The following is a 288,358-nucleotide window of genomic DNA, read 5'->3' as shown; positions in this document are numbered from 1 at the left end:
AAGTTTGGAGCCCTCCTGTATATAAACCTCGGTTGATTCGGTAGTACCTCACCTAAGTGTCTATCCCTACACAGAATGTGCCAGTGTTTTTTAAAAATATTCTCGATCTCTCTATACTGGCAGTGAAACCCTGAAATGAATCCGAATTGATGTCGAGTATCCTCTGACTTAGATGAGGGCTTTTTTAGGCAATGTTCCCTGGATATTGAAGCCACCTCCTGGGTGATCTTACTCAGTTCCACCACTTCATATCCCTTTTGTACAAATTTATTTTTAAGGACCTCTGCCTGCTCATAGTAGTCATCTAATTTTGTACAATTACGACGAACACGTAACAGCTGTCCTTTAGGGATGTTTTTTATCCATGCCGGGTGGTGGCCACTTCTTATTGATAAAAAACTATTCCGATCGGTTGGCTTGAAAAACACTTTCGTTCTTAATGCATCTCCCTCTCTTATAATCGTAACATCAAGAAAATTGACCGAGGTACTGCTAATTTGATGTTCCAATTTGATGTTATTAGAATTATTGTTAAGTTCTTGTATAAATTCAATCGCTGATTGCTCTGTACCTTCCCAAATAAATAAGAGATCATCAATGAATCTTCGGTAAAATAATAACTGAGGCCTTCTCTGGCTAAATACCTTTCTGTCTTCCCACTCAGCCATGAACAGGTTGGCGAGGCTGGGAGCAAATTTAGCTCCCATAGCCACGCCAACCTGTTGGGAATAAAACTCACCGTCACACCAAAAATAATTATGGGACATGCAAAAATCGAATACATGTCCCAAAAATCTTTTCTGTACAGCAGGAATGTCATCTCTTTTACTCAATGCCCAATTAAGGGCCAAAGAAGCATCCTCATGTTGGATAATGGTATAGAGGGAGGCTACATCAGCCGTCACCATATATACCATTGATGAAGTATCCAATTTAACGTCATTTAATAAAGTCAATAGATCTCCTGTGTCCTTTAGATATGCCTTGGTGGCCTTGACACTCGGTTGGAGAAACTTATCTAAAAATTCCCCCAATCTGGCTGTTACAGACCCGATCCCATTCACAATCGGCCTCGGTGGCGGGCATTGAATGTACTTGTGTACCTTAGGTAAGGTGTAGATCACTGGGATTCTACAAGAACTGGGGATCAGATATCTTTTCTCTCTAGAATTTATTGCATCTAATCTGTATCCCCAATGCACTAGAGCTGACAGTTGAGTTTTGTATGTTTCCGTGGGATCAGATGATAATTTCTTATAAGTGGATCTATCACCCACCAACTTCAACAACTGATCCAGATAGAACGTTTTATCCAGTAGAACCACTCCCCCCCCCCTTATCAGCGGGTCGTATTATTAGATCTTTCTTTTTCTCTAAAGAAATGATCCCTTCCCTGATGTAATGGGGGTTGACACCCTTACGTGAGGGAAGTTTATCAATGTCATTTAATACCAAGCTTTTAAATACTTCTATGAAATGATTCCCTGGATTCTGGGGGTTAAAAATAGACTTATTTTTTAATCCTGAATCTATCCTATTCAATGGCACCTTGGCTTTAACTGAGGCTTCCACCGGATGACTTAGGAAATGTTTCTTAATATTCATAGTTCTAATGAATTTGTGTGTGTCTATATAGACATCGAACTTATTCATTTCCTTTTTTGGGGCACATTTTAAGCCCAGATTCAAAATGTTGAGCTCTTTGTGGTTAAGCTCAACACTGCTAAGGTTATATATCCCTATGTTTCTACATCCCTCTGTCTTTTTCTTGGGTTTCCTGGATCTTCCCGCCCTACATCCCCTTCTTCTTCTCTGGGGGGCATGTTGTAGTCGTGGGGGGGGTGCTTGTCTCCCTCCCCCTCTCTGGTAAGGGCCCCTGGGATTTCTCCTCGGTGTTCTCCCTCTCCTCCCTCGTTGCCCTAAAAAAGGACTATAACCTGAACGTTCTTCCCTTTCTAATGGGGAGAACCTATTGTAAAGAGGGACATTACTGTAACCATCATGATAGTGTTGTGGTGGGGGATAGTGTTGCCACTGTCCATATCCCTGCGGGGTATGTCCCCTATATCCTCTAGGGGATGAATACTCATTATGCTGTCCCCGTGGGTATCCCACTCTCCCTCGTGAAGGTGGTCTAGGGGATTGGTGATATCCCCCTCCTCCCCTCCCTCCTGAAGGGGGCCTCAGGGACTGGTGATAGTCCCTTCTGTACTGGCCATCCTCCACACTACGCCCCCTCTCACTCGATCTGGGGTTCATAGCAGCATAACCTCCTTTACCTTTATTCCCCATCTTTTTCTTATTCTCACCTTTTAATGGGGGATTACTGTTACCCCCTGCCGCACTGATGTTGGCAGCTGGGTCTCCAGTATTGGTATCTAATGATGCTTGCCATGCATAGATTTTATTAGTTTTAAAATCATTTGCATCTCGGTTAAATTTTTTTACCTTCTTTTTTTGCGTCTCTCGATCAATTTTCTCTAATTTTTTCTTTATATTATTATTAAACTCATTCATTTGATTCGTGTCTTTAATGGGTTCTAATTTTTCTTGTAAATTTCTGATTTTTTCATTCAACATACTCAATTTAATTTGTTTCCTTTTCAGGACTAGTCCCTGTAATTCCCTACCTGCTTTATTAAAGAATCAAGCCATTCATTCATGAATGACTGATCATTAAGACCATCTTGGGGAGGCACCTCCCATCTTAAACTTCTAAAAATGAGGTTCTCTCTACGATAGTGTTCAAATGTGAACACATTCCACCATGTTTTTACTTGTTTTTCCAACAAACCATCAAGTGTTTTAAGCAGTACTGAAAAATCTTCCTCATTCTCGATCATTGGTTGATCGTTTGAAAAAAACGATTCGGGGTTGAGTTGTCTATTCTTTAAAAAATTGAATGCATCCATGGCTGCGGGTGGTGAAAAAACACAAGCAATGATAACTGGGTATCCTAGATAAAACGCCCTTCCAACAAAAGACACCGCCACCGCGCCAATGACTCTAAATACCTAATCCAAAAAATTGGTGCTGACCAGTGTTAAGTGGTGAGCTCGACATAAACGTGAAAGTATAAATATTAAAAGTGATGAAAAAAGCTGCCCCTTAAAAAATGTATAACATGCGTGCCAACAGACAGAAAGGTATTTAGCCAGAGAAGGCCTCAGTTATTATTTTACCGAAGATTCATTGATGATCTCTTATTTATTTGGGAAGGTACAGAGCAATCAGCGATTGAATTTATACAAGAACTTAACAATAATTCTAATAACATCAAATTGGAACATCAAATTAGCAGTACCTCGGTCAATTTTCTTGATGTTACGATTATAAGAGAGGGAGATGCATTAAGAACGAAAGTGTTTTTCAAGCCAACCGATCGGAATAGTTTTTATCAATAAGAAGTGGCCACCACCCGGCATGGATAAAAAACATCCCTAAAGAACAGATGTTACGTGTTCGTCGTAATTGTACAAAATTAGATGACTACTATGAGCAGGCAGAGGTCCTTAAAAATAAATTTGTACAAAAGGGATATGAAGTGGAGGAACTGAGTAAGATCACCCAGGAGGTGGCTTCAATATCCAGGGAACATTGCCTAAAAAAGCCCTCATCTAAGTCAGAGGATACTCGACATCAATTCGGATTCATTTCAGGGTTTCACTGCCAGTATAGAGAGATCGAGAATATTTTTAAAAACACTGGCACATTCTGTGTAGGGATAGACACTTAGGTGAGGTACTACCGAATCAACCAAGGTTTATATACAGGAGGGCTCCAAACTTCGGGGACCATCTAGTGAAGAAAATATTAGACCCACCAAGGTGGAATGTGTTCGGTTTTGATTTCAAAGGTTTTTACTGTTGCAGGAGGTGCATTTGTTGCCGGACAACAAGAGGGAATCACAGAGGAGGTTACAAGTGTAACCAATAGGGAGGGAGAATCCTTTGAAATCAAGGAATTTAGCACATGTAACTCCACGCATGTTGTGTATTTAATGTGGTGTCCGTGCGGCCTATTATATGTGAGTGAGAACCAAGAGACTCTTGAGGATCAGGATCTCAGAGCATATGGCCAACATAAAAAATGGGGATAGATTCCATAGTGTCTCCCTGCATTTTAAAGAAAAACATCAAAAGGACCCCTCCCTATTACAGTTTTGTGGGATAGATGTAGTTCACCCCTCTTGGAGGGGGTCTAATAGAGTTAGGGACCTATCCCGAAGGGAAACTAGATGGATCTATCTTTGAAGTGCCTGGCCCCTAAGGGGTTAAATATAGAACTAGATTTAAATTGTTTTATCAATGATTTTTAATATGAGGCTATCTCGGTTTTAGATTTGTGTCCTTTTTAGTGTTCTGTTGAGGGTTTTAACATATGAGGTACCTTTGTTATAACCATTCAAGATGATAACCCCATTTGGGTGAGAGTGAGGGGAAGTTGGTGAATCTATATTTTCATCAGTCCCCGGCCCTGTTCACTCCATCTATATGGCTATCTAGAATGGATATATATGCACAGGTGTAATTAGAATGTGCTTTAAAGAGATGGGGAGTGAGGTAATCATTACTAAGATAGACAAAACCCCCCCATACACTGCACAGTAAATCAATCCGTAAGGACATGTTTTGGCGGGATGATTTATGTGTGAGACAGTCTTTATGAATTATGTATAGATTGTCAACAACACAGAGTGTTTAAGTTTTATAATAAATTAATTTTTACAATGGATTAATTTTTAATATACAACATATACTTTTAATTTTTTTGGAATTTTAAATTTATACCCGAAGGGAAAGATTTATTAAAATAAGAGAGGTTCTCACCATGAATATATTTATGTAAATTATACAGTCTGCAATATGGACACTGGTCACTAGGTGGATGCTTGCTGTTTGAACATCAGCCAGCATGCAAGAAGGCTGGATGTGATGATGTGTGCAGTAACCATTATTGACCAGTGGGGGAGTCTGTATAAGATGCCTTTTCCAGCTCATCATAACGGATCCAATATTTAATACAACTATTGACAGTTATAGATAAAGTGATTAAATTAATGTGATTTATGCATAATGTCTCTGTATGTGCTCGATCCCGCTTGTCAGTTGGTTTAATGTGATATCCCATGTAGAATCAGCAGAACGGGGACGCGAGGTGTGCGCATGCGCAATGCGCGGCCGAATGGGCGTCAATTAAGAGCAAATATAAGGGATGAATGACAGCATACACAGCCAATCCCATGACTAAGTCTACCTATGACGAAACATGTCGGGGGCGTGGCTGTGAGACGTGACACACAGCGCGGTTAGCTACACAGGAGGCAGGAAGTTTGAGTGCACGGAGGAGCGGAGGACAGCCGAAGGGAGGGGTGAGATTGCAGCCCAGTGAAAGCACACCTCGGGTCCGCCGTGACCAACAGTTGTTTTGTTGTATTATCCACACTTGCTTGAAGATAGATGTGATCCACACTTGATTTCTGCTGTTTTATCTTTGGTATAATGTGAGTGCATCAGTTGAAGATTGCAGTGGTTTTAGTAAATGTTGTTTACTGGTTCACACTATTGGAGCACTTTATATTTTTTTCATGTGGGTCTATTTAACAACTATCCTCCTGGACACCAATTGATCCATTTACCCCTGAGTGTGATATAACAAGCGTGTATTGCCTTGCATGAAAGTGCTGGCATTTCAAATCGGTGAGTGCATTTCTGGAGGGTGTGATTCACTGAACACAGGGGTGAGGTGGAAGACACACGAAGACACCTGAGTGTATGCATCTGATATTACACTAGAGGTCGTCACAAGCAGTTCCTTCTGGATGGATTTATTTTATATGGACTGTTATGTGATGTTTTGATATGTCACAGCATGGAGTATAGTGATTGCACTTAGTGTTTCACCTGTATGTCACACATATTTATTTATTTTATATGCTACTCCGAGATTGATAGCACTACTTGTTCATCACGAGTTATATAAACATAATAAGAGGGTTTCACCACTATTGTGCTAACACAGTTTTTGGTCACACATTATATTTTTAGCGCCCCATATTTATCCTATGTGCCTTTAGGTGATATTTGGGCAATTGTTGGCATTTAGGATTAAATATTTGGTACGCATGTTATACATTTTTTAAGGGGCAGCTTTTTTCATCACTTTTAATATTTATACTTTCATGTTTATGTCGAGCTCACCACTTAACACTGGTCAGCACCAATTTTTTGGATTAGGTATTTAGAGTCATTGGCGCGGTGGGGGTGTCTTTTGTTGGAAGGGCGTTTTATCTAGGATACCCAGTTATCAATGATAGTTACGTGCCTTGTCTCTAGCTATAAGGGAGTGGGAATCTAGGATCCTGAGCAAGTCACGTCGCACATTGGATAGGTCTATATAAACAGCAGGATCTAAGGCACGTTTGTGGGTAAGTTCCAGGGTAGCTATAGTAGAGAGGAGTCGGGCAATGTCAGCAGTTCTAGCTTTCTTCAGTTGGGAACTGTGCTGTATAAAAGCCCTGTGGAGCATGCACTTTAGAGCCTCCCATTTAACCAATGGGCTAGTATCGTCAGACCTGTGGTCCAGGACAAAGTCATTGATTGTTTGTTTGATCTGCTAAACATGGCGTGTCTTTTTCACTGAGACGCCACGAGAACTTCTTGTGGGTCTTAGGGGGATGTGTTAATTGTAGGTAGACATGGGGCGTGGTCAGACCACAGAATGTTGCCTAGGGTCGCTGTAATGGGAAGATCTAGTAGGGATTGGGAGATAAAGCAGTAATCAATATGGCTATATGAATTGTGGGCCACTGAATAACAGCTATAGTCTCTCTCAAAGGGGTGTTGTACACGCCAGACATCCACCAGTTGTGTGGAGTGTAAAAGTGATTTGATGCGTGTGTGAGTGAAGTGAGGGATGGAAGACTTACCTGAGGAGGTGTCCACGGCTAGGGATAAAGCTACGTTGATATCGCCTCCTAAGAGGAAGCAAGGTACACCGAAGAAAAGTAATTTGTTTAAAACACGAGTCAGAAAATTACCTTGGTCCTGGTTAGGTCCATACATGTTGGCTACTGTAAAAATAGAAGAGTTAGATTTTAGTTTAAGGAAGATAAATCTACCAGTGGGATCAATAAGGGAGTCTAGGATCTCCGGGTTGAAAGTTTTGTGAAAAGCTATGGATACCCCTTTCGATTTGGCTTGTGGGTTCGTACTGTGGTACCATCTGTGATAGTAGCGATAATTGAGGAGAGGAATATCCGTGCCTTGAAAATGCGTCTCCTGGAGAAGCAAAATTTTGGCTTGCGCTCTATGGAAATGATATAACATCTGGCTTCTTTTCTCTGGGGTATTAAAACCTCTGCAGTTAAAAGATGATAAGGCAATATTGCCATGGCTCGTCATGGCTGTAGTAAGAAGAGAAGGTAAAAAAACAAAAATAAAAGAGTAGTTGCCCAAAAATACTCATATCACAGGAGGCCATAATAGATTCGCTCAATAGAAAGAGGTAGAAGGAAATTTGTAAGGAGAGATAAGTAAGAAGATGAGAAAGAGTAGGGAGAGAGGAAGAACAATCAGGGGAAAATGAAAGGCACTTGATCACAGAATAGAGGTAGGAATATCCCTCAAGGGTAAAACTGTATACTAAGTGTATAGTGCATAATCACGCACTACAGGTCCTAAGGGGGGGTAACCGTGCAAAGCACTAGGAGCTTTTCCCGGTCCCAGGGGCCCACATGGGGGGAATAGTGGAAATCAACACAACAGGAAACAAATTATAAACCATATGTTTAAGGTCCTAGACTATTGTGTAATGAAACATATATTCCTCCCAGTCATGTTAGTATGGAAGTCCTGAGGCCTCCAGAGGTTTCATAGGGGGACAAAGCTGTGGGAGAGCAGGGGTAGAGGGTAAAGGGGATGAATATAAACATGGGTTTGGATACGTTCAGAACGTGGGTTCTCACAGCAGCTGAAAACAAATGTTAGCAAACACAGAGTTAGAATTATTCACAGGAAACTTGGAACAGTGGAGAATCAGACCCAAAAGGGTCACAGGTGCAGGGTGTCAACCCTGGGTGAAGGCAGGAAACAGTCCCGGTCTCAAAACAGAGAAAAAGGAAGGGAAAAAAAACCTCTTCTGAAAGAGTTTAGTGCAATATAATGAGCCGAGTCAGGACGAGTCAACCATCTGGAGGTAGTTGGGAAGAGGACCTGGGACATTTGTTCTTTCCTTGCTTCGGCCATTGTGGAAGAAATGGTAGACCCGGAGTAGTAGGTGATACGGGCCAGTCCGGCAGGGAGACCTGAGGAAGTTCCAAGGCACTTAAGAAAGCCGTTAAGTCCCTCAGAGTGTGGAAAAGGGCAGTCTTGCCTTCATGATAGACTCGGAGCAAGAACAGGAATTGCCATTGGTATTTAATGTACCTCTCTTGCAGGAGGGACGTTAGCGGCTTTAAGGAACACCTCATAGCCAGGGTTTGGCGAGAGTCAACAAGATAGAATCCTGTGTGCTGGCAGCCCTCATGATCTCTTCTTTAATTTTGTAGAAGTGTACCCTGCACTGCGTGTCACAAATGAAGGATGGGTCGGGGTTCCTCGGGCCCGAGGTTCTGTGGACCTTGTCCAATTCAATCCGTGTATTCCTGTTTTCAATATCGTCCTGCTGATACATTAGCTGCTGTAGTATAATGCCCTGTACACACGATAGGATTTTCCGACAACAAAATCTATGTTTTTTTTCCAACGGATGTTGGCTAAAACTTGTCTTGCATAAACACGGTCACACAAAGTTGGTCGGAAATTCCAAACGTCAAGAACGCGGTGATGTACTACACGTATGACGAGCCGAGAAAAATGAAGTTCAATAGCCAGTCCTGCTCCTCTGCTTGATTCCGAGCATGCGTGGAACTTTGTGCGTCGGAACTGTGTACATACGATCGGAATTTCCAACAACGGATTTTGTTGTCGGAAAATTTGAGAACCAGCTCTCAAATTTTGTGACCGAAATTCCGATGGAAAATGTCCGATGGAGCCTACACACGGTCGGAATTTCCGACAACAAGCTCCTATCAAACATTTTTAGTCGGAAAATCCTATCGTGTGTACGGGGCATAACAGTGTGAGAATTCAATGTCTCCTCATGGGACTGTAAGGCAGTACAAAGACCGTCAGCAGTGTATTCAATATCCTCTATACGTACCCCTAGATCTTTTTTAAACGCACAGTGATCTCTTGCCTGTATGTCTTCTCTATGCGTTTGACATAGTGTTCAAAGTCAGTTTTTGTAAGCAGGGAGCGCATATAAGAGTGAAGGGATCTCATCTGGGATTCCATGTCCCATCCATCCCCTGAGCACATTGAGGCTTGGGAGAGGCTCTGAGAGCGGTGTGAGGGTGGTCAGAGTCAGTAGGGGAGGTAGAGCGGCCCCTTGAGATCCCCCTGAGGAAGACACATGATTATCCCTGTGTCGTCACATGTAGGGGAGGGGCCAGGACAGTGGAGGAGCTCGGATACATGCTTGTTTGTACAAGTTGCATACAAGTTTGGAAGTCGTTTGGAGAGGAATCCTATGCTTAATGCTTTTATAGTTTGGTGCGCTGGAAGCACCTAAAATGTGTGAGTACCCTGATGTTATGTTTTTTAAATTATTTTTTAAACTAGCGATAATGCACTATCCAGCCTCTTTCTTGTTTTAAATTGAGGACAACTTCTCTGGATTTTCCTGTGGGATTCTGCTGAGCCAGTTTCACTTAGAGCCCAGGAGTGGATCAACTGTTTATGAGGACCAAACCTAAGTGTGCGGTCACACTGTTGGAGGTGAGCGCATTCACATGGGAGGGCACTTGTGTGAAGTCAACCTCTTCTGCCCAGGATTATCATCACTAAAGTCACCTTTTGGACAGTAACACATATAATACCCCAATTTACACTTTTGTCTGGATTGTGTGGATTGATGAAAATTGGGAGAAAAAAGCCCTTTTTTTTTTTTTTTGGATACTTGATACTAATTATTAATACTAATTTTTTTTCACTGTGAGCTTGCTTGTTACACAAAGAATATATTTTTTCATGTTCATAGTTACATTTTTTAGCAATATTGATTTTCATTGTTTATGGCACTATCTATGCATTTGTAAAGTTCAATGTCACACAGCGCTGCATTTTTTTTGTTTTTTTGTATATATGTTTTCACAAATTATGGGAATGTGATCAATGCTTAGCAGCTGTGAATTTGCACTTTTGTTTCAAAGGAATTGTTATACCACACCTGATGCTAGGTTGTAAACTCAGGTTACTTTATACCTGATGTTGATTGCAGTCTCAGGTTGCTCTAGAGTAGCTCGCAAGATTTATATATTTTTATATTAGGGCTGTTACTGATTAAAATTTTCGTGTTCGATTAATCGATTTTTTTTAATCGATTAATCGACTAATTTCGATTAATTATAACATACAGATCCAACTGCTTTTAGCTGATTTAGCACCGTTGTTATGGCAACGGCCGAAGCCAGACATAGCGGGGCATTGCTAGGATGTCAGACGTCATAAACTCAGCCTCACCGTGCCCATAATCTCAGCCTTACCATGCCCATAATCGCAGCCTCACTGTGCCCATAATCGCAGCCTTACCATGCCCATAATGCAGTCTCACCATGCCCATAATCTCAGACTTACCGTACCCATAATCGCAGCCTCACCGTTCCCATAATGTAGTATCACCGTGCCCATAATCGCAGCCTCACCGTGCCCATAATCGCAGCCTCACCGTGCCCATAATGCTGTCTCACCGTGCCCATAATCACAGCCTCGCTGTGCCTATAATCGCAGCCTCACCATGCCCATAATGCTGTCTCACCGTGCCCATAATCGCAGCCTTGCCATGCCTATAATGGCAGCCTCACCGTGCCCCTAATGCAGTCTCACCATGCCCATAATGCAGTCTCACCATGCCCATAATTGCAGCCACACTGTAGTCAGTGCCTGTGCCTGGATTACACAGTCTGCGGGCATCTCCCGCTGTGTGTCTCGGAGCTGAGTGTGAAAACTTTGGCCGCGCTGTGAGAAAAGTCCTGCCCTCCTCCTAGATCAGCTCGTGTGATAGACAGAACACTGCATCTATCACACGAGCTGAACTAGGAGGAGAGCGGGACTTTTCTCACAACGCAGCCAAAGTTCAGCTCAGCTCGGAGACACACAGCGGGAGATGCCCACAGACTGTGTATGACATATAGTGGAGGAGGAGGGAGCGGAGTGCTGCGCTGCAGCCACAGCTTGGCCCAAAGCGGCCCCAGGGCAGGCAGCCTACCGATCAAAAAAATTTTGATCGATCAAAAAAATTAACGATTAATCGAGGAATTAATCGTTAATTTCCGCAGTCCTATTTTATATGGCTCACCTGCATGTCTGCTGCTGATGCGGAGCGATCCAGGGAGGAGAACGACGGCACCATCTTGGATTTGGCCTGGTTCCTGGAGGCAGTCGAGGATCTGGTGAAAAAGTGGCCTAGATCACCGCTGGCGTGACACCTGTGGGACTTCTTGGTCCTTGGGCTTTCCTTTACCCATCAGTGCAGTATGGAAGCTGTGCGGGAGGAATTAGGAGGAATAGAGCCCCGAGGGAGCCATTAGGAATGGGAGCTGCCACGATGCACGTTCTACAGCTCCACGCGATAAGCCACGCCCCTCTGCTCTAGCAGATCTAGATGGACTTGACTAACAAATTAAAGCTGAACTCCGGGTAACACTTTTTAAGAAGTTATAGAAACAGTTTATTTTTTTCCTTTAGGGATAAAGGTGTTACATAAATAGATAAAAGTTGACCATTGAAAGCTCCCCTGTCAGTGTTAAATGCCTTGTCTGAACCCTTGGTCTGTTAATGGAAGTTGAAAAATAACAGAATTGGCAGGATCAACTAGTCAAAATAAATAAAACTAATGCAGCAACCACATTTAGAGATTGGTAAACTGAAATACGGTATATTACATTATTACATTTTTGTTTTTTGGGTTGGATATGCTCTAAGCCATGTGATGTGAAACTATGGATATATATAATGACACAACACTTCAGAACATACAGATCTGTCATAATTTTTTGAATAACAAGCTGTGTTATTATGAACGTCATGTTGTCAGCATTTGGCTCCAGTGACTAATAGCTAAATGTGGGATTTACGACTTGTCATTTGACGCTCACAGATGACCAAGATGTATTTTTCTCTGTTTCTCGTGCTTCATAACGTGATGTCTATCCAGGTGCTTGGCAGAACTATTCAGTTTTATAACCAACAATTACTAGTTACTAATGGTTAGGGAGAAACCCCTGAGTGACTGGGGAAAATACAACAAGCTACTAATGTGAATGTAGTATGATGGTTTGCCGGTCAAAGTGGACATCATATGTAAGTAATAAAACATTACATAATAATTCCCTGTCCATTGCGATAATACTTACAGATGTTGGACTGTTGCCAGATCTTACTGAATGGTGTCTTTATGGACTCATCAACAGACCCCTCACCACCACCATTATATCTCAATCGCTAATCATTTTGGCTTCACACATGTGCATGTTCTCTTGCCCTGGGGGCACCTAAGCATTTTCTAACTAGATGGAAAAATGGTGTGCAGCCTAATGTAAGAATAAACATGCTAAAATGTGTGATTGTTTGTTGAGTACCTAGCAGAGTATACTTTCTATCCATAGTCGAGCAAAGCTTACAAGTTGAAATGGACTCACCATCGTATATATATTTTCATGGTAAAGCATCACTGCTGCTGCATCAAAACAAAATATTTTAGTTCCTTTGATCTCTAAATGAAGCTAGTAGGTATTTAACTTTCCTAGTGCCCAAACACTAGGGATGGGCCGAACACCCCCCGGTTCGGTTCACACCAGAACATACCGAACAGGTAAAAAATTAGGCAGAACATTGTTAAAGCCTATGGGACACGAACATAAATAATCAAAAGTGCTCATTTTAAAGGCTTATATGCAAGTTATTGTCATAAAAAGTGTTTGGGGACCCGGGTCCTTCCCCGGGGGACATGTATCAATGCAAAAAGATTTTTTTTAAACGGCTGTATTTTCGGGAGCAGTGATTTTTTTGTAAAACAATAAAAATTAAATATACCTTTAACCACTTCCCGCCCGCCCTATAGCGGATTGACGTCCGGGAAGTGGTTGTGTTATCCTGACTGGACGTCATATGACGTCCAGCAGGATAACATGCCGCAGCGCGCCCCCGGGGGCGCGCATCGCGGCGATCGGTGGAGCGGTGTGTCAGTTTGACACACCGCTACACTGATCTTGGTAAAAAGCCTCCGGCGGAGGCTCTTTACCACGTGATCAGCCGTGTCCAATCACGGCTGATCACGCTGTCAATAGGAAGAGCCGTTGATCGGCTCTTCCTCACTCGCGTCTGACAGACGCAAGTAGAGGAGAGCTGATCGGCGGCTCTCCTGGCAGGGGGGGTCTGCGCTGATTGTTTATCAGCGCAGCCCCCCCGCAGATCACCCCACTGGACTACCAGGGATGCCACTAGGACCACCAGGGAAGGGGCAACGTGGATGGCCAGGTATGTACCCCATGGCCATCCACATGTGCCCACAAATGGGCACTGATTGGCACTATTATGCCAAAGATCTGCCCAGCAATGACCAGATCTGCCCAGCAATGCTATATCAGTGCCACCTGTCATTGCCCATCGGTGCCACCTGTCAGTGCCCATCTGTGCCCATCAGTGCCCACCTATCAGTGCCCATCAGTGCCACACATCAGTGCCACACATAAGTACCCATCAGTGCCACCCATATATGCCAATCAATGCCACCTACGAGTGCCCATCAGTGCCGCCTATGTGTGCCCATCGGTGCCACCTATGAGTGCCCATCAGTGCCGCATACCAGTGCCACCTATCAGTGCCCATCAGTGCCACCTATCAGTGCCCATCATCAGTGCCCGTTAGTGCCACCTCATCAGTGCCACCTCATTGTTGCCACCTCATCGGTGCCCATCAGTGCCGCCGTATCAGTGCCCATCAGTGCAGCTATATCAGTACCCATTATTGAAGGAGAAGGCGTACTTATTTACAAAAAAATTTAACAGAAACAAAGAAAAACTTGTTTTTTTTCGAAATTTTCGGTCTTTTTTTATTTGTTGCGCAAAAAATAAAAACCGCAGAGGTGATCAAATACCACCAAAAGAAAGCTCTATTTGTGGGAACAAAATGATAAAAAAATTGTTTGGGTACAGTGTAGCATGGCCGCGCAATTGTCATTCAAATTGCAACAGCGCTGAAAGGTGAAAATTGGGCTGGGCGGGAAGGTGTCTAAGTGCCTGGTATTGAAGTGGTTAAATATTGTGCCTGGGGGGTGTCTATAGTATGCCCGTAAAGTGGCACATTTTTCCCGTGTTTAGAACAGTACCACAGCAAAATGACATTTCTAAAGGAAAAATTGTCATTTAAAACTGATTGCGGCTGTAATGAATTGTCGGGTCTCTGCAATATATTTAAAACTCATTGAAAAAAAGAGCATAGGATCCCCCCCCAGTCCATTACCAGGCCTTTTGGGTCTGGTATGAATATTAAAGGGAACCCCGATCCAAAATTTAAAAGAAAATTGCGTGAGGGTCCCCCTAAAATCCATACCAGGCCCTTTCTGATATGAAAATTAAGGGGTACCCTGTGCCAAATTTTTTTAAAAAATGGCATAGGGGTTCCCCCCAAGATCCATACCAGACCCTTCAGGTCTGATATGGATTTTAAGGGGAACCCTGCGCTAAAAATTAAAGGGGCCCCCTTGTTAAAGGGGGCTTCCAGATTCCGATAAGCCCCCTGCCCGCAGACCTCCACAACCATCAGGAAAGGGTTGTGGGGATGAGGCCCTTGTCCCCATCAACATGGGGACAATGTGCTTTGGGGGGGCTACCCCAAAGCACCATCCCCATGTTGAGGGCATGTGGCCTGGTACGGTTCAGGAGGGGGAGCACTCTCTCATCCCCCCCTCTTTTCCTGCGGCCTGCCAGGTTGCGTGCCCAGGTAAGGGTCTGGTATGGATTTTGGGGGGGGCCCTTACATCATTTTTTTTTTCATTTTGGCGCAGGATTCCCCTTAAAATACATACCAGACCTGAAGGGTCTGGTATGGATTTTGGGGTGGACCCCTACGTCATTTTTGTAAAAAAATTGGCGCAGGGTTCCCCTTAATTTCCATATCAGACCCAAAGGGCCTGGTGTGGATTTTACGCAATTTCACTCAATTTTTTTTTAAATTTTGGTTTTGGGTTCCCCTTAATATTCATACCAGACCCAAAGGGCCTGGTAACGGACTGGGGGGATCCCATGCTCTTTTTTTCAGTGAGTTTTATCTATATTGCCGAGACCCGACAATTCATTACAGCCACGATCAGTTTTAAATGACAATTTTTCCTTTAGAAATGTAAATTTGCTGTGGTACTGTTCTAAATACGGGAAAAAATGCGCCACTTTACAGGCATACTATAGACACCCCCCAGGCACAATATTTAAAGGAATATTTCATTTTTATTGCTTTACTTTAAGCATAATCACTGCTCCTGAAAAAACGGCTGTTTTAAAAAAAAAAATTGCATTGATACATGTCCCCTGGGGCAGGATCCAGGTCCCCAAACACTTTTTATAACAATAACTTGCATATAAGCCCTTTGATTTTTCAAGTTAGTGTCCTATAGACTTTGTTCCGGCGGCTTTTGAATTTGCCCTGAACACCGCATATTGTTCGGTGTTCGCAGAACATCCAAACAACCAAAGTTTGGCCCGAACTTATGCTCGGGCCGAACTGTTCGCCCATCCCTACCAAACACCAGTCTGAACACTGAAACTAGTGTATTAACTAGGGAATTTTTGTAAGTTGAATAACCTCCTCATTTTTGATATGAGACTAGCATGCAACAAAAAACTGAAGATTATTAGTCCGATAATCTGATAGTGGGTACCAGGCTTAACACTTCCAGGTATTATTACCTCTAACAGAATGGCCCCAGCATCACCGCCCCCCCCCCCCCCGCCAACAATGCCTTCACCTGTTTTTCTGTCCAAAAAGAAGGAATCATCTTTGTTTAGTCATCATCCGGGGTCATCATTAGTGAACCCGAAAGTTAGCCATCATTTGTAAGCCAATGAGCTGTAGGCAAAGGATTCCCATTTCTGAAGCTAGAGTACACAACAAAGGGGTGGGGATGTACGTGACATCATTGACCCAATATGGACACATGGCAGTTTTAGGTTAATGTCATTGACCTTAGTTCAATGACATCATAAGCAACTCTGCCAGTTTGAAAATGTGCAGCTGTCAGGTGAGGAACCTCCTGCCTGCAGTCATTGGCCCAGCAATGACAGCTGATTTCCAGGTTCAGGCCAAACCCAAGCTTATCACTAGTCATCATCTACTTTGTGAACTGAGATGTTGGCTCAGAGATAATACAGTTGTGTAAATCCTGGTCTCCAGTGCAACATACTAAGAGGCGCTGGAAGATTTAGACTTGCACATGTAGTCAGATGAAGGAAAACTTCAAACAAACTCAATAGATCTCTCGAGGTGGCTCCATACAGCAAGGCTTCCATTGATGGGCAGTGGCACTCAACAGTAGCTCAAACCAGAGAAATATGGAAAAGGAGCCTCAAACCAACACCAGATGAAAGAGTCCAAGATAATTTATATGTTTGTAACAAAAATTTACCGTATACACAAACTGCAAATGCATTTCATGGTGCAACACCATTACCCTTTCATCAAGGCTCAGCACAGGATAAAACTTGGATGGACTCAGAGAAAACACTGACTCACAGGTCTATGTTAGAACCAGTATTGCACTCTCCACAGATTCACACTAATGTGTTTTTTGATGCATTTTGCATTTTGCAGAAATGCAGGGAAATTTTTTAACATGGGTTCCTATGGAACATGTTCACATCAATGCATTTTTATGCCTCTGCGTTTTTGGAAAAGGTCGGGGACTTTTTTCCCGCAAAATGCAGTATTTTGCATGTAATAGAATTCAATGGACCCGCATCCAAAATGCAAGTACCGTGTTTTTACCGTGTTTTTACCACGATTTAGTGTGATTTGCGGTTTTTTAAATTAATTTTTTTTACACTGTATATAGCTGGTTGCTAAGGAGGGGGCTGGGAAGCCAGCTGCTGCGTCTTTAACAACCGATGCGTCATCAGCTGTCAGCTGGCTTCCCGCTCAATGTAAAAAATAAAAATACAAGCTTAAAAAAATATTGTGAAAAAAAAACAGCGTGGGGTCCCCCCCCAGGTCCATACCAGGCCCTTGGGTCTATTATGGATTCGGAGGGGACCCCCACACATCAATTTTTTTTTTAAATGGCGTGGGGGTCCCCCCAAAATCCATACCAGTCCCTTATCCAAGCATGCAGCCCGGCAGGTCAGGAAAGAGAGGGGACGAGCGAGCGCCCCCTCCCCCTCCTGAACTATACGCATGCCCTCAACATGGGGGGATGGGTGCTTTGGGACAGGGGGGCTCTGCGCCCCCCACCCCAAAGCACCTTTCCCCCATGTTGATGGGGACAAGGGCCTCTTCCCAACATCCCTTGCCCGGTGGTTGTCGGGGTCTGCGGGCGGGGGGTTTATCGGAATCTGGAAGCCCCCTTTACCAAGGGGGCCCCCAGATGCCGCCCCCCATGTGAATGAGTATGGGGTACATTGTACCCCTACCCATTCACTAAAAAAAAAGTAGTGTAGTGTTAAAAAATACAGAAGACAGTTTTTGACAAGTCTTTTATTAAAAATCTTCTTCTTCTCCGCTTCTTCCTCCAGTCTTCCTCCATCTTCTCCCGCATCTTCATCCTCCGGTCTTCTCCTTCTCCCCCTGCTTCTTCTTCCGCTCTTCTTCTGTCTTCTTTGCCTGGTGTTCTTCTTCCTCTGCTGCCGCTCCCGCCGACGACCCTCCTCAGTGATCTGTTGGCACGGATGTCCTGCATTTCCTAAATATCGATGGGGGCGTGGCAATTGGATTACATCAGGAGGCCACGCCCCCTTGTGATGGCGCGGACCCAGCATGCCCTGGGTGATGACGTCACAAGGGGGCGTGGCCTCCGGATGACGTAATCTGATTGCCACGCGCCATCGTTATTTAAGAAATGCAGGACATCGGCGCCGACAGATCAGCAGGACGCAGCATTGGAGGAGGGTCGTCGGCGGGAGCGGCGGCAAAGGAAGAAGAACACCGTCAAAGAAGACAGAAGAAGAGCGGAAGAAGAAGCAGGGGGAGAAGGAGAAGATTTTTATTAAAAGACTTGTCAAAAACTGTCTACTGTATTTTTTATCACTACACTACTTTTTTTTAGTGAATGGGTAGGGGTACAATGTACCCCATACTCATTCACATAGGGGGGGCTGGGATCTGGGGGCCCCCTTTTTAAAGGGGGCTTACATATTCTGATAAGCCCCCCTCCCGCAGACCCCGACAACCACCGGGCAAGGGATGTCGGGAAGAGGCCCTTGTCCCCATCAACATGGTGCTTTGGCCCTTGTCCCCATCAACATGGTGCTTTGGGGAGGGTGCAGAGCCCCCCTGCCCCAAAGCACCCACCCCCCCATGTTGAGGGCATAGGGCCTGGTATGGTTCAGGAGGGGGGCACTCGCTCGTCCCCTCCCTTTCCTGACCTGCCGGGCTGCATGCTCAGATAACAGTCTGGTATGGATTTTGGGGGCAAAATCGCGGCAAAATCGCTGTAAAATCATGGTAAAAATGCGTGTCCAAAAATGCGGCAAGCACCGCAAATAGCACTGAAGAAATGCTCAAAAGCAACATGCATAGATGTGCATCGAGCCTAACAACTTGACAACAGATGCTAGGCAGCACTGACGCCAGGCTGTTTTCTCCTAAACAGTTTTGTGTGGTGTTGAGCCCCGATGAAGGAGGAGTGGTGTTGCCCCCGAAAGGCATTGGCTGTTTTATATGACTTTTTTACCAACAATTAAAATGATCTAGGACTCTTTTAATAAATTTTGTTCTATTTTCTATATTTCTATGTACATTCTGGTGACTGTGCAACTCTTGGCTATTTTCTTACAATTTTCCAACACTGGATCAGCCTCTGCTGCAACTTTTCACCTTGTGACGTGTTACAAAATTACAATTTTGCAGTCTGATCATTGCAGGAGTGGTGACTGAGGAAATTTCCTCCTACCTTCAGCAGTCTGATGGCTTTATCTCAGTCTGGGTCCCATGATGAAGCTCAAGGGTGGCTTTTTCATGATAAAAGGAGCAACGTTTTTATTGGAAAAATTAAGCTGTTGCTATATATTGTGGAGTTACTGAAAGGTCCAATTTTATAGGGCTGTCAGCAGTGCTCAGATGAGGGCTTCTTTATGGTCAGTATATCTTCCAGGTTCAGTCAAATCTCTCCAACCACAGACATCAGGTTTGAATTGATGGCACTGTTGTTAGCAAAGTATATGGCCAGCATATGGCAGCCTTTACTTCTAATCTGTTTTACATTTTGTAGCGTGAAGGGTATAAAAACCTCAAGCTCACATGTTCCTGTAAAGAACAGTATCTTTAGGCCATTGTAAAGCAAACAAACACAACCACTGTAAATAAACAGAAATTTGGAGACGTGGCCTGTCTCCTGTGCTGTGGACTGTGGTTGCACAGCTGTTCCTGCAGCCTGCAGATGACATTAGGCGGCACCTGTATTATTTCAACTGACAAATGCATGCAGGGTCACAATTGCCATTTGACAGCTGTTGTTTTAAAAACCTAGAGAGAGTAATCATCTGTGGATCATTACATGACAGGCGAAGCAGGCAAAAAGAAGACCTGTCATAAACTCAGCTCAAACCTTTAATCTCTGTTTCCAGGATCTGGACATTTCTCTGCATGTCTGTTAAGCGTCTGCTGGCGTCAATAATATTTTAGGTGAAGACTTAATTATGAAAAACTGACACTGTTGCAAAACTGGAATTTCACATCACATAGTTTTCTTATTCTAGGTCATTGCCCCATGGGATATTGCAACCTGAACTTTTTCTTTAACGCATAACAAATGAATTAGATTAGCTATGTAAGAAAAATTATGAACGGCTCTTAGAAAAGAACTCGAAGAGGGCCTCATGGCAATATTTTGTCAGAGGCCCCTTCTTCCAAAAACAGTATATACTGTATACATAGCCCCCAACTCTCCCTGAATTTGAGGGACTGTCCCTGATTTGGAACAAAGTCCCCCTGTCCCTCTTTTCTCCTCATTTGTATCTATATAGTTGTATATAAAATCCAATTTTTATATTTTTAAAAGTGTTTCCCAGAGATAAACCTTTCATCCAATTTCTAAATTGCTGCATTTGTAAATGTCAAAAGCCAGTATAAAGGAATAGTAGTGGTTAAAAAAAGGCACTTGTGGGTTTAACTAATTATTTTTTTATTATAATTCTCCTTTAAGGGGGTGTGGCAGGAGGTGTGTCCTATGCCGACATACTTTTGCAAACAGGTGCCCCTCGTTCCTATCTCAAAAAGTTGGGAGGTATGTGTATACATTATATATATATACACAAAACATCTGCAGCCATCCAGAGAGCCCCCATGCCCTCTTTCATTATTATTATTATTATTATTATTATTATACGCGATTTATATAGCGCAAACAGTTTACGCAGCACTTTACAATGTATAGGGGGGACAACACAATTACAGTACAGTTCAATACAAAAGGTACAGGAGGGCCCTGCTCGTATAGCTTACATTCTAAAGGGAGGGGGTGGTGGTACAAAAGGTAATAGCTGCAGAGAATGATTTGATGGGGTGGCTCGAGGATAGTTGTTCTGTGGGTGTGGGATAGGCTTCCCTGAATAAATGAGTTTTCAGGGATCTCCTAAAGGTGGACAGGGTAGGGTGCTGATCGGACATACTGGGGCAGGGAGTTCCAGAGGATGGGAGAGGCTCTGGAGAAGTCCTGAAGGCGAGCTTGGGAGGAGGTAACAAGGGAGCTAGAGAGCAGGAGGTCCTGGGAGGAGCGGAGGGGACGATTTGGGCGATATCTGCAGATGAGGTTGGTGATGTAGCTGGGGGCGATGTTGTGGATGGCCTTGTATGTTATGGTTAGCATTTTGAATTTTATACGGTGGGGTAGGGGAAGCCAGTGAAGAGATTGGCAGAGAGGGGCAGCAGTCACGGATCGATTAGTGAGGTGTATTAGTCTAGCAGCAGCATTCATAATAGACTGAAGGGGGGATAGCCTACTTAAGGGTAGGCCATTAAGGAGAGAGTAGCAGTAGTCAAGGCGGGAAATAATCAAGGAGTGAATAAGTTGCTTTGTGGTGTCATTAGTCAGGAAGGGTCGAATTCTGAAGATGTTGCGAAGATTAAGGCGGCAGGATTTAGCAAGTGATTGGATATGGGGGCTGAAGGAGAGGTCAGAGTCAAGGATTACACCCAGCACCCTGGCATGTGTGGAGGGACCAATGGTTGTGTTGTTGATATTAATGGTGAAGTCACGGGGGGGGGGGGGGGACCGTGAAGGAGGAAATATAACAAGCTCAGTTTTAGAAAGATTAAGTTTGAGGAAGTGGTGTGACATCCATACCGATTTGTCATTCAGTAAGTTTGAGATCCGTGAGGAGATCGAGGGGGTGAGTTGAGGAGTAGAGAGATAGATCTGGGTATCATCGGCATAGAGGTGGTATTGGAAGCCATGGGAGGTTATCAACTGGCCCAGGGAAGAGGTATAGAGTGAGAATAGGGGAGGCCCAGGGACGGGGCCTTGGGGTACCCCAACAGAAAGAGGAAGGGGAGCGGAGGAGATGGAGTTTTAAGTGACACTGAAAGTGCGCTGAGATATGTAGGAGGAGAACCAGGATAATGCAGAATCACGGAGACCAAGGGAGCGTAATTTGCTGAGGAGGAGCAGGTGGTCAACTGTGTCAAAGGCAGCAGAGAGGTCTAAAAGTATGAGTATGGAGTCAGAGTCATACTTTCATAGTCCCTTTCAACTATTATACCCCCTATCCACAGACCCTCCAACGGCCATCTATCAGATGGCCGTTGGAGGGGCAGATCCCCATGGAGCCAATCAGTTAAGGTGATCATACACAATAACATCGACTATGAAGTGCAAGGGATTGCCTGATTTGATACAAATGCAATGAACTGTTTAGATTTGTTCTAAAATTGCATAGTTTTGATAAGTCTAAAGGAGGTTGTAAAGCAATTTACAGACAGATTGTGTAGTGTATGGCCAGCTTTAGATCTCTTTCAGCTTTCTATATCCTCTTAAAGCCATCCACAGAGACCCTCAAATACAGTGCCTTGAAAAAGTATTCATACCCCTTGGAATTTTCCACATTTTGTCATGTTACAACCAAAGACGTAAATGTATTTTATTGTGATTTTATGTGATAGACCAATACAAAGTGGTACATAATTGTGAAGTGTATTGCAAAAAAATTTGAAAACCATTTATCATTTTCCTTCCACTTCAAAATTATCTGCCACTTTGTGTTGGTTTACCACATAAAATCCCCAAAATACATTTACGTTTTTGGTTGTAACATGAAAAAAATGTGGAAAATTTCAAGGTGTATGAATACTTTTTCAAGGTAGTGTATACACTTGTATGTAGGCCCGGATTGGCCACAGGGCACACTAGGCATTCCTGCCTGGGACCACACGCACGATTCGCTCTCTACTTGTGATACTTATAACTAATTACTTAAGGCATTATTTGTCTGATCTTTTTGCCAACCATTAGACAGCGTACCCTACTGGTCAATTTTATAGCGACAATTGCCAGTTTAGATCGCAGCGATAGACTACCCTCTATCTATAGTGTGTTTATAATACTTATAATATGGCTTTTATGGTTACCTACCTTCGCTTTCTATAAGCCTTCTAGTCATTGAATATTATTTCAATATTGGGGATTCTTTATTTGTCTGATTTTATTCATACATGACCCCCACACTTTATTATCTTAAAAAACTTCATACTATATCTATAAGCTCCTGAAGAAGCGCAATTGTGCGCACAACATATAGAACGTGATATCTTCTCGTGACCTCACACTGTGACTCTACTGCTCCATGCACCTTATTCCTCCAGGAAGTTGCTACTGGTTATATTACATTCCATCTTTATTCCATTGGACTAGATTATAATAATTGGAGGTGTTACTTGAGTCTCTGGGGTCATATATTCTATGTCATCATTAGTATGATGTGTGTTCTTTTTTTGTTTTGTACATTACCTTTTTAAGGAGTCCATGTTTGTGAGGTACCACGCACGCCAATCCTGTATATTGGTCGATGGACTTCTAGTATGTCTTGGATCTATTAATGCTCGTTTTTACCAGATTTCTGCCCTACTATGGAGTAAAGTTTACCATCAGCCATGACAGTACCACCACCCACAATATAATAGAGGAAGCTGATTGGATCTTCTATACTTGCATATCATGCCTGTCTAGACTTTTATAATTTGGAGTCTAGACCTCTGGTAGGGAGGCATTTTATATCAATATCGATGGAGGTGCACTTGGGTGCTCAAAACGCACATCAATTATACTCATTGTTACTGGATGTTCATCAAGGAATTCATCTGCACTATTTAGAACTGCACCAGTTGTTCACACTTTATGGACACTTGTTTATTCAATATCTATGTTTAATATGGCAACATTATTTATTGTTGCACATGCAGAGGTAACTGAACTCAGTTAACTCCTTACATGCCGTATGGTTGGCGGGGACACAGTAGGGTTGCCACCTGTCCAGGATTCACCTGGACAGTCCGGGTTTTGAGTCATGTGTCCGGGTTTCAGGTGGAATGAAACCCGGACACATTATTCAGACCGGGCTGTGGCTCCCCAAGTAACCAAGACAGTCACACACAAATTTGTTGCTGTCCAGGAGCTGTGGGCTGCTGTCTGGGGGCAGGTTCGGCATCACTGAAGAGCAGGGCGATGATGTCAGCAAGAGCAATTTTTCCACACCCACTGTTCGCTGTGGCACGCTATACGCACCGCATTACTATTCTTCTTGGGGCACTCAAAGGTGTCCCAGGCCGCCAAAGTGTTTGGGTTTGGCTTGAAGAAGAGGTGGCAACCGTAGGACACAGGCACAATACAAGCTCAGGCACCTTGACAGCCAAGTGGGGACACAGTAACCATTTTTAACAGTGGGGATACACGGGTATATAGGATTTCACAGCGGCTGTAGCATGAAGATCGGGCGAGGGAGGGTGGGGGATCTGTCAGTGGAGTGAGGGGGTGGTATTTGAGGCATTGGGGGGGTCCGTCACTGGGGGTTGGGGGTCAGTAGTTGGGTGGTGAAGGTTTGTGAGCAGGGGGGCGGTGGATGGGGCAGGGGGTCTGTCAGCAGTGGGAGGAGGTGGTAGTTGCGGTGGGGGAAAGGGCATTAGGGTCTGTGAGTGGGGGTCTTTTGGGCACCGCCCCCCCCCCCCTTCCCCTCGGTCCCTGGATTCATTGGCTGCTCGATCTGGAATGCCCGGGCCTGTTTTTGTCCCTAATGTTTCAAAAATGACCATATGTACAGTACAGCAGTGAAATGCTGGAGGGAAAGATACAAAAAAAGACACACTGCTGCCTTCAGCATAGGCCTACTTTCAAGCCCCCAGACCTCAGTGCTTCCCCCACACCACTATATTAATTTTTTTTCTCTATTTATTTTTTTCTGATGTCTTCAAGCCGATCATATAATACTGAGGGTCTTCTCCCTCTTTGGATTCTCTCCCTGTGTTGGGGAGTTCTCAACGGTGCAGAGAGCATCATTAGGTCATTACACTGTAGGTGCAAGGTGTCATGGTGTCACTCCCTCAGGGTTGATCCATAGTGCACAGTATCCCCTCACTCCTCCAGGCTAAATGGCAATGACCTCAAGGCTCTTACGAAATTTTGTGAATGTATTAAATTCAGCCATACTGAATATCAGTGCTTAGACTGACATGTGTTCATAGGCTTATACAGTAGGTGTGTATACACTTCCTAAGTTTGTGAGTGTGATTTTATTTTTTGTTTTAATAAATTACTCAGCAATACTTCATGAGGCCAGTGCCTTAAATAAAACTGCAGACAAACAAAATCTAACAAGGAATATTGTAGTTGGCACCTCCAACTTGCATGGGTGCTGTGTTCAGTAGAGGTAAAGTGAACAAATTAAGCTGATATTTGGTATGTTTGCTGTAGCTCTCTGAACCAGCTACAAGAGCCATGCAGTGCCCATACATGTAAACAAGTGAAGGAGGCCCTTTGAAACCCTGGAACACTTTGAGTTTGGTTGACTAAAGGTAAGTAGACTGGGCACTTTGGAAGTGTATTCATTTTCCTTAGTAAATGTAGTGACAAAGCTTCACTTTGTAAAAAATACCCAATCAGGATCAAGGAAAAATAAAAAAAAAAAGCATTTTTGCTTGCACATGATTGGATGATCGAAATGAGCAGAGCCTTACCACATTTACTAAGCTCTGGGGAAAATGAGTGGAACTTCACTTGCAAAGTGTCTATTGCCTCATTTACACTGAGCGGAACGCATAGGCGTGTGCACAGGGTGTGCCGGGTGTGCCCAGGCACTCCCTAATCACCCCGTGCACATTAGTGTTATCGCTCTGTGTAGCAGCAGAAATAGGGGAAACATCTCCCTCTTACCGTCTCTGCCATAAGAGAAGTGTTTATGTTCTTCTCTTACACTGTGCTGGCAGGGAGATCAATGTGCCGGGGTCATATATATGTAGACACCCACACACGCATGTGTGTTTGAGCTTAAGGGTGCACACCCTAATGCAATAGGCTGCGCACACCTATGGCGGAATGGTTTGGGTCAGTACAGTTTGGAAGGGTTAGAATGGTCCGGCCTATTCAGGTGAGCGTTTCCACTGCAAGTTGGACCGCCAGGGGTCATACAGGGTTTATAAAAAATGCCTTTGACGTGAGCATTGACGTTTTTTCTGTCCGCCAATCAGTGGAATGTATCGTGTGATGCCAGTAGCTCCGCTCTAACCATACCGTACCATTTTTTATGGCCTCACATCTGAAGCAGGACCATGAATGCTGCAGTATGGTTTGGTTGTATGGGCCGCATTCATAATGGAAACACTCAAAATAGCGTACCGTACCGAACCAACCCGAACCGATCCACTCAGTGGAAACAAGGCATATTTGTCTTTAATAAATCAATCCCTTTGGATTTTTTTTTTCACCTAAATGAGAAAATAAAAACATTTTTAGTGTGATTTTCCTAGTATTTTAAAATTCCTAAAGCTCCCTCCAAATCTTAGTAAAACATGGCAGGGGTTCTGCACTTTCCCACTGGCTGGAGTGGAGCTTCAAAGCCCAAACCTGGCCTCAGCTCAGCCCCCGATTGCCCACTCCTCCCCGCTATATGTTTTGCTTTATTTTGTTTTATACTTATCTTTTCCTATGTCTTTAGGTTGGTTACATAATGCCCTGAGTCCTTTCTCCAGCCCTGGGTGATCCTCAGTCGCACTCTCTGCTCTAATACATTATGAATGAAGGAAAATGTGATAAAACCCTTTTATTGAGTGGGGCCATGACACCTTGCATTCATAGGACAGCTTTAATCTTCCAGGTTGAATGACACTGGGTTCATTCAACCCCAAAGATTGAGGACATCTTGTGTTGCAAAAGAAGTTCTGTTGGGTAGCCTAAGCTACTTTTTATTACTCACCCTACTGAAGTGTCTATTTTAATAAATTTGGGCTTTAAAGGGTAAAAAATAGGAATAAACCCTTTTTAGACTTGCTAGAGGGTAAAGCAGCTTTCCAACTGCTTCTGCATACTCCATTTAGCAGTTCATGTTTAGTTCAGTGCTTTACCCTCACAGTATTGGGAAGATTGATCTTGTCTGGCCTTTATTAGGGCCTAGAGGTCACTTCTAGAAACTTACCAATTGACCATCCAATGTCTCAGTTTAATGGAGTACAAACGTGGGTATTTCACTGAACAACTGAAACAACAGCCTGAAGCTGGGTCAGTAGGTGGCATCCATTAGATTGATTACAAGATTTTACAATATTTGTACTTGTGTGGTCTTAACAACCTTAAGTTGCATAGTCATTACATAGGAGTATGGGTTTATGTTTTTGTTGTAAAACGTTTGCTTCTCACTTATAATTGGCCCAGATGATGTACACTTTTCAATGAATCCTACATATGGTTTGGGTTAAAGGACATTTCCTGTCCAGATAAAAACACTTAAGAGAGGTTATATGTACACAATTCTTCAAGGTGCAGTTGTCTCTCTGTTGACAGCAGACTCTCAGATGGCAATGTAGTGGCTACAAGGATAGTACTCTGGTCTTCCAGAGCTTGTATTCCAAGCTTGAGTGTTTTAAAAACCCCTAAAGTTTGTATGCTCAGCCAGTGTGAGTATTTCTGAGACTCTGGCCTTCTCCCACAATTTAAAACAGAGTGCTAGGTAATCTGGTTTCCAAACAAACTGGCTATATAACTGGTAGGGATGTTAGCCTGTGAGTTTCTTTAAATCTCCTAAAATTGCTTAAAGCTCCATTGAAATTTTAGTTTAAATCAGCTACATTCCACAAAAATCAAAACAAAATGTGTCTACAGTCTTACATTTTGGTAAAAAAAAGTCTGTCCCTTGGCAGCAAGCTGTAGAGAAGGACCCTTGCTCTCTATAAGGAAGCAGTGGTCACTCTGCAGAGGTCTGACATGCCCCTCTGTTGAGTCAGACATAAAGCTCATTCTCCCACCTGATTGGAGAGCTTTAGCTGCAACTAAGGTGCTGTTCCTAATCTCTGCAGAGAGACCATGCAGCCTTCATTCTGTAATTAGAGCATGTAGTGGATGTTACTTTAGGTTGTGTGTGGACTGTCACAACACCCTTTCAGAGCTGTGTATTCAGGACAGATGTTGGGCACACATGGCTCCTCAAATACAGCATCTCAAGATCCAGCATAACCTACTAGATAGAGGTTGAAAGGATGGATGTATAGAGATCATTCCTCCCAAGACCTCCTGCTCTCTAGCTCCCTTGACATCTCCTCCCATGCTCGCTTCCAGGACCTTTCCCGAGCCTCTCCTATACTATGGAACTCCCTACCACAATCTGTCCGACTATCTCCTACTCTATTTGCTTTTAGACGATTCCTGAAAACCCTCCTGTTCAAAGATGTCTATTCTGCCCCTACTTGTCACCTGTACTTTTTTTTTCCATCAGATCATCCCCCGCAGTTATTACCTTTAGTATCACTTGACCCTCCCTCCTAGATTGTAAGCTCTAATGAGCAGGGGCCTCTGATTCCTCCTGTATTTAATTATATTGTAACTGTACTGTTTGCTCTCATGTTGTAAAGCACTGTGCAAACTGTTGGGGCTATATAAATCCTGTATTATAATAATAATAATCCCCACCAATGTACCATGCTCACCACTCAACAACATTGGGTAATACTGCTAATCGTTGCATGCTCTATGTGTATCTCAAGGCAATTTTTGTTTGAAATATAGGTGGCACTTACCTGTTTTAGGGTGCTGCCCCATCACCAGTGGCACCTGTATTTCTCAATGTTCACAACTATATCCCTAGCCATCAGGTCTACAGTACAGCACAAACAAGTTTTACAAGTATACGCAGCACACTGGTCCACTTTTCGCTTTCTTCAGGCATTAAAATAGTAGCTGCATTAGCCTTGAGGGCTGGGAGATCCACTTTGAAAGCAACCTGTTGATACATCTGAAGGGGGGCTGTCCGCTGGCAGCCACCACTTCCCCCAATTAGCAGAGTCACCGTTTGGGCTGGGGACAGAACGCAGAACTCACGTCTACATTAGTTGTCAAAAGCAAACACATTATTGCTGCTTACTTCTAGCACTCAGGGAACCTTGAAGAGGATTGACTTGTCCTCTTCATTGGGCTCTTGGCAACCATCTTGGGGAAGCCTATTTCCGATTGTATACAGAGCTCTCCCGAGATTTGGACAGCCATCTTAGACTCAGGGAGGCTTTGTATAGCATGTTAGGTCATGTTGGCATGCCTGCATTGCAGAAACATGCTGGCTAGGTTCAGTGCAGGGGAAAGTTCCTTTGGAGCAGGAACAGCATCAGAGTGGTCCAGAGCATCACTTGGGGTAAGGACTGACAGGTTACCACCAGTATTAGTGTATTAGTGCTCACTTCTCCATGAGCGCAATGGGGTTGATTTACTAAAACTGGACAGTGTAAAATCTGGTGCAGCTCTACATGGTAGCCAATCAGCTTCTAACTTCAGCTTGTCCAATTAGGCTTTGACAAAAAAAGCTGGAAGCTGATTGGTTTCTATGCAGAGATGCACCAGATTTTGCACTCCCCAGTTTTAGTAAATCAACCCCAATGCCCCATTTAGAAGGCCATTGCAGAATCGTTAAGGATATGTGGTTAAAGGAACAATTCTAGGGCATAATGCGGCCTGTAAATTTGGCATGATTGCACTGCCTTGTTATGGAATTGTAAAGGTGCCTTAAGCCCCGTACACGCAGGCTGAATATTGGGCAGGATCGGCTGAGAGCCAAAGGCTGAGAGCACTGACCAGTGTGTTCTGGTGGGGGGTCCATCACCCTGTCAGAACACAATAGCTCAGCGGGGGAGATTGATGTACTAACATTGGATAGTTAGTACAGCGGCTTCTCCTGAGCTCTTCAGGTTTTTTTTTTTGTTCAGCCCGCTGGGCTAGCCTAGTGTGTACCAGGCTTTACTGTCCAAATTTTTACAACTACATTGTTGTACTGTTTATTATTCATTACATGAACAAGAAAATTCCTAAAAGAAGTTGTCTTGCCTGGCCCCTCTAAATTACCGCCACACAGTTGCCTACACACATTTGACCATTCTTTTTTTTATTGTAAGAGCAATTGCTTGTTTTTCAGTCTCACACTAAAAATTGAGTGAATATAGACTCGTGATAGTTTGAGAGCCACTGATTGGCACTTCATAAAACCAACAACATATCCTCTTGCCTTCATTTCTGAGATATGACCTGCTACACCAAAGCTGTTATGATAAGAAGTGATGCAATCATATCATATTCAAAGCTGTACTGTCAGCGGCTTTATCCGCACTGACTTCAGACCTCTAGGGCTTGTCATTCATGATGCATACTTCATTGGAAAAGAACGACAAACTAATCACAGGTGAACCTAATTCCAGGTTTCATCACAAGAATGTATTTGCAGATGTCAACATTTCCGAGAAGCTACTGGTTTGACATGATTTTCATCCATAGAATCTATTCTAAGGAAATGTAACCTACATTATTTAACTTTCTTTAATATAATCTTTACTGACAGTAGCCATAAGGATACCATAGTATGAGTGATGCATAGGATTGGTTCTTCATTGTCCCCGTCACGCAAAATGAAAACATGTCATACAGTGGACATGCTAGGACAAAATCCAGTTATGAAAAATTGGAGAAACATCACCCGATGTCATTAAAGGCTTTTCTGCAAGGCTGGAAGATCCATTTACTTGCTTTTGTATACCTTTACCTATGTAAGATAGAAGGAAACGTTTTAGGTCCAAAATGTGTTAAATAAAAATACACCAATGCCTCATTTGGAAGGCCATTGCAGAATCGTTAAGGGTATGTGGTTAAAGGAACAATTCTAGGGCATAATGTGGCCTGTAAGTTTGGCATGATTGCACTGCTTTGTTATGGAATTGTAAAGGTGCCTTAAGCCCCGTACACGCGGGCTGAATATTGGGCAGGATCGGCTGGTTTCTTTTGAACTGGCCGATACCGCCCAATATTCGGCCCGTGTGTATAGCAGCCAGTCTGACAGAAGCCGGGCAAACGTCTGACTTCTGTCAAAGGAGTGTAGCGCTGACAACTGTTGTTTCTAGCTCTATGTGTATTATTCAGTACAATAGTTGTGTTAGTGCCATCTTGTGGACATTTGATAAAGCACAATAAGTTTATGTCTCAGGATTAAGTGACACGGAAGTGATTCATTGTTTACTTTGGGACTGTAGCTCTGACCCACCCACAATGCTCCTGGGCACAGTCAGAACTGAACTGCATTGTGGGGGATATAAAAGGGTAAGCAGTGGCCATTTTAGGCCTCTTGTTCCTGGGACACGTGGCCTGCCAGCAAGACTCTGTGGGTGTGTGTGTGTCCCACAGGGTTGCGGCCTACTTGGCGAAGGCGCGGAGCAGCTGCAGCATCCTGCCATCGCATCGCAGCGAGCTGGACAAGAGACGTGTTTGTTCCGGAGGACCCGTGGGGAGTTAACCGAGGACTCCTGGTCGTTTGTGGACGGAACAGTGTGACGGCATGGTGGTGCCTCTTTACGGAACTGAGAACTGCTGAATCGGAGACATCCACCTGCCTGGATTCCGTGTGGTGAGAGGGTTGATACCCAGAAGTTTAATTGAGTATTACACACACACCTTTAGAACTGTACAGAGAGTTGCTGGGACTGATAGTCCCACGGAACACGTTAAGTCTGGGATTATTACATACAAATAGACTTCAGCATTCAAGAGCGGATGTTAGATGTTTTGTTTCTTCATATAAAGACACCTAGTCACTCATTTGGATTACAATTGTTTTAGTGTGTTATACTACATTACATAGCACACAGGAGGAACCCCCTATACGGATTACAATTATAAAAGCTAGCGAAGACTGAAGATGTCTGGACTGTCTTTTTCATTGCAGGGCCCTGCACTCTAGTGACTTTAAGGTTTAGATTAAGGGGAGCTCCCAGGTGTAGATTCATATCAATATATATATTCCTGTGATTGTCATTGATTGTCAAATAATTCCTTATACTATCGCACTACGTTGGTGTGATAGTATATTTATTGAAATAACTCTTTATATAAATATATTACTTATTCAAAGAAAGAAGTTATTTTTGGTCATTATTGAAGTTTGTGTGCAGTGTTGTCATTTCTCCTACAGGTGGAGCTACCAGTACCCAGGGAGAGGTAATCCTAATTGTAAGTGTATATTGTGGGTTAAAGTTAATGTTCACATTATTTCAACACTGCACTACTGTTGTGTCAAGGGGAGTGAACAATTTAAGGAGGGTGTAGAGCAAAGAGGACAGGCCCGCTTAAACCAGCAGCTCCACCGTGAGTATTGCTACATGTGGGGGCGTCGTCCGGGATTTGTTGACCGACAATTATTGCAACCCAGTGGAGTGTTTTACCGGGAATTTACAGAGAGAGCTGGACTTTGTAAAAAAAAAATCTTTTCAGGAAGAGGAAAGGTTAAACTGCAGGACTTTGCTTTTGGGTGCGTAGACGCTGGGCGCCAGAAGAGGCCTGGGAGCTACGTGACTGAAAGAACAAGTGGGAGGAGTTACCCTACTTGCTACCGCGTGGGACGCGTGTAGTGTGCTTGGCGCCAGAGGAGAAGAGAAGCCTCGTGATCGTGTTGAAAAGATCAGAGTGTGGCCATGTCTTTTCCGGCGTTGCAATCGGTTTTGGGACCCAGAGTGTTCCCTGCAAGGTAACAGACCCGCTTAAACCAGCAGCTGCACCGTGAGTCAGAACACAATAGCTCAGCGGGGGAGATCAATGTACTAACATTGGATAGTTAGTACAGCGGCTTCTCCTGAGCTCTTCAGGTTTTTTTTTTTTTCGTTCAGCCCGCTGGGCTAGCCTAGTGTGTACCAGGCTTTACTGTCCAAATTCTTACAACTATATTGTTGTACTGTTTATTATTCATTACATGAACAAGAAAATTCCTAAAAGAAGTTGTCTTGCCTGGCCCCTCTAAATTACCGCCACACAGTTGCCTACACACATTTGACCATTCATTTTTTATTGTAAGAGCAATTGCTTGTTTTTCAGTCTCACACTAAAAATTGAGTGAATATAGACTCGTGATAGTTTGAGAGCCACTGATTGGCACTTCATAAAACCAACAACATATCCTCTTGCCTTCATTTCTGAGATATGACCTGCTACACCAAAGCTGTTTTGATAAGAAGTGATGCAATCATATCATATTCAAAGCTGTACTGTCAGCGGCTTTATCCGCACTGACTTCAGACCTCTAGGCTTGTCATTCATTTCATTGGAAAAGAACGACAAACTAATCACAGGTGAACCTAATTCCAGGTTTCATCACAAGAATGTATTTGCAGATTTCGACATTTCCGAGAAGCTACTGGTTTGACATGATTTTCATCCAGGGAATCGATTCTAAGGAAATGTAACCTACATTATTTAACCTTTTTTAATATAATCTTTACTGACAGTAGCCATGAGGATACCATAGTATGAGTGATGCATGGGATTGGTTCTTCATTGTCCCCGTCATGCAAAATGTAAACATGTCATCATACAGTGGACATGCTAGGACAAAATCCAGTTATGAAAAATTGGAGAAACATCACCTGATGTCATTAAAGGCTTTTCTGCAAGGCTGGAAGATCCATTTACTTGCTTTTGTATACCTTTACCTATGTAAGATAAAAGGAAACGTTTTAGGTCCAAAATATGTTAAATAAAAATACCCCACCACCACCTTTTCAGTTATGCTCAGGGGACTTGGCTAAAGTGACACTAAATAATATACTTATTGTCCAAAAATAATTTGAAGGTTCCTGAAAAGAGGAAGAAGTATAAATGTAGGCAGCAGTTTGTATTTTTTTAAATGTAATGTTATGTGATTGGGAACATATAACAATATGGCTGCAAAAGTGAAAATGCACTTTAACCACTTCAGCCCCGGAAAGGATTTACCCCCTTAATGACCAGGCCATTTTTTGCGATACGGCACTGTGTCGCTTTAACTGACAATTGTGTGGTCGTGCGACGTTGTACACAAACAAAATTGATGTCCTTTTTTTCCCTCTGCAGTTTTAATTTTTTGCGCTATAAACAAAAAAAAGAGCGACAATTTTGAAAATTTTTTTTTGGTATAATATATATCCAAAAAGAAATTAAACAAAATGAATTTCTTCATCAGTTTAGTACAATTTGTATTCTTCTACATATTTTTGCTAAAAAAAAATCGCAATAAGCGTATATTGAATGGTTTGCGCAAAAGTTATAGCATCTACAAAATAGGGGATATACAGTATTTATGGCATTTTTATTATTATTTTTTTTACTAGTAATGGCCGTGATCAGCGATTTTTAGCGGGACTGCAACATTGAGGCAGACAGATCGGACACTTTTGACACTTTTTTGGGACCACTGACATTTATACAGCGATAAGTGCTATAAATAACCACTGCTTACGGTTTAAATGTCACTGGCAGGGAAGGGGTTAACACTAGGTGGCGATCAAGGGGTTAAGTGTGTTCCCTAGGGAGTGATTCTAACTGTGGGGGCAGTGTACTGACTGGGAGTAGAGAGAGAGAGATCGCTGTTCCTGATTACTAGAAACAGCAGCGCTCTCTCTAGTCCCCTGACAGAAGGGGATCTGTCTGTTTACATTGACAGATCCCCAATCTGGCTCTCTGAGGAGCGATCGCGGGTCACCGGCGGACATCGCGGCTGACGGCCACGCGCATTGGCTCCAGCACTTTCCCCCTATAGCTCTTAAAGCGGCTGACGTACACCTACGGCAGCCGCGCCAACCTGCCGCAGTATAATGATGGCGGCTGGTCGGCAAGCAGTTAAAAAAGGAAACCAATGTAACCACCATGCCTAAGCTCCAGTCATTTGCAATATATATATATATATATATATATATATATATATATATATATATATATATACATACACATATATATATATATATATATATATATATATACACATACACACATATATATATATATATATATATATATATATATATATATATATATATATATATATATATATATACACACTATATTACCAAAAGTATTGGGAGGCCTGCCTTTACAGGCATATTAACTGTAATGACATCCCAGTCTTATTATGTAGGGTTCAATATTGAGTTGGCCCACCCTTTGCAGCTATAACAGCTTCAACTCTTCTGGGAAGGCTGTCCACAAGGTTAAGGCCCCTTTTACACGGGCTGTCTGATCAGGTCCGCCTGTCTGTTTTTCAGGCGGACCTGATCGGACCATCCATTCACCCCTATGGAGCAGCGGATGTCAGCAGTGACATGTCCGCTGACATCCGCCGCTGTCCAGTCTGATCCAGTCCGCCAAATCCAGACGGATGGTGGTCCTATTTTCTATCTGTCTGGCGGATCGGATTGGATGAAAACGGACAGGTGGTCCGTTTTCATCTGATCTCCCCATGGAGGAGAGCGGGGAGCTGACAGGTCCAACTCTGCACAGTGAGCGGAAACTGACCTCTCATCCACCAGCTCAGCGGGGATAAACTGAGCAATCCTTGATGAGTCCATCAAAACGGACCTGCCCCGTGTGAAAGGGATCTTAGGAGTGTGTCTATGTGAATGTTGGACCATTCTTCCTCACATTTGTGAGGTCAGACATTGGTGTTGGACGAGAAGGCTTGGCTCACAGTCTCTAATTCATCCCAAAGATGCTCTGTCGGGTTGAGGTCAGGACTCTGTGCAGGCCAGTCAAGTTCCTCCACCCCAAACTTGCTCATCAATGTCTTTATGGACCTTGTTTGTGCACTGGTGTGCAGTCATGTTGGAACAGGAAGGGGCCATCCCCAAACTGTTCCCAAAAGGATGGGAGCATGAAATTGTCCAAAATGTCTTGGTATGCTGACACCTTAAGAGTGCCCTTCACTGGAACTAAGGGGCCAAACCCAATCCCTGAAAAACAACCCCGCACCATAATCCCCCCTCCACCAAATGATTTGGACCAGTGCACAAAGCAAGGTCCATAAAGACATGGATGAGCGAGTTTGGGGTGGAGGAATTTGACTGGCCTGCACAGACTAGTCACATGACACTCTCAGACAGCACCAATTACTACTCTTCCCACCCTCACCGTTTTTAACAAAAATATAAAAGTGTGGATTCTTTTTGAGGATCACTCGTATCTACATATAATTTTTTTTGGTGGGGTGGGGCAGATACGCTTTAAGATACATCAGTTTTTTTTTTTGTTTGTTTTTTTAAAAGGAAACCTGAAATATTTCTAGCACTTACATCCAGCCGCACATTTGAAAGTAGAGCCATAGGGCATAAACACGTGTGGCCACAGAACAATGCAAACAGGCCATTGAGCTGTGCTTTTTACACCCCCCAATCCCAACCTAGCTAAATTCTATTATGCCGCGGGCATGATGCTTTGCTTTAGTACTTGTAAAATGCGCCCATTAAACTCAATGGGAGCCTGCCACAACTGCAAGACAAACTCTTGGAGCGGAGGTATGGTATATTAATAAAAATCCCCCTGGGAATTAAAAAAAAAACTGACTCTCAAGAGGCAGAAGTGCCGCCTCCTGAATGCCTGGCAGCCCCCACTCTACTGCTCCCTGAAAAGCTATACAGATCACTTTTCAGAGGAAAAATACGTCTGTGGTACCGGAACCCGGGAGCCACAGCTGCAGCATAACCAATGACATGAATTGCAGAATACATTGTGTGCAGCCATAGGCACTCATAATTTCATGCATATGTATACCTGCCAACTTTTTGAGATGGGAACAAGATTCACCTATTAGCAAAAGTATGTAGGCATGACTGCACTGCCACTCCCCCTTAAAGGAGAATAATAGAAAAAAATAATTAGTAAACCCACAAATGCTTTTTTTTTACCACTACTATTCCTTTATATTGGCTTTTAAAATGTACAATTGCAGCAATTTAGAAACTGGATGAAAGGTTTAGCACTGGGAACCACTTTTTAAAAGATAAAAAGTGCATTTTGTATACAACTATATAAATCAGACCGAAATGAGGGACAAATGAGGGGGAAAGAGGGACAGAGGGACATTGTTCAAAATCAGGGACAGTTGGGAGTTATGCGTATTGGGTGTATTTTTTTCAAACTCTGTAAGCCCGTACACCCTAATGTAATGCTGTGTGTGAGAGCCCTAAAGCTGCAACTGATTATAGTGCTGAAAGGAGAAAAACTTTAGTATGTCCATGGGGGGGCCCTCTGGAATCTGGGGCCCCTATACAGGTGCCCAATCTGCCCTTATTATGATCCACCACTGGATCATAATAAGGGCAGATCAGCATTCTATTTCCATCGCTGATTTGGAAAACAGCAAACAGAAAGAGAAGGCGTTAGCTGGGAAAATACCTTTGTGGAGAACATTTCTGATTTCTCACAAGTATTAGTAATAACACAAAAGAAATATCAGAATGGCAGCGCTAGGCCGGCTCCGAAGACGGTTCATGCTGGGTGTTTTGTTCTTAGAGTGTTCCACTGACAGAGATCCATTATTCACTCTTACAATGAAAAGCCTACACCGCGCAGTTTTCCTGGGGGAACCCCGGGACAATCTGAATAAAGGAATCCTATGTCACCGCTCACAGGGCAGAGCTGACACCAGAGAAACTATATTTACAACAACTAATCAGCTATTTATGCTAATTTATGGTATTATTCATAGGTGCTGCTATATATACTCTATGAAGAATTTAAAAAGAAATGATTGGTACGTAAATGAAAATTAAAGGGTCAGCACATCCAAAATGAAAGCCCAATTGAGCTCTCTTGTAAAATAGTGTTAGGCTCCAGGTGCAGCATAGTTGCAGTGGCCTCTCTGCAACATGCCCACTGTTACATTGGAGCTAGGGGGCTTGTTGGACTGTTGCAGAGAGGCTGCTGCTTCCACAGAGAGCAGCGGTCCTTCTGTGCAGCATGATGGTGGGGAACAGGTTATTCTGGTAGGGCTGTGGCTGCTTTACCAGCTAAATGGGCATTAAGACTGTGATACATCTCTGTCCCAAACCCCAGAGATATTGGGCGGAGGTGGTTGGTACTCTTAATGGGCTACTGGAAGTGAACCACTTACAGTGCCTTACAGTGCCTTGCAAAAGTATTCACCCCCCTTGGCTTTTTACCTATTTAGTTACATTACAGCCTTTAGTTCAATGTTTTTTGAACTAAACATGTTTTTTGAACTCCAACATGTTTAGCCGGCCGCATCTTCCAATCTTCACTTAAGTATCTTCCTCAAGCGTCACCCCCGCTCCTCTGCTTGTTCCCTAGCTTGGCACTCCCAAAACTTCTCAAGCTTCACCCCACTGGCCTGCTCGGTCCTTGGCTTGACACACAAGGCTGCTCTGCAAGCATCACCTCCGCTGGCTGGGTCCCTGGCTTGACACCTGCTGAAATTTCCCAATTCTTCACCGTCCCCGGTTGGTGAGAATGCTACTTCCGTACTTGCTTCAGCTACTCACTGTGGTCCCTGGTAATAAGCTGTTTGGTCCCTTAGGGGCGACAGCTTCCCCTCTACCTCCGACCACGACAGGTTCTCCGGCCGGCAGAACCATCACTTCTAGTTAGACTGCAAGCCGCAGTCCTAGCCCTACTCTGCTCTCTTGCTTCTGGATAGGCCCTTAGACAGCCTAGCAGCCAGATGTGCCCGGGATAGGCCCAAACTCTGGCCTAGCAGCCCGGGCAGTACAACACATGTCCAGCCAGACAGCCATCCAGGTGGCACAGAACAACGATCACCTGACTCCACCCAAATATATAGGCTCTCCCAGCAGGCCAAAGGATTTAAGAAAACCCCTGCCCAGTGGCTGAGGTACCCCATATACTCCTAATCTGTCCTTGCTTTGCCCTTGTCTTATCTAATGTCACCAGGTACCCGGCCAACTAGCGGCAGAAGAGAGAAGTGCAGCAATTCCAGACTTAAGATAAACTCAATTGATACCTAACAATGAGCCAAGGTAACTACACCTGGCAGGTAAATTTAGGAGCAACCCTGCCTAAACATCAGGGTGCTACACTGTTACAGTGATTATCACTGTAACAGCAATGTTTTGAACTGTCATGAATGGGTTACATTCATAACAGCTGCAATTGCTAGTGATCTGTGATTGGCTACAGCTAATCACATGGTACAGGGCGCAGTGATTGGCCCGGCTACCATGTTATAGCTGTGGGCCAATTGTAGCATCACATAGCATCACAATACTAAGCGCAACTGTTATAAATGTGTTGACACTGACATATGGACCTAGCAGCGAAAGGGTTAAAGTGGTTGCAACCATAAAAAAAAGATAACTCCTGTTCCCTTATAGCAGATTAAACAGTGCTTCTATTTTCTAATCTGCCGCTCTCTAAGCTCTAAAAAACCTGGCTTATCCTGACAGTTCCTGTGTACTGACCACGGTAATCAAGACTGCTGATCCCTGATTACCGTGGTCAGTTTACATGCCTCCGTCATCCCCTGCTCTCCTCTCTTCCTTCCCCTCCCTGTCAGCTCCTGTGTGTGTCTCTCGCCCTCTCACCCCCCCCCCCCCCCCTCCTGCCGCTATTAGTATCTAGCAGTAGAAGTAAAGAACAATTACAGCCAGCTACTCTGTTATACTTATCTCCCCTACACTGTGTAAATGTTTTTGGAAAATGAAGCCTGCAAATACTTTATATTTGATCTCTTCTGGCCAGTCACGGTGGTCATGTGACCTTCCCGGCTGCCGTTGGAGGGAAAACTCGGCCTCTCCTGCTGTAGCCCGTAGATCTGAGAAATAGAGGAGCTGGAGGTGACGACCGGCCATAAAAGAGCACAGATAAGGCATTTACAGGCATCGTTTTAAAAAAGCAGTTACACCATGTAGGAGAGATTAAAAGAACAGAGGAGCTGGCTGTAACTTGTTCTTTACCTTTACAACCACTTTAAGAGTCCCCACTCAGGCTGTCAATCAAGGTCCGATGAGTTGGATGCAGGCTAAGGGTGCAGGCTGAGGAAAGGTCCGTCCAGACCCAAAGCATACTGCAGGAATAGGAAGAGATATCCCCACCGCGGCAAATCTCACCTGGCCCGAGAGGTTAGCAGGTAAAAGTAACCTCAGCTAGATTCATCCAGACCACGACTCCAACATATTTAGCCCCCCCTCATGATTGAAGTCGTGGTCTGGATGAATGGAGCTGAGGCTGCTTTTACCTGCTAACCACTCAGGCCGGGGGAGGTGTGCAGCGGCTGGGCTATCTCTTCCTATTTCTGCCCTATCCATTAATACCTTTTGTGTAGTATTCCTCTCCCAGTCCCCCTTTCCAGTATGGAAACAGCATTTGAAGGTGAAATCGCAGATAAGCAAATATTGTTTCAATACATTAATCATGTGTATTCTCCCTTGAATCTTGTTGTGCTTTGTGTATTTCTTCCAGATCTTTGCAGTAATCCAGGGCGAGACTTTCCCTCTGTAGAGCAGCTTCCTGTATCAAAGACCGCTCACGGCTGCTCTCTCTCCTTGTGCAGCATCACTGGTCTTGTCTCCACCCCCTCCTGTAGTTTTCTTTAGGCAGTCTGTAGTGGGTGGAACCTGCTGGACCCCTCCCACAGCTCTGCTCTCTGCCCAGTCTATATCAGTGTTTCTCAACTCCAGTCCTCAAGGCGCCCCAACAGGTCATGTTTTCAGGATTTCCCTCAGATGAAACAGGTGTGGTAATTACTAAGGCAGTGAAACCGCGAAACCGATCAAATCACCTGTGCAAAATAATGGGAAGCCTGAAAACATGACCTGTTGGGGCGCCTTGAGGACTGGAGTTGAGAAACACTGGTCTATGTACAGCACAGTGATGATGTCACTACTACTTTTACAATGTAATAGCTGGGTGTGCAAAGGTATTTGGTACACACGAAACAGATTTAGATCCTTGGTGGCTATTAGGCTGGGTTCATACTGGTACGACGCAACTGTTGTACGACTGTCGATCCAACTTTGCAACATCGGTCCTACTTCCATCCGACTTAAATGAACAGGATACGACTTTGCTCCAATTTTGAGATCATCCAACTGTACTTTGACCAATCAAAACAATCCCACTGTGACATAAATTCCTTTTCCTGCTGCTGTAATCACCATGTTGGATGTCACAAGTCGGATGGTTAGGAAGAGGATCCGACTTTGATCCGACTTCAATAATCTTTAGTGGGCTGAAAACGGAAACTTTCAGACCGGCTTGTGTTGGACCAGTTAAGACAGCTCTCATAGGGAACCACTGATTTGTACAGGTCATGCGATATGTTTTTCCAAAGTCGCAGCATATGCCGTGCCAGTGTGAACCACACCTTAAAGTGGTGGTTAAACCCTGTTACACCACTTTTACCTAAAGGTAAGCCTATAACAAGACTTACCTGTGGGTACCTTGAATATCTTCTAAACTTGCACAGTTTAGGAGATATTCAGTATATGTGCTGCTGCCGACGTCATCGGCGCATGCGCACTGAAGAAACGCGCCGCTGGTGCAGTAGCTGTGCCGTGATCGACAGCTCCCCGAGCATGTGCAGGAGTGCCGTCATCGCGGCTCTGGCCAATCACAGTTGCAAGAGCCAAGAACCTGGAAGTAACTCTGGTGGAAGATATCTGAGCTGTACTCGGGGGGCCGACGCCGATCCAGGGCATCATTCTAAGATAAGTATTTCATAATGAGCTAGTATGCGATGCATACTAGCTCATTATGCCTTTGTCTTGCAGGTTTTTTTTTTTTCCCCAAGGTTTACAACAAATATATGTAAAGGTTTTTGTGCATGGAGTTCCACTTTAAGAAGGCAGTTTTACCGGTGGTAATTATGGAAGCATGATTTGGCGAAGGAAGCAGAAGATCCTAAGTGTCATTAAACAGTAGCTTTACTTTGTGTGATAAAAATGTTTTTTTTTTGTTTTTGTTTTTCGACATAAACACATAATTTAGATATTATGCCACTTCAAAAGGCATTAGTAGAAATGCGCAAACGATTTTGACTTCAGGTCCTTCTAATTATAGAATGAGTCACAATGTTAACCATCACACACAATGAGACTGGATTACGGCTACAAAGCTGAACTGGAGGGGCGCGTGCATTGTGCCGCCGTTCAGAACAGTTGGCCTTTCATGGGCTCTCGCTTCTAATGGGCTACGTTATACACTGCCCCCTGCAGGGCGCAGCTCTGCTATCTATAAATGTTCAACATTTCTGCCAAGAAGAGATCTGTAATTTTCAGGACTGCTTATATAACACACTTCAGTTACATAACTTAACAGGTGTAGGCGGGAATCTAGATGTAGTATTGTGTTTGTAGTGGAAGCATGACAGAATAGCAAAGGAACGAACACTGAAACATGAATTGTTAAAGTGAACCTGTCACCGAACGATGCAGTCATCTCACAGGCCAATAAAAAAAAAACAAGGGGTGGATGGAGTATCGATACCCCTGTGCTACAGCATCCCTTGCAATGGAAACTTAAAGAGGCACTGCAGTTTGCTCACATAATTTGTAATAAAAACATCTTTGCCATTCTGAAGCTTCCCTCCAACCACTTTGCATATTATTTTATATATACTGTGATTCTGTACTTGCCAAATATGCTGCAGAAATCTCCCTCCATTAAGTCTGACGGCAGCCATTTTAACTGTGGGCAGCTGAAGCTGCTGCCTGTTCACTTCCTGGATTTACACAGACACACAGAGGCACACCTCCAGCTCTGCAGCCCTCATTGGCCCTCTTATGACTCATCCCCCCTCCCTTCCTGGCAAACTCTCACAAGAGAGAGAAAGAGAGAGAGCTGTGCTTGATGTCATAAGCCTAGGCTAATGACCAGACAGGAAACAGGAAGTGGGCTCTGTAAGGTATTTACCGTCAGAAAAAAAAAATGTTTTACTATGCAAAGTTAAAACAACAAGGGCAGAAGATTTAATAGATGGAAAGATGGAAAAAATGACTGAAAGTCTGCTTTAACTGAGCCCTTAAAGAGGTATTAAACCCAAAACCAAAAATGTATTACAGTAGCACCTTGCATTACGAGCATAATCTGTTCCAGAAGAATGCTTGTAATCCAAAGCACTCGTATATCAAAGCGAGCTTACACATAGGAATCAATGAAAACACAGATAATTTGTTCCAGTGTCACTGCTAGTGTATGCAGTACTGCATGTGGCCAGGTGTATGGTAAACTGATAAGTTCTGCTAGAGAGCTCATGCTTTTGAAAAACAACAGTCTTGCTGGCTGGATAACCAGATGAAAAAAGAGGAAAGAAAGCCTAAAAAAATAAAACTGATGCAGCCATCACATCTAAGAACTGGCAAGCTGCAATACAATAAATGTTTGCTTTTGGGTTTAATACTGCTTTAAGTCTATACCCCTTGATGTATGACAAAAATTAACTATGTTTAATCCTTATGCTGCTAGCATTAGTAAATAGGTAGGAAGGTAATATTACCAGTACCAGTGTGAAACGACCTTTTCAAAACGGTGCGGCACCGCAACGTCAGCATCGCACTGATTTCAACAGAGTGATTGCCAGCAATAGCCTGTGACATGTTATGTGATTTTTCCTGTCAAATCGCATGACAAGTTGTTCCAGTGTGAACGGGGGCTTAGATACAGTTTAGTTCTGCATTATGTGAAAGCTCAGTTCCCTAAAGTCAGGGCACCCTCTGCTTATAGGGATGATACAGTAAAAATGAAAGTCATGCCTTTATACACAAACTGAAGATACAGCCAGCTTGCTCAGTTCTTCAGTCCTTCGCTCTAGTGTAGTGAAGCAGTCAACCTCTTCCCTGTAATCCAGTGATTGGGAACCCCTTTTAGTTATGTATTTGTAAAGCAGGAGAAATATTCACAAACACCCCCACTACAGACTTCTTGCTGCCTCCTATGTACAGAAGGTCTAATGTAGCTGTTTTACTAACCTTTGAAACGTTCTTGAGGAGCCGGTGAAACAGTTTTCTGATCCACAGCATTCATACATAGTGTGGTGAGTAAGGGATTGATTTGGCAATAAATACAATACATGTAGAACTTACAATTTTAATGTGAAAACTAAGTTTGTTTTTCACTGCTTTGAATTTGTGCTTTTTGACAACACTCACTTTGCACTGACCCTCAGTGACAACACTAACTTTGCATTGGCCCTCAGTGACAACACTAACTTTGCATTGGCCCTCAGTGACAACACTAACTTTGCATTGGCCCTCAGTGACAACACTAACTTTGCACTGGCCCTCAGTGACAGCACTAACTTTGCACTGGTGCTCAGTGACAACACTAACTTTGCACTGGTGCTCAGTGACAGCACTAACTTTGCACTGGTGCTCAGTGACAACACTAACTTTGCATTGGCCCTCAGTGACAACACTAACTTTGCATTGGCGCTCAGTGACAATATTGACTTTCCATTGGTACTCAGTGACAGCACTAACTTTGCATTGGCGCTCAATGACAACACTAACTTTGCACTGGCCCTCAGTGACAGCACTAACTTTGCACTGGTGCTCAGTGACAGCACTAATTTTGCACTGGCCCTCAGTGACAGCACTAACTTTGCACTGGTGCTCGGTGACAGCACTAACTTTGCACTGGTGCTCGGTGACAGCACTAACTTTGCATTGGCGCTCAATGACAACACGGTCTTTGGGTCCCCGGCACCAGCATCGTTAGTGCTGGAACCAGATGTGACTCCTTACGGCTTCACAGCCAGCTTCCTATCGCGCATCCGCGAGCACCACTGTGCTTTGTGACTGGTCCCACAGCCTTCTGGTACCTGTGATATGTCCCAAGGGGCCACAGGCAGAGAGGGGGGGAGGCTGAGTGGGAGAGGGTACCTATCAAATCTAGGTACCTTCTCCCTCCCAAAAAATGTAACGTGCCTAAAGTTGTAGAGTGGGGAGTAGGAGGCAGAAAAGCAGAACTTCCCTTTTGGGTGAAATTCCGCTTTAAATAAAACACTAAATTTACATGTGAACACTTTACTTTTCCATTAACCTATCATTCTACCCAAAATTTAAAATAATAATGATGATGAAGCCAAGGGAAAAACTAGGCACCAAAAGCATTTGAAGTTCCTTTCCCACAGAAAAGTCTTTACACAACAAACACAAAAAAAGAAATATTAAGGTTGGTGTTCCTTTCATCTGTCACTTCTTAGGACATATATAAATAGTTCTGTGGCTCTTCTTCTTACCTCTAAGTTGGAATAAATTACAGGGTATGGCACATACACCAGGAATAAAGACTGGAAGACAATAGGCAATTGGGTGTAGACCCCTCTGAAGTCGGATCAGTAAAGACAAGAGACTGATGGCTGGATATGACCCTTGACTTCACAAAAGGTGAAGAACATTTCAAAAGCCAACAAAGAAAGTTTGTGAAACTGAATCCTGAACGTAGATAGACGGACTAATAAAATAAATACATGTTTCACTACAGCAATAGTTTGGGAGGATTGATGGTACATAGGAACAAAGAATTAAGATGAGGAGTATTATCTTATTAAGATTTCTGAAGACCTGAATATTTCCTGCTCCACCAAAACCAATCATCTTTATTGAGTAGTATTATGTAGCAAGCAACGAAGATGTAATAAAACAATAAACGTCACTCAGTCTTCCTTATATCCTAATTATGACCTCCCATTTTTTTTCCCCATCTGATGCCCAAATGTCAGCTCTCTATTGATCCACGGGTGGCCAAACTGGCCATTAGATGGATTTCCTCCTTATATTATATATAGTAAACAAGCTTGAAGGACTTTAGTCTGATCTTTAACCTCTCCCCATTATTGCCTTCGTTTAGCACGCTAGGCCATTGCCTGGGCACATGCTACAATTTAAATATCTGCTCTCACCGAGTTAATGCAAACTGTAGTCCCTTCCCCAAAGGTCAGCCTGCTCATCAGTGAGGAATTAATCATGCAGCAAGGTTGTCAGATAGCCTGAAACAGCATACTTCACATGCCATTGAAACAATAAACCTACTGTGGCATTTTCTTTGGAAACATTAAATCTTTGTGCTGAGTTAGTGAGAGAAATCTCTTTGAACAGTGCAGATTTTAGGTAGGATAAGAAACCTGAACAAGTCTCTGTGATGTTGTTGGAGCATGAGGTTGTGGAAGTTTCCAGGAACCTATAAAAAAAATGTAACTTTTGAAAAAAAAAAAAAAAAACAAACAAAAAAAAAACCCAAAACAGATTAATATAACATACATAATTGCTATAAAATGAATATTATTTTTTAATCTAGACTTCTTTTTTTATATAAAAGTAAAGAATACAAAAATACTTATTTTATTGATTTAAACGTAAGGAATACAAAAGTACAAAGAACATAGCATATCCAATGTAGCATATATGCGAAAAATGCTGTAGAAAACAGGATACATCATAACAACTTGTACCATTCCTCTAGATCAGGGGTCTCCAAACTTTCAAAACAAAGGGCCAGTTTACTGCCCTTTAAACTTCACGGGGGCCAGATTGTGGCCAGTGGGAGTAGAAAATACCCTGGCATTGGTGGGAGTAAACAATAGGCTTGGTGGTCGGTAGGAGTAAAAAAAAAAACTACATCATTGGTTTCAGTAGGAGGAACGGTGCCCCATCATTGATGTCAGTGGGAGGAATTGTGCCCCATTTCTGGTTTCTGGGGGAGAATTATTTCCCCATCATGGTGCCAGTTGAAGGAATAGTGCCTCATATCAGTGGCAGGAATACTGCCCCAAGGGCTAGGTAAAGGCAAGCAAAGGGCCACATCTGGCTCATGGGCCACACTCTGGAGACTTCGGCTCTAGATACTACAGTAGGCAAACCGTTTTGAACATAAAAAATAGGCAAGCCACTTATTCACTTATTGGAAGAAAAACCAGTAACAGATTTTTACCACATGTCCCCGTTGTATGTAAGATAGTACCCATAATATACACATAAAAATATCTGTTCACACTTGCAACAACCTGTCTATCACCAATTGGGCCAGAGCCAGCCCTGGAACATCCAACCAGCCCTGCCAGACCATCATAAATTGAAGTTGGGCATGACGGTGTTGGTATGTAACTCGTTCTCTAATCTACATACTTAATCCATTGTTTTCTAGTCGGAGGGCTGGGTGACATCCAGTATCTAGCAATTAGCTTTCTAGCCAAATTTAGTAATCTCACCATAATGAGAACCTGTGGCTGAAACGCTTCCTCATCCAATGCGCCTAACAGGCAGATCACAGGGTCTTGTGGGATAGTATGCTGAGAAACCCGAGTTATAGTTTGCAAGACCTCAGCCATATTAACTTCGGGCTACGCTATAGCATGTGAATAAAATCTCCACTGTGTACATTGCACTTGGGACAATTAGGCAGATCTCTTCTACCACAATGAAACTATTTATCTGGTGTTCTATAAACACAACGAACAATGAACAATTGAGTAAGTTTGTGAGAAACCGAGAGGGACGTCAAAGGCCAGCTCATAAATTTATGTAATTATTATTTATCAATTTAATTTACTGCTATCATTTTCTGTAACTAACAAAAATGTCAAATGTTGCTTCTTTTCAACTGCAGTTCCAGTCCCAACTCGTGTGATTGGACCAACTTTGAAGTTTTCAGGTTATAGCCTACACGAGTCTAGGGCATTTTTTTCAGTCATCGCACCATTTACAAGTATGCAAAATTTAAATGTATATTTTTATGCCATTACTATGGGTGACTGCCAAAAAAAGCTCCAAAATAGATTTTCCAACTCATGACATGCATGACAATACCACATACACTATATTACCAAAAGTATTGGGACACCTGCCTTTACACGCACCTGAACTTTAATGGTACCAGTCTTAGTCCATAGGGTTCAATATTGAGTTGGCCCACCCTTTGCAGCTATAACAGCTTCAACTTTTCTGAGAAGGCTGTCCACAAGGTTTAGCAGTGTGTCTATGGGAATGTTTGACTATTCTTCCAGGCATTTGTGAGGTCAGGCATTGATGTTGGACGAGAAGGCCTGGCTCGCAGCCTCTGCTCTAATTCATCCCAAATGGTCAAACATTCCTATAGACACACTCTTAAACCTTGTGGACAGCCTTCCCAGAAGAGTTGAAACTGTTATAGCTGCAAACTGTGGGCAAACTCAATATTGAACCCTACAGACTAAGACTGGGATACCATTAAAGTTCATGTGCGTGTAAAGGAAAGCGTCCCAATACTTATGGTAATACAGTGTATGTGTGCATTGTTTGAACCCATAGAAAGGCCAGGGAACGATATTATAAAACATTACTGATGTTATTACACGTGTGTTTTCTCAGGGAAAATTTCCTGCATAATGATCAGTAAAAAACTTAAATAGATGTGTTTAAATGTGTAAGGTCGCATATGTGCACATAATTTTTTTAATAATTCATTTTTCGTCTTTGTTTAGTTTTAATTTACACGCTTACAAATGCAAATACATGCGTTTATATGCATAAGCGCGTAAAGCGCATGTTCTTAGATGCATGTTTTTGGATTCTGTGTTACAGGACCTGAAAGCAGCTCATGTTTATGCACCTGGGTGAATGGTTCCATCAAAAACAATGGAACTGCATTCAGATCTGTAATTAATAAACACTTGTATATGTGTATTTTTACGGCCGTGTGAATGAAGCCTTATTCTACCTAAGGAAACTGACACCTAAGCTGGCTATACATTAGTAGATATTTGAACAAATGTTTGTACAAATATTCTTTCCAACATTCAAAATTCTTTGTACATTTGATAATTGGATAAATGTCCTGTTAAGGTACTTCAAAATTCTGTTTGTTTTAACATCAATTTTAGAATGAATGTAATCTTCCGAATGAAGACCACATGAAGACCTGGATAAAGACCTTTTATCATGGAGTTGGTGTCAAGCTGCTGTGACCGGGGAACACAGGACTTGCACTTTGGAGAAGGTTGGTGAGGAAGAAATCATAGGAGGACTGTTGAGAATAGAACAGAGTCCTGTGACCGGGGAACACAGGACTGGTGCTTTGGAGAAGGTCAGTGTGAAGAAACCAAAGAAGTATTGTTGAGCGTAGTGCAGAATGCTGTGGCCGGGGAACGCAGCGTTTTCAGTTATGGACTGGCTGGGAACAGTAGTCTGCTTATTACCGTGTGCTAGGCCGTCGGGGAGAGGTACCGAGTATCTCTGGCCTGGTAAAGCACTCTGGTAATATCATCCAAGAGACTGTGTAGCTACCAAATTCACTGAGCCACCGGGGAGAGGTATTGTATGCCTCTGGCTTATTGATTTGCTCAAGCAACACCTATCAGAGACTTTATTACAGTAACAGCAAGCTGAGGTTATTCAGAGTGATCCCTTCTTGTCTTACTGGAAGTGAAGCAACAGGAATCTAACAGTTTAGCAGTGGAAGATTTGTACAAGAAGAGAGGAATCTAGAGGAGTGATATTCTGCAGGAGTAAGTGCAGAGGAAGAAGATCAATAGTCTGCAGAGGAAATAGACTGTGAATGTTAGACATGCATCATTTTTCAGGGCTATAGCTGTTAATCAATGTTCTATCAATGTGATGACAATTCAATAAGTGCTATGGTCATCCAATTTCTTCCTTTACCCCAACCAAGTTGAATCCTGCAATAAACGCAACAAAACTATGCAAATGACTGCTCACTGTCTCAGATGTGATAGATGGGGTCTGGCAGCAGGGTGATTTGGTGGATGTTAGTAACTAGTGGTAACCAACCGCTACACTTGTTATACTGACCTCTATGCTTACTTGTTCACCTTAAAACCAATAAAAATTTTGTGAAAGAAGATATTTGGGTAGTAAATTCTAAAAGCGATATGAATAAGACTAACACGGCTTGTTTTCTCCAGGCAAAAGACAGCGTGGGCCTGTGAGCATAAGACGAGCACCACATCTGAAAAAGTTCAATTAAAAATATTGCAAAGGTGATGAAGAAAATTCAGTGACAGCAAATACATTCATTTGCCAAACTCGGAGGCTAGAAAATCCCAATTTACTCAGTAATGGCCGGTGAACACAGCCTCTACAGTGAGGCAGCTTTCCTGCAAAGTGTTAGAAGTTAAACGTATTTACTTTTCTCATCTGGTCCTTACACATTTGAATTGCAGGCTTTATGTGTTTTCCTTGCAGATTTATGAAGGTTTTTCCCGAACATAGAAAAACAAATTGAGACTTGCGAAAGGTACATTTCACTGTGCCTGCGACCTTCGTCAAAATAAGCCGGCGGGGTGTAGCGAGTGCAATAGCTGTCAGCTCCAAGCTTAGTTGGGGCTTAAATCTGAGGTGCTATCCAGGGAAGGGGAAGTAACGAGCTTGTATCAGCTCTGTGCATTCTCGAAATCTGGGCCCCCCGAGATTCTGCTTTTTATCAGAAAGACTAATGCTAGAAAGACTGTATATTGTACTCGCACAAAGGGGTTCTATAATCAGTCTTTATTTGCTTTGCTGATCGGGAGTGCCAATCCTTTGGAAATGTATAAAATGGAAGATAATTAAAGCAAACCTGTCACCACATTGTTTTAAATAAAACCTTCACTGTTATCAGAATAATAAACAGAGAAAGTTGGGGATTTAAAGCATACATAAATCTAAAACTTACTTTTGGATTGAGTGGAGAATGGTGAAAACCCCTGACAGTTTATTTTTCTATTTCTGCATCCCAAGAGCTGCACAAGAAAGTGAGAAGAATTCTCTACCCATAGAGGGGAAGGATCCTGTTGTCACTAGAAGAGGTTTTCTCCATTGGAATCTACCTAATGGTGGCATTAAAACGTCAAGCAGACCTTCACTCAAAAGTGAAAGTCCCTTTCATCTCCTTGCTCCCCTCCACCTCAATCCAATTTGCAAAATCTTTTTTTGTAGGGAGTAGCCAACTTTTTGGGACACATACCCACTCCCACGTCCTCAATTTTTTGAATTACATCATCTTGGCCCATGTCCAGAGTAGCCATCAGAAATTTTTGGGTGCCTTATACAGCTTTAGGCCTGCCCCCCCCCCCCCCCCCGAGCCTGACCACCAACATTCCCCAGGGCTTGCCCACGGGCCATCCTACCGAATCCGCACACCAGCCACCTCACCTGTACGCACTCAGCCCCCCCCACAATCCTGTATATATGTCAGCCCCCCTCCCACCTGTATATATGTCAGCGCCTCACCCCCCCCCACACACCTGTATATATGTCAACAGCCCACCCCCCCACACACCTCTATATATGTCACCCCCCCCACACACTTGTATATATGTCAGCCCCCCCACACACCTGTACATATGTCAACAGCCCACCCCCCCACACACCTGTATATATGTCAGCCCCCCCACACACCTGTATATATGTCAGCCCCCCACACACCTGTATATATGTCAGCCCCCCCACACCTGTATATATGTCAGCACCCCACCCCCCACACACTTGTATATATGTCAGCCCCCCGCACACCTGTATATATGTCACCCCCCCTACACACCTGTATATATGTCAGCACCTCACCCCCCCACACCTGTATATATGTCAGCCCCCCCACACACCTGTATATATGTCAGCCCCCCTCCACACACACACCTGTATATATGTCAGCCCCCCCACACACCTGTATGTATGTCAGGCCCCCACAAACCTGTATATATGTCAGCCCCCCCACACACCTGTATATATGTCAGCCCCCCCCACACAGACACACCTGTATATATGCCAGCCCCTCACATACTCAAACCTGTATATATGCCAGGCCCTCACATACACAAACCTGTAAACACACAAGGCTCTGGCCCCTCCCTGTACATAAACAGCCCCCCTCCCTTTCTCTCACAGATCCTACTTGTAAAGAAGGTCTTCCTACCTGGTCCCAGCCCATTTTCACAAAGCTGACATGTTGCTGAGAGACATAGTACAGATCATACGAGGGGTGCACATACACATAGTAGCCAGAGGTGGCAGTGAAGAGCTTGATGTCTGAGCTCAGTGACACGAGAACAGCAGAAGCTGTGAAATTGTTTCTGTAATGCACAGCACGGCTCCCCTTCTCCGTCCTGCCTTCTTCTGGCCTGGGCGGGCTCCTCGGGCCCTGGGGCCCCTTACAGTTGTGACAGCTGTACCCCCCCCTGATGGCGACCCTGCCCACGTCACACATCCCAGGAGGCTGCGGAACCAATCTCAAGGTGCTGCCACGTCTTGCACATGGAAGTCACAGCCGGCTCTCATATTCAAAATAGTGTCACCAAAAAGCCAAAGTCCAGCAAAAATTGGCTCCACGGAGGACAGCATTTGGCCTGGTAAATATCTGTTTCTTAAAAATTGTTAGCAGATACAGTGTGTGTACAAACAGAGTGAAAATGTTCTTATCCTTCCCTGATCTAGCCAAAAAAAATGGCTATACATACACAATATTCCTTAGGCTCCATGCACACCAGTTAAAAAAACACTGCTCCTGGAGGCGTTTAGCATTTATTTTTATGTTATCCTATATGTCCAAGCACTCTAGTTACTCTAGAGGCGTTATTAAGCTCAGCGTTTAGAGGCAGAAAAAAAACGTTGGTTTACGTTTTTGAGAACATTTTTCTGCCAGAAATTGCTAAATGCTCCTAAACGCAGACGCCTTGTTTTTTTTCTTTTCCTAATCTTTTGTTGTAAAAATGCTTGTAAACTCTAATGCCCTGTACACTCGGTAGGATTTTCCGATGGAAAATTTGTGATAGGACCTTGTTGTCGGAAATTCCGACCGTGTGTGGGCTCCATCACACATTTTCCATCGGAATTTCCGACACACAAAGTTTGAGAGCTTGCTAAAAAATTTCCGATAACAAAATCCGTTGTCGGAAATTCCGATCGTGTGTACACAAATCCGACACACAAAGTGCCACGCATGCTCAGAATAAATAAAGAGATGAATGCTATTGGCTACTACCCCGTTTATATTCCCGACGTACGTGTTTTATGTCACCGCGTTCAGAATGATCGGATTTTCCAACAACTTTGTGTGACCGTGTGTATGCAAGACAAGTTTGAGCCAACATCCATAGGAAAAAATACATGGATTTTGTTGTCGGAATGTCCGACCGTGTGTACAGGGCATAACGCTCATAAACACTGCTAGAAGCTGCCAAACACCGGCACAAAAACGCTTATTATGAGTGTTTTTTATACAATATTTTCTGGCAAGGTAACTGGCGATTTTTCTTAAGTACGGTATGTATGGACCCTTATTGAATAAAGTTGACTATACACTTCATTTGAAAATTCTCAGTACATTCAAGGACTTGTCAATAGTCGTCAAAAAAGTAAATAATTTGCTTTTAACATTTAATTTTAGAGTGAATGGTCTTTCCCAAACGAAAATCACACACAGTGTTAGAAATTTGTTCGAACAAGAAACATTTTCCATCTGCTTCATTGAATTTTCTCATTACTATAGTTGATAACGAAGATTGATTTGACCCCACTAACATTTAGAAAATCAAACGTTCTTTAAACAAGAAATTCTACTAGTATATAGCCACCCTAACGTAACCAGTTACTTACCATTTGTGAGCAGCCAAGTGGTGGACATCTTTTCCTACAGCAGTGTTTATACAGTGCCTTGAAAAAGTATGCATACCCCTTGAATTTTTCCACATTTTGTCATGTTACAACCAAAAAACTAAATGTTTTTTATTGGGATTTTATGTGATAGACCAACACAAAGTGGCACATAATTGTGAAGTGGACGGAAAATGATAAATGGTTTTCAATTTTTTTTTTTTTACAAATAAATATGTGAAAAGTGTGGCGTGCATTTGTATTGAGCCCCCCTGAGTCAATACTTTGTAGAACCTCCTTTCACTGCAAGTCTTTTGAGGATGTCTCTACCAACTTTGCACATCTAGAGAGGGACATTTTTGCCCATTCTTCTTTGCTCAAGCTCTGTCAGATTGGATGAAGAGCGTCTGTGAACAGCAATTTTCAAGTCTTGCCACAAATTCACAACTGGATTTAGGTCTGGACTTTGACTGGGTCATTCTAACACATGAATATGCTTTGATCTAAACCATTCCATTGTAGCTCTGGCCGTATGTTTAGGGTCGTTGTCCTGCTGGAAGGTGAACCTCTGCCCCAGTCTCAAGTCTTTAACAGGTTTTCTTCTAAGATTGTCCTGTATTTGGCTTCATCCATCTTCCCATCAACTCTGACCAGCTTCCCCGTCCCTACTGAAGAAAAGCATCCCCACAACATGATGCTGCCACCACCATGTTTCAAGGTGGGGATGGTGTGTTCAGCGTGATGTGCAGTTTTAGTTTTTGTGCCAAACATAGCATTTTGCTTTTAGGTCAAAAAGTTAAATTTTGGTCTCATCTGACCAAAGCACCTTCTTCCACATGTTTGCTGTGTCCCCCACATGGCTTCCTGCAAACTACAAACAAAACTTCTTATGGCTTTCTTTCAACAATGGCTTTCTTCTTGCCACTCTTCTATAAAGGCCAGATTTGTGGAGTGCACGACTAATAGTTGTCCTTTGGACAGATTCTCCCACCTGAGCTGTGGATCTCTGAAGCTCCTCCAGAGTTACCATGGGCCTCTTGGCTGCTTCTCTGATTAATGCTCTCCTTGCCCGGCCTGTCAGTTTAGGTGGACGGCCATGTCATGGTAGGTTTGCAGTTGTGCCATACTCTTTCCATTTTCCTGTTTTTTCACTAAGAATCTCTAACAAACCTCTGAGAGCTTCACAAAATTTACAAATTACACACAGGTGGACTCTATTTACTAATTAGGTGACCTCTGAAGACAATTGGTTCCACTGGATTTTAGTTAGGGGTATCAGAGTAAAGGGGGCTGAATACAAATGCACGCCACACTTTTGACATATTTATTTGTAAAAAATTTTGAAAACCATTTATCATTTTCCTTCCACTTCACAGTTATGTGCCACTTTGTGTTGGTCTTTTACATAAAATCCCAATAAAATACGTTTATGTTTTTGGTTGTAATATGCCAAAATGTGGAAAATTTCAAGGGGTATGAATACTTTTTTAAGGCACTGTAAATGGTGCTGCTGAAACCAATTTTGGGTGGCCACTGCACCCATTACTGCCTGTAAACTGTCCTCAGACAGCATCACAAACACAGTGTACAGAGCAGGGGATTATAGCCTACTTTGGATCATTTTAGAGCAGTTAGAAAACGTTGGGGAGTTATCGAAATATTGGAGGCAAGATTTAATTACGGGAATGGTAATCCCTTCTCTGTTCCCTAATAATTTAGGATTCTTGTCCATAATTGATGCATTTGAAAAGGTTTTGCTCTTTTGCATTTAATAAGAGGCAGAGGAGACGGTAGGTGGTGAATAAAGGTCCACATTATTCCACAATTTACAGTTTGCGGATTCAGGTGTCCGTTTATGAAGCAATGATCAGCGGTGATCCCAAGGATCACCGCAGATCACAGTCCATAAACAGTTTATGAAACAGTGATAATCGGGGGAGAACATGTTTGAACTTGTTCTCCCGCCGATTATCTCTACACACGGAGAATCCTCATGAATGACACAGTAACGGCCAGTTTATGAAGCGGTGATCTCACCGCTTCACTGGCGATCTGTGTCAGAATTCACACTCCCAGGTTCACCATCTCAGAGGTGGTGAATCGGGGAGTGAAGAGGAAATCTGGGGGGATCTGAGGGGGAAGGAGGAAGATTTTTACCTTCCTTATGCCTCGTTCAGACCCCCCAACACTGTAAGCATGTCCCCCTGTCATATTTATGTGTATACATATTTATACATATATACATATAATGTGTATATGTATATATATATCATGTGTGTGTGTATACATGTATATATAATGTGTGTGTGTATACATATGTGTATAATGTAGGGGGACACATTATTTTATTAACATTAATCCACGCCGTTGAGCGGTGATAATTTATCACTGCTTGATAAACTGACATCTGGTGCTGTAATCTCGTAAAGTCTCACGAGATTCCAGTATCAGGGGACGTTCTCCACTATTTGAAGCATTTGTAGATCTCTTCACTCCTCCAAAGGTGAAGCGATCTACACCGCTTCATAAACTGGCACACAGAGGAGAAGATTCTTCACTGTGAATGCCGGAGAACGAAGCAGTGAATAGATTTCACTGCTTCATAAACGGACACCTCAGACAGGACAGCAGTGAAGAGCATATTGCCTGATTAGTGTCTGATCAAAGACTTTTTCTACACAGACATATTCATACATGAACATAAATATCTATACGTTATATATACATGAAATACATACAAATTTGTGCACTGATGGGGGCTGGAAGCTAAGTACCGAAACTAATTGGAGTATTTATTTCATCCGTTTATCACAGTTGGAGGGATGAAAGTTGCTGTAGGTTAAAGCATTTTGCATTTTGTGCTTTACCTTGTTTCATATTCTAATGATTGCTTTCATTACAAAACTATATTCTAGAAAGAAAGAGCGAGAGGAAGACGTGATTTTAATGCTATTACAACTAATTAGGATAAATCATAACTTGACTTCAGCAAAAGGAAAATGATGACTTTTAACATTTCAGACTTAAAGCCGAACTCCAGGAACCTTGAAAATAATTAATTGCTTGCTCAGTCTGGGGGAGAGTAAAAAGCACTTTTACTTTCCTGATCCTCAACTCCCCCACATTCAAGCAGTGAACTGTCTCAGTACGGGGTTATGACCCCTTGATGAGTTTAGACCTTAGACTGGTGACGCATAGGGAAGACCAGGGGGACTGATCTAGAAGCGTGCAGAAGTGGAGGATTGGGTAAGTAAATTTACTTTAACAGGTACCCAGACCTCAACGAGCAATTAACCCTATAAGTATAAGTGCATTCGCACTGCAAGTGATCGTTTTCAAGTTTCCTAGTGTTGCCTTGAGGCTAGGTTCACATCTGTGTGGGTGGTTCCCACTGCGGATCCGCACCTGTTCCCACAGCCGCAACCACCCGTACAGAAAAACGCGCTGGATGCGTGCAGGTGCACTGCAAATCGCACCCGCACTGGGAACTGCACTGCATTTGCAGTTCCCGTTTGGGCTGCAATTTCTAAAATGGTGCAGGGACCATATCCCTGCATTTCAGGAGGAACAGCAGCCTATTCAAATGAACGGGCTGCCGTGTCCGCACAAAATGTGTCTCGCAGAGCCGCATCAAAGTGAACCTAGCCTTAAAGTGTTACTAAACCCACAACAGTAAAATTAGTCTGTGTATGCAGTAAAACGTGCTTGTTATACTCACTGTGGAACCTAAGGGGTTAATCCTTCGCATTGTATTAAAAAAAAAAAGGCTGTTTGATCCTGTCTTCTCTGATCCTTCCCTTTCCTCCACTGTCCCCAATTCATCTCCTGATAGTAAAAAGCCTTGGGGACACTCTGCACATGCTCAGTTTGGTTTGTATTGCAAGAGAGTTTTTTTTTTTTTTTCATGGGAGGGTGCATGTGATCAGCACAGGGCCAATCAGCACTGTCCAGGGGTCCTGCAGCCTCATAGGATAGTCAGTGTAGAATGAAAACTCCTCCTATAAATTTTAGCCAGATACTGCAGCAGGTCGTCTCGTTCCTGCAAATCGCCGTAGGTGTACGTAAGCTCCTTTAAGAGCCAGAGCGGGGGGGGGGGGTTCCCCTGCCTACCCGCAATCACAGGAAAGAGAGCAGCCAGAAGGTGGATCTGTTAATGTAAACAGACAGATCCCCGTTCTGACAGGGAAGAAGAGAGAGATCTGCTGTTCCTAGTGATCAGGAACAGCGATCTCTTTCCTCCTCCAGTCAGTCCCATCCCCCCATAGTTAGAAACACCTCCCAGGGAACACATTTAACCCCTTGATTGCTCCCTAGTGTTAACCCTTTCCCTGCCAGTGACATTTACACAGTAATCAGTGCATTTTTATAGCACTGATCGCTGTATAAGTGTCAATGGTCCGAAAAAAGTGTCAAAAGTGTCTGATCTGTCCGCCGCAATGTCGCAGTCCCGCTAAAAATTGCAGATCGCCGCCATTACTATTAAAAAATAATAATAATAATAAAAATGCCATAAATCTATCCCCTATTTTGTAGACGCTATAACTAAAGCCAATCAATGTACGCTTATTGCAATTTTTTTGCAATTTTTTTTAACCAAAAATATGTAGAAGAATACATATTGGCCTAAACTGATGAAGAACTTTGTTTTTTTTTTTTTAAATGGGATATTTATTATAGCAAAAAGTAAAAAATATTGTTTTTTTTTCTACAAAAACCGCAGAAGTCATCAAATACCACTAAAAGAAAGCTCTATTTGTGAGAAAAAAAAAGGATTTTAATTTTGTTTGGGTACAGCGTCGCACGACTGCACAATTGTCAGTTAAAATGACGCAGTGCCGTATCGCTAAAATTGGACTGGTCATTAAAGTGGATGTAAACCCAATGTCATCCTTTCTAAACTACTGCCATAGGGGTTATCTATAAGGATATACACGCCTCCTGCATGTATCTTTACCTGTCAAATGTCTCCCCTCTGTCTGTTATGAGACCCAAAAAACAGCAGATTCTGTGGGTGGGTCTGTTGTCTGGAGCTCGGTGGGTGGAGTCGTGATGTCAGTAGACTCCCCGCCCACCTCTACACTCCCCTTGTCAATATGCATTTTCTCCTGTGTATTTCTTACACTGAACTTCTGCTATGATCTCTAACATCCAGTGAAAAGACAGGAAAGTAACCATATGACTTCAGCATGCCCAATCATGCTGAGGTGTGGAACAGCCAATCCTTGCAGAGCTGCTGAAGAAAGGAGTGGGGGAGGGAATTAAAAAATAATGCATGTCTTAGGCTAGTGCACGAGATATGTAAATCACCTGTCACTCACAGCAAGGGGGAGGATTTGACAAAGTTTTTCTCTGTTTGTCAAGTTTTATCTCACTGAACAATAAAAGAGGATTGCTCAGAGATGGATTAACTTTTTGTGGCAAGACTGGGCTCAAATGATAGGAAATCTTATACTCTACATTATGACATCAAAAAAAAATTCGGGTTTACATCCACTATAAGGGGGAAAATCTGTAAGTGGTTAAAAGCTGCGAGTACAGAAAAGAACCTGTTGATCTGCCAGAAATCCAGTGAGCTCCTATACTATGTTATATTTGGTGTATCCAGTGACTGCACATGATTTTGCTTTGTCTTATTCTCTGTCTTTTAAAAGACATAGTATGTGTATTGCATCTAGACCAGACCTACTCAAAATATAACTGTTTTTTAAACTTTACTTTGGATTCCGCTTATTATATTGCTATCCAGATACCATGTGTATCCATTTGAATCCTATCCCTACATAACCTGCAGGTTTTGTCTGCCAGTTCAATTTGTAGTGATTGTTAGCAACTGCTGCCTGGATGTTTCAATGAAAATTGGCAGACTAAATTTTTAAATTAATTATTTACTTGGCTCATGCATTATCCAAAACCTGCAGAAGGTTTGGAAATAAAGTTAAATTCTAAATCTTTGCAGGTTCCAGCTTCAAAACAATTATAGACATGATCTAGTGCCGCCTGAAACATACACTCACCGGCCACTTTATTAGGTTCACCTGTTCAATAGCTTGGTGACACAAATTGCTAATCAGCCAATCACATGGCAGCAACTCAATGCATTTAGGCATCTAGACTTGTTGAAGATGAAGTCAAACCGAGCATTAAAATGAGGAAGAAAGGGGATTAAAGTGACTTTGAACATGGCATGGTTGTTGGTGCCAGACAGGCTGGTCTGACTATTTCAAAAACTGCTGATCTACTGGAATCTTCACGCACAACCATCTCTCGGGTTTACAGAGAATGGTCCGAAAAAGAGAAAATATCCAGTGAGCGGTAGTTGTGTGGAGGGAAATGCCTTGTTGATGTCAGAGGTCAGAGGAGAATGGGCAGACTGGTTCAAGATGATAGAAAGGCAACAGTGACTCAAATAACCACTCATTACAACCAAGGTATGCAGAATACCATTTCTGAACGCACAACACTTTGAATCTTGAAGCAGATGGGTTACAGCAGCAGAAGACCACATCGGGTGCCACTCCTATTAGCTAAGAACAGGAAACTGAAGCTACAATTGGCACGGGCTCACCAAAATTGGACAATAGAAGATTGGAAAAACATTGCCTGGTCTGATGAGTCTCAATTTCAGTTGTGACATTCAGATGGTCGGGTCAGAATTTGGTGTAAACAACATGAAAGCATGGATCCATCCTGCCTTGTACCAATGGTTCAGGCTGGTGGTGGTGGTGTAATGGTGTGGGGGGTATTTTCTTGGCACACTTTGGGCCCTTAGTACCAATTGAGCATCGTTTAAATGCCACGACCTACCTGAGTATTGTTGCTGACCATGTCCATCCCTTTATGACTACAGTGTACCCATCTTCTGATGGTTCCTTCCAGCAGGATAATGCTCCATGTCACAAAGCTCCAATCATCTCACCACTGGACAATGAGGTCTCTGTACTCCAATGGTCTCCACAGTCACCAGATCTCAATCTAATAGAGAACCTTTGGGATGTGGTGGAGCGGAAGACTCATATCATGGATGTGCAGCCAACAAATCTGCAGCAACTGCGTGATGTTATCATGTCAATATGGACTAAAATCTCTGAGGAATGTTTCCAAAACCTTGTTGAATCTATGTCATGAATAATTAGGGCGGTCTGAAGGCAAAAGGGGGTCCAATCCGGTACTAGCAGATGTACCTAACAAAATGACCGGTGAGTGTATATTGGCAGTGCAATAGTCCTCCAGGCCCTCCTTAAACTTACCTGCCATTTCCTATAGGTAAGTTCCTTAGACCCTGCGATCCTGATTTTGTGCTTGCAGTGAATGAGCATGCATAATGTTAGAATGATAGATGTCATTAGACACAAAGGGTGTTTTCTGTTGGTGGAGAAGCACAGGACAGAGGTGGGTCCTAACACATGTACTGAATGACTTCTTGAAGATGAATAAACCATCCTCCTTGCTTCTCTGTTACATGAAGGCTCGGTTCACACAGGGGCGGCACGACTTGCAGGTCGCCTCACCGAGGAGACCTGCACACGACATCCACGGCAACTTGCAAAACGACTTCTGTATAGAAGTCTATGCAAGTCGCCTCAAGTCGCCCCAAAAGAAGTACAGGAACCTTTTTCTAAGTCGGAGTGACTTGCGTCGCTCCTATTAGAACGGTTCCATTGTACAGAACGGGAGGCGACTTGTCAGGCGACAAGTCGCCCCTGTGTGGACCGACACTAAAGGTATCTAGAACTAGAGAGATCTAACTGATTTTCCAACCAAAATATAAGTCTCTTTGCTAGTTAAACACAGAACCTCTATTTACATACCATGCCTTGCAATTGCAGATTTGAGCTTGGCATTGCTGGTGGGAGATGTGTTATCCAGTAGCTTGAGGGTGTTGTTATCATCAGACTTCACAATTTCTGAAGTTTTAGCTGTTTACTAGATTTGTACTAGATTTGATCTTTCTTTTTTGTTTGTTTTTTACCCAAATTTTGCACACACTATTATACATTAAAGCGGTTGTAAACCCGCAAAGATTTTTTTTTTTTTAAACAAAAAAACCTGCAAGGCAAAGGCATAATGAGCTAGTATGCAGCGCATACTAGCTCATTATGAAATACTCACCTTAGAACGAGGCCTCGACATCTGATCCCGGTCCACGCTGAGGGAGCTGACATGTTCCCTCTGCATTTCTTTCGGATATCGCGGCTCTGGCGCTGTGAGTGGCCAAAGCCACGATTATGTCACTCCCGGGCATGAGCGCGGGAGTCTTCTGCCCGGCAAGGTCCGGCAGCGTCTGCCGGACCTTCACAGCGCATGCGCTGCTGACGACACAGTGGCGGCACAGAGGTGTAGTGGTTAGCACTCTCACCTAGCAGTAAAAAGGGTCGCTGGTTCGAATCCCAATCATGACACTACCTGCCTGGAATTTGCATGTTCTCCCTGTGCCTGTGTGGGTTTCCTCCGGGTACTCTGGTTTCCTCCCACACTCCAAAGACATGCTGGTTAATTGGCTTCTGTCCAAAATTGGCCCTAATATATGAATGTGATTTGGGGACCTTGGATTGTGGGCTCCTTGAGGATAGGGACCGATGTGAGTGTGTGATGTATGTGTGGAACGCTGCGTAGACTGAACGTGCTATATGAGTACCTTAAATAATAATATAATAGGTGAGCATCTTAATAAGACACAATGTACAGGGATAGGGAGAATTGTAGACACTCAGGTTAAACTGGATGGACGGGTGACTTTATTCAACCTTAGTAACTATGTAACGTCAGCGGCTGCATGCAAAGTAAATATCTCCTAAACCGTGCAGGATTAGGAGATATTAATTTTACTTACAGGTAAACCTTATTATAGGCCTTCCAGTAGGTAAAAGTGAAAAAAAAGGTATACAACCGCTTTAACCACTGCAGCCCCGGACCATTTTGCTGCCCAAAGACCAGAGCACTTTTTGTGATGCGGCACTGCGCCGATTTAACTGACAATTTCACGGTCATGCGACGTGGCTCCCAAACAAAATTGACGTCCTTTTTTTCTCACAAATAGAGCTTTCTTTTGGTGGTATTTGATCACCTCTGCGGTTTTTATTTTTTGCGCTATAAACAAAAATAGAGCGACAATTTCGAAAAAAACGCATTGTTTTTTACTTTTTGCTATAATAAATATCCCCAAAAAATATATAAAAAAACATTTTTTTCCCCTCAGTTTAGGCTGTTACGTATTCTTCTACATATTTTTGGTAAAAAAAATCGCAATAAGTGTTTATTGATTGGTTTGCACAAAAGTTATAGCATCTACAAAATAGGGGATAGTTTTATGGCATTTTTAATAATATTTTTTTTTTTTACTAGTAATGGCGGCGATCTGCGATTTTTATTGTGATTTTTATCGAGATATCAAGCAAGCATTAAATGTAGGCCTTGCTTACTGTATTTAGTCCAGACTCAAAACTATTTTTTTTGGAACTCTTGTTTCTTGTGTAATTATACTGTTACCAAGGCATCATATGCATTTATTTAACAGTATCCCCAAATAAACTTATATATTTTGTCTGCGAGTTTAATATGTATTGATTGTTAGTGGTGACTGCATGGGCATTCCAATGGAAATTGGCAATCCAAAATTTTAAATCAATTATTTACTGGCATGAACATTATACAAAACCTGCAGAATGTTTGGAAACTCCAGTGTTGTGAGAATTAAAAACATTAAAGTATGAATAGATGTGCTGGCTACATTTTACCTTATCCAGTCTTTACTGTCATTCATAGCGCATGCTACATTAACAAAACAAAGCATGGAGTTTTGGCAATTTGTTGCAAAAATCTCTAATTATTACAAGACCTATGGCATTAAAGCGGATATCTATATAAAAAAAAAATATATAAAAATATATTTGCACTATATTGTCAAAGTATTGGGATGCCTGCCTTTTCATGCACATGAACTTTAATGGCATCCCAGTCTTAGTTCATAGGGTTCAGTATTGAGTTGGCCCACCCTTTGCAGCTATAACAGCTTCAACTCTTCTGGGAAGGCTGTCCACAAGGTTTAGGAGTGTGTCTATGGGAATGTTTGACCATTCTTCCAGAAGTGCATTTGTGAGGTCAGGCACTGATGTTGGACAAGAAGGCCTGGCTCATAGTGTCATCCCAAAGGTGTTCTATCTGGTTGAGGTCAGGTCTCTGTGCAGGCCAGTCAAGTTCCTCCACCCCAAACTCGCTCATCAATGTATTCATGGACCTTGCTTTGTGCACTGGGGCGCAGTCATGTTGGAACAGGAAGGGACCATCCCCAAAGTTCGGAGCATGAAATTGTCCAAAATGTCTTGGTATGCTGACACCTTAAGAGTTCCCCTCACTGGAACGAAGGGGACCAAGCCCAACCCCTGAAAAACAACCCCACACCATAATCCCCCCTCCACCAAATGATTTGGACCAGAGTACAAAGCAAGGTCCATTAGGACCTGGATGAGCGAGTTTGGGGTGGAGGAACTTGACTGGCCTGCACAGAGACCTGACCTCATCCCGATAGAACACCTTTGGGATGAATTAGAATGGAGACTGCAGGCCAGGCCTTCTCGTCCAACATCAGTACCTGACCTCACAAATGTGCTTCTGGAAGAATGGTCAAACACTCCTAAACCTTGTGGACAGCCTTCCCAGAATGGTTGAAACTGTTATAGCTGCAAAGGGAGGGCCAACTCAATATTGAACCCTACAGACTAAGACTCGGATGCCATTAAAGTTGAGGCAGGTGTCCCAATACTTTTGACAATATAGTGTATATTCAGTACATCTCTACAAAACATCCACATTTTGATATGTTTTAACTATGAGGCTGCATTTGCACTACAGAGTTTCGGGAACATGTGAAAAATCGTGTGGTTTTATGTGCCAAAGCACAAAGACTACATATCACACCTAGTGCAAGTGATAATATAACTAACCCAATAAAGCAAAATAACAAGCAGCTACACAAGAATGTGACAAATATTCTAATAGGATAATATAATGATCACTTACTTCACTGTTGGACTTTATTATAATTACATTTAGATATTTTTTTCACATGTATATTGCACTGGGTTAACTCCTATTATCGATCGAACTTCATTAGTTTACACACATCACACCTGCAGTGCCATTTATTGTTACCGGCACCCCAAACGGGGCAAAACAGATGAGCATTTTTCACATGAAGAAGTGTGCGACACACATCAAAAGCGTGCACTTAAAAAATGTGTAAAGCTAAAAAAGTTGTATGCATGAGCTAATTTGCCACATGTAGGGTAGTGCTTTGAAATGAATGAGCTGCTCTATGCATGTAGTGCAAAAATGTGCATATGTGTGTTGCGTTTATCGCACATTAATGAAATGCTATAGTGTAAATGCAGACTTAAATACAAGTATAGAAAAAGACTAATGCCCTGTACACACGACCGTTTTTTCTGTTGGAATAAACTCTGAAGGTTTTTCCAACGGAATTCCGCTGAAACTGTCTTGCCTACACACGGTCACACCAAATCCGACCGTCCAGAACGCGGTGACGTAGAAAACGTACAATGGGACTAGAAAAAGGAAGTTCAATAGCCAGTAGCCAATAGCTTCCGTCTCGTACTTGCTTCAGAGCATGCATCGTTTTTGGTCTGTCGGAATAGCATACAGACGAGCGGTTTTCCCGATAGGAATTGGTTCTGTCGGAAATATTTAGAACATGTTCCATTTCTAGGTCCGTCAGAATTTTTGAAAAAAAAAGTCCGATGAGGCATACACACGATCGGAATATACCATGAAAAGCTTCCGTCTGACTTTTTCTATCGGACATTCCGCTCGTGTGAACGCGGCATTATAGATTCTGTTAGAAATCCAGTGAGCTCCTTCCTGTGCTCTTTGCATGGGCTGTGGATATCAAAGTGGATATCTGAGTTGGGGGAGGGGGCGACCTTCATTCTCCTGCCGTACATGCAAATAGTCAAAGCTGCACACTTGTCTGTCACTTCACAAGGGAGAATGTGCTTGTAAGTAGACATGTGCACAGCCAAAAAGTTTGTTCATTTTCATTTTCGTTTCATTCGTTTACTTTTTTTTTCATTTTTCAGACCATTCGTTATGATCGCAATTCGTAAATTCATACATTTGTAAATTCATTCATTCGTACATTCGTAAATTCGTACATTTGCAAATTCCAAATTTGAAAATCCAAAAACCCGAACATTGGAAAATCTGAAATAGTAACCAACTTTCAAATTTGGCTGTCAGTGAACGTAACAAATACGAATTTATCCGAAGTTGCGCATTATCCGAAATAACGAATGCTGCATCTAAACAAATGGAACGGAACAAATTAATAATAAATAATAATAATAAAAAGTTTTTATTATTATTATTGTTGTTTATTATTATTAATTCATTACGTTCCATTCGTTTGGATACGGCATTCGTTATTTCGGATCATTCGTCCTAACAGCCAAATTTGAAACTATTAAAATGTAATAATAAAATACAGTGTAAATAAATAACAATTTATTTACAGGATGGTAAATAAATTGTTACTATTTAGGACGGTTCACTAACAGCCAAATTTTAAAGGAAACTACAATACCTATAATTTAATAGTTATTAGCAATAGTAGTTAAGTTATTATTAGTTAATTATTATTTCAGATTTCCGAATTTCCAAATTTACGAATTCACTAATTTACTAATGTACGAATGTACGAATGTATGAATTTACGAATTTACAAATTTTTCGAATTTACGAATATTTGGAAAAATTAGTTAAACGGGTTTTCGTTAATGCGGATATTTCCGAATTAACGAATTAGTCGAAATTCGTTAAAAAACTAATTGGGAACGAAAAGAATTGCACATGCCTACTTGTAAGCATTGGACGTCTGATGGGGCAAGCAATGGCGATATAAACTATGCAAACAGGGCAGTTTCTCTGCGCAGTCCTTTAAAGCAGAACTCTAATTTAAAAAAGTACTACCTTCCCCTACCTCAGGTGGTGGCCCTCCAGCTGTTGTGAATCTACAAGTCCCATCATGCCTCTGCCTGTGGGAGTCATGCTTGTAACTGTCAGCCTTGCAATGCCTTATGGGACTTGTAGTTTCCCAACAGCTGGAGGGCCGGCAGTTTGAGACTCGTGCCCTACATGTTTTGAAAAAAAAAAAGTCCTTTATACATACTTTTTTCCAGCAGTTATCTTTTATTATGGTGTCAGGGAAAGGAAAAAGTTTGAACTAAGAATGATAATTCTTTTTGATGGCCTGAATTTAGATATTGGTTTCCTTACCCATTATACTAAAGTTTTACGACCCCCTCTGTGACTATCATCCCCCCCCCTCTCCATTCTATAGCTCTCCCTCTGTCTTATCTCACTAAGGTGTCCTTTTATGAAAGTGCGGTAAAATACCGCTTTTCAGTTCTCAGGCATTCTCAGAGGAGATCGCTCTCCTCTGAGTGCCTGTTTATGAAAGTGTGTAGATCGCTTCTCATGTTGAGTTGAGGAGCGATCTACAAACGCCGGGAACTCCTGAGAATGGCTCCTCTCACTGTAATCTCGTGTGATATAGCGGGATTACAGTATGAGGAACCATAAAATACAAAGTGTAACACAAATCAGCACACATTATTCCCCAACATATTAATAAAATAATAAAGATAAATTCCCCCTACACAATATACATTAACCTAATTATAAAAAAAACATTGTTTTTATCAATATTTAAAGATCATACATGTTCCTATTTAAATGTGAATGGTGTATAGTAAATGAATGTAATGCACATATGTAATGCAGCTATACACCATTCATATAAATGCAAAATACATTTATAATCATTAAAAAAATAATTTTAATAAAGTATACAAGTATAAATATTTATTAATAAATTAAAATAAAATATATTTCATTATAGATAAACATAAAAATTGATAAACTGGTGCGATGCGAGAACACTGCGAATCCACTGCGGGTTCCCGCATCGCACCGACTCGCATGTCAGTTCACACTGCCATATGCGAATCGCTGGGGAGTGTCAATACATTGTTAACGACACCCCCAGATCAGCTTGCATATCGCACTGCGAACTGACAGTTCGGACATGAATCAGATCGCATATGTGTGAACACACATGCGATCCGATTCTGGTCCGAACAGAAAAAAGGGTCCTGTGCATGTTTGCACCGAATGCGGTGCGATATCAGCCATACAGCCATCTGTACAGCTGATATCGCACCACACAGACATCGCATGTAATGTGAATGGCAGTGTGCTGCGAATAACATGCGATGCCTGTGCGATGTCCGGCATCGCACAAGTGTGAACTGGGCCTAAAAGTTAACAACACCCCCAAATCAGTTCGCATATCGCAGTGCGATCTGCAAACTCGGACAGTAATCGAATCGCATGGGTGTGAACACCCATGTGATCCGATTCTGCTGTGGACCAAAAAAAGGGTCCTGTAAGAGTATGGTCCGAGGGCAATGCAAATTTAGCAATACTATCTGTATGGCTGAAATCGCATCGCACAGAGATCGGATGTGATTTTGCACTGCGGTGCGAATCACATCCGATCTCGGACACCGCAGCAGTGGGAACTGGCCCTAAATCATATTGCATTTGCACCAAAATGGTACAGGACCCTTTATTTGGTCCGCACTGGAATCGGATCGCATGGGTGTGAACACCCATGCGATCCGATTCCTGCACCATTACATAGTTCGCACTGCGATCTGTGAAATCATCTGGGGGTGTCATTAACTTTACATTGACACCCGCAGTGGTGCGCAGATGTCAATGTAGGTGCGATGTGAAAACCTGCACAGGAATCACGCTGGTTCACGCATCGCACAAGTGTGAACCCAGCCAGAGACGTGAACATCTAAAAAAAAAATATATATATATATCTATATATAGATATATATATATATATATATATATATATATATATATATATATATATATATATATATATATATAGCTATATATAGATATATGTATCTATATATAGCTATATATATATATATATCTATATATAGATGTATATTTATATATATATATATATATATATATATATATATATATATATATATATATATATATATATATATATATATATATATATATATATATATATCTATGTATGTATATATATATATATATATATATATATATATATATATATATATGTATATATATATATATATATGTATATATATATATATATATATATATGTATATATGTAGGAAGGCCAGTATGGTGGCCTGAATTTATGGGAGGAGCCCGGGGGGTATTTAAGCAGCCCGCTCACCTGTGGTGCTTGTCGGTTTCCTGTGCGCGATATACGTCACTAGGCCGACTATTCGATATACCAGCGTCCGCAAGTTCTTGCCTCGCAAGTTCCCGTATTCGATATTCCGTACTCAAAACTTTCGAAGTCCGCGTTTTTCGTTCGTAGTTTGTACCACGCGTCTGGCTTGGCTGTCGCAGGTAAGGTCCCGTCGGACTTTTCGTTTTCATATCATGTCACTAAACCGTGATTTCAAATTTTCGTTTCACTCGCATTTCACAAACTGCAATGTATATCGCTCGTACTTTCGATATGTTACCATTTCGACAGCACCGCGACGCAGACGTCGCTTCATTTCTAGCATGTCGGTATTTAAAAAAAAAAAATAAATAAAAAAAATAAATATGCGTCGGTAGACAGCCATAGCGAGTCGCAATTTGCAATTTATCGGATCAAGTCAGTTCGATACCAATCATTTCTCATTTCTGAAACATTTCTAAACTCATTTCTGACATTTCAAATCATTTCAAACATTTCTCATTTCAGTCACCTACCGCGCTCCGATTCGAATCCAGTCGCACCAAAAGATGCACCGATTCGTTCCGGTGTGCCCCAGTTATTACGGCCTCATTTCTATACATGCTCCAGAGTTGCGTTATTATCAGTCATTCGTACCTCTGTCATGGTTATCATTTCATTTCCACGTATCACGTTCCGACATGAATGCAGTCGCATGGAAATGCATCGATTCGTCTCGGCGTGCCCCAGGATTGGCCTCATTTCTATACATGCTCCAGAGTTACGTTATTATCAGTCATTCGTACCTCTGTCATGGTTATCATTTCATTTCCACGTATCACGTTCCGACATGAATGCAGTCGCATGGAAATGCATCGATTCGTCTCGGCGTGCCCCAGGATTGGCCACATTTCGGTACATGCTCCGGAGTCCGATTCGTAGTCAGTCGCTACAACAGCACGACCGATTCGAGCCTCCGTCATGGCAAACGATATGTTACACCGCACTTACCGCGCTCCGCTTCGAATCCAGTTGCATCTTCCATGCATCGATTCGTTACGGCGTGCCCCAGGGCTCGGCCTCATTTCTGAAACATGCTCCAGAGTCCAGATCATAGCTAGTCGCAGATATCGGGCGACTGATCCGTATCTCTGTCATGCAATTACTACCATTTCACTCCCACAACGCATCACCGTTTCGAATCCAGTCGCATCTGAGATACACCGAGTCGTCACGGAATGCCTCGCTTGTTTCGACCGTATCCATAACCTATACCAGAGCTCGGTTAGTTGCCAGTCGCAGAACACGGCACAACCAATTCGAGCCTCGGTCAAGGTAATCATTTCTCTCATTCATTTCATACTGCGCTCCGATTCGAATCCAGATGCATCAAACAGGCACCGATTCGTCCCGGTGTGCACCAATGTTTTCAGTTGCCTCATTTCAATACATGCTCCAGAGCCCGGTTCATGGTCGAATCAGTCACGACACGACCAGGCCGGACCTCTGTCAGGGAGTTCACTCATTTCATAATCAAGGCAAACATTTCGAATCATTTCATTGTCACAAAGATTGCAAACACCATACAAACGGCCCCAGCCAACACCTGCATCAGAACTTGGTTAGCTATCAGTTGCGGCATAAACAATTCGTGCCTTTGCCAGGACAAACATTTCACGGTTACATACCACACTCCAATTCAAATCCAGTCGCATCCGTGATGCACCAACTTATTCCGGCATGCACCAGCGTTTCTTTGCCTCATTTCAGTATATGCTCCAGAGTCCAGGCCGCAGTCAGTCGCAGCTGCGGCACAACCGATTCGTGCCTCTGTCATGGCGAAACGTTTCTCATTCATTTCACTCTAAGGCAAACATTTCATTTATTTCGCTGTCGCATGCCGCGCCCCGATTCAAATTCAGGGCATCTGTCAGACATCCATTCATCCTGGCAAGCCCCAGTTGGTGCAGCCTCATTTGCGCAGTCATGGCACACCGATTCGTGCCTTTGTCATGGCACAAACAGTTCACTCATTTATTTAATGCCATGCACCTGTCGCTTAAACATGTTACAATTACCTTTCAAACCAGGTAGTCAAACACTCCACCGGTTCTTATCTGTCATTTCCTCTAGGTCAGTCAAAAAAAAAAAAAGGGGGGGGCCACACCCCGTCTTCCTTCGAAGCTCAGTCATGGTCCTGATTTCATTCGTTGGAACCTTCGCCTCGCGACTATACCCCCTCATAGTCACTGCACATCCAAGTATAACCTCTTGCAATCATCGCAAGTACGCATCCAAACACAACTTCTTGCATTTCATTGCAAGCACACATCGAAACATAACTTCTTGCAATTGCAAGCACACATCCCATCATGACTTCTTGCAATCGTTGCAAGTACGCATCCAAACAGAACGTCTTGCAATCGTTGCAAGCACACATCCAAGCACAATTTCTTGCAATCATTTCAAACACGCATCCAATCACAAAACTTCTTGCAAACGTTGCAGGCATGCATTCAAGCATAACTTCTTGCAATCGTCGCAAGTACGCATCCAATTACAACTTCTCGCAGCCATTGCAAGCACACATCCAAGCTTAACGCTTGCAGTCTTGCAAGCACATGCAGCAATACAAACTTTTCACAGTCACTACAAACACACCTCCACCGACAGGAACTCCCTTGCAATCGTTGCAAGCACACATTCAAGCACAAATCTTACAATCATTACAAGACACGCATATTAGCATAACTTCTTGCAATCATTGCAAGCACGCATCCAGTCACAACTTCTCGCAAATGTTGCAGGGACACACCCAAGCATAACTTCTTGCAATCATGGCAAGCACGCATCCAAACACAACTTTATAATTGTTGCAAACACGCATCCAAGTATAACTCCTTGCAGCCCGTGCAAGCACATGCAGTAATACGGACTTCATGCAGTCACGGCAAACACATCTCCATTGACACAAACTCCCTGGCAATTGTTGCAAACACGTATTACGCACAACTCTTGCAATCATTGCAGGGTTCGCATCTTAGCATGACTTCTTGCAGTTAGTACACATTTCCAGTGGCACACAATCAGTCACACATCAATCTTCAGTGGCACTTAATCGGCCACTTGTCTCCAGTGGCATTTCATACGAGCCATTCATCAATTTCTGTATCACATCTCGCTTAGGTCAGTTGAGTTCAGGTTCCACCCCGCACCAGGTATCGTATTGCCACACACAGCTGGCTCCTCATAACATCATCAGGCTATACCTAGCCTACATCCAGCATTTCTTGCCCTCACAGGACAGCAGAGAGTCATCCGTGTCTACGGCTCATACAGTAGAATCCTTTCTATGTGGCGTCCAGAAGCATCAGACCACAGCTAACGGCAAACGTTGCCCATCACAACTGCCATCTTCAGGGACATGTCAAAACCTCAGACATTCCCCAATCTAGACAAGCAGCCATCTACCTGGCCCTCTGTGGTTTCTACGGCCTAACAATTCACTTTTACTGGCACAGGCAGCCAGGTACTACGTAGACACAACTTGACTCGCTGGTAATACCATTATGTCCTTCAGCTTGTAGTCTCTAAAAACTCAATAAACCGGAACCGAGGTCTACAATAACCTCCTCCGAATTAACGAACACCACGCAGGCCAGCCTCCCCCTTGACAAACTGACCCGTATCAGGTTAGTTCCCCAAGACTTCACCCATACACGGGTGTGTACTAACAAGCAGCTGCAGTCTTTCCTAAGAATGCGGACCTATCAATGTCGGAAGGTCCCGTACTACGTGGGTCGGTGTATCAATGGTTATACCTTAAACTCTAGGGTCTTATCACCTACGTCGCTCTTATCACCCCAGGTAGCGACAGATGCCACAGCCACCACAGGCATCGCGGCAATTTTTGGCCATCATAGGTTCACAAGTACATGGCCCCCAGAGACACTCCTAAACCCCGGGTTTACCCGGACTTCCTCCCTCTTCAAGTTACACCCAGTCATGGCAACCGCTTAACTCTAGGGTCTTATCTGGACAGGACAGGTCGTGGCTTGCCACCGACATCCGGTCCGAGGCGAGCCTCTTAATGAAGCCAGGTCCGCATCGCTCTGTTATGTCCTTCTTGCGCAGGCTGGTGTAATTAGCCTGGCAACACCAGTTTAATGTCCACTGCACGTTCGTTCCAGGCTGCCATCTTCTGGGACATGTCTACTATATTAACCAGTTCACTGTTGGGCCTTCTCCCCAGTTTGGTCATACAAGCAGCCATTTACTCGGCCTACCACGGGTTCTGGCGGCCCAGCGAGTTCACCCGCAGCAATCCCGCAGGCCAAGTTCTGTGTAGTTGGCTCGCTGCCAAAACCATTTCATCCTCCACCCTGCAGTGTCCAAAACCCAGCAATCAAGCTCCAGGATAGTCATCCATCTCCATAAAGTAAACAACGTCCGGTGGCCAGTAACCATACTCGCCCGCCTACTGTCACTCCTACCGGAACACTCAACCTCTAGTCCCCTATTACCTTTCCGGGCAACCCTTGAGTGCCTGCCAGTTCATCAAACACCTGGGGGTTCTTCTACACTGCCTACACCTCGACCCCAGTCAGCACTCCAGTCACTCTTTAGTATTGGGGCAGCCATGGCAGCATTTCGGCATGGGTCCCAGACCACGTCATCAAGAGACTCAGCAGGTGAAACTCTGCCTACCTCGCCTGTACGTCCCCACTCCTTAGGTGGAAACGGCACAAGCATTCACCAAACTTGCTCAAATAAATAAAGCCAAAACTAATAAAACCACACCCCTACCTGAATGTTTTGCCCCCTTATTCTGGCATACCGACCAGCAGACCAAGGCACACTTTCAGGTCCATTTCATATGGTAAGTCCACACTTCCAGGTCTATTTCCGATGGTAAGTTTTATGTTAACTACAAATGTTATCTATGTCCATATCGGACATAGGGCTCCACCCATAAATATATATATATGTATGTATATATATATATATATATATATATATATATACATACATATATATATATATATATATATGTATATATATATATATATATACATATATATATATATATATATATACTGTATACATATATATATATATATATATATATATATATGTAGGAAGGCCAGTATGGTGGCCTGAATTTATGGGAGGAGCCCGGGGGGTACTTAAGCAGCCCGCTCACCTGTGGTGCTTGTCGGTTTCCTGTGCGCGATATACGTCACTAGGCCGACTATTCGATATACCAGCGTCCGCAAGTTCTTGCCTCGCAAGTTCCCGTATTTCGATATTCCGTACTCAAAACCTTCGAAGTCCGCGTTTTTCGTTCGTATTTTGTACCACGCGTCTGGCTTGGCTGTCGCAGGTAAGGTCCCGTCGGACTTTTCGTTTTCATATCATGTCACTAAACCGTGATTTCAAATTTTCGTTTCACTCGCATTTCACAAACTGCAATGTATATCGCTTGTACGTTCGATATGTTACCATTTCGACAGCACCGCGACACAGACGTCGCTTCATTTCTAGCATGTCGGTATTCAAAACGAAAAAAAAAAAAATATATATATGCGTCGGTAGACAGCCATAGCGAGTCGCAATTTGCAATTTATCAAGTCAGTTCGATACCAACCATTTCTCATTTCTGAAACATTTCTAAACTCATTTCTGACATTTCAAATTTAATCGGATCAAGTCAGTTCAATACCAATCATTTCTCATTTCTGAAACATTTCTAAACTCATTTCTGACATTTCAAATCATTTCAAACATTTCTCATTTCAGTCACCTACCGCGCTCCGATTCGAATCCAGTCGCACCAAAAGATGCACCGATTCGTTCCGGTGTGCCCCAGTTATTACGGCCTCATTTCTATACATGCTCCAGAGTTACGTTATTGTCTGACATTAGTACCTCTGTCATGCTTATCATTTCATTTCCACGTGTCACGTCCCGACACGAATCCAGTCGCATGCAAAATGCACCGATTCGTCTCGGCGTGCCCCAGGATTGGCCTCATTTCTATACATGCTCCAGAGTTACGTTTTCAGTCATTCATACCTCTGTCATGGTTCATTTCATTTCCACCTATCATGTTCCGACATGAATCCAGTCGCATGGCAATGCACCGATTCGTCTCGGCGTGCCCCAGGATTGGCCTCATTTCTATACATGCTCCAGAGTTACGTTTTCAGTCATTCATACCTCTGTCATGGTTATCATTTCATTTCCACCTATCACGTTCCGACATGAATCCAGTCGCATGGCAATGCACCGATTCGTCTCGGCGTGCCCCAGGATTGGCCTCATTTCTATACATGCTCCAGAGTTACGTTTTCAGTCATTCATACCTCTGTCATGGTTATCATTTCATTTCCACCTATCACGTTCCGACATGAATCCAGTCGCATGGCAATGCACCGATTCGTCTCGGCGTGCCCCAGGACTGGCCTCATTTCTATACATGCTCCAGAGTTACGTTTATCAGTAATTCGTACCTTCTGTCATGGTTATCATTTCATTTCCACCTATCACGTTCCGACATGAATCCAGTCGCATGGCAATGCACCGATTCGTCTCGGCGTGCCCCAGGACTGGCCTCATTTCTATACATGCTCCAGGGCTACGTTTATCAGTAATTCGTACCTTCTGTCATGGTTATCATTTCATTTCCACGTATCACGTTCACACATGAATCCAGTCGCATGGAAATGCACCGATTCATTATGGCGTACCCCAGGGCTCGGCCTCATTTCTGATACATGCTTCAAAGTCCGGATCATAGCTAATCGCAGACATCGGGGGATGGATCCATGTCTCTGCCATGCAGCTTACTACCATTTCACTCCCACAACGCATCACCGTTTCGGAACCAGTCGCATCTGACATGCACCGATTCTTTACGGAATGCCTCGCTGGTTCCAAACAGCATTTCATACCTATACCAGAGCTCGGTTGGTTGCCAGTCGCAAACACGGCACAACCAATTCAAGCCTCGGTCTAATAATCATTTCTCTCATTTCATTTCATACGGTGCTCCGATTCGAATCCAGATGCATCAAACAGGCACCAGATCGTCCCGCGTGCACCAATGTTTTCACTTGCCTCATTTCAATACATGCTCCAGAGCCCGGTTCTCGGTCGAATCAATGACGACGACCAGGCCGGACCTCTGTCATGGAGTCCATTCATAATCAACGCAAACATTTCGAATCATTTCATTGTCATACAAATCGTTGCTTAAAAAATCAGTTAGCAATCCCTTCACGAATTGTCACCTTTTCGTTTTTCTCAGGTCAGTCAAAGTTCAGTAGGTCCACCCTGCACCAGGTTGGACGATATCCCCCCAGGTAAAAAAAAAAAAAAAAAAGGGGGAATGGGAGAATAAGTCGGGTAAGTATGACTCAGCGGATCAAAGAAAAAAAACTTGAAATTCATCTCACCCCTAATAGGTTACAGTCAACCAGGAAATAAAAGCTCAAGAGAATCCTCACCAGAGCAACTATGTCTCAGACCGGCAGCGAAGACCTCACGGCCCCTCTGTCACCTTCTCCAGTCTCAGAAAGCGGCAGCGTGCAATCCCTTAGGGGATGGACTATCCCCAAACTGACGGCAGAGCTCAGACGCAGAGGTGTCCCCTTCCCCGCCACAGCAAGGAAAGGCGAGCTTTTCAAACTCCTCTTTCCCCCACCAGCAGCAGGACCCAGTACCCAACAGGCATCCCTTCAGTCGATATCATCGGCCATTTCACAGTTACACACGATGGTGTCATCTCTATCCACCTCAGTGGCAGACGTCCAAACCAGGGTTGCACTTCTGGAGGCCCGACCGGCCACGGCTGTCCCCGACCCAACGGCAACTCAAAGCTTGACACCTCTTCCTGCAGGTACCTCAGGCTCGAGCCATATTGTCTACCCCTCCCACCTGGTCCCAACCAGTATCAGGAAGGACATCTTGGACGGCAAGGACGTCAACCTGGCCTCTCTCCTCATTTCCGTGCATGATTTGGCAGAAAATAAAGCCTACTCCTGGGGTGACATATCAGTGGTCCTTAAAGCCAAAGACCCCAGATTGAACCGCAAGCTAACAGTCTCAGAGTTTACCCTGGCCTTTGGCATGTTCAGAGATGTCCTGTGCTCAGCCACCCCTAGCAGGCGGGAAGAGCTGGACTTGTATCTCCATACTGTGGTAGACTTGGGCCACAAGTACGGAGGTTTTGCCTTTTACGACTACCATCGTTCCTTTTCAGCCAAGGCCGCGGCCAGACTCATACAGTTCCAGATCACGACAGATTGGAGTCTCATGGATACAGAGCTCTTCTGCCGCCACTTTGCCGGCTTACGCTCACCTCTGTGTGCGATTTGCCAGTCTTCCACCCACACTGCCACCTGGTGCGCCAATACGGCAACCAGACGGCCTTTCGAGTTTCCCTCTACCTCAGGTTCAGTACAGGGTCAGCCGATCCCTGAACCAACGCCTCAGGTGGACAAACTCGGACGCCCAGTCCGAACCGTGGGAGGGGCAGCCATCTGTAATAACTTTAATCAGGGGTCCTGCAACTTCAGTCAGTGCCGTCTACTTCACCTCTGCACCTTATGTCATAGAGCACACCCTAGGATTTTGTGCGAAGTCAAGCAACACAAGAAGGCGTGACTAAGCCGGATCAACCTCTTATGGTTAGGATGGTATCTCACTTCACATCCCACCCCTTCCCTGGCCAGCTTCCTTATCCAAGGCTTCACAGCAGGCTTTCACACCGGCCTCATTTCACTACCCCACACTACCCACGAATGTGCCAATCTTCGTTCGGCAGCCATTGACGAACAAGCCATAGATCAGCTCTTACAGGCAGAGGTGGATCGAGGTTACGTGATAGGCCCTTTCAGTTGCCCCCCTTTCAACACATGGAGAGTCAGCCCTATTGGGCTTGTCAAGGGCAAGTTTTCAAATAAATTGCGTTTGGTGTACGACTTGTCTGCGCCTCATTCTTCCCACATACCCAGCCTCAATTCCCTGATCCCCTCCGAGGAGTTTTCCCTAAAATATTCTTCCGTGGACATGGCAATACAAGCGATCATCAAAGCAGGCACAGGCGCCTGGCTCTCCAAAGCCGACATCTCGGATGCCTTCAAGCTCCTGCCCATCCACCCATCCCTTTGGTGCTGGCATGGCATCAAGTGGAAGGAAGCATATTATTTTGCTACAAAGCTCACCTTCGGTTCGAAGAGTAGCCCGTGGCTCTTCGACACGTTCGCCCAGTCCCTCGGTTGGATACTATTACACAAGGGTCAATGCCATGAAGTCATCCATTATCTAGATGACTTCCTACTGATAGAACCACCCAGCAAGCCCCCAGGAGATCTCGACAAACTTAGGGTAATTTTTGGAAACCTCAATGTTCCTATTGCCGAGCACAAAGTCGATGGCCCAGCAAATAGCATCACTTTTCTCGGGGTCAGCTTGGATACCTGCGCAATGCAAGCCAGTCTCCCCCTCGACAAACTAACACGCATTAGGGCAGTCCTTCACGAGTTTACACACACCAAGGACTGTACCAAAAAACAGTTGCAGTCCCTCCTGGGTATGCTCAACTTCGCTATGCGAATTATTCCACAAGGCCGCACATTTGTATCACGCCTACTCAGATTTCTGTCGGAAACTCAAGACCCTGATCAGATTCTGAATTTAGACTCCGCAGCCATAGCGGACCTATCCATGTGGGAGGAATTCTTGTCCGCCTGGAATGGCATATCTCTATTCATACCTATAGTTTCGGTCCGTTCACCCCAGGTGGTAACGGACGCCGCAGCCTCCACAGGTTTCGCGGCAATTTTTGGCCATCATTGGTTTTCAGGACCCTGGCCTCAACAGATACTATTGATACCCGGCTTTTCCCAAACATCTGCCCTCTTTGAGCTTTACCCCATAGTGGCAGCCGCACAACTCTGGGGCCACCACTGGACAGGACAAACTGTAGTCTTTAGCACCGACAACCAGGCCACGGCAGACATCATCAACAAAGGCAGGTCCAAGTCCCTAGCAGTCATGTCCTTCCTGCGCAGGTTGGTACAACTGTCTTTACAACATCAGTTCAATATACACTGTGCATTTATTCCCGGCAGATACAACTCAGCAGCTGACGCATTGTCACGTTTCAATTATTCCTCCTTTTTCAAACAGGCTCCCGATGCCGATCCAATGTCGGCCCCTATCCCTGTCTGGTCACAACTGACCCTGGACTAGATCAACATTTACACGGAGCTACACAACTCATAAATCATTCCCTCTCCTACAACACACTTAAAGCCTACCAGACAGCTTGGAAGGCCTTTAACAAATTCCTCACGTCCTGCCGTAAAGGACCAACAGATATCAAGCAGGTACTGGCCTTCACTGCACACTGCCACACGCAGTTGGCCTTATCCTACAATACCATCCGGCTATACCTAGCCGGCATTCAACATTTTATGGCGCTTGAAGACCCCACGAAATCTTCACTATTCTCATCTCACGCTATACGAGCCGTTTTAAGGGGAATCCAGAAACAACAACCAGTTATCAGCACTAAGCGCTTGCCCATTACGGGACCCATCTTTAGGGACATGTCAACTATTCTGGCTACCTCGCCATTCGGTCTGCTCCGCAGCACGGTCTTACAAGCAGCGATATATCTAGCGTACTATGGGTTCATGCGCCCTGGCGAATTCACCTCTAACAAACCCACAGACCGAGTACTATGCAGACGACACTTACTTAGATACCAAGACCACTTCATCCTGCACCTCGAGGTCTCTAAAACCCAGCAAACGGGCTCAGGAGCGAACATTCACCTCTTCAAAACCGACAACAGCTGGTGTCCAGTCGCCGTACTCAACCGGCTCCTGTCACTCCTGCCTGAACAACCAGACAGCAGTCCCCTTCTACCGTTCCCAGTTAAACCCTTAAACGCCTCTCAGTTTGTGGAACACATAAGAATACTTCTCCGCAATCTTCATCTTAACCCTAGTCAGTATTCCGGACACTCGTTTCGCATCGGAGCAGCCTCCGCGGCATCCCGCCACGGGGTTCCGGACCACATCATCAAAAGACTGGGCAGGTGGAAGTCAGCCTGCTTCGCCCGGTATATCCCCAACCCACAAACAGAGATGGCACAGGCATTCTCCAAATTGGCTCAATAAATAATTGAAAATCAATAAAATCATAACCCTACCTGAATGTTTTTGCCCCCTTATTTTGGCATACCGGCCATTAGACCAAGGCACACTTTCAGGTCCATTTCATAAGCTAAGTCCACACTTTCAGGTCCATTTCCGATGCTAAGTCCTATCTTTACTATAAGTGGTATCCATGTACATACCGGACATAGGGCTCCAACCATAAGTAGGAAGGCCAGTATGGTGGCCTGAATTTATGGGAGGAGCCCGGGGGGTACTTAAGCAGCCCGCTCACCTGTGGTGCTTGTCGGTTTCCTGTGCGCGATACCCACCCTCCCATCCCCATTTCACAGCATTTCTCAAACTATTCATTTCATTCATTTCTCTTACAGAATAATCATTTCTTAAACCAGGGTATGCCCCCTTATTTTGGCATACCGGCCATTAGACCAAGGCACACTTTCAGGTCCATTTCATAAGCTAAGTCCACACTTTCAGGTCCATTTCCGATGCTAAGTCCTATCTTTACTATAAGTGGTATCCATGTACATACCGGACATAGGGCTCCAACCATAAATATATATATATATATATATACACTATAAATTCCTATCCTGCTGGTTTTGGGGTGTGTAATGGTGGGGAAGGTGTGCTCTGACTGTTTGGTGAAAGAAAGAAGTCAAAAGACTTCTTGCTTTCTCCAGAATATCAGCCAGTTTCAGGCTTCTCACTCTGATTCTCCACTTCTGAAATGGTGAATCAGAAAGTGAGAATTCTGCCACAGATCGCCAGTGAGGTGCGGAGATCGCACCTTCATAAACTGGCCGTTTCTGTGAAGTCAGTTACAAATTCTCACTGTGCTGAGATAATCAGCGGAGAACATGTTCTCCACTGATTATCTCAGTTTCATAAACTGGTAATGAGCTGAGATCAGCGGTGAGACTCGGGATCGCCGCTGATCTCAGTTTCATAAAAGGACACCTAACTCTGCTGCTATCTTTATTACCATTGATTTGTATGTGTTTGTTTTTCTCTTTTTTTTCTCTCTCCTTTCCCTCAGAGGTGTTTTTTTTTTTTAACATTCTGCTTAAAAATTTGTGAATCAGTATTGCTTGGACCTTGAAGAAGGGGACATACCCCGAAAGCTTGTCCTGAAAAATTGTATATTAGTGCAAATAAAAAAAGTATCACGGACAGTACTTAATTTTCTCTGTCATGGTGTCAGGCAATCCTTTCTACAGAGAACAGCGCTCACATTTCTGCAGCATTCACTCGTGGACCCAGGCCAGAATGGGGACCCCAGGGGGTGTGTCTGTGACAGCCTGGGCTCACAGGAAGTGATCTACATGATGCTCACTGTACCTGGCAGATAAATTATGAACCCTATTCTGACTATGGTATACGATTCGCATTCACATTCTATCCCCTGATCTTTAACTATGTATAGCAATGGGATATGGTTAAGCAGTACGAGACACCACCTATAGATCTGCGGTAAATAAATGAGCACTCTGTGGGTCTCTCTCCAGGAGAGACCCACAGAAAAACCCAAACTTCTGGGTTTTTTATTTTTTCCTAAAAAAAAAATAAAAATGACCAAAAATGTTAAAGAAAAAAAACAATTGTTTCTGTCAGTAAATTTTGTAAATAAGTAATTTTTCTCCTTCACTGATGGGCGCTGATGAGGCTGCACTGATGGGCACTGATGAGGCTGCACTGATGGGCACTGAGGAGGCGCCACTTATGGGCACTGATTAGGTCGCAGTGATGAGGAGGCACAAATATTCCGCACTTATGGGCACTGATAGGTGGCACTGATATGTGGCACTAATGAGAACTGATAGGTGGCACTGATGGGGGGCACTGGGCACAGATAGGCGGCACTGGTGGGCACAGATAGATGGCACTGGTGGGCATGGATAGGCGGCACTGATGGGCATTGATTGGTGACATTGATGGGCAGCAGTGATGAGCATTGATGGGCAGCAGTGATGGGCATTGATGGGCAGCACTGATAGCCAGCACTGACTGGCATCACTGATGGCCACTGATTGCTGGCACTTGTGGGCACAGATTGGTGCCAATTGTGGGCACTGGTTGGTATTGATTGCTGGCAGTGGAATTTCTAGCACTGGTGGGCACTTAATTGTAAACAGGGCACTGATGATCAGTGCCCTGATTACATCCCTAGATGTCAGTGTGAGGCGAGGAGCATCGATTACCGGCATCTCCGTGTTTACATGTGACCGGCTGTGATTGGACACAGCCGATCACATAGTAAAAGAGCTGCGGTTCGCGGCTCTTTACAGAGATCGGGGTTGCGCCGTGTCATATGACGTCCACCCAGAACGAGAGCCGCACCGTCCAGCCTTCATTTGACGGTGGGCGGGCAGCAAGTGGTTAAAGAAAAAAATATAATGAATTTTAATCAAATTTATTTTAGGTCTTTTTAATGAAAGTTCTAAACCAAGGGTGTCCAAACTTTTTTCAAAGAGGGTCAGATTTGATGAAGTAAACATGCGTGAGGGCCGACCATTTTTTCTGACATTCTTTGAACCAGTAAAATGAAATGTAATTTAAATATTTTAGGCAAAGTTTATTGCAAACGGCATACTTTTCATTTCGTCACATGGATAACGAATCTAAACAGGTGTTATATCCCTCTGCCTTTCATATCTGAAGGCCAGATGAAAAAAAAATCCAGGAAGCTGAAATATATGTCAGGAACATTGTAAAGTACATTACATATTATTGGTTAAAATATGAACGGGAACATAACACCAAGTATACATGTTGTGTCCAAATATATTTATAATAATATATTTATAACTGATTTAGACCAACTGACATTAACTGAGATTTTACAAAATTTATTCATCTCAATTGGAAAAAAAAACTTGCCTGCACAGTGATTCTGTATTTCAGTGAAGAAATATTCCACTTTCCACCTGTCCTGGAAGCGGCGGCCCTCACTGTCAACTTTCCTTCTCTTATTTACAGTCGCCATTTTAGAAATTGACCAGAAGGGGAAGGGATCATGTGAGCGCAGTGCCAGTGGTGAAAACACAGCGCAGAGAGATGGAACGCACCAAATCCCGCGGCGTCCAAGATATTGCGAGAATGCCGACAGAGAATGTGCAGTCCCGTGGCATTGAGAGATCCATAGATCCTAGGGGTCCTAAGTGGCACTCGGGGATTAGTTGGGGACCACAAAAGATAGACTTTTCCAAATTACATGTGGGGCCGTATTGAACCAAAACGCGGGCCGGACTTTGGACATGCCTGTTCTAAACAAATGTTTACTTTATTAATGAGCTGTAAAAAAAGATTTATATTAAAAATAAATGTAAGGCAGCCAGCTAAACAAACAGTTGAAATACATCCCATGCTTGCTTTCAGGACTTCTCCTATCCTCTGGAACTCCCTACCCCAGTATGTCTTGAAAACTCATTTATTCAGCGAAGCCTACCTCACCTCAACCTCAAACCTGTACTTGGGTCACCCCCATCACATCATACCCTACATTTATTACCTTTTGGGCCACCTTCCCCTTCCTTTAGATTGTAAGCTCCATGAGAAAGGCCCTCCAATTCCTTCTGTATTAAAATGTATTGTAATTGTACTGTCTTCCCTTTAAATTGTAAAGTGCTGTGCAAACTGTTGGCACAATATAAATCCTGTATAATTATAATATTAATAATGTTATATGTTTTACCTGCCAACTAATTTTACCAACTGTCTATTCACTTTTGAGATGTACACAGCACCATCATACAGCCATATCTGGCAGAGAAGGAGACCTTTTTTTCTGCTACAGCTCATTCACACTTACAGGTCTTGTATCTTCCCCCAGCCTGTGACTGGACAGTGAAAGAAGAAGCAGCAGACTGATGAGAACGTCTCTCTGTCACTCTGCCCTCTCCTCCTTTTAGCACGTAGAACTAGAGCACTGCAGCTCAGATGGTCTTGTGCTGATGCTTCCTCTCCCTGTCTGAGCTCTGCTGTACAGGGGTTTGCAAGAGGCTGAAACCAAGTTAAATTCAGCAAGGGAGTTGCTTTGTCTAGGCACTCAGAGTGTGAGATTGTACACTGAGTTGCTCATGCATGACATGTAGCAAGACCCTGAGGTCCCTGGGGCCTAATGGTGACCTCCAGAGTTAGGGACAGCTGACATCCTCCTATGTATGTTTTCTCTTGAACAGAACTGGGGGAGAGAGGGTTAGGGCCAGGACACCCTTTAGTAGTTGCAATGTTAATTGGCAGACTCCGAAACATCTATAGGCAGACAGCCATGCAGGGAAAGGCATCCAGCAAGACACCACATCTGCATGAGTAGGATTACTGTCTCCTATGGCAACAATCGTATAACAGTTTCTAACACAAGTTGTAACAAACTCCTTTACTTCTTCTACAATCTCCTCTTGTAGATCTTCATTCCGCTGAGCTCCCAGTCTCTCTCACTAGACCCGCTGATTCACTGCCATTGGATCTCTTGAGCTCTTCCAATCTTCTCACTGAGTATGTTCCTCAAGCATCACCCCCGCATCCCTGCTGGGCCCCTAGCTTGGCACCCACAGATACTCCTCAAGCGTCACCCCACTGGCCTGCTCAGTCCCTGGCTTGGCACACAAGACTGCTCTACAAGCGTCACCTCCACTGGCTGGGTCCCTGGCTTGACACCTGCTGAAGTTGCCCAATTCTTCACCGTCCCCGGCTGGTGAGAATACTGCTCTGGTACTTGCTTCAGCTACTCACTGTGGTCCCTGGTAACAAGGTGGATGGTCCCTTAGTGGCAACAGCTTCCCCTCTACCTCCAACCACAACAGGTTATCTGGGCGGCAGAACCGCCACTTTTGGATGGACTGCAAGCCGCAATCCCAACCCTACACTGCTCTCTTGCTTCTGGATAGGCCCTCAGACAGCTTAGCAGCCAGATGTCCCCGGGATAGGCCTCAGGCTCTGGCCTAGCAGCCCGAAGCAGTACAACATACGTCTACCCAGACAGCCGTCCAGGTGGCACAGAACCCCGATCACCTGACTCCACCCAAATAAATAGGTTCTCCCAGCAGGCCAAGGGCCCAGGAAACTCCTGTCCATTGGCTGAGATATCCCATATACTCCTAATCTGTCCTTGCCTTGTCTTATCTAATGTCGCCAGGTACTCAGCCACCTAACGACAGAAGAGAGAAGTGCAGCAATTCCTGAATTAGGGCGAAGTCAGTTGACCCCCTAGTAATTGGCCAAGTCAACTATTAATTGGCAAATAAATTTAAGAGCAACCCTGCCTAAACAGCAGGGTGCTACAGACAAAAAGACATTTTGGGGTTGATTTACTAAAACTGACACATGCAAAATCTGGTGCAACTCTGCAAAGAAACCAATCAGCTTCCAGGATTTGTTTTTCTCAAAGCTTAATTGAACAAGCTGAAGTTAGAAGCTGATTGACTACCATGCACAGCTCCACCACATTTTGTACTCTCCAGTTTTAGTAAATCTCTCCATAGAGTCTTTGATGCCATAAAAACCTACCTACTATCAATTGGTTGAAAATAAAAAAAACTTTAATTCCACTTTAAAACAGTAAATTTAATATGTGCTACCCTGTGCTAGGAGTGGAAAGATAGTTTTATTTGTCAGTGTAGGCTTGCTGCAGCCAAGCCTGCTTGCTTTGTTTCCTGGGTTGGCAGAGATCGAGGGAGAGCTGGATGACTCACGGGCAGCATTAATGAGATCTCACACTTATTTCCAGAACATGCTAGAATCTTCTGGAAAGATAGGAGGAAAGGTGAGATGGAGCTGCCTGGAGAATTTTGAGGGCCCTGACCAATCCCCAACTTGTATTGGCAGTGGGCAGGCCTCCTCAAATACTCAGGGTCAGCCCAGCTGAGCAGAAGTTGTTTGGGTGGAAGCTGGAGATGGAATGTTAGGATGTCGTGGCCTTTGGCCTTTGAGGGAGCGTCCCAGTCTGGGGGGGTGGGGGTGACCTTGGGTCTGGGCTCGGGTGCGGACAGTCTCTCCTACAACCAATGCAGGTATCCTGGACAAGAGGCACAGGAGCAAGGAGAGGACATCAGGAAAACACTGCCAAGTAAGAGTCCAGGAGGAGGAACAAGGTGCAGCCAAGAGGGCTGGTGAGTGACACACAGTCAGGAGGACTGGGAGGCACGCCAGAGATTTATGGGTGCAAGCAGTCTGGGATGGGTACAGAGCCATTAAGGAGGACTGTGGCACGGGCAGTGGAAAGAGGCAGCTGCAGCTAGGAGGGCTGTCAGGGCCTGAAGAGGTGGTGTTATTATTATTATTATTACTATAAAGGATTTATATAGAGCCAACAGTTTACGCAGCGCTTTACAACATGAGGGCAGACAGTACACACAATAAAAATCAATACAGGAGGGATCAGAGGGCCCTGTTTGTTAGAGCTTACAATCTAGAAGGGAGGGTCAAGTGGAAACAAAAGGTAATGACTGTGGGGGGTGAGCTGATGGATAAAATGAAAAAAAAAAAACAGTTGCAGTTAGGTCTGGGTAGGGTAGGCTTCTCTGAAGAGAAGGGTTTTCAGGGATCATCTAAAATCTAATAGAGTAGGAGATAAGCGGACAGATTGGGGTAGGGCATTCCATAGGACTGGAGAGGCTTGGGAAAAGTCCTGGAGGCGATCATGGGAGGAGGTGACGAGGGAGCTAGAGAGCAGAAGGTCCTGAGAGGAACGAAGAGAACGAGTAGGTTGGTGTTAGGATCAGTAGCCACGTGGGACAGCTAGCACTAGAACTGTCAATTTTGCTATACCATAGGGGACCACGGTCCCTGCCTGCAAAGGGTATTTGCTTAAGGCCTGGCTGAGCCAGTGTCAGGCTTCAACTTCAGTACTAGCTGGATCGCTACATAAGTATATTTCTTATTTTGCTAATGGTAATCCTCTTCATCATAAAATAATGCAAATGTTTCAGGTTTTTAAATATATTATTTTATGGAAGATAATGAAGGATAAAATTAAGAACAAAAAAAACATTTATTTCTTACAGCTTACAGAAATAAATACTTTAATTTTTAGTTTAGTTTTTTTTAATTGTTCATTAATGGTATATTAACAACCTTTTACTGCTAGACTAGCTCAGGAGCCCAGGAAACTTACAGACATTGCAGACTCAGTGTGTTAGCTCTAGTATAAAACCAATTATTCTAGCGGAGTGATGAAAGTAATTTCATGTTCATTAGGTTAGCGTGTACCCAGCTTAATGAGATATTAAAATAGCTTTAATTATTTATGAGTCGGCATGAAAACATCAATTCTCCATATATTGTAGCTTGTAGTACGGCATGTATTGTATTGCTCTCTGACATATTATAGGACTTGAATTGTGAATTGGCATTGGCCTTGTGTCAATGAGCAATTGTAACCTGCTATTGCCGTAAGTTTGGCCAGGTTCACACTTTTGCAATGATTTAACGTATGCGCAGTAACGCGCATTATGCCGCACAATAAAGATTTGTTTACACCATGTGTGGTGACCAGTGTTTTTCCACACTGGAATAATGCAGGTCACTGCAAGGGCAACAATGTTTTTGTATGTGCCTCTTTGACACCACAATGTTGTGTACATGTGCAGTGCAGTATATTGCATTAAAATGTAACCTGTCTGCATTTTAAAGAATGTATGGAAATGCATGGCAACACAACTGAAAGTACAGTGCACTGCAACACAGGTGCCATGATTCCGTTGGTTGGGGTGCTATTCAAAATGAATGGCATAGTAGCACACTAGCATAAACCATGTTGCCTCGTGTGTTGGCATAATGCAAAAGTGTAAAACCAGCCTGTGAGAAGCTTCTGAGATGATTCATAATTCATTGACAGGTTTATTTGACTTGCTTCAAGCTGTTTTTGCACTCCTGCAGATATGAATGGGGAGATAAGCAGACACAACAAAGGCTATTGACACAGCCCATAAAGCTGTTCTCTGGACACCAGTGTCCCTCCAGTAAGAGGCCTAACTAGAACCTTCAGGGCTCGGTGCAAGAAACCATGAAGGCCCCCCCATCCCCTTCCATCCCATCCCTGGGCATCCAGTTCTGGGAGAGCGTCCATGGACATCCTCCCGGAACCATGCCTCCCGTGTGCTCCCTGGGGCGCACATCCAATCACAGTGGCCCTTTACCATGTGATCAGCTGATAACATGTAAACATCTGCAGTCCTTTCCTCCCACGTTGTGTCTGTGTGAGGACAGGAGAGCTGGTAACCGGCAAGACTGACAGTACAATGCTTACACTGATAATCAGTGCAAACCCATCAGTGCAGCCTATCAGTGAAGCCTATCAGTACCTCCTATCAGTGCACATCAGTGCCGCCTATCAGTGTTTATCAATGCCGCCTATTAGTGCTGCCCATCAGTGCCACCTATCAGTGCTGCCTATCAGTGCTCATTAATGCCACCTATCATTGCCCATCAGTGCTGCCATTTACTGTCGCCTATCAGTGCTCATCAATGCCCATCAGTGTCGCTTATCAGTACTTTTTAATGCCTCTTATCAGTGTCAATCAATGCCGGTTATCAGTGCTCATCAATGCCACCTATCAGTGCCCATTAGTGCCACCTATTCGTGCTGCCCATCAGTGCTGCCTATCAGTGCTGCCTATCAGTGTTCATCAATCCCACCAACAGTGCCACCTATCAGTGCTCATTAATGCAGTGCTCATTAATGCCAATCATCAGTGCCCATCAGTGCTGTCATTCAGTGTCGCCTATCAGTGCTCATCAATGCCCATGAGTGCTCTTTAATGCCTCCTATCAGTGCCCATCATTGCTGTCTATCAGTGTTGTCCATCAGTGCAACCTATTAGTGTTGCCCAGCAATGCCGCCTATCAATGCTGTCTATCAGTGCCACCTATCAGTGTTGATCAATGCCGCTTAACAGCGCCACCTATCAGTGTTCATTAATGCCACCTATCAGTGGCCATCAGTGCTGCCATTCAGTGTCGCCTATCAGTGCTCATCAATGCCCATCAGTGTTGCCTATCAGTGCTCTTTAATGCCTCTAATCAGTGCTCATCAATGCCGGCTATCAGTGCTCATCAATGCCGCCTATCAGTGCCCATTGGTGCCGCCTATTAGTGCTGCCCATCAGTGCTGCATATCAGTGCTGCCTATTAGTGCCACCTATCAGTGCTCATCAATGCCGCCTATCAGTGCCCATCAGTGCTCTCATTCAGTGTCGCCTATCAGTGCTCTTTAATGCCTCCTATCAGTGCCCATCATTGCTGCCTATCAGTGCAGCCTATCAGTGCTGCCCATCAATGCTGCCTATCAGTGCTGCCTATCAGTGCCACCTATCAGTGCCTCCTCATCAGTGCCTCCTCAGCAAGACTCTGAGTTGAGAGCATCTCTCTCATACAGCCCAGAGCCTGCACTGACAGTTTCCTCACCCACCTTCCTCGCACGAATGGGAGAGGAGAGAACCGATCTGCTCCTTCTCCTCTTGCCTCCTCTACTCCTGTGTGGACTGCGGGAAGTGTAAAGCCCAGCAGCCGAATGATCAAATTCTAGAGATAACAATACACCCCTATTAATGTCTTTATTTGTTTTTCTCCCCCCAAAGAACAGAACCATAATTCTTTAGGATTATTCATGGTCAGCATCTACCTCCTGGACTGATATGCCTGCTCATGGTTATAGTTATGGTTATATAAATCCTGGCACCTGTCTAGTTGTTTAATGTGTTCACAAATATCTGACACAGATCAGCCCCACACATGGGGGCAGCTATCAGGTATATAGCTCTGCTTTATAGTCATAGGTTCCTCTAATCTCTAAGCAAGTCAATTCAACTTCTGTCTGATTGAAAACTATAAACTCTGGCAAGCTATCCCAAAGCTGGCCATTGGTGGGCATTTTGTTTTCATTCAGTCAGCGGGTTGAGTGAAAGAAAAAACAAAGAGATCCACTCAAATTAGGTGACCCGGCAAACCTTTAAGCCAACCTGGCATCCTTTAAACTTGAACTCCTAGCTGGAGTATAGATGAAATAGTAAAATTCCTGGACGAAACACCAGACTTCCTGGGAGGTCCAGGCAAATTCCAGATTTCAGGTACCTCCAGCTGAAGTTCCTGCCTGGTGCTTCTTCCCAACATAGCTCCCTCCTGCTGAGAAAAACCACCTCCAGCAGGGCAGTGTGAGCCTAGGCTCTAGACTCAAGCCTTGGCTCACAATCATATGGGTGCCATCTCTATACAAAATACACAGGAGCCCAGGGGGGAGAGACCTTCACAAGGTCATACCCAAATAATGATATCCTCTCCCAGCTTGCACCACTGGCAAACCTCCTAGTGTTTGGCAAGGGACACGAATATTCCTAATCTAGCCTTATTGGGTCCTTGTGCTCTAATGCCAAGGACAAACCCCAGCAGCAGGCAAAGACAAACATTGGACTTAGGGGATACCAAGGAATACAGAACTATCAATCTCAGCTTAAGCTGATTACAGCCGAGCAACACGAAATCTAAATAGTCCTATCTGTTTAGGGCTGAGTGACTACAGATAATACAATAATTACCTTTTCTAAATACTGGCAGTATAGGTACCTGAATTTGACCTGGTATCAGCCTCTTGTTCTCTCCTGCATAACAGAGCTCAGACTGGATGAAGGAGAAGCAGCACATAGAGCCAATCAGTTGTGCTGCAGTGCTTATGTGCTGATAGAAAGGCAGATCGGAGTGACAGAGAAATTAGATAATCAGTCTGATTCTTCTCCCTACACTGTCTAGTCACAGGGAAGGAACAAGACCTGTAAGTGTAATCAGTAAAAAATCAGGTCTCCCGCCCTGCTAAACATGGCTGCATGATGCCGCTTTGTGGTGTTGTGGACATTTTATTATGTGTGTTTTATAGATCGTCATCTGTCTCCCTGTGTCTGACTTAACCAAGGAGCGCTCTAGCAGAGCGCACTTGGGTTGAATCGGGACCAGCGGTAAAACTGTCAGTATGAAAAACTTCTCATGGGCTTGGAGACATGTTCTGTGTGTGTGTGTGGGCGTTTGCCGGTTTGTAAGTATCAAGCACAATGCGCTGGGCTTCTTGCCTTCAAATGTCTATGCACAGAGAAGCGAAGTCCGCATAACGAAAAAAACATATTATATCTCTGTTTTGGCTACACTATCCCTTTTGGATACATATCTGCTTTAATAAGAGGACATTGATATCTGCCTTGTTAATATACTCGTACCGTAATTTGACAACAGCAGTAGCAATGTCCCCGCAGATCTTCTCAAGCCTGTAAGAACAAGTTGAATAATCTTACTAGATACTGGTTACGCTGAGCAGTATTGAATTGGCTCCATGCTGACCAAGATGGTGGATGTGCATGCATGTGGCTGGGCGGAGGGCAGTGTACATGCCTCAAGTGGATGAGACATGTGCACTTCTCCCTCCCACCCCTGTGGATGCCCTCCCCTTTAGTGTTGTCATTTCCTGTGTGGTCATTTCCTGTGATGTCATTTTGCATGGAGGAAGTGATTGGCTGTTGGGGGCCATGACTTCCTGTTTGTCGTTTCCTTTGTTGCCGATGAATAAAAGGTGCCTGTGCTCGTGAGGACAGGCAGTCGAGCTATGGAGCTAAGAATGTAAGAGGACGGTGACTATGTCTGTTTACTTGGGGAAATGTGGGAGACACAGGTTGATTAAGATGCATTATACCAAAAGGCTGAAAGGGAGCTTAATAGCGGAGACATGGGTTAATAGCAGGAGACATGGGTTACGCATGGCGTATAGCAAAATCTCCATGTCAGTGGCAGGTGTTAGTGCTCCTTTAATTGTTCTCCCACTGTTAGTGATGTAATCAGTGGAGATACTGCCCCTTAATATAAGCAAAGAAAAGCCGGTACTCTGATGTATACTCTGCAATTTTGTGTTTATTGGCGAGTAACAAATGACAGCCACAAATGTCAATGCATTTCAGCTAAACTGGCCTTATTCATGACATGACTGAATAATCATAATTAAGGCCAGTTTGGCTGAAACGCGTTGACATTTGTGGCTGTCATTTCTTATGCGCCAGTAAACACAAGATTGCAGAGTATTAATTGGAGTGCTGTTTTTTCTTTGCTTATATGGATCGTGTGGATGAGGATACAGCAACTTCTGCCAGAGCACCGGTGATAAAGCCGCATCATAATCCTGGGAGGTAGTAGCACCTACTTTTTATGTATTTAGACTGCCCCTTTATATTTTTATACTGTGGGTGGGACCCAGTGCACTTGGGGTATGGGAGCCGGACACCCCTAATCTGCAGAGATATAGTGCTGTGCTGGGCCTGAACTAAAGAGCCCTGTGCAAGGCTAACTGCCTGGGTGAAGAACGAGAACACATTGGGGACAGAGAGAGAAACCTGACCCCCCTTGACCGTCACTTAGCAGGTCCCATGATTTAGAGTGGCCCTTGGACCCATGGAGGATCTCCTTTGTGTAAGAGGAAGGAACACTTTATGTAAGTAACACCTATTGCTATAGTGACTGTAAAATCTGGGGAAGATGGCTTTACCGTTCTGCATAGCAAGTAACGGAAAAGAGGAGAGTGTTCTACACTCTTTTATTAGTGAGGCTGAACAGTTAATGTGCTACAATGTACCTGTAACGTTAAGGCCCCATTCATTTGGAATCGCTGTGCGCAGTGCGTGGTGCGATTCTGGTGCTATTGCCGTGCTTTTGAAAATTGTGCTAAGTTTGTCGCCCAAAAAAGGCAGCCCAAGAAAGTGAATCTGCTGACGTGCGCTTGCAAAATCGCCCATTGAACATGATATCTGAAGGGGGTCTAAGAAATGTGCTGAAGAGAAGTTGTGCATTAATACAGTCAAAATGCACTTGGACTGGAAATGTATTTATTTGGGGTAACAGCAGGTCTCGGGTTGGGAAAAAGTGTGTGAGCAGGCTCCAGGCCGGGAGAAGGTGACACAATGGGGTTGATTTACTAAATGCAAATAGACTGTGCACTTTGCAAAGTTGCAGTTGAACTCTGCAAGTGCAGTTGCTCCAGAGCTTAGTAAAAGAGCAGAAGCTCTGCTGACTTCCATCATCCAATAATGCACAAGCAAAAATGCTTTTTTTTTTTTGGTTTCCTTCATGTGATTGGGTACTCTTTGCAAAGTGAAGCCTTACCACATTTACTAAGCTCTGGAGCAACTGCACTTGCAGAGGGCCACTGCAGCTTTGCAAAGTGCACAGTCTATTTGCCTTTTAGTAAATCAACCCCACTGAGAACATTGGACTAATTTGCTCTAATTTCAGTGAACTGGATTGATTGAGCTGCATTTACCGTTGGCAGTTAGAGTTTTTTTTTAATTTCATGGGACCCTGCTATGAGATACTATTAACAGAATTGTTCTAGATGGTTCTAGATAACTGTTTACTAACAAAATCATACATAATGGCTTCACTTCTTGTGAGAAGTGTATTAATATGTCTTATAGACTCACATATTGATACAAGATAAGCCTGTAGCAAAAAAAAGAGAAAGAAATAAGTGTAGGGCTGGCATGACTGGGTAGCAGGGCAAGCAGGACTCAGGGGATTAACTCACTGTTTAGATGTCTAGTGAGGTGGGGGTAGCATTGGAGGGGTTTGCAGGTCTAGGAAGGGAGGGGTCAAGTGTGTGGTGGTCAGTCAGAGATCATCGGACGAAGAAGCAGCTTGCCGCCCTCCTGCCCCTTTTTTGTGGAATGGATGTCCTGCAATGACTGTTGTAGTGGTGTAGTGGTTGGGATCTTTGGAGGCCTTCTAAATTAGTACCGATATGGCATAGTGGGGTACCATCTATGGTATGGGGTCCTCAGTAAGATGCCAATTAACCAAGGTTTAACTGGGCATTGGGCATATGGTTATCAGCATTGGAAGGTGGAGAGTTTGGTATCGTCCTAGAGTCGTTGTGATGTGACTTGGGACCTTCTGTGGTCACGCTGATACTAAATCGATTTGGGGTCTTTTCAGTGTCTTCAAAGAGCAGCAACCTGGTTTAATATCTATCTGTGAGATTATTGTCTTGTAAATAAAATGTGTCTTGGTTATTGGTTAATAAACGGCCGGTACGGACAATTTTTCTCCAAAGAGGGTGTCGCCTTGTTATTTAATATGGGGTACAACAAGTAAAGGGGAGTTTGCATCTGTCTTACCATAGTCATGAGATTTAATAATTGTTGCCAACACCAATCCCCTGAACTGAGAAAATAGCAGTTGGTGGCTCATTTTAGAATGGAAAAATTTGTAACATCCGTCATTCTGTGTACGGCCACCCGTAGGCTAGAAGGCTCTTTATGTCACGAATTGTCATGAATTGTTATATCTGCTGCAATCACAGCAGGTCTGTTTTTGTTTTATGACCTACAAATTATTTTAATCCATGTCACTTACATTTCGAACATGCTTGACATGCCTAACAAAACTCTAGGCATTTTCTTAAAGTGGGAGTAAACTCCCTGGGTTGACTTTTACTTATAGGTAAGCCTATAATAAGGCTTAGCTATAGGTACAGTAAATACTGTATCTCCTAAACGTGCACCTTTTAGGAGATATTTACTTGTGAAGCCACTGGTGACATCACCAGCGCATGTGCTCTGAAGGAATGGTATACCCATGCCATGTCTTCAGATCCATGCGTAGGTGTGACGTCATCGTGGCTCATCCAATCAAAGGACCAGATCCGGTCAACCCAGAAGAAAGATGGTGAAGATGAAAGCCCTGTCAGTTGGGGCTTTGTGTAAGGCTGGGTTTACACTTATGCAAATTCGCACGACAGGAGAGTGTGACTGGCTCTCAATGGAGCCGGTTCACACAGCTCGGGGGAGGCTGTGGTCCGCATTTGGAAAGGGTCCTTTGCGTCTTTGGCTCCGAATCGGGTGTGAATTCAGTCAGAAATTCGGACCTGATTCGCACCTTAATCGGTGAACGGAGACGCACCGGACCCCCCTGTGAGCCGCGGCTGCAGCATGTGTGAACCCAGCCTCAAGGTAAGTTTCACATAATGTGCTAGTATGTGAAGCATACTATCACATTATAACTATCACATTATAACTTTGCCTTGCAGGTTTTTAAAAAAAAGTTTACTAACGCATCAATAGACATATTTATAACACCTAACTTTCTCCTTCATCTAGTTATTAAAGGTAGTTTGCAAACAAGCTTTTAATTGAAAATGTGCCAATACATGTCCTAATTAGGGATGGGCGAACGGTTCGGCCTGAGCATAAGTTCGGGGCAAACGGCTCGGCTCGAACATAAATTCGGGCCGAACTTTCGTTGTTCGGACGTTCGGCGAACATCCGAACAAACAGGTCGTTTGAACGTTTGTTCAGGCCCCCGAACCGACCACAATGCATTGCGGCGCTGAACAGTGCATTGCAAGCCCTGATTGGCTGAAGCAGTGAAAGCTTAAGCCAATCAGGCCACAGAGCACTGTCAGAGTCATGATTGAACACTGTCATCATGGCTTTATCCAATCATAGCTCATTCCCGCCCCACAGTATAAAAGTATTCTTTCAATGGCAGCCATTTTCAGTGTGATTTCGGCGTGGAGAGAGATAGAACAGGGCTCTGTTCAGTGCTGTTAGTTAGTTAGTGTGTTATACTGTGCTATTTTGCTTCAATTGTCAGTGTAGAATATTAGTTTAGTGTCAGTTGTACCTGTGATTGTCAAGCATGCCGAAGTTAGAGATATCTGTAAAAATTGTGTTTTGGCCACCCAAAATCCTCCTGTAAGTCAATGAAGGATTTAAAAATGGTCTGATTATAGAGTTGGGAAATGTAACGAATACCCTTGGCCTCCCAGGACTGAAACCCCTCTAGTTTATGTAGTTCCGTGTAGCGAGGGTTACACCACAATGGAGTATGTACCATGTGTATAACACACACTTTTTTTCCCCTTAAAGGGGGAAATCGTGGGTGTGTGTTATACGCCGATCCCCCGCCAATTGTGAGCCTTTCGGCGGCTTTCGGCCGCTCTTGGCTGTTCTCGGCAGCTTTCAGATGCTTTCGGCTGTTCTCGGCAGCTTTCGGCCGCTCTTGGCTGTTCTCGGCGGCTTTCGGATGCTCTCGGCGGCTCTCGCAGTCCCGCGTGAGCCAGCGAGAACAGCCGAGAGCAGCCGAGCACCGCAGAGATATACAGGACATCCGGCTCTGTATCTCGGCAGCGCCATTTTTAAACTGCAAGGTACTGACAGTGTACAGACTGTCTGCAAATGACACAAGGGCAAGGCTGCAATTGACACTGACAAGGATGCAATGATGGACACTGACAAGGCTGCAATGATGGACAAGTCTACAGATGGACACTGATAAGGCTGCAAGGCTGCAAATGACACTGATAAGGCTGCATTGACGGGCATTTAAATGTAAGTTTTTTTCTTTAAAGCGGGATTCCGGCCGTAAAAAAAAAAATTAAAAGTCAGCAGCTACAAACACTGTAGCTGCTGACTTTAAATAAGTACTTACCTGTCCTGGGTGCCTGCGATGTCGACCCGCCCCTCGGCTCTCGGGTCCCGGCACCGCCATCCTAGGTAAGGGAAACAGGCAGTGGAGCCTTGCGGCTTCACTGCCAGTTACCTACTGCGCACGCGCGAGCGGTGCGGCACTCTGTGAATGGGCCCGTGGTGTTCTGGGAACACACACAGTTCCCAGAAGACAACGGGGCTGTTCACCGAGGAGCAGAACGCCGCGGAATAGGAAGAGGCAGATTAGGAAGACTGCCTAGCAACAAGGGTTTAGGTAAGTTTAAACATTTTTTTTTTTTTCAAATGTTTTTTTTTTCATTTTTTTAGGATTTTTGGTGAATTTTTTTTTCAGGGTGGCCCTCCACTTTAAACTTCCCTCCTAAAAGTTTTTTTCCTTAAAATTCCCTCCTAAACTTGGGGTGCGTGTTATACGCCGGCGCATGTTATACGCCGATAAATACGGTAGTTTTGTGTGCGTTACTACCAGTTTAAACACCATTTACTTCTGTGTGCGTTACTGCCAGTTTAACGCCATATAGTTTTCTGTGCGTTACTGCAAGTTTAACGCCATATAGTCCTGTGCGTCATTATACGTTTGGTGCATTATATTGCAGTATATTATAGTTTATCCGTGGAGTGTGTCTGTGTAGTGTGAGTACTCAAATTAAAGTGCACCAAACACCTCTTTACATTAAATAAAGTGCATCTACATACAGATTTCAACTTCTTCTTTACATTTGCTTTAAGCACCGCCCCCCCCTCCCAATAATGTCTAGGAGGACAACAAGGGGAGGCAGACGTTCCATTGGCACTGTAAGGGGACCAGCAACAAATGTGTCCACAGGCAAAGGTGGACGTGGTGGTCAGTCCTCAGGCAGGGCATCATTTTCCCTGTTTAGTGGGTTTGGCTGTGCTATCCAGCCACAGCATGCAGAGGAGGTGGTAGACTGGCTTACTAAACCTTCCTCTTCTCCTCATCCTCTGTCTATAGGGTTACGGTGGGAAGGCTCCACCGACACCCAAAGACCAATTTTTCTGCACCTGTTTGACAGGTGCATATCATTGCAGTTTTTTACAGCAAGGCCAATTCTTGCTTTCATCAAGATTACCTCTATAGGGTTACGATGGGAAGGTGCCACCGACACCCAAAGACCAATTTTTACGCACCCGTTACTTCTATCCAAAGTCAAAGTGACACCAGAATGTATCCAAAAAATCTCTAATCTTGTTCCCAGTGCACTACATTGTGGCCTCATCATACACACTGTCTCCCCAGCTGTTGCTGAACAAAATAAAGGCAGTTTGCAGGGAAAATTTCATTTTTTTGGGCTTTATAAGTGCAATTTATGCTGCAGCAGATTCTAGACATGGTACAGATCTGCCACTTTACAGGTAGACTAAGGGGACCCCCCAGGCACTATCTGGAAGGAATTTTTCATTTTTATGCTTTCACTTTAAAATCAAAAAAATCACTGCTCATTTAAAAATGACGTTTTTCACAAACTTTTTTTTTATTGATACATGTCCCCCAGGGCAGGACCCGGACCCCTATAACCATTGTATGCCCAATTACTTGCGTATAAGCCTTCAAAATGGGCACTTTTGATTTTTGACATTCGGGACCCATTGACTTTAATGGGGTTCGATATTCGGGTCCGAACTTTCACGGTGTTCGAAAGTTCTGGTGCAAACTGAACAGGGCGGTCTGTTCGGTCCATCCCTAGACCTAATGAGTGTTATTCTAGACCTAACTTGCCAACCATCAGAGTCATTGGTCTCACCTCTTTAAGGCATAACTCACAACTGTCTTTCATATCAATCTTTCTTCTTCACAATAGTTCATCATTTAAAACAAACCTGTATTTTCACCATGGTTTTCACTATGGTGGTCCCACGAGGCCAAGGCATGCAGCTCAAATAAATATTCTTTGTAGGACTGTCTCCCTTACATGACCTAGAGCTTTGGCATGGAGCCAGTCAATTCTGACAATGGGTCCTGACAATGACTTCCTCCTCCATGGCTGTTATTAAGTTCTGTCATACATGGACATACCTCCCAATGGCAGCTGGGGAGAAACCCTTCTTCTTTGCCACACCAGTGCCCCCTGGGTTAGTTTCTAGCAACCAAGGACAATAAAATCATATTTAATGGTTTCACTTGAAGAAGAGTGAAGAGTGCTTTTATATGTCTTATAGACTCATATATTGACTCACAGGATTTACTGGCTGTTACCAACACCCATCAGTTAAACCGAGAAGAAGATGAAAGTTGATGGCTCATTTTAGAATGGACAGATGTCTTACACCCATCATTCTGTATATAACCATCCTTAGGCTAAAAGGCTACTGATGTCACTGTAAAATTGTCATAACTGACACACAGCAGGACTGTCACCATTTTGTTTTATGACCCATAAATTATTTAAAGCCATGTCACTTAAATTTTCAACATGCTTGACATGCCTATCAAATTCCAGCCATTTAGAAGTAGTTCTAACACCCAACTTTCTCTGTCATCTAGCTATTAAAGGCAGTTTAGAAAACAAGCTTTTCATTCAAAATGTACCCATGCATTCTCTAATGAATCTTATTGTAGACCTACCTTGCTAGCAATCATTGGACTCACTTAAAAACATTCCCCTCTGGGTGATCTCTGTATATTGCAGGGATTATAACAAACTTTGTTGCAGATTCCAACCTTTTGTTATTCTGAAGTAATCCCTCTGTGTTTGTCTGTGCCTCTGTACTGAATGGGTCTTATGCATTGCAATATGGCTACCTGGAGGTGTTCTGTACACAGAATGTGTACTGACCACCCCCCAGAATCATCATTTCCTGCTTGGTTTCATAATTAACTGTCAGGTGTGCAGCTGCAGGGCACTCATGAGGAAATCTGCTGGGCCTGCATCCCTTTAGATGTGTTCCTATTGAAAGAATCTCTCTAAAAATTTTAGTTGTAGGGGATGCCTGAAATCTGACTTGTATCTTAGGCAGACTTCTGGGAAAATTGGTGAGCCAATCACACAAGCAGGAAATGATGATTCTGGGGGGTGGTCAGTACACATTCTGTGTACAGAACACCTCCAGGTAGCCATATTGCAATGCATTCTCAGAAATTTACAAGATGGAAAAGGAAAGGTAATTTTTATTAACATTCCATTACAATATGATTAGTGTTGCAATTATAAGAGCTTTATTATTTTTTCTTTATTTGCTATTTTTTTTAGCCACGAAAGTGGAGTTACCCTTTAAAGCCACCAGTTATCAAACTCCCAACTGTTGTTCTTTTAAATTCTTCTTTCTTTCTTTCATAATTGTTTATTATATTAAGCAAACCTATATTTTCACTATAACAAAAAACAAAAAAAACAACGAAAAAAACTTAGGAACTAAAGACATTTCCCACCACCTGGCAGCAGAAGACCCTAGAAGCTAAGCCACAAATGGCTATGAAGCTAGTGGGGAATCAAATACTGATCATGTCCACTCAAAACAAAGATGTCTTTGTGGGTGGAGATGTTTACTAAGTGGCAGGAGAGAGTTACGCACTTCTGCTTAGGACCAATGATAGGGTTGCCACCTGTACAGGCTTCTCCCAGGCAGTCCAGTTTTTGAATGATGTGTTCGGGTTTCTATCTGCCTCAGACCCGGACACATCATTCAGATCGGACTGCACCGGGAATGACATGTCTGCTCGTCCACCTGATGTTTGTCTCACCTGATGAATTTGAAATCTGACAACCCCTTCTAGCACTAGCCCTCTCCCTCCCAAAGTGCCCCACCAACACATATCCAACCCCCTCCCTACTAGCACTAGCACTCTCCCCTCCCAAAGCGCCCCCCCAGCACATAGCCAACCTCTCACCCACTGCTAGCACAATTACTCTTCCAAAACACATCATGGCATCTGGGACCCCCAAGAGATGGAGGACATTTGTCCTGGATGCCCACACTAGCACACTCCTGCTAGGCAAGTTAGTGGAGCCAAATGCCAGAACTTGTTCCGGCACTGGGCTCCAGAACTCAGCCCGGATTCATGGGACGCTGGGATTTTCAAATCTCTGGAAAGGCCCATTAAAACCAGGAAAGTTGAGAGGTATGGATTTGTATTAGAAGTGGGGAGAGGATTTGTGTTTGGGGGGGAAAAGTTTGTACTGGGAGGGGGGATTTAGGTGGGAAGATTTGTGATGGAACTGGGGAGAGGACTTGTGTAGGAGGGGCTTGCAGGAAAGAGGATTTTTGTTGGAAAGGACAAGGGGAGAGGATTTGTTCCAGGATGGGGAGCATGTTGTGCTGGCAGGGGGGGATTTGGGGGAGAGAATTTGTACTGGTAGGAGGATTTATGCTTGGTGGGGGGTTTTGGGGTGGGGTATTTGTGCTGGGATGAGGAGCTATGCTGGGAGAGGGATTTGTGGGGTGGAAGAAGATTTGTGCTAGAAGTGGGATTTCTTTTTTTGGGGGGGGGAGTGGGAGGAGGAGAAAGATTTATACTACAAAAGAGATTTTTTTGTGGGGGAGGGTGTTCTACTGGAATGGGAGGCTGTGCTGGGAGAGAGGATTTGGTGAGAGGATTTATTCCAACAGGGGTATTGGGGGAAGAGGATTTGTATTAGGGGGGGAATTAAGGGGGGCAGGGATAAGTGCTGGGATGGGGAAGAAGGGGGGCTAGAACTGGGGATTTTGGAGATGGTGGAGGAGGACTTATTTTTGCTGGTGGGGTGGAGGGTGAACAAAAAGATTAGTGCTGGATTTTTTTTATTTCAGGAGAGGGAGTGGGGATTTTTGATGAAAGGGTAAAGTGGGGGAGAGTATTGCTTGCGGGGAAATTTTGCACTCTTTTTCCCCCTACACTGTGTTACACACCCCTGACTGCTGTACTCTTTTGGATTTGTACTCATGACTCCTACTATGCATTACACACTCCTGTCCCCTGCATTTTTCACAGTAAATATTCCTGACACCTGTATTCCATGTATAACACTCACAATTCGGCAATACCTACTGTTCCCCGCATTACGCGAGCTGCATTACTGTTCTCCTTGAGGCAACCAAAAGTGTGCCAGGTTTTGTCTTTTACAATCTTATAGCATATACCGTATATACTCGAGTATAAGTCGACCTGAATATAAGCCGAGGCACCTAATTTTACCACAAAAAACTGGGAAAACTTATTGACTCGAGTATAAGCCAAGGGTGAGAAATGCAGTAGCTACTCTAAGTAGAAAAAGGGGTCAACAATGTCCATTTGCAGCCTCACTGTGCCCATCTGCATGGCTCACTGTGCCCATCTGCATGCTTCCTCACTGTGCCCATCTGCATGCCTCCTCACTGTGCCCATATGCATGCCTCCTCACTGTGCTTATCTGCATGCCTCCTCACTGTGCCCATCTGTATGCTTCCTCACTGTGCCCATCTGCATGCCTCCTCACTGTGCCCATATGCATGCCTCCTCACTGTGCCCATCTGCATGCCTCCTCACTGTGCCCATCTGTATGCTTCCTCACTGTGCCCATCCGCATGCCTCCTCACTGTGCCCATATGCTTGCCTCCTCACTGTGCCCATATGCATGCTTCCTCACTGTGCCCATCTGCCTGCCGCCTCACTGTGCCCATATGCTTGCCTCCTCACTGTGCCCATATGCTTGCCTCCTCACTGTGCCCATCTGCATGCCTCTTCACTGTGCCCATCTGCCTTCCGCCTCACTGTGCCCATTTGCCTGCCTCCTCACTGTGTCCATCTCCCTGCCGCCTCATGTACCTTGATCTCCAGTGCTGTGACATGAAGTCAGTCTAGTTGGCGGTCAGTGTAACAAAGCCCCGCCTCCGCCTCCTCTTCATCCCTCATTCGTGACAGAGCACTGATTCAGTTATTCCAAGCAGTGACTCGGTGTCCCGCCTATCACAGGCGAGGAGGAGGCGGAGGCGGGGCTTTGTTGCAGTCAGTCTAGTCGACAGCCATGCAGTGTAACAAAGCCCTGCCTCCGCCTCCTCCTCGCCTGTGATAGGCTGCTTGGAAGAATTGAGTCAGTGTTCCGCACGAGGAGACGGAGGCAGGGCTTTGTTACACTGGTCCCTGGCTAGACTGACTTGCAAAATATATAAATAGATATGGAAGCAGCGCTCGCAGAATGAATAAGTGCAACAAAAACCCTGTTACAGCTGCTGGATACAAGTGCTATAACTTGTAATAGATAAACTGAAAAAAAAGGGCTGGCAACTGGCACACTATAAATATGAATGTAGCTAAAAGTGGATAATATCACTATATATATGTGACTAGACAAATTGCATTCTGTGCAAAAACAAATAATATGTGGTGAAAAAAACAGGAAACAGCGTCACTGGTTAGCAGACGTGAGCCGGATATTGCGTCGACGCGTTTCGCCCCTCCTCCAGGGCGTCATCAAAGACTTATTGGGTTTTTTGTCTGAGGGAACGTTTATATCCACCCTGAACTTACTTCAATATTTATTCACATTGGTTTCCTATAATATGCTTATTCATATTGTTATATGTTGAAGTATATATATTTTTGATTGTTCATGGTCTCTGTTCCCAAACAGAAACACCACATTTCTTCAAATTTGTTTTTTTCACCACATATTATTTGTTTTTGCACAGAATGCAATTTGTCTAGTCACATATATATAGTGATATTATCCACTTTTAGCTACATTCATATTTATAGTGTGCCAGTTGCCAGCGCTGTTTTTTCTGTTTAGACTGACTTGCATGTCACAGCGCCGGAAGATCAGGCACATGAGGCTGCAGATGGACACAGACTCGAGTATAAGCCGAGGGGGGAATTTTCAGCACAAAAAAATGTGCTGAAAAACTCGGCTTATAGTCGAGTATATACGGTAGTCAAAAAATTTTAAAAAATTCTGTGCCCTGCTAAAGTGTCTGGGTTTGGCTTGAAGAAAAGGTGGCAACCCCATAGCTGCCAACTGTCCCTGATTTCGAGGGACTGTCCCTGATTTGGAGCAATGTCCCTCTGTCCCTCTTTCCCCCTCATTTGTCCCTCATTTTGATCTGATTTATCTTTCGAAAAGTATTTCCCAGTGCTAAACCTTTCATCCAATTTCTAAATTGCTGCATTTGTAAATTTTAAAAGCCAATTTAAAGGAATAGTAGTGTTAAAAAAAAGCCCCTGTGGATTTAAATAACCTTTTTTTGGGTTAATTCTCCTTTAAGGGGGTGTGGCAGGGGGTGTGTCCTATGCCTACATACATTTGTTAGTAGGCGTCCCTCATTCCCATCTCACAATGTTGGGAGGTATGGGCAACCCTAACCAATGACCCAGAATGAAACATGTTGGTGAACTGCAAACAAGTCAATACATTTTCCTTCCAGTCCAGCTGAGCCCATTAAACTCACTATTTTGCTCTCATGCGGTTCTAGAAGCTGCCTGTCGTTTTATATTGACATTAATTATTTCATTGCTCGTGGCAGTTCAGAGACATAGCGAGACTGACTTGCTGTGCTGCTGGCATACACAAGGCCTAAGGGAGGGGTGAAAGCAGTTTAGTAAAGCTTGCTCAATGACAATACCAAATCAACACGTTGTTCCATGCTTAGAGATACATGCATTGAGGGCATAGTGGAGACAAATCACACATTATGTCTGCTGGATTTATGAATCTGGGAGTTGAAAACTTAATGAGCTGTGTTTCCGAGGTTAATAAATTAGCATATGGTGTGCTATGCACCGTATGTATTGTTTTCAGCCACGTTCCCTGTGGGCAATCCCATGTTGGATATTGATGTCAGCTGGGGATAAAGCAAGGGGTAAAACAATCTTTTACTCATTAACTTAAACTATATGGGTGATTTGTAGAAGATTCTAAATCGCATAAATAGAACTCTCCATCTTTATTGCCAGCAGTCACTTAAATCAGACTCCAAGCATTCACTGCGTGTGATCTCTAAATAACTTCATATTATAGTAATTTGTGATTATACGTGAATAATTGCAAAGCAATTGTAGCGCTGGTAGATTTATGATCTACCATCTGATAGGTAAATTTTGTGAATTGCTCGTTATAAGAAGTTAGATTTGCCTCTGTTCCAGCTTGGCTGACGTTGCGTGTAGTTCCACATTGTGCCGGTGGGTGTCGTTGTCACCATCGGCGGGTTTTGGAAAAGCAACGTGTTAAAGCGGATGAGTGCTCCTCTGTCCCGGAGACAACTCGGTGGAGGTGGTCCTCCAAGTTGCATTCTGGGAGAGGGTATTTATGGGACAGACGCCATGTTTGGGGGTTCGTTTTGGGCCACCTGCTGGCCCTCCTGGCCGACAGGTATGTGTTAGAGTACCACCTCGTGGTCCTCCGTTCCAGAGGCCCGCGTCGCTGTGGCGCGTGGGTGGGCCCAGAAGCCTGTCTGGGGCATACCACAGCAGCAGAGGAATGGTCCTGAGCTGTCTATCCAGAGTGAAGAAGCTGGACAACTGAGAAGATCCCAGGGGAGGACCCGTCATGGAAGGATCATGCAGAGTGCTAGTCTGGAGAGGGGCCTGGTGACTCGGTTGAAGGACGTATCCTGAAGTAGTCTTATTGCAAGGTTGGCTGAAAGGTCCAAGTACTGTGTCTGACATTCATCGTGAACCAATATATCCTGTGGCAGAGGATCGTACGGGTTTATTTCAAGCAAGTCTGTGGCAGAGACTTTTGTTCGTGCTACGTGCTGGCTGCTAGTGAGAGAGGCCTATCCAGGCGAGCAAAGATCGTGTCCCACAAAAGGGGATCGCATTCAATTACAGTATTCAACTTTAAAGGATGTTCTAAAGAAACCTAAAGAAAGGTATTTGAGCTTCCCTGCAGTTTTCCTCCTGCCTCTTTCCTGCTACTTTCTTCGTTACTTGGTTCAATAAAGCATTGAAAACGTACTCAAGTGTTGGTGCTTATATCGTCCAGAGGTAAACTCAACGGAACCCTAGACCCGGTGCCGGTGAAACAGAGGTATCGAGAGTGAAGGTAACAGCCCGCTTAAACCAGCAGCTCCACCGAGAGTTAGTGCTACACAATAATATAGTATACATTATTACCTTGCTGTGACCTAAGCTGGCCATACATGAATGGAAATTTGGCTCAGCAGGGACCAATCCATGTATGGGCAGGCTGGTTGTATATAAGTCAGTCTATGTACAACCAGCCTGTTGGAAATTTTTCTCACGATCAGCGCCTATGGCTATTGCTGGCGATGCTGATGAGTGTATTGTGAAAGTGGGGAACTCTCCCACTGTCTAAATACAAAGGCTCAGTGGGAGGGATTCCCCCATCCACATTGAGTGTGTGGAAGGGGGGAATCAAATCATTTTCTTTAGTTCAACCAACAAGTTGAACCAAAGAAAATGACTCGGGTGCCTTAACCCAAAGCCTCATACACACGATTGGATTTTCCGACGGGAAATGTGTGATGAGAGGCTGTTGGCGGAAAATCCGACCGTGTGTGCGCTCCATCGGACAATTGTTGTCGGATTTTCCACGAACAAATGTTGGATCACAGATTTAAAAATTTTACGCGGACAAATGTCTGTTGTCGGATTTTCCGAGCGTGTGTACACAAGTCCGTCGGACAAAAGTCCAAAGTAAAAACACGCATGCTCGGAAGCAGAAGTGGTCGGTCTTGTAAACTAGCGTTCGTAATGGAGAATTAACATTTGTGATGCGGCAAATTATGCAATCTCGAAATGCAGCGCACAATTCTCTTCTTCTTTAATGGGATAATAATGAAGCTGCTTTGCTGGTGATACTGATGGAATTATTGCAAACAAATTTTCAAAGGCTTTTTTTTTCTAGTGATATCAAGAACAATATTATTATGCTTTTTTTTTTTTTTTTTTTTTTTTATTTGGGCAAGTTACCACAGCACCATTATCCTGTAGTTTTTAAGATTAAAGATACAACTATGTTGGTGTCCCTTGTCAATTTTACATTGTATTTTATAAAATGTAACTGCCTACTCCCAAACTGTCATTTGAAGTAAAACACATAGCCAAGTATTATTCTCCACAATTTTTAACTGTGCATTAAAAAAAGAAAACAAATAAAATTAGACATGCTATCTGCCAATAGAACTTAACCAAAAAGTGCATTCTATGCATCCAAAAATATAGAAAATATACCAAATCAAATCATTATTCAACCAAAAAAATAATGTCAAAGCAATAACTCCAAGGCCAATAATAAATAACACGTTATCTCCTCCGATTCCGCAACATGTCTGGTTGGCGAAGGGCCGTTCAGAAATGAAATAAAAAGCGCAAAATGAAAAGTGCGAAATGAAAAGCGCTAATCAACACTCACCAAACTTCTACTAACACGAAATTAGCAGAAGGAGCCCAAAGGGTGGCACTAAAGAGCTGAAAAAACACATAGTACGTCACTACGTTCGTATTTGTTGTCCGACAATTCCTTGCCGTTTGTATGCAAGACAAGTTTGGGCCAACACCCTTCAGACAAAAGTCCACGGTTTTGTTGGCCAAAAATCCAATCGTGTGTACGAGGCTTTAGCCTTCTTCTCTAAAATTCTGAGCAAAGCTAAAGCTGGCCATATACTGGTCCCCCTTGTTCTTTGTAATGATTTTAAAGTAAATAATTTACTTTTGTCAAAGGAAGCAGTGGAAACTTCTTGGCTGAACAGCGTCTGCATCCAATCAGATGCAGACACAGATTGGGTATTTTGACAGCCATGGGTGTATGAACACTCGAAAGGGGAACTAAACTCAATGATGTGACTGTTTCCCAAATCAGCCTTGAATGATAGCTGTTATGCCCTGTACACACGGTCGGATTTCCGATGGAAAAAGTGCGATCGGATTGTGTTGTCGGATATTCAGATCGTGTGTGGGCTCCATCAGACTTTTTCCATCGGAATTTCTGACACACAAAGTTTGATAGCAGGATATAAAATCTTCCGACAACAAAATCCGATTGTTTAAATTCCGATCGTGTGTACACAAATACGACGCACAAAGTGCCACGTATGCTCAGAATAAATTAAGAGACGAAAGCTATTGGCTACTGCCCCGTTTATAGTCCCGACGTACGTGTTTTACGTCACCGCGTTCAGAACGATCGGATTTTCCGACAACTTTGTGTGACCGTGTGTATGCAAGACAAGTTTGGCCCAAAATCCGTCTGAAAAAAATCCTAGGATTTAGTTGTCGGAATTTCCGATCAATGTCCGATCGTGTGTACAGGGCATAACAGTTACTAGTGTGCTTATGTTAGCTCTTAACCGAACTGCTAATCTGTCAAATGCCTGGAGTCACAGCTGATCACATGCGCACCACTGAGGCAACTGCGGAGAATATGATGGCAGCTTCCTTGACTAAAGTATGACTAAAGACAGAAGGGTTTAGTTCTGCTTTAAAGAGGAACTACAGTCTGCTCACATAATTTGTAATAAAAACATCTTTGCCATTCTGAAGCTTCCCTCCAACCACTTTGCATATTATTTATATATATACTGTGATTCTGTACTTGCCAAATATGCTGCAGAAATCTCCTTCCACTGAGTCTGGCTACAGCCATTTTAACTGTGGGCAGTTGAAGCTGCTGCCTGTTCACTTCCTGGATTTACACAGACACACAGAGGCACACCTCCAGATCTGCAGCTCTCATTGGCCCTCTTATGACTCTCCCTTCCTGGCAAACTCTCACCAGAGTGAGAGTGAGAGAGAGAGCTGTGCGTGATGTCATAAGCCTAGGCTTTTTACCAGACAAGCAACAGGAAGTGGGCTGTGTAAGGTATTTATTGGCAGAAAAAAAATGTTTTACTATCCAAAGTTAAAACAACAAGGGCAGTGCCCAGTGCTAAACCTTTCATCTGATTTCTAAATTGCTGCATTTGTGAATTCCAAAAGCCAATATAAAGTAATAGTAGTGGTTAAAAAAAAGCACTTGTTGGTTTAACAAATCTTGTTTTTTTGCACAATTCTCCTTTAAGGGGGCGTGGCCAGGGGTGTGTCCTATGCCTGCATAGTTTTGCTGATAGGTGTCCCTCTTTCCCATCTCAAAAAGTTGGGAGGTATGGCTAAACTACTAAAAAATGAAAGTGGTATTAAACCCAAAAGCAAACATTTATTATATTGCAGCTAACCGATTCTTAGATGTGATGACTGTATTCGTTTTTGTTTTTAGGCTTTCTTTCTTTTATTTTAATCTGGTAATCTGGCTAGTAAATCTGTTGTTTTTTAATAGAATAAGCTCTCCTGCAAATGTATCAGCTAAAAAACAAACAAACCATTTTCCACTAACATGGGTGCTTACAATGATCAGCTTTTATTTATCCACGTAAAACCTTTATCCTAAAAGAAAAAAAATAATTTGCTATAACTGCTTGTGTAAGCGGTTACAGCTTGTGCTGTAACTGCAGTGGGAGCTCAAATTTGGCTTTAATTTGTTAGTGTATCTAAATCTGCGGGTAGTTGTGGAATCTGTGGGGGAGGAGCTTCTCGGAATCTGAAAGCCCCCTTTAACAAGGGGGCCCCCAGATCCCGGCCCCCTATGTGAATGAATATGGGGTACATAATACCCCTACTCATTCACCAAAATAGTGTAAAAAATAAATAAAAACACAACACAAGTTTTTGACAAGTTTATTAAAAATATTAACATTTTTTAAAAATGTCCCCCCGTTGTAGATCCATCATCAATCACAACGCTTGCCGTCAACGCAAAAAAAGAAAAAAGAACCTCTAGTCCTGAGGAAGGCTGCAGCCAGGGCCGCTGATAAGAGGGTACCACCGGTCCTACTGTACCGGGCCTGGGCAACAGAGCGGGCCCCAGCAGCTTTATGTTACATTGTAGAGTGCAGGCACTTTTCAAAGCTTGTAAGCAGCTCCTAGACTAACTGACAACATTTCCTGGGGCCCCATCCTTCCATCATTGGGGCCCAAGAGGCAGTAGCTGAGCAGGGACTCTTTTTTTTTTTTAGGTAGGTGCGGAGGCAGCCAGTGCCGCATTTGCCGACAATTCATTTAAAGTTCCAGCCCCCATCCTGTCTATCCCTGGCGGAGTGATGTGGATGGGATGCCTGTCTGCCTCGCTCCCTCAGTAAGTGTTGAGGGCAGAAGGCACGGGCTGTGAGGGACTATAGCCGTTCATAAGCAACGTACATGGAACGGGCATAGTCTGTTCTGGGATCATCATATAGTCATCAGTGGCAGGGGCAGAGAGCAGGGCCAAGGGGGGAAGCAGCAGGGCGATGGTAACATGTGAGCTGGGGGGCGCTGGTAGGAGTGTTTCTGCCACTACAAACCTGACAGGAGTAGTAACAGCAGTATCACTAATCCTGTCAGCTTACACCTAGATGAGAGAAGGAAAATCAGGAGTGCAGGAGAGAGTCGGAAGGAGGTGCGGGAGATGTTCTTTCAGTTTAGTGCGTATTACTAGAGAGATTTTTTTTGGGGGGGGGCATGTGATCGGCACAGGGCCAATCAGCACTTTCCATACAAAGGGTCAGGGGTCATGCAGCCTCATAGGTCAATCAGAGGAGAATGAAAATTTCTTCAAGCTTCAACCAGTGCTCGGCCGGACACTGATAGAAGTCACAAGACTGCTATATACTGCTGATATAAAAGATATAGGGGGTTACTTACTAAAGGAAAATCCACTTTGCACTGCAAGTACACTTCCAAGTGCACTTGGAAGTAAAGTCACTGTAGATCCGAGAGGGACATGCAAGCAAAATAAAAAACAGCATTTTAGCTTGCACATGATTGGATGATAAAATCAGCAGAGCTTCCACTCATTTCAGATCTACCCCTTAGATTTAGAGCGACTGCACTTCCAAGTGCACTTGCAGTGCAAAGTGGATTTGCCTTTCGTAAAAAACCCCCATAGTGAATGCAGGCTCCTCAGTTTAGTAACACTTTTAGGCTAGGTTCACACTGCTGCGAATTTTATTGCGAATTTGAGCCGCTGCGATCGCTCAAATTCGCAAGTCATTTTAATAACATTGTTTTCCATGAGTGCTGTTCACATCAATGCGTTGCGAATTTAACCTGCGTAAAAAAAGGGTCCTGTCCGAGTTTGATCCGTGTGCAATGCAAATTCAGCTCCATAGATTGCAAAATTTGCAGTAGAATCGCAAGAACACACAAAGAATTCGCAATGCAAATTTGCAACGCAATCGGATCAAAATCGCGCTAAATTCGCACTGCAGCAGTGTGAACCTAGCCTAAGTAAGAGCAAATTTGAGACAAGCATCTCACAGTGCAACTACCCTGCCCTGGCTCTGACCGGAATGATGCGCCCTGCCATTATGGTCACATGGAAAGTCACTGGCAAAGTCAAGATTGAGAAATGATGGAATTTGTGCATTTCTCAAATAGTGAATTTAAAAAGGCATTCAGGTAAATTGTGTAATTGAAGACTCAGGGGGTTATTTACGAAAGGCAAATCCACTTTGCACTACAAGTGCAAACTACAAGTGCAAAGTGCACTTGAAATTGCACTGAAAGTGCACTTGGAAGTGCAGTGGCTGTAGATCCGAGGGGGATATGCAAGGAAAATAAAAAACAGCATTTTAGCTTGCACATGATTGGATGATAAAATCAGCAGAGCTTCCCCTCATTTCAGATCTAGCCCTCAGATTTACAGTGACTGCACTTCCAAGTGCAATTTCAGTGCAATTTCAAGTGCACTTTACACTTGTAGTTCGTGCTTGTAGTGCAAAGTGGATTTGCCTTTCGTAAATAACCCCCTTAGTGTTGCAAAGCCGCCAGAGTATCTTGTGAAATTATAGGTATAACTTGTTTTCCCTGTGCTGACTTTGTCACAAGTCACATGTATTCTGCTGTACATGTGAACAAATCCACAGGGGTAAGCCTTTAAAAGCTGGATTAAAATACAAACCTAACTTGTCAAATATTGCAATTTTTAGGGGGTTGGGTTCAATTTACTAGGATGTTCTGCAGCGCATTTAGATTGTCATGATTGTTTATACTTTGCAGAATTCTGCAAGCTTTCTGATTATATCTGGATAAACCATTCAAGTGCTGTAAGGATAAAGGGATAAAGCTAGAATGGGAGTTACAATACTGGGGTTAACATATAAATGGTTTATGAGTCCCTAAAATCCTCAGAAACAGAATATAAGAGGTGCAATCAGGGGGAGCTCAGGAAGGATGGGGTTATAATTACATAGTTTGGCTGAAAAAAGACACCAGCTATTTCAAGCAATAGAAAGGAGAAAAAAAAAAAAAATATATATATATATATATATATATATATATATATATATATAATACAGTACATATATACATATATACAGTATCTCACAAAAGTGAGTACACCCCTCACATTTTTGTAAATATTTTATTATATCTTTTTATGTGACAGCACTGAAGAAATGACACTTTGCTACAATGTAAAGTAGTGATTGTACAGCCTGTATAACAGTGTAAATTTGCTGTCCCCTCAAAGTAAACACAAGCCATTCATTTCTAAACTGCTGGCAACAAAAGTGAGTACACCCCTATATCAAAATGTCCAAATTGGGCCCAATTAGCCATTTCCCTCCCCGGTGTCATGTGACTCGTTAGTGTTACAAGGTCTCAGGTGTGAATGGGGAACAGGTGTGTTAAATTTGGTGTTATCGCTCTCACTCTCTCATACTGGGCACTGGAAGTTCAACATGGCACCTCATGGCAAAGAACTCTCTGAGGACCTGAAAAAAAGAATTGTTACTCTACATAAAGATGGCCTAGGCTATAAGAAGATTTCCAAGACCCTGAAACTGAACTGCAGCACGGTGGCCAAGACCATACAGCTGTTTAACAGGAGAGGTTCCTCTCAGAACAGGCCTCGCCATGGTCGACCAAAGAAGTTGAGTGCACGTGCTCAGCATCATATCCAGAGGTTTTCTTTGGGAAATAGATGTATGAGTGCTGCCAGCATTGCTGCAGAGGTTGAAGGGGTGGGGGGGTCAGCCTGTCAGTGCTCACACCATACACCGCACACTGCATCAAATTGGTCTGCATGGCTGTTGTGCCAGAAGGAAGCTTCTTCTAAAGATGATGCACAAGAAAGCTGACTAAGGACATGGATTACTAGAACCATGTCCTGTGGTCTGATGAGACCAAGATAAACTTATTTGGTTCAGATGGTGTCAAGCGTGTGTGGCGGCAACCAGGTGAGGAGTACAAAGACAAGTGTGTCTTGCCTACAGTCAAGCATGGTGGTGGGAATGTCATGGTCTGGTGCTGCATGAGTGCTGCCAACACTGGGGAGCTACAGTTCATTGAGGGAACCATGAATTCCAACATGTACTATGACATACCGAAGCAGAGCATGATCCCCTCCCTTCGGAGACTGGGCCGCAGGGCAGTATTCCAACATGATAACGACACCAAACACACCTCCAAGATGACCACTGCCTTGCTAAAGAAGCTGAGCGTAAAGGGGATGGACTGGCCAAGCATGTCTCCAGACCGAAACCCTATTGGGCATCTGTGGGGCATCCTCAAACAGAAGGTGGAGGAGTGCAAGGTCTCTAACGTGATGTCATCATGGAGAAGTGGAAGAGGACTTCAGTGGCAAACTGTGAGGCTCTGGTGAACTCCATGCCCAAGAGGGTTAAGGCAGTGCTGGAAAATAATGGTGGCCACACAAAATATTGATACTTTGGGCCCAATTTGGACATTTTCACTTAGGGGTGTACTCACTTTTGTTGCCAGAGGTTTAGACATTAATGGCTGTGTGTTGAGATATTTTGAGGGGACAGCAAATTTACACTGTTATACAAGCTGTACACTCACTACTTTACATTGTAGCAAAGTGTCATTTCTTCAGTGTTGTCACATGAAAAGATACAATAAAATATTTACAAAAATGTGAGGGGTGTACGCACTTTTGTGAGATACTGTATATTCCCATACCCACAGTTGATCCAGAGGAAGGCAAAAAAAAACCCCATTAAAGCATTATACAATTTGCTCCAGCAGGGGGAAAAATTCCTTCCTGATCCCCCAAAAGGCAATCGGATATTCCCAGGATCAACTTAATACCTATAAATATTAGTATCCAGTTATATTATGTGAATCTAGGAAATAATCCAGGCCTTTCTTAAATATCTACTGGGCTGGCCAGAACCACCTCTTGAGGGAGTCTATTCCACATTTTCAAAACTCTTACTGTGAAGAAACATTTCCGTATTTGGAGATGAAATCTCTTTTCCTCCAGACTTAAAGAGTGCCCCCTTGTCCTCTGTGATGACCTTAAAGCGAATAACATACCACCACGTTCACTATATGGATCACTTATATATTTATACATGTTGATCATATCCCCCCTTCTCTCCTCTTCTCAAGAGAGAATAATGGCATGACAAAAAAGGAAAAAATTATTAAGAAAAAAGGTTTTCACAAACAAAAAGGGAGAAGGAGACTCTAGAATTGCCAGCATTGATACCCACTCACTTCCTGATTAGTGCCAGAAGTACACAGTGATCATGGGAAACCCCAAGCTGGCCATAGATGGATTGAATCTCGTCTAGTTCATCAGGGACCGGACAAGATTTGATCCATCTACAGGCAGGCCGATTGTACCCAAGTCAATCCATTGATCGATGCACTCATCAGAAAAATTTGACCCCTTAAGCTTAAGTAGGTCTATGCCAGCTTATTTTGGGTATTTCTTCTCCAGAGCTCCTCTTGACCGCTCCTCTCCTCCAATCTGTCAATCTGCTGCCAGCCTTCTATAGGTTACTCCTCCAAAACCAGACCAGAAAATTATACTTTAGTGCAGTATTCTTTATTAAAATAAGTTAAAACTATTGCCAAAATTACACACTCACATTTAATAAATATAACAAGCCCTGTCACCTTAAGGGAATCCAAAATGGCCACCGCGCCTCCAGTCACGAAGGAGACTGGAACCAACGCGTTTCGTCTATCATTGACGTCTTCATTTTCTCTGAAACCACTTTATGCCAGCCAAGAGGATTCACTTTGTAAACCCTCCTCGAGTATGCTGATACCCGAATGTTCTGCATATTGCCTAGTTACAGAACTGTAAAGTGCCTGGCTGTAAGAAAATTTTGGAACTATTACCGTATCTCTGTATTGTATACTCTTCATTACATAAAGAAGAAAATTCCTAGAAGACATTGGGTGGATTTACTAAAGGCAAATAGACTGTGTACTTTGCAAGTGCAGTTGCACTCCTTTTCCCCAGAGCCTAGTGAATGCGGTGAAGCTTCACTTTGTAAAGAATACCCAATCAGGTATTTTTGCTTGCATATGATTGGATGATGGAAATCAGCAGAGCTTCACCACATTCACTAAGCACACAAAAGTGATATATTCGCTGGAATTGGACTTTTCACATAACCCAAAGTACTCTGTATTCAAAGAGAGTTCTAGACTGCTGAGATTATGATCCGTTGACATTCTGCAGACATCATTGCATTGAACTTACCGCTATTGCTGGGAGTCAGTTCAGTTTAATGTCATCACATAAGAACAGATGAGACCTATCTATAATTGGCGGCAAGGGGCCACACTTCATTTTCTCATCTGTCGACTGGAATTACAGCAGAGATATTGAATAATGAAATGAACGTGGCTTTGATTTGAAGCCCAGGAGGGTCCGAAAAATACAATGATTTCAGGCCAGGCAGTGATTATCATTTTGCGTCTGTTGCAATTTCGATCTCACAAAAAAAAAAAAAATAAGCATCACGCCAAGTAAACCGTTTAAGCATGGTTGAAATACATTAATGTGCCCTAATGTTTCTTCCAAAGGGTTAGCAAGTTTAATGAGTTAAACAGCTTTGTCACCTCTTTGTCTCCTGCCTGTTCATTGGACAATGAATCAGCACTGTCATGTAAGAACCTGCAAAACTGAACCACCACGAGTTTACCTTTATGCCGCGTAGACACACGACCGGACTTTCCGTCAGAATAGACTCCGACGGTCTTTCCGACGGAGTTCCGACGAAGTTCCGCTGAAACGGACTTGCCTACACACGATCACACCAAAGTCCGATCGTTTAGAATGCGATGACGTGATTAGAAAAAGGAAGTTCAATAGCCAGTAGCCAATAGCTGCCCTTGCGCCGTTTTTTGTCCCACGGACTAGCATACAGACGAGCGATTTTCCCGATAGGAACTGAATCCGTCGGAAAGATTTGAAACATGTTCGTCCGTCAGAATTTTAGAAAGAAAAAGTCCAATGAAGCCCACACACGATCGCAATGTCCGACGGAATGATTCCGTCGGACCTTTTCTGCCGGAAAGTCCGGTCGTGTGTATGCGGCATTAGAGACAATCTCTTTGCTTTTCTGTTTAAGCTTAAATGCAGCCAAATAAAAAACTTAAAAAAATCAGCACAAGGGACTTAACTTACAGTCAGTAGGATATGTCCCTTGTGTTGATGCCTCTTCTTTTAGTTGAAATCTTACTCCGTCCATGCCACCCTATCCCACTGCCATAATCCTTCAGTATGGTGGGGGTTAACAGGACTGAACTGAACAGAAATATCACAGGCTCTTATCAAGAGAGCCTGACTATGCCCACTGCTCTATTCATAGAAATAGTACTACAGCTTCTATGAATGGAACAGTATCTATAAATGGAGGATGAGTGGATGATTGAGAGGTCAGCCCCTTCCCTTCTATGGATGGGGCAGGTATAGTCGGGCTCTCTTGTTGGAAGCCTGTGACAGCCACTTGGTTGAATTATTCACCATCACACCAGATTACAGTGGGGGTGTTCCAGAACGGAGGAGGATTTCAAATAAAAGAAGAGGCATCAGCTAAAAGGGACAAAGGAGACCTCCTCCTAAGTCATGTAAAACATTACATTTTATCATATTTTTTATATGTAGCCAGCAGGCGGAGCACTTGTCTTTTTTTGATTCTTTCCAGGAATGGCAGCTCCTTTCATGTAAAAAAAAACAAAACTTTTTTTTTATCAGCTCAAGCTGAACTGTGCACCTACATATACTGTACATAATTTAAAACAGTGACACCCCTTTCTTCTTTCTCTCTCATATGGCTCTGTTGGAGATTTCAATCAGAGACAGAGTCGCTGAAAGTGAATAATTTCTGTTCCCCTTAACTATTATATGAAAGAGGTAAACAAGTAGAAGAATATACAGTACAGTATATTAGATAAACTTTGCCTAGGCTAGCAGGAGGCAGCATGTCCTTAGTCTCTTCTCTACCGCATCGATCAGAATGCAACATAGGTGTGCGCAGCCTGTTGCATTAGGACAGTGAATGAACGGGATAGTGCTCTGTGCTGAGCAGATTCCTGTTCTTCACAAACTGAAGCATACTAAACACAGTTTACTATACTTCAGGTATGAATGAACACAGTAAATAATTGTGTTTACTGTTACATAGTTACATAGTAGGTGAGGTTGAAAAAAGACACAACCCATGCCTACGGAACCGCTACTTCCCATTATCTTATCATGCCACCAATTCAGCGGCCATATCCAAAGGAGTGTCTATACTCCTTGAGGGGAAATTACCCTGGACCTGTCATGATACTAGGGTATATCCTGAGGGCTGGTATATATTCGTTAAGGGACTGATAGGGGACATACTGGTGACACTAGCTACTGTTTATGCACCAAATGACAGACAGGATGCCTTTATATACGGTACACTGAATTTGCTCATGGACTTCACAGAAGACCAGCTCATCCGGCATCCCCCAACTTACTGAGGACACGGGGGGCAGAAATGGAGGAGCCCATCACGTTGGAGGAGTTGCAATGTGCCATTAAAGGGATGAAACCGGGTAAAGCGCCAGGTCTGGACGGGTTTACCCTGCAGTACTATTAAGCTCTCTTACCAATGCTCGGCCCATATGTGGTAAAACTATTTAACACCCATGCGGAAGGGCGACAGCTCCAAAGGGACACTTTGAGAGCTCACATCTCTCTTATCCCTAAGGAGGGTAAAGATCCAGCCACATGTACCAGCTACAGGCCTATATCCCTCTTGAATGTAGATCTCAAACTCTTCATGAAAATACTGGCCAATAGATTATCCCATCATATGACAGACATAATACATCCAGATCAAGTGGGCTTTGTCCCCTCTCAAGAAGCGAGAGATAACACCACCAAGGTATATTAGAAATGATAGAAGGGTTTGGCGCTGTTCCTATTTAGTTTCCTACCTCCATATAGGTTACTAGATTAAAATAAATTCTTAGGTGCACCGTGCATATATCAAATATTAAATACAAATTAACAATATGGATTCCCAAGTATACCGTGCATGAGTCAATTAAATATTCTGCTGCAATATTGTGCAATCATAGGTGATACATAGACATAACTTAAATGCTTACATATGTAATATTGCTAAGGAGGGAAGAAAAGCGGGGGGGGGGGGAGGGGAGAAGGGAGTGAGATAGGGAGGTGGGGAGGGGGTGTAGGAAGTCTGTTCCTAAGGAAAATTACAATAACAAGATAAAGTGCAAATGTGCTGGTGCAATCCAAAAGGCAACAGTGACAAAATAAAGTGCAAACGTGCTTCAAAATTCTTTAGTAAATCTCTTGTGCCATATTCTTGTGCTGTGGTGATAATCCTTCACTTATAATATCTCTTTGCTCTGAAAGTGCAGCCACTCACCAGATCACTTCACCCCTGCGGGGGTAGTAGGCAGTTACAGTTTTATCGCCACTGTACAGCGATCGCTGGCGGGCTCAGGATCGTGGTATATCATATATAAAGAGAGAGGGAGTGCCCATAGCGTAAAATTGCTTTAAAAAAGTTTTATTACACAAAATGAAAGGGTACTCACACTTTTACAGTAAAAATCAAGCGAAATGGTAAAAACGTCAGAACCGTCATAAATATCCTTCAGCGCTGGTACAGGAGGTGATGTTTGGGAAGCACAGATTAGGCCACGCCCTACGCGTTTCGTCGTTAGGACGTCTACGGGAGCGTGACCTGTGTTGTGTCTTCCCATCCTTATATAGTGTGTGTGGTGTCCCCTTGTTAAATTTTCAATTGGCATCCATTTTCCCGGGGACCGGAAGTTCGTCCGCGGCCATTTTGTTTGTATTTTGCAGACAGAAGTCCGACTTCCTGTGTTAATAGCAGTGGGACTACTGGTGGCCATTTTGCCTGAGCTATTTGTAGACAGTAGTTCAAGTTACCTGTCTCTGTATATTTGTATTGCATAGTCCGGTGGCCATTTTGCCTGTGTTTTTGTGGACAATGGAGACCGGCGGCCATTTTGCCTATGTTTTTGTGGACAATGGAGACCGTAAACAATTCTCCCCATTGTTTGTATTGCATAGTCCGGCGGCCATTTTGCCTGTGTTTTTGTGGACAATGGAGACCGTAAATAGATCTCCCTATTGATGTCAACTGCAGATATATGGTGTTAAATCTATCACACACTATAAAAGGTTTATTGTACATTAATCGGCTTGCTTTATATGACGCTAAAAATCAAAAAGTTATACTAAATTCAAAATGATTTAAAACCCATAAGAAATACATGAAGAAACTTAAAGAATACATAAAAATTAATACAAATAAAAATTAAAATCATGAGGAGCACATAGAGGATCATGAGGAATACTTAAATGAGAGCTTACTAAATACATATCGTTCTTAAATTAAAATAAATAAAATAAATTGGAAAAAATGGAAAAAAAATTAATTAGATAAATAAAACTTAACTTCATATATTATATGGCATTTTTTGTGTGAAGAGAGGGGGAACATATTTTTATTTTTAAGGGGGCTTGTTGTATATATTAATCTTTTAGGGTGTCCACATTTATACATTATATATCCTCATTTTTAAGAGTAATTACTTCTATAGTGCGTACGTGAGAAAGGAATCCTAGATTTTTTTATATTTAGCATTTCTTTCTGGATACTATGTCCCATACATGGACTATATGAAGAAGATATATGTAAAAAATTATAAAAAATATTATAAAAGACAGTATAAAAATATATATTTGTCTATGTCTTTTATAATATTTTTTATAATTTTTTACATATATCTTCTTCATATAGTCCATGTATGGGACATAGTATCCAGAAAGAAATGCTAAATATAAAAAAATCTAAGATTCCTTTCTCACGTACGCACTATAGAAGTAATTACTCTTAAAAATGAGGATATATAATGTATAAATGTGGACACCCTAAAAGATTAATATATACAACAAGCCCCCTTAAAAATAAAAATATGTTCCCCCTCTCTTCACACAAAAAATGCCATATAATATATGAAGTTAAGTTTTATTTATCTAATTAATTTTTTTTCCATTTTTTCCAATTTATTTTATTTATTTTAATTTAAGAACGATATGTATTTAGTAAGCTCTCATTTAAGTATTCCTCATGATCCTCTATGTGCTCCTCATGATTTTAATTTTTATTTGTATTAATTTTTATGTATTCTTTAAGTTTCTTCATGTATTTCTTATAGGTTTTAATTAATTTTGAATTTAGTATAACTTTTTGATTTTTAGCGTCATATAAAGCAAGCCGATTAATGTACAATAAACCTTTTATAGTGTGTGATAGATTTAACACCATATATCTGCAGTTGACATCAATAGGGAGATCTATTTACGGTCTCCATTGTCCACAAAAACACAGGCAAAATGGCCGCCGGACTATGCAATACAAACAATGGGGAGAATTGTTTACGGTCTCCATTGTCCACAAAAACATAGGCAAAATGGCCGCCGATCTCCATTGTCCACAAAAACACAGGCAAAATGGCCACCGGACTATGCAATACAAATATACAGAGACAGGTAACTTGAACTACTGTCTACAAATAGCTCAGGCAAAATGGCCACCAGTAGTCCCACTGCTATTAACACAGGAAGTCGGACTTATGTCTGCAAAATACAAACAAAATGGCCGCGGACGAACTTCCGGTCCCCGGGAAAATGGATGCCAATTGAAAATTTAACAAGGGGACACCACACACACTATATAAGGATGGGAAGACACAACACAGGTCACGCTCCCGTAGACGTCCTAACGACGAAACGCGTAGGGCGTGGCCTAATCTGTGCTTCCCAAACATCACCTCCTGTACCAGCGCTGAAGGATATTTATGACGGTTCTGACGTTTTTACCATTTCGCTTGATTTTTACTGTAAAAGTGTGAGTACCCTTTCATTTTGTGTAATAAAACTTTTTTAAAGCAATTTTACGCTATGGGCACTCCCTCTCTCTTTATATATGATATACCACGATCCTGAGCCCGCCAGCGATCGCTGTACAGTGGCGATAAAACTGTAACTGCCTACTACCCCCGCAGGGGTGAAGTGATCTGGTGAGTGGCTGCACTTTCAGAGCAAAGAGATATTATAAGTGAAGGATTATCACCACAGCACAAGAATATGGCACAAGAGATTTACTAAAGAATTTTGAAGCACGTTTGCACTTTATTTTGTCACTGTTGCCTTTTGGATTGCACCAGCACATTTGCACTTTATCTTGTTATTGTAATTTTCCTTAGGAACAGACTTCCTACACCCCCTCCCCACCTCCCTATCTCACTCCCTTCTCCCCCCCCCCCCCCCCCCCCGCTTTTCTTCCCTCCTTAGCAATATTACATATGTAAGCATTTAAGTTATGTCTATGTATCACCTATGATTGCACAATATTGCAGCAGAATATTTAATTGACTCATGCACGGTATACTTGGGAATCCATATTGTTAATTTGTATTTAATATTTGATATATGCACGGTGCACCTAAGAATTTATTTTAATCTAGTAACCTATATGGAGGTAGGAAACTAAATAGGAACAGCGCCAAACCCTTCTATCATTTCTAATATATCTCAGCTGTCCCCATTTTAGGGTGACTGCCTGTTGGGAGGCAGCAGTTCCAAACTTTACCAATTAAGTTTTTATGTTCACTGCGCGGGTTCACCATCCCTTAACACCACCAAGGTGCTCAACCTAGTACAAATAGGGGGTTATTTACGAAAGGCAAATCCACTTTGCACTACAAGTGCAAACTACAAGTGCAAAGTGCACTTGAAACTGCACTGAAAGTGCTCTTGGAAGTGCAGTCACTGTAGATCCGAGGGGGACATGCAAGGAAGATAAAAAAACACCATTTTAGCTTGCACATGATTGGATGATAAAATCAGCAGAGCTTCCACTAATTATAGATCTACCCCTCAGATTTAGAGCGACTGCACTTCCAAGTGCACTTGCAGTGCAAAGTGAATTGGCCTTTCGTAAATAACCCCCCATGTGTCTTCTTACAGATACCTAAAAGGCTTTCGACCGTGTCAATTGGGAATTTATGTCCTCCGTTCTTAAACATATCGGAAATAAAATGTTACAATGGATCTCTAGCATTTACTCCACACCCACAGCCCAGGTCAAAGCCAATGGGGTCCTTTCAGACCCCTTCAAAATGTCAAATGGCACCAGGCAGGGATGTCCACTATCACCCCTTCTCTTTGCCCTAGTGCTAGAGCCCTTTCTATGTACAATACGCTTGAACCCTGACATACTGGGATTTGTCAGTAGGTCAATCCCAATATAAGATTTCAGCATATGCGGATGACCTCTTATTTTCCCTGACCAACCCGGTACTATCCCTTCCAAACCTCATCAGAGAGTTTAACCTCCCTGAGAGTATTCCCGAGTGTGGCTCTTGGTTAAATTTCAGCACCATTAGCGGTAACCCCGAGCCACACTCGGGATTGCATTGCTGGATCCTGGTGCGGTATACTTTCCTTGTCCCCAGGATCCTGCGATGTCCCCCGCGGTGTCTGCGGGCTCTGTCCTCCTCCGAAGCCTCTCTGTGCCGGGCCCTGTTCCCTGCGAGCGTCGTGACGCACGGGGGGCGGAGCCTGGCGGCAAATTCAAAAAATGTAAAAATCATAACACATACAGTACAGTAATCTTACAGATTACTGTACTGTATGAAATCATTTCACATCCCTTTTGTCTCTAGTGCTTTGACCAATGCCCTGCATGCAGTTTTATGTTATATACAGTGGCTTGCGAAAGTATTCGGCCCCCTTGAACTTTTCAACCTTTTGCCACATTTCAGGCTTGAAACATAAAGATATAAAATTTTAATTTTTTGTGAAGAATCACCAACAAGTGGGACACAATTGTGAAGTGGAACAAAATCTATTGGATGTTTTAAACTTTTTTAGCAATTAAAAAACTGAAAAGTGGTGCGTGGAAAATTTTGCGGCCCCTTTACTTTCAGTGCAGCAAACTCACTCCAGAAGTTCAGCGAGGATCTCTGAATGATCCAATGTTGTCCTAAATGACTGATGGTGATAAATAGAATCCACCTGTGTGTAATCAAGTCTCTGTATAAATGCACCTGCTCTGTGATAGTCTCAGGGTTCTGTTGAAAGCGCAGAGAGCATCATGAAGACCAAGGAACACACCAGGCAGGTCCGTAATACTGTTGTGGAGAAGTTTAAAGCCGGATTTGGATACAAAAAAAATTCCCAAGCTTTAAACATCCCAAGGAGCACTGTGCAAGCGATCATTTTGAAATGGAAGGAGTATCAGACCACTGCAAATCTACCAAGACCTATCTGTCCCTCTAAACTTTCAGCTCTGACAAGGTGAAGACTGATCAGAGATGCAGCCAAGAGGCCCATGATCACTCTGGATGAACTGCAGAGAACTACAGCTGAGGTGGGAGAGTCTGTCCATAGGACAACAATCAGTCGTACACTGCACAAATCTGGCCTTTATGGAAGAGTGACAAGAAGAAAGCCATTTCTCAAAGATATCCATAAAAAGTCTCGTCTAAAGTTTGCCACAAGCCACCTGGGAGACACACCAAACATGTGGAAGAAGGTGCTCTGGTCCGATGAAACCAAAATCGAACTTTTTGGCCACAATGCAAAACGATATGTTTGGCGTAAAAGCAACACAGCTTATCACACTCAACACACCATCCCCACTGTCAAAGATGGTGGTGGCAGCATCATGGTTTGGGCCTGCTTTTCTTCAGCAGGGACAGGGAAGATGGTTAAAATTGAGGGGAAGATGGATGCAGCCAAATACAGGACCATTCTGGATGAAAACCTGTTGGAGTCTGCAAAAGACCTGAAACTGGGACGGAGATGTATCTTCCAAAAAGACAATAATCCCAAACATACAAAATCTACAAAGGAATGGTTCACAAATAAACGTATCCAGGTGTTAGAATGGCCAAGTCAAAGTCCAGACCTGAATCCAATCGAGAATCTGTGGAAAGAGCTGAAAACTGCTGTTCACAAACGCTCTCCATCCAACCTCACTGAGCTCAAGCTGTTTTGCAAGGAAGAATGGGCAAGAATTTCAGTCTCTCGATGTGCAAAACTGATAGAGACATACCCCAAGCGACTTGCAGCTGTAATCGCAGCAAAAGGTGGCTCTACAAAGTATTAACGCAAGGGGGCCGAATAATTTTGCATGCCCCACTTTTCATTTTTTTATTAGTTAAAAAAGTTTCAAAAATCCAAAAGATTTCGTTCCACTTCACAATTGTGTCCCACTTTGTTGGTGATTCTTCACAAAAAATAAAAATTTTATATCTTTATGTTTCAAGCCTGAAATGTGGCAAAAGGTTGAAAAGTTCAAGGGGGCCGAATACTTTCGCAAGCCACTGTATACTGTTCTTTCTGCCTGGAAACTTGAGATTGTCCATAGCAACCAAAAAGTGTCCCTTTACGTCAAAAGTGGCTTTAGACCAGCTAGAAAACAGCGATAGTAAATTAGAACACTTGCAGAATTGAGCGATAGTGAATCGTGGGGAAATTTATTTTATTATTATTATTATATTATTATTTTTTAAAATTATTTATATTTGTTTATTATATTATAATTTATGATTTTGTGTTTCAAACTTCATCATACCCGGGATATCTACTAGACTCTTAGTGGACAGATTTAAGTGTGTTATTGTTAAGAATTACAGGCCTACAATATAAAACGCCAAATTTCCATGCAAAATAATTGTACCGCTTTCAGCACCTAAAATCCGAAATAATCATACCGCCAGGGAGGTTATTAGATATGGCAATATCTCCAATCTAAAAATTAATTTTGACAAATCTGCACCAAATAGCCTGAACTCCCTGAAAACTCAGTTCAAATTTAAATGGTCAGACAGCTATCTTTAATACCTAGGGACCTAGGGATCCCGAGCGACCTGACACACACCTTTGAACTAAATTTCCCCACCCCTGTTATCCAGAACAAGAACGTTGCTCGAGGAATGGAACAAGGGACTTCACTCCTGGTTCAGCAGGTGCAATCTCAATAAAATGTGCATTCTCACCACGACTGCGCAGACGGTACTTAACACTGCCAAAACAATACGGAGGACTAGCCCTTCCAGATCTAAAAAACTATTACCTAGCAGTACACTTAGGAAGAGTTATTGATTGGAACCGACATGAAAAGACCAAATTGTGGACGCAGCTAGAACGCGCCCAGGTGAGGGTTCCACTAAAGGGGGCTATATGGTGCTATGACCAACTTCCTCAAGCTATGACATCACATCCTATCAAAGGCGCCACACTTCGCGTAGGTTCAACAATGATAAATACAACCTCCCTGACCACAAGCCACTCTCCCCTACTTCCAATCCTAGGTAAGCCTGCATTTATTCCTGGACTCGATCGATCGGAATACGAGATGCTTTTTTCACCAGGTAAAGACTGCACTCTACATTTCCTAGATGGTGATCAATGGCCCTCCACCAATCATTGACGAGCGATACAGGCCACTTTCATCTTCCATTTTGGAAGGCAATACAGTTGCACCATTTCTTACACTCAATCCCAGACCCAGTTCAATTTAAATGCAATCTAAAAACATTTGGGGACTATTGTAGAGACAAAGGAGTTTTACCCCAAGTATTATCAAAAACGTACACCTTACTTAACACCCCACCGGAACAACCAGATTTGCCGTTCCTGCAGAAATGGGAAACTGACCTACAGCGTACTTTCACAGACACACAACAACAAAACATCCTCATGTTCTCCCTAAAATCGTCCATTTGTACACAAATGCAAAAAACCAACACACCGCCATCTATTGGATTGTATTTGAGCAGAGTAGAGGACATTAAGACTGGAGGACCTGGTTCTTACGGCACAACACAAACAAGAAAAGCATTCTAAGGTCTAGAGCAGTGGTTCTCAACTTACTAGTGCCGTAACCCCTTGATAAAATTTCCCAAGTTGTGGGGATCCCTAACAGTAAAATTATCTTCATAGCGTGGATTGTCAGCACCCAAGGCGAGACAAGTACGGTAATTTGTGCCCCTAACAAACAGACATTTAGCGCTCCCTGATTTACTATTCTCTCTGTTCCCTTTTCTTTCCCTTTTATCTCTCTCTATCCTAATTTCTTGTTTTTTTCCCCATCCCTCTCTCTAGCTGTCTTTTTCTTATTCTTTCTCTCCCTTTTTCTTTGTTCCTCCCCCTCTTTTCCTCTCCCTTCCATGTACTCTCTATTTTTATTCCTTCTCTTACGCCTTGGGCGGTGGGGGAATTGGGATGAGTGGCAGTGCTGGCGGGGAATTGGGATGAGTGGCAGTGCTGGCGGGGAGTTGGGATGAGTGGCAGTGCTGGCGGGGAGTTGGGTTGAGTGGCAGTGCTGGGGGGAGTTGGGATGAGTGGCAGTCAGCTGACCTCTAGTCTCTGCCCCCCACCCAAGCCGTGAATTGAATGAGTGGCTGGGAGGAGGCTGAGTGGGCAGCCGCGGGCTCCAAGGACAGCCCTGCTGGGCGGCTGCGAAAAGGCTGGGAGAGTGATGCGGGCTTCAGGAACAGCCCAGGATTTGGTGACCCCTGGCAAATCGTCATTTGACCCCCAGGTTGAGAACCACTGCTCTAGAGGCTTTGGAACATGTTTATACTCTCTGATGAAGGAAAGTCTTTACTGAACTCTTTAAGAGTAACCCAACATAGGCCAAAAGAAAATTGACGTCAACTCTACACCAATCATCCCCTCTTTTTCCCATTCTCCCCCCTGAATCCCCCTCTTGATACTTCACTGCTTTCCCTCTTTTTCTCTTCTGCCATAGTGGTTGGGGAAAGTCCGAATAAATCTGTGATTAAGATATCAAGGCAAAATCTCACACCTAATCATCCAGGATTAGAAACAGCAAATGTCAAATAATGTCTGTGTAAAATGCTGCATTAACCTCTCTTTTATGATTATATTATGTGGTCCACATAGTGGACAGAGAGTCGGTCTTTCTTCAAATATTGTCACGTATGTTTGTTGTCTGATATGGCCATCATTGTACTGTACCCTCCCTGACCCCCCTGTTTAAAGAACGTTTTAAGAACTGCATGGGCACCACAATTTACATAACTGCGTCATCTTTAAGTCAGCATCTTAGTCCAGGAATTAGATGCTGGCCTTGGATGATGGCTGAACAAAGATAGAATCATACTTCTGGAAAGACAAGCAGATGGAGGCATTGTCAGAGGAGTACTGTAATCTGTAAGGTTACGTTATTTAACATGCACTTATCATGAAAAATATCTCTGATGGCATCCACCTTTACATTACTCTTTAACCACTTCAGCCCCGGAAGATTTTACCCCCTTCCTAACCAGAGCACTTTTTGCGATTCGGCACTGAGTCGCTTTAAATGACATTTGCATGGTCCTGCAACATTGCACCCAAACACAATTGACGTCCTTTTTTTCCCACAAATAGAGCTTTCTTTTGGTGGTATTTGATCACCTCTGCAGTTTTTATTTTTTGCGCTATAAACAAAAAAAGAGCGACGATTTTGAAAATAAAGCAAGCACTATTCCTCAGTTTGGCCGATATATATTCTTTTACATATTTTTGGTAAAAAAAATCGAAATAAGCGTATATTGATTGGTTAACGCAAAAGATATAGCGTCTACAAAATAGGGGATAGTTTTATGGCATTTTTATTATTAATTTCTTTTTATTAGTAATGGCGGCGATCTGCGATTTTTATCATAATTGCGACATTATGGCGGACACTTTTGACACATTTTTGGGACTACTGTCATTTATACAGCGATCAGTGCTATAAAAATGCACTAATTACTGTGTAAATGACACTGACAGGGTAGGGGGTTAAGTTAAGTGTGTCCTAGGGAGTGATTCTAATTGTGGGGGGAATGGGCTACCTAGGACATGACAGTGATCACTGCTCCCGATGACAGATCTCTGTCATGACACAAGGCAGAACGGGGAAATGCCTTGTTTACATAGGCATCTCCCCCTTCTACCTCTCCACACCGCAATTGCGGGCTGCCGGCGAACATCAAGTTCCCGGGACCCGCGGGCAAAAAGGCGGCAAATTTAAAGGGAGGTACCTGTACGCCCATTTGCCTGCCTGTGTCATTCTGCCGACGTACATCTGTGTGCGGCGGTTGGCAAGCGGTTAAGTATGTAGTTTATTATTGCAGTTATAACTGCTGGGTGAATGAGACCTAAGGGCCCCATTCACACAGTGTGAAATATTTCAATGCAATTCTGCCAAAAAAAAAAAAATCCCTACATAATTTACAGCCACAATTAAATAATTCATATACAATAGTCTTTTCTATTTCTAAAGCAGCATTGGGAGCCATACTATAACAAGCAATATAGCGGAAAATATTTGCAGTGCTAATGAAACCCATTTTGAGTTTTAGCAGGTACTTTTATTGTCATATTTAATAAAACTAACTCAGAACCAAACTTACAGCAGCAGAGCTACTAGCTTTCCCCCTCAGGTGCTGGCTGCTGGCAGACGAAGCCTGATTTGCCCAGACGTCCAATATGTCCCCGTACGAGTGATAGAAGAAAGACCAAATTGCTAAATAGCTGCTAAACTGAGAATCAGAGGAGAGAATGTACAAAACCATTTCCCGGCGTAGCCATAACAACTTCACAGATCTACCCACTATCTTGTGCCGCTGCTCATGATAAATTTAGCTTTGCACAACCCTCAGAATACTTATATATAGTATAATAACACTTGGAGAAAACATTTTAAAGCCACAGTAGGCCTTTCATTTGTTGGGAATGCAGAGTGGGTTTTATATAGTTTATTTAGGAATAAACAACATTTCTAAAAATATTTTTATTTTAGCGAATGTAACATTTTGCGTAGCATTTCATGTTTATACAGCTAGAATGAACGTGGAAGGTGGGGCGAAATCTCCCCGCCATCCACATATGGGACAGTGGCAGACTAAAAACGGTTTAAATAAAAACAATAAAAAAAAAATGACCCTTTATTTAGAAGTCAATTGTACTTACCTATGATTGGTTAAAAGTGTTTTTCAATGGTCCTGGCACCGGTCAGTACCTATAAAAAGAAAAGAAAATGCGTCATTACTGGAAACACTCAATGCAGATTCAAGAAGAAGCAAGTCCCGCCCTCCAGTAGTGTATTTAGGTTTTGTGCTGCCCTAGGCCTGACTTAACTCGTGCACCCCCTAATTTAAATATGACCCACCCCTTCCTGTCAAGGCCACACCCCTTGCTGTTTAAGACCCACCCTGAAAATTTTGAGTGGGGACACCAGTTCTGAGGGCCTAGGGGGGCAATGGATTCCCTTAATTTGTATAGATTTCCTCTCACTTCCTGTTTGGCTATGGGGCAGGAAGTGAAGGGAAATCTCTGCAATGGGACAGGGATGGTAAAAAAATAAACTGACAGGGGCTATAACCCTCCCTTATTCTATCCAAAAAAAAAAAAAAAGACTAAGAAGATATAACCATGACAATGGTGCAGCAGAAAACATATAGCACAGTGAGAAAGGTCTGTGGTCCAGGATGATAGGACAGTCAAAATTAGAAGCGGCGCCCCCCCACAGTTGCAAAATGCCAGCCGCCCACATACCGGAAGCAGTGCGGCTGCTTTATGGGGGCGCTAGACTAATTTGCCTCTCAGGCCAGTCCGCCCCATAAGACTGGCGCTACACTACCAGTGTAGCACAAACCGGCGGGGACTCTGTCCGTGCTTCCCCCCTCCAAAGCACTGCCCTAGGCCTGGGCCTTGTCAGCCTAGGCCAGGATACAGTGTTGCCATCCCCCCTCCCTTGCTACGGCCTGAGTTATGAGGTTGTGTCCATTTTTTACAAGATGGGACTTTGAGTTTGTAATGTTTATTAGCTTGAGCTTGAAATAGCTGAGCTAAATACGCTGTTGGTATAAATTTAAAGCTGGTATTACATTATATGCTGTTAAGAAATGTAAATACCTATAATAAAAGGCCACGGCCAATTGAATACACAAACAAAAACTGAGTCCAGTGTTATATTATTTATTTATAAGTTAATAGGATGTATATGTTCTGCCTACTGTCAAATGTGTAACCCCAGGTTTTTTTTTCATGTGTGTTTACCTCTCTGTTCTTAGCTGCTATGATGAAACAAATGCCTATTGTTTACAGAGCCCAATAGCTCAAGTTACACAGGAAAGGATTCAGAGAAGAGCTCTGTTTCAATCATCCTGCGTCATGGTAGCACCCTGTGTTAAAGTATAAGTGCACCTTTTCAGAAAAAATGAAAAGGTGACCTAACAACCTACACTTTCCCAACCCCCCACCCCGCTGTGTTTATCTCTGTGGGTGATGAGCTGTCAGTGCCCATGCACTCGTTGGTCAGGGATTTTAGATCCCTGCTCTTGTTCCCCTTCTTTCTGCAGGGCTTCCGGGATGGATCAGAGTCCCAGAGCCCTGTGGAAAGAAGGGGGTCCTGGATTTCTGCACTGGCTGCGTGGACACTGACAGCTGATCACCCATGGACGAAAGTACAGCAGGGACTGGGGGGGAGGGAGGATGTAGGGTGTTACTAACCTATTTGATATAACGCAAATGAAACCATGGGGCTGGTTCATATTGTGCATACAATATCCTCTATAGGTACCATCCCTCATCAAAACAATTGCCAAATATCCCCTCACTCCACCAAACAAAAGGGTGAGGAGAGGGTAAAAGAAAAATGGGACTTAAGTGTACCTCGTAGAGATGGACATCACATAAAAATTAAACATCAATTTACTGTTTTGCAAAAGTTAAATTACAATATATTTTAAACATCATAATCTATTGTATCACTTCACGGAATATATTATTCATGTAGGGTGTCATACCACAAACCATGTATGGTTTATCAACGTGTTTCACAATTTACTTGCTTCCTCGGGATCCACGCCACAATCTGTGTAAGTGGTGGTCCACTCTAAAGAATATATTGTATCAGTGAATACTACAGAATACAGCAATACAAAAATTACATTAGCATAGCTACAAAAACAAATTAAGTTTGATTTGTTATATCATAGTAAAATATATGTAGGGACCCTGCCCTATGAAGGAGTTTCCCTATTCTAAATTTAGTACTGCAAGGCTGTAGTCAGCCTAGAGCTGAATTGATAGTTCAGCTTTCTGTAATTTTTCCCAACTTCAGGTTATTGTTTGCTTTTGCCTGCTGTTGGGGATTGTCCATGGCAATAGAGTAAGAAAATCCAATAGCCTGAGCTATGATTTTTTTTTATCTCCCTGGCCAACTACTACGAGGCTTATAGCCAGTGGTGCATGCTGGGGAAGATTTGGAAGCTCTCTTGCCTCCCATGCTTTGCTTGGGACGGACATGTATGTAGCTGTTCTCTTATCTCACATGTCTGCTGCCTTGGATGGACACATGCTTGAAGAAGAAAGGCCTGAGTTTGGGGCCTATGAGCTTGCACTCCCTGGTCAGAGGATTTACCGGGGAGGAGTGAAGCTGGAACCTGCACTCGGAGTGCAGTTTAGCTACAGGAATTGTGTCTGGAGAAGCTGGGTACAAGATTGGACCTCACAGGAAGTCTGGTAACTCATACAGTAAATTCTTTGCATGAAGGTAAAAAAACCTTCTGCATGCAGGTTTCCTCCCCAGCACCCCCTTATACTTACCTGAGCCCAATCTCATCCAGCAGTGTGCATGAGAGCAGAGTATCTCTCTGCTCTCTCTTTCCTTATTGGCTCAGACACAGCAGCAGGAGCCATTGGCACAGCCAGTCAGGCATGTACTGGTCATCGGGAATACCGGGAGTTTCCCGGTGGGCCGATGGCTCAGTGGGCCGGTTTCAGTGACAGCCAGTGGCATTGCTAGGGGGTGGCTTTTGGGGCTATAGCCCTGAATCTGGGGCCCATAGCTCCTGAGTTCTAGGGGTTCCCAACCACAGGGCTGCAGCCTCTCTGTAGTCATGCGGCAGGCAGCACGGGAGAGCAGGAGAGCAGGCAGGCAGCATGGGAGAGCCGGGCAGGCGAGAGCAGAGAGATGACATCATCTCTCACCCCCCACCCTGCATCACCGCTGTTCTGCCCTCACTGTGCAGCTGTGGGCAGCTGGGAGATTACATCATCTCTCACTGCCCGTCTTCTCTCTGGTGAGCCTAATATAAGGAGCTGCTCTCTGAGGACTCTGAGGTAAGGAGGGGCTCTCTGGGGACCCTGATGTAAGTGGGGGGGGGCTCTCTGGGAACCCTTATGTAAGGGGGAGGTTCTCTGGGGACTCTGATGTAAGGGGGGCTCTCTGGGGACCCTGATGTAATGGGGAGGCTCTCTGGGGACCCTGATGTAAGTGGGGGGCTCTCTGGGGACCCTGATGCAAGGCTGAGGCTCTTTGGAGTCTATGATCTAAAGGGGGCTCTCTGGGAACTCTGATGTAAGGGGGGCTCTCTGGAGGCTCTGATGTAAGAGGGGGGCTCTCTGGGGACCCAGGTGTAAGGAGGGGCTCTCTGGGGACCCTGATGTAAGGGGGAGAATCTCTGGGGACCCTGATGTAAGGGGGACTCTCTAGGGACTCTGATGTAAGTGGGATGCTCTCTGGGGACCCACCCTGATGTAAGGGGGAGGCTCTCTGGGGGCCCATGTAGGGGGGGGACTCTCTGGGGACCCTGATGTAATGATAATATATATAATACATATATATATACACACATATATACAGTATCTCACAAAAAGTGAGTACACCCCTCACATTTTTGTAAATATTTATTATATATTTTCATGTGACAACACTGAAGAAATTACACTTTGCTACAATGTAAAGTAGGGAGTGTACAGCTTGTATAACAGTGTAAATTTGCTGTCCCCTCAAAATAACTCAACACACAGCCATTAATATCTAAACTGCTGGCAACAAAGGTGCGTACACCCCTAAGTGAAAATGTCCAAATTGAGCATAATTAGCCCAAATTGGGCCCAATTAGCCATTTTCCCTCCCCGATGTCATGTGACTTGTTAGTGTTACAAGGTCTCGGGTGTGAATGGGGAGCAGGTGTGTTAAATTTAGTGTTATCGCTCTCACTCTCTCATACTGGTCACTGGAAGTTTAACGTGGCACCTTATGGCAAAGAACTCTCTGAGGATCTGAAAAAAAGAATTGTTGCTCTACCTAAAGATGGCCTAGATTATTAGAAGATTGCCAGGACCCTGAAACTGAGCTGCAGCATGGTGGCCAAGATCATGCAGCGGTTTAACAGGACAGGTTCCTGTTAATAACTCAACACACAGCCATTAATATCTAAATTGCTGGCAGCAAAGGTGAGTACACCACTAAGTGAAAATGTCCAAATTGGGCACAATTAGCCCAAATTGGGCCCAATTAGCCATTTTCCCTCCCCGGTGTCATGTGACTCGTTAGTGTTACAAGGTCTCGGGTGTGAATGGGGAGCAGGTGTGTTAAATTTAGTGTTATCGCTCTCACTCTCTCATACTGGTCACTGGAAGTTCAACGTGGCACCTCATGGCAAAGAACTCTCCGAGGATCTGAAAAAAAGAATTGTTGCTCTACCTAAAGATGGCCTAGATTATAGGAAGATTGCCAGGACCCTGAAACTGAGCTGCAGCATGGTGGCCAAGACCATACAGCGGTTTAACAGGACAGGTTCCACTCAGAACAGGCATCGCCATGGTCGACCAAAGAAGTTGAGTGCATGTGCTCAGCATCATATCCAGAGGTTGTCTTTGGGAAATAGACATATGAGTGCTGCCAGCATTGCTGCAGAGGTTGAAGGGTTGGGGGGTTAGCCTGTCAGTGCTCAGACCATACACCCCACACTTTCAAATTGGTCTGCATGGCTGTCGTCCCAGGAGGAAGCCTCTTCTAAAGATGATGCACAAGAAAGCCCACAATCAGTTTGCTGAAGACAAGCAGGCTAAGGACATGGCTTACTGGAGCCATGTCCTGTGGTCTGATAAGACCAAGGTAAACTTATTTGGTTCAGATGGTGTCAAGTGTGTGTGGCAGGACCAGGTGAGGAGTGTGTCTTGCTTACAGTCAAGCATGGTAGTGGGAGTGTCATGGTCTGGGACTGCATGAGTGCTGCCGACACTGGGGATCTACAGTTCATTAAGGGAACCATGAATGCCAACATGTACTGTGACATACTGAAGCAGAGCATGATCCCCTCCGTTCAGAGACTGGGCCGTAGGGCAGTATTCCAAGACAACCACTGCCTTGCTAAAGAAGCTGAGGGCAAAGGTGATGGACTGGCCAAGCATGTCTCCAGATCTAAACCCTATTGAGCATCTGTGGGGCATCCTCAAACGGAAGGTGGAGAAGCGCAAGGTCTCTAACATCCACCAGCTCCGCGATGTCGTCATGGAGGAGTGGAAGAGGACTCCACTGGCAACCTGTGAAGCTCTGGTGAACTCCATGCCCAAGAGGGTTAAGGTAGTGCTGGAAAATAATGGTGGCCACACAAAATATTGACACATTGGGCTCAATTTGGACATTTTCACGTAGGGGTGTACACACTTTTGTTGCCAGCAGTTAAGACACTAATGGCTGTGTGTTGAGTTATTTTGAGGGGACAGCAAATTTACACTGTTATACAAGCTGTACACTTACTACTTTACATTGTAGCAAAGTGTCATTTCTTCACATGAAAAGATATAATAAAATATTTACAAAAATGTGAGGTGTGCACTCACTTTTGTGAGATACTGTATACACACACACACACACACACACATATATATTATATATATGTGTATGCCTGGCCAAGCGTATGACTTTCTTTACTTCACTGCTATGGTTTTTTTGCGCAATTGCGTATAGTTTATATACTGTTTTTGTGCGTGTTTCCAAAATTAAAGTGGGCCGGTCTGTATGAAGTCCAGGGCCAAATTTTTGTCCCAGTCCAGCCCTGCAGCCAGTAAGCAGAGAGCAGGGGGCATGGCCAAGGCGCGATCTGCGTGGCACACCACTGCTAAGAGGTACAGATAAAACTTTATTTCAATAAAAGAAAGGAGGACAATCCAAAAAATAGTCAACGCATTTTAGAGGTCCAAAATCAGTTCCTTTATCAGTGCCTGAGTGAAAACGGTTTGACTAGACTAGAAGTGCATTGCAACTTTAACGTAAGGCCTTGTCAGCAGCTGGTTTGGCTTCACACTACAAACCAAGGGGAGCCTCTGGGGTGTAGAAGCCACCTGCCCAGGAGCCTGATCACTCGCATGAATATAAATACTTTAAGATAGAAATACCAATAAGATAATCTTACAGGTCCAGTGCTATTTTTTCACTTGTCTCAATTATCAATCATAAGGCCAAGCAGAGATTCACTTCCAGTAATTCCAGTGGAGCACCTGGAGACATAGGTTCATATATACAGTATTTGGACACAGGCACAATTTTCATACTTTTGGCTCTGTATGCCACCAGATAAAAATTAAAACAAAACAATCCAAATGAATTTGAAGTGCAGGCTATAATTTAAGGGGTTGAACATAAATAAGTACAAATTTTAGGAACTGAGACCATTTTTATACACAGTCCCCCCATTTTTAGGGGCACAAATGTAATTGGACACATGAATATAATCATAAATTAAATGTTCATTTTTAATATTTTGTTGGGAATCTATTAATGGCAATGACTGCCTGAAGTCTGGAAATCCATGGACATTACCAAAGACTGGGTTTCCTCCTTTCTGATGCTTTGCCAGGCTTCAACTGCAGCTGTCTTCAGTTGTTCTTTGTGGGTCTTTCTGCCTTTAGCTTTGCATTCAGCAAGTGTAATGCATGTACAATTGGGTTGATATCAGGTGATTGACTCGGCCATTGCAGAATATTCCACTTCTTTTCCTTCAAAAGCTCCTGGGTAGCTTTTGCAGTGTGTTTTGGATCATTGTCCATCTGTACTGTGAAGCGCCCACCAATCAACTTTGCTGCATTTGGCTGAATCTGGGCTGACAGTATATCTCTAAACACTGCCAATGACCAATGACCCAGTTCACTGGAAGCCATGCATGCCATCACACTGCCTCCACCATGTTTTACAGATGACATTGTGTGCTTGGAATCATGAGCTGTTCCAAGCCTTCTCCACTCTTTTTTCTTCCCCTCATTCTGGTACAGATTAATCTTAGTTTCATCCATCCAAAGAATGCTTTTCCAGAACTGGCCTGGATTTTTTAGATGTTTTTTGGCAATGACTTTGACAATAATACGCCGACCTCCTGGAGAGTGTCCTTTACTTATTTGGATGTTGTGAATGGGGTTTTCTTTACCATAGAGAGGATCCTGCGATCATCCACCACTGTTGTCTTCCATGGATGTCCAGGCCTTTTTATGTTGCTGAGCTCACCAGTGCATTCTTCTTTCCTCAGAATGTACCAAACTGTTATTTGGCCACTCCTAATGTTTCTGCTATCTCTCTGATGGATATGTTTCATTATTGAAGCCTTACAATGGCCTGTTTCACTTGCATGGACAGCTCCATTGAACACATGATGTAGGTTCACAGCACTAGAATCCAAATGCAAATACCACACTTAGAATCAACTCCAGATCTTTTACCTGCTTAATTGATGAAGAAGTAATGAAGGCCCACGCCTGGCCATGAAACAGCTTCTGATTCAATTGTCCAATTACTTTTGGTCCCTTGACAAAGGGGAGATGTCTATTCTTAACCACTTCCCACCCGGCCACTGCACATATACGGCCGGGTGGGCGCTCTCTCCTTCTGAGTGGATGTTCAGGAACGTCCTTCAGAAGGAGTGGGATCGCGCGCACGCGTGCCCGCGCAGCGGCGCGATCCCGATGCGCTCGTGTCACCTGGACACGGCGCATCTCCGATCGGCAGGAGGGCTCTGCGATTGGCCCTCCTGATCACATGACGGCCGTGTCGAATCACAGCCGTCATGTGATATAAACACAGAGCCAGTTGCTAGGCAATCTGCTCTGCTCTCCTCACACGGAAGTTGTCAGTGAGGAGAGGAGAGCGGATCGCTGCAGCCGGCTGGTGATCAGTGAGTATGAGCTGTTTTTTACAGCTTTTTACTCACTGATCACCAGTCTAGTGACCCCACACAATGTAAAAACACAAAACAAACACTAAGTAAACACACAATGTCCCCAAAACACGTCCCCAAAACACATGTCCCCAAAACACATGTCCCCACATAGTAAAAACACATGTCCCCCACATAAGTCCCCGTAAAATAACATGTCCCAATGATTATCTGCACACATATGTCACCTGCGCACATCTGTACATGATCATTTGCGCACGTGTCCGTGATCACACAAACCAATTATTATACACTTAACGGGATTTTTTTTTACCAAAAACATGTAGCAGAATATGTTTTGGCTTAAATTTATGACAAAATTTGATTTTATTGGATATGTTTTAAAATAGAAAGAAGAAAATATTGTTTTTTTTCCCAAATTTCCGCTCTTTTTTCGCTTATATCGCAAAAAATAAAAAACAGAGTCGTGAATAAATACCACCAAAAGAAAGCTCTATTTGTGTGAACAAAATGATAAAAATTTAATTTGGGTACAGCGTAGCATGACCGCGCAATTGTCATTGAAAATGTGAGAGCGCTGAAAGCTGAAAATTGGGCTGGGAAGGAGGGGGGCGAAAGTGCCCAGTATTGAGGTGGTTAAGAGTTGTAATTCCTAAACTCTTCCTCCGATTTGGATGTACATACCATACCCTCAAATTAAACCTTAGAGTGTGCACTTTCAGCCCATATCCATTATATAACTATAGCCTGAATATGTTTTGGTAAATACCTAAAAAAATCTAAAACTGTGCCTGTTTTGAAAATATATTTGGACCTAAGTGTACGGTGGTGGCACAGGGAGCCCACTTATATCCCTGCTCCCTGCTTTGGTGGTCTGAAGAGCATTGTAGCCCCTTTTTTGAAATATCAGGTACTACAGAAAAAATTTTGTAGTGTCCCTGTACAAGGTAAGTTAAAAAAGCAGACATTAAAAGCAGGAGAGGGAGCAGAATAACAAAAAACATTTTCGACTAAGGACGGGCTTTAACTTGTGAGCAGTAGGCTATAACCTGGAAGACTAATGGTCACACCATGATGATCCTGTCCAGACATGGTCTGTTACTGACAAATGCAATGCCTTGACTCTATCATGTGCAGGGACTGGTCATATTACAGGTTGGACCCTGCGTACTGTACCTTCATAATGCAGAACACTGACAGATTAAACAAATTATAAAACAGGAGAGCAGCCAGTTCACAGTCAATGACTCTGTACAAATAGGAAACAGCAGAGCAGTAATAAAGGCACTGTCATCCTTCAACAGGACGGACCAGGTTCCAGTGTATACAGAGAAGGAGTGTTGCCCCAGTCCTGAACAATAGATCATCTCTAAACTAACATGTGAAAAGCTGCAAATGTTTCTTGTCATCTCCGGGTCGGTTCACATGAGAGCGGCGTGTAGAAGCACGTTGAAGGAAAAATAGAAGAAATATGTTTTTGTGTTTGTGTAAGTTCCCATGCATGCATAGAAATGGGATTTTAATACATGGTCCAAGTGTTTAAACATAAACTCTGGGCACAAAAACCTTCATCCAACCCTTTCGCTGCCAGAGCTGGTTTTGTGTTTTTTGCACATTTAAAAAGATTATAATTTTAGGTCTGAAGATTAGTTAGAACCCACAAAACGTTATAAGTCTGGAGAATAAAACGGTGGCAGCTCCATTTTTTTATGTTACATGGTATTAGCAGAATGGTTTATCAATAGTAAAAAAAGAGAGTGGTGGAAAATGGGACTTTCAAGGTGTAGCCTCTCAAAAAATAGTCAATCAAACACATAAACACTGCTAAAATCATTACTGTTTTTATTAATCTAACAAAAGTTAAAATTCATTAAAAAAAAGTGATTGCATTCTCATATGACTTTTAAACCCTTATGAGCTGTAGCTCACCCAGCAGGAGGTGTAGGTGGTGGACTCTATGTGAAACCAGTAACTAAGAAATTACTTTAACATCTTATGAATACCTGATGGTCACTGCTCTTTAAAATCCTATGTGTTAACACTATTGACAATGATTGTTTGATATGTGTGGCTGGACCTTGTTGCCTCCTTGGTTGTCACCATCAGGTGGTGATCATATGGGCTCTTTATAGTGACAGACTGCATTCTCTGTAAGTACTATCATGGACTTTCACCTTGTCTCACCTGATGAATCATATTGTAAAATGCGTAGCTATGTCCATAACCAATGCAACAAGTTTTCTACCCGGTGATTGAATCAGCAGTGTTGTGTCTGGTGATACAATAGTATGGTTAATATGGTAATATAGTATGGTTTCAAAAGAGCCAACTTCCCTAACCTAAAATGGCTAGAAGATATAAATTGGGATAAAATCTTAGGAACAAAGAACACGGAGGAGAGATGGGTTTGCTTTAGGAGCATATTAAATAATGGCAATAGCCAGTGCATCCCATTGGTAAACAAATTTAAAAGAGCGAACAAAAGTACTGGATGGCGTAACTCCAATGTAAAAATGCATATAAAAGCAAAGGAGAAGGCCTTCAAGAAATACAAGGCTAAGGGATCATCATCAGCATTCAGACTTTACAAAGAATGCAACAAGAAATGTAAGGGTGCAATTAGGGCAGCTAAGATAGATCACGAAAGACACATAAAGGAGGAGAGCAAAAAGAATCCCAAGAAAATCTTTAAGTATGTAAATAGTAGGGATGAGCCAAACATCCCCCGGTTCGGTTCGCAGCAGAACATGCGAACAGGCAAAAAATTTGTTCGAACATGCAAACACCATTAAAGTCTATGGGACACGAACATGAAAAGTGCTAATTTTAAAGGCTTATATGCAAGTTATTGTCATAAAAAGTGTTTGGGGACCTGGGTCCTGCCCCAGGGGACATGTATCAATGCAAACAAACGTTTTAAAAACGGACGTTTTTTCGGGAGCAGTGATTTTAATAATGCTTAAAGTGAAACAATAAAAGTGAAATATTCCTTTAAATTTCGTACCTGGGGGGTGTCTATAGTATGCCTTTTAAAGTGGACAAATGTACCCCTACCATTTCACAAGACACAGTTTGGGACAAGTCTTTTATTAAAAAATAAAAAAATAAAAGTGTCCCACGAAGTCCATTCATCTTCTTCTTCTCTCGCTCCGACGGCCCGAAAAAGGAATAAAAAAAAGCCACACGCCACCACGATCTGCCTCCATGGGAGGCGCCCGCCGTAATGACCGGCCTCTCAGGTGACAGCTTTTTTATAAGTGAGGGTGGGGCCACACAATGACGTCGCCGAGTGACCCCGCCCCCTCTGGCGCACGGGGACATCCCTATGGCTTTCCCGTAGCGTTAGGGGGCGGGCCACCCGCTTACATAACCAAGTGACCCCGCCCCCTCTGATGCTACGGGAAAGCCATAGGGATGTCAGACGTGGATGTAAGATGTGGAAACCTTGCATGAAGATCTGAACAAATTAATGGGGTGGGCAACTACAAGGCAAATGAGGTTTAATGTGGAAAAATGTAAAATAATGCATTTGGGTGGCAAAAATATGAATGCAATCTATACACTGAGGGGAGAACCTCTGGGGGAATCAAGGATGGAAAAGGACCTAGGGGCAGGGCAGGACTTAGGGTGGTGGGAGCCCCTGGGCTTGAGTCACTTTCGGGCCCTACCTTCTATACCTATGCACAGCTCTATAAAACAGAAATAGAAAAGGACAAGGTGCGCCAGACTCAGTGCAGTATTAAAGAACTTCTGTTTAATTGGACAAGACAAAACAGCCAAATGGCTACTCACAAAAGTAGATAATATATAAGCGTATAAGTGGGGGATACTGTACTGGTATTTGTCCTGGGTCCACGATTAATAAAAGCAATAAAAATGGATAAAATAATTACCGTATTTATCGGTGTATAACACGTGCCGGCGTATAACACGTACCCCAAGTTTAGGAGGGAATTTTAAGGAAAAAAACTTTTAGGAGGAAAGTTTAAGGAAAAAAACTTACATTTAAATGCCCATCAATGCAGCCTTATCAGTGTCCATCTGCAGCCTTGTCAGTGTCATTTCAGCCATGTCAGTGTCAGTGTAGCCTTGTCAGTGTAGCCTTGCCCCAGTGTCATTTGCGGACTTGTCAGTGTAACCTTGCTCCAGTGTCATTTGCAGACTTGTCAGTGTAGCCTTGCTCCAGTGTCATTGCTGCCTTGTCATTGCAGCCTTTCAGTTTAAAAATGGCGCCGCCGAGATACAGAGCCGGATGTCCTGTATATCTCAGTGTCTTTCGGCTGCTTTCTAGGCAGCTTTCGGTCGCTCTCGGCGGCTCTCGGCGGTTCTCGACGGCTTTCACCCGCTCTCGCAGGCTCTTGGCGCCTTTCGAAATGGGCGGGGCCCCCTATTGGCCGGGGCCCATGGACTTGAGCCCAGTCAAGCCCAATGGTAAGTCCGGCCCTGCCTGGGGGTCCTAGTAGATGATAGGCTTGGTAATGGCATGCAATGTCAAGCTGCTGCTAACAAAGCAAAAAGAATATTGGCATGCATTAAAAAGGGGCTCAACTCCAGAGATAAAGCAAAAATTCTCCGGCCGCACCTGGAGTATGCTGTCTAGTTCTGGGCACCAGTCTTCAGGAAGGATGTACTGGAAATGGAGCGAGTGCAGAGAAGGGCAACAAAGCTAATAAAGGGTCTGGAGGATATTAGTTATGAGGAAAGGTTACGAGCACTGAACTTATTTTCTCTGGAGAAGAGACACTTGAGAGGGGATATGATTTCAATTTACAAATACCGTACTGTTGACCCCACAATAGGGATAAAACTTTTTCGCAGAAGGGAGTTTAATAAGACACGTGGCAACTCATTAAAAGAGAAGAAAAGATGTTTAACCTTAAACTGCGTAGAGGGTTCCTTACTGTAAGAGTGGCAAGGATGTGGAATTCCCTTCCACAGGTGGTGGTCTCAGCGGGGAGCATCGATAGTTTCAAAAAACTTTTAGATAAGCACCTGAACGACCAAAACATACAGGGATATACAATATAATACTGACATATAATCACACACATAGGTTGGACTTGATGGACTTGTGTCTTTTTTCAAACTCACCTACTATGTAACTATGTAATAGGAATAAATCTCTCAGGCATTAGTTATGGGCTAGTCATTAGGGGGGTTTATTCAGCAATGTCACATGAGACTGCAATCACTCTGTTTTTATGAATTTTAACATTGTTTTATCAATAGAAAAGTAATTATTTAGCAATATGTATGTGTTGATTGACTATTTTTTGAGAAGTTACTTCTTTAAAGTCCCATTCTCCGCTTTCTTTTTCACTATACATATTCTATTTGGGATGTGGTATTGATGTTATCCACTGACATATCTGTATATGTGGTATTGATGTTATCCACTGACATATCTGTATACTTTAGATTGTTTTTTCAAGTGCAAACTTTCAGTAAAAGATAAACTATATTACCCAATTTTTGGTAAAATATAGAAAAAATTAGGTTGCACTCAGTAAATACACACCAAGCAAGTCAAGTCCTAAAATTGTGTATGCCCGTGAAACGGTGACACTTTAAAAGCTCTACAGGTCATCAGTTTGGGGTTAACCACAAATCAGGTCTAGAATTATTGCTTTCAGTGAGTGATGAGGTCGTCTGGCACCCAAGGTAAAGATGCCTACGTGAATTACACTGGTAAAAAGGGATGCTCACCAACCAAATAAATCTTTGGTAAGTGAGCACAGTGCCAGGACCCTGGCTGAAATTTCAGCACATACAAGTAAAGAAAGTGATCCCATAGCTGCCGATCCCTGCTAAGGCCAAATGTTGATGTGACTATTCAAGTGTCACCACATCAGAACTGTTAGCCAACTTTCAATCAACTTGGGGCACTTAGTAAAAATGCAGGTAAGGTAAAGCTTAGAACAGCATTTTTAAAACCTTTTTTTCGGTTGTTGCACCCTTTAAATGTATGTAAAGTCTTTAGGCACCCCAGTCTAAAATGTAAAAAACATAAATGTTACTTATCAATGGTAAACCTGAGCCTGGGACTCCATCACATCAGAGTCCCCCTTTCACATTAGAGGTCCCCCCATCACATCATAGCCCCCTTCACATCAGAGGCCCCCTTATACAAAGCCCCCTATACATGGGCCCCCCTATTACCCATCACAGAGCCCCCCAGTCACACAGTCCCCTACTCACCTCAAAGCCCTACCTTTTGGCTCCAGCAGTTTGGCAGAAGTTTGTAGGTGGAGGGGATGGTGAACTTCTGTCTTCTTCTTAATGCTGGGGGTGGCTCTGCATGCCACCTGCCCTATCAGATACCAACAAAGCCTGGGGAATGCCCAGGAAAAAATCCAAGCCTACTTACCACCAGCTCGCAGACAACCAATTAACCTGTCTAATGCCCTGTACACACGATAGGATTTTCCGATAGAAAATGTGTGATAGGACCTTGTTGTCGGAAATTCCGACCATGTGTAGGCTCCATCACACATTTTCCATAGGAATTTCCCACACACAAAGTTTGAGAGCAGGCTATAACATTTTCCGACAACAAAATCCTTTGTCGGAAATTCCGATCATGTGTACATAAATCCGACGCACAAAGTGCCACGCATGCTCAGAATAAATTAAGAGACGAAAGCTATTGGCCACTGCCCCGTCTATAGTTCCGACGTACGTGTTTTATGTCACCGCTTTCAGAATGATCGGATTTTCCAACAACTTTGTGCGACCATTTGTATGCAAGACAAGTTTGAGCCAACATCCGTAGGAAAAAATCCATGGATTTTGTTGTCGGAATGTCCGATCAATGTCCGACCGTGTGTACAGAGTATAACAGTATGCGGTAAAAACAGGGGTTTAGTCCGCACACATTTGCAAACGCATGCATAAGCCACAGAGCCTCGTCACGGTACCCTGATATCTGTGGTCCTACCACTAAAATATGAGTGTCCCCACAGTGGAGGCACATACATTCTGATGGATAAATGAGGGCAGGTGGACTGAAGGGGAGCCCACCCCTTCTTAAAGGTACAGGAGCACACCAAACACCCAGCAGGTAGCACAATGGCTGCAAAGGTGTTAGTGCGTTGCTGGACCAATACATACACCAACGTGATCTCAAAAAACTTGCCACCACCCTCATTTATAGCTGGCCTGCCCTATCAGGGTCATGCTTTGCCATGGTGCTGGTGCGCCAGCCGCTTTCACCATAGCAAATAATGGCATCCTAGCCCTAGAGCATCATTGGTTGTTTTGGTTTGATGGCTCGACAGCACTGTGGCAACTCATGAAGCAGATCCATGGCAAACTGGGTTCCATGCTTGTGGCATCCCACCCTGATGGCACACCGGAGTTCCCTGGCACCCTGGTTTATAAGCACTGGCTTAGAAAACAACACTTAGCTGTTTATATTGGTGTGATTTTTGAAACTTTTATATTCACTATGTTGCCCAAAGTTTTATTTTGACGTAAAGCGCTAGATATAAGTCACACAGATGCCCCTTACCTGGAAAAAAATTAAATTATGGACAGTTACGTTCAACCTTACACCAACTCTGCTATGTGCTGCAGAATGTGTTAACCATACTAAAAACATCCTGCATGTTATTTCATTATGTCCACAGGTCAAATATACAGTCAGCATTTCTGACACTGTCCATGAATAAGTATAAACATGTTTAAGAATTTTCACCACCAAACACCTCCACACCTTATACACTGGGCTGTGAGTGAGTGCAGATGTATGCTGTCCCAATATTTAAAAGGGGGGGGGTGGGGGGGTACAGTTTGTACGAAGTAAAAAAAAAAAGAGAATCAAAGGGTATCTAATCCCAAGTGTATTATGGTGCTGCTTACCAGCCGTTAGATGTGGTGGCTGCATTAGATGTCTTTTTACAGTTTTTTTTTGTCTTGTGATCCTGCAAGTTGCACATCCTTTTCCCTGCACTCTCCAGTACATAGGAGATGATGGGATTAGTAGTTTCTATAAATTAGATAAGATTATTTTGCTTAGGCAGGCCATACATGGTTCGAATCTCGGCCAGTTCAGCAGGAACTGGCCAAGATTCCAACCGTGTATGGGCAGGCTGAATGTACCAAGTTGATTGATTGATCATCTTGGGTACAACTAGCATGCCAGGTTTAACCTGTGATTATTGCTAGCGGCTGCTATAGAATATTAATTATAAAGAAATGCAGTGTGTTTACTGTGAGCTGGGCAGTAAGGCCGGCCATACACGGAGTGAATTACTTTCCTGCAACCGCGGGAATCCCTCCTGCAGAGCCATTGTCTTCACCCGTCGGGAGAAGACAATGGTTCTGCAGGAAGGATTCCCGCGGTTGCAGGAAAGAAATTTGCTCCGTGTATGGCCGGCCTTACTGCCCAGCTCACAGCAAACACACTGCATTTCTGTATAATCAATATTCTATATTCAAAATCATCAGGTATTTTCTGCACTTACTGAAAATATTCTTAGCAGGAAAAAAGTGAATGCAGCCAGGACTGTATCATATCACATTTTTTGCTTTTGGGGTTTGTTACATTAAAAGTCACTTTTAGCAAACACGATTACTTGTCTGCACGGATCCTGGACCAGTACTCCAGTCCCAACTTGTTTTCGTGGATCCTGGACCTGCAATCCAGTTCTTACTTGTCTGCATGGATCCTAGACCTGAACTCCAGCCCCTATTTGTCTTCATGGATCCTGGACCTACAATCCATTTCTTTCTTGTCTGCATGGATCCTGAACCTGCATTCCAGTCCCTACCTGTCTACATAGATCCTGGTCTTGCACTGAATTTACTACTTTTCTGCACAGGTCCTGGACCGTGCACTCCAGCCCCTTTCTCTGTAAAGACACTGTAGACTCCAAATCCTGCCTCTCTGGACAGATCCTCAACTGGCAATCCGATCACATCTTCCGTGTCTCTAATCTTCATGCCACTCCCTGGACCTTGGTCTACAGACACATGTTCTTGATCTGCATTTGATTTCAACTATGCTTCTATTTCCGGGAGCCCCAAAAATTCCAGATGTAACAGTTCTCTGTTGAAAAATATGATTGGGAACCCCCAAAATGAAGAACAAGAAATAGAGTAACCTAATTGCTCCTTGTGGGCAGGGGTATATGAAATTTTCTTCTGGACCCTATGACATTTATATTTACACACTTTTTTTTATTTACATACTTTTTATTTATCTTGCACATTAGTTTAAGAATATAACATAAGAATGCTTGCTCGCTTGGGTACAGGGCAGGCTCAGTCAGATGGTCCTCCAGGTGGCTCGCCCTTCCTCTGCTTTAAGTCATCACCACCTCAGTCTGTCCTCTTCTGCTCCACCACTAGACCAGTTCTCCAGTCCCGGCAGCCAGCAGTACTTCAGAGTCTTGGCTCTCCCTGCTGCAGTTCATAAAAGGCACCATGACGTCGCCGCATTCCCGCCCCCCCCGTTCAGGCCCAGCCAGCTTCGCAACTGCGCATGCGCAGTTCCAAAGCTGGCCTGTGGTCATATTTTTTATGGACAGCCACTGTCCCTAACGGACATTTAGGAAAGTTTATAAATCGGACGATATTTACAAACTGTCCATAAATTTACGTACAGTCGCCAACCCTGCCCCACTGGTTCTGGGGCTGCGTTTGCTGTATTACCTCTACAAAATTGTTTAGAAAAGTCTTGAGGAAATGCTTGTATTTCTGCAGAGTATGGTCTATGTAATTTCCTAATAAAACAGCAGATGGAATAGATATACTGAATAAACTAGCTACCATAGCAACCGATGCAAAATTTACATTTCTTTATTAAAAGGATCTGCACTGCGATAAACTATTAGCAAAACACATAAAAAAATGTTTTTCCTACAAAGGGTGGAGTTGAGAATACCTTGCTTGCACATTGACAGGCTACAGCTGGCCTTACACCAAGCCAATTTCGGATGGTTCCTGATGAACTGGATAAAATTTGAGCTATGGGTGACCCTGTTGATATCCTCCTGCTCAACATCCTTTGAACTTAATATGCGCAAAATGTGGGATTTTAAAGATGCAAGAAGCGAAATTCAATGTATAAAAATGTTTATTCATTTTACTTTTAAATAGACTTCATTAAAAACATATATATTCACAACCAACAGTCTCTGCATCATTCTTTTTAAGTGGAAACAATGATGTTATTTTCCAACATTTTTCCAACACACATGGCTTCTTCAGGAGTATTACAGCAGCTCCTGCCATTTTATACCATTCAACTAACAAGGAAATTATTATTAAGCTATTATTAGATTCTTTAAATATGTTAAAGCGGAGTTCCACACAAAAATGGAACTTCCGCTTTTTGGAACCCTCCCCCCCTCCGGTGTCACATTTGGCACCTTTCAGGGGGGAGGGGGGTGCAGATACCTGTCTAAGACAGGTATTTGCACCCACTTCCGGCATAGACCCCCATGGGAGTCTATGCCTCTTCCTGTCCCTCCGCGCTGTCTCCTGGGAAACATACAGGTCCCAGGAGATAGCGGGGACCAGTTACGACGCGCAATAAGGTAATAAGTAATAAGGTGCCAGAGGTGCTATCCTAACAGGTTGTCAATTTGTGGCCGCAGGAGGGACAAAGGACCAAGACAAGATTATTTAAACACAGGAGAAATGCCAGGGGGTGCCAATCTGCCAATACTCATCCCATTCCAATGCTGGGGAACAATGGGTATAATGGTCTCAGTAAGCAGTTGCATCCTCCAGAGCAACGGTTTCTCCTGAAGAAGTCTTGCGTAGGAAAACATGTTGGGAAATAACATCTTTGTTGCCGCTTTAAAAAGACGATACAGTGACTGTTTGTTGTGAATATATACAGTATCTCACAAAAGTGAGTACACCCCTCACATTTTTGAAAAAAATTATTGGCTGAGGATGCTGCTCCTCCTCTCCCAGTCTGAATGCTGCTCTGCATGGAATTTTCAAAAGAGATTTTAAGAATAAAAGTGTTTTTATTTTTTTAATGAACACATTATATTAGTATACAGTATCTCACAAAAGTGAGTACACCCCTCACATTTTTGTAAATATTTTATTATATCTTTTCATGTGACAACTCTGAAAAAAATGACACTTTGCTGCAATGTAAAGTAGTGAGTGTACAGCTTGTATAACAGTATAAATTTGCTGTCCCTTCAAAATAGCTCAACACACAGCCATTAATGTCTAAACTGCTGGCAACAAAAGTGAGTAGACCCCTAAGTGAAAATGTCCAAATTGGGCCCAGAGTGTCAATATTTTGAGTGGCCACCAATATTTTCCAGGAATGCCTTAACCCTCTTGGGCATGGAGTTCACCAGAGCTTCACAGGTTGCCACTGGAGTCCTCTTCCACTCCTCCATGACGACATCACTTAGCTGGTGGATGTTAGAGACCTTGTGCTCCTCCACCTTCCGTTTGAGGATGCCCCACAGATGCTCAATAGGGTTTAGGTCTGGATGCATGCTTGGCCAGTCCATCACCTTTATCCTCAGCTTCTTTAGCAAGGCAGTGGTCGTCTTGGAGGTGTGTTTGGGGTCGTTATCATGTTGGAATACTGCCCTGCGGCCCAGTCTCCGAAGGGAGGGGATCATGCTCTGCTTCAGTATGTCACAGTACATGTTGACATTCATGATTCCCTCATTGAACTGTAGCTCCCCAGTGCCGGCAGCACTCATGCAGCCCCAGACCATGACACTCCCACCACCATGCTTGACTGTAGGCAAGACACACTTGTTTTTGTACTCCAGGGACATTCGGTGAGGTCAGTGGCTGGTGAGGCACTGGCTAGTATCAGAGCCAGACATCAGCTGCCATGGTCAGAAACAGACTTAAAGCGTTTGTTACCTCAACACTTCATATTCCTGATATGTGGCTGCTGTACCATGTACTTGTATGAGAAAGTATCCTGTTCTCTTTGTATTGCGTCCTTTGTGTGAAATCACTGGTGTTCCTGCCAGTCCACCTGCTGTCCTATTAAAAACTGACCACACTAAGTAGAAGAGCACAACGTGGTCTGTTCTCTAGCTATGCTGGGAATTCAGTGTACTTTCCTTCAATGTTCAGACTTGTCCTGACACGCCCCCGCTGCACAGCCATTCACTGGGTAGCTCAGTGTCCTGCTGTTTCTCCTCCCCCCAGCTCTTATGCAGCTGAGAACAGAAGGAATGTGATTACTTCTAAAAAAAGGGAAAAAGGTGTTTATAATGTTTCTTTTTATATCTATACAAAATGTTTTGCCTTTCATTTCTATTTTAAACTGAATGGCTTGTTTTACAAGGTGATTGTTTACATATACTTTAAGCCTTGTACACAGTACTTTTTTTTATTTCGTTCAAACCAGCAGGGCTAGACCTCCTCTGTAAGTCTAAACATGCAACCTGTAGAATTTTTTAAACATCGCCTATGCCCTATGGAGATTTTTAAGGGTAAAAGTTTGTCGCCATTCCACGAGCGGGCGCAATTTTGAAGCGTGACATGTTGGGTATCAATTTACTCGGCGTAACATTATCTTTCACATTATAAAAAAAAATGGGCTAACTTTACTGTTGTCTTATTTTTTACCTCAAAAAAGTGTATTTTTTCCCAAAAAAGTGCGCTTGTAAGACCGCTGCGCAAATACGGTGTGACAGAAAGTATTGTAATGACCGACATTTTATTCTCTAGGGTGTTAGAAAAAAAATATATAATGTTTGAGGGTTCTAAGTAGTTTTCTAGCAAAAGAAACAGTTTTTAACTTGTAAATACCAAATCTCAGAAAGAGGCTCAGTCCTTAAGTGGTTAACAAAGCCTGTCCAAAGCCTTCTTGAAGCCGAAGCAAGTGTAAATGAGCCCTTAAAGGTGCTTCAAAGTGTCTTCAAAGCCTCCATAGAAGTCTATGGCAAAGCTTGCTTGAAGCCCCACTGAAGCCTCACCAAAGGCTCATCGAAGCTCCACCAAAGCCTCATTGAAGCCCCACCAAAGTCTCATCGAAGCCCCACAAAAGCCTCTACGAGGCCCCACCAAAGGCTCATCGAAGCCCCACAAAGCCTCACCAAAGCCCCATTGAAGCCCCACCGAAGCCTCGTCAAAACCTCATGCAGTAGCAAGGTGTAAACAGGACTGTAAGCTAACCATTTTATTTAGTGACAGGAGCATTGATGGGCATTTACGGAGCTTTAACAAAGCGTGTCCAAAGCAATGTTTTGAAGCAAGTGTAAACTAGCCCTTATTGCACACATGCAGTTTTACAGTATAGCTGCACAAGAATAAGCTACAAGGTCCAGGAAAAGTCCTCCTTCCTTTTAGAGTGTTATTAACACAGCAAGACAAGATACTTAAACAAATTGCAATTTTATGAAAATGTTTCAATTACAGTCCAAAAAAAAAAAAAAAACAACTCCAGAAAATGTGTGAATTAAATAAAATGTACAGTGACTTAAACAGCATCCATGTTACAAGGAAACGAACAGCCTTTGATGGTTTATGTTACATGTGGCAAGGAAAAACACCGGGAACATTTTCTTCTGCTACATCTTCTAACAATAAGCACTAATTACATATTCATGTAATATGTTCCTGTATTTCTGCCCAATTCACTGACATCTTCAGAAAACATTCTTTGCTTCGGAGTAAGAACAAAGGATTCATTAGCAGCAGTATAGCGCGCAGCTGACAGATCTGATCGGCTAGTGACTCTGCCAGGTTTTGCTTCCTGTCTACACACTCATAAAGAGAAAAAAAAAAATCCCCACACACAGGGTGTTATTAACAGCGTGCGTTTCAGCTGAATTCCACAGACTCCCCCCTTATAAAAGGCGCCGAGTTGTACAAATGCAGAGGAATCTTAGCAGGCAGTCTGTATTTATTCTGAAAATATAGCAGTTTTACGGAGATGTGTTAAAGCGTACCTAACCCCAAAAAACGAAAATTGAATATATTGCAGTGTTACCAGTCCTTACATGTGGTGGCTGCATTCGTTTTTATTTTCAGGCCTTTTCCCTTTTTTTTTCACCTGGTTATCCTGTGCATTACACACTTTCGGTGTACACTTATTTCTCCTCTGTATCTATGGAGGGATCCATGATTGTCACCAAAGTTGGACTTTATTATTATATTACAGGATTTATATAGCGCCAACAGTTTGAACGCTGCTTGTCTTTGTTAATCTCTATTAAGCCACATGCACACTATAGGGCTTATTTACCAAAACGATCTGCAAAATCTGGGGCAACTTGGAATAGAAACCAATCAGCATCCAGGTTTTATTGCCAAAGCTTAATTGAACAAGCTGCAGTCAGAAGCTGATTGGCTACCATGCACAGCTGCACCAGATTCTGACTGCTCCAGTTTTAGTAAATCTCCCCCCTGTGTTCTCTATGATGCCTTTTCTCCTACAGGTTAGCAGCAGAAAAATGCATTTTTTGCATGCGCATTCATGCATCTGGTGTTAATGCATTCTAATAGCTGAAATGGTAATTTATTCTGGCCATTAAAATTTAATAATGCGCAAACGCACATAAATGCGACTGGTGTTAACAGGCGTTTATATGCTCCTCTCCTGGTGGGAGTTTTTTCTGCCTTTAATCACCCCTGCCTTTAAGGACTTATTTATACTTGCTTCGGCTTCAACACACATTATTGGCTAGTTTACACTTGCTTCAAAACAAGGCTTCGGACAGGCTTTGTTAAAGCTCTCTGAACGCCAGTCAAAGCCCATCACTAAATAAAATGGTTCGCTTACAGTCCTGTTTACACCTTGCTTTTCTTCAAAAATTATACCCCATATAGCTTTAGTGGTGCTTCAAAGCATCTTCAAAGCCTCCATAGAAGTCTATGGCAAGGCTTGCTTGAAACCCCACTGAAGCTCCATCGAAGCCCCACAAAGCCTCACCGAAGCCCCACCAAAGGCTCATCGAAGCTCCACCAAAGCCTCATAGAAGCCCCCATCCGATCTGATCCTCCAGACGGATGGAAAATAGGGTCTCCACCTGTCTGGATTTGGCGGACAGGATCGGATAGCAGCGGGTGTCAGCGCTGACATCCGCCGCTCCATAGAGCTGAATGGAGGTCAGGTCCGCCTGAAAAACTGACAGGACCTGAGTGGAACGCCCATGTAAAAGAGACCTTATAGTGTGTATGGACACACAGGCTAACATGGAGGGGCGTTTGGAGGCTGAGAAAAAAGAAGCTCAAACGCCTTTGAAAGGTGCACAAGCCTTTACATGGTGAATTGATAGGATTAGTAATTTTTAAAGGAGAGAAAACATGGTTTATGCTGTTTTTCCAGGAAGTGACAAGGACACTTTTTGAATTTTTGTTTTTTTTCTCTACTTGCCGAAAATGTTCTTAGCCTAAAAAGTGAAAATGAATGCATCCACCACAACTACGGACTGATAAGCTGCAAATAAATGACATTTTTGTTATTGGATTTAGATGCCTTTCAAAGGAGAATGGCAGAAGGTTACAAAGAAACAGCTGCTGTTCCTTCCATTCCACCCCTCCTCCCATCCTGCAGAAGTATCCGGCTCTTTTTTTAAAAAAAAAAAAAGTCCAGCCCCGCCTCCCCATGCATGTCATTTGCCTTAGGCGATTGAGGCGCAATGCCCGCTGTGCCTCCTGGGATGTGCAGGTCACATATCCCAGAAGGCATAACCTTTCATTCAAAGAAAGGAGGAGGGGACGTGCTTATCGGCGCATCATCGAGAGGCCCGCCCGCTGAAACTGGAAGAGCTGGCGGGCCTCTCAAAGACATTAGAGAGAACATGGCAGCGTGGGACGGAGCTGTGGCCAAGAGGATCTCTACAGGACCACAATGGATCCACTGGATAGGTGAATATATGAAATGTGCAGATACCACCTTCAGGTAAGCGGAGCCATAAACAAAATAGGGGGGTTGGCTGGAGGTCCGCTCTAAAGTTTGTCCTACAGGTAAACTTTTAGTCTTACCTGTAGGTACCTTGGAAATAAACTCGAGCCCATCAGAGTCCACATCAGAACCCCCTATATCAGAGTGCCTATCAAAGTCCCCCCTTACATCCAGGTTCCCATCAGAGTCCCCCCTTATATCCAGGTCCCCACCAAAGTCCCCCCTTATATCCATGTCCCCATTAGAGTCCCCCCTTACATGCAGGTGCCCATCAGAGCCCCCCCTTATATCTAAGTCCCCATCAAAGTCCCCCCTTACATCCAGGTCCCCATCAGAGTCCCCCCTTACATCAGAGGGCTGCATAAAATCTTGCAGTGGGCCACAGTTTGGAGACCCTGGTCTAGGACAATCTATACAAGAGGAGGCAGGAGAAGCAGTTATACCGTGCAGAGATTTCTAAAGCCATAGGTTATTATGGAAAACAGGTTAAAACGCATTTATGTTAAGAGACCTAAACACCTGTTGCTTTGACTTTTATCTTGTCAAATTGTAGAAGCGATGTCTGGGGCTGAACACATAAAAAAAAAAAAAATATACAAAGATAGCAGTCTATTCATTGTCACTGGGTTGTATAATTGTAAACAGAACATTATGGAAATGCTATTGTACTTCAAAGGCTTCGCACTTTGATCATCCTATGGTTACAACTGGCGATCATTTCAAGAATGTTGAGTAGGTCTAGATTCATGTTTTGTTTCATAAGTTGCTGAATTCCAGGGAGATAAGACTAATTTACTCTCAGGGTTTGTAACAATCTCAGCTTTGGAAGAGGAGACTTTGTTTTTTAGTTTAGAAAAGTCAGAAAGTAGTTCTGGCCTCTATCCTTCACTTAAAGCTAAACTACAGTCAAACACCTACATACACCGCTCAAGTCTGAGCTCTGCTTTACAGGGGATGCCAAGAGGCTGATAACAATTCGAATGCAGGTGCTTACAATGACATTTAAAATAACTGAATGATTTTTTTTAACCGCTTGACCTTCAAAAGCTTTTACCCCCTTCATGACCAGGGTATATTTTGCTATTCAGCACTGCGCTACTTTAACTGGCATTTGCTCAGTAATGCAACACTACTGTACCCAAATGCAATTTATAACTTTATAACTGTATTAACTGGTGGGTTTTTTTTGTATATCTGCCTGGAATTCAGCTCAAGGCCCACACTTGAGCATCTTGTAGCTTGAAGCTCAAAAATGTTCAACAACCGAAAGCCTTTTGCTTTCAATAACCATTTTTCACATGTGAGCGTCGCTTGTAGCAAAACACCTGTTGCTCAAAAAAAGTACACAAGCTACTTTTCAGGCAGAATTGAGCGTCCATATAGACTTCAATGGAAACACCTGAAATGCGCAACATGAGCTTTTTTTTCTAGCTTTTTTCAAGCATTTTGTTGTGCGTTTTAGCTCAAACAGCAGCTATCTGCCCCTTTTTCAGCAGCACTGCACATCTTTTCGTTGAAAAAACGCCTGACAAAAGCTGCAAAAACGTGCGAATCTGCTCAAAAAGCTTGAAAGCGTGACACTTAGGTTTGAATGTAGCCTTAAAGAGCGGTAAAATGGCTACTTTCAATTTGCAAACATAACAGGCCAACCTTTAAAGGTAAACTAGGGGCACAAAAACTTTCATTAAAATATATTAGCCACATATGATGCTCTTTGTGTGCAGCCAATCTAGATATTACTTTGTGAAAGCAGCAGTGACATCACCACTGTGCTGGATGTAGCCTATGCAGAGAGCAGAGCTGTGGGAGGAGCCTAGCAGGTCCAACTACTACAGGCTGCCTGTGCAGGAGGGGGCGGAGACAAGACCAGTCACCCTGCACAAGGAAAGAGAGCAGCAGCAACCGGTCTTTTTTAAAGGAAGTTCCTATACAGAGGCAAAGTTTTATACTGAATTACAGGGAAAAAGAACACAAAGGGCACCAAGGTTCAAGTAAGAATACACCATGCCCAATGTTTTCAGACAATATTTGCTTTTCAGCTTTAAATTGGGGTAGCAAAATGAATGTAGGATTTGGAAAGTGGTATGTCTAGCCTATAGTATATACAAAAAACTCACCAAGAGTGAATTAGTAGTAGTATTAAAACACTGGCCTATACACTAGCTGCTCTAACTGTAACTTATGAAATAACATGGGGGAACGGGAGGAGAGGTTAAGGGTAGAGGCAAAACTCTTCTGCTGAGATGCATCGGTAATTGAACTCTTATTTCAGGAAACACGGTCACCCTGTCTTTCATGCGCCTGTCCTGTGAACACCATACAGGTATGTACAAAACATTGTGCTGGGAACATATTGGAAGATGGAACAATGAACGGAATGATAACGCAATATGAAATATAAACACCGTTACTCTTCAACGAGTTGTGAAAAGATTCTGTCCTTTTTATAATTGCTGTTTCCAGCACAAGTTGCTCCAGTTCTGCAGTTCTGTTTTTTTGAACAGTCAAGTGCATCAAGGTCAGTGCAAGAAAGCAACCTGTCGGAAACACAGGTAGGTACCCTGGTAGGTAGTGTAGCTTCTTCCACAGCCTTGTTTATGTCAATAAAGTTTAGTTACAGCAGATTGAAGCACTTGGTATGTAGCAGATGTCCAAAAACACAGTTTTGTAGTCTTCAAGGGAAGTTTGCCTTTTTGTTACACTGTACCAGACAGGTGGAGGTTGGAGACTCACCGACATCAATACCATAGAAGTGCAAGCTGAGGAAGTGACATTGTTTATCAATGAGGAAATATTAGAACAAAATCAAGCTTTATGGATACAATCTGTAATTTTACAAAATTCACATTTACAAGAATAGCAACATTCTCCTCTCTCTAAATCTGGGAGTTCCTCAGAGGCGGGGCAAAAGAACAGTTCTTTAAAGATGTCCATCAGCAAAACACGTTCATGTCACTGGAGTTGAAGCTGGCATATCCCGGGCTCATCTGATGCAAAGCTGGCATTCGGGAGTCCAGGGCGTTATCAGGTTTTGGAGAGGTAACTTGGCTCCTCTTCCTCAACATTTGTCCAATACCCATCATGGGAAATCGTCCTCGGCTTCTGACACTGTTTGGGCTACCCAGGTTTCCATTGTTATTACAGGATGGGGAATGGGGGGAAGTTGGGGACATGGACTCAGAGCTTGACGGGCTGCTCTTGTCCTCGTAGGTGAAGGAGGACAGTGTGGAATGGGCCTTTACTGGGGTGGTGCTGTCAAACTGAAAGATTGGGGACAGAGTTCTTTCACTGGAGTGACGAGGAGAGGAGACTGGTGAACCGATCACTCGGTACTGGTGGGATGGGGATAAAGACTCTATTTGGTCTTCTCTGTTCACAGACTCGAAGGAACGCACAACATTGAGGTGGGGTTCTCTCATGCGACAACTCATATTCATGTTTACAGTCTCTTGAGAGTGGGAGTCTTGGCGTCTCATCATCTTTGGCGTTCTTGGATCCGGACTTTGCATTTCCAGATACTCCAAAGAGCAGGAAGTGACACATCCAGTTTTGGTAATTCTGACTTCATGGTATGGGCTTAACCCTCCAATGGATTCTGCAATGAGGAAACAAATGTCAACATCCACTTTCTGAATACAACATTTATTACCCCTCTATCACCAGCTCATACATTATTTATTGATATTTACTTGGGTTTTACTTGGCTTTGTCGAATTAAGACATTTGAGAACTGTAGGTATTATATTACCCCAAGCTCTCAAGAGAACTACTCTCTTTATCCAGTCCAAGCAGTAGATCCCTCAAAAGCTAGAGCTGAAAAACAAACCATTGCTGCACGTACAGTGCTCATTGTGTTGTCACAAGTGCACTGATAGTGTTACAATCCCCTTATTCCTAAGCTGGCCATAGATGGATCAGGAAAGAAAATCGCTCAATCCCCCATGTTTTTAATATTAAACACATCTTGTCCCTAATAGCTAATCATAAAATTTTGTCCCTTTAACAAGAATGCCATATGTGACATCCAGTGTTGGTTGAGGATCCCATAGGCAGTATCCTTTACCTCGTTCAGACTTGGAGGATTTTCGTTCCTTGACGGGAGGCTTTCCATTGTGTGTCATTGGACATGAGGGTTGCCTGTGAGACGGAGAGTATTTCTCTATCTTCTTCTGAGCAGAGCGCTGCTCCCCTCGCTTTTCGTGGTCTTTAGACTTGCGTTCCTAAAAATCAGAGCACAGTTCACTGTCAGACCAAACCACCCATACAAAAAATGTTAGATTACAAAACCTAAAGTCAAAGCAAAGGGCAGTAAGGCAGAGCAATCAAAGTCAGCAATCATGTTTAATGAATGTGATCTAACTGTCAATCACAACCGGACAGATCGTAATCAAAAAGTGTTTTTTCTCCAAAAGATTGCAGAGTACTAAATTCTCTTTATGAGTTCATATACTAAATCAGGGGTATCCAAACTTTCCAAACAAAAGGACCAGTCTACTGTGCTTCAGACTTTAGGGGGCATTAGTGGGAGTAAACAATGTCCCACCTTTGGTATTAGGAGCATTATTAGTGCCCCATCCTTGGTGTCAATGGGAGGAATAGTGCCCCATCATTGGTGTCAATAGAAGGAATAGTACCCCATCATTAGCATTAGTGGGAAGAATAGTGCCCCATCATTTGTGTCAGTGGAAGGAATAGTGCCCCATCATAGGTTACAATGGGAGGACTAGTGACCCACCACTGGTGTCAGTGGGAGGCATAGTGCCCCATCATTGGCATCAGTGGGAGGAACAGTGCCCCATCATTGGCGTCAGTGGGAGGAATAGTGCGCCATCATTGGTTTCAGAGGGATGAATAGTGCCCCATTATTGGTGTCAGTGGGAGGAGGAGTGCCCCATCGTTGGTGTCAGTGGGAGGAATAGTACCCCATTGTTGTCTGTGCAGAAATGAATGCCCCATTGTTGGCGTCAGTGGGAGGAATAGTGCCCCAAGTGCCAGACAAAGGCAAGCAAAGGGCCACATTCAGCCTTGGCATTTGGAGATCACTATACTAGATGATAAAAGTTTTGTTCTCTCAGCTAAGTTTTTTTTCTCATTAAGAAAAATAAATTGCTGAGCATGCTGGGTGATATAGGAAAGTAATGCCATGTATAGTATTTTGCCTAGCACTGCATCTGCTGCCCATACTCCTATTTATTTATCACAAGCAGTATTTACCTCTTATAGAGGCTTTTAAAAGAATCTGTAGGTTTATTTCATTCCCACTTGAACTTATTATTAACCGAAAAACAACTCTTTCTGCGTTTTTCACTCACTAGCACAAATTCTATGTCTACATTTTTCTTGCATGTGAGTGGGCAGGCTGGTTAAGAAGAACAGCATTTTTGCTGGCTAGCTTCAAAATGCTGCAGACAGTGTGCATCTGAGTCCATTTGCCCGCTCCTGCATGCCTGTCAACTCACCGCTCCTCCACCACTGCTCCCCATTGAAATCAATGGGGCAGCGCTGCGATACCGCAAGCAAAACGCTGTTCCGGCTGTGGATTTAACCCCTTTTCGACCGTTAGCGGGGAGTTTAAAACCTCCCCACTAGCGGCCTAATAGCGCCGCTTTACCGCTGACGCCCAGGGCGGTTCAGTGTGAAAGGGGTCTTATAGAAACAGTATGGCTTAGGACAGGATGCCCACTGCAACATCAGAAGAGGTGTCTATGTATATGTGTATAAGGCTCCATGCACACTGGACGTTAAAATAACGTTATAAAAAATGCCAGTAGCTTTCCGGTGAATATTTCAACGTTCTTTAACATTTTTGCTATAGCGCTCATTAGCGTGTTTTCACGTTTTTCCGCGTTTTTTTTTCTCAATGGATCAAAAATGTTAAAAACCACTGGTGAGCCACGTTTTTTGAGCATTTATCGACATTTATCAGCGTTTATGAGCTTTTGCCGTTTTTTCTGGTCAGAAAGACGACTCCTGAACGCGATTTTATGGCGTTCAGAAAACAGCCCTTAAACTCCACTGCTGATAAAAGTTCAAAAACGTCCATGTGTGCACGGACACATAGGATAACATAGAGGGGAGTTTATGGGCTGTTAAGAATAACGCCCAAACTCCAAAAAACGACCGTTTATGAGCTCCAGTGTGCATGGAGCCTAAGACTTGGGAAGGTATCATAAAGCTATCTGTGGTTTGATTCATGAGCGTCTAAAAAAACTGACAGATCAGTTGTGCCGTGGACTGATCCTTTAACCTAAACAATGGTAATTGCAGTTCAAAGCTCAGGAAATAAACAGAGGTGTTATGACTTTACTTCAAACCAGCCCTGTATTTAGCAAGTATCTGTAACTGGCTAAAGCAAAGTCCTGACATATCTACCTGGTAACCCTTCTGTGATTGACTGCGATCCTACATACCAAAGTCACTGTCATCTGACCTCTCCTTATTAGCTTGTCATAATTCTTCTTCTTCTTTGAAAACTAGAGACTCTATCATAAAAAACTCCAACATTTTCATAATACACCGTATATCAGCATGTCTGCAATTTTCTGCACCTCTCCGCTCTGTTGTGGTGTGAACAGAGCACATAGAAAACAACTGTTTGATGTCTGCCATTGTGGGGACTTTTGTACCAGTGATATAATATACTTGTATTAAAAAGCATTGTGTTCTTTTTGTATTGCTTCCTTTGTCTGAAATACCTGGTGATCCTGCCAGTTTTCCTGCTTTCCTATTTGAAATTGACCACACTAGGCATAAGAGCACATTCATCTCAGCGTAGTCAGTCTTCTGGCTGTGCCAGGAGATCAGCCTGCCTGTCCTCCAGTAGTCAGACTTGTGTTGACACTGCCCCCCCCCCCCCCCCCCCCCGCATGGCCATTTACTGGGAAGATCATTGTGCTGCTGTTTCTCCACCACCAGCTCTCTAAGCCCCTTATGCAGCTGAGAACAGAAATGGAGGAACATGACTGGCCTGCATAGAGTTCTGACCTCAACCCGATAGAACACCTTTGAGATGTCTTTCTGACGGACTTTCGAACGACCGGACTTGCCCAAACACGAACGGAATAAAGTCCGTTCGAAAGTCCGTTTGTTTGAATGTGATGACGTACTAAGGGACTAGAATAAGGAAGTTCATAGCCAGTAGCCAATAGCTGCCCTAGCGTCCTTTTTTGTCCGTCGGACTAGCATACAGACGAACAGATTTTTCACCTGGAAAGATTTGAAACATGTTCCAAATCTAAAGTTCGTCTGATTTTCGACAGAAAAGGTCCGCTGAAGGTCCGATGAAGCCCACACACGGTCGGATTGTCCGACGGATTCGTTCCGTCGGACCAGTCCGGTCGAAAGGTCCGGTCATGTGTACGCGGCATAAGGTGCATTCTTCCCACTGACCATCACACTAATGTATCATGAGTTGTAAATATAGTAATTATTAACAAGGGTTCCCTGAGATTGGAAAGATATTTCAAGGGTTCCTCTAAGTTGAAAAGGTTAAGAAAGGCTGGTTTGGAATATTTATTTGTTCTATCCACCAGGCTGAAATCATGTGCCTATGTGCGTATTTTTGCATTCATATGCTTAAATATGCCAGGACACTTCTCTCTGAACGTAGGTTTGGAGCTTTTTTTTTTTTTCATTCTCCTAAACTCTGATCTACAATACAATTATACCGTATTTATCGGCGTATAACACGTTATATGCCAATATAGGCTGCCGAGGGGAAGGAGGGGATGAGCGCTGATGAAATAGAGCCGGATCTCCTGTGTACTCGGCTCGCAGTCACGCTCAGTCCCGCCCCCCGGACATCTCCAAGCATTGACGTCCCGGCATTGGACCGGTGTTATGTCCATCATAGGATCCGGGCCAAGGGGCAGGACTGGGCTTGACACCGAGCCTGAGTACACAGGAGATCTGGCTCTATTTCGGCAGCGCTCGTCCCCTCCTTCCCCTCAGTGGCAGCCTATATTTCGGCAAGGCTGCAAGATGGACACTGATCAAGCTGCAGTGAGGAGCAATGCTGCAGGTGGGCACTGATTAGACTGCAGATGGGCACAGATCAGGCTGCACTGAAGCTGCAGATGGGCACTAATCAGGCTGCATTGATGCTCACTGACCATTATTTTGCTTCAAAGTGGTTTATTTTTTTTAAAAAGTTTTTTTTCCTGAAACTTCCCTCTTAAAGAGGAAGTAAACCCTGATGGGTTTAACTTCTTCTTTTGCTCGCTGCAAAGCCTGCAAATGAAAAGCATAATGGGCTAGTATACATTGCATACTAGCCCATTATGTGCCACTTACCTGCAAAAGAATCCAGCGATGTCCCCTGTGTGGGCAGTGTCCATCTTCTGGCCCCTCTACCTTCTGGGCCGCGTACTCCGGCTCTGTGATTCGCCGGATCCGCGTGACGTCACTCCAACTCATGCTCATGGGAGCCGCGATTAATGGCACAGGCTAGGGAAGAAACAGCACTTAGTTTCATTTCTTCCCCGCGCATGCACCGTTGGAATTTTCGGTGGACTACAAGTGAAATATCTCCTAAACGGCGCATGTTTAGGAGATATTTCCACTACCTATAGGTAAGTCGTATTCTAGGCTTACCTATAGGTAGAAGTCCAAAAAGTGGGTTTACAACCACTTTAAATTAAGGTGCGTGTTATACGCCAATAAATACGGTAAATGCCACAATGTGCATTGAAAATTGGCTAATAATGAACTGTGTTTAGAAGCATAAAAAAAAAAAAAATGGTTCTATCCAGGATTTACCTTTTTGTTGCTTGCCTGGGGACTATACCCAAAGCCTTCTATATTCATCAATAAAACTTTTGAAGATAAAAAGATCGATTTCTGAATGATGTGTCTTTATGCTGTGAATGAATGAAGTGGTTTTACACTGCGGTATGTTGGAGCTCCCATATGTACAGAGGTGATGTCACAGTTCAGTGCGGAGTAAGGGGAAAGGGGGGGGGGGGTTCAGCGTTTCCTTGTATCACATGTTCCAGGCACAGCCTCCGCTTTCATTCCTTTAGAAAGTGGAACCTTAGGAGGGGTTTCCGATTCTCTCTGGGCTTTTCACTGAACAGGAAGCTTCTCCCCTGACCATCGCTGACACACGCTCCATCTGCCAAGCCTTAACCGCATTTCATCACTTGCCTATTGTATTACATCCTGAGCCAGCCGAGAAACCGCTGAACCAGACCGTGTCGAGGTTCTGTTCTCCCTAAATAACCGGGCTTGTAACATTAGATGTCAACAAAGAGGCTTCCTTATCTGCAGCAGGCCAAGGAACACAATGAATGGAGCGCTCACATCCTGCTTGCTTTCTGCAATGATCTGTTTTTACTTTTCAGTGATGTTTATAAGAATTGCTTTCCCTCTGCTTTGATCTAGTATTTTCTGAATGTATTGCCGAAAAATGACCGGATGAGTATCATATCATTAGGCCTTCCGGTTTTAAAAAGTCAGCTTCAAAATGTTTTTTTTTTTTAGACCTTGATCTGTTTAAAGTTGGCCATACACCAATAGACATTTGCTCGAGAATTTCCATTTTCAGAATGTTTGTTTAATTTACTAATTGTTAGTGGGGCCAAACAATCCTTTTACACCAAATTATGAGAAAATTCGAAGGAGCAGGACGAAAAATATTTCTTAACCACTTACGGACCGCCCTGCGCCGATATATGTCCTAACTTTGAAGAGGAATATCGTGTTATGGCACCAGCTAGCTATCCTCTTCTTCAGCCGGTGGTCTGCTTTCCGATAATAGTGGTCTTTGCAGCGGATTCGCCGCAAGATCACTTTTATTGGCGGTGGGAGAGGGCCCCCCCCCCCCTACCTCCCGCCCCACTCCGGTGCTTACCGGAGCCATCGGCAGCGGCAGAGGCAATTGGATCCTCTCACGTCAGTGGCATGGAGACGAGTGAGGGGAAGATGGCCCCCACCCGTCTCCATACCATTGCAGGGCAGACGCGACGTCAAAATGTCACTTCCGCCCAAAGGGCCTTTTTTTTTTGTTTAAATAACAATTTTTTTTTATTATTGCATTTTAGTGTAAATGTGAGATCTGAGGTCTTTTGGACCCCACATCTCATATTTAAGAGGTCCTGTCATGCTTTTTTTCTATTATTATTATTACATAAGGGATGTTTACATTCCTTGTAATAGGAATAAAAGTGACACAATTTTTTTTTTTTTTAAGAACAGTGTAAAAATAAAAAAATAAAAGGTAAAATAAATAAGAATTTTTTTTTTTAACGCGCCCTGTCCCACCGAGCTTGTGTGCAGAAGCGAACGCATATGAAAACGGTGTTCAAACCACACATGTGAGGTATCGCCGCGATCGGTAGAGCGAGCGCAATAATTCTCATCTTAGACCTCCTCTGTAACTCAAAACATGCAACCTGTAGAATTTTTTAAACGTCGCCTATGGAGATTTTTAAGGGTTTGTCGCCATTCCATGAGCGGGCGCAATTTTGAAGCATGATATGTTGGGTATCAATTTACTCGGCGTAACATTATCTTTCACAATATAAAAAAAAAATTGGGCTAATTTTACTGTTGTCTTATTTTTTAATTCAAAAAGGTGTTTTTTTTTTTTTTTTAAGTGCGCTTGTAAGACCGCTGTGCAAATACGGTGTGACAGAAAGTATTGCAACGACCGCCATTTTATTCTCTAGGTTGTTAGAAAAAAAATGTATAATGTTTGGGGGTTCCAAGTAATTTTCTAGCAAAAAAAACTGTTTTTAACTTGTAAACAACAAATCTCAAAAAGAGGCTCGGTCCTTAAGTGGTGAAACGAACAAATTTCACGTATATTTGGTTGTCGTTCAGGAAGCTCTATTCATGCCAAAATCGAAGGTTAAAAGAAAATGAAATTTGGAAATACTTTTGAATGACTTTCATCAAGTCTCCGTTTGCATTATTGAACATACTGCCAACATTTTTCGAGTGAACTTTTGTTAAAAAATCTACCAGTGTATGCCCAATTTAACCCTTTTAATGTCATGAAGCTGATATCACTGCACGTATGGAAGCTGAAACTGCTACCATTTGGAAAGTGAACCTGTACTTTGACCATACATGATAAAACAACAGGTCCACTAAGCTGCCACCATCCCAGCTCGATAAACACTTACACCACATTCACACTTGTGTGACTTGTCATACGACTTTGGACATCACATGACAAGCCGTACCCCATGTTTTACAATGATAACCATTCATATATGTGCGACTTAAAGTCTCAGTGACTTCAAAGTAGTTCATGCACTACTTTGGTCCGACTTTCATGCAACTTGAGGGCCATAGACTTTAATATTAACCCTCAAAAGTTGAAGTCATAACTGAATGTTATAAATGCAACAGTGGGTTTGAGTTTGCAGAGGGACAACAAGTCACATCCAAGTCGCACCCATCCAAAGTTGCATCAAATTTGCACTCCAAAGTGTGAATGGAGCCTTAATGGCCCAAAGTATGAGCACCCCCAACCTTGTTACAACCAAGGCCTTTTTTCATAGAAAACGTAGGAGAATGCAGTTTCAACACCTCTAGCACTGAATGTATCTAATGGCAAGGGGTGTTGGGTTGTGCTGAAGGGTCCAATGATGCTGGCTGCTGGAGGATCTATTGTTGAGGGAGGAGTCTATTGTTGCTGGGGTGTCTTATATTGCTGGGGTGTCAATTGTTGCTGGGACGGATCTACTGTTGAGGAAGAGGCCATTATTGCTGGCTGCTGGAGGGTCTATGAATGCTGGCTGTTGGGAGATCTATTGTTGCTGGTAGGGGTCTATTGTTCCTGGGGTGGATCTGTTCTTGTTAGGGGGTATTTTGTTGCAGGGGGTTTATTGTTGCTGGAGGGATCTATTTTTGCTTGCTGGGTCTATTGTTGCTGGCTGCAGACGATCTATCTTACTGCTTGTTATATTATCATTAACAAATCGGATACAAATTACTTTGCACCACAAAATTATACTTGGTTCTGTTTTCTCTAAAAGGGGTGGTATTGGGAGGTGGGTAGGGAGTGGAACCAAGGGACAGTGCTCAAGGGTGGGTAGGAGGCAGAGACAATGGGTGACTTGGATGAGGGGAGTACCTGCACCTATTCTTTGATAAAGAATGCCCTGGGGAAACAGTTGTAGTATGAGCACTTCTAACCTTGTCACAAAAACTATAGTATGAGGTCTTCCAACCTAGTGAAAATAGTTGTAGTATGAGGTCTTCCAACCTAGTGAAAATGGTTGTAGTATGAGCACTTCCAACCTAGTGAAAATAGCTTTACTATAAGCACTTCCAACCTAGATATAACAGCTTGAGGAAGGTCCATTTCTGTTCCAGCATGACTGTCCTATGTATAAACTCAACTCCATAAAGAAATGGTTTGATGAGTTTGGTGTGGAGGAACACAAGTGGCCTACACAGATCCCTGACCTCAACTCCATTGAACACCTTTGGGATGGGATTTAGCATTTGCGCCTTATGCCGCGTACACACGATCGGGATTTTGGTCGGAAAAAGATATAATGGCTTTTCCTACAGAATTCCGCTCAAGCTTGCCTTGCATACACACGGTCACCCAAAAGTTCACTGAACTTGCGACCGTCAAGAACGCAGTGACGTACAACACTACGACGAGCCGAGAAAATGAAGTTCAATGCTTCTGAGCATGCGGGGAAATTGTTTCCGAGCATGCGTAGGAATTCTGCGCTTCGGAATTGGTACAGATGATCGCATTTTCGGATAAGAACTTTTTCCGACCAAAAAATTGAGAACAGGCTCTCAATCTTTTGCTGGCTGGAATTCGGCCAGCAAAAGTCAGATGGAGCATACACACGGTCGTATTTTCCGACCAAAAGCTCTCATCGGTCTTTTGCTGGCCGAATTTCCGATCGTGTGTACGTGGTATTAGTGTACAATCTTGGCATACCTTGGTGTTGGGGTGAATTAATTCCTGTGCTCATGCATGGCCAAGCAAGATGCCAAACTCAGAAGAACGGGCAAAGGTGTCAAAGATGTGCCAACAATGCTCGCACGCACTGCAGAGCTGGATTAGGTGAGTCAAGTGGAGTTTATTTCGGCTTTAACTTGCTTTCACTAATGCCCACCCATGTGCCTGAGCCAAACACACATAAACACTTACTGAAGTGCTCAGGGCCCATTCACATCTATGCGCTGCAGAAGAACCTTGACACAATGCGCATTAGGAGCTCACTGGATTTCTGGCAGATCAACAGATATTTTTATGTACTTGCAGGGAAATGTGCATAAATTGCAGACATGTAATGAATATGCTTTTTATTTTTTGTTTTTGTTTTGCCCAGACATACACTTTAAGGACGGTTCACACTATAGCAGAGAGCTGTTTTTCTGCAGAGAGGAAACTATGCTCTCCACAAAGGCACACAGAAAACAATGTTTTTTTTGTGTGACCTGTTTGCACTGCCACACTAAAGAAAAAAAAAGGCAACTTGTCTGCTTTTTTCTGCACTGCTCCACGGCAGTCTGCGCGGCCCTGCATTTCTATGCACAGAAGATGATCTGCTGTGCATAGAAATTAATGCAATGTTGCTTTTTGACATCCCATAAAAGTTTAGAAAAAAAAAAAAGGGAAACAGTGCCTAGCGTTGTAAAAATGCAAAGCTGCGATCACTACCCGCGGAGAAAAGGGGAACCCTTTTCCTCTGTGGGTAGCGTGAACCCGCCCTAAATGTCCACTGATACACCGCTCTTGTCTTATATTTTCCTGGTATTTTAGGAAGAGTAAATTGTGATGATTGGGGCTCTCACCTCGTAGGAGTTCTTGTTTGCCTTGTATTTGTCTAATGGGTGCATCTGGTTCTTGTGGCACACATTGTCGTTAATATCAGGTTTCTGGCATGAAAGGAAACAGATGTTAATTACACAGCAGCAGCACATTCTGCAGTAAAAGCAGATAACAGAGCAGTGTGATTGTGATAATCATTGCTTCCAAGTAATCCTCACTAAATCCTCCATCCCCATCCTTCAAGGACCCCCAACCACCCCCCCCCCCCTTTCTCCCATCAAAGTCAGCCCCAATGCCAGCACAGCCAACATGGCACAGTTCATAAAGACTAATAATTATAGAGATGAACGTACCCTCATGGTGATTAGGTAGCGCTCCAACTTTCTGTTTAACAAGAAGTAGACGGCGAGGGTATGACAAGCCCGATTGGACAGAATGACGTTGATGACGTCGCTGTGCTTGTAACCAAGCTTCTCCGACATGTGACGAATCACGCTTTGGCTCAGATCTTCCAGGTGGATTCTAAACAGGAAAAAATAATTAAGAACTTTATTCCTTAATAAAGAGCCAATATGTTCTGTACTGTTCTACAAAGTACAATGGAGAAAAATACACACGTAATTCATATTAGAAAAAGATGTAGTCAAACAAATCAACATCAACATCAGCAACAAAAACTTACAAAAACTCAAAAAGTTATTTTATTTTTACAAAAACATTAAAAAGCAAAGAATGAGAATCCATCCCATTTATTTTTGTCACTTTTTTTTTGAGTTTTTTTGGAGGTGATCAACTCAGCAGACAAGGATCTGGTGTGACTTCCAAATTGTCAATGTAGGATATGCAGTATACAATACAGAACACAAGACATTTTAAAGTGGCAAATAGTTAAATGCACAGATCTAATACATACACTATATTACCAAAAGTACTGGGACAGCTGCCTTTACACGCATGTGAACTTTAATGGCATCCCACTGGTGTGCAGTCATGTTGGAACTGTTCCCACAAAGTTGGGAGCATGAAATTGTCCAAAATGTCTTGCTATGCTGATGCCTTAAGAGTTCCATTCACTGGAACTAAGGGGCCAAGCCCAACCCCTGAAAAACAACCTGACATCATAATCCCCCCTCCACCAAACGATTTGGACCAGTGCACAAAGCAAGGTCCATAAAGACCTGGATGAGCGAGTTTGGGGTGGAGGAACTTGACTGGTCTGCACAGAGCCCTGACCTCAACCTGACAGAACTCCTTTGGGATGAATTAGAGCGGAGACTGCGAGCCAGGCCTTCTTGTCCAACATCAGTGCCTGACCTCACAAATGTGCTTCTGGAAGAATGGTCAAACATTCCCATAGACACATTCCTAAACCTTGTGGACAGTCTTCCCAGAAGAGTTGAAGCTGTTATAGCTGTAAAGGGTGGGCCAACTCAATATTGAACCCTACAGACTAAGACTGGGATGTCATTAAAGTTTGTGTGTGTAAAGCAAGCGTCCCAATACTTTTGGTAATATAGTATATATGGGTTTAAATTACTCACACATGGATTTGTATTTCTGTCCACCCAGTTCTGAGATTTACACAGCTTAGTTTTAGATTATAAGCTCTAACAAGCAGGTCCCTCTGATTCCTACTTTATGGAATTGTATTGTAACTGTACTGTCTGTCCTCGTGTTGTAAAGCACTGTGCAAACTACTGGTGCTATAAAAATCCTGTTTAATAATAACCATTTGTGTCTTTTTTTTTTTTAAATATTCCCTCCTTTCCTCTTTCATTTACAACACACCCTCGTCTATATCTGATGTACACGCCTGTATACTTAATGTGCTTTTTTTTTTTTTACTACCAAAGTTTTATGGATATTGCTGAAAACCTTTTGAATGGTTTCACCCATTTGGTTGGAGCTGCTCTTTAGATCGGTCACAAGGGCTTGTCTTTAACAAAAGAGGGGAGTGTCGATAATTCATTCGCCTGTATGATGTTTAAATACCACCCTACAGGCATCCTCTCCCTTACCCCTGACCTACTGATCTCATCATGGTAGTGATCTCCTGAATACAGATCTCCACCCGCCCTGTAATGTACACTTGATATTCTATACTACCTCTCCGTGGGACATGCACACTATGACATTTCACAGGAGTGTATGGCTGCCCTTCTTGAAACTTTTGCTGGAGGGGGTCTGTTGGCTTTAGCGGTCACATATATTTCTTGGAAGGGTCTTCTCAGCAAGTGAGCTATATTATGAACATTTACTTTGCATGAAAGTAAAAATCTAAGGATGGTGATATAGACATTAGAGCATGGTTGGATGTGCATATATGATCCAACGGTCTCATTATTATTATTATTATTATTATACAGGATTTATATAGCGCCGACAGTTTACGCAGCACTTTACAACATGAGGGCAGACAGTACAAGTACAATACAATTCAATACAGGAGGAATCAGAGAGCCCTGCTCATTAGAGCTTACAATCTAAGAGGGAGGGTCAAGTTATACAAAAGGCTAATAGCTGTGGGGGATGAGCTAATGGAGAATAGTGCAGTTGTTAGATGGAGGCAGGATAGGCTTCTCTGAAGAGGAAAGTTTTCAGGGATCGCCTAAAGGTGGATAAATTTGGAGACAGACGGACGGATTGGGGTAGGGAATTCCAGAGGATGGGCGAGGCTCGGGAGAAGTCCTGGGCCAGTGCCTTCCTTAAACCAGATAAGGAATAACCCCTTATGTTGTTTATGGAAGATAAAGAATACCTCTGGTCTCTCCTCTGCACCTCACTTGCTTCTTATGCTGCTTCTTCCTCCCCTTTTCTGAGCTCTAACTGTACAGTACACCGCAGCAGGCTGATACTAAAGCTATCCATACACAACCCCGAATTTTGTACAATTCCTGCTGAATGGGCTGAAATTGGAGTTGGCAAAAGTTGATTTAAAATCGACTGATCCAGGTGGAAAACTGTCAGCTGTACAGTGCCTGCGGCCAATCAGATGCAGTCATGGTTGGGATATTAAGGCAGCCATGGGGGCTGCAGCTGCTTGAATAGTGAAAGCTGAAAGTGGAGATTCCTTTATCCATTAATCACACGGACATACACTATATTACCAAAAGTATTGGGATGCCTACCTTTACACGCACATGAACTTTAATGGAATCCCAGGCTTAGTTTGTAAGGTTCAATATTGAGTTGGCCCACCCTTTGCAGCTATAACAGCCTCAACTCTTCTGGGAAGGCTGTCCACAAGGTTTAGAAGTGTGTCTATGGGAATGTTTGACCATTCTTCCAGAAGTCAGGCACTGGTGTGGACAAGAAGGCCTGGCTTGAGGTCAGGACTCTGTGCAGGCCCGTCAAGTTCCTCCACCCCAAACTCGCTCATCCATGTCTTTGTGGGCCAACTCAATACTGAAACCTATGGACTAAGACTGGGATGTCATTAAAGTTCATGTAAAGGCAACCGTCCCAATACTTTGAGTAATGTAGTGAATCTAGCCATATAGAGTACATTGTATTTTCCAAGAAATCCACAGGTTTTGTGTACAGTCACTTACAGCAGTCAGTGGTTGTACATGTAGGGTTGCCACCTCATCCCTTTAAACCCGAAAACCTTTGAATTACACAGGTTCTGAGGCTAATTAAAGAGGAGGTAAACCTCCTAGCCCATACTAGCCCATTATATGACACTTACCTGCAAACAAAGCCCACGCTGTTCCCTGTGCAGGTCGCGTCCATCTTCACCCTTCTTCCTTCCGGGGTTGCGGACTCCGGCTCTGTGACTGGCCGGAGTCGTGTGACGTCACTCCCACTCAGGAGCCGTCAGTCACGGCACACGCTGGGGGAAGAAACGGCACAATGGTCTGTTTCTTCACAGCGCATGCGCCGATGACGACATCAGCGCACTACAAACGGCGCACGTTTAGGAGATATTTCCACTATCTATAGGTAAGCTTTATTCTAGGCTTACCTATAGGTAAAAGACAAACAAAAAGGATTTACAACCACTTTAAATGCAGATAAGGCACCAAGTGAGTTTAATTACCACTTTAATCAGCCACAGAACCTGTGTAATTAACATGTGTTTGGGTTTAAAGGGATGAGATGGCAACCCTATGTACATAGCTATATGAAAGTACAACTCTGAACACAAATAGGTGGCTGTAGTCAGCACTAGTGGGCTCTCTGGCAGGGAAAAAAAAAAAACATGATTTACGATATATGGCCAGATACGGCCATATGCATGATTTCAATTTTGTCTTGGGAGTGGAATTTATCTGATAGGCTGGTTGTACAGAAGTCAATTGGTAGATCGACTTCTGTACAAACAGGGTGCCCATATATGTGTAGACGTTCTGCCGATTCCTGCTTAACCAGCCAAATTTGTATCCATGTACGGCCAGCCTAAATCTCATAGAATTCATTATTTTGGGTGCAGCCATTGGGACCCGGTACTCAAACAATCCAGTGGAAACAGTCTTTATTATGCGCATTTGTGCAGATTGAAGTTCCCAGACATATTTCACAGTCTAAACACCCTTTTTATAAGACAAAATCAACAAGCGATCCACCGCCCAGCCCCGCCCTTCTGTAATACCGTCTGCCACCGCCCCATGCAATTCCACTATTTATATATAAACAAAGGTGTAAGAATTAGCAGCTGGGAGAGCTCACCTGCCAAAAGCCCAGTCAATCAAAGATGATTTATTTAATGTGTAATGGCAGGAAAATCCGGGGAAGGTCTACCACCTTTTTAATTGCTAACTTATATTTGCAGGGCCCATTGTGCCTCTAAAGCTAAGGACAGACATTCTATGGGCTTTTTCTTTGGCCAGATTGAGCAAGTGAACCTTTGTCAACGGGCCAGCGTCCAACAGCTGTGAACGAACATTTCTGGAGAACAAAACGATCGGCAATGTGGATAATCCTGCCTGATGGTTATTATTTTCCCCAGAGTTGGGAGAGTCCCAGCCCTGCTTCATTACCCTACAAAGGTGCAATCTTGCTTGGTCAAAAAATCATATGTTTAAAACTGAACTCCAGGCAGATATAAAAGGCACAAATGAATGCAACTGTAATCAGTGATACATGTTGAGCGCAGGTTGGCATTGCCACACTGCAGTTTGGCATTTTTAGAGCATTTGCTGAATGCACACCAAAAGTCCTGCATGCTACATCTTTGGTGCGCTTCCAGAAAGCGCACCAAAAACAAAGAGTCTATGGGAAACCGCATGAAAAAATGTGGGTACATTGCGCTGTGCCCACACTGAGGCCAAACTGCAGTGTGAAATGTGCCTACATAGATCTATTTTTGTAAATGCAAGCAGTGTAAAAACCTGAATTTTATTAAACCATACACTTTAAAGCCGGCCATAGGCAGATCAAAATCTGGACGGTTCAGCAGGAACCAGCTGAGTTTAGTTCCATCTATGGGCAGGCTGGTTGTACTGAAGTCAGTCTATCTATCAACTTCAGTACAACCAGACTTGTTTTTTTTTTATTTTAATTCGATCACTGCTAGTGTCTATAGCCGCCAGCAGTGATCAATGTATTCTGATGGAGGAGAAACCTCCCACTGTCAGAATACAACAGCGCAGTGGGAGGGATTCAGTCAGTGTTATTGGGGGGGGGGGATCAAGCAATTTTCTTTCCTTCAGCCCGTGGTTGAAGGAAATAAAACTGCATAATGTATGGACTACTTTAGGGCTAGCTTGGTGAAAACAAACTATTTAAAGTTAAATAAAACCTGGAGATCAGCTTGAATTTTAAGATATTTATTTTCAGAATGTTCATTCAATTCTCCAATGGTTAGCGGGGTAAAATCGTTAAACTTTTGGACCGTAGTGATGGGGAAATTCGAGGGAGCAGGTTGGAAAATTTTTCCCAAACAAAATTCTACCTGTGAATTTGGCTTTCATTTGAAAAAGATGGCAAGATCGAATGCTCTGATGAAAGTTCTTCAGAATTTCCGCACAAACGTTCAAAATTCTACTGGTGTATGGCCAGATTAAGTATAAAACAACTTTATGGCAGGACTATGGGGGATGGGAGATAACACAGTTAAGTCTGCTTTAATGATCCTTGTTTGTGCAGTAACTCTATCTGCATGGGCGAGTATTGTTAGTCCCGGCCTTATTGTTAAACGATCATGTGTCACCTGTGTTAATTGATAAGACAAAGATCTTCTTGTTTGACTGTCAACAATCAGATAAACAGATTACAGTCACTAATGTCTCAGTGGGAACAGCCTCAATGCATCAAGCTGGCCCTTTGCAAACCAGCAAGGTTTGAGCAATACTAGTAAAATTCCCGGGCAGGTTGTGGTAACAATCCGCGACTGTCCAAATCCCCAAACAGTGGCTGCATCTGATTGGATGAAGGTGTTCGGTTGACAATTTTCCACTTGGCTCCTTTGAGTTTCGGATCAAAGGGTATTAGGCAGGAGGGTGCCAACAGAACCACCCATGGCTCAAATTTGCCCATCTTATCAGAAACCGGACAAAATTTGCTCTATTTGGCCAGCTATAGGCTGGGTATGCACTATAAGTATTTTTGTCTTTCAACCCAGTGGGCTAGGAAATCGCCGTACCAACACGAGTGATGTTGGTGCGGCGATCTCCCCCCGCTGTGCTATTCTGTGCTGACAGAGGGACTGCCCCCACCAGAACACACTGATCAGCGCTGGTAGCCATTGGCTGCCAGCACTGATCGGCTGCCAGCACTGATCGGCTGCTGGTTTTCCAGCATGCTGGTTTGACAGAAGCCAGTAGTAAGATTGGCTTCTGTAGAACAGAAAGTTGTACACGTAGGCCGAAAGTCGTCCAGTTTCTGCTGAACTGACTGATTTTGGATGATTTTCAGTCCAGCTTAAGAGTAATCTCAACAGTCATATCTCCATAGTATATCAAGAAGCCCCCTAACCTTACATCTGAACACACACTGGCTGTAGAAATCTCCACAGTAGACACTATTGATTAAAGCTGGCTGTAGATGGATCCAAATATCCCGCTCAATAGAAGTCATTCTAACAACTGACTTTTGTCAAACAATACATTTTTAATTTGATCAGCAGCTGCAGCCAATTGGCTGCAGCACTGATCATTGTATTCTAAAAGTGGAGGAGTCCCCACTGTCAGAATACAATAACACAACAGGGATGATTCCTCCACCCACCTTACTTGTGGGGATAGGAAAATCTGTAGGGGTTCTTTTTTTTATCTATCTATGGCCAGATTAGGCCTCCATGAATATTGGCACCCGATACTGATGGGTAATGTGTGTTCCTAATATCTTGTAACCTCATAATCTGTGGTTCTAACAAGAGTATCTGTATTGTGCATAATTCTTCATTATAAGGACTACAATATAGTAAAACAGACCATTCCAAAATATAAAACACCAACAAGCTGTGATGGGAGCACAGAAGGAGTTGCTGTACCTACCTGTTTGGGTAAGTGTGTGTTTGCACGGCCTTTCCATGATAGTTATCATTGAGCCAGCGGTTGGACAGTGCTTGTTGGATATTGGGTCTCTTCACTGGATCCGGCTCCAGCAGGGAGCGCATGAAACTGACAGCAGCTGAAGAAGAATGGAAGGGATACCGTTAACTGCATGGGGTCCATTCTGGTCACAAAAATAAATAGAAAGCCTCCTTACAATCTTCTTTTCAATTTACCAAAGCTATGCAATATAAGGTTAACCTTAAACAATGCATTCAATATATACTAAATCAGGCAGGCCCTTAAACTACATAGTTGATGGTAGATACAAAGGAGATTGTACAACTAGATTGAATAGTGTATTGTCAGCCTTCATCTCTCTAACAGGGACACAGACAGCAATAAAAAACCCAACAGTGCTGCTAACTCCACTCTACCCAAAAGCTCAAAAAAAAAGAAAGATTTAAAGTGGTTGATAACCTCTGAAATGAAAAATGAACAAAGCAAATCCTTCTACAGTGTGTGCTTGCCTCTGGCCAAAGCACTGAGTGTGATTTCTGTCTGCTCTCTAGTCCCTCTACTTTTTGCACCAGTCACTTCTGACAGTCTATGCCAGGGTTCTCCAAACTTTCTAAACAAATGGCCGGTTTATTGTCCTTCATACTTTAGGAGGGCCGGATTGTGGCCAGCAGAAATGGAAATTTCCCTGGTATCAATGGAAGTCAACATCGCCACATTTGGAATTAAGGGGAAGCAATAGTGCCCCATCATTGGCAGGAATAGTGCCCCATTGCTGGTGTCAGGTGGCAGAATAATGTTTCGTAACAGAGGGAGGAATAGAGACCCAAGGGCCGGAAAAAGGCAAGCAAAGGGCCACATCCGGCCCCGAGCCGCAGTTTGGAAACCACTGGTCTATGCCTAACCTAGACAATCTTGGAGACCTCCCGCCCCCCTTCTAGTACACAACAGGCGATTGACAGCCTCAGCTGTGTATGTTTCTCTATGAAACTGTATGGAGGGGGTGTGCCCAGTCCCTCTACTCAGGTCTCAGATTACGCTAAGCGCCTTGCTCTGTGTTATGCAGTGTGTGATATCAGATCCCTGCCCCTTGCATTTTGAAGTTCAGAAAATGCTGTGTAAATTCTGGATTTTGAAACGATGTAGAAAAGAGAGGGCTGCAGATAAACAGATAGGGTTTCCTTCATATCTCTGTATCACATGAGGCCAGTATCTTCAGTGGGTATAAGTAAGGGTTTACAACCACTTTAAGGAGCAAAAACCCTGTGCTATAGCATTTGTAAAGTGACTTTTACATACCTACACCAGAAAAATTGATAACACAATAAGAGTAATACATACAAAAATAAACCTAATTTGTGCAATAAAATCTTTCGGAATATGAATTGTTTGCAATCAAAACGCATAACAATGAAATGGCGTTATTGTTTAGTCACCTGACCCGTACAGGTGACAGATTAAATCTGTAAGAGGAAAAGCCTTCTGCTGCATGGTGCATTCGATTTATCCTAACAGTTTGTTATAATTACAACTATTACCTTTTATTTATGTAGCTTCATTCCTTTCCCGGCGTATTACAGCAGGGTGCACTGTAAACATACGTACATTGCTAACAATACAACACCCAGCAGGGAACTGAGCTGTAAGTGCCCCTCTGCATGATGGAGCTTACAATAAAAATTACTAAACCTACATGGCACAATCCAAGAGCTCCTTCTACAAAACCTACCAGCACGTTGCAGGCGTTTTCCAACAAAGAAAGAGAATTTGCAGAAGATAATTTCCTTTTACAAACCGCCGTGTGCAGTAATAAGGACATTGCAAAATGTACTCTGGATGGCCGGTGAGACAAGCTGGCCACAATCACTGCAGAGACACGTGTCTGATGGTAAATGGTTTCTAAGATGTGGCACTGCTTACCGGGAGAGAGGTGGGAAGGGAGCGGATTCATGGATTTGTCCACCATCTTCTGATACAAAGCTCTCAGGCTAAAGGGCTCCACTGTGAATGGCAGGGTGCCCGTCAGCATGGCATACATGTTCACACCACTGAAAAAGAGAACATTGAGAAAGTCAAGGTTAGAGTCGGGCAACAAAATAAAATTGTCAGTAGTAGGTGACTTATAAGACATGGGCCCTGGATCATCAAGCTTAAAGGCCAAGTTCACCTTTTCACTAAAGTAAACTATGTTGTCTAGTGGCTGCAGCGTGTTAAAAAACACGGTGTAGTTAGTGCCCTTTTAAAGCCTTAACAGTAGGCCACGACCGACATCCCCAAAGCTTGCCACAAAAACTCCAATGGAAGTGATCAGCCGCATCCTACCCAAGTTCCTGGGTACTCCACTCAGGGCCGCTGATGGCAGTACAACTGGTCCTGTTGTACTGGGCCCAGGTCTCATCAGCTAAACAGGGGGGGCTGAGGCAGCTTTATTGTTAATTTCTGCCTAAATTAATACTTTGATTTTACTAGACCAACATCAACCCCCCCCCCACTCCTACTTGCGCCCCATCACATCAACAGAGGGGCCCAGGAGGTGGGAGCAGAGAAACTTTTTTCTTGATCTTAGGGGCATAGGTGGATAAAGTCAGTGCAGCTGTTCCACTGCACCTGGAGGGATGGGTCGTGTAAGCAGGGTTTGGGGGGGGCCCATCAGGAAGGCTGTATGAGGTCCTATGATTTCTAACAGCAGCCCTAGCTCCACTCATTAGATAGGCCTTTCTCAACCAAGGTTCTCTGGAATCCTAGGGTTCCTTTAGAGATTGCCATTATTCCTTGAATAATGGGCGAATAATGGGCAATGCCTATGTTTCAGATAAGTAAGTACTGCCATCAATTTTAGCTAACTGTAAGGGTGGGGGTGGGAGTTAGGGTTATTTCCAATGACCACAAATGTAAGAAGCATTTGTCCAATGACCATCATGCCAATCCACTGTGACCTGTAGATATACTGATTACTAGTATTAGTTCCCTGAGCCTGGAATTCTGTTTCAAGGTTCCTCCATGTTAAAAAGGTTGACAAAGGCCTCATAAGAGCATCACAGCTTCTGCAATCCAAACCCACGCATGCTCAATGTGCTCTCCCTAACCTATAGTTAGTGAGAGTACAGCATGGGTTCAGAATGCAGTAGTGCGCTTGTTCCTGTGATGCAGGAAGCATCCAATATTTTGACCATCCTGGAAATTAGGCAGGACACGGCTGATCACTTCAGAGTTTTCATGGCAGGCTTGGGATGCTGGTCATGGCCTACCGGTAAGGCATTAACATGAAGGACACTCTTTGAAAACAGCAATTTCTTTAACACTGGGGCCCCTAGATGCCATAGTGTATTTTAATGGAAAGGTGAACTTAGCCTTTAAAGCAGCACTTAAGGAATGCTTAAGTGGCCTCTGAGTCAATATTATCATATGTCATGTCATTAGCATGCCTTAAGAGATATTTAGCACTTCTTAAGTAAAGGTTAATGACTAATGCCGCGTACACACGGTCGGACTTTTCGTCTACAAAAGTCCAACGGACGCTGACGGACTAAAGCTGGCTGGTAATCCGATCGTGTGTGGGCTTCTCCGGACTTTCAACGGACTTTTTTAGCCTAAAATCCGACGGACTTTTGTGTGGTCGTGTGTAGGCAAGTCCGTTCGTTAGAAAGTCTGCTGCAAGTCCGCTGAAAGTCCGCCGGAAGTCTGTCGGACAGGCTGTCGGACTTTTGTAGACGAAAAGTCCGACCGTGTGTACGCGGCATTAGGCTCCATGCACACTAGCAAAAAAAAAGGTTGCTTCTACAGGAGTTTTGTGTTCTGCTTGTAGCATGTTCTATGTGTCCATGCACATTAGGACGTTTGCAGGGATATTTTGAGATCAACGTTTAGAGGCAGGAAAAAAAACCCTTCTCATTCGCGTTTCTGATTGGAGTTCACTGGCTGAAAAAATGTAAAACTCTCCTAAACTCGTCTAAACTTTGTACAAAAAATGCTCTATATAAGTGTTTTTTACTCCAAAGAGAACAGACTTTTTTTTAAGCCCAGTGTGCATGGAGCCTTAGGGCCATGGAGTTGTATCTATGAAGTAGAAAAAGAAAATGAGGGGAATATACAGCAGTACAGAATATTTCAGGACATGAGCAGAGTGACCCCACGGGAGGATGTGTCCTCCATATTGGTTGTACGCTATGTTCCTTGCTATTACTCTTAGAATATTATTAAAAAGTTTTATCATGAAGGTGCAAAAAGGAAAGTGTTTGATTTCATAGGCAGTGAAATGTTTTTAGTAGTTTTATCTAGCAATTCCCACTTGGTGCCAACTGTTTTCACATCTCCTCAAAACATGCAGTGGAAAGTGAGAGTTTCAGATGTTCTGCTTTACTCCATGCGGTTACCATAGTAACCTGCCAGCCTGCGCCATGCTCCAGAGAGACCACCATTAACAGCTACTAGACGCAGATTTTAAATGGTCAGATAAACGAATGTTAAATGGCAGTAATATAACAAAGATAAAGGAGGTGGCTTTGGAGCTTATACAAATGTCTACTCAACTTACAAGAGGAGCAAACTTTAACTCTGGAGTTGTCTTAAAGTGGAACTAAACCCCTCCATTTTTTTACAGCCAAGGAAGCTGCCATCTTAGCCTCTGTTTGATCTGCAGTTGCTATGGTGCTGCACATGTGGTCACTTATGACACAAGCCATTTGATGTCCTGACATTCATGCCTTGAATGTAACTGTTTTGGGAAACAGTTAAAATTACAGGTTTAGTTCCACTTTAAAACAGACCTCATCCCATAAAAACATCATTTTCTTTCCTTGTACCTTCCCCCACCCTCTTAAACAGTTGGATGTGGTTCCCCCACATGTGCACACACGCTGCAGGGCTGTACAAGGTCCAACACCAGAAACCAGAGCCATGTATGTGCATTCGTGGGAGTACACCTGCACGTGCACTGATGTGACGAACGCCACTGCCAGGTTCCGAAGACCTGGCAGAGGCCTGTGGCACATCTACGCATGCACATGATATCCAAAGATGGGGGCATGAAAGAGGAGAGAGAGAGAGGAGGACAATATCGCCAGGATGAAGTTCTTCTTTACGTATTTCATTTTATATCAAATACAGTATATTCCATATAGCATCAGTAAGTAAATTCAGGATTAAAACCCAATGGAACCATTAGTCTCAATGGTTTCCTCTGCAGAGGTCTGAGGCACCCCTGCTAAGTCAGAGCTAAAGCTCTCCAGTCAGCAAAGCTCATGCTCCCTGCTGACTGAAGAGCTTTGGCCCTGATCCAGCATAGATAGGGTGAGAGGTTGTGGGTTGTCAGACCTCTGTAGAGATACCATTGTTTCCACAAAGAAGGCAAGGGTCCTTATCTATAGCATGCTGGCAGGGGACAGGCTTTAACACCAAGGAAGTGGCTGCTTGCACACCACTTGCTTTGATACACCTGAAATTCATTTAGCTGATTAAATCTGAAGCATTAGTTGGACTTTAAGTCTATTTCAGCGAATGGTCAGTAATTTACGTATGTTGTGCCCATGGCACATGTATAGCCTAGTGCCAATGACAAGGATGCATTAGCTTTCAGCCACCTATTTTCTGCCAACAAACATCACAGATCGAGTCCCCTCATTCATAGTTGGTTTAAGGTGCATTCATATTTCTAAAGACATCAGACCACCAGAAAAAAGTCCATCTCAAGCTTTGCAGGAGAAAGGGACAATTGGCCTGGCTGGTTTATTCACAGGCAATTGTTATTGGAATGGCTATTACTAATGATATCTGCAAAACATTCCCCCTATCTCCTTCCTAAGCACAATTATGCATATGCGCCCGGTTTTTACAATTGTTTGTCAATATCTTTCATCAGGAGGATTGTCAGGTATCTTTTATGAGTTGGTGGTCTAATTGTTAAAGCCTGACGGTAGCTTTCCATTAGCGTACAACTCCGCACCATTTGCTTAAGCAAACCCCAGAGCCCCTGCTTGTTTATTCATTTGGGAAATTGCTAGGATGACTTAATCATTAGAGGCTCTGTGCTTTGCATGTAATAATAGAGTGTAAACTTTTGGTGAAGGACATCTGCACATGCAAAGGTCAACAGCACTGACTGAAGGCTGTTAATTAACATTCCAGTCTCACTTTGTCTGTCTGGGCCTTATAGGAATGACCATATAAGCAAGGTGTCTAAATCTCTACTATGATATAAGGTGTCTTTCCTTATCTTTTCCCATAGCAGGACTGGCCTGAGAAAATCCTGGAAGCCAGGATGTACTTATGTCAAGGTTGTAACTATCGCCATTACTCTATATGCCTGTTATTACAGATGACCAAAAACATAGCGCTACCTTCTGATTTCAAGTAACCATGTGTTGAAGCACTTATTACAGTCACACACCTCTGTATAAAAATGCTCATATGCCCCCCCCCCCCCCGTGCTATTTATCAATTGCAATGGAAAAAGCTATTATACTAAACTTTGTAAGTTGTTACACTAGACTGTACAACCAGATGCAAAGTCTTGTGCTTTGCTGAAGTTCTGCGGCGCTAATACGATTCTCAAAATATGATCTGTGCAAATACATGTGTATAAATGATAGATCATTACTTACTATAATTTAATTACCTAGAATTCTAGTGATATAGTTATGGGAATAGCCAGGTGGGCTAAATCACCCATTAGCTTCATATGCCCTACATTCAATGGTCTTACCATCCTATCGCTCATCCCCAAACATATAGTAAAGTCTCTCTCTCCCTGCTGTAACAGCAGGGATTCTTCATCTTCTTGTCACATTCTCATTATTGCAAAATAAATTAAAATCAATTACGTAAATTTACCTTTTATTGGCTAATGTAAATGGGTGGAGTGTGGTTCCCAAGAGATGCCTCAGCCTGCTAATAACTACCCAAAAATCAATGTTCATTTTAGGAGCACGGACCCTTTAAAACTGTAAATACGTCACAATATATTCTAGTAAAATGGAGCAAAAATACTTACATAGACCAGACGTCCACTTTGGGGCCATATTTTTTCCTTGCAAGGAGTTCTGGGGCTGCGTAGGCTGGGCTGCCACACTGTGTGCTAAATGGGTCCGTGTATCCCAAGATTCCGGCACAGTTGCTCAGGCCAAAATCTGCAAACAAAGACCCTCATTTTACAATTCTTCAAACAATTTAACACATTTATATGGATTTAAATCAAACATGTCAGCTATTTTGGACTATCTTTGGATATATAGGAGTAATTGGTGGGGCTTAGTCCTTAAGTCAGTCCTCTGGTAGCAATGTGAAACCAAAGAGGGGCACAGAGGAGGGTATTCTGGCTTATGAAGAAAATAGCAGTCACCTTATAATGTCTAATTTTAGGCCTGATGTTATAAAGAGTAAAAGAAGGCAATTGCTTGGAAAGAATGCTGCTCCAGGCTCCCTTCAGTGACAGCCTCATGACCAAAAGCATAAGCCTTTGGGTCCATTTTTTTTTTTTTGCTAAAGGGAATGATCATCCAATCAGAACCATGACCTCACTCTACAACAGAGATAACATGTCCAACTGCCTAGACCAATATTTCCCAAACTTTTTAACATGGAAGAACCCTTGAAAAAACTTTCCAGTCTCAGGAAACCCTTTCTTGTAATTACTATATCTACAGCGAACAGTACTTTAGAGCAGTGTTTCTCAACTCCAGTCCTCAAGGCGCACCAACAGGTCATGTTTTCAGGATTTCCCTCAGATGAAACGGCTGTGGTAATTACTAAGGCAGTGAAACTGATCAAATCACCTGTGCAAAATAATGGAAATCCTGAAAACATGACCTGTTGGTGCTCAGTGATTGCAGTATTCTAGTCTGCATTTCCCCAAGGTAATACATAAAACCTGGCCTGTTAGTGGGCCCTGAGGAGAGGGTTGATGACCACTGCTTTAGAGTGATGGTCACTGTTTAGAATGCCCCTAACATTTGTGGTCGTTGGGAAGAATCCCTCCCATCCCCATAGCTAAAAATATCATCAGTGGTTACTTATTGGACAGGCAGAAATTGCTCATTGCTCAAGCAACCCCTAGGAAAGGATCCCTAGGGTTCCACTGAATTCTGGCCCAGACCTTAGGTTAGATGGCTAAGTGAAGAGCAGCATATGGCTAGCTTGGGCAGCATTTTTTCCAGGAATGGAATTTGAGCCCTTTCATTCCTTATTTTCCACCCCAGTAAGAGTGGTAAAAAAGCTCTCTGATAACATTTGAGTACAGGGCCACTTTTAGGAATCAGTCCACTAAAATATTATGAAGGAATCACCAAAGAATGCAATAAATTGGTGGATGTTTCAACCAATACCATCAGAACACTGCAGTATCATTTGGCCCCTCTACCTCCAAGTGAAGACAATAATGTACATTCAACTTATTTCAATGTTTTTTTTTCCCACCAAAACAATTGCAAGGGTCATTACAGGACTGCAGAGTCAGCAGTGATATTTGGCACTGAGGAAGGAGATGGAAAGTAGGACACAACAGAAGTCCTTTTGAAGCCTCATGTAGTCTTTGCCTAGTCACACTGAGAGTAAACTGAGGAATACAATGCTAATGGGGAGCTCATTAAGGAATTTGCATACCGATGAGCTTGATGTCGTTGTTCTCATCAAGTAACAGGTTCTCAATCTTCAAATCTCTGCGGGAAAGACAACAATTAATAAGGGTGAGAAGCGTTGCTCCCAAACAAGTTAATGTAACAAAGATTACAAGTCATTACTGAACTAAGAGAAGAATTTAATATTTAATGAGAGGAATAACTGGCCATAAAGGGTGCTGCAAAATAAGTTCAAAACCTCCAAAAATAACTGCTTTCCCAAACAGTATAATGTGGATATGACCTGCATTTAATTTAGTTTACTATTTATAATATTGCTGGGGCCGCAGGCTCTGTGACTGGCCGGAGTCGCGTGACGTCACTCCCGCGCATGCGCTTGGGAGCCTTCAGTCACGGCATGATCCTTTTAGAAACTGCACGATCGTGCCCTTTCTAAAGTGCGCTGATGACGTCGGCGCACGTGTATATTGTAAATATCTCCTAAACCGTGCAAGTTTAGGAGATATTTCCAGCACCTACAGGTAAGCCTATGTTAAGTGTTGTAGGTAAAAAGTGGTTGTACAGAGTTTACAACCACTTTAACTCTAAGGTTGGGTTCACATCTCTGCGATTGGGAAATCGTGCATGTTCCTGATCCACAGAGAGACGTTCTGCACTTTAGCAGACAAGCAGGGATGACATTACTTCTTAAGACTGGTACACACAATGAGATTATCGGACGAATTATCGTCTGTTTTTTTTTTTTTTTTTTTACATGCTAGTCTTCATATTGAAAATAAAGAGGTTATTAAAGTTATGAAAATTCTTGTAAGACAGAATAAAAACTCCGAAGTAATGTAACATGTTGTATTGTATTTGTCACGGGCGGGCCAAGCTGCTTATTTTAGGGAAATGTTTATTGCACAATGAAAAAATACAAAACTACACAAAAACTAGGTACCCACCACCAACACCTAGATTACAATAAAATAAGACAACGTTGTCTGTGTAAAAGCAGCTGCATCACATATACAACAAGCAGACATCATATATCCAAATAAATGTAACATAAAGTGCTAGAAGTGGCGGTTAGGTAGGCACACAGATCCTAGTGTAGATCACCATAAATCAATGTGCATATTTCGTCGCTGTAAATAAATGGGCCCCCGTCTAGGGGATACCAGGGTTTATTATTTTTACCTGATTTCCAAGTCTCGGAGACCACACCTTAAACTGGTGAGTCTGCAATTTAGGGACGCTGTACCTGTTATGCACATCTACTGGATGGTGCAGCGTACATATAGTAGTGAGCTGATGGTTTTCATTATCTGTATTGTATTTGTATTGTATTTTTGGATAAATACTGTACTGCTTAAATGAAAATGGTACGTTCTGGTATTGTACGAGAAACATTTTTGTGTTTGTCCCATCGGATAATTTCCTGAATGGCTCTTGAAAGCTGTGTACTAACGATCAGATTATCATACGATCGCTACCGAAAGCGGTATTTGTCGTACGATTTTCTGATCGTGTCTACTAGGCTTTAAAGGCACCCCCACGCATCGGCATTTGCGGCATGATTTTGCACCATGAGATTCAGTACAGCGTAATTTATATAAAGGGTCGGCAACTTCTTTCCCTGTGTTTTTGGCCTTTGGCAGTTTATGTCTCACCAACAAAGTGCATAATAAAAGACATAAGTGTGCAGCACCCGTCTATGTTCTTCCCTGGAACAGCTCGACTCCCTGACTCGTTGAAGGTAATCGCACAGAAAAGGATGCATTTGTCGGCTCTTATCAAATCAAAACACTGCTCCCAGGCTGCCGCTGATCACGTACTTGTCAGGATCAGAAGAAGATTTCATGGATTCGGGGACACCAAGTTGCAACACCAGAAAAAAATGTTTTTATTTATTTAAGAGAAGTTATCTGCTGATGAATCAAGGAGACTTCAGTCACATCTTCAGCTTCCTAATGCCAGTTCTGAACTTTCAGACTTATTTACTAAGGCGGTGCAAAGTACAAGGATGGCAGGCGCTACGTCCAATCTGTTTATTGATGAATCCTAATCTTTGTTTTCTTAAAGCGGAACTAAATTCTCTTAATCAACATTATCTATATTACTCCTTATTCTGCTAGCCATGGTAAATAGATAGGAAGGTATATATTTTTTACTTGTTTTAAACTTTTTTTATTTTTTACATTGCTTCAATTGCTTCCTGGTTTCTGGCCTTGGCCAAAATGATGTCATACATCCCAGGGGTCTCCAAAGGCATTTTTTTTCTTTTATCTAGAGCAAGGGTCTCAAATTTTTGTAAACAAATGGCCAGTTTACTGTCCTTCAGAATTTAGAAGGGATGAACTGTGGCCAGTGGAAGTAGAAAAGGTCCCGACGTCAGTGGGAAAAAAATAACGTCCCATTGTATGTTTCAGTGAGAGTAATTATTATTATTATTATTATAATACACGATTTATATAGTGCCAACATTTTACGCAACACTTTACAATGTAGAGGGGGGACAGCACAATTACAATATAGTTCAATACAGAAGGGACAGGAGGTCCCTGCTCGTAGAGCTTACATTCTAAAGGGAGGGGGTGGTGGTACAAAAGGTAATAGATGCAGGGAATGATTTGATGGGGGGTGGCTCGGGGACAGTTAGGTGGGTGTGGGATAGACTTCCCTGAATAAGTGAGTTTTCAGGGATCTCCTAAAGGTGGACAGGTTAGGGGCTGATCGGACATACCGGGGCAGGGAGTTCCAGAAGATGGGAGAGGCTCTGGAGAAGTCCTGAAGGGGAGCATGAGAGGAGGTAACAAGGGAACTAGAGAGCAGGAGGTCCTGGGAGGAGCAGGGGGGCGATTTGGGCGATATCTGCAGATGAGGTTGGTGATGTAGCTGGATTGGATAATTGCGCCCCATTATTGGTGTAAGTGGGAGGAATTGTGCCCCATCGTTGGTGTCATTGAGAGGAATTATGCCCCATCATTGATGTCATTGGGCCCCATCATTGGTGTCATTGAGAGGATTTGTGCCCCATCATTGATGTCATTGGGCCCCATCCTTGGTGTCATTGAGAGGAATTGTGCCCCATCATTGATGTCATTGGGCCCCATCGTTGGTGTCATTGAGAGGAATTGTGCCCCATCATTGATGTCATTGGGCCCCATCGTTGGTGTCATTGAGATGAATTGTGCCCCATCGTTGATGTCATTGGGCCCAATTGTTGGTGTCAGTGGAAGGAAATATGCCGCATTCATTGGTGTCAGTGGGGGGAAATTATGCCTCATTGTTGGTATCAGTGGATAGAATAGTGCCCCAAGAGCCAGATAAAAGCAAGCAAAGGGCCACATCTGGCCTCCGGACCACAGTTTGGAGACCACTGATCTGGAGGAGTGGTGGATGGGCTTTCCCAGCTAAGCACACCCTTCTGCCTGCCTGTGCTAACTGTTCTCAGTTTTCTCTGTGGACTCCAGAACTTCCCATGTTATGGAGAAGGGGACGGGTGGCTCTGTTCTGTCCTGGGGGGACAACACAGCACTTCCATTGATATAGTGAGATGAGTAAACGTTGTCACCCTAGCACAGGAAGCGTGTTACTGGCAGGATCACCAGGTGAGAATAAAGGAAATAAATCCTGAAAATGAAAACTAATACAGCCACCACATCTAAGGACCTGTGAGCTTCAATTTATTGCTCCTGGGTTTAGATACATGTTAGTAAATGTAAAGCTTTGTTCACTTACATCAACCATCAATATGCTAGCAAAAGTCCTTTTTTTTTTTTTTTTTTTACATATCATTTGGTATTCAGAGTGAACTCAGAATTACCTTATGTACTATGCGAAGTGAACTGCTTGTACCGCTTCCCTCACACATGATTTGGTATTCAATGTGAACTCCGGATCCTCTTGTTTACTACCAGTCACTTTGCTAAGTGAACTAACTGTACCTCTTTAATAAATCAACCCCAGTGCACCTTAGTAAAACACTGGTATGGATCATATCATTAGAGCAAAACATCCTCATTTGAGAAGATCTTATGAACGGCAATGGTACTACACTACACACAGAAATCACTAAGGATCTGCAATATGGTCTTCTAATATCCTTTCCACGTATACAGTATAGTTCAGTGGTTATCAATGCATGAGGTGTAGGGAGTGTCAACTGCAGCCCCTGAACACACTTAAGGGCCACACATAATATTCAGTTTATGTAATGGTACAGGGGACTGTCAGAGACTGCATATATAATACAGCAGATGGTCAGAGACTGCAGACATACTAGAGGAGATGATCAGAGACTGCAGACATACCAGAGGAGATGGTCAGAGACGGAAGACATAGTAGAGGAGATGGTCAGAGTTAGTAAACAAAGTAGAGGAGATGGTCAGAGACTGCAGACATACTAGAGGAGATGATCAGAGACTGCAGACATACCAGAGGAGATGGTCAGAGACGGAAGACATAGTAGAGGAGATGGTCAGAGTTAGTAAACAAAGTAGAGGAGATGGTCAGAGACTGCAGACATACTGGAAGAGATGGTTCAAGACTGCAGACATATCAAAAGGGGATGGTCAGAGATGGAAGACATAGTAGAGGAGACGATCAGAGACAGCAGACATATCAGAGGAGATGGTCAGAGACTGTAAGCATGCCGGAAGAGATGGTCAGAGGTGGCAGACATAGTAGAGGAGATGGTCAGGGACAGCAGACATACTAGAGGAGATGATCAGAGACTGCAGACATACTAGAGGAGATGATCAGAGACTGCAGACATACCAGAAGCGATGGCCAGAGATAGGAAACACAGTAGAGGAGATGGTCAGAGACTGCAGACATACTGGAAGAGATGGTTCAAGACTGCAGACACACTAAAGGAGATGGTCAGAGATGGAAGACATAGTAGAGGAGATGGTCAGAGACTGCAGACATACAGTAGTGGATGAGATGGTCAGAAGCAGGAAACACCCTAGAGGAGATGGTCCAAGATAGGAACCATAGTAGAGGAGATGGTCAGAGACTGCAGACATAGTGGAAGAGATGGTTCGAGACTGCAGACATACTAAAGGAGATGGTCACAGATGGAAGAAATAGTAAGGAGATGGTTAGGGACAGCAGACACACTAGAAGAGATGATCAGAAACTGCAGACATACCAGAGGAGATGGTCAGAGATGGGAGACATAGTAGAGGAGATGGTCAGAGACTGCAAACATACTAGAGGAGATGGTCAGAGACTGCAAACATACTAGAGGAGATGGTCAGAGACTGCAGACATACTAGAGGAGATATCAGAGACTGCAGACATACTACAGGAGATGGTCAAAGACTGCAAACATAATGGAGGAGATGGTCATAGGCAGGAGACACACTAGAGGAGATGGTGTAAGATATGAAAAACATAGTAGAGGAGATGGTCAGAGACTGCAGACATACTGAAAGAGATGTCAGAGACTGCATGCAGACTAGAGGAGATGGTCAGAGACTGCAGACATACTGAAAGAGATGTCAGAGACTGCATGCAGACTAGAGGAGATGGTCAGAGACTGAAGACATACTACAGGAGATGGTCAGAGATAGGAAACATAGTAGAGGAGATGGTTAGAGACTGCAGGCATACTGGAAGAGATGGTTAGAGACTGCAGGCATAGCAGAGGACATGGTAAGAGACCAGAGACATAGTAGAGGAGATGGTCAGAGACTGCAGACATACTACAGGAAGTGGTCAGAGAATGCAGACATGCTAAAAGTGTTAACAGACACTGGAAGCCTGCTGCAGGAAACAGTTGGAGACTGGGGATGTGTAATGTGTGACTGCCAGAGATCACAATTAGCAGCCTATTAGCAAATCAATGTTTCTACTCCGAATACTGGGGCATGGAAAGGCTGCATGTGGCGTTGAGCTGCCAGTTGGGCACCAGGGGTATGGTTGACAAAGCAGTGGGAGTTACACTTAATAATGGTGAATAGTCACCAAAACAAAAAAAAAAGTGCATTCTTCAAAGCAGAGTGGATATTTATGCCTTGCTATATAATACCAAGCTGTTTATAGAGTGTTATTTCAATGGAGCAGCACTGACAGCAATTACACGGCTGATAAAAATAGCGCTCATCTGAGCTTTGCTGCAAATTGAGGTGTGCGACCTTTCCTTTCATCTCCGCCGCTTTTCCTCCGAACTAGAGATGAGCTCAGAGCGACTCTAACATATCACATCCAAAAAGATATTATTTCAGCGAGCCTCTCCTCTCCTATCCTATTAATAACTCCATCGTCTTCACAAGGGAGCCAGGTATGTCCTCGTCTTGTCGTGACTTCTGCGTTTAGAGCGCCTGCCTTTCATGCCGCTGAAATCCATTTTCCATCAGAAATTTATGAATAATGGAATCTTCACACAAACTTGTGATCTTTCTGCTAACAATAGGTGTGAGTCACCCATTCATTCACTTTACAACAAACCATTTACAACTAAAATTGTCCTGTGCCATTTATTTTTATTTTATTCCTCTGTCGTAAATAAATGGCCTTCTTCCTAATGAAGAGATATTTTTCTTTATGATGGGAAAAGAACGCACTGACACAAGAAGAAAAAAGAGCGAATATCCACAAAGGGCTCTAACAGGCACAGCAATTATCTGCTGTGTGTTTTCATAATCTATTTTTATGTGCGTTTTCTTTGTAAGGTCTAATAATAGCATTTACCCTTTTCATATGAGGTTTGTGCTTGCAATGGTTTTGTTGCTGGGTAAAAAGAGCGACGGCTCCCTGCTTAGTCCTGCCTGACTGACAAGGAATTGGAAAGCAGGTTTTATGACCAGCAAGTTCTACCAATTTCCAATCATGCTGTGTTATTTCTAGTTTGTCTGTAATGAGGAATTGATAGTGGTTAATGATCTCTATTTAAGGCGGTATTAAACCTCAAAACAAAAATGGATTTTATTGCAGCTTACTAACTCTTAGATATGTTGTCTGCATTCAGTTTCTTTTCTCTTTTTTGATTTTTTTACTTTATTTTCACCCGGTGAACCAGCCAGTAAGTTGGTTATTTTTGAACTTCTTTTAACCACCTCAATACAGGGCACTTAGACCCCCTTCCTGCCCAAGCCAATTTTCAGCTTTCAGTACTGTCGCTGTTTAAATGACAATTTCGCGGTCATACATCACTGTACCCAAACAGAATTTTTATAATTTTGTTCCCACAAATAGAGCTTTCTTTTGGTGGCATTTGATCACCTCTGCTTTTTTTATTTTTTGCTAAACAAATAAAAAAAGACCTAAAATTTTGAAAAAAAAAAGTTTTTCTTTTGTTTCTGTTATAAAATTTTGTAAATAAGTAAGTTTTCTCCTTCACTGATGGGCATGATAAGGCGGCACTGACGGGCAATGATAAGGTGGCACCGATGAGGTGGTACCAATGAGGTGGCACTGACAGGCACTGACGATGGGCACTGGTAGGCGGCACTGATATGCTGCACTGATGGGTATTGCTAGGTGGCACTGATGGGCACTCATGGGTGGCACTGGTGGGCACTGATAGGCAACAATGATGGGCACTGAAAGGCTGCACTGATGGGTACTTATGGGTGGCACTGATAGGCGGCACTGCTGGGCACTGCTGGGCACTGATAGGCGGCACTGCTGGGCACTGATATGATTGGACACAGCTGATCATGTGGTAAAGAGCCTCCGTCAGAGTCTCTTTACCGAGATTGGTGTAGCGGTGTGTCAGATTGACACACCGCACCACCGATCACCGCGATGCGCGCCCCCATGGACTCGCGAGAGCAGTCGTTCTAGAGGGCCGTCATATGACGCCCACCCAGAATGAGAGCCATGCCACCCAGCCATCATTTGACGGCCGGCGGGCAGGATGCGGTTAACATACCAAGTTGTTCAGCAAGTGTCAGTTAGAAGGCTGAGACAAACCATTTACCGTTGACAGGGGTGCTTATCACGGACACATTTTATTCATTTATGTAAAAGCTTTATCCCAAAGGGACAAGAAAAAGTTTCTGTAACTGCTTAAAAAGTGTTAGTTTTGGAGTTTGGCTTGATTGTGTTAGGTCTACTAAAATATGCTATTGCATCTAACTACCTTCTCCCCAGATTGATGATAATGCTACTTTCCATGGGTGGCTTCGTTGATCGTCCATCCAGAGTGGAGACACCCTAAGGCAGTAGTTCTCAACCCTGTCCTCAAGTACCCCCAACAGGCCATGTTTGCAGGTTTTCCTTTATCTTGCACAGGTGCTTTAAATCAGTGTCAATGGCTTGGCATTTTGGACAGCTTTTTTATATAAGAGAAATTCCCAAAACATGGCCTGTACTTGAGGACAGGGTTAAGAACCACTGCCCTAAGGCAGCCCATAGATGATTTGATTTTCTTTCCTTCCACCACGGGTGGAAGGGAGGAAAATCTCTTGATTTCCCCATCAACACATCCAGTGTTGGAGGAATGCCTCTCGCAGTACTACCGTGTTCTGCCAGCAGAGGGGTGTGGGAAGCCTTCCTGGCTGGCAGAACACAATGATTACTACTGTCGGCAGTAATTGCGTGCCAAAAATCTGACAGGCTTGTTGTACCCAAGTCGATCGATGAATCGACTTGGGTACAATCAGCCTGCCCATACATGAATTGGAATTCGGCTGTCCCTGCTGAACAGGGTGACTTTTGATCCGTGTATGGCTTTGGACAGGAAGTGTGTTACTTCCTGGATCACCAGTGAGTGGTCACCCAAACCTTTTATAGAAAAGGCTTTAACATTTTGCTCCCATTTCCCTGTGCATGAACTTCAATAGAAAGAGCTAAGACACTAAACTGCTTGAGACCACTAGGATCACGATGGGAAATATTTTCAGTACCGGAAACAAGAACAATGGAGAAGTGCAGAAAAAATTACACCAGTACTCACCTGTGTACCACCCCGGCGCGGTGCAGGTGCTCTACAGCCTGAATCAGCTGGCGAATGTATTTCCGGGCTTCATTTTCCTCCAATCTCTTCTTTTCGTAAATTTTGTGCATGAGATTCCCGCCTGAGCAACGTTCCATCACCAGGTAGTAGCTGTTCTCTGTCTCTAAGATATCGAGCAGCTGAGTGATGTTGGGGTGTCGGATCATCTGCTGGATCTGACCCTCCCTGCGCAGGTTCTTGGTCACATAAGTGTCCTTCTTGGCTTTCTTCTTATCAATCACCTTCACAGCCACCTGTAAGAACCAAAACATAGGAAATCAGATTCTGAAGAGCAACACAACCTCTCTCCATCTATAATCCCACAGCTTTCTACCCTGCTTCCTCTGCCCTCCATCCCCCCATCAACATACAAATTCAAATATTAAATAAAACCTTTTCATTTTCATTACATTCCTTATTTTAGACCCAATGGCATCATTATTACTATGACCACATGGTCAGTACCAGTGTTGTCATATGCTATGATCACATGATCAGTATCATTGTTATCATTCACTATGATCACATGATCAGTACCAGTTTTTTATATGCTATGATCACATTATCAGTACCAGTGTTATTATACACTATGACCACATGATCAGTACCAGTGTTGTTATATGCTATGATCAGATGATCAGTACCAGTGTTGCCATATGCTATGATCACATGATCAGTACCAGTGTTTTCATATGCTATGATCACATGATCAGTACCAGTGTTGCCATATGCTTTGATCACATGATCAGTACCAGTGTTGCCATATGCTTTGATCACATGATCAGTACCAGTGTTGCCATATGCTTTGATCAGATGATCAGTACCAGTGTTAACATACACTATGATTACATGATCAGTACCAGTGTTGTCATACGCTATGATCACATGATTATCAGTACCAGTGTTAACATACACTATGTTCACATGATCAGTACCAGTGTTATCATACACTATGATCAAATGATCAGTAGCAGTGTTGCCATACGCTATGATCACATGATCAGTACCAGTGTTAACATACACTATGATCACATGATCAGTACCAGTGTTAACATACACTATGATCACATGATCAGTACCAGTGTTGTCATATACTATGATCACATGATCAGTACCAGTTTTTCATATGCTATGACCACATGGTCAGTACCAGTGTTGCCATACACTATGATCACATGATCAGTACCAGTGTTATCATACACTATGATCACATGATCAGTACCAGTGTTATCATACACTATGATTACATGATCAGTACCAGTGTTATCATACACTAGATATGGCTCATGGGCCACATCTGGCTTGCTAAATGATTTTACCTGGCCCACAGCTAGGGTCAGTGACATATTCTCAATGTTCACTAACTGAGGATGAAGGTGAGCAGAGGTTGCCTATGGTCTCCCTTTCTGATGAAAGGGGGGACTCTGATAGGGACACTGACGTAAGGTGGGACTACTAAGGAAGATTCTGATGTAAGAGAAGCTCTTATGGGGAACTTGATGAGGGGGACTCTGATGGGGACCCTAATGTAAGAGGGACTCTGATTTAAAGCGGGACCCCGATGGGGACTCTGATGTAAGGGGGGCTATGATACTGACCCAGATGAATAGAGGACCCTTATAGGGATTGTTTTTGGCCTGCAATTATTTGGTAAATATACGGTGTGACCCTCACATGTGACATTTGAATCTTTTTGCCTGTTAAAGCAATGTATAGCTATATACAGTATATATATATATATATATATATATATATATATATATATTCACACACATATGCATACTTTAATTAGTGTCAGTTGGGTTTTCCTTTAAAATTACCAAGAAGGGATTGGATATTAATAGCTAAAGCAGAAAACCCCATTAATTCCTACAAATCCTTTTATAAACATGAACACGTCCCTTGTTGAAATGTCCAGTACATCCATCCTCCACATTACATTAAAAAAAAAAAAAAAAAAATCTTTAAGACCGCTTTAGATTGTTCGCTCTCATCTTGCGTTTCATTTTGTGCCGCAGGGAAACTCCCCAGAGATCTTACACAAGTTTTAGAACAGCGCTTTTTCGTGGGAAGCAATTATCATCCAACTTACTTTTTGATTCCTTCCCGGAGCACTTAAAGGGCTGAAATGCTGAGGAATGAAAAGCAAAAAGCCTGCGAGAAAAGAAATGTTTTAAAGCCTATCTATCATCACTCGGGGAAAATGGAATATGCGTAACTGAGAGAAGAAGGAACTTTTTTTTTTATTTTTTAATGGGCTCCAGCTATGAATAAACTCCCAGAGGTTGTGATGGATCATTAGAGGAAGACTCTGATTAAGTATTTTGTGTTTGACGAGGGTGTATAAAGACGACCTATACCCAATTGTTAACATAGAACTACAATAATTGTCTTGCTGAAGTGAAAGAATTAGGGCCCACTGAGTTGTGGGTAATGTGTACGTTACTGCAACACATGGTAATGCACGTAACATTTCTTACTGTGTTGCGGTGCCATTCATTTTGAATGGCAGCCCAAGACACTAAGGAAAGGTTCCTGTGCTGTAGCGTGATGTTGTAATGTGTTGCTTTACAAAAAGAGGTTACCTAGAATTTTTATTGCATTACAGTGCATTGCCAGCCCATTCATTTTTAGTAGGCAGCCTTAAAACATACACTATATTGTCAAAAGTATTGGGACACCCTTCGAAGCTATAACAGCTTCAACTCTTCTGGCATTCTTGTCCACATCAGTGCCTGACCTCACAAATGCGCTTCTGGAGGAATGGTCAAACATTCCCATAGACACACTCCTAAACCTTGTGGACAGCCTTCCCAGAAGAGTTGAAGCTGCAAAGAGTGGGCCCTCTCAATATTGAACAGGAAGGGGCCATCCCCAAACTGTTCCCACAAAGTTGGGAGCATAAACTTGTCCAAAATGTCTTGGTATGCTGACACCTCAATGCCCCATACACACGATAGGATTTTCCGACGGAAAATGTTCTAACGGGGGTTGTTGTCGGAAATTCCAACCGTGTGTAGGCTCCATTGGACATTTTCCATCGGAATTTCCGTCACACAAAATTTGAGATCTGGTTCTCAAATTTTCCGACAACAAAGTCCGTTGTCGTAAATTCCGATCGTGTGTACACAATTCCGATGCACAAAGTTCCACGCATGCTTGGAATCAAGCAGATGAGCCGCACTGGCTATTGAATTTCATTTTTCTCAGCTTGCGGTACGTGTTGTACGTCACCGCGTTCTTGACGTTCGGAATTTCCGACAAGATTTGTGTGAACGTGTGTATGCAAGACAAGTTTGAGCCAACATCCGTCGGAAAAAAAAACATGGATTTTGTTGTCGGAAAATCCTATTGTGTGTACAGGGCTTTAGAGTTACCTTTACTGGAACTAAGGGGCCAAACCCAACCCCTAAAAAAAATACTGTTGCAAGAACCCCACACCATAATCCCCCCTCCACCAAATCATTTGGAGGGGTGGCCCAATACTTTTGGCAATATAGTGTGGATGCCAAAAGTATCCATACACATAATAGAGATTTGTAATATAGTTCAAGTTTTTTGGGGGGAAAGTTTAATTAAACTTTAAAAAATGTCTGAATTCCGCCATTCATTACCCCTTTAAATCTTGGAGAAAAAAATAATGGAAAATACAATCTTCACATTTATATTATGGCCTAAGTAGTTTACAGTGATGACACAGGCTTCAGGCCAACACATTTCACTACAAAAAAACCATCATAGTAGTTCTAGATTTAAGATATGCATTCCAAAACTTCTCTTCCATTTGAAACATCAACATTGGACAGGGCTATAAACCACACACGCACACACATACACTACAAATGCCAAGAAGCATGTGGTTCAAACACTAGAAAATTGACTTAAGTCAGCAAATACCATCCTGGCTTTGCTCCAACTTCAGTATGCAACGGTGATTAACCACGTCCCAGGATAACAGCAAACTCACACAGCCACTAATGACAAATCACTTCTGAATATGTGATCTGTAGAAAGCTTGCCTTGGGTCCTATTCATTATTCTAATATTCTAAAACATATTTATTTTAGGAGTTGTTTGACAGCTGTGCCTTTTCCTGGGGGAATCATACGAGAGATCGCTGTATAGACATCTGCTGTGCGTCAGCCTGTGCCACAAAATGCCCTGTCATTTCTAATGTCCACTGGCCTCTGTTACTTTAATATTACTAGGATGAGAAAGAAGGTACATTTGGGTATGTGGTTTTGACTGCTAAATCTCTTAATTCAATGTAGATTCAAACCCAATCTTTAAATCCTCCATGCTGTGCAACTGGTCCCCCAAAGCCTATTCTCTAAGGCTTACCGGCGGAGGTTGTGCTCTGACATCATCACATACAATGGTCAAGAGTTAAAAAAGTCAACGTTGAAGTCTATACATAATCTGCAGAATTTATTTATTGAAAATCAAGTGGCCCCGGGTGCACGGTACCCTGGTGAATGAGCTGATGGCTATTATTACTGACACACACCATAAATGTTCACGTACCTGGCAGCCCTAGTTAGATTACTTCCCATCAGCACAACCACCTACGCGTTTCCTAGTGACAGAGGTGGCCTCTCACCCCCCCCCCCCTTTTTTTTTTCTCTCTCCCCCCTCTTTTTGCGCATTCCCTATTTTCTCCCTTTACCTCTTACTTTTCTAACTTTTTCTCTGACACCTCTCCGCCTTAGCATTGCCTTTTTGCCTATAAGCAAGAGCAGTACCTTTTTTTGCCCCTATGGGCGACTGTACTGTTCTTCCTAGTTCAATGGCCCCTAGTTGAAAGGCCCTTCCTTCCTTTCATAAAAAACAAAGCATATCGCATTTCCAGGCAAGGCTCTGACAATTGACTAATGGTATAATATTGCTTGGGACCAATAGTCCTTCATTTCTAGATCACTGTTTAACGTTCTGTATCTACGGAGAGGGAATCCTCCTAAACTTGTTCATATTTTCGCATAGTTTTTTTGGCTTTGGCATGTAACTGTCTATTTTTCATGTAATTTCTAAAAAATAATAAAATTCAAGTGAAAGAAAATCAAGTGACCCAGTAAACAGCAGAAACGTCCTTTGGCTTGCAAAACCGTACTCGGGGCTTTGTGAGCCGAAATGCGTTCATTTTCTGCTGTATAGGGGATCACTTGATTTTTAATAAACTCTGTGGATTATGTATGGACTCCAGCACTGGCTTTTTCAAGTACCAAGTGGATGGGGCTGACATATTATTTGGTGAGGCAGGATCAATAGTCCTGAGTTGTATATGAGGATAGTGTGGACCAGCCCACAAGATGGAACATAAGACAGAAGAGTAGAGCATTGGAAGCCTGTCCACAGCAAGGAATAGGTTAAGCAACACAGTTTATCCCTCTACACCTAGACTCAACAAGCATTTAGTGGAACGTAAATCTTTCTTTAAAAAATTGTGAGCAGGCAGGCTGTTTCTTCTGTAATGAAATAAACCTACCTGCCTGCTTGCAGTCTTCTTTAAAATGTATACATTCTGTTACAGTACCTGTGTGCTGGGATGACTAAACTCCTGGGCATGGAGCTACGCCGCCCCCGCACCGCCCAATAAAGATGGGCAAAGACAGAAGCCAGGGAGAAGGTGCCGACACCGGCAAGGGACCTTGTGGGCTTCGGACTGTTGGTGCTAAGGTATATATTGCAGACTTTAGTTCTGCTTTAAACCTTGCTGTGGAGAGGGTCCCAGTGCAACGGTATTTTTTTGGGGGGAATTCCTAGAGTTCAGCTTTAAAGTATAACTAAAGTCAAAACTTTTTTTTTTTTAGTTTTTGGATAGAGTGGATCATCTGTCAGGTTTTTATTGCAGCCTGTGCCCCCTTTAGGGATATTCACCCTCTCTATCTGTCCTGTTTACTGTTATCGTTGAAAGAAAAATCCCAAATTTCAGGGTGTCCTAAGAACAGCAATAGAGGGGGAACCTTCCATGGGGGACACTAGTTCTCTTCCCACTTTAGAGGGATTTCCTCTCGGTTCCTATATTGGCTATGGGACAGGAAGTGAAGGAAAATCTCTCCAATGGGACACAGATGGACAGAGGTTGTTATAACTCTCCCTCCCTCTATCCAAAATGTAAAAACAAGCATTTTGCCTATAGTTCTACTTTAATACAAATTCAAATTTCCATTTGTAATATTTTTAAATCTGTAGATTGCATTAAAATGCTATGCAATGCTTTAATACTATTTGATGCTATGAAATGCTGCAGATCCTACTAGGATCCTTGGGTCCTTATTCAAGCACTTTCTATCATAGGGTGAAAACACTTTGTCCCTATTCCCAAGTTATGCTATTGTAGTGTCACATTGTCTATAGGTTTCCAAAGGAAATAACGTGACTCTTTCAACATACATAATGCAGGCATGGTCAAGTGTGGCCAGTATCAAGAAACCCAACTTGAGAAATGCCATGCAACCATCACAGATGGACATGTAGAGAGAAAGTTGCTGCAAAGAGACTGCAGGGGATCAGCAGCACAAAAGATGAAAGAAAGGTGAAAACTGTATTTTACTGTAAAAAAACAAATGGCAACTATTTATGATACAAGAAGTATCAGTTGTGGTTTACATGCTCTTGAACCTAACCCTGAGAATGGTTCATGGAACTCGACCTATAATGACTATATCCTATATTGGTAAGGGGGTTATTAATCGTGTCCCCCATAGAACAGCGTGTCATAAGCTAGAATTTCACTGTAAGGAGCCAAGGAACAGAAGTGAAACTTGAATTGGCTGCATTTCCTATAAAAATCTCATGAATTATGATGGGTCTTGGGGGGGGGGGGGGGGGTTGATAATGAAATCCAGTCCTAAGGCTAAAACAATTACAATGCTCAATAATAAAATTGTCTACTTTTTTTCAGCAGTTTGACATCTTTGAAGATGCAAATTTTATGCTCTTATATTTTTCCTCCACGGGAGCCAAAATGTTTTACGGACCACCAGTGGCAGATAAAATGCCGATTGTTTTAATTAACAGTACAGCGGCAGCAATTCCTAATATTATTTTATCAAGTCTGCATGACCGGTCAATTACACACGCGGCTATTATAAATCTTTTACAAACACATTCAGTCTTCCATATCCTCCATAGATTCATGTGGATTGTATTAATAATTCAGTGTTTTTGTTAAATGAACTGAGCGCTTGAAAAGATATGAATCCAGTAGATGTTATTACTTCAATGTGGAGTTATTTTAATAATTTAACAGGATTTGCTTTTAACCTCTGAATGACCCATTCCCGTCTTGTGTTCAAGAAGCAAGAGATTCATAGGGCAAAGCTAAGCTTAAAAAAGCAAAAGCTATATAGGTACAGCAAGGTTGAAATTTGCAACGTTCAGTTAAGGAAAGACAATGTCTACTGAAATGGATAAAGATACCCAAACTGTCCGTTTTTGCAGCCAGGTTGGACAATGACCTAAATTCTATCGTCCTTCATATATGACAGCAATGTGAACACTTTTGGTGAAGGAGGGTGATGTTGATCAGGCAGGACAGAAGCCGTTCCCCAATAACTTTTAGTCCTACTTTGCCACAGCAGCTCTCCTCCTTGTCCATTTTGGCCAGGTTGGGCAATGACCAAATTCTATCATCGTTTATGACAGCAAGGTGAAACCTTTAGGTGAAGGAGGGTGATTTTGATCAGGTAGAAGAAGAAACCGTGTCCCAATAACTTTTAGTCCTATTTTGCCACAGCAGCTCTCCTCCTTGCCCATTTCAGCCAGGTTGGACAATGACCTAAATCCTATCATCCTTCGCATATGACAGAGCAAGGTGAACACTTTTGGTGAAGAAGGGTGATACTGATCAGGCAAGATAGAAAATGTGTCCCAATAACTTATAGTCCTACTTTGCTACAGCAAGCTCTCCTCCTTGCCCTCCATTCCCCATTGGCATTTCCCATTTTGAAAGTTTAGCCAAGATATATGCTCCTGTTTTTTGTAGTACCACCCAATCCTGGGTGGTCAGTCTAGGCATGCCCATCTAATCACCCTCAGAAGTCTATGGGCATCTTGACTCATGCACTTGGCTGTATTTAACCAATTTCCAGCATATTTTCCCACCAGGGAGCCCACAGGTGCTGCGTACAGCTGCCTGTAGAAGTCAATAGCCAGATACGGCCACGGACAGAGAAGTTTTCCTCCTTACTCCCCTCTATTCACATTCTCCATTTTGAAAATTTAACCAAGATATACTCTATGCTCCTCTTTATGGTAGTACCGTCCAATCCTGGATAGTCAGTTTATGCAGGCACATCCAATCACCTTCAGAAGTTTATGGGCATCTTGACTCATGGATATAGCTGTATCTAGACGTATAGAAAAATTCCAGCATATTTCCCCACCAGGGAGTCCACAGGCGCTGTGTACAGCTGCCCATAGAAGTCAATGGCCAGATACAGCCATGTACATGAGTCCTAAGGGGCACAGCAGGGTTGACTGACACAACATCAAGCCTACTGTCTGCCCTATCTGCGGCTCTGAAAGACTTATTTACTTTGGCAGCCAAAATAGAAATCTTTTAACAAAGTTGTCACCAGGCCTGAAATGTTGTGTAATCTATATAACAGGAACATGCCCACAATAAAAATACATTCTTTAATGCAGTGGAAAAAGGTTAGAACTTCTGTTTGCTTTTTACTACTATCTAATTCCCGAATGGAGACTTTTGCTCATTTCCTGTCCTAGTAGAAACGCTATCACTGGCACAGGAAGTGAGGTTAAGTCTCTTAATTGGGGCTAAAGACAGTAATAAATACTTAACAAAGGATCTAACCGTTTTCAGCTCTATTAAAATTTTGTCTGGAGGTTGCAGGTTAAACCAATATACGAGGCAGCTAAAGGCTGTAAATCGTAGCAGAAAATATGCCTATCTGTGGTACAGACTAACATTAATGTGAAAAAAAAAAAGACGTTAAAATAAATATAAATGTAGCATAGCAAACCTCGGAAGCCAAGCTTCTACTGGAATCCAAGAATTTGGAGTTTTGGCAGTCTGGTCTACTAACAGCCTTGTAAGGACATATTATTACCCGATTATGGATGATGAATAATTGCTCCAGAACATGGACTGATTACGTGATGCATACAGAATGTGACAGCCTGGTCAAGTAACAAAGAGTCTAATTCAGTTGTCCTCCATTTAATGCAGACCCTCTGTTATGCGGGAAACCTGACCTCTGTGCATAGGGAAGCACACAGCACGCGTCAAAATGCACTTTTTTTTCCCTTATTTAAAGGTGGACATGAACTGATATGCCCCGTACACACGGTCGGATGGAAAATGTGTGATAGGACCTTGTTGTTGGAAATTCCGACCATGTGTAGGCTCCATCACACATGTTCCATCGGATTTTCCGACACACAATGTTTGACAGCAGGCTATAAAATTTTCCGACAACAAAATCCGTTGTCGGAAATTCCGATCGTGTGTACACAAATCCGACACACAAATTGCCACGCATGCTCAGAATAAATAAAGCGATGAAAGCTATTGGCTACTACCCCCGTTTATAGTCCCGACGTACGCGTTTTACATCACCACGTTCAGAATGATCGGATTTTCCGACAACTTTGTGTGACCGTGTGTATGCAAGACAAGTTTGAGCTAACATCCGTCGGAAAAAATCCTAGGATTTTGTTGTCGGAATGTCCGATCAATGTCCGACCGTGTGTACGGGGCAATACTGCGTTGCACCTTCTTTTCACATGCAGCTAAAAAAATCTTAAAAATTCATGTGATATGAATGCAGAAGGTGGTGTTGCCATGGGCTGAGGTCATAATATTCAACAGTGCAACACCCACCAAAATCTTTTATTTATTGTTGGATAGAGCAGGAAAGAGTTACCATCTGTCAGGTTTTTATTGCTTTCTGTGTCCCTAATAGGGCTCATTCATAATGTTGTATAGCGGTTATATGCAACACGTGGAAAGGCACGACACATTTACTGGGGTGACTGAATGGTACCTCAATCCATGACGGACGTGCATTAGACCACCAAAAATGGAACATGTACCTTTTCTGCTGCATTCTGACATGTTAGGCAACCCCTTAAATTGAAGGGGTTGCCCTAATGCTATGTATGGCATAACAAGCATTACCGAACTGGCCCTTACGCACCACAACAGTGTGAATAGGCCCTTTGGGAGATTTCCCTAATTTCCTGTCTGGAAGAAATGAGAAATCTTCACAGCAGGAATGGGTTACAACTTCTGACCATAGGACAGGATGTAATGGAAAATGTCCTAAATGAGGCCACTGACAAATATGAATTCAATAGAGAGGTTCCTTTTTTTTTTCTCTACTCTAGCTATGAATTAAAAAATGTATAAAGTTAAGCTTTGAGCAATTCTATTTAAGATGGAAATTTTACATATGGAATGACACTGATAATGTTCTATCACAGAGTGTCAATGGCTGACAGCTTTCTTTGTTTTTCTGCACATATGCACCCTTCCAAATGCATTAGAGTTTGGTCAGACTTGAACATTTAGCATGGAAACACATAACAGGTCTCTTGTTTTCCTCTGAACAGAGCATATTTTTCATTCTGACAGGAAAAAAAATAGAATGTTCTCAGATTATTGCAAAAAGGCAATGTAATCTAAGCAGGCCAGATGATCCATCACGTTGCTTACAGGTGAATAATGCTGTAAAACAAGTTTGCAGATGGCCCCAAGGCCCAACTCAGATGCCAAGTTCAAACAGATTCCATGTTCATTGCTTAGATAATAACACTGATTTTTAGGTTAGTGAGGTCAAATGTTCAACTGTGGCTGAATAGTGCTGCAGCCTTAAAGGGTAACTCCACTTTTGTGGGGAAAAAAAATAGCAAATAAAGAAAAAATATTATAACGTGTATAATTGCGAGACGGCTCATATTGTAATTGAATGTTATTAAAAATGACCTTTCCTTTTCAATCTGCAGCCACTTTAATTTTCTAAAAATGCAATGGAATATGGCTACATGGAGTTGTTCTGTCTACTGACCACTCCCCAGAAACATAATTTCTTGCTTGTGTGATTGGCTCACCAATTTTCCTAGAAGTCTGCCTAAGATACAAGTCAAATTTCAGGCATCCCCTGCAACAAAAATGTCATTTTTGGTAAGATACTCCCAATAGGAAATCACATCTAAAGGGATGCAGGCCCAGCAGCTTTCCTCATTAGAGCTCTGCAGCTGCACAGCTGACGGATAATTATGAAATCACTCCCATTAGACCCACTCAGAACAGAGGCACAGAGGAACAAACAGTGATTTCTTCAGAATAACAAAAGGTAGGAATCTGCAACAAAGGTTGTTATAATCCTTGTAATGCACATAGATCACCCAGAGGGGAATGTTTTTTTCTCAACAAAAGTGGAGTTACGCTTTAAGTTAGCAATATAAAACTTTTTTGTTATGTGTTGTGACACCAAACGATGCCCAGCAGCTTTAACATGTTTTTGGAATTTCCCTTAGATAAAATAGCTGTCACCAAGCCACTGACACTGATTTAAAGTAAATGTGCAAGGTGAAGGAACTCCCCGAAGACATGACCTGTTGGGGGTACTTGAGGCCTGAGGTTGATAACCAATGCCCTAAGGGAGGAACACCTGAATATAGAGGTTTAGGAGTCAGTCACACTAAGGCCTGGTTCATACTGGTGCGACATACATTCTGACTTTGGGAGCACATGTCGCATGACGTAAACAAATCGATGGTTCCCTATGAGAGCCGTCTTAACTGGTCCGACACAAATCTGTCTGACTTTGAAAAAGTCGGATCCTTGTCCTAACCATCCGACTTGTGACACTCATCACGGTGATTACAGCAGCAGGAAAGGGAATTTATGTCACACTGGGATTGTTTTGATTGGTCAAAGGACAAGTCGGACTATCCCAAAGTCGGAGCAAAATCGTATCCTGTTCATTCAAGTCGGATGGAAGTAGGACTGATGTAGGACCGATGTCGCAGGGCAAAGGCGGATCGACAGTCCTGTCCTACCAGTGTGAACCCGGCCTAAGCCCAGGTTCAGACTGCTCCAACATGAAAGTCGGGCAACTTCCGATCTGACTTTGCCCTGCAACTTCAGTCCGACTTTGATCCGACGTAATGTGACCTTTTTTACACTCTATGTCATTGAAGTCATATCAAAGTCAGACCAAAGTAGAGTAGGAACCTTTTCTAAAGTCAGAGCGACTTGTGTCGGATCAGTTAAGATGGCTCTCATGGGGAAGCATTTAATTTGATATGTCATGCGACTTGTGCTCTCACAAATCGGATCCCATGTCACGCCAGTGTGAACCGGGCCTTAGGGCCAACACTGATGGATCTGGCTTGTGAGACCTCAAGTTGGATGACAAGTGAAATTCAATATTTCCCTAGGAGAGCTGTCTTAACTGATACTACACAAGTCCGTCTTTAGAAAAGGTTCCTGCGCTACTTTGGTCCAACTTTGATACGACTTCCAGCCACAGAGCGTAAAAAGTCGCATTAAGTTGGATCAAAGTCGAACTGAAGTTGCAGGGCAAAGTCAGATCGGAAGTCGCATCAAAGTCGTATCAAATTCAGACTCCAAAGTTGCACTGAAAGTCACGTGACTTTGGAGTTGGGCTAGTGTGAACCGAGCCTTTTACAGGACCCAGCAGACGTTTTAACCTTTAGCTGCATTCTAATTCTCCTTTGAAATTCTTGGCTCATCAGAATATAAACTTTTATGCCTCTACAGCCTTTTTATTCTTTTTATTCATCTGAGCCATCTCCAGTGATTTTCTGCATGTTGGTCATTAGGTAGCTCAAGTACAGCAGTATATCATTCTTTGGAATTTAGCAGGTGAAACATCATGATACACCTGATATACTCTGATGAAATACCAACAAATTAGTATATGTGACTTTTACAGGGAGTGAATGGTTTGTTCGAAAGGGTAGATTAAACACCGTTGATAATACATATAGGTTCATGGATTTGCAATTCCTCTATATCAGGGGTCTTCAAATTAAGGCCCACAGGCCGGGTGTGGCCCTTTGCTTTGCTTTTCACTATTCCTCCCATTGATACAAGGCACTATTCCTGCCACTGACACCAGCAATGGGATACTATACCTCCCACTGAAACCAGAGATGGTAAACTAATTATTCATATGACCCCAATTATAGGGCACTATTCCTCCCACAGACACCAATGATGTTATTCTTTGACTCCCACTGACCACCAAGCCAATGACACTGTTAACTATGGCATTTTCTACTCCAACTGGCCACAGTCCGGCCCTCCAAAGTTTGAAGGGCAGTAAACTGGCTCTTTGTTGCAAAAGTTTGGAAAACCCTGATCTATATAAACTTTAATACTTTGTGTCATGTAAAAACAACTTGGTACAACATGAAATTCCCTTTGAGAAAGCCAATAAGTACTGAGTAGGAAGTGAGCTTGATGTGCAGGTACCCTGAGCCAAATATATTTTTGTTGTGAACAGAGAGGCAAAGTTGACATGAGGAGATAAAACAGTGCTGGTGGATGTTCTTGGCATGGCTCTTGGGATGGGGGGAATTTACAGAAATTGGGGATTGGAGATTAATAACGGTTCCCCTGACAGTGGATATCAGTGGGAATCAGGCAGCTGTCATCCAATCAAGCTGAAAAGGTAGCTAAAGGAGTCACCTGGGATTTGTCCAGTAAAGGAAATAGTCATAACCAACTATGTTGGTTCAAGCCACAACCACCTGTTCAAAGGCAGCACATGTGACCTTTAATATATATATATATATATATATATATATATATATATATATATATATATATATATATATATATATATATATAAACTTATATCTAAGTTTCTTACGGATTAAAAAGAAATGTGTAATTTACTAAAAACAATCAAAATGCATTTTGAACAACAGTAGACACATACATAACAAAAGCACTCTAGAATATTGCATGTACATTGCTGGAAGACATAATTGGGAAATGTCACTGGTTCACGGACTTGTTTAGCTGTTGTCAGCACTGGTCTCTGTCAAAGCACGCTATACAAGAAGATGTGAACACAAGGGCACTGTGGGTCCTCACGCTAAAAGTAATATTTGCGCTTGTGTCTGTCTGAATGCGGCAACCCAGTGAAGCAAAGCTCTCCTGCAAGGACTGACTTTCAGCTTGTTAAACTCAATCACGTCTGAGGAACAGGTGAGGAGGTGATAAGTAGGTTAGCTGTCTAAAGCTATTATATTTAAACATGGCTTCAAGCACGGTACAGATCACGACATCCTATATTTTGTTAAATAAAATTGAAAACAGTCACCCCACAGAAAGGTCTTCCAGGAAATTTACATTCTACAACTAATGGCAGCTATCTGGTGTAAGCGAAGCGCAATCACGGGACCTCATTTTTTGAAAAGGTCAGAGGGAGGACATATCTCAGACAACTCAGAGCAATCAATCAGATCCAAGCTTTGGTTATCCAAATATCATTCTTCAGTTTTGAAATTAGTTGGTCATTTGTCTAATAGAACTTTAAAAAAAAATGTCCAATTGCTAGACACACAATTTTCATACAGAAAGTGACTCATGGATATGGTCAAATGACTTGACACATTTGACAAGGTGACATTTTTGGTTTTGGATTGACCTGTTAAGCTCAAACATCTATCAGCATTAAAAAAAAGCTAGGTTGGTGTCATCCACCCCCATTTTAATATATGCTATATTACAAAACTTTTGTGGAACACCTGACCATCACACCTACACTATATGGCTATAGGTTTGTAGACAATTGATCATCATACAACAATTTATATAAGCTTGTTGGACATCCTATTATAAAATATAAGCTTATTATAGAGTTAGCCTTCCCAAGTTTCTGCTTTAAAGATCTCCACGCTTCTGGGAAGGCTTTCTAGAAGATTTTGGAGTGGGTCTACGGGAATTTGTACCCATTTCTCCAAAGGAACATTTGTTAGGTCAGCTACTGATGCTGGATAAGATGACTTAAAGTGGAAGTCCATGCAAAATCTAAAATCCCTGCATCTATAGACACCAGGGATCTAACACTAACCTCTCTATCCCTGTAAAGAAAAAACGAGTATACATACCTTTTTGAAAACCGATCTGACCCGCTCCAACCACGATCTCCAGGGCCGGAAGCTCTGCAGAGGACACGGACGACAACGGCTGTGAAATGAATGGGAAGTGACGTCACCCATAGAGTTACTATGGGGCTTCCGATTTCCTCCGTCTACTCTGCACCTGCCTACACAGAGAAGCTGCGGCTGACAGCTCAGCATGGGATCCGGTCAGAGCGGGTCAGATCGGCTTCCAAAAAGGTGTGTATACTCATTCTTTCTTTACAGGGATAGAGAGGTTAGTGTTAGATCTCTGGTGTCTATAGATGCAGGGATTTTAGATTTTGCATGGACTTCCACTTTAAATAGTGAATAAACAATATACCAATCAATGCAGTAAAAAAAGAATATATATAAATGGTTGCAAGCTAGCTTCATTTTACTGGTGTTGGGAGATAAATCTGACACTGTTTATCGGATTTTTGAAGATTTTTAGCACTTGGTTCAAGATGGTGATGGAAGATTGATTATGGACTTGATGGACTATGGTGTTGCGCTACACTTTTGTTGTTATTAATGCATAAGAAGACTTAACTTGGAATCAGTGTCTCTTTCACTTAGATTTTATTGAAATGAATCAGTGTTTCAATTCTCAAAAATGTTCAATAGGTTTGAGTCCCTCCACACCAGACTCATCAAACTCTTTATGAAACTGGCTTTATGCGTAGGGCCACAGTCATTCTGGATCCTAAAATGGCCTTCCCCAATCTGTTGCCACAAACATGGAAGCACACAATTGTCTAAAATAACTCTGTATGTCTTAGCACTCAGTTACCTTCAGGTTAAAAAACCTAAGTTCAATTTGAAGGGGTCTCCACATACTTTTAGCTTTATACTATAGCTGTGATGGTCAGGTGTCCACAAACCTTCGGCTATATACAGTATTGTGTTGACAAGCACGAGAAAAGCAAAAAGACAAGAAGACATGTCCATTTTGAAATGTATACACTAGGTTGGTAAAGGATTTTCTTGCCTTCCTTTAACCCTCCACACTCATTCCATCCCCATGCTACCAGATCTCAAGCTGCCTGATTTAGATGGAAACCTTAAAAATGGATAACATTGTACAATAGAACACTTAAGGCCCCCGCAGAGAAAAACTCAGCAGGATCCAAAATCACTGCTGTGATCATTATAATATGCCTTCAACATCAGCAAAATACTACTTCACTATGATAGAAGCTGGGAAAAAACTGTCATCTGTATAGTGTCTTCTAATAATCATAATAATACTGATATATCACATTTTCTGCAAAACCTGAAAGCACTGCAGGAAGCTGAATAATGAATTCTAGATTAGACAGGGGAAAATCTACACCGGATTCAGATTATTCAGAGGAAGAGAACTTTTCAGTAAAGGAACTCCAGTTACAAAACTTTTACTTTAATGATCAAAAACAGCCATATGATGGAGTGGAGCTGGGTCATTGTCTACAGGGACATTGTATTTAAAATGTTCTGACCAAAACCGCGAGTGGAGCCCTTATTTTAAATAGAAACTTGATGCCTACTCATTTACCAAGTTCCAAATATTTCAAGTATAACTAAAGACGAAACATTTAGAGTGGAGATGGATTAGAACACCTAGTAGGTTTTCATTGCTGTCTGTATCTCCATTAGGGTGATTCACCCTCTCTATTTGTCCTGTTTACTATTATCATTGAAAGCAAAAGAAAATCCCAAATTTTGGGTTGTCCCCAGAAAAGTAATAGAGGGAAAACCTTCCTATGGGGACAATAGTTCTGGTGACGTGAGGGAGCCAAGGGATTTCCTTAATTTACAGGGATTTCCTCTCACTTCCTATTTTAGTTATGGGATAGGAAGTGAATGTAAATCATCCCAATGGGACACTACTTTAAATAGAAAATGAGTTTTGGTTGAACTCCATGAACAGGTGTTTTTTTTCCACCCTCCCAGATTTCTTGCTAAAAGTATATTTTTGTGTGTGTGACAGACTGGAGCCTGGTGGTCCCCTGCACCTAACTTACAGGACACGTACCTTATCTCTTTATATATATACAGTATATATACAGAAGGGTTGATTTACTAAAACTGGAGAGTGCAAAACCTGGTGCAGCTCTGCACAGAAACCAATCCGTTTCCAGATTATATTGTCAAAGCTTAATTGAATGAGCTGAAGTTAGAAGCTGATTGCCTACCATGCACAGCTGCACCTGATTTTGTACTCTACACTTTAGTAAATCCACCCTAGTAAGTCTTGTTATCCAGGCACCCCAACTAGACTGCACAGTCAGGTCCTCAACCTGCACTGCGGCAACAGCTCAAATACACACTTCTAGCCTGCTTATTGGATCATGAACAAGCACACTGAAAAGTCATCCCTCTGCTCAATCTGCTCTCTCCTCCTTTAATTATGTTCCTTGTCAGCACATGTGCACTGCAGAAAAGTCTAAATTGGTCCCCAGGTCCGACCATCCCTCTCTGAGTTTTAGGGCTTTTATAAAGGGGATTACAGAAGGCAAATGCCAAGAGACCAATCCAGGAATGTATGCTGGACATAGCCATTCCTGCTGAATCGGTAGAGCTGGGTGATTTTCTCAAAAAAAAAACTCGATTCACGATACGAATCAAGGTTCTTTTTTTTTTTTGATGAACACCATGCCGGTGCGAATTTTGCACCATCCATGGTCTGCCTTACACTCATTGCATATAAAATACATGTAACAATTTTTAACAAATACCTTCATTTATTAGTGAACTGGAGTTTTTTATCTGCACGCAGTACGGCTTTAACTCCTGCTAGTGAATAGTTAACATGATTTTCATATAGTGCTCTCTGATGTGGCAACTAATAACTAAATGTCGCAACCCCTAGTATTGCTTACAAGATTATTCCTTAGAAAACAAACAGGCCACAACACAGAGAAGATGGAAAGGAGATTACGGAGAAGAGGATCAGCAAGTGTCTGCCACATGTGCGCTGTCCCAGACGCCAGGCTGCAAGCCGGAAACAAAAAGCCATGTCACGCGGTACCATCGTAATAGCTGCAACACTCATAGAGCATTAATAAAACTCCCAGGTCAGCTTATTGTAGATAAGGCTCAGCTGGGCTGTAATACAGCGTAAAATATAATACTGCTCTATTCATACAGCATGCAACTACAGTAATCCAAAGCCACCAATCCCAGCCATTTAAAGGGACAGTCCACTCAAAACTGATATTTCAGATTTTGCTTGATGCAGAAGAGTTAAACCACCTGGCGATTTCTTTTATCACTAAGGAATGCTATTAGTAAGAATAACAGAAGAAGCCTCTTAAAGGGGTTGTAAAGGTAATTTTATTTTTTTTTTTAAATAACTAACATGTCATACTTACCTTCACTGTGCAGCTCGTTCTGCACAGAGTGGCCCCGAACCTGCTCTTCTGGGGTCCCTCGGCGGCTGTTTCAGCTCCTCCCCGCAAGAAATAACCACCTTAATGCGAGCTCCCTCGCATGGTGGTTAGTTGTTGCGGGTGCGCTCCCGTGATACAGCCGGCGGCTATAGCCGCTCGCTGTATCACTCGGCCCCGCCCCCCGGCGCGCCGCGTCATCGGATGTGATTGACAGCAGCGCGAGCCAATGGCTGCGCTGCTTTCAATCCATCCACCGTAGCCAATCAGCGACCAGGCTGAGCTGCAATAGAGATGACGGGAACGAGCAGCGGAGATTCGAGGTGTCAGGTAAGTAAAACGGGGGGGCTGAGGGCGGCGGTATTGTCAAAAGTTTTTTCACCTTAATGCATATAATGCATTAAGGTGAAAAAATTTTTACCTTTACAACCCCTTTAACCTGACTTTTCTCTGCAACACTCAAGCTGTGTTGATTAAAATTTGTATCACCACAGAGTGGTACTGTGGATACAACACTTTTGTATGGATTGCCACGTCCCGATTATAGGATTATTGGAAAAATTGTAACTTTAGATGATAGACATTTTAGGCATAACACAAGTGTATATAAAAGATATATTTATTACAAAAAATAAGACAAAAACATAAAATTACATCAAATATTCACAAATTGTGCCTATGAGCATAAACGACACACCACCTACATATAATATTCGAAAAATTCGGAGGACCAGACTGATCACTCTACAGTATTAAGAAATTTGAAGAGGTAGTGTGTCATAAAAAAACTCAGCTCAGCTCTACGTGCTCATAGGCACAATTTGTGAATATTTGATGTAATTTTATGTTTTTGTCTTGATTTTATTTTTTGTAATAAATATATCTTTTATATACACTTGTGCTATGCCTAAAAAGTCCATCATCTAAAATTCCAATTTTTCCAATAACTCAAACTGTGTTACCTCCCTGCCCCCAGCATGTGACTGTAGAAGGAAGGAGTAGCAATAGCGTGATGATGTCATCCCTCTTCTCCTATCGGCAGTTCCTTGTCAAGGAGGGCTTCTGCTTGGCTCTTGGTGATGCCCCTTCCTCTTTCAAACTGCTATAGTATTAGTATTATTATTATTATTATTATTATAATACAGGATTGATATAGCACCAACAGTTTATGCAGCGCTTTACAATGTGGGGGGGGGGGGGGGGGGACAGTACAATTACAATACAGGTGAAGACAGAAGGAATAGGAGGGCCCTGCTCATGGAGTTTACAATCTAAAGAGGGGGGTTTTATAAAAGGTAATAGCTGCGGGGAGAATGATCTGATGGAGGTGACTTTGGTACAATTCTTAGGTGGGAGTGGTTTCCCTGAATAAGTGAGTTTTCAGGGATCGCCTAAAGGTGGACAGGGTAGGGGCTGACCGGACATTCTGGGGCAGGGAGTTCTAGAGCAGTGGTCTCCAAACTGCGGCCCGGGGGTCAGATGTGGCTCTTTGCTTGCTTTTATCCGGCCCTTGGGGCACTATTTCATCACTGATACCAACAATGGAGCATAATTCCCTATCCCCTCACTGACCTCAATGAAGGAGCACAATTCCTCCTAATGACACCAAAGATGGGGCATTGTTTTTTCCCCACTGATGTTGAGACTTTTTCTACTTCCATGGGCCACTGTCCAGCCCCTCAAAATTTTAACGGAGAGTAAACTGGCCTGTTATTTATAAAGTTTGGAGACTCCTGTTCTAGAGGAAGGCGGAGGCTTTGGAGAAGTCCTGGAGGCGAGCATGGGAGGAGGTAACAAGGGAGCTAGAGAGCAGGAGGTTTTGGGGGGAGCAGAGAGGATGATTTGGTCGATATCTGCAGATGATATTTATAAAAGATGCAGATGAGGTTGGCGATGTAGTACAGACAAAGATAAGATAATAGTTTGCACTTAAAATACACTTAATAATTTTTTTATTAAATACGACTAGGAAAGAAGTCGTAAGGCTGGTATTTCTTCCTAGAAAACGTGACAACCCTATCTACCATGCATACATTTTGGTAGTAGAAAATGCTGAACATGCACCAGTGAAGGTCAATCTCACCATCCCTAGTACTTAGTTTCACTGGGACATGTTCCCCACATTCCCTTGCAGTCAGATACAGCATAATGTGGTATGACCAGTCCATGAAAAATCTTTCCTTTGTATAGGATGGAAAGCAGCAATCTGATAGCCCCTAATAATGAAGAGGTTTCAGCTACGGGGGAAACTCAATCCCAAAGAAAAACAAACCAACCAGAGTTTAAATCTTATTTCCCTCTGCAAGCAATTTAAAAAAGTCTGCTTTTCACACACATTGAAAAGTATTTTTCACATTAAAATAACACGGAGGGTTTACATTTGAAAGCTATGTTAATGTCATTCAAAGATGATACTGATACTGTCACCCACGCGCTAATTCACAACAAGGATTACCACCAAAATTTTTTTTTTTCTTCTAATGGATAGAGACACTGATTTGTGATAAGCAAAGAAAAATATATAACATGGAATTTGCAATAATCCATGGAAAATGCACGAGTGCAACAGTTGTTAGCCATAACGGCCAATCAGAATTCATTTTACTGAATACAGAGCCCTAGAAAATAGATTCTCATTGGTTGATCTGTATACTAAGCTATCCTCCTTATGCTGTTTTTAGCCTATAATTTTTTTTTGTGTTTGTCTACTTTTCGAAAACTACTTTTCGAAAATTAATACAAGGGCTATAACTATAAAAATGCAAAAGTGGGCATGACTTTTTTAACCTCCTGGCCCTTTAAGAGATTTATGATGCCAGGAGGCAGGAGAGGCACCGTGATTGGCTGTCACGTAGTCTGATAACCTTCGGTTAGGCGATGGTAACTGTGCATCACACACGCTCTCGGCACAGGTGTATTGGCAGCAATTCATGCAAATATGCGGGCCCTTGGCGCTAAGTACCAGGCACCGAGAGGCCGCATATTTGCGTATTCCCGGAGCCAAGGGGTCAATAAGCTTTCATAGGCCATTCAAATTTCACATGTTGGTATAAAAACTCTTCCTCTATATTAACTCTTCTTCTTTTTTATTGCAGGTAAATAATGAATTCCAAGCAGGAGCCAGATGCCGTCATTACGTTATTGACAAAGCCCACCTTTTAGTTACACAAAGTCCCCAGGTTTTCATTGCGCACCATTACAACCTCCCAGCCACTGGCGTCTTAACAACCAATGACGTCATTGGTTGTTAGGTGGACGTTGGGCACCTGCACAGCATATGTGTTTGCCCCTCTCCATCAGCAATGGGGTCACAGTAGCTGAATGAGGGAGAGAAACTGAGGGAGCAGAGAAACATCAGAATACTAGTCAGTGCCAGTTTGCAAAGGTGTATTGGTTTTGGAAGAATAAATTACCTCTAACGTTGGGTGTCCTACGTGTGTGGATGTTGCCGTGTTCTGGAACACTTATAGTTCAGTTTTTTACATTTCATAATGGGGTGCCTCAAGATTGTCCATAATTTTAAAAGGGTGCCTTCCTCCTTGACTGAAAGAAGGTTGAGAAACACTGAGATAGATAGATAGATAGATAGATAGATAGATAGATAGATAGATAGATAGATAGATAGATAGATAGATAGATAGATAGATAGATAGATACCAAAAGGCTCGTTTCACACCTTTCAGCTCTTCATCCAGTTTCCACATGTATAAAAATTAAAATGTAAATGAATTAATCTATCTAGTAATTTTGATGCACACCTTTGGAAGACCAGGCAAGTTCCTACGCATCGTTCACTTGCCTCAGGATGACTTTTCACCCACTTAATGTGATGAGTGAAGCGTATAAGGAAATAAATAAAAACTAAGTAGATATCATGGCAGCCAAACCACAGCTAAACATTATTTTTTCTCTGCATATTGTCACATTTCATAGCTACTGTATAAGGTTAATCCAGCTAAAGGACCCTCAGGGATTACATTGCTCTTAACACAGAAGCCCCAGTGACTCTTGACTCAGACTGACATCAGCAGTGAATATAAGCCAACATGTCTGATCTGTGACCTCGGTGGTCCACTGCAGCGATCAGAGGATTTGGTCACTTTCGTGCCTTCTTTAATCTGGTGCTTGTCTGGTACACAGGCTCCCTAATGTCATTATAGTGTCTGCTGAAATGTAAACCACTTTACAGTCCTTTTGTGGCAGAACAGAGGTGTGACAGTGTCTCAAGCTGTAATGGAATTGGGTGTTCCCACAATGCCCCCAAATTTTATTGATAAATCTGATCAAAGTCAGTAGTCAGTAGTAGCTTTAAAAAAATATATATTTTGCTAAACCGGGCTTAATTCACATATTACCAGAAACATAGAAGAGCAAAAAAAGACCAAGTGGTCCTTTAAGTCTGCCTTGTTCCATGTTTGTCCCAAGCATGTGTGAACGTCCTTACCTCTGCTTGTTGTCTATTCCAAGCTACAACTACTCTTCTGGCAAAAAAAAAATAACTTTCTAAGGTTAGTTTTGAACTTTCCTCCTGCTAGTTTGAGGTCATGTCCCCGTGTTCTTGATCTTGACTTCATATTGAAATACTGCCCTCCTGAACCTTATTCACACCCCTATTGTATTTAAAGGCCTGAGGAATGTCTCCCTATTCCCTACCTTCCTTAAGACTTTACTACTTAAGTTCCTGTGGTTTCTCCTGATATACTTTATCCTCCAGATCTTTCAGTACCCAAAACCCTTTTCTATACCGAAAGTTTTGTTGCCCAAAGCGACTAGGCACTTTCATTTCTAACCACACAAATATTAGCAGCTAAAACTTGATCGGTTGCTTTCAGTAACACAGATACTTTCAACACTTAAAAGTAGGTGTTCACAAAGACGGCCATTTTGATGCCTTTAATGGGTTTGGGAATTTACATTTATTAAATGCCTTCTTCTTAAAGAAGGCTGTACTTTCTAGAGCGGCGTGGTACAAAGTTCTTTCTTAATTGCTGCCTTGAATGAGCCACAAGGAATCAGTGCCGGGGTGCAGAATCTGCATAGCACCCTTAGCCCAGGAATGGCGGAAATCATCTTATATACAGCTATGATAGGCACATGTCTTCAGAACTCGTGTATTCCAAAACATTTCCAAACATATCCTTTCATTCCTTCATACTGCACCGGAGTCCACTTCCCTTTCCTCCTCTTGCTTCACAATGGATGAAAGGGGGAATCAAAGAATTCAGTTTTAATGAGTTTTCTATTATAATTAGCCTTTGCATTAATCTGAATTAATCACTGCCTTATTTATAGAAATCTATTATCGAAAAGAAAAAAAAATGAAAATCAGAATAACCTACAAACATTCATTAAGCACAGACAGCGGAGAAAGCAAAGTGAGTGGGCAGCCTGTCTTTATTATAATCTAAATGAAGCTTCTTTAATGAGATTTAGTGGCAAAATGTCATACTTGCACATTTATGTATTCTGTATAAAGGGCCATTATGCTGAAACAATGTTTATATCATGTCTAACATGGCAAATGCTTCGGTGATGTCAGTTTTTTTTGGACCTGAAAATAGCAAACAGAGTGAACAGACTTCAAGAATGAGAACACTTGATTTCTGATTGGCTACTCTTTCACATTACTGCTTTCTGCACTTATTTAATGAAACTCATTAAATATCCATTCCTACATGTTTGCAGACCTGTAGTGACTTGCATGACAATAACATAGTGATCACTGTTTATGAGCATCTTTAGAAGTGCCTGAAATCCGAATGCCAACCTCAACTTAAAAGTGGTCTTTCGAATCCCTTTTACCATTGGTCGGTAAGGTCAGCCATCTTTAACACCACAGAAGTCACTCCAGGTATACTCTAAAACAAGGGTCTCCAAACTTTCTAAACAAAGGGCCAGTTTACTGTCCTTCAAACTTTAGGGGTGCTGGACTGTGGCCAGAGGGAGTAGAAAATGTCCTGGTGTCACTGGAAGTAAACAGTGTCCCCTCTTTGGTATCAGCGGAAGGAATAATTCCCCATCGCTGGCCTCAGTGGGAGGAATAACGCCTCATCATTGGTGTCAGTGGAAGGAATACTGCCCCATCATTAGTATCAGTGGTAGAATAATGCCCCATCACTGGCGTCAGTGGGAGGAATAGTGTCCCATCACTGGTATCAGCGGGAGAAATAATGCCCCATTACTGGAATCAGTGGGAGGGATATTGCCCCATTACTGCTGTCAGAGGGAGGAATAATGCCCCATCGTTTGTGTCAGTGGAAAGAATAGTACTCCATTGTCAGTGTCAATGGCAGGAACTATGTCCCACTGTTACTGACAGTGGGTAAAATAATGCCCCAAGGGCTGGATAAAAGCAAGCAAAAGGTTGCTTCCAGTCCTCCAGTTTGGAGACCACTGCTCTAAAGGGATTTAAATAGGAAAACCTCCAGACTACTCTCCCACTGCTAATCATCAAGCATGTCCCAAGTGGACTAGACCACACGAGTCAGGGCTTGGCACAGGGATTATTACAAGAACATGAACTGTTTTGAGGCAAGATTTGACCAAATTGTGGAAATAGCAATTATGTCTCAGATTTTTAATTTTACACAAGTAATTTTGTACCACTTTCAATCATTCAATCACATAAATAAATGGAATAAGGTAATCTACCAAAGTTTCTGCCATAGAAATATAAAAACTGTTGCTGGTAGGTTGCCTGAGTCTGTTTACCAATTTGTATAACCAAAATCTGATTGAAACGAAATGAAAGAATACTGCTTGGTGTGCTTCAAGGCTATACTAAACTCCATCTTTCAATCACAAAAACAGCTGACCAAAACAAGGTGACCAACCCTGACTACCATACTCCAGAACATTTCTATGCTCTTCCGAAATTTGTTGGTAGGTTGCAGGCATCTGTTTATATATTTTTCTTTTTTTATTAAGTGTTGGAATGTGCCACAAAATTGCCATGTGTGTGGTTAGAATTAGGATTGTCTAACAGTTGCCCAGTGGCCCCCTGAGTGCCATTTGCGTTAAATTCAGTCAAACAGAAGCAAGCTGAACATAAGGGATGGTCTCCTGCCCAAAAGTCTCTGATATTTGTCTGAGTTGCCAATAAGAACCAATCAAATTACATACATAGTTAATCTGGTTGAAAAAGGACACATGTCCATCTAGTTCAACCAACAGAGGGAAATAATTCTCCCAGTGTGATATTAAAGAATATGGGGGAGAATCTGATTGCTACTCAAAAAATGGATCTTGACTCAGACAGAAAGACTACAACTTTCAGAGAAAGCAATGTACCTGACATCCATCACCTCGTCCCTGGATGCCAATTTTGATCTGACTCTTTCACCATACTGTACAACCTGCAATGTCTAATATGAGGGTCAGTGAAACCATCCGGGGATCTGCTCTGAAGTCTGCAGTTCAAATTTGTTTATTCCTATTCCCCTTGGGTTAAAGGAAAAAAAAAATTGGCGAGTGGAGTCCGGAGCTGTATACAAGACAAAGCCAGAGCATATACGCCTTTGCCAACTGTCAGGGGATGACGGACATAATCATAAACAACATGAGGAGGAAGCGATTCATCAAGAGGATCATGTATAAATCTCCTACGCCAGTTACCTGCCTCAAGTTACATAATAGGATTATAGTTCTGCGTCCTCAAGTTATAGAACGTGTCAGCTCACAGGGCCCCTGGCCAAGTGCTAGCTTTGCAAACTGAAGATGTATTATTACATAACACAGGTCATATCTGCCGAGGTAATGGAAGCCCAGCATAGGGCCTGCGTCACAAGGCCTCACATAAGAAAGTACTGCAAAAAGGACTGTATATGTTACCCAGAACAGTCAACCGTTTTTCATTTTTGTAACCTTAGCTATATCAGCAGAACTCTGTATTGCTTCTTGTAATCAAAAGAAAAAATTGCGAGCAGCTCAAATAATTTATTAAAACTAAATATTAATTTTTATATAGTCTAATGAAGCCCCCAAGATGACTGCCTTCTTGCTGTCTGTCACATAGACTGATACCGTTTTCAGGTGCACATCGTTTTGGAATACTCCAGAGCCAAAATAATCTTGCGATTAAGATCAGGATCACACAGAGACGGACATATATACTGAGTAAATGTAGCCCTTTAGTTTGTTTGTAGAGGTTTTTCACTTTAAATATTACAGCAAAAAACGACAAGCTATTTAACATAACCAGAGCTGTCGAGGGAATGAGTTTTGGCTGCTCATCAAGGATAGTCTAGCACAGATGTTAAAATCTAAATATACACATACAAAATATCATACACTATTGCTATTGTAGACCTCTGACTGACAGGATTAAAGGAAAGACATAGACAAAACACTGAAGTTCAGCAGATTCACAGCCAAAACACCAACTCGTCGCAATAAAAAAAGGACCTAAAAGGGAGTTGGTCAGGACGAAATAATGGGAGCTGCCCATGATAAGTCATTTTTGAAGAAGCAGACTACGGGCACAGAGCATGTCATTTTTTTTTCCTGCTGGGCTCTGTATTAAGATACCAACTCAGAAGAAGCGAAGCCTATCAGATGCCTCAGGATGGATTTGCTGTCCCCATGCCTCCCCCATGCAACTAACAAAGCCCTAAAAAAATGTTCTAAATATCTTTTCTTTGGGTGGTTACTTATGTTTTGTAGTATTTTCTACTGAGTAGGGAATCAGAATCAGAACATGCAATTCAGTCTGTTTTATGTAAGCTGTGTTGTCAATTGGCACAATAGATGGAAATCAGAAATTTCTCTTTACTTCCTGCCAAAGTAATAGGCATCACCAAGAAAGCAAATGAGAGTAAATTTCCTCAACAGGGACACAGACAGCAGTAAATATTCTGTGTAAAGGAGGAGTGCTGAGACATTGGGGTTTGGGGTTCAGTAGGTTTGATGAAGATGTGTCCTCGTTCCTAGGTTTATTTCATGGGTTTAGCTGTGAGCTCCCCACCCATACAGGGGTCTTACAAGTGTTCCTTGTAGAAACCATCAAGGTTAAGAAATTATGTCTGTACCACTGGTTCAGCAGCTCAATCTCCTGGCTTATATGAGAAATATAAATTTCCTGTCATTAGACCCACAACGTTGGAACTACAATTGGAACTAGCTCTGATGAAATAGGACTTTTTTAGCCTCAGAAACACGATGGCTTTCCTTTGTTGGCTGCTACGTCTAACAGTGACCACTTATGATGCTTACTAGTCCGTTGGCACTTTTATCATCTCTTATCTCAAAAGCAATATAAACCTAAAAATGCTTTTAACTCTTTATTGATCCTCCATTTTAATACAAAGAAACATTAAACTGGGACTGGAAGTTTTTAAAGTCTAGGGTGCTTAATGAAAACGTTACCCCAACCAAAAATTATTATTTCCATTTTACATATCTGCTGGAGAGTTAAACTATCTGTTGGCTTCTAAGTTCTGTTAAAGCCCAACTACAGGTATTTTCTTTTTCTTTTCAATAAAGTTACTTAGAACCTTTTTAGGGTTTTTATTGTTCTATATGTCACCACTACGGACATTACTGTTCATTTACTGTGCTGGTAAAAGGGAATCACAGGGAAAGGATGGGATATCTCTCAAATAGGGGCAGAGGCTGCAACAAAAACACTTTTATTTAGTAGGATGGGAAATAAATAGAAACTTGGCCCAGTTTTTTATTGATGTCCATGTCTTTCTAACCCAGTTACACCCTTACTCTCTAAGCCTTGTCTTGGTGTCACAGGGACTGAAAGTAAGAGAAAATATTCCCAGTAGACAATTCTGACCCCTCTCCACTGTATCCACAGTTGGGATTTCAAACTGGACATGACGAACATGAAGGGCTACAAAGAGGAGATCTCACAACTAGTCCCCATAAGGTAATGAACAACCTAATGGTGGCCCAGCCCAGCAGACTCCACTTAAAACAATACTTTAATTCAGGCATCTTCAAACTACGGCTACGGCCCAGCTGTTGCAGAACTACACATCCAATGAGGCATTGTAAAACTCTGACATTCACAGACATGACTAGGCATGATGGGAATTGTAGTTCTTGAACAACTGGAGGGCCAACGTTTGAAGACCCCTGCTTTAAGTGAACTGATCTAAAGTCTTCTTTGATGTCTGCCAAGTCATGTGAAATGTCTTCAATAAAATTACGGTCAAGTAAGAGAATGAAGTTTTATTACACTAAAATTTTGCAGAACCAGGCAAGGACTGAAATCCACAATCGTTCAGGCTGGGGGCATTTAAAACTTGCTCCTTTGCCACAGCAACATTTTTGTTGCTTCAACTTATCAATTGACCTTTTGAGCAGTCCACAGTGCCATGGTAACTTGAGATCACCTTGAGATTCACTTACCAAGAAACAAGACAGCCATCAAGAACTTATATTTAGAAAGAGCAAAATGGCATATTCTCGCTGTAATATGCGCACAAAGGACGCCACTTCTATTCTGAGAATTCTGAAGGAGCTGTAAAAGATGACAAGGCTCATCGAACATGCTTTTTTTCCCTTAATATAATAAGACATTCTACATTATGACGCAGGCTCTGAAACATTGTACCTGTTACAAACAGTTAATCAAATGCTGGACCTTGTCATGAGAACTCAAGTGACACGAGCCTCAGCCCATTCTTAATCATCTCATTACATTCAAGTATCCGATGTCTATTTTTAGAAGCCATTTAAATGGGGCCTTTGAAACACTGCAGAAGAAAGATAGGATTTGCTTCCCTTGAGGGATATGCATGTTAATATGGTTAAAACAAAAAAAAATGCACATGAAGTGGTACATGTCAAAGATGATAAAATAGGAAGTGGCAGATAATTTAACAAAAGCGATGCCAATTCCCATAAGGTGGGTCCGACCGTCAAGAACGCGGTGACGTACAACACGTACGACGGCACTAGAAAAAGGAAGTTCAATAGCCAGTGCGCCACCCTTTGGGCTCCTTCTGCTAAACTCGTCGGAACAGCATACAGACGAGCGTTTTTTCCGATAGTAATTTGTTCCTTCGGAAAAACATAGAACATGTTCTCTATCTAAGTCCGTCTGAATTTTCGACGGAAAAAGTCCGATGGGGCATATACACGGTTGGGATATATGATGAAAAGCTCCCATCGGACTTTTTCTGAGGGAAATTCCGACCGTGTATACGCAGCATAAGAAAGGATATTTTTTGATAATGTTGAGACATCAATCCATTATTGGAAGATACTATTGCACTTTAACACCACTTCCAGAGGGGAAAAAATCACAGCTTTCAGTGTGAAGTGGAAATCTTCTATGAAAGATGTCAACTTTCTTGATCTTTTCCACAGCTGTCAATAAAAAATTGCTTTCCAGATGGTTGTCAATGCATCCACTTTTCACATCATTGAACCCTTAGCTGTAGATTTAGGCCATAAGTAGTTGGGAATCAGAGGAGGGCCACTCTTGGTCAGACGTATGTATTTTGGGTGTTAGTTTTGAGTTTTAGTAATTTTTACTGTATGTGCCCCACTAGGAAGATTCACCCTCTCTAAGTTTCTGGATGATAGGAAATCCAAAATGTGAAAGGTGTCACTGGAACAGATAAGTAGAGAACTTCCAATGGAGACACCTAGTCTAGGAACAGCTGTCTTAAGAGGGGGATTCCTCTCACTTCCTGTTGGGTTTATTTATTTGAAAATTACGGGAAACCCCCTAATAGCACATAGAAAACAATTTCCTATTCTGTCCAAAAGTATGAAAAAAAGAGTCTTGTTAAAGATACACTTTATGGGTCTTAAAGGAGAAATTAAAAAATACTCAACCTACAGCAACCAATCAAGTAACAGCTCCCCACAGATAGCTCAACCTAGATGGTTTCTGATTGCTTACCATGAGTTATGGCACCCTGTAAGCCGCACGGCATACTGTATATTCTGTGCCATAACTGGAAAAAAATTGTCCTTTTCCTATATAATAGCTGAAGACGTTTTTTGAATATGTACCTTTAAAATCTAAAACAGCCCGGTTGTTATGTCTGGGGCCTCATCCTGTATGGCTGTGAACTTATGCCCCTTATATTAAAGTATTATCCCGAGTTTTCTTATAGACAGTAATGGATGGATCAGAATAAATAACAAGTTTAAGTCTTCCCAGGTGCGGGATTACTAGCGAGGTGTGCGCAGCAGCCAGCAAATCTGGAATACTTCAGCAAGGACTAAAAGTTTTAAATGTCAGAGATTTTCATGTGAGATCCACTGGACTTTGAGCACAGGATATTATTTTACTTAATGGATCTTCATACAGTACTATCATGACAGATACACAGCTGGTTGCTAATGCTGAATCTTCTGAAAGTTCTGATTCCCTGGTTCTCTCTGTTTAATAATTTTTGGGTCACTGGCCTAGAACAGACAAGCAGTCAATGAAATCAGAACTTCTGAGTCTGATGGGTGGATTTACTAAAGGCAAAAAGACTGTGCATTTTGCAAAGCGCAGTTGCTCCAGAGCTTAGTAAATGAGGTAAAGCTTCATTTGTAAAGAATACCCAATCACGTGCAAGGAAATTAAAAAAACGTAATTTTTGCTTGCGCATGATTGGATGATGGAAGTCAGCAGAACTTCTGCTCATTTACTAAGCTCTGGAGCAACTGCACTTGCAGAATGCAACTTTGCAAAGTGCAGTGTCTATTTGCCTTTAGTAAATCAACTCCTATGTCTAAGACACAATAAACAGAGAACGCTGGACTGTCTATAAAAAAAGTGATTTTCTGTCAATCCAGTGCACTCTGTTTCTTTTGTTTTATTTCAGTTTTTATTGCTGCCTGTGATGCTGTCGGGGTGGTTTCAGCTCACTTCCTGTCCTGGTGACCATACAGGTCAGTTGGAAGATTGCCCCAGTGGGAACACAGCAATAAACACCCAGTCAAGATTCTAAGCCTTTCCAGTTGTACTTTTTCCTAAAAATTGAATTATACCGATGAAGGGGTGGATGCAAAAAAATAATATTGTATGAATGGCAAATGAGATATAAATACAAAAGAAGTCAGTCACAGCATCAAAACATTGTTGTGTCTGTCGGAAATGTCAATGAATGAGTAACACTATGGATCACTTGCTTGATGTATTTTTTTTCTCTCTCTCTCTCTCTAAAACTACTTAATTACACACCCACTGGCACATTGTTTAACAGCTTTTGTTCTGCCAGGTGTGCTATGAAAAAAGTGCCACAAGGTGTATATAGGACTATAAGGGCTACAAACAGCCACAGGCAGTTCCTCTGGGACAGGGACCACACGAGTGTAAATTACTACCTAAAAAGCCCTACCTGAGCCATCTCTCAATAACGTGACCTCAAGGAGAGGACAAGGCAATGTACTATTGTCTGTTTTGCAGATATTTTGCTTTTTTTGCCACAAGCTAAGGATCTTTATTGCCTGGACACACAATTTGCTGCTATTCCCATAAAAGTTCAGGTTAAGCAGTCAAATAGTAACCCCTCTCATGAATGATACCATAATTAGGACATTAGCCATGCAGTAAAACCATAATTGTTATATTGTCCCACTCAGCTGTCAGTTACTTTCAAAAGGAATCTCTGTTATTTTGCCGCTATTTACTTTTTTAGGGTTACCGCGCCCCTTTTGCACCAGGAGGAAGAATAAAGGCTGGTGATAACAGAGGTGCTGTCTTATTGCAGATTGGGTCACTCCAGTTTTGCGGGCTACAAGTCCCACTACACGAAATCTGACAGGACGTGCTGGGAATGTCAGTTGGGCATCTGATTTCAGCCCACAGGTACACAGAATCTCCAGGAAAGCTTGCTTTAAAATCAGAAGACAAGTCCTGATTGGCAATTACTTACTATACAACTGTTCTTTTCAACACTACTGAAATGTGTCATTCTAGCTGTGCCTCCTCGGTGGCAGTATATCAGAGCTCCCACCCACAGTAGAGGATCATGTCATGCATCAAAACATAAAAACACATGTCTGCCAGCATATTAATTTCTAAAGAAACATTGCTGCTAAACGGATCTAACTAAACTCTCCACCAAACAGGTCAAACTAAACTCTCCACTATACAGGTCTACCTACACTCTCCACCAAACATGGTCTCCCTAAACTCTATACCATACAGGTCTACCTACACTCTCCACCGAACAGGTTCTCGCTAAACTCTTCACCTTATGGGTCTAACTAATCCCTCCATAAAACGGGTCTAACTAAATTCTAGATCAAACGGGTCTAACTAAACTCTCCAACAAACAGGTCTAACCAAACTCTCCACCAAACGAGTCTAACTAAACTCTCCAACAAACAGGTCTAACTAAACTCTCCACCAAACGGGTCTAACTAAACTCTTCACCATACAGGTCTACCTGAACTCTCCAGTATACAGGTCTACCTAAACTCTCCAGTATACAGGTCTACCTAAACTCTCCAGCATACAGGTCTACCTAAACTCTCCAGCATACAGGTCTACCTAAACTCTTCGCCATACAGGTCTACCTAAACTCTCCCCCAAACAGGTCTAACTAATCACTCCATCAAACAGGTCGAACTAAATTCTAGACTAAACGGGTCTATCTAAACTCTCCAACAAATGTGTCTACTTAAACACTCCACTAGACAGGTCCAAATAAACTCTCCACCAGACGGGTCTAACTAAACTTTACAAAAAAAACGGGTCTAACTAAACTCTCCACCATGCAGGGTCTAACTAATCTCTCAGGCAAACGGATCTAATTAAACTCTCCATCAAACAGATTTAACTAAATTCTAGATAAAATCCGTCTAACTAAACTCTCCACAAGACAGGTATAACCAAACTCTCCGCCAAATGGGTCTAACTAAACCCTCCACCAATCAAGTCTAACTAAACTCTTTGCCAAACAGGTCTAACCAAACTCCTCCAAAGAGGACTAAACTCTCTGCCAAACAGGTCTAACCAAACTCCCTGCCAAATTGGTCTAACTAAACCCTCCACCAAATGGGTCCTTCTAAACTCTCCACATGCTGCCGTCACAGAGGAGCTCCAGCAGGCTACAGTGCCAATGATATGATCTTTAGTATATTGAGAAATAATCACAATTATGTGTTTTTTATGCTTCTAAAATTAAAAATAACTCAAAATCCCACAGTAGATCAACAGGTGATAAAACCTGAACCAAAACGGAAGAAGAGGATTGTATGCTATAAAAGTAGGACCGAAATATCTAGAGACAAATCCTGAAAAGCAAAAATGGTCAGAGTCCAGGACCAACACGATCGATCAGTTTACAGAACTATTATATATTTTGACAAGGTTTTTGGATGTCATCCCGCCTGGATGGAAAAGCCAACTGCACAGTATTCATATTAGAGGGGGTCATCCTATACAATTTTGTCAATCTTGAAGTCTGACAGTCACATCAAACAATCTCAACATCACAATGTGTACTCATTCGAATAAAATTGTATAATTATTGCAAACATTTCCTATCGGAGATGAACCTTAGGAAAAAAACAGCTCTTAAGCTGGCCACGCACATTACAGTTGGACTGTAAAATCTGCACAGTGTAGGTTGAATGGAACAAAAATGAAACTATCAAAAAGTAGGTCAAACTGGATGAAGGAAGAGGTTGCAAGGTGTGTGGAAAGTTCTGTTAGATCTAATACAAATTTGTCGCACTTATCCAGTCATCGTTTTATAGATCATCACTCTAATGTTAGGAATATGTTGGATCCTATGTGAGCTCAAATATATTATGTACTATTCTCTATAATCACATTGCACAATCATATTTTAAGTGGTCAGCTTTACCCCTGGACTTTATGCTGGCCACAGACGTATCAATATGATCGATGAACAATCTTTGTTATAGTTTAATGGAATTGAGTACCGGTAATTACCCATTTTGGTCATTATCATTTTAATCCTCTATTAAACATTTTTTTTTGTAAGACTGAATCAAAGATTAATTTGATCATTATTTCTGTGTGGGCACACAGAAATAATGCAATGTAAGAGAACATATATTAACACAACACAGCAAAATTGCACAGACACATAGTATGGTGTGGTGTCTTACCCGCTCTCCGGTGACCACGTGCAGCCCTTCTCGGACTTTGGCAAAGGAGCCCTCTCCCAGCTTCCTCCCGATCAGGTAATTACCCACTCTCTTGGTGTGCTGGAAGTTGCGCAGAGTCTCCCGGGACACGTTGCTCACACAGGATGGAAGGAAGGACTCTTCTAGCTGCACCGGTGCCTTCTCCCCGAGCAAGAACCTGGGGGGAGACTCACTGAGCCCGTCCCCGGCCGCAGCTGGCATCCTGCAGGAGACAGAGGAGGCACAAGTTAGATCTACTGCAGTGAACAGCAAACCAGGGGAGGGTGCACAGCAATGGGGCTTCTAGTGGGTGCACATCCCTGGCACAGATAGCCAAAACCCTGGCAGAGATGGGGCATACACAGCAATGGGACTTTTAGTGGATGCACAGCATTGGCACAGATAGGTAATGCACAGCCCTGGCATAGATAGGGTATACACAGTAGTATTGCTTCTAGTAGGTGCACAGCCCTCACACAAATAGTAAAGTACAGACCTGGCAGAGATTGGGTATACACAGAAATAATGCTTCTAGTGGGTGCACAGCCCTGGCACAGATAGGGTATACACAGTAGTATTGCTTCTGCTAAGTGCACAGCCCTGGCACAGATAGTAATGTACAGAAGTGTTTCTCAACTCCAGTCCTCAAGGCGCCCCAACAGGTCATGTTTTCAGGCTCTCCATTATTTTGCACAGGTGATTTGATCAGTTTCACTGCCTTAGTAATTACCACAGCTGTTTCATCTGAGGGAAATACTGAAAACATGACCTGTTGAGGCGCCTTGAAGACTGGAGTTGAGAAACACTGATGTACAGCCCTAGCAGAGATGGAATATACATAGAAATGATGTTTCTAGTGGGTGCACAGCCCTGGCACAGATAGGCAATGCACAGACCTGTCAGAGATTGGGTATACACAACAATAATGCTTCTAGCGGGTGCACAGCCCTGGCACAAATAGGTAACGCACAGCCCTGGCAGAGTAGGCGTATACACAGCAATAAGGCTTCTACTGGGTGCACAGTCCTGGCAGAGATAGGCAATGCACTGCATTGGCAGAAATCGGGTATACACTATATTAAGGCATCTAGTGGATGCACAGCCCTGGCACAGATAGGTAATGCAAAGCCCTGGCAGAGATGAGGTATATACAGCACTAATGCTTCTAGCGGGTGAAGAGTCCTGGCACAGAAGGGTAATGCACATCCCTGGTAGAGTAGGGGTATTTGTGGGAATAAAGATTCCAGAGGGTGCACCGTTCTGGGGGGGGGGGGGGCAATGTGCAGACTTGGCAGACATAGGGTATACACAGTATTATTGCCATTAGTAGGTGCACAGCCCTGGCACAGATAGGTAATGCACAACCCTGGCAAATATAGAGTATACACAATATCAATGCTTCTAGTGGGTGTACAGCCCTGGAACAGATGGGTAAATGCACAGCCCTGGCAGAGTAGGGATATTCACAGCAACAAGGATTTTACTGGGTGCCACAGTCCTGGCAGAAATAGGCAATGCACAGCCCTGACAGAGTAGGGGTATACACAACAATGAGGTTTCAAGTGGATGAAAAGTCTTGGCAAAGATGAACAAAGTACAGACCTGGCAAAGCTAGACAATGCACTCAAATAAATCCTGGTAGGCATAGGCAATGCACAGCAATGAGTCCTGGCAGAGATAGGCGATGCTCAGTCCTGGTAGAGATAGGTGATGCTCAGTCCTGGTAGAGATAGGTGATGCTCAGTCCTGGTAGAGATAGGTGATGCTCAGTCCTGGTAGAGATAGGTGATGCTCAGTCCTGGTAGAGATAGGCGATGCTCAGTCCTGGTAGAGATAGGTGATGCTCAGTCCTGGTAGAGATAGGCGATGCTCAGTCCTGGTAGAGATAGGTGATGCTCAGTCCTGGTAGAGATAGGTGATGCTCAGTCCTGGTAGAGATAGGTGATGCTCAGTCCTGGTAGAGATAGGTGATGCTCAGTCCTGGTAGAGATAGGTGATGCTCAGTCCTGGTAGAGATAGGTGATGCTCAGTCCTGGTAGAGATAGGCGATGCTCAGTCCTGGTAGAGATAGGTGATGCTCAGTCCTGGTAGAGATAGGTGATGCTCAGTCCTGGTAGAGATAGGTGATGCTCAGTCCTGGTAGAGATAGGTGATGCACTGTCCTGGTAGAGATAGGTGATGCTCAGTCCTGGTAGAGATAGGTGATGCTCAGTCCTGGTAGAGATAGGTGATGCTCAGTCCTGGTAGAGATAGGTGATGCACTGTCCTGGTAGAGATAGGTGATGCTCAGTCCTGGTAGAGATAGGCAATGCACAGTCCTGGGCAATCCTCAGCAATGAGGCTCCTGGTAGGTGCACAGTCCTGGCAGAGCCATGATCGCTCTATATAGGGAAGGATCGGCAGCCCGGTGCAGGGCACTGACTTTCTCGTAGATCCTGATAGGTCGGGCGGTGTGATTTGTGAGTCCGGAGCGGATGAATGCACAGTCCTGGGACGGGGAGGGAGAGGCGGACACGGTGACTATAGAGCCTCATTCACTCTCTATGTGCAGTAATGTAATCCCATCCCAGGCGGCGGGGAACAGATGTGATGTGCGCTCAGCACTCTACAACCCTCTCCGTCCTCCCCGCCCCCTCCTGACCGAACACACAGCCAGGGAGAGCCGCCTCACTTCTCTATGTCAGGAGGGGGAGGAGTCACTGGTCACCCTCATCCTGGACACCTACAGAGCCGTGCTAAAGTATTCATAACCCTGGAAATTTCCCACATTTTCTCATGTTACAACTAAAAACGTAAATGTCTTTTATTGGGATTGTATGTGATAGACCAACACAAAGTGGCACATAATTGTGAAGTGAAAGGAAAATGATAAATGATTTTCAAAATTTTTTATAAATAAGTGAAAAGCGTATCGTACATTTGTATTTAGCCCCCCTGAGTCAATACTTTGTAGAACCTCCTTTCACTGCAATTACAGCTGCAAGTCTTTTTGGGGATGTCTCTACCAGCTTTGTACATCTAGAGAGTGAAATCTTTGCCTATTCTTCTTTGCACAATAGCTCAAGCTCTGTCAGATTGGATGGAGAGTGTCTGTGTACAGCAATTTTCAAGTCTTGCCACAGATTCTCAATTGGATTTAGGTCTGGACTTTGACTGTGCCATTCTAACACATGAATATGCTTTGATCTAAACCATTCCATTGTAGCTCTGGCTGTATATTTAGGGTCGTTGTCCTGCTGGAAGGTGAACCTCCACCCCAGTCTCAAGTCTTTTGCAGACTCTAATAGGTTTTCTTCTAAGATTGCCCTGTATTTGGCTCCATCCATCTTCCCATCAACTCTGACCAGCTTCCCTGTCCCTGCTGAAGAAAAGCATCCCCACAACATGATGCTTTCACGGTGGGGATGATGTGTTCAGGGTGATGTGCAGTGTTAGTTTTCCGCCACACATAGCATTTTGCTTTTAGGCCAAAAAGTAAAATTTTGGTCTCATCTGGCCAGAGAACCTTCTTCCACATGTTTACTGTGTCCTCCACATGGCTTCTCGCAAACTGCTAACAGGACTTCTTATGGCTTTCTTTCAACAATGCCTTTCTTCTTGCGACTCCTCCATAAAGACCAGATTTGTGGAATACACGACTAATAGTTGTCCTGTGGACAGATTCTCCCACCTGAGCTGTGGATCTCTGCAGCTCCCCCAGCGTTACCATGGACCTCTTGGCGGCTTCTCTCATGAATGCTCTCCTTGCCCGGCCTGTCAGTTTAGGTGGACGGCCATGTCTTGGTAGGTTTGCAGTTGTGCCATACTCTTTCCATTTTCGGATGATGGATTGAGCAATGCTCCATGAGATGTTCAAAGCTTGGGATATTTTTTATAACCTAACCCTGCTTTAAACGTCTCCACAACTTTATCCCAACCTGTCTGGTGTGTTCCTTGGCCTTTTGTTCACTAAGGTTCTCTAACAGACCTCTGAGGGCTTCACAGAACAGCTGTATTTATACTGAGATTAAATTACAGACAGGTGGACTCTATTTACTAATTAGGTGACTTCTGAAGGCAATTGGTTCCACTAGATTTTAGTTATCAGAGTAAAAGGGTCTGAATGCAAATGCATGCCAAACTTTTCAGATATTTATTTGTAAAAAGTGTTGAAAACCATTTATCATTTTCCTTCCACAATTATGTGCCACTTTGTGTTGGTCTATCACATAAAATCCCAATAAAATACATTTATCTTTTTTTGGTTGTAACATGACAAAATGTGGAAAATTTAAAGGGGTATGAATACTTTTTCAAGGCACTGTAACACAGCTCCTTCACTGGTCACCCTGCGCCTAGACACATAACACAGCTTCTTCGCTGGTCACCCTAAGCCTAGACACATAACACAGCTCCTTCACTGGTCACCCTTATCCTGGATAAGGCACAGCTCCTTCACTGGTCACCCTGAAGCTGGACTGGGCACAGCTCCTTCACTGGTCAGTCATCATGATCCTGGACAAGGCACAGTTCCTTCACTGGTAACCCTGAGCCTAGATAAGGCACAGCTTCTTCATTGGTCATCCTGAGCTTAGACACAGTTCCCTAACTGGTCACCCTGAGCCTAGATAAGGCACATCTCCTTCACTGGTCACCCTGAGCCTAGACAGAGCTCCTTCATTGGTCATCCTGAGCCGAGACACATAACAGCTCCTTCACTGGTCACCCTCAGCCTGGACACATAACACAGCTCCTTCACTGGTCACCATGATCCTAGACAAGGCACAGCTCCTTTAATGGTCACCCTGAGCCAGCTCCTTTACTGGTCACTGTGAGCCTAGACACAACAAGTTACAACTCCCTCACTGGTCACCCTTGCCATAAGGCACAGCTTCTTCACTGGTCACCCTCAGCCTAGACAAGGCACAGCTCTTTCACTAGTCACCCTGGCCCTACTCATAAGGTACAGCTCCATCACTGGTCACTAGTTACAAAGCACTGGTCCCTCACTGGTCGACCTGGCATTAGACACAAGGCTCAACTCTCTTAAGGGTCACACTGCCGCTAAATTAGGGCACAGCTCCCTCACTGGTCACCATGACCCCAGACACAAAGCATAACTCCCTCGCTGGTCACCCTTGCCACAAGGCATAGCTCCTTTACTGGTCACCCTTGCCTAGCCACAAGGCACAGCTCTCCCACTGGTCACCTTGGTCCAGACACAAGATACTGCTCCCTCAGGGATCACACTTGCACTAGATAGAAGGCACAGCTCCCTCACTGGCCACCCTGGCCCCAAACATAGGGCACAGCTCCCTCAATGGTCTCCCTGGCCCCAGATACAGGGCACAGCTCCCTCAACAGTAACCCTGGCCTTCAGATACAGGGCACAGCTCCCTCACTGGCCACCCTGGCCTAAATACAGGGGACAGTTCCTCACTGGTCACACTGGCACTAGATAGAAGACACAGCTCCCTTACTGGCCACCCTGGCCCCAGACAGAAGGCACAGCTCCCTCACTGGCCACCCTGGCCCAACTGCAACAACTGTTTCTGTTAAATGCTGCCTCTAATAGTTTTCCAGAATTCATTCTTACTAAAATATTCTTATTACACTGGCAGTAGGGCTTATACAAGAGGGCTTTATTATCCATGTAGGTGTAGGCAATACAAAGTCTAAATATAGCCCTGTTATCAGGCAGAGGTCCAGATATCTATATTCCATATCCTATGTCCTATATTCTATGTCCTATATCCCATGTCCTATATCCTATACTATATTTGTGTTTAAAGCCAAATCTGGATGACGCCAATTGGCACCTGAGAAAAAGTTGCACCAGCAGGAGAAAAGTTCATACACCAGCTGCAATCACAAAGAACATTTATTGTATGATACACATTTCCATCACAAATGCCCAATAACCAATTTATATCAGGCATTACCTATTTTATTTATTTTTTTATCATTAAAGGGTTTTTATTGCCTATTTTTAATACATGGACATATCACTAGGCTTAAATGGTTTGATAATCATTAGGGTCCTTGTATGGTCTTCTCTAGAGTAATGTTGGAAAGGTAAAAAAGAAAAAAGGAGCGAAAGGCATGTGGTTGTCATTTAGGTTTGTAAATAAAATAAGAATTGACCTCTAATTCCAACCGCTTGTTTCTTTTTTCTTATTTGTTTTAAAGGACTGCGGTTGCAGAGTAATGGTGTGATTTACCGGCTAATTGTACGCAGGCTTTATTTTTATAGGCCCCTGTCTACAAATATATACCACTGACTGTGTGATAGCTTTACAGCCGTGACGTGGGAGTGTGTACGGGCCTAAGTACAAGGTTGTGGCGAGTTAAGTACTGCCTGCATTAAACATATATGAGAAGAGGAAACTGCTATTTTTATATTTATGTTTCATACAGCTCAGAGTTCATTTTAACAACAGGGCGTTCTGGTTAATGGATATGACACGGCCATGTTGGGAAAATAATAAATGTAAATGGTGCAGCTCCAATAAGTGGTTTCCTAATAGTGGAGATGATTTAATAGGATTACTTTGACAGGAAACTCTGACTTGTGTCTGACTAACGATATGCAAGTCATTAGTAATGTTTTTTCCTTTAATATACAAAACGCAGTTATGAGCTGGACTAATCTACTGGTTTTTTACTGGACAATAGTAATGGGCTAAATTCCAAAGGGATTCAGCCTGTAAGCTGTGTTTGCTTCTAAGACCCAATAGGGTTCTAATCTCCCAAGCAGAGATCATGGAGGTGAATACACACCTTGGGAGGGTTTTACTAAAATTGGAGCATGCAGCTCTGCATAGAAACCAATCAGCTTCCAGATTTTTGTGTCAAAGCTTAATTGAACAAGCTGAAGTTAGAAGCTGATTGGCTACCATGCACAGCTGCACCATATTCTGAGTGCTCCAGTTTTAGTAAATTCCCCCCTATGAGGTATAATCATACCTTATACACTATATTGTCAAAAGTATTGGGGCGCCTGTCTTTACACGTACATGAACTTTATTGGCATCCCAGTCTTAGACCGAAGGGTTCAGTATTGAGCTGGCCCACCCTTTGCAGCTATAACAGCTTTAACTCTTCTGGGAAGGCTGTCCACAAGGTATTGGACTGTATGGGAATTTTTTACCATTCTTCCAGAAGCGCATTTGTCAGGTCAGGGGCAGATGTTGGACAAGAAGGCCTGGCTCGCAGTCTCCACTCTAATTCACCCCAAAGGTGTTTTATCAGGTTGCTGTCAGGACTGTGCAAGCCAGTCAAGTTCCTCCACCCCAAACTCACTCATCCATGTCTTTATGGACCTTGCTTTGTACACTGGTCCAAATCATTTGGTGGTGGGGGGGGATTATGGTTTGGGGTTGTCTTCCAGGGGTTGGGCTTGGCCCCCTTAGTTCCAATGAAGGGAACTCTTAGCATACCAAGCCATTTTGGACCATTTCAAGCTCCCAACTTTGTGGGAACAGTTTGGGGATGACCCCTTCCTGTTCCAACATGACTGCGCACCAGTGCACAAAGCAAGGTCCATAAAGACATGGATGAGCGAGTTTGGGGTGGAGGAACTTGACTGGACTACACAGAGTCCTAATGTCAACCTGATAGAGCACCTTTGAGATGAATTAGAGTGGAGACTGCAAGCCAGGCCTTCTCGTCCCACATCAGTGCCTGCCCTCACAAATGCACTTATGGAAGAATGGTCAAACAGTCCCATAGACACACTCCTAAACCTTCTGGACAACCTTCCCAGAAGAGTTTAAGCTGTTATAGCTGCAAAGGGTGGGCCAACACAATATTGAACCCTACGTACTAAGACTGAGATGCCATTAAAGTTCATGTGTGTGTAAAGGCAGGCAATACTTTTGACAATATAGTGTATGTTCCAGATCCAATGCTTGATTGTTCTGGTAGGCTCCTTTCACACTAGCCAACTCCAAAGTTGCTCGCTTTTCAGTGCAACTTTGGAGTCCGACTTATGAAAAATTTGGTGTCCTTAGTTCCCTTATAGAGTTAAATCTGAACTGCAGGATTTTTAAACTTACTTGGTTCAGCTTCGTTAAATTTGATTCTTCATATCCCACACCCAGAGGTCCGTTTTGGATACAGAAATTTACGTATAGTAGTCTTTGCTACATACAGTCAACACTGGTCTGTTCTGGGTGCCGCCTTGAGTACCTTGCAATCTGTATACTGAACATTGGGAGTCACTTGCTTGGCCATTCCACCATTTACAGATTTTTTTTCAATGAATACAAGACATTGGATGAGGCAGAGATTGCAACATCCTCTTCCTCACTGCCTTGTCCATTCAAAGGATGCTTTGTGTTCATCGACGAAAATAGAAGATCTTTCCTGAAGAATGGTGGACATATTAAGCGTTAAAGTGACCCGATGGGTTGTGTCCTCCGATAGGAGGTTTTTATAAGGCAACTATTTTCTACACTAGGGTCACTGGTAAGCTTCAGAAATGGCATATGAAGACACAGGAAAAAGAACACTTTGTGGCCCAAAAGAAATTAATTAATTACAGTGCTTGTTAAAAACCAACATGTTTCAAAGGTGCTGAAGGACTCTCTTCATCAGAGTCTGATACTGTTGGACAGCAGAGAATCAAGACAGGAGATGTACTTTTGAAATGCCCAATTTATTACTGTATGAGCATGAAAGTCTGTTTTCATCCTTGGTTTGGTGCTCCAGAACCCTCAAAACTCATTGGATAATTTCTGTGATTAATATATTACTCTGACACTAAAATACCCACATGGTGCTTTCTTTCCTATGTTTCTAATACCTAACTTGACTTTTTAAAATCTTGCTGCTCTGCAGACTCTATGACTCTGCACTACTTCCCATCTGCTCTGTTGACTACTAGTAATCATCACCACACCTATCAAGATCAGACTGGACAGGCTCTGTGATACCAGTCTTCCTCCTGCCTGCTTTGTTGACTACTAGTAACCATCACCAAACCAGTCAAGATCAGACTCTACAGCAGTGATGGCGAACCTTGGCACCCCAGATGTTTTGGAACTACATTTCGCATGATGCTAAACTAAACTGCAGAGTGCATGAGCATTATGGGAAATGTAGTTCCAAAATATCTGGGGTGCCAAGGTTCGCCATCACTGCTCTACAGGCTCTGTGATACCAGTCTTCCTCCTGCCTGCTCTGTCGACTACTTGTAACCATCACCATGCTAGTCAAGATCAGACTCTACAGGCTCTGTAATACCAGTCTTCCTCATGCCTGCTCTGTTAACTACTTATAACTATCCCCACACTAGTGAAGAACATCCTATGCTCTTTCCCTTTTTACCATCTGCTTACAGAGCATGCACTCTCACTGTAAGCCTGACTTCAGTTTTCATATTGGAGGCTGTAGCTTAAGTTAAAGATAAATTTCAGATCACTTTCGCCTACATAGTTACATAGTAAATCAGGTTGAAAAAAGACACAAGTCCATCTAGTTCAACCATAAAAATAAATAAATAAATAAAAAATAATATCATACAATCCCATATACACAATCCTTCACCCACAGTTGATCCAGAGGAAGGCGAAAAACCCCAGCAAAGCATGATCCAATTTGCTACAGCAGGGGAAAAAATTCCTTCCTGATCCCAGAGAGGCAATCGGATTTTCTCTGGATCAACTTTACCTATAAATGTTAGTACCCAGTAATATTATAGACAGCACTGCAGTTGTCAGTTTGAATCCCAACCACGCCATTACCTGCCTGGAGTTTGCATGTTCTCACTGTGCCTGCATGGGTGTCCTCCAGGTACTCCGATTTCCTACCACACTCCTAAGATATGCTGGGAGGTTAATTGGATCCTTCCTAATATTGGCACTAGTATGTGTATGTATGAATGTGAGTAGGGACCTTGGATTGTAAGCTCCTTGAGGGCAGGGACTGATGTGAATGTACAATATACTGTATATGTAAAGCACTGCATAAATTGACAGCTTTATATAAGTACCTGTAATAAATAAATATAGGTGCATTTAAGGTTTCCGTTTAATATATTTGGTTGCAGTTCTTCCTCCATAATTTGTTTGGGTTCTGGAAGTGAATGCAGATTTTAAAAGGAGTGCCGAGCTATCAAACCTCAGCCATATGAGCAACAAACCCAGGACCCCAGAACTTTAATACCACCAGCCTAAGTGCATCATAGCCACTGTGCTGGCCGATATGTCCACCATTATTTCTGCCTACCTGTAAAAAGGTAGATCCAAAATGTTCCATGTCATGGTTCTGTCTAAGAGAGGAACGCTTCAAACCTCATTTTGTGACACAAAATGTACGGTGAGTGTAACAAGCTGAAATGTCAGTCTGAAGAACAAAGGCTGCAGAAAGGCACTTGAAATTCATGGCATTGCACCTCTATAATTAGCGTGCAAGCATAAAAGTGATAGACAGGCTAAATGTGATTTTTTTTTTTTTTCCTACAGAAGATCCTTCTGCTTTTTCAAATTTAAAATTGCAGTCTTTATTTTTTTATGCTGAGCCTTACCTGTCTTGTCATGACTTTAGTTCCCTAGCTCTGAGCTCACTTTTTTCATTTTTAGTTTGGTATTTAGCATGAATTTGCATTTTTTGTTTATCTATGCTGATGTATCACCCCACACAATGATAGTTTGGCATTGTATTCCTTTGATCACTAAAAAAAGGCAGTAGCAAACAATACACGGACCTGCTTACACCTTATTTAGCTTAATGAGGCAATGCAAGTAATCACCTTGAATCTTGCATTTTAAACTGTTGCTATTCCTGGCCTAAGGGGACAATAGATATGGCTCAATAATAGGTTCATAGAAGGGTCTCTTCTAGTACACCTTGTAATTCAGGAAGGTCATTTAAACCCTGTGGTTAGGTCAGTTTAGTCAACTGTACATATAACAGTAGAAAAATATATTTTATAGCTGTAGATAAATCCATAGATAAAGAATAATCAACACGAAAAGTTGTTTCAGTCTTGAGTTGCGGCTGTGACCAGTATAACCTATCTTACTCCTAACGACTACTATAAGGCCCGGTTCACACTGATGCGCTGTGATTTTGTTCCGTTTTTTTGTCCTTTGTGAGGTGCGAATTTACAGCGATTTTACTGCGATTTTACGGCGAATTTACAGCGATTTTACCGCGAATTTCAGGAGTTGGATATAGCTACGATTGATATTCCAGCCAATGGAATCGTGTAAAAAAAAAAAAGTGTTAACTTCCTGTGTACTTCCTGGTTTTTGTGGAGAGTAGTGTGGTGGAATTCGCACATATGTGAACCATCAATGTGATTCAAGAACGCTTTACATTGATGTCTATGGAGACTAAATTCGCAACGCAACGCAGTAAACTCGCACAAGACCCTTTTTTTAATCGCATCGCATTCGTAGAGGAATCACAATGCATGTATGTGAACGACCGTCATTGAAAACAATGACTTTAGGGATGACATGCGAATTTAAAGTGTTTTTGATGCATCGCATTCATCATGAACTCGCATCAGTGTGAACCGGGCCTAAGAGCACCAAGACCCACCACAGTCTTCTCCCTGATAGCTGAAGGTCCAGAAGATAAGAAGATGATTGGTAACTGCTTGAAAAGATATGTTCCAACAGAATGACAACAAGCACTTGTTACCGCTGTTTGGGAAAGCCTACAGAGCCTGAAAACCATCCAGTCTTTGTGAATATGTAGGGGGGGACAGACTGTTGGTCTGTCACATCCTCCATGTTTCCCTCTCTCATTGGGCACCAAGCAAGGGGCACATGAGAGGTTCCCCCTCGGGGTGGATTCTTGGACTACGCCAGGCATTGAACAGAGTTACTAACCCTTGCGTGGGGCAATACTTCACCCAAGGGTGTGCACACCAACGCCTGATGACCAGGTCAGCTCATAACTTTAAAACTGAACACATATTAATTACACAGGTTCTGTGGCTGATAAGGTGGTAATTAAACTCACTTGGTGCCTTATCTGCATTAAATTAGCCTTAGAACCTGTGTAATTCATATGTGTTCGGGTTTAAAGGGATGAGGTGGCAACCCTAGAACCAGGCAGGAGCCGCAGTCGTATGAAAATTCCAACATTAAGAGGTCTCCTAACTTCATGATGAGCCGTGTGTGCAGTACCCAGGATTTGAGGTTCCTCCTTAAGCTTCTTTGTTTCAGGTTCTACACTTTTGTACTGATGTATATGTTGCATTCGGAGGGGCAGGCTGAGCCACTGTCCACTCCACCACTCAACCTCTGTTACCTCACTCCTAGTAACAAAATGGGGTCCCACTGAGCACATAGCAAGAACCTCATGCGTGGTTTCAGTTAACTCTTTCCATTCCAAGTGACCAGGCATAGATCTCCGTAATGCTAGTCCATTCCTGGTGACTGACGGACACGGACAGCTAGGGAGTTAGTCCACAAACTGACCCCTCACTACCAGAGAACCTGTCACCTATCAAGTACCACTCTAACGACTGGTTGCTGTATCTCCTCGTAGTCATTCATGAACCTTTACTATATTTTTGTTGCATATATCCCACATTATGGTGATAAAACCAAGTTCTTTATTAGTATGCCTTGACCTCACATGCACCCCTTGAAATAACTTCAGACCAGTCTCTGAACAGTTGAATCAATGTTTACTGTAAACATGTATAGCATGTAACAACATTCCATTCCTGTGGCTGCCCCAGGTTACCTGTACAGGTGAAGTCTCATAGAGGAAAGTCCAAACTTGGAGGTGCTCTAACTGTCAAGTCTTTAGCGTAGATTTCCCATGTGTTTCCCAAGTTTTCCCCGGAGCCCCCTTGGCAGTCATTTTTTAAAGATGAACCAATATTTGGATGAATGCCCTCAACAGCTTTTTTTGGAAGTAGTAGTCTTCATGGTCAATTTTGAGGCTAAAGCAATAGCCTTTAGAATAAACCCTTTCAGTTTTTTGGGCATTGGTAACACGACCAGGATGATTTTAACAGCCAATAAACATATTGAAAAGACACACACTGCATAGTGATTTCTCAAACTGATAAAGAACTCTGCAAAAAATTATAACTATAAAAAAAACACTTCTGAGACAACAACAGTCTACTGACACAGTTTTCATGCTTTGTCTATACAGCTGATTTGAAATGGAGCTCGGGGCGCTCTAAAACTAGGTCAAGATTAGCCAAATGGGTAACTCCTCTTTTAAAAGCTTTTCTCAAGAAATCCTGTCACTGTGGAATGCGTACATCAAGATGCAACTCATACACAGGTCCGTAAGGTGTCACGGTAAAAGAGATCCCTTGGGGCATCTTGCTCATACACCATGCTCTCCTCAGGCTGTAGAAGTTTTACCTAAATTTAAATGCAATTACTATTAGCATTAGAATTAGTGATCTTGCAAAAACAGCTGGATTAAGGAACTTGTTAAACTTGTCTCCGTAAAAACAGACAAAGCTGGGGCTTTAGAATGGGGAAACATGCCAGAATGTCACCCCGCTCATCATAAAACATTTGCACATGTGTACTAATGTGTTCTTGGTCCTGTTTTAGAAGTCCTGTCCGTGAGGGAGCAGAGATACATCTGGTTTGTGGCAACTGAAAATGATGCACGAGAACTGGAAACACTTCAGGTCATGGAGGGTTTGATGTATGGTCTGGAGGCAGATGTTGAACAACTGAAACTGTACGCTTCAATAGCAGCACAGCACATGATGGAAACCATGCTGCTGGAACCAACATGCAACTCTCCTAGATCTGTATTTAAAAAAGTGTAACTCTTTAAAGAGCAGTTCCAGGAAACAAGTGGGACTTATCCGTGAAGTGCTAATGTTACTGCCAGGAACTAAGCTCTCTAAGATCCCACCACCAACACTTTATATCATATGAGTGTCCGCAGAAATTTTCTCTATGGTAGGTTTCATTCATCTGGTTGGTTGTTTTAAAATTGAAAAATGGTTGAAGTTGCTTGAACTGCTTAGAATAGAGTGTTCATTTAAAAATACATATTTATATATCATTCATCAGAGTCTACACAAATTTGAAGTTGTCTGGGCCCCTGGACAACTTTACTGAAGATGGTACCTGAGGGTTACAGCAGCTATATCATTCAGCAGAGTCTACAATCATTTTTAGTTGTCTAGGCCCCTGATGCCCAACCTGTGAACCTCAGCAGTTTGTAGTGAAAAATGCGTGCTGCAGCCTCTTTCATTCCCATGGATAAACTATACTCATGGCGGTGATCCTTACTAGCCCCATGTAGGATTTTCCCGGGAGGGGAGTTGTTCTTTAATAAATCCCTTCATCCCCTGAGTTTAGCTAACCTTCTTTCACAATCCAGGACAAGGTCCCAGGTCCTCTCCAGCTCATGTGTGCTATGGCCTTTTTTATTCCTATGGGCAAGCTATACTCATGGCAGCCACCAGCAGTCTCTCTGAGTGTTGCTTACCCATTGGAATGAATAAGGCGTGCATATGTAGTATAAAGGGAAGATGGCTGAGATCTTGTTGGAGTAAAGATTGCTGGATCTGGAAGGAGGGTAATCATTATCCCAGGTGAGCTTCCCTCGGGGGTGGGGTGGGGGGGGGAGGAATAAATTACAACTTTACGAAACATAGCTCCTGTATGTTAGAGAAACTGTTGAGACTGCCTAAGCCGCTCAATGGGCAAAATTTGGAGTTTCTGCCTGGGCAAACTTTTGCAAACAGGAAAATTGGTCATTTTGCCCGGAACCCATTTTTCCATAATTGCTTATCCCTACCCAGCAAAGAAAACATGTGCAAATGTTTCTGTTTTGTGCTGAGCTGCACATTTGACCGGCAGATGAGCCTCCTGTTGAATATGGATGCATTGTACGCGCCCCCCCCCCATCACAAGACCAGTCTGTAATGTGTAACAAGCCTGGGGGGGGGAATTTGCTGTGGAACTCTTCCAAGCAGGTCAGCCAACTCCTCAATGCATACAATGTATCCATATTTTTTTTCACGTTTATTTCCTTAACTCAAGTCAGAGCATGTGGCCTGAGATTATCATCTGCTCTCTCAGCTCAGATTTTATTAACTTCTCAGTTTGAGTGATGGCAAACCAATTCAAGCGCACAGGTCCGGTGATGTAGGTCACCAGCCAGAGATATTAACTTGCCTAGAAAGCTGGGTGTCTAATCTCAGCACCAGGCTGTATTTTAGTCACATCGCTCGCACGTTACAGATGTGATCGCACTTTTGCAAAACAAGCTCACACGGCTGGGTGAGAAGTCTGCAGATCTGCAATGTGTTGTTTACTACATCCCAGACTGCGGCTTAAAGGGAAACTATAGTCTCTTTATTGTGTGTGTATGTTTTTTTAGATATACGTATGAAAGCAATTAGTTCAATGTAAATAACCTTGGTTAAACACATACCATAGCTAAATACATATATTAAATCCATACAAGGGAGCCATTTTACCTGCCAAAATATTTGTATTTCTATCCATCCAGTCCTGGGATTATCCAGACAACACAGCCAGATGGATAACAATACTTTCTTACAGTTAAAAACTGTAGAAGAAATACAGCAATGTCCTCTCTCCACTCCCATTTGATTGGACAGTGAAAGAGCAGCAATAGACTGATGAGGTTATCTCTCTACATACGCTGATTTCTCCTCCTATCAGCACGTTCCTTGTCAGCATGTTTGCATGCAACACACCTCATTGGCTCCCAGTCCTGGCCCCCATCTTCCAATCTTGGTGAAGCTGTACAAGGATTGGAAGAAACTGACAACAAGTCAAGGTCAGGTACTTACAGCAGTTGCATTTAAAAAAAATACAATTATTGATCACCTACCCATAATTTGTGTATGTTATATCTGTCTGGAGTTCAAAAAGTTGTACAACTTCAAGTGATATATAAAGTAGTGGGGGCAGTCAGCCATATTAGCTCATTGCATATGCATGCTCTGCTTCCTACTTTGTAACGCTGTACAGTGGTTGTGCCTAACTGTTCATTTTAAGACTTAGTTGGGTCTTACTCGTTAGGGTTAATTTACTATAGGAGTGAAGAAGCTTCAATTTGCAACGTGAAGCTGGGTTCACTTTAGTCAACCAATCATATGAATGCAAATCCTGCTTTTCTGTTTGCATTGCATATGATTAGGAATTCAGCATGAGGATAGTGTCTCCTTATTTACAAAGCAATATGAACATTCTCTACACCTTTAGTAAATCAAGACCACTGTAAACAGTGTGCTCTCTATGTGGGCCATTACCATGCCTCAACAGTTGTTAAGCAAGGGGGTCTGGGATTGTATTGAAATGCAGATCACCTTCTTGTGGCTAATATATAAATCTGTACATTTAGACCTGTCACACATATGGGCAATTCAGACTGGACTTCTGATATAACCTGTTCCCGTCGATGATATACTCATATGCGTTGGAAGAACTGGTGAGCCTTATTACCCAGCACATATGCTCCTTGGGGAAGCAACATTCTGTGCTGAGTGTGTGTGTGCTCTTCGCACACTCCCAGTACAGTGAATGAGCTGGCACAAAGAGCTCCCAGTCAGCACAGTGGGCTTAGTGGTTAGCACTCCTGCCTTGCAACACTAGGCCCGTCGGTTTGAGTCCCAACCGTGACACTGCCTGTGTAGAGTTTGCATGTCCTCTCTTTGCTTGCGTGAGTTTCCTCTGGGTTCTCCAGTTTCCTCCCACACTCCAAGGACATACTGGTAGGTTAATTGGCTCCTGTCTAAATTATCCCTAGTATGCATGTGAGGTAAGAACCTTTGGTTGCAAGCTCCTTGAGGACAGGGACTGATGTGAATATGCATTATGTTGTCAGCACTAAATAAAAACATTTAATAAAATAAATGCCAATCATATAGCCAAACTGCAGTGGTACATGATCAGGAAAACCGCCTCTCTCTTCTGGTGTTATGGGGTGGTGGCAATGGGTGAAAGAAGTTTGTAGGTTAAAACATATCTTGGCCAGAGATCTATTTATGTAAAGTTGAGTTTGGTGTGGGCCTGCTTACTTTTCCCCCCCAAGCCGCTGTTGTGGTTGTTTAATGTGACAGGTGGTCTCACTGACCAATAGGAGGACTTGGGAGGTGGTTGGGGAAAGGCCAAACTATGGGTTTGGCAAACACAAAAAAAATCCTGGCCATTTAGGTGGATAATCTTTCTGAAGAACAAGAGGACCAGCCTATCTGTATTCTTGTATTCCTCAGAGATTAGGTGACCAAATGCCTAGTATCTCAGGCAGAACAACATATGCAGAGGATAGGCATTTGATTGGATACATGCAGCCCTTTATCTCTTCCAGCCCCCAGCTTAGCTACTGGTTGATCAAGCCCTACATAATTTTCAGTGCTTTCACAAGATGCAAGTTGCTGTAGCTAAATTTTTGATTGATGCAAGATGGCCCAATGCTGAATCTAGACTAGGCTTGTATACATTTTAGCTTAACACACTTCAGTTTACATATTTTATGTTTTTATTTTGTTTACAGTTAAGTGATCCTAAATTATTAATAGTAAATTCCCGGTATGGACACGTAATGGAACAATTTTTGTTAAAAGACACTAAGTCATGTAAAAGCAGTGTCTCCATTTAAATATCTATCTCTGACACTAGCCCTTAGTAAGGGTTGTAAGTTACCCTGCCTCCAAAGCTTTAATCAGAGGGGAAACTCAGCCGTTGGTTACCATTAGTTCTCAATTCTTATTCCTCTACTGTGTCAAATCTGCAGGGTCCTCAATGATGCTAGCAGACCCTTGGAGGGAACATGGCAGTCATAAAATTTACTAAAGCTGGAGAGTGCAAAGTCAGGATAGCTTCTACATAGAAACCAATCAGCTTCCAGGTTTTATTGCCAAAGCTTCATTGAACAAGTTGAGTTTATAAGCTGATTAGTTTCTATGCAAACGTGAGCCTGATTTTGCACTCTAGCTTTAGAAAATAAACCCCAAAGTGGCAATAACTAAAATGCTGAGACAAATAAATAATACATAAAAAGATGAATAATGAGACAACATAAAGGTTTGAAAAGGCTATAGTCAAGGATGACCCAAACTTTATTTATACTTGACCATCAAACCAAAGGTATAGCACAGGTCAAATTACTGATAACAAAAAGTTGCCCATGGTAAACAGGACTAAGTCCATCTACTTTTAAGCTGGATGAGCATCCCCCACATTAACAGATGTCACAAAGTCAAACTAGGGAAGGAGGACAGGGAACTCTTTGGTGAGGAAATGAAGTGGAAATGAGATTGCTGAGCATGCATATCTAAGGTTTGCTCCCTCACACTCAACCAGGCAACATAAAGGACAGAGGTCAGGAAATGCATACTTGCCAACAGTCCCGATCTTCCAGGGACAAACCCGATTTCGGGACCCTCATCCCAATCGGAGGCCATCTTAATTAAAATCCCAGAAATGTTTTTGGCACCGCAGCTGCTTCTGGCTCCAAAAAAATGGCCGCCGGCGCCGCCGTGAGATCTCTTTCCGTGCTAGCAGGTTCTTTTCCCTGGTGTTCAGTGGAGAGGGGTAGGGGCCTCCGATCTATTCATGATGTAAGGAGGCACTCCGCTGGGGACACATGATGTAAGGAGGCACTGCACTGGGGACACATGATGTAAGAGGCACTCCACTGGGGACACATGATGTAGGAGGCACTCCACTGGGGACACCTGATGTAAGAGGCACCCCACTGGGGACACTGATGTAAGAGGGACTCCCCTGGGGACACTGGAGTATCTTTATCTGCTGATTGTTAAACTTTATGGAATACACATATTTCTATTGTGGTGTAGGATCTGGGCCTGCTGTCCCTTCATCCCTCTTTCTTTCCTTCCTTCTCTCTACTTCCTTCCCTATTTCTTTCTTTCTCCCTCCATCCCTCGTTCATCTCAGACTTGGACCACACCCCATTGAGACACACCCCTTTAAGTCACACCCACTATTCCATTGAAACCACGCCTATTTTCACTGTGGCACGCTTCGCTCGCCGGATTTTCCTTTCCCCTCTAGGCCACGCCTTAAACAAATACCCCCCCTAATTATAATAAGACTCCGCCTACAAACAAAATATATGTCCCTATAAATTTTTTTACAATGTTGTCAACTATGGAAATGGGAGATACTTTCTTCACTCAAAAAACTGTAGCTGTTGCAGTCAAAATGTTGATTGGAAGAGCAGGCTCAAAACATGACTTCACACCTTACAATGTGGTTGTACTATTATCCTTTATGTTTACAACACCTATGTCAATGGATGGCCTACCTAAATGCATATTTAGGTGGAAAAGATTGCTTAGATAGAGCCTAATACTGCATGGTTGTTAGTAAATCTAATAGAGATTGTGTAGAGATTGTACAATCAGATTTACTCACACTAGACACAGTTGTTCATATTGGGCCAGGAACGAGCACATTTACATGATCACCCCTGTCTCACACAAATGCGCACTGTGCTCAAGCCTAACTGAACCGTGCCTGAGTCCAACTGTTCATTGAACATGATACTTAGTGATCAAACTAGTCAAACTAAACTTTGGGGATCAAATGTGCTTGGCATAATACAAGCCACCTAGTGTGGGTATGTGGTAAATGTGTAACATATTTAAAATGTATCTGTAGCCCAAAACTTTTTGTTTTAGATTCGGATTGCATGAGGAAGGTTCAGAACCCTGTGTCAGGTTTTTGTTGTGCATGTGCCCACTGTTAAGAGTCACCCTTTCTATTTATGATCATAAGTGAGCTCGGGTTCGGCTTGGATTCAAACCCAAACCCATGTCTGTCCTTACCCGGAAGGTAGGTGTCAGTGCCGGGCCAATCAGCTGCAGGCCAAGGCCATATTAGGTCAATGATGTCACAAGCATCCTAGCCCCTTTGTCAAACATGTAGCTTCGGGTGGGAAATCCCCTGCCCTCAGCTCATTGACCCAGCACTGACACCTACCTCCTGATTTCCAACCAAACCCAAGCTCATCCCTGAGACCTTGGTGCTAGATTATGATCGCCGCTTAAGCTGGGGAAACAAAGCTCCCGCAGTCACTAGGGAGAAATGTGCAGGCTGCTAAAGGTGCTCATTCAAAGCGATGCATGTGTAAAATCAAGGAAATGTCACACTCCTGTCCAGCCAACCTAGACCTAGAGCCAACCAAGCTCACCCCTATGTATGACCAATATCACTGGGCCAGAAAATTATAGGAAATCTAAAATTTTTATGTTTTCAACAGAACAACAGGTTCCAGAGAGGTCACCTTCCACTGGGATACATGTTCCCTTGACAACTGTCTAAGACTGAATTTTTACTCACATTGAAGAGATGTCTACCTTTATCCTGTTTTGTGTCTGGAAAATTAAGCGAAAGGATATTTTCCCAATGAGAAAGAGACAGCAAAAATAAACAAAAAATAAATAAAAAATAACTGACAAAAGCTGGCCATACATGGCAAGAAATTTGAATAGTTGGTGGTTGACTTAAAAATTGAAAGAACCAGGTGACAAATTCTTAGCAGAACAGTGATAGCATCCAGTTAGGTGTAGTCACTTTTCGGGTGATCAGTGCTATTCGCGGGTGCTGCAGCTGTCTGAATGTAATAGCCAGCCATGTAAATTCCTCTAACCACAATTTAGCAAGGATGTGAACGTAACAAGAAGAATCTAAGCATGTATGGCTAGCCTAACCCTTGCTTATACAGAATATAAAAATAAGTTTAGGCTAGAAGTACATTTTTAGAGGAGAACAAGCACCTAGCAGACTAAATAAGCCCACACAGCAACAGCAACAGAACCTGAAAAAGCTCTCTTTCTAAAATAAACAAGAAACCAAAGGCCCGGCTGTGCTTCATCCCATGTGGTCAGCCCCTGTTCCCCCATTCCCCTCCTATTTCACTGGTGAAAATTATCTGAAAGGACTTTTCTGGTGATGCATGAGCAATCGATAAGCATTTGCCGCTCTGATTAGCTGTATGATTCTTTGAGCACATAATTATTGACCTGCAAATCGTTCTCACTGAGTGGCCAAGCTTTTTTCGAAAATTTACTCTTTTCAAACTTTAGCACTACTGTACACTGATGCCGAATGCAGAAGTTCGCCTGCAGCTTCAGAACTGCAATTCTCTATAGGTGCTGTCTGTATGTACAGAGCCATTTAGATCAGTTCTTCCCAAGGGGAGCCATTTAGATCAGTTATTTTCAAGGGGAGCCATTTAGATCAGTTCTTCTCAAGGAGTGTGCAGTGTCCATTGGTGATTGTTTTACCTGGATGTAGGCGGCCATATGTTTATGTAAGCCAATGAGCATCAGTATTTAATAGGTCTGTTGCCTGTTGGTCTCCCCTTCTGTTAACCTGAAGGTTATCTTGAACCCAAAGCCAATCTCAACCTATTTACCCTAGAGGTGCCCTTGCATTAAATTTCTGGGCTCTTTGGTTCTCAGGGAACCCCTGCTAAAAATCAGGTAATATGGGATCAGTAAGACAAATAGCCCTTACATTGGTCAGAATGTCACCCATACAGACTAATAATAGGATCATTGGTGTAATGTCAATGGCTCTGCCAAGAGGTATAGGCCTCAAACTATATGCAGGCACTATCAGATGTGAGGTCAAGCATCCACAACTCAAGGAATGCCTAGCAGCCTTCTGAGGAACCAAAGGGTTCCATGGAATCTTGGATGTGAATGGCTGCTCTAGACTTCACCTGCTGGTGAAACCTAATATTGCAGCTTTTTAAATATAATGATGCTTCATGAGCATGCTTGAAAGAGACTGAACTTCAGGCAAACCACTATAAACACTATTGATATATATATATATATATATATATATATATATATATATATATATATATATATATATATATATATATATATGGGAGCTTTTTTACCCCAAAACCTTTGTATTGTGTTAATCCTTCCTCAGTCTGTAACTGGACAGCAAAGAAGCAGAAACATATTAATGTCCTCTTTTTGTTAGCTCATACACATTGTTAGCACATGTGCACTTGATTGGCCCATAATTCTGCCCTTCCCTCTCCCATATAGCTTTATCATACAAAGGTTTACAAGAGGCTGACACCAAGTCAAATTCCGATATTTAAACTGACATTTTTTTTTAAAGAAATTATAACTGCATTCATTTCTCTTTTTTAATATCTTCTTGGAGTGAAGGTTAAAGTAAACAAGATTGGGATCCTGTTAGAGCTTTTGGAGTGGGAACTACAATCAGCAATTTGAAGAAGTTTATCAGAAGAAAAAATGGACTTCCCTTTTAAGTGAAGGATAATAATCCCCCAGGCCATATTCTCAACTGTAAAATCTTTCAGTCAACAGTCCATCCACTGCTGCTTTTCCAACATAAAATGATGTAATTACATCAGCACTTGTGTAGCTTATCCAGCTCATGCACATCAGACTATAATCATAGAGTACAGGCGGTGGTACTTAAAGAGAATTTGACTGCATTGATGGTCAAACGGCCAGCATTAGTACTATAAATGATGTTCTGAAAGGGGTCTTTAAACCCCAATTATCCCACAGCAACTAATGGCCATATTCCAGAAAGTAAGAAACATCTCTCAGCACAAGGGATTATACATGAACATACACACCCAGCTAAGAGTGTGTTTCACACATATGTAATCCTGTTGTATCACTACTTGGTATTAACAGGGATCTGGCCAATGAATCTACAGGGACAGAACATAAACAGTCATTTGTAAAATGGGATGAGAAAGGATAATGTGAATGTGAGATTTTGCATTGTTAATGTAGCATGTTTTAACCCATAATTTCTAAAAATTATGACAAAGACAAAGAATGTCTTTGAAGGTTCCCATTTATCCAGGTCTGGTATAGTTAGTAGTAATATTCAACTCGACTTGTCGTATAATGTCGACAATGTTTTATCGCACATCTTAGTTTCTTGCTCATTTCTAATGAATCAGGAACTCACCACGACACTTATAGCACTCATGGTTGAGGTATGTTCCTAACAGTCATTTGAGCTGAAGATGCTACTAGGATAAGATGCTACTAGGATTAGTGTTGAAAAGTCTCCAGAATTACATAACAAGTCTAGTTGTGACTTACTACTACTAGTTATACCAGGAGTATTGAATAAAATTCAAGGAGGTCCGGTCAGTAAAGTTTTATTCCAGCAGAAGTCTGAATCTCAATGTTTGGGGACCCAGGGGAAGGTTGGGAAGGTTTGAAGGAACCGAATTTACTTTTTGTAAATGTTTTTAAAATGATTTTTTCTGTATGTATCTGATCTAAAGAAGTCTGAATCTCATGTTTGTGCCATCAGGGTACCCTCTTATATCAGGTGCCTGTCTCAAAGTACCCCCTTACATCAGGTGCCCCCATCAGAGTACTCCTATACATCAAGTGCACTCAGTAGGGTACCATCTAACATGTGCTCCCATCAAAGTACCCCTTTACACCAGGTGCCACCAGCATACTACCCCCATACAGCAGGTGGCTCCATCAAAGTGCCCTGTTACATCAGGTACCCACAGTGCAGTACCCCCATACATCAGGTGACCCAAGCAGAATATTCTCATACATCATGGTGAACCAACCCATCAGGTACCCCTGTACCTTTGCAATTTGTCTTGTCTAAGCCAGGCAGGCAGCGGAAGGGAGCAGGCTGAGGTGGCCAGGGCACACACATAATGCTAGTGTGCTAGCAACCAATGGCTGCTATAGAAGTGGGCATTCGGCTCTGGGGATTGGCGGTTTGGATAGGAGTGTCACTCGGATCAGGTCCAGACCAAGGTCCGCAATTTAGTGCAGCCTGAGTTTTACCAATTTTTGCATGCTTGGTGGTTTACATTGTAATGATATTAATTCAAATATGCGTTCATATATAGCTACACCTATATGCCAAATATTGTTGAGGGCATCATAAAGCTGTTGGGTTTACAAAGTTAGACTTCCCTCATATGGGAAGTTATGCACATACACAAGATTCCAGCAGCAAGAATTAGCAGATACTTGCAGGTGTGGTGACAGGTGTATGTGAACAGCAGCGGCCCCTCAATCAGCAGCTACCTGCAGTTAGGGACACCCTGCTGGTTGTAGAGGTGGATTCTGAGATGTAATCTGTGAGCATCACTTTTGTGATCTTAGGGACCTCTATGATACAGGGAAATATAATACTACAATACTGTATGTCAAAGACTGCTTCTTAAAGTGTTCCCCTATTTGTATCGTCCCTTCGTCCCCCTTATTCATCCTCAATTCAGCGCTGTGCCCATCTGAGCGACTCTCCTCTCTCTGTTCACAGAGGCAGCAGGGGGAGTCATTGGCTCCTGCTGCTGTCAATCAAATTCTGTGAGCAGAGAGCAGGACAGGGCTGGGTTGAACTGCGCTGTTTGTGTCTATGGATGCAGGCAATGCAGCTCGGGAGCACTCATAGGAAGTGGCTTCCCATAGGGGTACACCATGAACAGGAGCTGCCAGAAGCGCTGGCAGGGAACCCAAGAGGAGAAGGTTCAGGCTGCTCTGAGTAGGTAAGTATAAAATGTTTGTTTAAAAAGAAAAAAAAGTGAAACTTTATAATCACTTTAATTACCCATCTATGAGAAATCGACTAATGAGTCTGGATGAGTTCTTAATTGAAGTTTATTTGTCAGTTTCTAAAAGTGGAAGCAGGACAAATCTTAATTACACCTATAAGCTAATTTCAGGAAGCATAGCATAATGACCTGTGCTAAATGGGTGTAATTCGATTCTCTTCCCATTGGCTGGGATCATTACTGAACTGTTACCAGCTGTTGCAAGGAAGGGAGTTCTGCAAAGACGGCAAACTAAGAGAATTTCCAGCAGGGGTGTAGAAGAGCCGTATGTTTATTATGTTATATCCACAGGTTTTCCTGTTAAATTAGACCCATCTTCCAAGCACAATGAGGGTTGAAGTTCATGAGAATGCCATATCCATTCCACCGATCCTGAGCTATCCATGAGAGGAGGAACATGTGAAATAGACATTCTTTGTCAGTTGATTGCAATGGGTCAAAGCAGCAGGGAATATTTTTTCAGCGATGTGTAATCATTCGTAAGTGGGAAATGTACAAAAAAAAAATCCACTCTCACAGGTTGATTTTTTTCGGTGTTGTTGGCCTATCGGGTGTATTGCTTTACTAGAAATCCATAATTTTTCTTAAACAAACAATAGACCTATGTTTGCTCTTTTGTTTTTTTAAAGGGTAGGCTTACAGTTATAGGGCATGTTCAGCAAAAACAATGATACATTGGTATTCATGCATGGAATGGAGTAGAACCCAACCACTGGAGTATGTTGCAACTTAAGCTGGCCATACACAGAAAATAATTTTACCAGTTCTTGATGAATCTGGAGAAATTTGAGCCATGGGTGGCCCTGTCAGCACCCTCCCAATCAAAATCCTTAAATCTGAATGGCTGGAACATTATTGGCCCAATAGTGGTTGCATCCAAATGCAGACTGTCAAAATACAATATCCAGCAGGGGAGATTCCTCCATCCAAAATGTTTAGTAAGAATGGGGGATCCATAGATTTCTCTTGTTCAGCCCCTGAGCTAAACCAGTAAAATTGTATGATGTATGACCAGCTTTAGTGACATATAATTCAACCAATTGTGCTGGAAGGATGATCTCACTTTTTAATGTGCACCTGACCTATAAGAAATCTAGATTTGCCATCTTATTGAGAACATCTAGAATAGGTCATTGTCTCCAAGCAGCAACCTGAAAATGTACAATGTGTCTTGGATACTTTCTGAAATATAATATGCCTAGAAAATTCTTTGTCTTAAGTCTCATAGCTGTATATTTACAGTGTTCGATCATCTAACGTACTGCTGTCTCACAAATCTGCAGTGAGATTTGGTGATGTCTCTACTGTTGTGCTCACTGTTCTCCTTGCTGGAGAGGAAGCTGTCCCTGAAGAACTGTAGTGCAAGGATCACCCTGCTCCTAATTAATTTATTCTGGTAATCAGTTCTTCTATTGCCTCTTCTGATGCTTCTTTATCATTATTATCTAACCCACCAGTTATCAGTGGGGAGCAGCTCTGGCATAGAAAGGTAAAGTCCTACTCCTCTACCAAGATGACCTCCTCTATAAAGATACAAAATGAGAAACAAGGCATGGTAAGTCACTAATGGGGAATTTTATTAACCACAGGTAATACAGACTGGCTGTCTTTTTGGGCACAGCTTCCAGAGTTGCATAAAAAGTAATCAGGAATCTAATGTCTGCTTCTAAAAGCACAAGGTCATCATAACTAAAAGTAAAAAGAAGTAAAAACATTCTATTCTATTTGCCTTTAGTAAATCAACCCCATTGGCTCACCGCTCTGCTCAATGAAGGGTTGATTTACTAAAGACAAATAGATTGTGCGCTTTGCAAAGTGCAGCTGCACTCTGTAAATGCAGTTGCCCCAGAGCTTAGTAAATGAGGTAAAGCTTCACTTTGTAAAGAACACCCAATCACGTACAAGGAAAATAAAAAAACAGCATTTTTGCTTGCACATGATTGGATGATGGAAGTCAGCAGAGCTTCTGCTCATTTACTAAGCTCTGGAGCAACTGCACTTTGCAAAGTGCACGGTCTATTTGCCTTTAGTAAATCAACCCAAGTTCTTAAATCTTATTAACATGTTCCCTGTCAGCACACATGTCTAATGCTAGCAGCATTTAAAGATACATTTAATTATTCTTTGTTTTTCTCTTATTTATTTCAACCTATTTCAACTCACTTTGCTGCTGCAATATCCAGCTTTAAAGAGCATTGTCTCCCAGTTAGCAACTTACTTTAGCCACACTGCCATCTAGTGGGACAAAACTCGCACTACAACCGCTCTGTGCAGTTATATCTCTTTGTCTTCATGATTGCTTTTTGTGTTCTACCAAGCGTACAAACTAAAGCTGTTATTTTTGTTAATGCAGGGAGAACAGCCGCAGGCAAGCTTCTGTTGCTGCTTAGAACACCGTTTCCTTTTTGGAATGGAAGAAAAAAGAAAAAATATTGCTGTTCGGCGAAGAAAAGACTGGAGCGCACACAATGGCGAGGGCACAAAGGGATTCTGTTTATGCTCCTCTCCTCAGCATGCAATGATTTCTTACTTATTTACAGCAGATGAATAATACAAAACTGAGCTCAGGCTGGGCTCTGAAACGCCATTTGAAAAAAAAAAAAAAATGCAAGCTGGTATTACAAGACGTGCTTTGCAAAATTACAGTGTTGCCCTGCACAAGGTGGAATTATACTGCCATTGTGATTACATTGGAACTTTGTGACCTGATGTACCAGGGATACAAAAGAACAGTGCCATCGCTGTGCCGCCAGTAGAGGTGGAGGGAATCCCGGAGGAAAAGGGATGATTTGTTAGAGATAATGGTCTTTTTAAGTCCGCCAGATGTTTAATTACCTGTGTGGTGGTAGACTGGGCTTTGGGACATGTTGTCCTAATTCAGATTAGTCATTTTTTAACCAAAGATAAATTCTAGAATATAGTTTGCCATCTACAGCAATGAGAGTCTTGCAAATTTAAATTCTTAGAATTCATGTGTGTTTAAAGTAGAACCACGGCCTCTCATTAAAAAGAAAAAAAAAAGCTTCATTTTTTATACATACATCTGCACTTACAGAGGTAGATTTACTAAAGGCAAATAGACTGTTGCTCCAGAGCTTAGTATACACTATATTACCAAAAATATTGGGACACCTGCCTTTACAGGCACATGAACTTTAATGGCATCCCAGTCTTAACCCATAGGGTTCAATATTGAGTTGGCCATCCCTTGGCAGCTATAACAGCTTCAACTCTTCTGGGAAGGCTGTCCACAAGGTTTAGGAGTGTGTCTATGGGAATATTTGACCCTTCTTCCAGAAACACATTTGTGAGGTCAGGCACTGATGTGGACAAAGAAGCACTGGCTCGCAGTCTCCGCTCTAATTAATCCCAAAGGTGACGTCAGGACTCTGCGCAGGCCAGTCATGTTCCTCCACCCCAAATTCGCTCATCCACACTATATTGGCAAAAGTATTGGGCTACCCCTCCAAATCATTGGGTGGAGGGGGGATTATGGTGTGGGGTTGTTTTTCTGGGGTTGGGCTTGGCCCCTTAGTTCCAGTGAAGGGAATTTTTAAGGTGTCAGCCTACCAAGACATTTTGGACAATTTGATGCTCCCAACTTTGTGGGAACAGTTTGGGGATGGGCCCCTTCCTGTTCCAACGTGACTGCACAAAGCAAGGTCCATAAAGACATGGATGAGCGTGTTTGGGGTGGAGGAACTTGACTGGCCTGCACAGAGTCCTGACCTCAACCCGATAGAACACCTTTGGTGAGAAGTCCTGGCTCACAGAGACTGTGAGCCAGGACTTCTCATCCAACATCAGTGCCTGACCTCACAAATGCTCTTCTGGAAGAATGGTCAAACATTCCCATAGACACACTCCTAAACCTTGTGGACAGCCTTCCCAGAGTTGAAGCTGTTATAGCTACAAAGGGTGGGCCAACTCAATATTGAACCCTGCGGACTAAGACTGGGATGTGATTAAAGATCATGTGTGTGTAAAGGCAGGCGTCCCAATATTTTTGGTAATATAGTATATGAGCAGAAGTTCAGCTAACTTCCATCATCCAATTATGTACAAGCAAAGAAGCTTGTTTGTTTTATTTTGCATGCATGTGATTGGGTATTCTCTGTAGCAACTTTGCAAGGTGCACAGTCTATCTGCATCAACAACACAGTTTTCTCTTAGCCCCCCTACAAAGCCCCACAAATACCTGTTTATCCTGCCAGTCCACCTAATGCAGCTTTTTTGATAAGGTGGCAACAATGCTGCACTGCTCCTGAATTCAGAGCAGAGTGGCCACTTTCATGTAGGCTGTCCCTGATTGTACTACAGTAAGATGAGAAGGTGTTGCTGGCTATTAGCACTGATGTCACTACTACTGGTTTAGAAGCCTGTAACTTGTCAATCAGCACCTGGCCACACCTAGTCCCTCCCACTGCTCTCTAGATTGACAGCACTGTGCCTGCTGCTGAAACCCTCCCACTGTGAGCTACAGTGTCTGGGAGGGGAGTGTGTGAGACACCAATGGCTCGGCCAAGGAAACTAAAGGAAGTTTTATGTTTTCTTTATGAGGCTTTTACACCACATAATAACTGGACTTGGGACTAGAATGTAATAAAGATGCCGTTACATGTATTTTAAAAGTGTTTGTTACCCCAACATTTCATATTCCTGATATGTGGCTGCTGTACCATGTACTTGTATGAGAAAGTATCCTGTTCTCTTTGTATTGCTTCCTTTATGTAAAATCCCTGGTGTTCCTGCCAGCCCCTCTGCTTTCCTATTATAAACTGACCACACTAAGCAGGCAAACACACCAAGGTCAGTTCTCTAGCTATGCTGGGAACTCAGTGTACTCTCCTAGAAATTATCAGACTTGTCCTGACACGCCTCCCGCTGCGCAGCCATTCACTGGGAAGCTCAGTGTACTGCCGCTTCCCCTTCCCCAGCTCTTATGCAGCTGAGAACAGGAATGTGATCACTTATAAGAAAGGGAAAAAAAAGGTATGTATAATGTTTTTTTTGTATATATCTATACAAAATTGTTTTGCCTTTCGTTTGTATTTTAAACTGAATGGATTCGTTTACAAGGTAATCATTTACAATCACTTTAAGTACCAAATCATTGTGCAATTTATCAAAGATCTCTGACCTCATAGAAATTAAATGAAAGTATAGGGTTTTTTTTTTTAATTCCGACCCTAGTTAAAGCTTTATTTTTAATTTTGCAGACAGTGGGGAAGGGTTAAACTGTTGGCCAGGAATTTTTGGGATGGCTGTGCCTCTGTTAAGGAGAATTCTCCTCATTTCCTTTGTGGTCATCAGAACAGGAATTCAAAGGAAAGGTCTCCAACTGGGACATAGACAGCAGGAAATATCTGGCACATTGCAGTTGAAAGATATTTTCAATAGGAGTGGAACACAAAATATAGATGACTTACAGTATATGGAAACCTTCTCCTTGTAACACAACCCATTCAGTTTAAAACTTAAGGCACAACACTTTTGTATAACTATAAAAACATAATAAATAACATTTTCCCTTTTTTATAAGTGATCACATTCCATCTATTCTCATTTGCATAAAGAGCTCAACGAGTTAGAATAGGAGAAGCAGCAGCACAATGGTTTCTCCAATGAATGGCTGTCAGGGGGGTGTCAGGACAAGTCTGATCATTGGAGGATAGCAGGTTGCGTTCTAGCACAGCTAGAGAACTGACCATGCCGCACCCTTATGCCTAGTGTGGTCAGTTTTTGATAGGAATGCAAGGAGACTGGCAGGAACACCAGGGATTTTACACAAAGGAAGCAATACAAAGAGAACAGGATACGTCTTCATACAAGTACATGGTACAGGTTTATGTATTCTTTAAGGTGTATGCCAACCCTGAAATCAGCTTCTCTTATTTGCACCATTTAGCTCTGTAAAATCTACTATTTTTCCTGTTCAATCAGTCAGAAATTAAGAGCTGTCATGTGTATTGTTCACTCTACCAGTGTGATCTCAGAAAGCGTAATCAGCCCTCCCTGTTCTTTCTATGGACTACAGAATAATTACTCTCTATGTTGTATGGAGGTGAGGAAAGGGGGAGGGATTCAGTAGGTTTGCAAAGGACAGCTGGGCAGGGCTGACACCAATTCCTCTAAATTACAGTCTACAAGATGTGTTCGGGTATTTCAGATCCACGGGTATTTTTCTGCACTTGCAAAGAGTTCAAAATTGCGCAGAAATGTGCTGCTCTTTAAAAATGTTGCCCTGACAAACATAAGTACATCTTTATTCATGAGCAAATAAAACATCAAATGCCGAGCTTATATCAGACAAGCTAAAAGTAAAATGGCAAAATTTCCAACCTAAAGAACAGATTCACTTCAAAGGCAATCTGCCTACAAACAAGAGTGCCTGGGCATTCAACTGTTCAATAATTAAAGGGTAACTACACTTTTGTGGGGGGGGGGGGGGGGGGGGATAGCAAATAAAGAAAAAATAATATAGCGTATACAATTGTGATACAAATTGTATTGTAACTGAATGTTATTAAAAAATACCTTTCCTTTTCAATCTGCAATCCGCTGTAATTTTCTATAAATGCAATGCAATATGGCTACATGGAGTTGTTCTGTACACAGCATGTGTACAGAACTCCTCCCAGAAACATCATTTCCTGCTTGTGTGATTGGCTCACCAATTTTCCCACAAGTCTGCCCTAAGATACAAATCAGATTTCAGGCATCCCCTGCAACAAAAATGTCATTTTTGCTGAGATATTTTCAAAAGGAACATGTCTAAAGGGATGCAGGCCCAGCAGATTTCCCCATTAGTGCTGTGCAGCTGCCACAGCTGACTGATAATTATGAAACCCATTATACCCACTCAGACACAGACAAACACACAGGAGTTTATTTAGAATAACAAAAGGTAGGGATCTGCAACAAAGTTTGTTATAATCCTTGCAAAGTACAGAGATCACCTAGAGGGGAATGTTTTTTTTCTCAACAAAAGTAGAGTTACTTTAAAAAAATACTTTTTGTTTAATAAAGGGTTATAGTTCACCTTTCCATAAAAAAATGTGGGGTGAGGTGAGTGCAGGGTGTTGGTTCATCTTTTCATTTTTTTTTTCTGAAAAGGTGAACAAACCCTTTAAGCAGAAATTATATGTTAATAAGTGAACAGTTGCACCGGCATCATGAATTTTCCACATCTGATTACTCAGCAATGGCAGTACGAGTGCAAATAACAGAGGTGATTTCTGTGTTCTACAACCTCAGTCTTCAAGTACCCCCAACGGGCCACGTTTTCAGGTTTTCCTTTACTTTGCACAGCTGCTTTAAATCCATATCAATGACATGGTATTGATAAGAGCTATTTTATCTAAGGGAAGTTCCCAAAACATGGCCTGTTGGGGGTACTTGAGGACTGAGGTTGAGAACCACTGCTCTACAACACCGATCTTTAATCACATGTATATTAAAGTAGGGAATTTAAGTTAAACATAATTTGAAATTAAATCTCCAAAAATATATATATATATATTTTTTCAGTTTAAAGAAAAGAGGAGAAAAAAAACATATATTTGATTACCAAGATATCCTGGCATGATTAGTAATAATCACCCCTATGTGCTCATGATGGTTTCCTGTCCTGCTGTGCTTGCAGATTGCTGAAGTCTCCTTGCTATTAAGTTCTGAAATTGCGCCATCTAGTGGTCAAGATCTATAAAGCACTGTACAGCACAGTCAGGATAATTGCAATGTGCCGGATTACTCCCAAAGGTAACATAATGTGCAATACTGTATTCCTTCAAGACACTGGAAATGGTGTTTGCTGAAATTATGTGAACTGTATCCTGCATTGTTGGCTTTATTGGCCCCACAGATGATCTTTTCTTCTCATCTTAGTGCAGTCAACCTTGAATGTAGTTTTAACAATTTACTATTGGGGTTGATTTACTAAAGGCAAATAGACTGTGCATGTTTCCAATTGCAGTTACACTCTGCAAGAGCAGTTGCTCCAGAGCTTAGTAAATGAGCAGAAGCTCTGCTGACTTCCATCATCCAATCACGTGCAAGCAAAAATGCTGTTTTTTTTTTATCTAGCTTGCATGTGATTGGTTATTCTTTGCATTGTGAAGTTTTACCTAATTTACTAAGCTCTGGAGCAACTGCACTTTGAAAAGTACACAGTCTACTTCCCTTTAGTAAATCAAACCCAATATGTTACAGAAGCGCAAAATTAGGTTTAGTGTATATACAGCACCTACGTAGCACGAAATTATAAGGGAAGGGTCCTAGACATGAAAGCTATGGGTTCCAGGATATTCTCACATGTAGGTGGATACTGATGGATTGACATTGATTGGTGGTACAGTTCTTGACTGTACTACCATTGTCATGAAATCTAACTCGTAATGCTGCAGATGGGTCCAAAATAATTAGAAATGCCTACTAATAGCACATTGCAACTGTGTCTATACAGCCATAACTTATCATGAATAAAAAAAAAGTCTAGTGGTGTAGAGTTTTGGGCATGGGCCTGTATATATCTGCCCCTATTAAACATACTAAACCTCTAAACCTCTAAAATCCTTAATCAAGTCATTTCTGACTCATTTTGTTTTGGGTGGGGGCAGTCTGTATATCACATTTAGCTGTGTTCTTTACACCAAGTAGCGTGCCTTAGCTATCTTCTACCATTAGAGCACATGCAACAAAAAGTCAAATGCATTTATTTATTGGGCACTGCAGTGCAACAGAGTTTACTGTATCGCATTTGCAGCTCACTGATTGCTTTCATTTGCAGTCCAGAATTGCTGTTTAATGCGTGGTATATTTACAAAAATTAGAGCTATCTATCTATCTATCTATCTATCTATCTATCTATCTATCTATCTATCTATCTATCTATCTATCTATCTATCTATCTGTAGCGCTGGTAGATTTTTAATCTACCGCTTATATGTAAATTTAATGGGTCATCTTTTCTGTACATAGTTCAGATTTAATCTATAGCTAAATTAGCTTCTGTTCCAACCTTGGTTGTGTTGCATGCAGTTCCACTCCGTCGCCTGTAGGTGTCGGTGTCACTACAGACCAGAGGTTGTCCCCTGCGGTGAATTCTGGGAAGGGGTATTTAAGGGACAGATGCCATATTTCTGGGTCTTTTCGTTCCACCTGCTGGCCCTCCTGGCTGACAGGTATGTGCTAGGAGTCCTACCTCGTGGTCCTCCGGACCAGAGGACCGCGTTGCTGCTGCGTGTGGATGGGCCCAGAAGTCTGTCTGGGGCATACTACAACTGCTGCGGAGATGGTCCTGTGCTGTCTGTCCTGCGGGAAGAAGCTGGACAATTGAGAAGAATCCAGGGGAGGACCCGTCATGGAAGGATCATGCGGAGCGCTGGTCTGGAGAGGGGCCTGGTGACTCAATTGGAGGACGCATCTTAAGTTAACCTACCACATAGTACTGCCGGGTCGGCTTAAAGGTTCTGGTACTGTGTTGCTGTTCACTGAAAACTACTACATCCTGTGGCAGAGGATCGTACAGTTTTGCTCTACTCAAGTCTGTGGCAGAGACTTTTTGTTCGTGCTGCGCACCGGCTGCCAGGTTAGTGAGAGAAACCTATCCGGGCGGGCAAAGATTTAATCCTGAACTGAAGATACATTCATCCCTGAGATTTCAATTCCTTGATGCTACACCAAGAAAAGGTATTTGAACTTCCCTGCAACTCTTCTTCTACCTCTTTCCTGCTACTTCTTCCAGTTATCTCCCATTAAAGCATTGGAAAAGTATTAAAGTGACTGGTGCCTACATTGTTAGATGGTAACTTCAACGTGGACTTTAAATCTGGTATTGGTGAAACTACAGGTAAAAAGGTGACGGAAACAGCCCGCTTTAAATCAGCAGCTCCACCGTGAGTTATTGCTACATATCTATTTACCATCCCTATAGGAATTTTTTTTTCTTTTACTCAAATAGAGTTTTATTGAAAGAACAATAGATGAAAATAAGCAGTACAGTTTACAAAATCTTGTACATATTAAACATATTAAGCAGCGAATAATTTCTACTCAGTACAGCATCACACTTCTTGTATCGGCCAAAAATAAACCATTCAAACAGAGGCCTGCTACGAGGAGTGGATATCCCGGGTGCCATACTCCCTACGGTGCCTATCACCTCCCCTTTACAGAAGTAGTCGGTCCATAATTAGATCAACCTCAGCCAACCCAGGAACGTCTAGTCATTGTGCCCAGGTTTTGTCAAATTTTTTCACACTCTCCCTGTATTGATAAATGTACTTTTCCAGCCTAATAGCGTCACCCATTTGATTTAGCCACTCCTTTACCGTGGGGGGTTCTACTGATTTCCAGTGTCTCAAGATTAATTTCCTAGCCTGGAAGAGAGCCCCAACTATCGCTAGTCTAGAGGGTTCCTCCTCAGGGATATTGTCTATAATTCCCAGCAAGCACAGTTTAGGGTATCCAATAAGCTGGACCTGAAATACCCGGTTAATGGTTTCCAGCACCTCCTTCCAGTAGATATGCAATTTAGGGCACCTCCAAAGCATGTGGATCAAGTCACCGTTGTCCCTTATACACCTTGTGTGCAGGAAGGATCATCTCGCACACCCATTCTCACCAGTCTAGCTGGCATGTAATGGACTCGCAGGACTGGGACAACTTTTGGGCCAAGTTTAAGGAGCATATGGGAACTGCCGAAAGAGCCTCCTCCCATTGGTCTTCCTCAAATTCTCCTATATGCCTCTCCCACTTGGATATGATCCCTGCTGTGCTGTCAGGAAGGAATTTGTTAAGCAGCATAGAGTAGCTGCACGAAATGAAGCCTTTGTATGAGGTTACTTCCCTCATGTAATTGAAAATGGGCGTGGAGCTCTGAGTCCACACCTCAATGTCCAATTGGGCCTTAACCGCGTGTTGGAGTTGGAAATAATAGAACTGCATGGAGGCAGGGAGTCTAAATTCTGACTGTAAAGCAGGGAACGGGCGAAGTTTACCATCTCTAAATATTTGTGTCATATGTGTGATCCCATTTGCCATCTCATGCCATATTGTAGTTTCTCCAACTCCAAGTATCGCTTGTTTCCCCAGATGGGGCTATACCTGGTGAAACCCTCTACTTGTTGTCTATAGGAATTATTAAGCAGTTAGTTCAAACATGCATTGCTGGAAGCTTTAGCTCCATACATATCATGCAATTTATTCCTGGTCATCTGTTCTAACTTGTAGCATAACACATTATCTATGTATCATCTATCTATTTATTATCTATGTAACTATCTATTTATCTGTCTCTACCGTTCATATATGTATTAGTAAGCATTTAGTTCAAATATGCGTTGCTTGAACATCAGCTCCATACACACTGTGCAATGTATTCCTGGTCATCTTTTCTATTTTCAATCCACATATGGCATAATTATGTATCTATCTATCTATCTATCTATCTATCTATCTATCTATCTATCTATCTATCTATCTATCTATCTATCTATCTATCTATCATTAAGCAATCAGTGCAAAAATGCATTGTTTGAACATCAGCTCTATACACACCATGCAATGTATTCCAGGGCATCTGTTCTGCCACGAGTCTACACACAGCATTAGTAACATTGCCACGTGTATTTCCATGTGATATGGGGCACCGCTTTGTGCTACAAGAAATCTAAAGCAGATCACATTGAATGTACACATGTACATATAATTGTTGATCTGATATCAAACGTATATACCCAGCAAGAAAGCAGAGCAAGTTTGGACACCTCACACCTTCCTGCTATTACATATTCCCCTAATGTGCCAGCAGTACCTAGCATGGTATGTTGGGACTTGTAGTTCCTCAGTAACAATACAGATTCCTGATGCTTCTAAGGGGAATAATTATAAAGATGTGTGCATAGTTTTATCATATCCACTATGACAGGTTCAAAATCAATGATATCAGCATACTTTGATATATATATAGAGAGAGAGAGAGAGAGAGAGAGAGAGAGAGAGAGAGAGAGAGAGAGAGAGAGAGAGAGAGAGAGAGAGAGAGAGAGAGAGAGAGAGAGAGAGAGAGAGAGGAGAGAGATGTATATATAAAGAGCTATACATGTATAGATATATATAGATATATATATCTATATATCTATAGATATCTATAAATATCTATCTATCTATCTATCTATCTATCTATCTATCTATCTATCTATCTATCTATCTATCTATCTATATCTATAGATAGATATAGATATATATTCTATTATATATATATATCTATATATATAGATATATATATAGATATATCTATATATATATCTATATATATAGATATATATATATATATCTATATATATAAATACATATTAAATAACATCATAAATAATATCATACAAAGACCAATATTAAGACTTCACTCTGTAACACTCCTGATAGACGTGGCAGACAGCGGACCCGAATATGTTCTTTATACAATAACCCATTGTTACCCAGAACACTACTACAAGCATAGTTAATATGCAGCGATGACTGTACGTCTCACATTTTTATGCCAGTATTGTTATAATTATTATTATTGGCAGTAATTAGTCTTCCTGAATGAACAAAAGGAGCAACTTACAAATGAATAACAATGCAAAAGCAAGTCATAGAGCGTGAAAACATGAGTCTCTCGGTGAAAATGATCTAGGATTCCGCCAAGCCATCATAGTGACAATCAGTCTTTTATACAGAACTGCTAACATAGCACAGAGAAGCCAAGAGCTTTGTAGTCTCACTAGAGTAAGCACCATGTACATTGTACTCAGCTGGTCATATACTGTGTGTATATATATATATATATATATATATATATATATATATATATATATATATATATATATATATATATAGTATATATAACATACATAGCTCTAACTCTTTGCTTTTTGTGCAAGTGGCTGCAGGGCACTATACATGTAAAGTTGCAGCAATATGATTTATTTCTAAACAATTCTGAATCTGGTCCCCAAGAACCACAGAGAGGGAAGATTTACTAAACCTGGGGGCATTCAGAATCTGGTGCAGCTGTACATGGTAGCCAATTCCTTTCTAACTTCAGCTTGGTCAATTAAGCTTTGGCAATAAAACCTGGACGCTGATTGTTTTCTATGCAGAACTGCACCACACTTTGCACTCTCCGGTTTTAGTAAATAACCCCAGTTGTCTTTACAGGATTCCAGGTGAAACGGCATCCTTAGAGCGGAGAAATGTGGAGTTAAACCTTAAGAGGTGCATTTATAAAGCAGTGAAACTGGCATTCACCAAACATTCACTACAGGTGAATCTTCCTGTTGCATGGGATTTAAATTAGTAGTAGTTGATTCACCGCTGGTGAATGGTTTGTGACAGTAAAATGCACTGCTTTGTAAATATGCCCCTTGTCTTTTATCGCAACCTGATGTATTGTTTTATTGGTACTCGATTGGTTGCTATATTAGTATAGCAGTATCGTCTCATTATCTGCCCCTGGATTGTGTGCTACTTTTTTTTAATTATTATTAATCAATCAGTGCAACTGTTCCTGTAAACTGTTAGCAATGAGCACAGCTGTGCTCCTACCTGGAACTGTTAAAACAGGCGCTGTCCGTGGTTCCGTAGAACTGGAAACACTCCCCTTAAAGTACAGCCATACGAGAAGGGCTGACCCCAAGTTGGCCACTATAGAATCCGATTGTCCAATCTCCTTTAGACTTACCAAAACTATGTAAAATCCAAAACAGTTGATTGCATTTTTATCCAATCAGGCAGGCCTTGGCACTGCACAGTTGATGGTCGATCTACAGGAGATTGTACAATCAGATTGCATAGTGCATGGCCTGCTTCATTCTGCAAAGGCTAGTTGTCCAGGCTGCCTTCACTACTTCTAAGCCTCAGACTCCATACAAGCATGCAGCAAGTAAAAGAAGTCAGAATTCTTTATTCCGAATCTCTGAAGTTACTGAAGCCAAGGCATCCTTATAACAGCCAGGCAGCTAGCAATTTCAGATGCAGAGGTCAGCAATGGAAATCTCCATATGTTTTTTTTGATGACAGGTTTTTCTTTAATACACCTTAATCTAAGGACATGCCTAAAAAAAAAAAAAAAAAAAAAAAAAAAAAAAAGAGTGCACCCCATAGAGGAGAATTGGTACCCAAGAAGCATGCAAGTCTGTCCAATTTCTAATATGCAATATACAATATTAACAAACATCTGCTGCATTTAGCAGAACAGCGATACATGCAAATAAATGGATAATTGCAAAAAATAAAACTCTTGCATCAGAAGGAAAAAAAAAATTTTTTTTTTGCATAGTATATATTGCAACTCAGCATTCAAAATCTATGATGCACTGTTGCAAATAAATGGCGTAAAAGAAATCAAATGCATTATTACTTGTTGCCCTGTTCATCTTCCTCCACGTTCCAGTCCAGAGGAAGCTCCTTGCCATTATTTTCTTGGATGCAGGGTGATCTCACGGTAGTTAAGACAACCATGCTTGCTGCGATGTGACTAGTTTAGAGGCATCAGTTGATGTGCAGCCCCTCTCCCCGAGCTCCGCCAGATATAAGAAAAATCTCATTGCAGCCAGCAATACGGCGCTGACGGATTCTGGTTGGTTCAAAATAGTCACATTATCAACTTAGATTGCATGATTTCCTGCATATTAACAGGGACCGCGTTATAGATCGGGAGGGCAGGGGAGGGGGGGGGGGGCAGACATTGGTTTCTTGTTGCTTAGCAACAGCTGAATAGGAACACAGGATGGAGACAACAAAATAGTGGGGAGATGTACATCGTGATCATGCACAGCCAGAGACAATGAAAGCAGAAAGGGAAACATAAAAAGCTGGTCACGAAAAAAAAAAAATTGAAAAGGCTCAGTGGTTGGTGGCCAAACATTGGACGGCGTGTCACAATGGTTGGTGGCGGATGGGGTGCTGTGATTTAATAGGATAATGTATATCAGAAATGTGAAACCTTTTAGTTCCCGAAGGCTTTGCAGGTTTAGACAATGGCTTGCAGCTAGGCTGTTAATAATGCATAGTTAGGCTAGGTTCTGTTTGATGGAGCCTAGGCTCACTTTGTTAGTATACATACACAGGGCTGTATTTAGTAAGTCTACTACTCTAGGCACATGGAAGTCATACTCCCGTTTATACCGTCCTCTTTGTTATCAACAATGCTGTGATATCTGCAAGTCATAACTTTGGAGCAGGATGTTGCTTGCTTTATAGTCTGACAGCCTGCAGAGAAAGAGATGTATGTGTAGCAATAACTCTCGGTGGAGCTGCTGGTTTAAGCGGGTCTGTTACCTTCACTCTGCTTTCCTCTGTTTCACCGGCACCGGGTCTAGGGTTCCGTTGAGTTTACTTCTGGACGACACACGCACCAACACTGGAGTACGTTTTCAATGCTTTATTAAACAAACGACTTAGGAAATAGCAGGAAAGAGGTGGAAAGGAAACTTGCAGAAGAAACTCAAATATCCTCTTGTAGGGTTCTTTTGACAAATGTCCTGGTAGAATTCAGATACTATATGGAATGCGCTCCCCTCGTGGGACACACTCCTTGCTCGTCTGGATAGGCCTCTCTCACCGGTCTAGCAGCCAGTACGCAGCACAAATCAAAGTCTCTGCCACAGACTCGTTTGGGAACAAAACCTGTACTATCCTCTGCCACAGGATGTATCAGATTTTCTGTAGTGAATGTCAGTCACAGTGCTTGAACCTTTAAGCCAAGCCGGCAACACTATGCTGTATAGTTACTTTCGGATACATCCTCCAACCGAGTCACCAGGCCCCTCTATAGACCAGCACTCTGCGTGATCCCTCCAAGACGGGTCCTCCCCTGGGATCTCCTCTGTTGTCCAGCTTCGTCACACAGGACTGACAGCTCAGGACCATTCCTCGGCCGCGGTGGTAGGCCCCAGACAAGCCTCTGGACCCACCCCTGTGCCGCAGTATCGTGGGCCTCTGGAACGGAGGGCCACGAGGTAGCTCCTTAACGCATACCTGTCGGCCAGGAGGGCCAGCAGGTGGCTGAAAAACGAACCCCAAAATATGGCGTCTGTCCCATAAATACCCTCGCCCAGAATGCAACTCGGAGGACCACCTCCACCGAGTTGTCTCCGGGACAGAAGAGCATCCATACGCTTCAACACGTTGCCTTTCCAACACTAACCAGTGGTAACAGCGACACCCACCGGTCAGCACGGAAACACACACAACGTCAGCCAAGCTGGAACAGAGGCAAACTTAACCTTCCTAACGCACAAATTACTAAATTTACCTAACATGCGGTAGATTGCAAATCTACCAGCGCTACATACTCCCCCCACTACAGTAGACGTTGTCCCCAACGTCTGTCCAAAAACAGTAACAATAACTCTCAAGCCTGAGAGTAAGCATTTGAGTTTCTTATAACTTTGGATAGACAGAGAGAGAAAGGACAGTTTAAAGACATTATAAGACTTATATCTATAAAACATTATGTTTACAGCCGCAAACAAACCACAGTATGATTGCACACAACCTCACTATCTAACTAGCTGAAAAGCCTCCCAGCTCTATATATGATCCGATGATCCCTGAAAAGGAAACATAGTTAAACACACATATGTACATCCTATACAACACTAGGAGCAAAGCCTCATTTAAAAATGAGACTCTCTTCCCATAATCTATACCAAAAAAAATATTCTTTAGGAGTCCATCCCTGCATACATTTTTTTTCTTATAAAAGAAATCCGGCTAGCAAAAAAGAAGTCCTTGGATTTAAACACTGAACAGAATCTGTAGATCTTGACCACGCAGATCTCTTTACCCTGACACTATCTAGCTAAGTAACTTAAAAGTTCTATTGTCCATAGTTACCAGTAAAACCGGGGATCTGGCAAAGTCAACGATTTTCCCTCTTTATCCACAGTGGTAATAAAGTATACAACATTGTCCTTTCCCGGTCTGCAGATTACCACTTTGTCAGCATAGATGTGCCGACCGAAATTCCAATGTACAAAGCATCCATTAAAACGTTCACCCATCCTGACAGAACATCCAGTCTTTCTGAAGGGCTTAGGTACAGACAAATAGTCCCAAACAGCTTCACTGTACCAAAGTTCCCGATTAGCTTCAATCTCCTGCATGATATCCTGGGGCACGTAGGGGAACTCCAAACCATACTCTGCTGCCACATGCTTGTTTAGCATCCTCTGTAAGCGAGCAAGTTTTGGCAATGATCTGTCTCTCCCCATACCAGGCGGTATACAGGAATTCAATGACTTTCTCACCATAGACCCAGCCGGTGTCTGTAGTGAACTAGTAATTTTTGGTAAAGTCCCAGCGACAGCACTGTGTGTCTCCACACAGGGTGACGTCTTCCCAGAACTCAGGGCAGTTCATTTAGGGAAAGTTATTGCGGAGGCAACATTCTCACTTTGTGACCACAATAGCTCTTGTGACATAGTCTCAAATAGGTCATCATCACCGGAAAGATCCGACATGGATTCCATTTCCGAATCTCTCAACTCTTTCGCCAGCAAATATTTATTCACAGTCCCGAACACATTCCCCACCAGTGGCTTACCCGTTCCTGACGTAGACTCGTAACCTCTGGGGTAGGCCTCGACCATGGCCACGGAAAGCCTTCACATAGCCCACCTTCCTCTGAGTAGGCACCATAGGGGTAGGTGCAGTGGACTCAGAAACCAAAGTAATGTCCCCTGATGAGACAACAGCAGCAGTGTCTCCTTTTGGAACATTGTCAGAAACAACAGGCAAAGTGGCGGCCTGTCGCTCTCTCTTTGTAGCGGTAGCAGCTTCTACTGTGGCAATACATAGTTACATAGTAGGTGAGGTTGAAAAAAGACACAAGTCCATCAAGTCCAACCTATGTGTGTGATTATGTGTCAGTATTTCATTACATATCCCTGTATGTTGCGGTCATTCAGGTGATTATCTAATAGTTTCTTGAAGCTTTCAATGCTCCCCGCTGAGACCACCGCCTGTGGAAGGGAATTCCACATCCTTGCCGCTCTTACAGTACCTGTTGCCCAATCCATCCGATAAGCACGGGGCAACGTGGTAGGTTGCTCCACCACAAACAAGTATTCCCCACATTGCGGACATCGGCCGAATGGACGAATATGCACGGCCAATCCTTTGCATCGATGGCAGATCATGCCCAGTCCCTCAACATCTCCCGAGGTATACAGGACAAACCTCCCCTGCGTCCTCAATCGAACTCCAATATCTATAAGCAGAGTTCCAGATAGCACAGTATTCATCACGGGGCTTGTAGGGAACATTCTCGGTCCCATAACCGATTGCAACGCCGGAAAAGACATGGCCACACTCTGATCTTCTCAGCACTATCACGAGGCTCCTCTTTCCCTTTGGCGCCAAACACATACACGCGTCCCACGCGGTAGGAAGTAGGGTAACTCCTCCCACTTGTTCTTCCAGTCACGTAGCTCCCGGGCCTTTCACTGGCGCCCGACGTCTACGCACTCAGAAGCAAAGTCCAGCTCTCTCCGTAAACTCCCGGTAAAACACTCCACTGGGTTGCGAGAATTGACGGTCAACAAATCCCGGACGAGCCCCCACATGTAGCAATAACTCACGGTGGAGCTGCTGGGTCTAGGGTTCCGTTGAGTTTACTTCTGGACGACACATGCACCAACACTGGAGTACGTTTTCAATGCTTTATTAAACAAACGACTTAGGAAATAGCAGGAAAGAGGTGGAAAGGAAACTTGCAGAAGAAACTCAAATATCCTCTTGTAGGGTTCTTTTGACAAATGTCCTGGTAGAATTCAGATACTATATGGAATGCGCTCCCCTTGTGGGACACACTCCTTGCTCGTCTGGATAGGCCTCTCTCACCAGTCTAGCAGCCAGTACGCAGCACAAATCAAAGTCTCTGCCACAGACTTGTTTGGGAACAAAACCGTATGATCCTCTGCCACAGGATGTATCAGATTTTCTGTAGTGAATGTCAGTCACAGTGCTTGAACCTTTAAGCCAAGCCGGCAACACTATGCTGTATAGTTACTTTCGGATACATCCTCCAACCAAGTCACCAGGCCCCTCTATAGACCAGCACTCTGCGTGATCCCTCCAAGACGGGTCCTCCCCTGGGATCTCTTCGATTGTCTAGCTTCGTCACACAGGACCGACAGCTCAGGACCATTCCTCGGCCACGGTGGTAGGCCCCAGACAAGCCTCTGGACCCACTCCTGCGCCGCAGTATCGTAGGCCTCCAGAACGGAGGGCCACGAGGTAGCTCCTTAATGCATACCTGTCAGCCAGGAGGGCCAGCAGGTGGCTGAAAAAAGAACCCCAAAATATGGCGTCTGTCCCATAAATACCCTCGCCCAGAATGCAACTCGGAGGACCACCTCCACCGAGTTGTCCCTGGGACAGAAGAGCATCCATACGCTTCAACACATTGCCTTTCCAACACTAACCATTGGTAACAGCGACACCCACCGGTCAGCACGGAAACACACACAACGTCAACCAAGCTGGAACAGAGGCAAACTTAACTTTCCTAATGCACAAATTACTAAATTTACCTAACATGCGGTAGATTGCAAATCTACCAGCGCTACATATGGATGGTACTTGAACTTCGGAGAGTCTTGTGACTCCTTTAGACTGGGTTAACATCTCTGTGCGGAGCGGCTCACAGCAGGGGGTCCAGTACATCCCTGTTCACCATTTTAGATCCGATTTTTGGCTGAATTTGGACCTGAAACGGACCAGAAGACGCACAAGACGATAATTCTCCCGCTCTACAAGACTCTGGTTCGGCCGCACCTAGAGTATACTGTCCAGTTCTAGGCACCAGTCCTCAGGAAGGATGTACAGGAAATGGAGCGAGTACAAAGAAGGGCAACAAAGCTAATAAAGGGTCTGGAGCATATTAGTTATGAGGAAAGGTTACGAGCACTATTCTCTCTGGAGAAGAGACCCATGAGAGGGGATATGATTTCAATATACAAATACAATACTGGTGACCCCACAATAGGGATAAAACTTTTTCGCGGAAGGGAGTTTAACAAGACACGTGGCCACTCATTAAAATTAGAAGAAAGGAGGTTTAACCTTAAACTATGTAGAGGGTTCTTAACTGTAATGTCCTGTACACACGGTCGGACTTTGTTCGGACATTCCGACAACAAAATCCTAGGATTTTTTCAGACGGATGTTGGCTCAAACTTGTCTTGCATACACACGGTCACACAAAGTTGTTGGAAAATCCGATCGTTCTGAACGCGGTGACGTAAAACACGTACATCGGGACTAGGGATGAGCCGAACACCCCCCTGTTCGGTTCGCACCAGAACATGCGAACAGGAAAAAAGTTCGTTCGAACATGCGAACACCGTTAAAGTCTATGGGACACGAACATGAATAATCAAAAGTGCTAATTTTAAAGGCTTATATGAAAGTTATTGTCATAAAAAGTGTTTGGGGACCTGGGTCCTGCCCCAGGGGACATGGATCAATGCAAAAAAAAGTTTTAAAAACGGCCGTTTTTTCAGGAGCAGTGATTTTAATAATGCTTAAAGTCAAACAATAAAAGTGTAATATCCCTTTAAATTTCGTACCTGGGGGGTGTCTATAGTATGCCTGTAAAGGGGCGCACGTTTCCTGTGTTTAGAACAGTCTGACAGCAAAATGACATTTTGAAGGAAAAAACTCATTTAAAACTACTCGCGGCTATTGCATTGCCGACAATACACATAGAAGTTCATTGATAAAAACGGCATGGGAATTTCCCAAAGGGGAACCCCGAACCAAAATTAAAAAAAAAAATGACGTGGGAGTCCTCCTAAATTCCATACCAGGCCCTTCAGGTCTGGTATGGATATTAAGGGGAACCCCGGCCAAAATTAAAAAAAAAAATGACGTGGGGTTCCCCCTAAATTCCATACCAGACCCTTCAGGTCTGGTATGGATTTTAAGGGGAACCCCGCGCCAAAAAAAAAAAAAAAAACGGCGTGGGGTCCCCCCAAAAATCCATACCAGACCCTTATCCGAGCACGCAACCTGGCAGGCCGCAGGAAAAGAGGGGGGGACGAGAGTGCGGCCCCCCCTCCCTCCTGAACCGTACCAGGCCACATGCCCTCAACATTGGGAGGGTGCTTTGGGGTAGCCCCCCAAAACACCTTGTCCCCATGTTGATGAGGACAAGGGCCTCATCCCCACAACCCTGGCCGGTGGTTGTGGGGGTCTGCAGGCGGGGGGCTTATCGGAATCTGGAAGCCCCCTTTAACAAGGTGACCCCCAGATCCCGGCCCCCCCCTGTGTGAAATGGTAAGGGGGTACATAAGTACCCCTACCATTTCACGAAGAAAGTGTCAAAAATGTTAAAAATGACAAGAGACAGTTTTTGACAATTCCTTTATTTAAATGCTTCTTCTTTCTTCTATCTTCCTTCATCTTCTGGTTCTTCTGGTTCTTCTGGCTCTTCTGGTTCTTCCTCCGGCGTTCTCGTCCAGCATCTCCTCCGCGGCGTCTTCTGTCTTCTTCTCCTCGGGCCGCTCCGCACCCATGGCATGGGGGGGAGGCTCCCGCTCTTCTCTTCTTCTTTTCTTCTCTTCTTCTCTTCTTCATTTTCTTCTCCTGGCCGCTCCGCAATCCATGCTGGCATGGAGGGAGGCTCCCGCTGTGTGACGGCGCTCCTCGTCTGACAGTTCTTAAATAATGGGGGGGCGGGGCCACCCGGTGACCCCGCCCCCCTCTGACGCACGGTGACTTGACGGGACTTCCCTGTGGCATTCCCCGTGACGTCACAGGGAAGTCCCGTCAAGTCACCGTGCGTCAGAGGGGGGCGGGGTCACCGGGTGGCCCCCCCCCCGTTATTTAAGAACTGTCAGACGAGGAGCGCCGTCACACAGCGGGAGCCTCCCTCCATGCCAGCATGGATTGCGGAGCGGCCCGGAGAAGAAAAGAAGAAAAGAAGAAGAGAAGAAGAGAAGAAGAGAAGAAAAGAAGAAGAGAAGAGCTGGAGCCTCCCCCCCATGCCATGGGTGCGGAGCGGCCCGAGGAGAAGAAGATAGAAGACACCGCGGAGGAGATGCTGGACGAGAACGCCGGAGGAAGAACCAGAAGAGCCAGAAGAACCAGAAGAACCAGAAGATGAAGGAAGATAGAAGAAAGAAGAAGCATTTAAATAAAGGAATTGTCAAAAACTGTCTCTTGTCATTTTTAACATTTTTGACACTTTTTTCGTGAAATGGTAGGGGTACTTTACCATTTCACACAGGGGGGGGGCCGGGATCTGGGGGTCACCTTGTTAAAGGGGGCTTCCAGATTCCGATAAGCCCTCCGCCCGCAGACCCCCACAACCACCGGCCAGGGTTGTGGGGATGAGGCCCTTGTCCTCATCAACATGGGGACAAGGTGTTTTGGGGGGCTACCCCAAAGCACCCTCCCAATGTTGAGGGCATGTGGCCTGGTACGGTTCAGGAGGGAGGGGGGGCCGCACTCTCGTCCCCCCCTCTTTTCCTGCGGCCTGCCAGGTTGCGTGCTCGGATAAGGGTCTGGTATGGATTTTTGGGGGGACCCCACGCCGTTTTTTTTTTTTTTTGGCGCGGGGTTCCCCTTAAAATCCATACCAGACCTGAAGGGTCTGGTATGGAATTTAGGGGGAACCCCACGTCATTTTTTTTTTTAAATTTTGGCCGGGGTTTCCCTTAATATCCATACCAGACCTGAAGGGCCTGGTATGGAATTTAGGGGGACTCCCACGTCATTTTTTTTTTTTTAATTTTGGTTCGGGGTTCCCCTTTGGGGAATTCCCATGCCGTTTTTATCAATGAACTTCTATGTGTATTGTCGGCAATGCAATAGCCGCGAGTAGTTTTAAATGAGTTTTTTCCTTCAAAATGTCATTTTGCTGTCAGACTGTTCTAAACACAGGAAACATGCGCCCCTTTACAGGCACACTATAGACACCCCCCAGGTACGAAATTTAAAGGGATATTACACTTTTATTGATTGACTTTAAGCATTATTAAAATCACTGCTCCTGAAAAAACGGCCGTTTTTAAAACTTTTTTTTGCATTGATCCATGTCCCCTGGGGCAGGACCCAGGTCCCCAAACACTTTTTATGACAATAACTTGCATATTAGCCTTTAAAATTAGCACTTTTGATTTCTCCCATAGACTTTTAAAGGGTGTTCCGCGGCATTCGAATTTGCCACGAACACCCCAAATTGTTCGCTGTTCTGTGAACTTGCGAACAGCCAATGTTCGAGTCGAACATGAGTTTGACTCGAACTCGAAGCTCATCCCTAATCGGGACTATAAACGGGGCAGTGGCCAATAGCTTTCATCTCTTTATTTATTCTGAGCATGCGTGGCACTTTGTCCGTCGGATTTGTGTACACACGATCGGAATTTCCAACAACGGATTTTGTTGTCGGAAAATTTTATAGCCTGCTCTCAAACTTTGTGTGTCGGAAAATCCGATGGAAAATGTGTGATGGAGCCTACACACGGTCGGAATTTCCGACAACAAGATCCTATCACACATTTTCCGTCGGAAAATCCGACCGTGTGTACGGGGCATTAGAGTGGCAAGGATGTGGAATTCCCTTCCACAGGTGGTGGTCTCAGCGGGGAGCATCGATAGTTTAAAAAAAGCACCTGAACGACCGCAACATACAGGGATATACAATGTCATACTGACATATAATCACACATATAGGTTGGACTTGATGGACTTGTGTCTTTTTTTCGACCTCACCTACTATGTAACTATGTAAGACTCCTGTGCAATCCACTCCTCGGCCGCCCAGGAGATATGTGAACCGGCTCCATTGAAGGCCGGTCACAGTCTCCTGTCATGCGAATTGGATGAGGGGGAACCCGCATCCGATTCGCAACAGTGTGAACCCAGCCCTAAAGTGTTTGCTACCCCAACATTTCATATTCCTGATATGTGCCTACTGTACCATGTACTTGTATGAGGAAGTATCCTGTTCTCTTTGTGTTGCTTCGTTTGTGTGAAATCCCTGGTGTTCCTGCCTGCCCCTCTACTTTCCTATTAAAAACTGACCACACTAAGTAGGAGAGCACACCGTGGTCAGTTCTCTAGCTACAGTTGTGCTCAAAAGTTTGCATACCCTGACAGAAATTTTGAAATGTGGGCATTTATATTGAAAATATGACTGATCATGCCAAAAAACTGTCCTTTAATAAAGGATAGTGATCACATAAAACCTTTTATTACCACATAGTTTTTTGGATCCTTTTTAAATCATAATGAACAGAAATCACCCAAATGGCCCTGATAAAAAGTTTACATACCCTGGAATGTTTGGCCTTAGTACAGACACAGAAGGTAGCTAGCACACACAGGTTAAAATGGCAATTAAAGGTTCATTTCCCACATTTGTGGCTTTTTAAATCACAATTAGGCTCGGTTCACACTGGGGGCGGCACGACTTGCAGGTCGCCTCACCGAGGCGACCTGCACACGACTGCCACGGCGACTTGCAAAACGACTTCTGTATAGAAGTCTATGCAAGTCGCCTCAAGTCGCCCCAAAAGAAGTACAGGAACCTTTTCTAAGTCGGAGCGACTTGAGTCGCTCCGATTAGAACGGTTCCATTGTACAGAACGGGAGGCGACTTGTCAGGCGACTAAGTCGCCTGACAAGTCGCCCCTGTGTGTACCGGGGCTTAGTGTCTGTGTATAAATAGCCAATGAGTTTGTTAGCTCTCACATGGATGCACTAAGCAGGCTAGACACTGAGCCATGAGGAGGTAGAAAAGAACAGTCAAAATACCTGTGTAAAAAAGTAATGGAACTTTATAAAGATGGAAAAGGATATAAAAAGATACCCAAAGCCTTGAATATGCCAGTCAGTACTGTTGAAAAGAAGAAGTGGAAAATTCGGGGCTCTTTTGATACCAAAAAACTAAATGTCCCAAACAGAGGGGGGACCAAGAAAAAAGATGGGGCTTACTGAAGAGCAATACACATAGTAGATTAATATTCAAAAATTTATTGAAGCGGTACAAAAAATAAAATACATGGATAAAAGAGTATAAACCATTGGCTCAACTACCCTTGGTACAAATTGCCGACTGGCCTGTGAGGGTCAGTCGGTACAACCACAGACTGGGGGACAAAACAACACATAACAAAAATGACAAACGACGGCGTCCGGACGCAGAGGAAATATCCAGCTATTGCTGAGTGTGACAATTAGGCTGACATCAACCCCCCAGGGGAGGGCTCAATCCAAAAAAGGGAAGGAGAAGGCAAGGGGAGGAAAGAGGGGTAGGGGCACTGGTGATCCTGAATGGACTGTGCTGGGAAGGTAGTCCCGTATGTTGTCTGTTAATGGCGCTGAGTAAATTGGAACAATCGATCATGCATTGGCGATGACAGAGTCTATAGGTACATGTATAGTACTGACATGTATACTGATGAGAAAATATGAAACAGCAATCAGCATCAGCAACAAGCAACATTGATGATCGTGTCAGTGGTAAACAGAAAGTGGGGACATCGTAGTACATTACCACTTCCGGGTCACGGGTGAGCACCATCAGACACTTCGGAGGCAGTGCGTATTATCCACTATAATCTGCTTCCACTAGGTACTCGTGACATCAGTGTACTAGTGTATCAGTGTACCCATGTGAGAGCTAACAAACTCATTGACTTGACTAATTCAGTTGAATTGCGTTTCGTTATTCGAAGCATTCGTTAAACTTTGTGTAATTTGGGTACTCAGACATATCTGAATCTCTGAATAACTAAAAATTCTTCCGAATATTAATTCGGAACTAAACGAAGCGCACATGTCTAATGCTGGGAACTCAGCCTGCACCATCCTGCACAGCTTTTCACTGGGAAGATTAGTGTGCTGCTGCTTCTCCTCCCCCAGCTCTTATGCAGCTGAGAACAGAGGGAATGTGATCACTTATAAAAAAAAGGGGAAAAAAAGTTTTTTTTTTAAAATCTATACACAAATATTTTGCCTTTTTCAAACTGAGTGGGTTGTTTTACAAGGTAATTGTTTACAACCACTTTAAGGCTAATTCACACTGGTGCATTGATCTGCCTTTTAGTGCAGCTGTAAAACACAGGTCAACGTATGAACACCTAAATAACAATTGTTTTTTATGTGTCCTGTTCAAACTACAATGCAATGTTGACCTGCGTTGTGTTGTGTTAAAGTGTTACTAAACCCACAACAGTAAAATCAGTCTGTATATGCAGTAAAGCATGCTTGTTATACCTCACTGTGGAACCTAAGGGGTTATTCCTCCACATTGTGTTTGATCCTATCTTCTCTGATCCTCCCCTTCTTCCACTGTTCCCAACCCCTCTCCTGATAGAACAAAGCCTTTGGAGTCACTCTGCGCTTGCTCAGTTTGGTGTGTATTGCTAGAGGGTTTTTTTTGTACTGTGTACTGAGGTAGACCAATGTATACATGTATGCATAATAATATGTATGCATTTTAACAGTACAACCCAGGTCAACATATGTAAAATGTAAAAATATTTTGCCTTGTGATAAATTTTTTTCCTAACCCACAAACAGGAACAGGATGTGATGTCAGAAGAAGCATGCAAAATACAGTGCATTTTAAAATGTGCTAAAACACGCTTCAACGCACGTCAAAACGCGCTTAAATGCAAGTCAACACACGTTAAAACGCGCATAAAATGGATGGAAGGGCAAATTCACACTGCAATACAGAGCAGCTGGAGCGATTGACTGCTCCGGTCACTCTGAAGGCCTCTTGAGCCCCCATAGGGAAAGAGAGCCTTGACTTATGGGGGCATGGCCAGGTGCCGGACAACGGGGTTGATGGTCACTGACGATTGGTGAAAACAAGGGGGATGGGATGGGCCTGAGCTCAGGGAACATGTGCCCCAGGGAATTCTGGGGATTTTGGAAGTGGAAGTTGATGGAAGAGCTGCTGTGGACCCTGCACCCTCTACCATGGACACTGACCGCCTGTTGGCCAGGATCCACGAGCTGGCACTCCAAGGTCAGGCTGACTGGTTTTTCTCCCTCCTCTCCCCTGAGATGTCTTCCCTTCAGGTCCGCTGCCAGCTGCAGGGCCAGGAGACGCAACCGCCCGCCTTCCCTCCTCAGACCCAGTCCTTCTAGGGCTTCCTACACGGCGGCCATTCCTCCCCACTCCTCCAGAGCTTCTGCTGCCCTGGGTCCCGGCTTTTCCCTCCCTAGTCCACCTGTACCTGCTGTCTGCCGCCGCCGGAGTTCTCCCCGGCAGGTCCCCCCCACCTGTGCATTCTGCGGGCCGGGACTCCTCTCTCCTGGCTTGCTCTCGAAGCCCCAGAGTCCTCCGGTGGCTGTTTCTCCCCCTGTGAGTGTCCACGTGTCAGCACGGGCGGGAGCCGCTGTGCTTTCTGCCTCCACTCACTGCCCGCGGGTGTCGGCCGTTGGTATCCTTGGTTCTGCCCCCGCTCCGTCAGCGCCCGGCGCAGTGGGGGCTGGGAGGGCCACATGGAGATCATCCCTCTCTGCCCGGCCACAGGCACGCCAGCCTAGAGTACCCGCAGTGGCTGCCCGTCCTCATCCTCCTGCGCCCGGCTGGGTGGGAACTTCCTCCATGCTGCTTGTGTCAGCTGACATGTCCCTGCCAGCTTCTCTCCCTGCGCCCAGCTAGGCGGGAGATTTGAATTTGGCACCAATGCACACTGCCTCACAGCTGAAACCTGCTCATCCGCATCCCCCTGCATCCGGCTGGGTGGGGGAAGGCCGAGCTACACCTGCCTCTCACCCTTTGTCTCTGTCCCCTGCCTACCCACATCTCCCTGCGTCCGGCTGGGCGGGTGATGGCCGGCCGTCACCTGCTGCCCTCCCCTTGTCACTGAACTCTGCCTACCAGCATCTCCCTGCGCCCGGCTGGGTGGGAGATTCCCGTCAGATGTCCACCGCCACAGCCTTGCCCCGGTCTGCTACTCTGCACCATCACCCTGCACCCAACAGGGAGGGAGATTCCCATCTGATGCCTGCCACCACGGCCTTGCCCCTTCCTGCTGCTCGGCACCATCTCCCTGCGCCCGGAGATGCGTACGCCTGGGATGTGGGCTGCACCTGCCACGAGTACTCCATCTGGGGTCTCCGGTTGCCCTTGATGCTGCTCAGCTGCTGTCCTCAGCCCCCCAGGCTCATCAGGGTCGGTGGCCGGAACTCCGCCACCTGGACCTCTCCTTCCGCCATCATCCTCCTGCCTCACCAACCACCACCATTCCTCAAGGAGATGGATGTTACGAGCCTCTGCCGGATCCTCACACAGACAATCCTACCTAGGGCGTACCTCCGGGACCTGCTGCTGGTCGCCCTTCTTCGGCTGCACCTCCGCGCATCAGTGAGTATGATTGTGATTTGATTTGGGGTAGGTCCAGTGACGCTGCCGTATCGGGCCTTTTGAACGAAAACATTGTTACGTTTGTAAAATCGGTCCTGTCTCGCATGGGTGTGCCAGGTTCGGCGTGTAGTTCGGGCTCCGCTGCGGGTGATGATTTGTGGGCGGTTTCGCCCACCAGCACGCACCTTTGTGAACGGTTTCCGGAGTTGGCTGCATCACTCTTTTGCTATCTTGATCTTATTTTGGATGCCTACAAAGTTTACGGGGGTCAGTGTTGCTTCCACTACGACGCCCAGTTTCGACAAAAAATCGTGTCTAGAAAGGAGTAATTGTCAGGACGGTAGCCTGTGGTTATTTCTCATGTGCCCCCACAGGCCTTTGTCCTTTCAGTCCCCAGCCGGCGCTCTCTCCGGAGCGTCGGCTGCCCCCAAAAAAGGTTTATGTAGGATGTTCAACGAGAGTCACTGCAAGTGGTACACCGCGTGCCGTTTTAAGCATGGGCTCACTTTGCGGGGGGTGCTCACCCAGCCAGCCGGTGTTTCAGAAAGGGAAAACAACCACATTCCCGGCCGGGGGGTCAAGTCTGACATTTCTAAACTGGAGGACACCAGTGATCGTCTCAGAGATGCTTCCCTGGCTAGACTCCTTCCGATGTGCCGACCATGGCATCCAATTTCAAAACTGCTGTTCAATTTGAGTCCGTGGTGGCTGAGAAGCTCCAGAAGGAATTCGATTTGAGGCATATGGCGGGCCCATTTCTCCCCCTTTCCACAACCTGAGGGTTCCCCCCTCGGTGTGGTCCCAAAAAGGGCAGAGGGAAAATTCCCTCTTATCCACCACCTCTCCTATACCTCTGGCTCCTTGGTCAATGACGGCATTGACAAGGAGGATTCCAGGATCCACTACGCCTCTTTCGACAAGGTGCTTCACTTGATCAGGGCGGCGGGTCCTTCGGCTTTGCTAGCGAAGGCGGACATTGAATCTGCCTTCCGCCTCCTCCCGGTCCACCCGGAATGCTTCCATCTGCTGGGATGCTACTTTCAAGGAAGCTACTTTTTTGACATGTACCTTCCCATGGGCTGTGCCATTTCTTGTTATTTCTTTGAACTCTTCAGTAGTTTCCTTGAATGGGTAGTTGTCCAGGCGGCTAGTTTGCAGTCTGTGTTGCACTACTTGGATGACTTCTTCTTCGTCGGCCCAACTGACAGCGGTCATTGTTAGCAGCTCCTGTCTGTTTTTCAGGACGCCTGCGAGCGGTTTGCCATTCCGCTGTCAGCTGACAAGACCGAGGGCCCTGTGACAGTTTTAGCTTTTTTGGGTATTGAAATAGACACAGTGTCGATGGTTTTTCGGCCGCCCAGTGACAAGCTGGCCAGGCTCCTCTCCCTGGTCCACTTGGCAAAAGGGGCTAAAAAACTGCAGTTAAAACAGCTTCAGTCCTTGCTGGGTCACTTGGTCTGTTCCTGTAGAGTCATCCGCATGGGGAGGGCTTTCTGTAGACACCTGGCGTGGGCCATGAAGGGGGTGGCTGCCCCCCACCATTATGTCCATATCACCAAGCCCATGTGGGAAGACTTGGGGATGTGGCTATCATTTCTGCAGTCCTATCAATGGCAAGTCAAGTTGGCTGCTGGAGGAGGTACCGAACCCACAGCTGGATCTATACACCGATGCGGCAGGCTCCTGTAGTTTCGGTGCCTTTTTCCAGGGGGAGTGGTCTGCTGAGTATTGGCTGGCCTCATGGGCCCACATGGATTGCGTAACCTCACCCTGCTTGAGCTCTTTCTGAATATTGTCGCCATTGAGCTGTGGGGCGAGAAGTTGCACAATCGCCTGGTGGTTTTCTGGTCCAATAACATGAGCGTGGTGCAGGTGGTCAACCAACAGTCTGCTAGATCCCCACCAGTCGTATAGTTACTGCGTTTTTTGGTTTTAAAATGCCTGCAGTTTAACGTATGCTTTAGAGCTAGGCATGTCCCTGGAATTGATAACGTTATCGCTGATGCTCTCTATCGTTCACAGTTTATTCGCTTCCGTGCCCTGGCCCGTCGGCTTCCCTGGAGGGCCTCCCCTGTCCGGCCTACTTGTGGAACCTCGTTTCTGATGTTTGCTAGACCTCCTCCGGGCATCGCTGTCCCCGCGTACGTGGGCATCGTACTGTCGTGTGTGGGACGAATGGGTCAGGTGTTGGCCGGTGAGTTTTCCATCATGTCTTCACAGAACAGACGCGTGGCTTTATTTTCTTATCTTCTTTATTTGCTACTAAAAGGTTCTTCTGGTTCCATGGTTTTGTCGACTATGTCTGCCTTGTCCTTTTGGTTTCAGCTCCTTGGGTGGGAGGACATCACAAAAGCGTTTCCTGTCTGTCGGGTCCTGCGGGGTTGGAGACGTGCAACTCATTCTCCCGATTCTCATCGCCCGGTTTCCCTCCCTATTCTCTCCGGTATCCTTTCCCTGTTGCCTTCTTTTCCAAGTGACCTTCTCTTGGGCGTTTTTCAGGGCTTTTCGCATCAGCGAACTGGATTCAAAATCCATGTCCTCAGCGGGCGGCGTTCTGGTGGAGGATGTAAACCTTCTCTGAGTGCTGCGTGTTGGTTTTGTTGCGTACATCTAAAACCGACAGCTTTGGTAAGGGCAGAAGGATTGTTTTGTGCCCTTGCGGGGACCCCTTTTGCCCTGTTTCGCTGGCCTCCCCCTTCCTGTCCTCACGCCCCTGTCCCCTATTTTCTTTGTCCACGCCGATTCCTCCTCTCTGAGCAGGATCCAATTTTTGCGGGTTTTCCGTTGCTGCTAGGCCTCCCTTCGCGTGGCTTTTTTGACCCACTCTTTTCGCATCGATGCTGCCACCGCTGCTTCTGGTATGAGTTTCTCCGATACGGAACTCCAGCGTTTGGGTAGGTGGGAGTCGTCACGTTTTTCTTTGTACGTCCGGCCACACCTGCTGTTTTAACTTTCAGATCGTTACCCGACTGATCTGGATCATTGGAGATTCCTTCATTTACTGGGCCGCTCGTCGGAAGTTCGGAGCTACGGGAAGAATTTGGGTTTTACCTATGATCTCTCCAGGATCCGCTGGCTTGGGCTCCGTGGGTTACGCTGACCTCAAGTCCTTCCGGAGTATTTGCGCCTTCATTCCCATGTGTCTGACCCCATCATCTTTATTCTTCACGCTGGAGGGAATGACATGGGTTATACACGTTCTGTGGACTTAATCTCCGCTATCAAGCGAGACATCGCTCATTGCTAGGCAGTATATACCAATTTGGTGCTCATCTGGTCTGAAATCGTGCCTCGCTTGCTATGGGCCAGGGAAACACCTGGCCCCCGTCTGGAACGCTAACGTCGCAAGGTTAACGCCCAGGTCGCCAAGTTTGTTCGGTAGATCGGGAGGTTCGTAATCCGACACAAGGATTTGGAGGCCGCTAAAGATGATCTGTTGAGACCGGATGGCGTTCACCTTAATGACATCGGGTTGGACATCTTCAACCTTGGCCTGCAGGCGCTGGCTGCGGTGGGGGACTCGTCAGCTAGCCACTGACGTGCGGATGGTGGTTTCTTGACCTTGCCAGCATTAAGGCTCGATTCACACTAATGCGTTTTTTGATACATTTTGCATTTTGCAGAAATGCAGGGAAATTTTTTTAACATGGGTTCCTATGGAACATGTTCACATCAATGTATTTTTTTGCCTCTGCATTTTGCGGGGACTTTTTTCCCACAAAATGCAGCATTTTGCATGTAATAGAATTCAATGGACCCGCATCCAAAATGCAAGTACCGCGTTTTTACCACGATTTTGCTGCGATTTGCGTTTTTAAAATTTTTTTTTTACACTGTATGTAACTGGTTGCTAAGGAGGGGGACGGGAAGCCGGCCGCCGCCTCCTTAACGACCGATGAGCCATCAGCTGTCAGCTGGCTTCCCGCTGAATGTAAAAAAAAAAGAATTGCCGGCTAAAACAAATCGTGAAAAAAACAGCATGGGGTTCCCCCCCAGGTCCATACCAGGCCATTGGGTCTAGTATGGATTCGAAGGGGACCCCCATGCCAAAATTTTTTTTTAAAATGGCGTGGGGGTCCCCCCAAAATCCATACCAGACCCTTATCCAAGCATGCAGCCCGGAAGGTCAGGAAAGGGAGGGAATGAGCGAGCGCCCCCCCTCCTGAACCATACCAGGCCGCATGCCCTCAACATGGGGGATGGGTGCTTTGGGGCAGGGGGGGCTCTGTGCCCCCCACCTCAAAGCACCTTGCTCCCATGTTGATGGAGACAAGGGCCTCTTCCCGACAACCCTTGCCCAGTGGTTGTCGGGGTCTGCGGGCGGGGGGCTTATCGGAATCTGGAAGCCCCCTTTAACAAGGGGGGCCCCCAGATCCCGGCCCCCCATGTGATTGAGTATGGGTTACATTGTACCCCTACCCATTCACTAAAAAAAAAGTAGTGTAGTGTTAAAAAATACAGTAGATAGTTTTTGACATCACCACCCGGGGCATGATGGGTCCGTGACGTCACAAGGGGTGTGGCCTCTGGATGACGTAATCCGATTGCCATGCCCCCATCGTTATTTAAGAAATGCAGGACATCAGCGCCGACAGATCATCGGGACGCAGCATTGGAGGAGGGTCATCGGCGGGAGTGGTGGCAGAGGAAGAAGAACACCGGACAAAGAAGACAGAAGAAAGAGTGGAAGAAGAAGCAGGGGGAAAAGGAGAAGACCGGAGGGTGAAGATGCGGGAGAAGATGGAGGAAGAAGCGGAGAAGAAGAAGAAGATTTTTAATAAAAGACTTGTCAAAAACTGTCTACTGTATTTTTTAATACTACACTACTTTTTTTAGTGAATGGGTAGGGGTACAATGTACCCCATACTCAATCACATGGGGGGGATCTGGGGGTCCCCTTGTTAAAGGGGGCTTCCAGATTCCGATAAGCCCCCCGCAGACCCCGACAACCACCGGGTTGTCGGGAAGATGCCCTTGTCCCCATCAACATGGGAGCAAGGTGCTTTGGGGTGAGGGGCACAGAGCCCCCCCTGCCCCAAAGCACCCATTCCTCCATGTTGAGGGCATGCGGCCTGGTATGGTTCAGGAGGGGGGGCGCTCGCTCGTCCCCTCCCTTTCCTGACCTGCCGGGCTGCATGCTCGAATAAGGGTCTGGTATGGATTTTGGGGGGACCCCCATGCCATTTTTACATTTTAAATTTTGGCATGGGGGTCCCCTCCGAATCCATACTAGACCCAAGGGCCTGGTATGGAACGGGGGGGGGGGGGGGGCCCGCTTTTTTTTCACAATTTTTTTTAGCCGCAATTCTTTTTTTTTTTACATTCAGCGGGAAGCCAGCTGACAGCTGATGACTCATCGGTTGTTAAGGACGTGTCGGCCGGCTTCCCGGCCCCCTCCTTAGCAACCAGCTATATACAGTGTAAAAAAAAAGAAACAAAAATAACCAAAAAACGCAAATCGCTGTAAAAATATGGTACTTGCGTTTTGGATGCGGGTCCATTGAATTCTATTACATGCAAAATGCTGCATTTTGCAGGAAAAAAGTCCTCAACCCTTTCCAAAAACGCAGAGGCACAAAAATGCATTGATGTGAACATGTTCCATAGGAACCCATGTTAAAAAGTTTCTCTGCATTTCTGCAAAATACATCAAAAAATGCATTAGTGTGAATCGAGCCTTATGGTAAGGACAAGCCCCACTGCCCACCTTTTGGAATTGAGTGCTCACAGTATGACTGTGACTGGCACTGATTAAATGTGTTCACATGTTATGTGTTGGAATTTAATAAAGCTGTGGCCTTGCCCTTTCCAACCTAATGGTTGTAAGTGTTTTATTTAATGAGCTGAAAGGGCAAGGGTGGTGGGGGGATTTGATCCCATTGTGTTACATTTCATTTGTACCTAGGCCCATTGCGCCTCAGCAGTCATGTGTTGCTGTCTGTGGTAGAGGGCATTGGGGTGCGCGACTCAGCACATCCCGCGGCCTCCCTATTTTTGTTTTGAATAAACTTTATTTTAAACAATTGTTTACTGCGTGGCACTGCAGTGATAGATGTTTTACAATGCGGTAAAACGTCTGTCACCGCATATAGTGTGAATTAGCTGTTATAGTTTTTTGGCCAAACAAAGAAACCAAGTAAAGAAATGTAGTACATACCTGTGTTTTGGTGGTGCCCCTTCTTAACCTCCCTGGCGGTATGATTATGTCAGATTTTTGCGTCTCAAAGCGGTACAATTATTTTGCATAGAAATTTGGCGTTTTATATTGTAGGCGTGTAATTCTTAGCAATAACACACTTAAATCTGTCCAAACAAGAGTCTAGAAGATATCCCGGGTATGATAAAGTCTGAAACACAAAATCATAAATTATAATATAATAAATAAATATAAATAATTATAAAAAATAATAATATAATAATAATAAAATTAATTTCCCCACGATTCACTATCGCTCAAGTCTGCAAGTGTTCTAATTTACTATTGCTGTTTTCTAGCTGGTCTAAAACCACTTTTGCTGTAAAGGGACACTTTTTGGTTGCTATGGACAATCTCCAGTTTCCAGGCAGAAAGAACAGTATATATCATATAAAACTGCATGCAGGGCATTGGACAAAGCACTAGGGACAAAGGGATGTGAAATGATTTCATACAGTAATGTAATCTGTAAGATTACAGTGTACTGTATGTGTTATGATTTTTCACTTGTTTGAATTTGCCGCCAGGCTCCGCCCCCATGCGTAGCAGCGCTCGCAGGGAACGGAGCCTAGCACAAAGAGGCATCGGGCAGAGGACAGAGCCCACGGACACAGCAGGGGGACATCATAGGATCCTGGGGACAAGTTAAGTACACTGCACCAGGATCCTGCAATGCAATCCTGAGTGTGGCTCGGGTTACCGCTAATGGTACTGGAATTTTACCCGGAGCCACATTCGGGAAAACCGCCAGGGAGGTTAAAATGCTGCCCTGGACACAGTAATGCTATATGTTAAACGTGGTCCTCCAAGCACAGGCTTAGGGGCACCCATCCTGCTTGCTGGGTCACTTTTTTCTGCAGCTGTATCCCCCTTGGAGCTGCATGCAGACAGTTTATAGAAGTGGATGCAGACACAGGGGCTGCATGGACACAGCCGCATGTACAAATTTGATATGCATATAGAAGTGGGTGCCTGGATCAAAAAGGAACCAGCTTGCGGCTGTGTCTGCGCAGCCACTGCATGTACATGCATTTTTCTATAAGCTTGGATGCAGATGCAGAAAGAAGTAGCTTGCACGCAGGACAGGTGCTAGCATCCATATGAATAAACCTCGCCTAGTACGATATAGGAGAAATCTACAAAGTACAGTTACACATAGTAACTAGATTTTAACTCTTCTTACTAAACTTTCCACATCAGTGTTGCTCTATGTGGGCATCACGGTTGCTACGTGATTATGCCTTGCAGTACTGGGGTTCTTGCTTCATATCTTGGCCAGGAGTTTGTTCTCCTCGTGCTTGCACGAGTATCCCCTGGGTACTCTGGTTTTCTTCCACACTCCAAAGACATGCTGGCAGGCTAATTGGCTCCTGTCTAAATTGCCCTTAGCATGTGTGTACAAGTTGGCTATGTACATGTACTATCACATTTCACCTAAGCAGTTAGGAGAGTTGGGGAAAGTCCTGGTGACCTACCTCTTAACAGTCTGCAGAGAAAATTCTTTGGAAAAGGCTCAGAGGAGTATCAGACATGGTGCTCACAGATCTGGCCTATAGAATTGCCAAAAGTTAAATACAATTAAACAGATATAAACTGTACATACATTAGTTCTTTGTACTGCCTTATTGAGGAGGTTCAGTAGGGCAAAGACTTGCATGGTTCTTGCTTAAAGTTGAACAACTATACGCAAAACGTTTTAAGGGAGGGTTATAACCCCTGTACGATTTATTTTTGCCATCTTTGTCCCATTGGAGAGATTTACCTTTACTTCTTGTAGCCAAACAGGAAGTGAGAGGAAATCCCTGCAAATTAAGGAGAACGATTAGGGACCCCCAGGCCACCAGAACTAGTGTCCCAATTCAAAGATTTCTCTTCTATTACTTTTCTGGGCACAACCCAAAATTTGGGATTTTCTTTTACTTTCACTTTGGATGATGATGGTAAATAAGGTGAATCTACTTACCAGGGGCACAGACATCATTAAAAACTGACAGGTGTTCTAATCTACGAGGGGCGTTCAAGTCAAACAGGGCCTTTTAATTTTACAGGTATAAAAAGGGATGCTAGCATGGTGTTACTACACACAGTGGTAAGAGTCAAGTGTGTCCTATTACTGATAGGCAGAGCTTATATCATGGATCAGTCCAGAGACCGCTAATCAAGATGGCAGACAGTGTAATGCCTCGTACACACGATCGGACTTTCTGTCAACAAAACAGTGGAATTTTGTCTGAAGGGCGTTGGCCCAAACTTGACTTGCATACACACGGACACATAATTGTTGGCCAACAATTACGAACGTAGTGACGTACTAAACGTACTACGTTGTTTTTCAGCTTTTTAGCCGCACCATTTGGGCTACTTCTGCTAATTTCGTGTTAGTAGAAGTTTGGTGAGTGTTGATTTGCGCTTTTCAATTTACACTTTTCAGTTCACGCTTTTCAGTTCGTTTCTGAACGGCCGTTCATCAACCAGACGTGTTGTGGAATCGGAGGAGATAACGTGTTATTTATTATTGGCCTTGGAGTTATTGCTTTGACACTATTTTTTTGGTTGAATAATGATTTGATTTGGTATATTTTCTATATTTTTGGATGCATAGAATGCACTTTTTGGTTAAGTTCTATTGGCAGATAGCATGTCTAATTTTATTTGTTTTCTTTTTTTAATGCAAAATAAAAAAATTGTGGAGAATAATACTTGGCTCTGTGTTTTACTTCTGGGAGTAGGCACCTAACTGGGAGGAGGCAGTTACATTTAAAAAAATACAATGTAAAATTGACAAGGGACACCAACAGTTGTATCTTTGATCTTAAAAACTACGGGATAATGGTGTTGTGGTAACTTGCACAAATAAAAAATAAAAAAACATAATAATATGATTCTTGATATCACTAGAAAAAAAAAGTCTTTGAAAATTTGTTTGCAATAACTCCATCAGTATCACCAGCAAATCAGCTTCATTATTATCCCATTAAAGAGGAAGAGAATTGTGCGCTGCATTTGGAGATTTCATAATTTGCCACGTCACGAATGTTAATTCTCCATTACGAACGCTAGTTTACAAGACCGACCGCTCCTTGCTTCCAAGGATGCGTGTTTGTACCTTGGACTTTTGTCCGATGGACTTGTGTACACACGATCGGAAAATCCGACAACACACATTTATTGGCGGAAAATTTGAAAACCTGCTAGCCAACATTTGTTGGCAGAAAGTCCAACAACAATTGTCCGATGGAGCATTCCGCTAACAGCAGCTAAGATCGCGTGTACGGGGCTTTAGTGCGTGCATGGGACAGTGTATGGTGATGAAGTTTCTTGTGAATGAAGGTGTAAAACCCACGGATATCTACAGAAGACTTCAAGCACAGTACGGTAATAAGACGCTCGGCCGCAGTAAGACATTATTATTATTATTATTATTATTCAGGATTTATATAGCGCCAACAGTTTACGCAGCGCTTTACAATATAAAAGGGAGACAATACAGTTATAATACAATACAATACAATAGGATTAAGAGGGCCCTGCTCAGAAGAGCTTACAATCTAATAGGGTGGGGCAAGTGGTACAAAAGGTTGTAACTGTGGGGAATGAGCTGGTGGAAATGGTAGGAGATTAGTTGGAGACATGATAGGCTTTCC

The 288,358-nt window shown here is 43.2% G+C and overlaps 1 protein-coding gene across 2 annotated transcripts; it reads right to left on the bottom strand.

Moving 5' to 3' along the window:
* Window positions 1-153,222: 153,222 nt before the first annotated feature.
* HUNK (hormonally up-regulated Neu-associated kinase) lies at window positions 153,223-264,788 on the bottom strand. 2 transcript variants are annotated; one of them, XM_073617116.1, is made up of 11 exons: window positions 264,539-264,788; window positions 225,580-225,820; window positions 191,000-191,292; window positions 182,135-182,190; window positions 180,528-180,663; window positions 175,460-175,587; window positions 173,525-173,660; window positions 166,442-166,610; window positions 166,112-166,195; window positions 156,402-156,558; window positions 153,223-155,933 (listed from the first exon to the last, which is right to left on the bottom strand). In XM_073617116.1, the coding sequence occupies exons 1-11, from the start codon at window positions 264,637-264,639 to the stop codon at window positions 155,272-155,274; spliced, it is 2,163 nt and encodes a 720-aa protein (XP_073473217.1). In that variant the 5' UTR covers window positions 264,640-264,788; the 3' UTR covers window positions 153,223-155,271. The 2 variants fall into 2 exon arrangements, with proteins under 2 accessions (XP_073473217.1, XP_073473218.1); XM_073617117.1 differs by lacking the exon at window positions 264,539-264,788 and adding an exon at window positions 227,200-228,228.
* Window positions 264,789-288,358: the final 23,570 nt, after the last annotated feature.

This window comes from Aquarana catesbeiana, linkage group LG02 (genome assembly GCF_042186555.1).
Source record: "Aquarana catesbeiana isolate 2022-GZ linkage group LG02, ASM4218655v1, whole genome shotgun sequence".
Classification (NCBI taxonomy): domain Eukaryota; kingdom Metazoa; phylum Chordata; class Amphibia; order Anura; family Ranidae; genus Aquarana; species Aquarana catesbeiana.
Note: the sequence above shows the minus strand (reverse complement) of the source record. Positions and strands in the feature narration are given on the sequence as shown.

What these genes read in the sequence shown, in the direction of transcription:
- HUNK (XM_073617116.1), bottom strand. Translation starts at nt 264,639, where the DNA reads ATGGTTGTCTTAACTACCGTGAGATCACCCTGCATCCAAGAAAATAAT. An exon ending in CAACGACATCAAGCTCATCG is followed by an intron (nt 180,664 to 182,134) that starts GTATGCAAATTC and finishes CTTTGTTTGCAG; the next exon opens with ATTTTGGCCTGAGCAACTGT. An exon ending in CCCTTCCCACCTCTCTCCCG is followed by an intron (nt 173,661 to 175,459) that starts GTAAGCAGTGCC and finishes ATTCTTCTTCAG; the next exon opens with CTGCTGTCAGTTTCATGCGC.